The sequence below is a fragment of the Misgurnus anguillicaudatus genome, chromosome 10 (genome assembly GCF_027580225.2).
Source record: "Misgurnus anguillicaudatus chromosome 10, ASM2758022v2, whole genome shotgun sequence".
NCBI classification, from domain to species: domain Eukaryota; kingdom Metazoa; phylum Chordata; class Actinopteri; order Cypriniformes; family Cobitidae; genus Misgurnus; species Misgurnus anguillicaudatus.
Window position 1 is genome coordinate 35,374,170 of NC_073346.2, and position 214,764 is coordinate 35,588,933.

General features: G+C 35.7%; 11 protein-coding genes and 1 long non-coding RNA gene across 19 annotated transcripts; 3 read left to right on the forward strand and 9 right to left on the reverse strand.

Annotated features, from left to right (window-relative positions):
- Window positions 1–2,517: 2,517 nt before the first annotated feature.
- LOC129448637 (uncharacterized) lies at window positions 2,518–5,630 on the reverse strand. The gene is made up of 2 exons (XM_055211163.2): window positions 5,139–5,630; window positions 2,518–3,207 (listed from the first exon to the last, which is right to left on the reverse strand). The coding sequence occupies exons 1-2, from the start codon at window positions 5,529–5,531 to the stop codon at window positions 3,043–3,045; spliced, it is 558 nt and encodes a 185-aa protein (XP_055067138.2). The 5' UTR covers window positions 5,532–5,630; the 3' UTR covers window positions 2,518–3,042.
- Window positions 5,631–26,999: 21,369 nt separating this feature from the next.
- On the reverse strand, window positions 27,000–32,549 carry LOC129448642 (uncharacterized). Its single transcript, XM_055211168.2, has 3 exons — window positions 32,316–32,549; window positions 29,921–30,352; window positions 27,000–27,812 (listed from the first exon to the last, which is right to left on the reverse strand). Exons 2-3 carry the CDS (start codon window positions 30,221–30,223, stop codon window positions 27,660–27,662), a joined length of 456 nt encoding a protein of 151 aa, XP_055067143.1. The 5' UTR covers window positions 30,224–30,352; window positions 32,316–32,549; the 3' UTR covers window positions 27,000–27,659.
- A 1,761-nt stretch (window positions 32,550–34,310) lies between these two features.
- On the reverse strand, window positions 34,311–39,498 carry LOC129448641 (uncharacterized). Its single transcript, XR_012371621.1, has 2 exons — window positions 38,640–39,498; window positions 34,311–35,362 (listed from the first exon to the last, which is right to left on the reverse strand). It is a non-coding gene; the product is annotated as an uncharacterized lncRNA (long non-coding RNA).
- Window positions 39,499–53,081: 13,583 nt separating this feature from the next.
- Window positions 53,082–61,930, reverse strand: LOC129448675 (uncharacterized). The gene is made up of 3 exons (XM_055211228.2): window positions 61,690–61,930; window positions 58,086–58,549; window positions 53,082–53,759 (listed from the first exon to the last, which is right to left on the reverse strand). Exons 2-3 carry the CDS (start codon window positions 58,410–58,412, stop codon window positions 53,616–53,618), a joined length of 471 nt encoding a protein of 156 aa, XP_055067203.2. The 5' UTR covers window positions 58,413–58,549; window positions 61,690–61,930; the 3' UTR covers window positions 53,082–53,615.
- A 1,946-nt stretch (window positions 61,931–63,876) lies between these two features.
- fxyd3 (FXYD domain containing ion transport regulator 3) lies at window positions 63,877–76,067 on the reverse strand. 2 transcript variants are annotated; one of them, XM_055211174.2, is made up of 8 exons: window positions 75,910–76,067; window positions 68,023–68,073; window positions 67,144–67,167; window positions 67,001–67,021; window positions 66,831–66,905; window positions 65,286–65,322; window positions 64,988–65,031; window positions 63,877–64,532 (listed from the first exon to the last, which is right to left on the reverse strand). In XM_055211174.2, the coding sequence occupies exons 2-8, from the start codon at window positions 68,054–68,056 to the stop codon at window positions 64,513–64,515; spliced, it is 255 nt and encodes an 84-aa protein (XP_055067149.1). In that variant the 5' UTR covers window positions 68,057–68,073; window positions 75,910–76,067; the 3' UTR covers window positions 63,877–64,512. The 2 variants fall into 2 exon arrangements, with proteins under 2 accessions (XP_055067149.1, XP_055067147.1); XM_055211172.2 differs by having other exon boundaries at window positions 67,001–67,024.
- An 833-nt stretch (window positions 76,068–76,900) lies between these two features.
- On the reverse strand, window positions 76,901–81,057 carry fxyd11 (FXYD domain containing ion transport regulator 11). The gene is made up of 7 exons (XM_055211176.2): window positions 80,658–81,057; window positions 78,418–78,459; window positions 77,869–77,901; window positions 77,737–77,751; window positions 77,519–77,593; window positions 77,386–77,410; window positions 76,901–77,239 (listed from the first exon to the last, which is right to left on the reverse strand). The coding sequence occupies exons 2-7, from the start codon at window positions 78,446–78,448 to the stop codon at window positions 77,212–77,214; spliced, it is 207 nt and encodes a 68-aa protein (XP_055067151.1). The 5' UTR covers window positions 78,449–78,459; window positions 80,658–81,057; the 3' UTR covers window positions 76,901–77,211.
- Window positions 81,058–91,099: 10,042 nt separating this feature from the next.
- hpn (hepsin) lies at window positions 91,100–111,115 on the reverse strand. 2 transcript variants are annotated; one of them, XM_055211178.2, is made up of 13 exons: window positions 110,933–111,115; window positions 110,269–110,372; window positions 106,165–106,266; window positions 105,994–106,035; window positions 103,377–103,506; window positions 102,894–103,010; window positions 101,925–101,965; window positions 101,247–101,412; window positions 99,521–99,717; window positions 96,753–96,848; window positions 96,057–96,199; window positions 94,981–95,145; window positions 91,100–94,905 (listed from the first exon to the last, which is right to left on the reverse strand). In XM_055211178.2, exons 2-13 carry the CDS (start codon window positions 110,285–110,287, stop codon window positions 94,852–94,854), a joined length of 1,272 nt encoding a protein of 423 aa, XP_055067153.2. In that variant the 5' UTR covers window positions 110,288–110,372; window positions 110,933–111,115; the 3' UTR covers window positions 91,100–94,851. The 2 variants fall into 2 exon arrangements, with proteins under 2 accessions (XP_055067153.2, XP_055067152.2); XM_055211177.2 differs by having other exon boundaries at window positions 110,269–110,381.
- A 613-nt stretch (window positions 111,116–111,728) lies between these two features.
- Window positions 111,729–116,469, forward strand: LOC129449118 (myelin-associated glycoprotein). 2 transcript variants are annotated; one of them, XM_073872502.1, is made up of 4 exons: window positions 111,729–111,939; window positions 113,086–113,466; window positions 115,592–115,700; window positions 115,780–116,469. In XM_073872502.1, the coding sequence occupies exons 1-4, from the start codon at window positions 111,891–111,893 to the stop codon at window positions 115,802–115,804; spliced, it is 564 nt and encodes a 187-aa protein (XP_073728603.1). In that variant the 5' UTR covers window positions 111,729–111,890; the 3' UTR covers window positions 115,805–116,469. The 2 variants fall into 2 exon arrangements, with proteins under 2 accessions (XP_073728603.1, XP_055067868.2); XM_055211893.2 differs by having other exon boundaries at window positions 115,598–115,700.
- A 1,341-nt stretch (window positions 116,470–117,810) lies between these two features.
- On the reverse strand, window positions 117,811–130,802 carry LOC129449117 (B-cell receptor CD22). Of its 2 annotated transcripts, none has more exons than XM_055211892.2 (12): window positions 130,382–130,802; window positions 130,222–130,284; window positions 127,534–127,890; window positions 127,166–127,423; window positions 126,718–126,987; window positions 123,780–124,049; window positions 123,405–123,674; window positions 123,046–123,127; window positions 122,357–122,405; window positions 122,182–122,280; window positions 118,405–118,506; window positions 117,811–118,297 (listed from the first exon to the last, which is right to left on the reverse strand). In XM_055211892.2, the coding sequence occupies exons 2-12, from the start codon at window positions 130,268–130,270 to the stop codon at window positions 118,256–118,258; spliced, it is 1,848 nt and encodes a 615-aa protein (XP_055067867.2). In that variant the 5' UTR covers window positions 130,271–130,284; window positions 130,382–130,802; the 3' UTR covers window positions 117,811–118,255. The 2 variants fall into 2 exon arrangements, with proteins under 2 accessions (XP_055067867.2, XP_055067866.2); XM_055211891.2 differs by having other exon boundaries at window positions 118,382–118,506.
- Window positions 130,803–133,317: 2,515 nt separating this feature from the next.
- dnase2 (deoxyribonuclease II, lysosomal) lies at window positions 133,318–145,412 on the forward strand. 2 transcript variants are annotated; one of them, XM_055211407.2, is made up of 8 exons: window positions 133,318–133,379; window positions 133,567–133,658; window positions 133,982–134,087; window positions 136,781–136,940; window positions 138,567–138,657; window positions 138,736–138,900; window positions 139,385–139,597; window positions 144,431–145,412. In XM_055211407.2, the coding sequence occupies exons 3-8, from the start codon at window positions 133,999–134,001 to the stop codon at window positions 144,805–144,807; spliced, it is 1,095 nt and encodes a 364-aa protein (XP_055067382.1). In that variant the 5' UTR covers window positions 133,318–133,379; window positions 133,567–133,658; window positions 133,982–133,998; the 3' UTR covers window positions 144,808–145,412. The 2 variants fall into 2 exon arrangements, with proteins under 2 accessions (XP_055067382.1, XP_055067381.1); XM_055211406.2 differs by having other exon boundaries at window positions 133,343–133,658.
- A 2,097-nt stretch (window positions 145,413–147,509) lies between these two features.
- On the reverse strand, window positions 147,510–188,502 carry rgl2 (ral guanine nucleotide dissociation stimulator-like 2). 3 transcript variants are annotated; one of them, XM_073872504.1, is made up of 20 exons: window positions 188,199–188,502; window positions 187,502–187,675; window positions 170,192–170,239; window positions 168,766–168,849; window positions 168,520–168,686; window positions 167,604–167,657; window positions 167,327–167,523; window positions 163,651–163,760; window positions 163,268–163,483; window positions 163,075–163,178; window positions 160,831–160,915; window positions 158,560–158,619; window positions 158,313–158,399; window positions 158,050–158,082; window positions 157,837–157,958; window positions 157,662–157,751; window positions 152,382–152,475; window positions 151,738–151,965; window positions 151,312–151,426; window positions 147,510–149,461 (listed from the first exon to the last, which is right to left on the reverse strand). In XM_073872504.1, exons 2-20 carry the CDS (start codon window positions 187,661–187,663, stop codon window positions 149,280–149,282), a joined length of 2,238 nt encoding a protein of 745 aa, XP_073728605.1. In that variant the 5' UTR covers window positions 187,664–187,675; window positions 188,199–188,502; the 3' UTR covers window positions 147,510–149,279. The 3 variants fall into 3 exon arrangements, with proteins under 3 accessions (XP_073728605.1, XP_073728604.1, XP_073728606.1); XM_073872503.1 differs by having other exon boundaries at window positions 188,298–188,501; XM_073872505.1 differs by lacking the exons at window positions 187,502–187,675; window positions 188,199–188,502 and adding an exon at window positions 170,943–171,245.
- Window positions 188,503–190,488: 1,986 nt separating this feature from the next.
- Window positions 190,489–214,497, forward strand: phf1 (PHD finger protein 1). Its single transcript, XM_073872506.1, has 15 exons — window positions 190,489–191,020; window positions 191,445–191,523; window positions 191,685–191,766; window positions 194,950–195,036; window positions 195,171–195,265; window positions 195,698–195,846; window positions 202,984–203,079; window positions 203,161–203,229; window positions 203,323–203,445; window positions 203,723–203,791; window positions 204,112–204,243; window positions 205,782–205,860; window positions 209,361–209,476; window positions 209,777–209,860; window positions 213,086–214,497. The coding sequence occupies exons 2-15, from the start codon at window positions 191,446–191,448 to the stop codon at window positions 213,342–213,344; spliced, it is 1,518 nt and encodes a 505-aa protein (XP_073728607.1). The 5' UTR covers window positions 190,489–191,020; window position 191,445; the 3' UTR covers window positions 213,345–214,497.
- The last annotated feature ends 267 nt before the right edge of the window (window positions 214,498–214,764 follow it).

Here is a 214,764-nt window from a genome sequence, read left to right on the forward strand (position 1 = left end):
TTTGCTTGTGATCTGGTGTCTTTTTTCTGTCCACTGGTTCACTATTTTTCTGTATTTTTTTGCCAAATATGGGAAGGTCTATGCGGGCGGAGTGGGGCGGGTGAGTGTGCAAAGGGAAGGTAGGCTGTCCCTTTTGGGGAAGGAGTAACATCAACTTTTCCAGTAACACATCCATATACAGTTACTAAGTCAAATATGTTACCTATATGACTTCAAATTATAGTCAGTATCATTACTGGTGTGAAAGTAAAACACTCATTTAAATTTAATTGTAAAAGAGGATGTTGTTCATTGTAATTATGAATGTAAGTTTATTTATTTATGAAAGGTAGCAGAATGCAACAACCGCAGTTTTTTTATGCTTATCAAATGTTATGCGCTGTTATGTAAAGCCAAACATTTTAACTAACACAAAACATCAAAACGAAAGTATTAAATAACACGACATTAAACGTTGCCGTATTTTAAAATTCTATTGGGGAGTAACGGACATGTAACAGGATTAAGTAATCCGGATACAAAAAACTAACAGTAATCTGTTACAGTTACGTAAAAAAACATAGTAATCAGATTACAGTTACATTTTGTAAAAAAATTGGAATACTTTCAGGATTACAGAGGTTTACACTAATTTTCAAGCATTGCTTGACTGTACTGTGAGTCTGTGACCAGATTTTTCAAATAAAAACTGGGGACATGTCCTAGTTCAATAGTTAAAATATCATTAAAATCTTATTTGTTATCACATACGAATAAAAAACAAAATCAAAACTTTTTTTGAATTATTTCGTTTCTTTATTGTTGTTGGGTTACTAATTCAATTAACTTCTGTAAATCGAAAGTAGACAAAAGTAACAAAGCGATTTTCTCAGAGCCCTGACTAACGTTACATTTGCTTTCAATGGAGGGCATGGCCGTCGCAGCACAATTTTCCCAGTGAAAGGGTTCGACACCTGCACTTTTTCTGCAATTTTGCACAAACGCCTTATTACTGTCACTCCTCCATTTCTCTGACCGCTCTGTGTCTGCTCACTGCGACAGGGAATTGACGAGGAGGAGAGACAAATTGACATTGTTTTTATGGGTTTATTGCTAGTGCAATTGATTGTGATATTTTGAGCATTGTTTGTCGATTTGGTACTTTGTGTATACTTACCTGTTGTGTTTGTACCTGTTGAGGAGAAAAAAAGTGAAAAAGGATTGCATACCTGTTGAGAAAAATGGAAGATAAGTGTATATTTTTATAGTTTATGATAAGAGAGACGCTGGCGTTTGCAAGATCTCTTGTGTAATCAGAGTTTACTGTTAAGGAAGTGTCTTGCATGTATTTTGTGAACGTGAGCGTCTCTTTTATCATAAACGGTTTTGAGCAGGCACTTGTGCAGCAGGCACTCATTTTGACAAAAAACGTGACGCACACAGGATCTCTCAACACGCAGGAACATATTTTGGAAAAGGGAACCACACACATGACACTCCGAACACTTAGTTTGAATTAGCGCCCATCGGATAAGGAATCACGAGCCGTCACTGGTCACTATCAAGCTTACCACTATCTTTTTGTCAGTAGCCTTTTATTAAGATGCAGAAAAGAAAGAGGCTAGATAAGATTAACACATTTTTCAAGAAAAATCTTATGTGAAGTCGTGAAGTCGAAAAATGTTGACATTAAACAACAGTAGCCTATTACTATTAGATGTTGTTTGCATTTTTTTCATGGTATTGCTTTTCAGTATTGACTGAGGTTTGCTAGTGCCACAGTAGTAACTGTTTGACCCTGTTCCATACCAATGCACCCTTCGAGGGGAAGTTTCAGAGAGAGAACTGAAATGAATAAGAGGCCGTGTGTCTGTGTGTGTGTGTGCGTGCATGCGTGTGGTGGTTATTTCCAAATGTGTGTCTGGTGTGTTTATATCAAATTTAAAAGCCATCCCCCACACTTTTGAAAAGCTTGCTACTCCCCTGATGGAGGGCCCACTTTTGGAATGCTGGAAGTACTCGCATAGGCTACATACTGTAAGAGAGGAAGGCCCCTTTTGGAACGATGCCAAAAGTTATATGACACACACACACACACACACACACACACACACACACTTTTTCAATCCTTCTCCTTTTAGCTCTCTCTGTTTCCGGCTTTAATTCTATAACATTTCCCTTCACGTTTTGCCATGGCAAGCACCACTTCACATTTCTTCTTTTGTTGTATCCTTTTGCCTGTCCCCCAGTTTAGCTTTTCCTAGTAAAATGGAGAGAAAGTGAGGGGAGGTATGTGTTTGTGTTTTGTAAATGAGTAACAAGTTGATCAGAAAGTTTCTACAGTTTGTAAACAATACTGTGGGCGCCACCTTGTGGAGTCAACATTTAAGGATAATGACGTCATCAGTGACCTGCACTTGTGTTGTTTTAAACACATAGGATTTTCTTATAAACAGTATTACTTATTTACTATAACATGCATTATTGGTAAATCTTAGATTTGTAATTTTTGAAATCAGTTGACACTTGAACAACACATGACGATTTCCATATATATTTTTTATTTTCTTTAAAGGACATTATGAAGATGATCCCAGATATGAATAAGGATATATGAATTGATCTATACAGAATTCTAGGATATATTTTTTTGGACAGGACAGTATAACAGGAGACTATAAAATAAACCAGCTATGTGGTTATATTCAGTGAGAATGTACTGTGAATGGCAAATGCATTTACATTTTGGTCACCTGAAGTTTTATGTATTTAAAAACAACAAATGTCTCTGTTATGATACTTTTACCACAAAGCTTATATTATGTTAAAATGCAAGAAACAGTCAAAGCATTTGTTTAAATTCAGTGTATAATAAAAGCCTGGACATAAATTGGTCAGTCAATAAACATGCTAAATCATTCCTTAATGCCCCATCAACTGAACCAATTAATGTTAAGCGTAAAAAAACTGTATACATTACACATTTAAAGGAACGTGTATATAAAATTATATTTGTAACATTGTATGTGGTATTAATATTTGGAAATCTCACATTGTGGCCCTCTATGGTCTAAGTTTTTGAACATAGACTACCATGACGATGATGTAGATGATGTACAACACAAGGATGGTGAGGCCGATACCGAGAGCAGAGTGGTTAAGGATGCGCGCCATTCTGGAGTTTTTCTCTGCTATTTGTTGATGTCCAGACATGTTTGCATTTCGAGTCTGTGAAAAGCAAGGGTTAAAAAAGTTCAAACTGTTAATTTCGCTCATATGTTCTCATGCGCATTTTACATACCAACCTAATAAAGAACATTTACTTGAAAACACATACCACAATGTGCAGTTTAATAAAATAAAATGTTCAGTGCTATCATTTATTTGCATTGCACTATTCATGAATTCAAAGCCTGTGGAAATTTTCTTTGTTTAAATGAATACCAAGGGTTATTGCTAAATGATAAACAGTATATTATGTTACTGAGCCTATGGACTACAATCATAAAACTGCTATGACCCAACAGCTGGTTAACGATGCTGACGTGACTTCTTGTGTATTTCTGAGTTTTTTTTACAGTGGGGTTTGTTTTTTGCAACTTCCTAAAAACGTTTTTGCAATAAAGAAGACGTAAATTGATAATATTTAGCTTATTTAAAAATAAATGTTATATTTGCGCCACTTAAGGATCTGCCAGAAACCATTCAACCGATTTTGTTTCCACTATCTGCAGTATGTCACGTGCACTGTCATGAACAATTATTTTTAGCATAAATAACTTCAAACTAGCTGGAAGGCATTAGCTAGAAAGCTAATGGGTTCAAGTATCACGTTACAATGATGATGCAATAATAGGACTTTATTTAAAATGTGTTAATGCATCAGAGTCAGCTTGACTTAATAATTAACCAAATGTACAAAAATATTAATCTTGATCAAAGTTTACTTGAAATGAGCAACAAAAACGAGTATTTCTAAATGACCTAAGGCCAGGAACAGGCAGATTTGAAGAGTATGATATGTAATGAATGTATAATAAATGCTGAGAGCATTATCTCATTGCCGACCCCGGGGACTGTTGTAAATGTCTGGCTAACTGAATTTCAGTGCTTTCTTTTATCTGAAGAAGCATCTGATGATATATTGCTTTTCTTTTTTGTTAATTTTTTCTTAAAAACAGGAACATATTTACATTTGTTGATATGTTCACCCAAGTGTAATAAATCATTCTCACCAAAAAGCGTACAAATGACACGCAGTGTGATCATCGTGCAATAGACACGCCAAACTCCGATCCCGCGTGCATATTATACGCCAGTCCTTCCCATTCACCCACATGGCGAATCGCTTCGTGACGCTCCATTCACTGTTTTCTCATTTGTTCTCTGTTCCTTTCACCATCTTCGCTTGGGTTTAGGGTTAGAACAACTTTTTTTTATATAAAAATGACATCCTAACCCAAACCCCAACTCTAACCCCAACTCCAAGCGACCATGGCTTAAATATAGATAAAACATAGAGAAACCTGTATATTAAATAACCTGCTTAAACAAATGTGAAATCTAACCCTAAACCCAAGAGAAAATGGTTTAAAAAACAGAAAACAAATGAGAAAACAATAAATAAAACATCACGAAACGACTCGCCATACAAGTGAATGGGAAGGACCTGCGCACCACATGCACGCAAAATCGGAACCCGGCGCATCCACTGCACGACAATCACACTGCGTGTCACCTGTACGCATCCTGGTGAGAACGGGTACAATAAATAATAGTATCAAGTTAAAAAATTACTTTCTTTGGTTTTATCATTTTGGTAGGAACTGAATCACCAGTAGTATTTTTTCTGCAATTCAATGATGTATTTGATTCATACTTGATCACTGAGATATGATTCATAGCCGGATTATTTACATTTCCTTGATCTTAGACTTTTTCTAGTTTCAGTTTGCACGATGATTCCATCACAGATATGATCATCATTGTCCTGTGAAAATTTCTGCAACCTTTTGTAATCCCTCCAATGGTAATGATTTACAAACTAGAGTCTGAAGTGTAGTTGAATGAAAAAAATGTAAAAATATAAGATTCTCATTCCAAAAAACAAAAATAAAAAAGTTAATTTAAATTAAGTTAAGTTAATTAAAATTACTTACAGAGATGGAGTAAACCAAAGCAGCAATGCCTAAAGGTAAACAGCAGCAAAGCATGGTAAAAATGGAGTAACCCAGGTAATCTGGCAAAGGACTGGTCAGAGGAGTGGGCACCACATAAACAGTCGGCTGTACAGTGATCGGAGGCTGTCCTGGATAAGGGGCCTGCCCTGGATAAGGGGCCTGTCCATATGGCTGACCACCTGGAGGTCCGTATTGCTGGGCAGGAGCTCCGTATTGTTGAGCAGGATATCCAGAAGGGCTCGGATAACCCGCTGGGGGAGGATATCCAGGGTTAGGGTATCCTGGGTTGTCATGGTATGGTGGTGGTGCAGGCTGCTTCTCTGACGAATTCCAGTCGGATAGAGGCACATTTGAAGACTTACTGGGATCCATTTTTTCTTCTAGATTTTGTAAGGTCCTTTTCTGGCTCAATTTTGCTTGCGATCTGTTGTCTTCTTGCTGTTCACTGGTTCACGGTTTTTCCGTGTCAAACTTTTGCCAAGGTAGGGGGAGCTAATGGAGGGGGACTGTCTAACATGGGGGAGGAGTAATAACAACTTTTCCAGTAACACACGATGAAAAACACGATTAGCTTAGGGATAGAAAAAAACATTCATACAGTTACTGAGTCAAATAAATATGACTCCAGAGAAGTTAACATCATTACTGGTGTGAAAGTAAACACACCAATTTAACTTTAGCATTACAAAGCTAAAAAGGTTAAAAATGCTGTCAGGGCATAAAGTTAAAAAAAATTCTCAAGCTACAAACGCGAGTAAAATCAGCATTGGGGAGATATAAAAGGGCGTCAATCGCCAGTTGTACGGTAACATAGATATAAATACAGTGCTGTCAAGTGTCACGCTCAGTAATTTTCTCTTTTGTCACGTACTGCTGCCACAATTTATATTTCTCACGCAGAAAAACTATTTATCATATATTTAATATAGAGACAGAGCGCAGCGCGTCATAACCAGAAAACCACGCCCACCGGGGGGAAAGCAATCCAACCGTCTCCATTGACTTTGTATTGCGAGAGGCCGCCTCCTTGTCATTTCTGGCTTACAACAAAAAACTGAATAATACCTAAAAGCTGCTTTGTGACAATGTACAGCTAACAAGCAAAGAACCAAGAAATACGTTTTTATAAGCTGTCGAGCCGTAAAACCCAGCTTTTAAGGAGAATAAAGTGGATCGCCGACTACGTTTCCCCCTATTGGACGCAGTTTTACTAATAGGAGTACTATGAAAAGTTGCCTGTTTCCATTTCTGTGTCTTTAAACGCTCGTTTTTTGAAGTCGACAGCTTATAGCCAACCAGAAAAATAGCACTAATGTATCTGGGTATAGATTTAACGCAAGAACCAATGAAAAAAAGCATATCCTCGTTTACCCACAGAGGAAACCACTGGAGCTCCAAGCATCACTTTGAGCAAAGAGTACAACACATTCAAAGCAGTTTTACAGCCTCTTCACTGATAACACATGCTTAGAACTAGTAGTCTGTCTAGGCCTATATTTTCGTTATCACACGATAACTGAAAATTTGTCACATTAATTAAACATCTCTCTCTCCAAATAGGCTTATTCATTTTATTAGCAACCGCTTTGCAACCAAAAGTTTTAGCTGACCTGGAACTAGGGAAAGTACTAACTTAGATGCTACCTGAAACTGGGATTAGATATTTTTATTTAATTGTTATTGCCCTTTCATCAAGGCATCGAATTTCCATCATACAACACAAAACATCATTCATAAGCTGAAATGTATAGCCTATTATATTTCTCACACACACTGAGAGCTTGACACTCAGGGCAAGATCTGCAATACTGTATATGCAGGTGAAAAAGGAGTAGGTCTACACTTACATAAAGTTTAAGTGCTTTATTTTCACATACTAGTTTTGTACTTAATATATTACAAATACTTTAGGACTTTTAAAGATAATCTTAGAACATCTAAGTGCTATTTTGAAACTAAAATTTGCTAAAATGTATTTTAAAAAAGTAGTCTTTTTACTTATAGTAAATTTGAAAAGTTTACTACAAGTGGTAACTAAATAAAAAATGTATTTGTGCTGGTTAATTATAAACAATATAAAAAATTAAACTGCTATCAAAAACTTATTTCAGCCGCTGTATCATATTTAGCTGAGATGGCCCGCAGTCAATTTGAGGAATCTCATCACCCAATAATGTCGCAAACATCTTTCATCAATCTGCCTTTAGCAACTTCCCTTGAGAATTAGTTGGCAACACTTGGCTGTAGAAGTTTTTTATCTTCATGTTAACTAGTTAACCAGTAGTAAAACCACACTAAATTTGGTCATGGAATAGATAAAAACAAAGCTTTAAGAAAGTAAAGAAAACAAAAGGTGTTGATTTTTGTGAATTGAACAAAACCATGTGTTCATGTCAAAGTATAGGATTTATATATATTTATATATAGGTGTAGCTGATATCGAAACCAACTTGTGTGTGACAAGCAGCACAGAATGAATGAATACATTTGCAGTAAAATTATATATTAAAGGGACATTCCACTTTTTTGAAAATATGCTAATTTTCCAGCTCTCCTAGATTTGACATTTGATTCTACCGTTTTGGAATCCATTCAGCCGATCTCCGGGTCTGGTGCTAGCACTTTTAGCATAGCTTAGCACAATCCATTGAATCTGATTAGACCATTTGCATTGCGCTAAAAAATAACCAAAGAGTTTCAATATTTTTCCTATTTAAAACTTGACTCTTCTGTTGTTACATCGTGTACTAAGACCGACAGAAAATTAAAATTAAATATTTTCTAGGCAGATGTGGCTAGGAACTATACTCTCAAACTGGCGTAACAATCTAGGACTTTGCTAATGTAACATGGCTGCGGCATACGTAGTGATATTACGCACTGCCCGAAAAGAGTCCCCTTGGTTACCTTCAATAGCAGGGGACTATTTTCGGCTGCTGCATAATATCACTATGCCTGCTGCAGTCATGTTACATCAGTCACTGATTATTACGCCAAAATGAGAGTATAGTCCTAACCATATCTGCCTAGACTATCGCAGCTTTAAATTTTTCGTCAGTCTTATGTAACTGCAGAAGAGTCAAGTTTTAAATAGGAAAAATATTGAAACTCTATGGTTATTTTTAGTGCAATGCTAATGGTCTAATCAGATTCAATGGATTATGCTAAGCTATGCTAAAAGTGCTAGCTAGCTTTCTCTCAGGGTTCGTGAATTGTTTCCCGCTCCCTTATGTTTGATTAGCTCCAGGTGTTTGTTTTTAGATTTCCCTACCCTTCTGTCCTGTCCTCCGGGCGTTGGTATTATTCTCTGTTTCCTACAAGATCCTCGTGTTTAATCCTGTTCCTTGTCTCATGTGTAAGTTTATGTAGTTTAGTGTTTCCAAGTGTTGATGTCAGTTAGTTTAGTTCTTGTGTTCTGTTCCTGTAATGTTTTACCCCCTCGTGGGTGTTTTGGTTCTTTGTTCTGCGTGTATTAAAGTATTCTTTATTTAAGTCTGCATTTGGTTTTCTCATCATCTTCCCCGTGTTCCGATCGTGACAGAATACCAACGCCCGGAGGACAGGACAGAAGGGTATTAAATAGGGAAATCTAACAACAAACACCTGGAGCTAATCAAATATAAGGGAGCGGGAAACAATTTACGAACCCTGAGAGAAACGTGGACAGCGGAAGGGCATGTCACACAACGCTCTCAGGGCAGACACGTACTGTCACAACCTAATCTCTCACAACTCGGATAAGACAAGAAATGGAGAGACCGGGTCATGACATCCGGGTTATAAACTCAGGTTTAAATCTAGAGTGGATGATTAGTCATCAAGTCTGTGAGTATTGCAATGTGATCTTTATTGTGCTTGCGTGCATATTACAGTATAATAAAACAAACAATTGTGTCTTTTATGCCTAAGTGCCTTTATTGTTTTTACTAAAAGGTTAGCTGGGTTAACAATGAGATTAACAACCCTTTGCTCAAAGCAAATTGGTCCAATTTGGGTTTATGAGCTCCTACCCAAAATAAAACCTCTTCTGGCACAGGTTATTGAAGAATATAGAATACCATGGCAGTGAACACAGATTTAAACCAATCCACCTTCTTGAGCCCCCCCCCCCCCAAAAAAAAAAAAACTGGCTTTGTTCAACAGGCCACTCATCACATGTGAGAGAACAAAACTTCAAGTCATTTATGCAAAGCTGATGAACTAAATAATAAAAGTATACTCAATAAGACATAAGAAGATACACATGGCAAAGTCCTACACATTTTTATTTTATTTTTGCTGACATAAAAGTTAACAAAAAATACAAAGTATCAATGCCCAGAGGTAAACAACCTAAGGAGAAGCAATTCCATGATAGCAATAGGCTCTGGGGCGGATCCGTAATGGGTCTGCTCTGAGGTCGACAGCATGTAAAGGAGTAGCAAGAAGATCATAATTTAATCAGTCTCTGCAGTTTGTACAAGCAAACAAACATCTTGACTTGCTTTGTGCAGTCAACATTAAAAGTGCAGTTTATTCAAAAATGAAAATTATGTCATCATCATTCATCTTTTTCCAGTAGAACACAAAAGGAGATGTTAAGAAGAATACACTGTAAAAATGTTGGGTCAAATATAAATTTTATTAATTTAACCAACAGCTGAGCTAGTTCCTTTATGACCCAACGCTGGGTAGAAAATAGTGTATGGGAAGGTGAAAGTTGCGGTCATAGTTCAGTTACTAATTTGAGTCATCATAGATGTCATAAGCTGCATCCCAATTCGCCTGTATACTACCCCCTAATAGTACTATTTTTGGGGGAAGTACATACTGTTTGAGTGCAGAACGCACACACTGGGACATACTAACGTGAAACAGAAGTGATGATTGATACCTGAATGACGCTGTGATTCTTAAAAAATGGAACATCAAAATACAAATCATCATTGCATTCAAGCATTTCTTCATTCATTATTCGTCATGTAATTAAATTAGTTAATTCTGTGAAGCACAACTAACCTGGGATGCATTCCATTAAGTAAAGCAGAAGCAAAATTATACATTAGAATGTATACAAAAACAGCTTGGCAGAGATACTGGAACGAACATGATAAAGGAAGACACTTATATAATATACAAGATACAGTTGATAATGGGAGAGAGGAGAATAGGAAACGAAGGGAGGGGAATATCATTACTCGCCTTAGACTTGGACATTCTGGACTTAATAGTACATTATATAGAATTGGAAAGCACCCAACTGGAGAATGTATACATTGTAATCAGCAAGAGACAGTTGAACATGTGTTGTTTCAATGTGTAAAATATAATGAGGAGAGGAATCGCCTTATTCAATCATTACAGAATGTTAAACACTTTGATTTTACATTATCAGGAATATTAGGGAAAACAGCAAACAATATATATGATTATGTTATTAAGTTTATTAAAGAATGTGAATTAAATAAGAGAATATAAAGAAGTTTTTTTTTTTTTTTTATATCTTGATCCACACTCCAGTCCAGTCGGTGGCGGTAATGCTCCTATAAGTTGGTTGCCAACCGCCAGTTAAACACTAAAGAAGAAGAAGAAGAATAACCTGGGATGCATGTATGGTGTCTGTAGCTGTGTCCCAATTCAGGGGCTGCGACCTTCTAAGCATGCGACCTTAAATATGAGCACTCGGTCTTTCAAGGTGGCAGCCTCAGAAGTCCGCGAAGAGAACTGAAATGAGACGGTCTAACCTTCGGACGACCCATAATTGGCGTCACCTGCTGCGCCTGTCAGCAGGACATAGCGGAAACGTTTCTGACTTTTTAAAATAAATATGAAATCAGAAAAATATTAATTTAGTTTAGAAAATATGACACGTTGATGTAGATTAAACTATTCAACAGTATATTAAATTAAATTAATCAACCTTAGAAATATATGCATCATAAAAATAATAATATTAACACAAAACATAACTTATAATACTAAAACAGTGACAAACTTTTTTTTTGATAAATACACACTTTTATTTAATGAAGGTTTTAATTGTTTATTTTAGAATATCCAGCCGCCGTTGCAGGCGCGCAATGAATCTTGGGATATCCTCGGCTGTTAAGGACATAGATATGTATATGAAGGCTAGATGGCTCAAGGCGGAGTCCCTAACGGCATCACCTGGCGGCCATCTTACGACAGGGCGCTCGCTCACTCGTAGCATTGAGTTTAATGGTGCAGGTACTTTTAAATGACCATAACTTGCTCAATTTTCTACCGATTTTCAAACGGTTTGGGTTTTTACAAACGTTATTAACGTGGCTATAATTCTGGATGCTTTAACATGTTTCATGAATTTATTTTTTATTTTTAGTATAGGTATGCAGTGTCATAGGTACATCTTTGACGTTTATAACAAACCAAACCGTTTGAAAATCGGTAAAAAATTAAGCAAGTTATGGTCATTTAAAAGTACCTGCATCATTAAAACTCAATGCTACGAGTGAGCGAGCGCCCTGTCGTAAGATGGCCGCCAAAATGCGGACGTTGCACTCAATTGGCCAGCAGCGCGGACAAGCCATCTAGCCTTTATATACATATCTATGGTTAAGGATCCTTTCGTTTTTGTTTTTTTTTTTTTTTTTTTTTCCAAAACTTTATTTAACAAAGTCAGTTTACAACCAAAAAGGCTTGGTACAAAACAAATAATTTTCTACACAGCAGACAAGCATCAAGCATGGTACAAAAATGTAAACATTAAATAAAAGGACACACGACAAAAAATAAAATAAATAATAAATAAAAATAAGACACTACGGGGTTTTCTGTAAGATTAAGGGTTTCTACCAGATAACACAGATTCATGGCAGATTTTTTCTTCATTAATTTTAATGAAGAGAGATAATTACACAATTCCTTATGAAATATTAGAAACCTTGGAATTGTTCTCTGAAATCTGTTCTTATGCATGAAAATTTTTTAAGGATCCATTCGTTCTATCCTTAACAGCGCGGAGAAATGAGGACGCATTTTGAGGCTTCATTCTAAGCATCCTTCGAATTGGGACGGCCTTACCAGCCTGAAGTCGCGCTGCTGTGACGCAATCAGTCTTAAAATACGTCCTTAGAAGGTCGCAGCCCCTGAATTGGGACACAGCTACTATGTCTCCCTTGTCTTGTGCTTTTACTTTGAAAGTCGTCTTCTTAATGAGAGTTTGCAAATCACCATTTGGTGTTTATTTCTCCACCTTTGAAAGTCCAGTCCTGTGTTGTTCTTTCTTTTCCATGTTCCCTCATTTCTGTTTTTTTTCTGTTCCCGTTTGATGTCGTGGAAACTCATTAACCACATTTATCTCTTGGTTTGTTTCTATATAATTTATTACTTCATTGTTTCGTGCTTGGTTCCCGTCATGTATTTATAGCCCTGTCTGTTGATAGTTACCTTGTCAGTTGTTGAATTATTTAACGTATGTACATATTTGTTTGTTGTTCTTGTTTCCTGTATGTTAGATTATCTGGATTCTTGTTTACTTTTAGTTTGCCTGACATTTATTACAACAAATCACTAGAAATACGTTTGATACTTAAAGCTGCAGTAACATTTTATTCTGTTAAAAAAGAAACAAAAATCAGTTATTGAGTAAAAATGTGTTCAAAATGATCTCATTACCTTGCCCTGATTCACAATAGTAAGCTTAAAATAATGATTTATTGATTAGAGTGGCCTGGTCAGTTTTTGCGAAAACAAGTAATCTGTCTTTGCGTGATTACGTTATGTATAAACAGAAAAAAAGGACCTGACTATATGGGAAAGAATGTGAAGCTTGTTTGTTAGAGTTTAAACTTGTTGACTAGATGACGCCGTTGGATCTATAAAGTTTTAAACGTTTATCATCTGGGTAACGTCATGCCAATTTACTACGTCCCTACATCTGGGGAATCATCTGTTGTTAAAAAAGTGAAAGCTCAAACTGTTTTCATTAATTCCTGGTTACTTCATTAAAATAAGTTCACAGTAATGTTCATTTTGTTGTTAGTAATTCGTTATGACTAAAATATTATGAACTTTAATGTTTACTGTTGATGTAAGCCGATAGTTTGACTGAGCTCGTGAAGCAGCTATGAGCTAGTGCAGATCTTTTATTTGTCTATATCCTCGTTCTTCAAATGTATTTGACATTTTTTAGTTAATTATAACGCAAGTTATTTGGGTTTGACGCGTAAATGTAAGGTTATCTTACAGTATGCACACAGTTTATAGAAGAAGAATTTAAACAGAAGCCATCAATTCTGAACGAATAACTATTGTATATTTATGTTCACTTTTCTTTGAAGTAATTTTCTTGTTGTGTTTTGATGTTTTCCATTGGCTAAAGAGTAAGTATACTATATTTCCACACAAAACATAAGTGCTCAAAAAGTGCATAAGTAAACCAACATATTTAAAAGCTTTTACAATACAATGGATAAATAAAAATATGAACTACAACTAAATAGTCAGAGCTCACTTTGATTTGATGTACACCTCAGTCTCATATAATGTATTATATGATGCATATAGTTTTAATAATTTTTTTTTTTCTGTCATCATTTGGATTAAATTGTGCTCAGGGTCAGAACACACACAGCTCATTCACACAAATCAAATAGTGACACACTGGCTAATATCCGTCAGCTTTCTGCAATTAAATCCTACAGATGTACTCTTAAACAAAGACAATTATAAGATAATCCTTTTGGAGCCAGTATAACATCCAGTTAAAGCAATACAACATATAGCTAATTGAAATACTTGGTAAGAAAAACTAGCGCAGTATACATTGTATAAATTATCTTAGCACTTATCTTATTATTGCCACCTTAAAGCTCACATAAAACACCACACTGTTTCTGCTAATCTCACGTTTAAGGAGTAGTTCACTCAAAAAATTGTCCCAAAGTCCCTGTGCTCACATTTACAAGTATACATTTACTTATATACGCTGCACCAATGTTATCTTGCACTGAAATATATATCACTTAGACTTCAGTTAAATAAAAACTAGGTCTCAAATCAAGTATTTGAAGTATGTTAATAATTGTGGCTAAAAAACAATGTTAAAATGCAGAAACCCCTTAAAATTAGTACTTGGATCAATCATAATTGATTTTGGTTAAAAAATCGAATTTAATGATGATTTTTATATTGTTTTTTATGTTTTCATTTAGATGCTGTAATAAAAAAGCAACCAGGACATCACATCTGCAGTAACATGATGGGGGAAGAATCAGAAGGTCCAGAAGATAATATCAACTGGTGCCCCTGAGGAGATTTATATTGCTTTGTTTCTTTTGTTTAGTGCTTTTTAGTTTAGTTTAGCCAAGGTGCCTATTTATTGCCCAATGTGCCCACAGTAAGCCCACAGTTTGCCCAATGTGTCCAGTAAGCCCACAGCTAGCCCACGCTTTTCCCAATGTGCCCACAGTAAGCCCACTTTTTGCCCACAGTTTGCCCAATGTGTCCACAGTAAGCCCACACTTTCCCCGGTGTACCCAGAGTCAGCCCACACTTTGCCCACAACTAGCCCACACTTTGGCCAATGTGTCCACAGTAAGCCCCACTTTCCCCGGTGTACCCAGAGTCAGCCCACACTTTGCCCACAACTAGCCCACACTTTGGCCAATGTGTCCACAGTAAGCCCACACTTTCCCCGGTGTACCCAGAGTCAGCCCACACTTTGCCCACAACTAGCCCACACTTTGGCCACTTTTTCCCCGCGGGTTAATTGTAAAAAGAAGATGTTGTTCATCGTAAATAATAATTTATTTATTTATGAAAAACGTTTTGTGTTTGGGCTAGGTTTGAATAGACATGGGGTTGGTTTCACAAATCTTGCGTTTCTTAAACATTCAAATGCTAGCAGATTGCATATATAACCTGGCTCTGAACAGCAAAAGTCGTCAGCCAAGAAGTGCATGCTGCCAAGTAAATATACATGTCTATGGGGTTCCTGTGGAATCGCAATATTTTTTTTTCCCGCGGGTTAATTGTAAAAAGAGGATGTTGTTCATCGTAAATATTTTTTTATTTATTTATGAAAGTAACGTTTTGTGTTTGGGCTAAGTTTGACTAGACAAGGGGTTGGTTTTGTTACACAAATCTGGCAACCCTGCCGGTTCGTGAACATTTAGGAGCTAGCAGAGTGCAACAACCGCGGTTTGTTGTGCTTGTCAAATCTGCTGTTATGTAAAATCAAACATTATTACTAACACAAAACATCAAGACGAAAGTATTAACAAACACGACATAAAAGGGGATGTTTTAAAAGACTTTTTTAACATGTAAAATAAATCTTTGGTGTCTTCAGTCAGAGTATGTGAAGTTCTAGCTCAAAATATCATATAGATAATTTATTGTAACATGTTGGAGTTGCCACTTTGTGGGTGTAAGATTTTTTTTTTTTTTTGCAGTTTTTGGGTGTGTCCATTTAAATGTAAATGAGCTGATATTTGCACTAAATAACAGTGTCGTGGTTGGATAGTGCAGATTATTATTATTATTATTATTATTATTATTATTATTCCCTTCTGACATCACAGGGGGAGCTAAATTTCCAACCCATTCTCACCCCATGGCGTCAATATTTGACGCACTTGACCATGCGTCAATATGTGACGCGGAGGGTTACCTTTCGCGTCATTTTTTGACGAACTGGGGACTTCAATACTATTACGTCCGTTGCATTCTCTTTCCTATTTTCTTAGCATTTTCGCGTCGGTTTAGGGTTAGATTTACATAATGACATCCCTACCCAAACCCAACTCTAACCCCAATGCCAGGTGACAACTGTCGTACCTAACTTTAACCCCAACGCCAGGTGACAACTGTTTAATTTCGTGTAATCTAACCCTAAACCGACGCGAAAATGCTAAGAAAATAGGAAAGAGAATGCAACGGACGTAATAGTATTGAAGTCCCCAGTTCGTCAAAAAATGACGCGAAAGGTAACCCTCCGCGTCACATATTGACGCATGGTCAAGTGCGTCAAATATTGACGCCATGGGGTGAGAATGTGTTGCAATTTCAATGACCTACTTTTTCACTTGCTTGCTTTTAAGTTACATAGTATATCACTTTACAGTAAATGTCCACACTCATTAACCTTAATGCATTTGCTGATTTGCAAGAATTAAGAATGAGCAAGCAGAATAAATCTAGCATTTGATAATCTTTGTTAATGTTAGTTAATGAAAATACAATAGTTGTCTGTTCAAGACAGTTGTCTGTTTAAAACAAAGATTTACATCATTAAAAATGTTTCCCTTTAAAAAAAAGGCCAAAAAGATACATTTTCTCTGAAACAAACTTATAGGCTACAAACCTGTCTGTTTGCAGCAAAAAGACATTGTGGGTGATGGCAACAGTTGTGATGTAACACACATTACAATAAGGTTCCATTTGTTAAAATTAATAATGAACAAAAATAAAAGGTAGAAAATAATAATTTACTCATTTATTAAAACATTCATCAAAATTAAAGATTATAATTGTGTAAGTGACGTGTGCATGCAAAATATATCTAACCTTAACCTATATATCTTATCTGAGGTGGCCAGTCAATATAAGGAAGCTCATTATCCAATACTTTAACAACGTCTTTCCACAATCTGCCTTTAACAACTTCCCCTGAGAATAAGGTTAAGTTTGTTTATCTTCAGTTCATGATAATGTAGTTAACCATGTTTACAAATAGTGCCAACGTGTTACATATGTTTAGTCTTTTTTTGAAAAGTTGCCCACCAGCATTATTTTGTGATTTCATTTTCTTATGAAATATAAACATACAAATATATTAAATGAAAGACCATCTGCTTTCAAACAAACAATAAACAAACAAATAAACAAACAAACAAAACGGGGGGTAAAAAATCATCTTTTTCTTCTTAAAAATACAATATTTTTGCAAAAAGCTGAATTAATTGCATTTTTGTTAAGAAATGTTGTTCAGAGATCAGATTCAGAACGATTATAAAAAAACACATTGTAAAATTAATAAATAATGTTTCGCTTCATGTGTCTTTATAAATTGTGTGATTAAGGGGCGGTATTATCCCCTTCTGACATCTCAGGAGGAGCTACATTTCAATGACCTATTTCACTTGCTTGCAAAGAATGGTTAACCAAAACTTACCAAGTAACTGGGTTGATCTTTTTCATGTTTTTTAGGTTGATAGAAGCACTGGGGACCCAATTATAGCACTTAAACATGGAAAAAGAACAAAACTCCAAGGAGTGGTTTCCTTCATGGATTAATCCATGACTAGGCCTTAGCTGTTTTAGGACATTTAAGTGGTTTTTACAAACATATCTTACAAAAAACAATGCTTGGTGTGCATTTTGAGACAAAACAATGGTACTGGCAAGGTGTTTTTAAATTAAAGCAACTAAATCATGCATTTAGGGACACCACCCCCAAGTCATTTATGCAAAGCTGATAAATTGAATAAAAAACGATACTCAATAAGACAAAAATATACACATGATCCTACAAATTTGTATTTTATTTTTGCTGACATACAGGTTGACTAATGGCATAATTAAGAAATGAAGAGTTTGGTTCCAAAACGCAATAAATCCATTTTGACAAATTTCTGTAAAAACTTGAAAATGAAAACCACAATTTTTCTGTTACAAACTTTCACATAGCATCTTTAGGTTATAAAAACATAAAAAATTCAAATCCATAACTTGATTTTCAAAGATTTATTATAAAATCAGATTATTTTTTCCACAAAATGCAATAAATCCATGACAACTTTTTATTCAAAATGCTATAAATCTATTGAATTAATATATAAATGTGCATTCATCTTTGCCATGTTATATTCATTTAGTTGACTAGTTGTACACACTAATTAAAAATATAAACATTAATGTCATTAATCAAAACACTTACTTTGTTATATTAAGAACACTGTCATTGCTGCGGTTATACTTGACGTCGTCGCTTAACGTTTTTCACAGCGATCAGCTGTAAAATGTTTTGGTCCTGCTTGATTTTCGTTGACTTTGAGTAAAATTATGGAAAGTTTTTCATAAGATCTCCTGGGGTCAATGTGTTATCAGAAACTTGATGCTGTCGGCCCGGGCAAACAAGCACCCGTCTCCCGAGTGCCTCTTGCGTAAATTATTGATGTTGATGGCTTACGTTTCTTTCCCGTCACAGAAAACCATTACAGGTTTATCAATGCTAGTACAGTATTATTTTGTTTTTGTTTGTGTGTTGATCACGAAGTACAAAGTAGATGAGGAAAACTAGGATTCCGTGTACTCAGCGCGCCGCCATTGTTTGTTTACATTGCGTGGAATGGTGCGCTGTAATCTGTGGAGCGGATTTATGGCATTCTGTAGAAAAGGGGGAGTGGCGTTTATTGCATTTTGAGAAAAAACGAGAAAAGATGACAGAATAACATGCCGGATATTGGATTTTGCGTATAATTAATTATTTACTTTTTAATACTGACCTGATATAATACTGATTTTGGCAGTAACTCATTTTTTTCAAAAATGGCGTTTGTTGCGTTTTGGAGCCAAACTCTTCAAATATACTTTAAATTAAGTAAGAAAGGTATGTAAACAACAGCACAGCATGGTAAAGATAGAGTAACTGATGTAATCTGTGTAGGCTGCACAGTGATCACCGAATGCGTGTTTGAGCTGTCTTTATTTGAAAACATCCTGTACTAACACATTTTAACCATTGTTTTGTCTCAAGATGTTTTGTCTCCTAATATATCTATAAGGCCTAGTCCTGGTTAAGTGTAAACCCTGTCCGGGAAATCGCCCCAGGGTGTTAAGAAATTAAAAGACTTATTGTGATCCATTTTGTGTAGCACACACTTTTGTTTGTGCTCTGCAGAAGACGAACTCCTTTCGATCCTCTAGTATATGCTTTTCTAATCATCTACATGATCCCAATCACCTGGGGCCTCATTTATAAAGTGTGCGTACGCACAGATTTGATCGTAAAGTGTGCGTATGCAAAAATCCATGGCAAAGTCCATATTTATAAGAAATGTCTTTGACGTGGAAAAGTGCCTATGTCAGGGTCTGAGCAGACGTACGCACTTTTGCTTGTCTGATTGCTGCAGGTTTTTGGAAATATAAGCCATTCTTGCTGCTTGAAATTGGGTTTAAACATTGAGAAGCGCTCTTTTATATGTCTATGACATTAAATAGGCATCGTTTAAAGGCTGAGAAGTGAAACTGCTCAGTTGCGCACAAGTTCAACATAATTTGCGATAAATTTCACATCTGAAAGAAACAGGTACGCATTTTTTGCGCGTACGTTTGGTTTATGAATCACACATACGCATTTTTTAATAATAATCGTAAGATCAAATGTAGGATGGTTTCTATGCAGCATTGTATAAATGTGGCCCCCGGATTCAGGTGTGTTTGAATAGAAAGAGTTGGAAAATGTGATGGTGTGGCTTCAGGAACAGGGTTGGGAAACACTGATCTACAGTGATGGGAAGCAATAAGAGTCATGTGCCTTTTAATGGCTGGTAAAGTAGTAGCTCAAGTTCATGATTTAATCAAAGTTTATGCAGTTTGTAAGCAGACAAACATCTTGCCTTGTGGAGTCTACCTATTGTTGACCTGTTGTTATAAACCTGGGCCCATATTTATAAAACTTCTCAGAAATGCTCTTAACTCTTAAACCATTTTATTTTTAAGTTGCCAGCTATGGCCAGCATTTTTCATGATTTTTACAAAAGTTTAATGCCTTCCAGAAAATGTTCTTCTTTAAATATATATCAAATGAAAGAACAGACAGAAGATAATTTCATTTTTGTCTTAACTTGAAAATCTTAATTTCCATTAGAACCTCATTTACGACAAAAACTATTACAGAATGATGTTCATAAGTGCATTATCTTAACTGCAGATAGGAAAGTAGTATTACAGAAGCATCCTAACTTGACAAAACATCCTAAAAACGGCCTTAACTTTAGAGTAACCCCACAGGTGTCCTAAATTAAAATGATTGCTGAAACAATGATAGACATTCAATTTTTTTTAACAAAGTCAAGATGATAAACAGCACGTATTTTTCACATTTTCCACATACCGTACATTTTAGTAGCTTCAGATGTCACTCTGTTCCTGAAACTCACAGATTTTGTACAAAACTCATCAATTTGAAAAGCTCTGTGTCCCTGATTGGCCAGCTAACCTGTACGTTGTGATTGGCCTGAATACCTCTAACGTCAGCCTGAAAAAGTGACGCTCCTTACCATGTTTTAAAGATTCGGTCACAATGCAATGCTGACAGGAGTTAACTTACAGGCTGTGTGAGTCTGAAGCGGGAGGAATTATGATAATGTCGGTCTTTACTACATCACCAATCCCAGGAAATAAAGTTACTTTGGGGTTTGTACCTTTTGCACATTATTAACATTAAAATACAAATCATCCTTGCATTCAAGCATTTCTTCATTCATTATTCTTCATGTGATGTTTACTCTCTAATTTTATTTATTGATTCAGTGACACATCATTTATTTTATTTGTTAATTCTTTAAATCACAACTAACCTGGGATGCATGTACTGTATGGTGTCTGTCTGTCTCCCTTGTCTTGCGCTTTTACTTTGAAAGTCATCTTCTTCAATGTTTGCAAATCAGCATTTGATGTTTATTCCTCCACCTTTGAAAGTCTAGTTTCCGTTTGTTGTCGTGGAAGGTCATTGTAACCACATCCATCTCTTTGTAATTTATTACTTCATTGTTTCGTGCTTGTCATTGGTTCCCATCATGTATTTATAGCCATGTCTGTTGATAGTTAGCTTGTCAGTTGTTGAATTAATTAATGTATGGACGTATTTGTTCGTGGTTCTTGTTTCCTGTATGTTGGATTATCTGGTTTCTTGTTTGTACTCTAAATAAATTGCATCTGGGTCCGCTTTCCTTAGCCTGCCTGTTTGTCTGTCATTTATCACAACAAATTACTTTAGATACTTAAAGCTGCAGTAACATTTTATTCTGTTAAAAAAAGAAACAAAAATCAGTTATTGAGTAAAAATGTGTTAAAATGATCTCATTACCTTGCACTGATTCACAATCATGATTAATGTATAAATTGTAAGTACTTCCGTTACGTTGATATATAGTATACTGACAGATCCGATCTGATGCGGTGATCACAGACATCACATTCACCTGCACAGTGTAGCGGGGCGAAGCACAACAGAAGTACAGAAAATCACTCCGCAAATAACTGTAATTTTATATTATAAACAGAGATGGTGATAGAGAGGCCAAAACTACAGATTGCTGCTTTAAAGCAACACTATGTAGTTTTTATGTAAAAATGACTTACAGCTCCCCCATGTGGTTGAAAAGCGCAACAGTGCCTGGTATCAGACACTCTTCTGTAGGCAGGGGGAGGGGCGGGGCTGTGTTTTCTACCCTCCACCGCCACTTTCAGAGTATGCTTGTAGCAGCTAGGAGGCTGCTCAGGTTGCAGCAACAGTACAATTCATCCAGTTAAGAGTTGTTCTATCACTGAAATAATTTTAGAGAAATTATTTAAAGGTAAAAAAACTACATAGTGTTGCTTTAAAGTCGCCATGAAACGGAAGTAGCCATTGTCTTTTTTCCCCGTGTTGACGTATAAATGAGTGAAACAGCTTCTGAAAAGTTAAAGGTCCCGTTTTTCCTGATCCCATTTTTCTAACTGTATTTACTGTGAAATGTTGCTGTTAGAGTATAAATAATACCTGCAAAATGATGAAACTCAAAGTTTACTGCCAGAAGTCCTCTTTCAAAGCCTACAGCGAACCGGCGGTTGGATTACAGCCCTTAACTTTCCGGTTGAATTACGTCAATAAAACCGTTTTTGACTAAACTCCGCCCACAGGAATAAATCAGTTGCCAGCTAAGCTCAAATGGCTCTGGCTAAGCGAAGCTGATGTCGATTCACAACATACTAAACAAACTACACAATCCGAGCTCTTTACGTATTTCTGAAGGAGGGACTTCTTAAAACAAGGAAGACATCAGCCCGTTTTTAGGACAGTGAAAGCAGTGGTATAGAGATAAGTAAATTGGGTGAAAAATACAGCTTTTTTACATGTGAACCATGAACACGTGATATATTGTGCACTGTAAACATAATCAAAGCTTTAAAAACACAGGAAGGACCTTTAAAAGGTAGGGCTGGACTTGAAATCATCCATTGAGAACTGATTGAATTGTTAGAAGTTGGGCCACTTTGCGATTTGCTGCAATCTTTTTCCGGACCCCGCCCACCTGCCATATCATATGACTGTAGTAAACCAAGATCATTTCGAGAAGGGGAGGAGATTTGGTTTTTTTGGTTCAGATTTTTTGAGGGCACATGAATTAATTAAATAAATAATAATAAAGCTCACAGATAAGTTGTTTGTAAGAAAAAATATATCACAATGTTCAGAAAAAAATAGTTTTTCATATCAATTTCATTGTGGCTTTAAGTAGATTCAAATGTAAGTATATAAGCATCTTAATCTCTTAAAATTTTAAAACTCATAATTTTACAAAAAACACTTGATGATTACTGGAGATTTTATTGTTCTCATTAATGCACACGGCACATACAGAATAGTAGGATAAAATGTCTGGCACAGGATATTATAATATTAGACTATAAACCAGTTACATGGTTATAGCTTGTTATAATGAAAATATACTGCAAATGGTAAATGCATTTATATTTTGTTCACCAAACTCATAAAATTTAAGAAATGTCTCATTAACCCTGAAAGTTTAATTCTGTTAAAGCACAACAAAAAGTCAAATAATTATTTTTAATTAAGTAAAAAAATAAACCAATGAATTAATCAAGTCAATATGAGTCAACATGTCATTAATAGTTATATGCATGGCACCGCCCATTGATGTTTAGCATAAACAAAGTCACCATTGTACATAAAGCTTTTACATTTAAAAGCAGAATATCAAACATTTTAATAAAATCATATTCAACACTGCATTGATCGCTATATCACTTTATACACTGAAAAAAAACTTCTGGACATCGGTTGAACTTGATTCAATTATAGGTTCTCTTAAAATGAAATTAACATAAATTTAAATTAATTTAGTTTTAAGAAAACCTGATTCAATCATGTTGAACTGGTGTACATAATTAAATTATGTAGATCCAACAAGAAAAATCATTTTAAGAAAACTTAATTCAATCATGTGCAACCCGAACGTAGACAATGATAATGATGATATACACTATAATGAAAGTGATACCCAAACCAACAGCAGTGTGATTAAGTATGCGTGCCATTCTGGAGCTTTTCTCCGCTAATTGCTGTTGTCCAGACATGTTGGCATTTCGAGTCTGTGAAAGCAAGTGTGAAACATTGTGTCAAATAAATGCTTCTCATAATATCCCTTTTATGTTCTCATGCATTTGATATCAACATACCTGGTAAAAAAAGCATTTTACTGTAAAATCTGACTCTTAAACACAATGTGCACACAACAAACATGATTATTAAATGTTCAGTGCTCCAACTCATGTACAATAGTAGTAGTAAAAATATGATCTTGGTTTATATAAACAGTTTTTCTCATGGCACTGAAAGCAGGTTTGTTTGCTCACGAATCCAAACAAACCTTATGGAAATATTCCTTTTGTGTAAGCAAACACCAAGGGTCATTGATAAATGACAAACAGGATACATTACTGAGCCTCTATGGACTAAGTCCAAACAGCTGGTTAATGATGCTTGCGTGACTTCTTGTGAAATGTCAGTGGGTGTTGCATGTCACAACTCCCTAACAAAAAACCCTTGTGATCAGGAAGACGTCAAGGAATATTATTTCTCTCAAAGAAATTGTATATTGTCTGTGGCACTTATGAAGCATTTGCCATTCGGAACCTATTAGAGCATATCTATCTATCTATCTATCTATCTATCTATCTATCTATCTATCTATCTATCTATCTATCTATCTATCTAACTATCTATCTATCTATCTATCTATCTATCTATCTATCTATCTAAATGCACATATGTTCATATGATCTGAGTTTGTCAATGATAGGGATGTTTACAATAAACTTGTTCATAATCTAAAGTGTAATTTAATTATTGTACTTTAAAAAAGGATTATTTGCAGATTTCCTCATTATTAAGAATTAAATAAATAAGAAAATGATTCACACTTACAGACATGGAGTGAATCAGAGCAGCAATGCCCAGTGGTAAACAGCAGCACAGCATGGTAAAGATGGAGTAACCCAGGTAATCCGGCAGTGGATTTGCCAGTGGAGTCGGGCCCACATAAACTGTCGGCTGTACAGTGATCGGAGGCTGTCCTGGATATTGGGCCTGTGGGATTGGTTGGCCACCTGGAGGTCCATATTGCTGGGGTGGATATCCAGCATTAGGGTATCCTTGGTTTGCCTGGTATGGTGGAGGTGCGGGCTGCGCAATGCCTGACTTCTCTGATGAATTCCAGCTGGGATCCATTTTCTGTTGTCGTCTTGCTGTCCTCTGGTTCAAGCTTTTTCTTTTGTAGACCTTTGTCGCATATGGTGAGGATTACTTTGGTAGCAGGCAAATGGGAGGGGAGCTGTAGCTTTCATAAGGGAGGAGTAACAAGAAATTCAGCTTTGGTTTCCAGTAACATACATTATGTTAATACCTCTAATTGTATAATGGAAAACCGCTATAATAGTTACTATGTCAAATATGTGTGTCTATATGACTCCATGTGGGTCAAAGTATATAGTCAATATCATTAAAGGTGTGGTGGCGTGAAAGTAAACACACTTTTAAATAAAAACTTAACATTACTGAGCTAAAACATTGTAGCGGATCAAAGCAAGGAAGCTAAGGAATTTCAGGAACGTTGTTAGAGTTTAATAACTTGGCAACGGTACGTATATGCCCACATTGTAAAACATACAGTCACAAAGACTCCATTCAACCCGAACCAGCGTCCAGACTCCTCCCGTTTCCCTTGAAGGCCAGCATAAACAGGGTTGTGGCTAGAAGGGATACAGCTACAGACAAAATATCTTGAAATATCACCAGATGAGCGCTGTTTTCATCTTAATCCTACCGCAAAACCCAACATTTCAGGGGCCAGCTGATCTAGCCAGAACCCATAAACAGAGTAAACATTTCCCATAGCCCCACCCTTCCGAAGATAACCAGACATATCTCCTTTTAAATACACTGACTGAAGAAACACAGACACAAAACATAAAGCGTCACCCTGATTTTTTACAGTTTTTTTTATTCGCTTTGGTATTATTATTGGTGTACATTTTCAAAACTCTTAGTACAAAAATCCAAACTGATCACACTTGTAACGCAGCTAGTCATTCTTTCAAAAGCTGAGGTAATGCTTTCAGTAAGTTGCACATGTTTTCAGTCCACATAATCATTGTTTCAAATACAAGATTATTGTAATATGTAATGAGAACATTTGTTTTAATCACCGAAATACAACGGTGTGATCTTTCAGTTTAGCACTTTTAACAATCAGTTCATCCAACAGCAAACAATGCAAGATACATGTTTCAAATCAGCCTTAAAAGTGTTGAAATAAATGTGCTACAGTACTAAAAAATACATATTACACAGTTTCACGTTAGGCAATACACTTACATTACTTACATAATCTATCATTTCCAAAATATCCATTCTATGTGTAATCAAGTGAAGGATCAATGAAAACATCCTCTACAATCATTTGAGCAAATTACAGTTTTTATTTTTCAGATAAAATAGTAACGTAGGTATACTTTCTATAATGTAACTAAATGAGAACAAAACATAACAGTGCACACATTACTTTACAGTAAATTTGGATCAAGCCTGTCTTGAGCATTTGGCCGTAGATTTTCGTCCACCTCTTTGACCTCTCTGTGGATGCCCATGCCCACCTCCTTGACGGATCCCTTGTCCACAAGATCTTCTTATTCCTTGCTGTATGTCCTGTTTCATGTTGAAATAAATTGCCAGTGTTTCACCCCCACTTTTACAGTAAACTATAATGACCAACTGTGGTTACCATGTAAAATCAATTAGCAATTGATGTGGTTACACATACTTTATATGTTCGTACAAACACAGGTTTTATTTCTGTAGTTCTCAAAATCCATATACTGTATATTGCTGAAATGAAAATATATAGGTTTGCCAAATGGTTCAGTGATTAACCATTAAGATCAGTTGGATTTAGTGCTGGTCAAATGTATTCACGCAAATGAGATGAGAAGCATATCAAAAGTATTATAAGCATTGCATTGTGAAAGACAATTACTTCAAATGAAATGTATTTCTTTGATGACACAATGATTAAGTGTGGTGAAAAAGTGAATGTATAATTTTGTGTGTTGTACTTAGTCAATTGAACATGTGATTACATGTTTGAAAAAAAATGACTCTTTGATGATCTGCTTTGAGTTTTGTACTAACAGTTGTTACCACATACTTGTGAAAATAGCACCAAAGCGAATAAAAAAAACTGTAAAGCACACTGATAATTAGGACACAGTTAAAGGGATAGTTCACCCTAAAAGTCTGTCATCTTTTTCTCATCCTCATGTTGTTTTAAGCAGTTTTACAAAAAAATGAGACAGAATTTTCATTTTTGAGTGAATTATCTTTTTAAGACACAAGCATATATTACTAATATATATATATATATATATATAAAATAACATATATTGGGAAAAAAATGTGTTTTTCATTTCAATTTCATTGTGACTTTAAGTAGATTCAAATGTAAGTATTTCTGCACTGCACTAAATGTAAGCATCTTAATCTTTTAAAATTTTAGATTTAAAAATGAAAACTCGTAATTTTACAAAAAACACTTGATGATTACTGGAGGTTTTATTGTTCTCATTAATGCACACAGCACATACAGAATAGTAGGATAAAATGTCTGGCACAGGATATTATAATTAGTAGACTATAAACCAGTTACATATGGTTATAGCTGAAAATATACTGCAAATGGTAAATGCATTTATATTTTGTTCACCAAACTCACCAAAAATTTAAGAAATGTCTCATTAACCCTGAAAGTTTAATTCTGTTAAAGCACAACAAAAAGTCAAATCATTCTTTTTAATTAAGTAAAAAAAAATAAACCAATGAATTAATCAAGTCAATATGAGTCAACATGTCATTATTAGTTATATGCACGGCACCACCCATTGATGTTTAGCATAAACAAAGTGACCATTATACATAAAGCTTTTACATTCAAAAGCAGAATATCAAACATTTTAATAACATCATATTCGAAACACTGCATTGATCGCTATGTCACTTTATACACTGAAAAAAACTTCTGGACATCGGTTGAACATAATTAAATTAGGTTTTCTTAAAATGAAAGTAACACAAATTTAAATTAATTTAGTTTTAAGAAAACCCGATTCAATCATGTTGAACTGGTGTACATAATTAAATTACATAGATCCAATTTTTTTTTTTAAGAAAAATCATGTGCAACCCTGAAACTTTTTTTAGTGTAAACGTATAGCGTAGACAATGACAATGATGATATACACTACAATGAAAGTGATACCCAAACCAACAGCAGTGTGATTAAGTATGCGTGCCATTCTGGAGTTTTTCTCCGCTAATTGTTGTTGTCCGGACATGTTGGCATTTCGAGTCTGTGAAAGCAAGTGTGAAACATTATGTCAAATAACTGTTTCTCATAATTTCCCTTTTATGTTCTCGTGCATTTGATATCGACTAGTGATAGACCGATATATCGGCCGACCGATAAATCGGGCCGATATTTGCGAGTTTTATGTGTATCGGCCGATACATGGCTTCCGTGTTCGCCCTTTTTTTACGGCATTATTTACAGACAGAGTGCTGGAAGCCGCAAGCAATTGCAGGTCATGTGACTAAAAACAACCAACCTTTCCATGACAACATCGAAAGCTCAGCCTAACTGAACAAAGCGGGTTTTATTTCTCATCTGTATGGAGCAGTTTCCTGGGTCGGGTTGCACCAGTCGTTCGTAAGTTCTTACTTAAACTGGGACGTAAAGTCCAAACTAGAGGCTTAGTAACTACTAGCTAGTTTATAACTAACTCTTTACTTAATTCGGTTGCACCACTTGTTCTTAAGGCAGAACGTAGCTAGTAGGTCGTAAGCTCTCCATAAAGTAATGCGTTGTCGCATAGAATGACGTTTATTTTTCTTAACCCAATCACACGCCTTATAATGGGCAAACAGGAAATAGTCTGAACAGTACGTAATTTCAAACTCATTATTGTCTCGCCTAAACTGAAAGTTAAAAAAAGACGTTAAAGCATATGTTATCGAACTCAAAACATTACACTTTTAATTGAAAATATATATCCCACACATGGAAGAGAAAATAAACCGCAAGACATTTTAAATCTTATTTTAATTGATGGATACACAGAAAATTAAACAGTTCTTGAAAACTCGTTGACGAATTTGCGGCTCTTCATAATTAATACGAGCTCATCGATGTTATATAATCTGGATGACATCTTATTCCAAACGTTATTCATGGACAGGGGCTTCCGTAAATATTTAGTTACAACGTATTGTTACGTTTAAACTAAGTTTAATGGTGCAACGCAAAAACATTTAGTAGTGCATAAGTTGTAACTTAGTGCCCATTTACGTCGTAACTAAGCTACGTTGTAACTTACGCACAGCTGGTGCAACCGGCCCCTGGACAGGGATTAGACTAGTCCTAGACTAAAAAAAATGTCTGTCCAAACTAATAACATCTCTTTTTAACAACATGCCATTTTTTACATAATTTTTATAATATAAATTGAGTGAGCAAAAGCAGTATCGGCTCCAAATATCGGCAGCTGTATCGGTCATCGGCTAAGGCTGATGAAACAAAAACCGGTATCGGCACTGAAAAATCCATATCGGTCGATCCCTAATATCGACATACCTGGTAAAAAAGCATTTTACTGTAAAATGTGACTCTTAACCACAATGGACACATAACAAACATGTTTATAAAATGTTGCTCCAACTCATGTACAATATAGTAGTAAAACTATGATCTTGGTTTATATAAACAGTTTTTCACATGGCACTGAAAGCAGGTTTGTTTGCTCATAAATCCAAACAAACTTAATATGGAAATACTCTTTTTGTGCAAGCAAACACCAAGGGTCATTGATAAATGATAAACAGGATATTACATTACTGAGCCTCTATGGACTACAGTCCAAACAGCTGCTTAATGATGCTTGCGTGACTTCTTTTGAAATGTCAGTGGGTGTTGCATGTCACAACTCCCTTACAAAAAACCCTTGTGATCAAGAAGACGTCAAGGAATTATATTTCTCTCAAAGAAATTGTATATTGCCTGTGGCACTTAGGAAGCATTTGCCATTCGGAAGCTATTAGAGCATAAATATCTATCTATCTATCTATCTATCTATCTATCTATCTATCTATCTATCTATCTATCTATCTATCTATCTATCTATCTATCTATCTATCTAACTAAATGCACATATGTTCATATGATCCAAATATGTTCATAGGAAATAGGGAAGTTTAGTTTAAACTTGTTCAGATTCTGTAGTTTAATTATTGTACTTCAAAAAAAAAAAGTATATATATATATATATATAATTTTTTTTTTTTTGAAGTACAATAATTAAACTACAGAATCTGAACAAGTGGCACTCCCATTTGCCTGCTACAAAAGTAGCATAATATATATTATTTGCAGAATTAAATAAATAAGAAAATGATTCACACTTACAGACATGGAGTGAATCAGAGCAGCAATGCCCAGTGGTAAACAGCAGCACAGCATGGTAAAGATGGAGTAACCCAGGTAATCCGGCAGTGGATTTGCCAGTGGAGTGGGGCCCACATAAACTGTCGGCTGTACAGTGATCGGAGGCTGTCCTGGATATTGAGCCTGTGGGATTGGTTGGCCACCTGGAGGTCCATATTGCTGGGGTGGATATCCAGCATTAGGGTATCCTTGGTTTGCCTGGTATGGTGGAGGTGCAGGCTGCGCAATGCCTGACTTATCTGATGAATTCCAGCTGGGATCCATTTTCTGTCTGTACTTTTTTTGCTTGTGATCTGTTGTCGTCTATCTGACCTCTAGTTCAAGCTTTTTCTTTTGTAGACCTTTGTTGGATATGGTGAGGATTACTTTTGTAGCAGGCAAATGGGAGGGGAGCTTTAGCGTTCATAAGGGAGGAGTAACAAGAAATTCAGCTTTGGTTTCCAGTAACATATATTTTACAATATGGAAAAACTGGTATAGTTACTATGTCAAATATATGTTATCTATATGACTCCATGTAAGTCAAGTATACAGTCAATATGATTAATGGTGAGGTGACGTGACACTTTAGCATTTGTAGTGGATGAAAGCAAGGAAGCTAAGGAATTTCAGAAATGTTTTTAGAGTTTAAGAACTTGGCAACTGTACGTATATGCCCACATTGTAAAACTTCCAGTGACAACGACTCCTTTCAACCCGAACCAGCGTCTAAACTCCTCCTGTTTCCCTTGAAGGCCAGCATAAACAGGGTTGTGGCTAGAAGGGATACAGCTACAGTCAAAATATCGTATATATCACCGGATGAGGGCTGTTTTCATCCTAATTCTACCCCCAAACATAACCCTAAATCCAACATTTCAGGGGCCATAGCTGTATCCCATCTAGCCAGAACCCATAAACAGAGTAAACATTTCCCATTAGCTCCACCCTTCCGAGGATAATCACCGGACATATCTCCTTTTTAATACAATAACTGAAAAAACACAGACACAAAATTAAAGTGTCACCCTTTTTTGATGCATACTGATAATTAGGACACAGTTAACGGGATAGTTCACCCAAAAATTCTGTCATCTTTTTCTCATCCTCATGTTGTTTTAAACCTGTATGAATTTCTTTTTTCTGATGAACACAAAGAAAGTTTTTTTTTTTTTTTATAAATGATGGTAAGCACACAACTGATGGTAACCATTGACTTTCATAGTAGGAAAAAAAACTCATACAGGTTCACAACAACATGACACAGAATTTTGAGTAAACTATCCCTTTACAGTAACTAGGCACAACCATTAAAATATATAAAATAACTTACACATTATTTTCCAATGCACACAATAAGTGGTTATGTGGTCATGAGCTCTGGTTAGTTGCATTCACTGGAGTTCAAGCGTAAAACCAAATAGGGGTGGGGACAAATTAACAGACTGAGAGAAAACCAAATAAAGGTGGGGACAAATTAATAGACTGAGAGAAAACCAAATAGGGGTGGGGACAAATTAATAGACTGAGAGAAAAAGGCATTGCTGCAGCAACATTGAAAGCGGTGAAACGGCACGGCACCGAAACTAAAACAATTATATGCACTCATCATCAAAAATGTAAAATGGCCTACAGCTCAAATGTTTTTATTTAAATTTCATTTTCTTTTAAATATATATATATATATATACACACAGTTGGACGAAATAAAGGATGTGTGAGCAGGGCCTAAAACGACTTTTTTGCCAAATGATAACAAAGTACTTTTACACAAACTAAACGTATCTAGATAATACTTTTCAGCAATGCACTATTTGTAAATGTAAACTAACTACATTAGCTTGCATGAACTAAACGAGAAATATTTCCACAGCATTTATTTACAGTATCTTGGTACATAACTTTCGAAAATTTTCCATGGTTTTACTACACTGAAAAAAAAAACATTACAGTAAAACCATGGTCAGCACAAAATAACCGTGATTTTGTATACATGGTTTTCAATAGTTAAACCATGGTTGGTTAAGTGAAACCATGATTTTGCCAATAGTATTCAATACACCAACATGGTTACTACCACTTTTACCACAAAAAACCCGGTTAATTTTCGTAAGGGATTTTTTAAACATTAGCTGATGCACAGTTAACGTAAACAGACAATAATTAATATTATCATTATTAAAGATACAAATACTGTATTGTTAATTATAAATTGTTGCTAGCAAATGTATTACTTCAGTGGAACTTGTAAAGTGTTGCCCATTAAAACTCCTTCAATTTCGTGAGGATTGTGATGTTTGCGCATCATGTTGCCGCCACATTATGGGTTTATGAAGAACAGAATTGGGAAAGTTAATCGTCCAAAACAAAGCAATACCTTGTTAGGAAGATGTTAGGAAGTGTTTGCCTTCACACAACGCAACAGAGACCCGACAGGCGGATGACATGAAAGTACCACAAGAGAAAATTCGCCACGCCTCGTCTGTAGAGTCACGTTTCAGGATCCGTTATGAACCGGGTCAGCTCCAGTCCAAGCTCCGTTCCATAGTTTATTGCCTCAACCCGGAAATAATGTCTGAAATTGCGCTTTTTTGACGTTACTAAACACGTTGAATGTTTACTCATACTAAATACGTTTAATGTTACTTAATACACACGTTATTTCCGTGTTCGAGGTGGGAAAATATCCGAATTATGTAATAGATGCCATTTCTCAATCCAAAGGCTGCAGCCTCCCGAGGTCGCACATGCAGACTGCATACGTCATAAAGCCTGGTTTATTTCAGTTAAGAGAGCATTACATTGGCAAATCATGAGCATTTTATAACAATTTACGATTAACTAAGAATAATAGTCAACTTTATAATTGTTAATATTTTTTAAATAAGACAATTATGGAGGCTGCACGAGTGGCAAACAGATTCAGACTAGAGGGGATACGGCAGTTACGCCAGAATCTCGTGAGATGTAGGGCTAGGTTTAGTAGGATTAGGAGGAAAACAGCGTTCCTCCGGCGAGAATTTACGAGATTTTGGCAGTAGCTGTATCCCATCTAACCACAACCTGCAAAACATTATAAATAATAATGTTGGTAAGTCTTTTTATGTGGTAAGTTAAGTTTAGGTTAACATTCATAAATGCAAGTAGTTTCGGATTAAGCCCAATATTACCCGATTTAAGATTCAATTGAAGATTTATTTTAAAACACTTAAAGGACATTCAATTTGCAAAGCTATCAGGACTGTGGACTATTACAATGCTTTAAATTCCTCTTTTTTAAATAGTTGTAAACCTTACCTATTCTTTTCAAATTTTGTCTTTTTATTTTATTTATTTATTCATTCATTTTTTATGTGTTGTTTTTGCAAAAGGGCTGTTTACAAGGTATGAATAATGGCTTAAAAAATCAACAAAATGTCTGGTTTTATTAACTTTCAGTAACCAGTAAGTGCAGTTTTTTCCTGGTCTTCCATGAAACAAAGTCATGTGTAAAAGATAGACATGCAGGCATCAAGACATTTCTTATCTTATCAAATACAAACAGTGAAAGCAGATATCCACCAGGAACACAGTAGCCTACATGCTATCAGATTGTTCAAATATGACTTTAAATTTGCATCTGCACCTGGTAAATCCCTTATCATGGCAGACACCCATGTTGATCTTTCACAGACAGATGAAGGTGGTCTTTCAAATCTAGCCTACTCAAAAAATATTGGGGCGGTTTCCCGGACAGGGATTAGACTAGTCATAGACTAAAACATTTTTAAGAGCTGTCCAAACTGAAAACAACTTGCACTTACATATCTTAAAATACATAAGTGCCCTTTGTTTTGCCTCAAAATGCACACAGGTAATGTTTTTAGTAAGGCATGTTCGTTAAAACTAGTTATATTTCCTAATTAAACTAAGGCCTAGTCCTGGATTAAGCTAATCCCTGTCCGGGACCGCCCCATTATGCGTAACAGTTTGTGTTGTCCTCTATAAAAGGTGCACATGCAGGTAATTCTGAAACAGGATTTGCTTAATATACAAATCTGCTTCACATTCGGGTCTGCTCCACCCTTCAATTCCCATCGAAAGGCTCCTTCTATTCAGTTCTGCTTTGCAAGTGAAGCAATATTGTTCTTTGTTTAGCAATAGTTTGTGTTAATAGACTAATTGTTGTTTGCTAATAAGGGAAATTTTATTGCCACACAAAAACTATTAGATGCCTTGTTAGACCTGTTGGCAGAGAATTGCATTAGCAGCACAAAGGATGTGGGTTTGAATTCATGGATACGGATTATAAAAAATGTAGGCATATTTCGTTGCACTGTAAATTGCTGTAAGTGTCTGTAAAATGTAAACGGATTGCATGGCACACTTCAACTTTAGTGGTTTAAATTTTTATTGAATCTACAGTCAAAAGCAAGCTGTACAACGACATATCATAAAATACATTTACTTTAATAATCACAGCTTCCATTGATTTAAAGAATATAATAATCTATTTTAAAGCATATACATTTTGTTCATTTTAAAGGTGCAGTGTGTAATTTTTAAAATGATCTCTTGAAAGAAATGCTAAATAATATTCAAAACAATATTATCAGGGGTTTATAAAGACCTTTCATAATGAACCGTTATGTGTTTATTACCTTAGAATAATACGTTTTTATCTACATACACGGAGGGTCCCCTTACATGGAAGTCGCCATTTTGGGCCGCCATGTTTCTACAGAAGCCCTTAACGGACAACATTTTTTTACTAAGTGGTCTCCGACTATGAAATGCTTGTCCGGTGGTGGATATCATAGCTTTTCTATGTGAGAGCATTAGGGGTGAGCAGTGGACTGAGCCGTTGGTTGCAATTCGCAACCTCACCACTAGATGCCGCTAAAATTTACACACTGCACCTTTAAGTCAATAATGATTATCCTGTCAAATACAGTATCAATACCTTTTAAACCTGAGTATAGCTCACCACATCACTACTTTTTGTATGTCTCCCTTATCTAACACACCTGTTTCATCTTATAGGGTTTTAAATAAAGACTTATAATACAAAGGTCCAGGACATGGCTGAGAAGCTCTAAAATAGATAAAGCATTTAAAATCATATGAAACACTTCACTAATGTAGTTTAGAAAGTTTCATAATTATAATCTGAGCAAGAGAAAGCAAAGTTTAAGGTGCAATACATATGTGCTTAAAAAAATGACATTAGAGGGATTTGTATATGGTAGTAGTATTCATCGTTATGATGTGTCTAATAATTTTGGAAATATATTATTGCTGATTGACATTGATTACAATCACACAGATGATATACACGACAAGGAGGGTAAGGCCGATACCAAGAGCGACATTGTTGAGGGTAAGAGCCATTCTTGAACTGTTCTCTGCTTCTTGTCTGTGTCCGGACATGTTAGCATTCCGAGTCTGGGAAAGCAAATGGAAAATAGCATGATGTTAATCATGTTTTTCACAAATAAGCAAACATGATAAAAATGTTCAGATCTGTAGTATACTGTACTACACTGCAAGAAATGATTTTCAAGAAAAAAATTCCCAATATTTTGGTCCTGTTTTCAGTAAAAATATCTAAAAATTCCTAAACTAAAAAGGTCCTTTCTTGATGAGCAAAACGACCCAAGAAAATAAGTCTAGTTTTTAGACCAAAAATATCAAATTTAAGTGATTTTGTGCATAATACAAGCAAAAAAAATCTGCCATTGGGGTAAACAAAAAAAATCTTGAACATTTTTCTGAAACACTAAATTCAAGAAAAATTCATGAAATATTTGCTTACCCCATTGGCAGATTGTATTATGTAAAAAATCACTTAAATTTTATATTTTTGGTCTAAAAACTAGACTTATTTTCTTCGTTTTGCTCATCAAGGAAAAGCATCTTAATTTAGGAATTTTTAGATATCTTAACAAAGACCAAAATACTAAGAAAATGTTTTCTTGAAATCATTTTTTGCCTAGTACTTTACGTTAAGATAAAGTGAGTGTGTTCACATGCACAAGATAAGCAAATGTCTATCCAAAATCAACTTATTATAGAAACAGGTTTTTATGCGTTTATATGCAAATCAATAAACCAGCCCAGCGGAAAACTACACTTACATGGGATTTTTGGATATGCCATGTTACTTGCAGGCAGTGTGTCACCGCCTAGTCTACACAGTCATTCAAATAAGACTGCAGATAGTCTGCCAAAAGTTATCTTGTATATCTTTTCATGTTTGCACAACTTGTAAATGCAAGGAAAGTTTTTTATTTCACAATTTCTCCATCAACACGGATCATGGGCAGACTTTTATGCGTTACTTTACACTTAATTCTGTTTATCACGGTTATCTTTTACACATGGAGACATGCGCACATAAACAAAACTATGAGAAAGTTTAGTTAAGTAAAGGCATGTTTTATGTTATCAGTTTATTAAGAATAATCGGAGTAATGCCCGGTACACACCAAAAGATTTTTTACATCTGATCAGATTTTCAAAATGTGAGACCACAAACATGAGGATCAAATATCCTAGATTTAACCGTTTTGCTCCTATAGTGTATGTCTTCGACACATCGTGGCACACCACACACAAACAGATTTTCAACCAATCTGGAATGTAAACACAGGAAATCTCGCGAGACTTCAGAATAAGCGCGGACGATATGCAGGAAGAAATTTCAGTGATAGTGTTTGAAATGATTTTCACAGAAAAATTAAGGGGAAAAAAGAAAATGGTTTGGGTGAAGTCATGGAGACAGCGGGAACGTGGTCTGTACAAGTTCACTTTGAATCAACTTCACTTTGTCCTGCGCGCCATGACTGCTTCCGTCTTCCATCATCTCGCTTTCTGATTGGATATTGTTTCGTTTCACGTGGTAATCTTAAAAGCGTGCGCGCGTTTGTCCTCAAAATCAGCTCGATTATCTTTTGGTGTGTACCCAGCACTGGGTTTTAACATTACATACTACATTATGTTCAAACAAATTCTCCATGTCCTCATCTAACATTAAAGGAACAGTATGTAGGATTGTGGCCAAAACTGGTATTGCAATCACAAAACTTGTGGCTAAACCTGGTACTGCAATCACCAGTGGCCAATACACAAAATGACAACATAAATATCAGTTGAGGGCTGCAACTCCACTTTTTAAATGACAATATCCTGCCCGGACCCCTGTTGTCAGTGATATAAGTATTTGAAATGAAAATGATTTCTTAATGTCTAGTGACATATCAGGGCCATTTTATAATTAATTGATATAAATTTCTTACATACTGTTCCTTTAAATGCCCAACAGCTGGTTACACTGTAAAATAATCGCTGTAGTTATGTAGTTGTTTGCCTATAACTTACTATTGATTTAAATTTGTTATTTACTGGTAACAGTTTGTTCAAAGTTAAATAAATATTAAACATTAACAGGTCTTTATCTTTACAGAACAAAACCATTAAACAACAGCCTCATGCAAAGCATTCTGGGAATCAGAAATATACTCCCTGATGAAAAATCCAGCTAAGACCAGCATAAGCTGGTGAGCTGGTTTAAGCTGGTCTCCCAGCTTGGTTTTAGCTGTTTTTGCTGGTATGGTCTAGCTGTGTTTCTAAGCTGGTCTAGTTGGACTGGGAGACCAGCTGACTCACCAGCTAGGCCAGGCTGGGAGGACCAGCTTAAACCAGCTACTGCCACTTTAAACCAGCTACCAGCTCATGATGGTCTTAGCTGGATTTTTCAGTAGGGCATCAACCTTTTTTTCCTTCAGGTTTTGGTTCCCAGTTTTGCACGAGGCTGTTACTCTAGTTCTATTCTGTAAAGATAAAGACCTGTTAACATTCATTTAACTTTAAACAAACTGTTGCCAGTAAATAACATAAAGCATAAGCATTAAGCAAACAGCTGTCAGTAATACCGCAATTTTTACATACATTTGTAATAGTAAAAAAATTATTTGGTTCCCATTACGATTACAAAAGAATGTCAAACCTCTTCTGGTTTGGCATATTTTGCATGTCTGAAAGATGACAATTACAGGCCTATTGCGTTTAAGGGCTTGTGTTTTTTTCTAGCTATTCCCTTTGTCATTGAAGCACATGACAAGGCGTGATAGTTTGTTTAACCACTATAACTTCCTGTATCTGTGTTAATAAACTACATCACATTGCTGTACGACGAAACTGCATTATTTGGTTACGTGGCTTTATTTAACCTGGTTACCAATGCAAACATCATTGATCCCAGTAATCACACACATTACCTTGAAAGTTGATTTAGACACGCAAAATGCATAAAGGTTAAGTTCATTGTTTACTGAAAGAACTCCCGCTTTCTCAATAACAGAAAGTCTCATGACTTGCATAATCTTGTGACCACATATTTGAATAACAATCCAAACATATTTTTATAAGCGCTAAAACATAAAACAAGGTAAAAGTGTGCTTCATTATATTTTCTTTTCTCGACTGTGCAGTAATTCAAGAATATGAATCTGTGTAAGGTCAGTAGTGGTGTATTAAAAACCGACAATTATAATAATTACTCAATAACAGTCAATGAGTAGCTTATGTCATTTGATGATCTGAATTTAATGTTTAACATATTCTGTTTTGTTTCAACCAAAGGTTGGGTCAAATCCCAACCACTGGTTGAAATCAACCCAGCAAACAGTACTTCAGATTGCATAAGACAGAGAAAACTTACAGAGATGGAAAAAATAAGAGCAGCGATTCCCAGAGGTAAACAACAGCACAGCAGGGTAAAAATGGAGTAACCCAGGTAATCTGGCAGTGGATTGAATAGCGGTGTGGCGGTCACATAAACCGTCGGCTGTACAGCGATTGCAGGATGTCCAGGATAAGGCCCTTGGCCGTATGGGCCGACTGGAGCTCCATATTGCTGATAGCCAGAAGTGTTGGGATAGCTCCCTGGAGGAGGATATCCAGTGTTAGGATACTGAGAGGGATCCTGATATGGTGGTGGTTCGTTAGGCTGTAATAATTTTGCCTTCTCAGACGTGTCCAAGTCCGCCATTATTGAGATCAATTGTTGATTTCTTGTCTTGTGTTCTTTTGAGATGACGCAGCTTTGTAAACTCTGTCAAAGAGGAAGTAAACTTTTCTCAGTCACATACTTTGTCCTCTTGTGGTCACATGAGTGTCAGTTAAACGGGGAGGAGTAACACAAATATATTTAGTTTCTCATGTCTGAGATTCTCTTACTGCCGGTGCCTTCATGTGGATTCAACACTATTTCAGATTAGTTAAGTTGAATTAAAAACTTTTACGTTTAATAATACATAAGAGTTTACTTCTCTAACACATACTCTCTGATGGTTTGACATGTTTAGGAGTTGCAACAAATGTCTACAAGCAAAGTGACTTTTTAAAACTGCTTGTGAAATCTTTCTCGTTTGTCTCATGACTATTTTGCCACAAAGCATATGATGACTATAGTCATTAAACATGGTCATGCAAGAAACAATGTGCTGACATAATTGGATCTGGGAGGAAGAGAAAGGGTGGTGAAACGTAGATGGGGAATTTTTTATTACCAAGATTAAAAAAGAACTTTTATGAGAACTTTAAAGAACATTTTAAATCTGGCCTGATTTTTTTGCTCTCCCATAGCTAAAAATTTAGTTGACCATGGCATGAAATTCAGCTTTTTTCGTGCCTTGTGCACAAATGTCTTTTTCATGTCCGTCACACACATTTCCATATAGTTGTTCATGTCGGCGGCACGACTTTCTTTTTCGTGTTATTTAATGTATTGTTTTTTTCATTGTTTTTTCTATTTTCTTACCATTGTTGGTTGGGGTTAGAATCACTTTCTGTTACATTTTTATTAATCCTAACCCAAACCTCAACTCTAACCCCAACTCCGGGAGAGAATATAAAAGCGGAAGAAAAACATGTAGAAACCAATACATAAAAGTACATCCTAACCAAAAACCCAAATCTAACCCCAAGCGACAATGATTAAAAAATAGGAGCAAAAAATGAGGGAACATACATAAAAAATGACACGCAAAAGAAAGTCATGCTACTGGCATTTTTCGTGACTATAACACAGCTTTCCGTGAGATCATGTTGCATTAAACATGGTCATGTGAGAACCAATGAGATTTCACGTGCCTGCCTTGGATCTGTGAGGAAGAGAATGATGGTGAAATGTGGATGGGGAATTTTTCATTACCAAGATTACAAAAGACAAAGCACATTACAAGTTGTCCTCAAAACTTTTGTGCTGCCTTCTGAGAACTTTCAAGAAAATTGAAAGGTCCCAATCTTTCTGTGTTTTTGAAGCTTTGATTGTGTTTAAAGTGCACAATAAAACATGTGTTCATGTTTTACGTGTAAAAAAGCAGTATTTTTCACACAATTTACTTATCTGTATAGCGCTGTTTTCACTGTCCTCAAAACGGGCTGATGTCTACCTTGTTCTATGAAGTCCCTCCTTCAGAAATATGTATTGAGTTCTGATTGTGTAGTTTGTTTAGTGTGTTGTGATTCGACAGCAGCTTAGCCTACTGTTAGCTTAGCTGGCAACTGACGTATTCCTGTGGGGTTAGTCAAAAAACTGCTCTAGTGACGTCATTAAAGCAGGAAGTAGAGGGCTGTAGTCCAAACCAGCCGTGGGATCAGAAAGAACGTGACCTTTAATGCTGCGTTTACACCAGCCGCGGTAGAGGCGTCAAGCGCGAGTGATTTCAATGTTAAGTCAATGTGTAGACGCGTTGACACGCGTCTGGAGGTCTCGCGGCGCGAATGATGCCCCATTCAGACAGACAGCGACCAGCAGTAGAAGAAGGACGCAATCTTATTCATTTCAATGGAAACCGGGCGACTTCTGGCGGCATGAGCGAAAGTGACCATTGGCGACCGTATGGGCGTGTCCAGCGATGAGAAAGTTAAGAAAAGTTTAACTTTATGCAAATGTCGAGCGAATTTCGGCAGCGACTACCAATGAGAACGAAGCAGTGGAGTTCACGTCATCCCTCTCTCGTCAGTTACTGGCGTGGATGGTACTCATTTGTTTATGACAAGGAGATTTAGAAACACCTCATTGAAAGAGGCGGGCGACACACAGCGATAACATTGCTGGCTGTCTGAATGCGGCTTGAGGCGTTTAGCGCGGCGTGAATTGAGTATTGCCGCGGCAAACACGCGAGTTGAGAAATTTGATCTTTGGCGGAAAAACGAGCCGCGTTAACTAATCAGGAGCTTGCTTTAGTAGTGACGTGATTACAGAAAGCGAGCGGAGTCGCAGAAGCCACCCCCATGACGCGAATTTCTGCGTGAATGTCTCAATGACTAGAATTTCACATGCGAATGAAGCGAGTACACTCAAACTATTCAAGTGGCAAACTAGGCGCGGTAGACGCGATTTTGGTGCCTCAAACGCGGCTGGTGTAAACCTACGGTAAGATCTCCCTGCTAAAAAAAACAATAGACACCATCACAGAAATTATTTTGGTTTTATTGGGAATTTTATTGGTTCTAATGAAATATGGCCCAAAACACATGGTAACACTTTAGATTACAGCCTGGAAGTACTGCGTAAGTACAGCGAATTTACAGTGTATGTTTCTGTAATTATAGTTTACTTATGAAGTACATACATGTAATTATAAGGGAACAATTTATAATATTTGGGGAATAAAGGGTTAACAACCAGGAAAAATACAAATAATATATGCAGTAAGTATTTTATAACTAAGGGCTAACTATTTTAATATTACATGGTATGTATGACTTGATATGCTAAAACCGTGGGAAATTACAAATTATTTATACAGTAATTAATTCATAACTTCGGACTAACGATTCAAATATTAGGCCTACGTGATATGGCATAGGCTACATGCAAAACAATCTAATGTTTGAGAGTAATTTAGCAAGAACACACACATTCACTGAATTTGCTTGATGATCACACTCCTCTCCACATATAGCTAGTGCGTGGTGATCGTACTGGCGTCATACCATGGCTGCTTTCACATGGATTCTGCAAACTGTGGGTCTTCATTTAATCATAGTCATACACCACATATATTTTTGGAATAATATAGCTAGGCTGTTAAAATATATTTAGGCATAGGCTAAGTATTTTTTAACCATGGGGGGTACATATTTATCATTTCATAATGCATGATGATGGAGATTACTAAACAACAAAACTTGAAATTCAGTTAATGTGTTTATGCTATTTATTATGTTTTGTGTTGTTACAGTTTAAGTAATTTTTTACCCCCTTGTTTCACGTAGTTACAGAGTAAGTACAGCATCTGCGGGCTGTAAATTAAAGTGGCACTTGTTACCCCCTTGTTTCACGAAGTTACAGAGTAAGTACAGCATCTGCGGGCTGTAAATTAAAGTGGCACTTGTTACCCCCTTGTTTCACGTAGTTACAGAGTAAGTACAGCATCTGCGGTCTGTAAATTAAAGTGGCACTTGTTACCCCCTTGTTTCACGTAGCTACCGAGTAAATATAACATCTGTGATCTGTAAATTAAAGTGGCACTTGTTACCCCCTTGTTTCACGTAGTTACAGAGTAAGTACAGCATCTGCGGGCTGTAAATTAAAGTGACACTTGTTACCCCCTTGTTCCCAAAATATTATAAATTGTTCCCTTAAAATGACATGTATGTACTTTATAAGTACACTATAATTACAGAAATGTATGCTGTAAATTTGCTGTACTTTTGCAGTACTTTACTGCATATATTTTTTGTATTCTTCCTGGTTGTTACCCCTTTATTCCCCAAATATAAAAAATTGTTCCCTTATAATTACACGTACGTACTTCATAAGTAAACTATAATTACAGAAACACACGCTGCAAACTCGCTGCACCCACGCAGCACTTTCCGGGCTGCAATCCAAAGCGTCACCGAATTTTCTGTAATGGTTTTATTGTTTTTTTTTCAGCAGGGCTGGCCTGATATTATTGCTCTCTCATAGCTAAAAATTTAGGTGCATGTGACATCAAACAAAATAAGTATTGATGAATTCGACTAAAGATATAGAGAGTAATACGGATGAGATCCACTTCACTGTTTTTGGATTACTACCTCTCTGCATTTCACTCACAACCAGAACAGTTTACAGCTCGAGTCTGTGAAAGTAAGAACTAAACCACATATGTCTACAGCCTCTGTTTGTTCATTTCTGGTGTGGTGAAGACAAGTTGCTGGAAAATCACCCAATTAACCACAAAGCTTGAGCGCTTTGGAAATAGTAAAGTACCTGTAGCTCAATTGGTACAGCATTGTGTGATAAAAAAAATTTCCCTGTCACCGGGGCAGTATTCTTTCAAAATGTACTCAATTGTATCTAAATGACTTCATATAAGTTACTCAGAGTTACATATTGGTACACAATGGTTGCAAAAGGTTAATAAAATGCTTAAAGGAAAACACCACAGTTTTTCAATATTTTACTATGTTCTTACCTCAACCTAGATAAATTAATACATACCTATCTTTTTCAATGCGTGCACTTAATCTTTGTACAGCACGTCGTGAATGTGTTAGCATTTAGCCTAGCCCCATTCCTTTCTTAGGATCCAAACAGGGATGAATTTAGAAGCCAACAAACACTTCCATGTTTTCCTTATTTAAAGACTGTTACATGAGTAGTTACACGAGTAAGTATGTTGGCACAAAATAAAACTTTTGTTTGGAGCCATAGGAATGAATGGGGCTAGCTAAATGCTAACACATTCAAGAAGTGCTGTACAAGATTAAAAATGCATGCATTAATTCATTTAAGTTGTGGTAAGAGCATAGTAAAATATTGAAAAACGATGGTGTTTTTCTTTAAAATCAATGTTGAAATTTGGTTGAAATAATGTCAGTTGTTTGTTCAACGTTGATATAACGTTGAAACAACGGTTAATGCTAAACGGGATATCAATGTTGATTTAATTTGCAAAATCAATGCATATTTCAACGTTAATTTGCAGTTGCCGCAAAGACCTTAATTCACCCATGTTCAAAATGACACGTTGCAATATCAACGTTAATTCAATTTGCAAAATCAAAAGGTAATTCAAAGTTAAACTTTGTCCTTGACGTTGAAATGCCGGCTGGCTGCTTGTCTGTTTATTTGATTATAACGAAAATCCATCAAGCTCTTTGCTTCTAATGAACAGTGCTGAGAGATAACATCATTTCTGCCATTTTGCGGTCTAATTATGAACCGCAAATAATCTTCATTATTCTAAGTCCATTACAGATCACATCCCCCACGTTCAGATTTCCTGTTCTTTCTGGCTTTGCCAGTAAAAGACCAGCATTTCACAACTATAAACCTTTCCAACCATCTAACATTGTGCCTGTACTGCATTCAGAAACTACTAATAATGTACACCCACTAAAATAACGAAACATCTTTGGCAAACATCAGCCAAACTATTTAACCGCTGAATTCTTTCTCACGTTATAAAAGGATGCACTTCCTATAATACATGAAAATGTTCATGTACTGACAGGCACTACATCCCACGCTTTGTCCTTTGTTAATGAATCCATATTCACAAAGCATTTTGTGTTCCTCCACAAGCAGTCTTGTATTTCCAAGGCCACAGCAACGGATGCCATTAGGATGAGATAAGTTCTTCACTTACCAGATCATATGTCACATGAACTTGTTTACCAGTGCCAGTATACTCAACTGCCTGCTGTAAACGTATAGATGTCAAGTGAGCAAGTACTGTATATAATAGCTTGTTGGAGTTATACGTTTTAGGAGAAAACATATTTTTTTCTTTACATGTTCTGTTTCATAGACACTACTACAAATACAGTATACACTTTTACATAGCAGCTGCAACTTGTCATTAATTGACTGTTATCATGTTTATCAGTTCTAACCACTTAATATAGACGGCAAACAAATATCCCCTTTTTTGTGTGCACTGTGCAACCAACCCTATATCACGACATTGCGTGACTATTTCACGCATGGACCAGCGTGACAATGTCACGCTTTGCCGCGTTTGAGCGTGTGCATGTCACGCTTTCTGTTTGTGTCGCTGTCACGTATTGGTTACTCAACTTTTTTGTCCTATTTTCAAACCATTGTCGCTTCGGTTTAGGGTTAGATTTGGTGCTTGTGTTATATGTCACTTTAAGTATTTGTCACTTTAAGTATTGGTTTATAAAATAAAAAGATACAATACTTATTCTTTTATATTTTCTAAACTTTAACCAATTGTCACCTGACGTTGGGGTTAGAGTTTGTTTAGGTAAGGGTGTCATTTTATGTAAATCTAACCCTAAACCGAAGCGACAATGGTAAGAAATTAGGACAAAAAAGTTGAGTAACCAATACGTGACAGCGACACAAACAGAAAGCGTGACATGCACACGCTCAAACGCGGCAAAGCGTGACATTGTCACGCTGGTCCATGCGTGAAATAGTCACGCAATTTCGTGATACTGGGTTGGTGCAACAGACCTCTATTTGGCATCGTCCTATCAATTTCCTCTTCTCACGATTTACCTGCAGCATAAAGGAAGTTCACGTTAAATATATTTACCAGGTGGCAAGCCAAACTACATCAACACTGACTTCCTGTTAAGTGGCATCATTAACAGTATTACACTGTAAAAATAAAATGCTTAAAAGGTTCTTCAAACAATGGCAAAGAAGAACAATTCAGTCTTAGAAGAAAATTCTCACTACAAAGAACCTTTTGGAAACAGAAAAGGTTCCCAGGGTGTTAAAGTTTCTTTATGGAAACATTCTGCAAAAAAAAAAAAATCTATGGCAGGGTTTCCCTAAATATGGTTTGTGAACCCCTAGTGGTCTGTGAGGGAATTTAAGGGGAGGTCATGAGTTGAGGAAACACATTTAATTACAATTAAATCATAAAATACTGAAAAAAATGATTTGTTGAATTTAATAAATTTTTTTAAGGTAAGTGGTTGCAATCAATGTATTTAAGTTACATTTAAACAAAAAAGATTAGTTAAATAAAATAAAATATAAAACTTTTGTTTAAACGTAGCTTAAATAAATTGATTGCAACCACTTACCTTAAAAAAATTGATTAAATTCAACAAATCATTTTTTCAGTGAAGTAAATCAATAATTTAAAAATAAAAACATCTAAACAAAAGACCATATTAAATTTATAAAATGTTTGTTTATTTATTATTATAAAATTTGTATTTATTTGCAGAGGTGGACACTACTTAAGTATTTTTACTTTCTACATAAAAGTACATTTTTAAGTATTTTATATATTATATATATTATATTTTTATCATTGATTTTCTTTGGAAAACATACATTCCAAAGCATATTATCATAATTTTTACTCCAATGCATTTCATAATTTCAAGTTTTTGGTTTATATTTAATATTTAAGTACATTAAACATCTAGGGGCGGTTTCCCGGACCAGGATTAGCTTAATCCAGGACTAAGCCTTAGTTAAATTAGGAAATATAACTAGTTTTAACAAACATGCCTTACTAAAAACATTACCTTGTGTGCATTTTGAGGTAAAACAAAGGCCTGAAGCTATTTTGGGGATTTTCGCCTGGATTTGGCCTACCCAATTTCAAAAGCTTCCCATACCCACATGCAGAGGTTTACATACAAATGTTTGGTATCATTTTACAGGAAACCCTTTGAAATTACATAAAGCACTGTTGAAAGTGCTAAACATGGTTGTATGTGATGTCAGTCCTCTAATAAACACAAAAATAAATAGGCGCTTTTTGATGTTTTTTTTCTAAAGTTTTTATTTAAAAGTGTATAACTCTGGCCCTGAGTGCCTCAGCTCCCTGCAGACAGTTTTGTTTGATTCCAGCAATAGCCAGCTTACAGAGGAAAAAGTATTTTTTTCTCTATCATAATAAATGCAAAAGTTATTTTACTCCAACTGATGGGAGGATTAATACGCTTATGGAGTACAATTTCTGCCAAAAAACATTTGAAGTGCTCCCATAACCACATACAGTGGAATAAATGCAATATCTTTATATCATTTTGCAGAAAACCCTTTGAAGTTACATAAATATTTGCTGTTTGTGACAAATATTGTTAGTTATGTGGTTTTTCATATGATAAAACACCAAATTTTCTTTTTTTAAGTTGTAAATACTGCCTCTGATAGTGTATAACTCTGGTTCTGAGTGCTCTAGCAGACTGCAGACAGTTCTGGTTGTTACCAGCAGCAGACAGTAAACACCCAAAAAAAGAATGATCTCTTTAGCATGTCGCAATCAAAAGTTATTTTCATTTTACTGAAGTGTCCGAAAATACATTTTTCATATAAATATTAATTTTTTGTTTTGGACATATAATAAATAACAAGGGATTATTCATGCACACAACCTAAGAAAATGCTGTGAATTGACTCATTTTTTAGAGTAGGACCTAAGAGAAAAGATGGTGTATCATTTGTGGCTATCTGTGCTATCTGAGGCAGTCCACACTCAATTTTCCCATATGTTTACAAAAGACGATTTTTTACCTTATTATTCATTCAACTATTGTTGGATATGTGTTGATAATAGAACAAAAATAACGCTGTAGCCTTATTCCTGAGAATGAGAGCTTTCATTTGATATAAGACTTGCCCATGTTTGTCATACTTGAAAAATATGAAATATGTGAATATTAAATCATATAAAAAATTATGGGGGGGGTGATAGTGTAAATTAAGTGTAAATAACTTTCTTACAGTAAAAGATTTCTCAAAGTGATGCATATCTGGAGAAAGTAGAGAGTCTAAGCTTTCAAACAGTATCTCATATGTGTTACTGGGGTCCATGATGGACCATTAAAGATTAAAAGAATATTTTATTTGAGTCAAAATACGAAATTTTGTACCCGGGACTGGGTCCTCAGGGTTTAAGAGGTTAAGATATGTCAGTGCAAGCTGTTTTCAGTTTGGAGAGCTCTTAAAAGTGTTTAAATCTAGAACTAGTCTAATCCCTGTCCGGGAAACCGCCCCATAGTTTTTTTTACTTTTACTTAAGTAAAAAGTACTTTTGTACTTTTACTACACAATTTTTATGTAATTAGGTATTAAATAAATGTTAATATGCAATATAAAAGGAATACACAGATTATATGCTTTAGAATGTAGTGAAAATTTTTTAGTAAAGTATTTTTTCCCATGACAAACACACTAATAAAGCACAGATGCTTGGAAAATTTACTTAAAATACTCAAGTAGTGTCCGCCTCTGTTTATTTGTTTAATCTTAATGTCATGACCATTACACAACACTACAATATCAGAAAACTGAGAACTCGTGCAAAATGGACAAGTATGTTTTAGGTCCAATAACAGGTAATAATAACAATAATTCTGTAAAATAAGCTACTACTGATAGAAACTTTAAACGGATGAATTTTGTTTTTTTAAGTTAAACATGCGAATGTGCTATTAAATATTTGAAATATTCTTTAAAAAAATAGTTTAGGTCAAAAACTTGTTCAACTGACAAAAGTTTTTGAAAACACCGTTCTATGGCATTGTGAAGTGACTTTGTTTTTAATAGTACATTTAATTTGTTCCCTTCATAAAACGTCTACAAAACTGTGGTTTTCCTGCACTGGATGTTTTTTGCTAATGCACGCATCTAACCTTAAACAGCAGGGTACTTACAGGAAACCAGAAGAAAAACCCACGCCTTGAGGTTAGACACCAGTGTTTTAGTTTCATTGCATTAAAACATTACTTTCTTTTTCAACTGTCCTGGTATCCCTACATGATGTATATATTCAATGAAGAATTTTTTATTGTGCATTTAAACAATTGTTAACATTATTCAGTAATTCACTTGCCTCTCCAATGCAACATTGTTTTCTTTCTTCTTTAACTCAGATTAAAGGTTATAGATCAGTGATTCATGTGCACCTTCAGTCCTCAGACCCCTCCCAAAAAGTTTTAGATGTCTCATAATAATAAAACACCTTTTCAACTCATCAGTCCCCTTTTACAATGTTTAAATATCTTTGTAATTACTATGACAAGCTGATGAGTGAAAATATTTTGGGAGGGGGCCCGATGACTGCGGCTTGGAAATGGATATGAACACAGATTTGTAGCATTTATGGGTGTTGTAAGATGTATGAAATAAAAAGAAACTTAATATAAAACAAAATTACTTTTAAAAGATTTTTTCCAACATTTGATACGAACATTTGATTTCCTAACAGCTTACGTCAGCGCAAATGCTTCTAAAAAAACTGTCAGGGTTTACTGAAGACATGCAGTGAAAAATTAACACTGAAAAAGTGTGGACATTTTGCGAATGACCTTATTTCATATGCATTTGTAGAAGTTTTCCTTTGAGACACAAAAAATGATGGGAGAAAAGTATTTAAATGAATCACAGATAACTAACAAGAGACAACAACAGCATAAAGTCAGCAGAACAGTTACACAATAATCCTTTTAATAATACGTTTTACGTGCCCACATCCCGGGAACATTCAAATCCTTTGTTCAAGTTTGTTCAAAGTTAAATAAAGTTTAAGGTAACACTTTATTTTACAGTGTCTTTGTTACATATGTTACATGTAATTATTATAGTAATAACAGTTCATTATGCATAATTACATGCAACTAATCCTAAACCAAACCCTATTCCTAACCTCAACTCTACAGTAAGTACATGTTGTTGATGATTATTACTTGATACTTAAATATATAATTACAATGTAACAGTGATGCCTTAAAATAAAGTGTAACCAAGTTTAAAAATAAAGTCTTTATCTTTAAAGAATAAAATAACAGCGTCATGCAAAGCATTCTGGGAACCAGAAATCATCATCAACTTTTTTCTGTTTTTTTGCTTCAGATTTTGTTTCCCAGAATGCTTTGCTTGATGCTGTTATTTTAGTTTTACTCTGTAAAGACAAAGACTTGTAAATGTTTAATATTCATTTAACTTTGAACAAACTCTTGCCAGTAAATAACATACATTTAAAACTACGGTAAGTTACCGGCAACCAGCTGCAAGCAACACTGTAATTTCTACCATAAAAAATGTATACTGTAAATTTTCTAGACAAACACTTGAATATCTAATTCCAGTAAACAAATAATAGGTTAACAAATGACTAAACTACTTTACAAATAAATTTACTCTTTCTACTAAAAAGCCTTAACTTACATTTTAAAATTAGATTTTGTACAATGCAACATAGTCATTTAGAAGTAACCAATTGGGCAGCAGTTTGACAGTCAAGGTTACCACATGTTTACTGTGGTCATTTAGGTCTGTGTATTTACTGTAAATGTTCACAGAAATCTCAGTAGGCGTGTTGTGGGTGGGTTTATTTCACGAGGATACAGAAGAGTGTCATGCAAGAATTTTAATGTAAACAATGGACTGTTCCTGGAATTTCAAACTCCATTTCCTCCACTTCCTTTTTAATATTTATAAAATAGGTAGAAAGGAGTTTGGACCCATGTTGGCTTAGTTTGACTCCAGGTGCCACCCTGTGGCAACAACATTTACACCAATACTCTATTTAGACCGTTTTAAATGTCTTTTTTCTGATGAACACAAAAGAAAAAAATTGGATTATTGCTACTATACAGCTGGAGGAAACCACTTGACTTCCATAATATTTGTTTATCCTACTATGGAACTATTGTGATGATAATAAAGATAATATAATAATAAAGAAGATATTTAATAAGCATACAGTTAACAGTTCCCATTGAATTCTATAAAATTTGTTTTTTTTCTACTATGGAAGTCAATAGTTTCCATTTATCAAAATATATTGTGTGAGCATTAGACAAAAAGTAATTCATACAGGCCTCACAACATGAGAATGACAAATGATGACCGAATTTTCATTATGGGGTAAACTATCCCTTTAATGTCCAGTTGCTAGTTGCAACATATAGTGCTGAAACATTTATTACAATAAGGCAGATTTACTGTAAATGCACTTACAAGTATAAAATGGCATAAACCCCAAACATTTGTTTGTGTACGTTCTTATTGTAGTTTGAAAACATGGCTGCTGTGAATGTCATCCATCTCCATGTGTGATGTATAACAATACTTGAGCTGAAGAAACAGGAGGTCACATCAGGTGACTCATAAAACTTGAACAGAAGTAAACATGCAGGCATACAGACATCTAGTCAACCATCAGAAATTCAGTATGTGCATATCTGATTTTTTTTAGATATGACTTTAGATAAACTTGTCTCTGCACCTGATAAACCAATTCAGTGTCAAAGCATCTTAATAGTAAAGTTTCATTAATAATTATTTGATAAAAAATTAAATGACATTTAAAGGCACAATTTTTTGTCACTTAAAGGTCGCTACACAACAGCAATGGCCGCAGCTTGATGAAATGATCGGAGTTGCAGTCTTCACTCAAAAAAAATATTTTTGCACCTTGTCTGAGTAACTTAAATGAAACAAGTTAATACAACACAATTTTTTATTTTTTTTGTCTCAACCTATTTTTATAATGTTCAATCTGCTTAAATTTAAAAAAAATTACATGAACTTAATCGTTTTATATTGGGACCACATTAATGATTTTTGTTGCTATTACTTACTGGGCCGTGAATCTGTATTTCCCAGCATGCTTTGCATGCAACTGCCTTTGGAGAGTCTTTTTTAAATTAAGTGTTATTTTATGCATTTTTAGGTAAAGAGAAAGACTTTATAGGGGCGGTTTCACAGACAAGGATAAGACTAGTCCTAGACTAAAGTAAATGTAAGAGCTGTCCAAACTGAAAACTACTTGCACTGACATATCTTAAAATACACCAGTGCCCTTTATTTTCCCTCAACATGCACACAAGTAATGTTTTTATTAAGATGTTTGTTCAAACTTGTTATATTTCCTAATTAATAACTAAGGATTAGTCCTGGCTTAAGCCAATCCCTGTCCGGGAAACCACCCCATAGTGTTTAATGTTGGTTTATCTTATTGATTTAGAAGAGTTTGTGTTATATTTTTACAAATTATTTGGTTACCATCGTGCAGAAGAGTGGTGCTTGTGGTTAAGTTAAGGATGTGACATATGTACTTTTTTAACTGTGTTAATGCCTGTTTGAAGATCAATCTCTTCTCACATGTTCATCCAATGTGTCATTAGCATGCTAACGTGTGCTTATGCTAATTAGTATAGAAACTGACTATTGGTTTATATAGGCTTTATTTGTTTGAATGAACTTGTTTTGTCTTTGTTGAACAGACCAGAATTAATTGTGTGGAAAAGTTTTCCTTAACTGAATTAAGTTTATTGAACAATATATTTTTATGACCAATGAAAATATATTTAAGTTGGTGCAACAAAAGATTATTTGTTTAAATTAACTTATTGTATTTTTGTTGTACAAGCCAAAACTAATTTCGTGGAAAAGTTTTCCTTAATTCAATTATGTTGAATGAACAAACAATTTTTTTGAGTGTTGATCTACAACGCTGATATGAATCAATCTGACTTTCGAATCATGTTCATGGATGATGTACTCAAATAAAGTTTCATAACCGCGCATTGTAATGTAAGCCCACATTGTGGCTGGATAGAAGAAGTCACAACAAAGCGGAGTGCTAGACGTCGCTACTTCTGCAATTCAACAGATTTGAGTATTGCCTTACAAAAGCAGTAACTTTGTTTTTGGTTGAAAATAATTTATATTTTTGGGACATTTATCATGTGGATAAGTAGCTTGAGTCAATTTCGTTATTTTTTTCAAGAAAATAACCATCAAGAGCAGTGACGTCTGGTGATTTCTTTTTCGAGGGCGCACGATGCAAAGTCGCAACATGATCTCACAGAAAGTCGTGTTATGGTCACACAAAATTTGATTAATTTATTCTGTGTCTATGACACGAAATTCAGCTTTGCCTTGAGCACGAATGTCTTTTTCGTGTCACCCGCACAAATTTCTATAAAGTATTTTGTGCCTGTGACATCACGACTTCTGCAATTCGCATATAGCACTACGATCAGCTATTGACATAAAAATCTGATAGAATAAGTTGACTAAATTTGGTTTAGTTATCACAGTGTCAACGTTTCAAAATATATTAATTTTGTAACCAAGTCAAAGCAGCTCAACAGAGAACATTGGTGTCATCATCCAGCTCATGTAAAATGTGCATGGAGTAAATAATCCACATCATTTTCAGTAGGTCAAACTTTTATTAATGCACAATTAAAATGAAAAAAAATATGCCTTAACTTTGACATTTACAGCTAAGTGAATAATAATGTTAGTGAAATACATTAATGATTCTCAACCCAGTCCTGGTGCCCGCAACACATTCAATATGTCTCTCTCATCTAACACATGCACCTTGTTAATAGAGACTTCAAAACCTAAACGGAGTGGGAGAGAGAGATCCACACTGTAAAAGGGAAAATAACATTACTCCAATTGGTAACTTAAAATGTTACAAATTAACTTTTTACAGTGCAGGTCAAAGCTAAGAAGCTCTAAAATTGATTAAACATGTGAAATCATATGAAACGCTTCGGTAATGTGAAGTTTAGAAAGTGTCATATATAATCTGAGCAATAGTGAGCAGATTTTAAAGCACGGTACCAACCGTGTTTAAAAAAAACCCAACAACATTAGAAGCATTTGTATATGGTAATATTCATTAACTTATTGCAATCCAACCACAATATCTCTGATAATTATTGAAATGTGTTACTAAGCAATGGAAACAATGATGATGGTGATATACAAGACAATGATGGTAAGGCCAATACCAAGAGCGACATGGTTAAGGGTGAGAGCCATTTTGGAATTCTTTTCTGCTATCTGTGGTTGTCCGGTCATGTTAGCATTCCGAGTCTGGGAAAACAAATGGGAAATAACATGTTAACCACTTGTTTTTTAGATATGTACTGTATAAGTGAATTATGTAATACTACAGTAACAATGTTGCATAATTTAGTTACATTAGGTGACATATTATGCCAACAACCAACAAAGACATGCAGGCAGAGTAAACAATTAAACTGAATATACAGAAAGGATCTTCCAAGTGGATAATTATTAACTTCCCATTTTCGTCTCTAGAGCTGGACATAAAAGCTCATGATTTTTCAACAGAAAGTATTTCTTTTACAGAAACAGAAGCTGTTCTTTGTTTTTTATTGTTCCTCATTTGCAAACCACCTTCTATTCAAACATCCGCTTATGTGAATAATGCAAATACAAAAGCTTAGAAACTATTAACTGCAATCATAATGCATCTGCTGAATGTTTAACCTCTCATGTTAATAATTTATACAAGCATGTCTTGTTTTTTAAGCTTTCATTTGTCTCACCACAGGTATGAATAACCAATGGTTCATAACCAGTCTTGCAACTATCCAACCGTCCATGTTCTTGGATAAAAAAGACATCATATTATGTGGTTGAGTGGACGTTTCAATATCTTAACACGATAAACTCAACAAAGACAATTTGTCTGACGTTGTTAATAATTACTGACCTTGTTGACAAAGACCCATCTGAGGTTACAACAGATTTGAGTATTGCCTTACCAAAGCAGTTACTTTGTTTTTGGTTTGAAAATAAGTAATTGATATTTTTGGGACATTGAGACATTTATCATGTGAATAAGTATCTTGAGTCAATTTCGTAATTTTTTTCAAGAAAATAACCATCAAGAGCAGTGGCGGCTGGTGACTCCTTTTTTCAATTCAATTCAATTTTATTTATATAGCGCTTTTCACAATTGGTGATTGTTTCAAAGCAGCTTTACATTAATAGAAGCAGTGGAAAGCACAGAAAAACGACAGATAGCACAACATAATACACGATAGCACAAGCAGCTAAATTTGCTGCGGCTATGAATCAACATTATAAGCGTGCGTATTGCTAATGTAACGTAAAGAAGAGGGTGCTAAGTTAAGCCCAAGAAGGCTGCCTCCCCGGTTTGAAAAACCCCCTAGGAGAAAAAAAAACCCCAGGCTCAGCCGGGGAAGTAAAAAAAATAAAGTCCTAGGAGGGAAAAACCCTTGGGAGATATATTTATATATGCATTGAAACGATTAAGGAGATTAGGCGGAGGTTAAGCGGGTTCTGCCGGTGGTCGTTGGTCATGCATCAGCTGGGCACCTTTTTCAAGGGTGCACGATGCGAAGCTCGCAACATGATCTCACAGAAAGAAGTGTTATAGTCACGCAAAATTTTTATTAATCTGTTCGTGTCCATGGCTCGAAATTCTTTGCCTTGAGCACGAATGTCTTTTTTCATGTCACCCGCACAAATTTCCATAAATAGTTTTTGACTTTCTTTTTTGTGTCATTTTATTTCATTGTAATTTCTTCCTATTTCTAAATCATTGTCGCCTGGAGTTAGATTTGGGATGTACTTTCATGTATTGGTTTCTACATGTTTTTCTTCTGCTTTTAAAACTATTCTCGCTTGGCGTTGCAGTTAGAGCTGGAGTTTGGGTTCGGATGTCTACAAATGTATCAGAAAGTGATTCTAACCTCAACCCCAAGCGACAACGGTAAGAAAATAGGAAAAACAATGAGAAAACTATACATATAAAATGAAACGATAAAGAAAGTTGTGCAACAGACACGAAAAAATATTTATAGAAATTCATGACACGAAAAAAGCTGAATTTCGTGCCATGGACACGAATAAATGTATCAAATTTTGCGTGACTATAACACGACTTTTCGTGACATCATTCTGGAAGTTCGTCACAACATGTATTTAGCTCGTCATGTGTGTGGCTCGTCATTTCAAAACACGTGTTCGGCCATCATGTAAATCACGTGCATCACGTGTCCCGTCAAAACAAGTGCCACGCGTCTAAAGGGTTTAAGATAAAAGTTACGCTCACTCTGCCAGATACTCGCTTAATCTCATGAGTAATCAGAGTTTAGTGTTAAATAGGCTTTATGCCCAGCTGCACCACCTCCCGAACCTCAGCCAGCTCCTTGTTTCCTGTCTGCCATTATTGGACAAACTGATTAATCCAGGTGTGCCCGACCTCAGTAGTCACAACAACAATATCAGACACACCGGGACTAATCAGCCTGTCCAACAATGGCAGACAGGAAACAAGGAGCCGGCCGAAGCCCAGGAAGCAGTGCAGCTGGGCACAAAGCCCATTAGTGTCTTGTGAGTATTTAGTGAATGTGAGCGTCTCTTTCATCACAAACCGAGTGTGCAGCAGGCACCCATTTTGACAAAACACATGATGCACATGGTTCAAATTACGCAACAATCACATTGTGCAATGACAAATTTTCACCCATCAAAAGAGAAGTCACCAACCACCACTGATCATAAGAAAAAATGTAGTGAACTGAAAGTTCCTAAAAAGTCTAAACTAAACAGTATTTTTTTCTCAGTTCCACAATCAAGCGAATTAAGGACAAAAAAGTCATGAGTACCAACTAATATTTTTGTCACCACATGCAAAACAACTTCTGAATCAGACATGATGCTGAGAATGTAGAAATACTGGAAGTTTTATTTCTATATTTCTAAATATATTCATAATGTAAAGAACATTCTGTAAAAAATAACTTGATCAATATAAAAAATACCAATAATTGAAACCAATGATTGAAATCAAACTTTGATGTTACTAATCTCATAATTAGAAAATTAAACTTTACATAAACTAGTAAACTTTAGCCTTGTTTTTCTATTAATGATATATGTAATTAAATTCATTTAACAGATGTTGTGTTTTTTAAAACACTTTGTTTAACAGTTTGACAAAGTGACCTTATCCCAAGGAAGGACACATTAAATTACATGTATTTTACAAGTATAAAGCATGCATTTAAACTAATTCTAATTAAGTTTTATAAAAAAGCAAGCACAAATATATAAATTGTCTTTAGATTTAACCTTTTAGATATTTTCATTATTTTTTTTTCATTAAAAAAAGTGTTTTTATGTGACATATTTTTATTCCCATATTTTACAAATTACAAGGTTCCCACACCTTAGTTAACTTCAAATTCAAGGACCTTTCAAGGAATTTCCAGGTCCAATACCCTCAAATTCAAGGATTAAATGTGAGGACACATTTCAAGTGAGAGCAAGGTTAACTGGTGTTACCTTTAAAGATACATTGTTACAGTTCCCTTTCAAGGGAACTTGCGCTGCGTCACTGTGGTGACACTTTGGGGACGCCTCCAGTGGTAAGTGCGTCTGAATGTGTATATCAAATTCAAGCACCAATAGTCAAGACAGGGTGACGCGGGAGTCAGGAAGTATATCGCTATCTGAAATATTGCTAAAGACGGCGTTACAGGGACGCAGGAATTATGGCAAAGGAGACGCAGCGCCTCGCTCCCTTCTTAGGGAACAACAATTACATACGTAACCAGAGATGTTTTCATGTGTCAAACACAACTATGCAAAAAAACATTTTGGTATGAATCAACATTCACATACAGAAGATATAAGCATTTAAAGCGAACAGTTTAGCACCTGTGCTTAAAAAGTCTAGAATTTTTATGATATTATCATACACAGGGAATAATATGGATTTTTTTCCAGAAAACTTCTTGCATAAAATAGATTCAAGCACTTTCTATGACCTGTATCTATGTGTGTATATTTTTAAAAACTTCCCAGAGCCTTGAATTTTTTCCCCCAGATTCACAAACTTTCAAGGATTTCAAGGACCCGTGGGAACCCTGGAATTAGTGTTATATTAACATGATTTTAGTGTAAATGCTGTGAAGAATCTTTATGATTATCAATTAACTCATTTAATCCCAAATTTTTCCAAGAGCCGCTAGGTGTTTTCAGCAAACAGTTTCTGTAAAGTTTCAGCTCAAAATACTCCACAGATCTTTCATTAATGTTGAACATGGCCATGTGTGGCACCAATGAAAAACAGGCCATATTTGTGTGCGTTTCTTTAAAGGCAAAAAAAGCTTTTGTTCCCCTCCCGTATGCAAAGTAGGGGTAGAGTGCTTACACATGTGCTTTGGACTACATCAAAACATCCGTCTCTGGCAGAAGGTTGAACTACGACCTCATAAAGCTGAGTCTGCATGTGAGCGGTCATGGGTGGGGTGTAATCAGTGTGACATCACATTGATAGGGAATCCCCAACAGCCATATAGGGGGGCTGAAACTCATTTGTATAACACAATAAAGAGGTAATAAATCCCATATACTTACAGAGATGGAGTAAATGAGAGCAGCAATGCCCAGAGGTAAACAACAGCACAGCATGGTAAAGATGGAGTAACCCAGGTAATCTGGCAGAGGACTGACCAGCGGAGCGGCGGTCACATAAACCGTCGGCTGTACAACGACTGCATTATATCCAGGATAAGGCCCTTGGCCGTATGGGCCGACTGGACCTACATATGGCTGATAGGCAAAAGTGTTCCCTGGAGGAGGATATCCAGTGTTAGGATACTGAGAGGGATCCTGGTATGGTGGTGGTGGTGGTGCGTTCGGCTGTAAAAACCCTGATTTATCAGACTTATCCAAGTCCGCCATACTGTAGGATTATTCAGAGTCTCACACCGAGATGATTTCTTGTTGTTGTGCTGTGCTGAGATGGTTTACACGGTTTTGTAAACTCTGCCAAACAGGAAACAAGCTCCTTTTGTGGTCACACGAAAATGACTATGTATCTGTCACAGGGTGAGTAACAAAAATATATTTAGCTCCTTGTGTTTAAAATGGACACAGCATTTACATTAAACCTTTTATCTGATTCACACATAGAGGATTTAGCTCTCCGATTACCGATCTCTGGGCTTGTCTTGTATACACAGTTTAAGGGTCAAAAGCAAACAGAGTCCTAATTTATCATGCACTTACTGAATATCTTTAAAATGAATAAAAAACAGGGCAAATATAACTTCTACCAGGGGTCTACACGGCGTCAAAGAAATTTTTCATACGAATGATCCATACTAATGATTTGCTGCCATCTGCTGATACTTTTGTGTGACAAATATTGTTTAGATTAGGGATGTTCATGATGACCAGTTAACCGTTAACCGAAGGTATATTAACAGTTATCCGTTGAATGCGGAAACTAATTGGAAGCCAATGTAAACTGTATAAGACAAGGTTATGTGGGAGGATTTCTTAGTATGTGTTAGCTTGCTGCCGAATTTTGAATGTATTGGAGCTTTTTTAAAGATGTTGATGGTAAACCATAAAAAAAAGTGTGTTACAGTAATCTAGTCGGGAGGTAAGGAAAGCATGGACAAGGGTCTCTGCATCATTGATATTTAAGAAGCGTAATCGGGCGATATTTCGAAGATAAAAAAAGGCAGATTTTGTAAGATGAGGAGACGTGAAAGACACAGATGAATCGAACACTATGCCATGGTTTTTAATAGTGGTTGAAGGTCTGACATGACAGCCAGCATTATTGCAATTTATGACCCATCTGGACCTCTCAAGAGCGTACTTATTATTGCTAATTATCTGAAATGCTTATAATTTATTCAAGACAGACAGATATTTTTACATAAAACATTCTATCTAAAATATTTATTAGTGTTCGACCAATATGTTTTTTTTATGGCTGATGCCAATATTATGAAAGCTGTATTGGTGATATGAGGCCGATATAACACAAATGTTATTACAGTAAATAAGAGAATTGGTGAAACTAAAAACATTTGTTAGGCATAACATTTCTAAATATACCCTTTTAAAGGAAAACACCACAGTTTTTCAATAATTTACTATGTTCTTACCTCAACAACGAATTAATACCTATTAGGGTTGCATTGATTAATCGTAATTAAACTATTGCAGAATAAAGGTTTTTCATTTAAGATTTACATCATATAATATGTGTCTGAACTGTGTATATAAATATGCACACATTAATGTATCATTTTAAGAAAAAAAATACATTTATGCTGACGCGATACACAAATGTTTTGGTGTACTAGGTAATCTATGTGTTGTTTTTTGCTTGTTATCTAAAACAAAGTTCTTTAAATGTAGTTTGTTATTTATTCTTAGCGGAGTTAACCGGAAGTTACGTGCGGACCACGGCAGCCGCTTGTTTATGTTGTTACTGCTGAAACGGTCGATAAATTATACATAAATATACAAATGTATATACACATGTAAACATTTCTTAAATATATACATGCATGTGTGTGTGTGTGTGTGTGTGTGTGTGTGTGTGTGTGTGTGTGTGTGTTTATTTATACAATGTTATTATACACAGTTCATACACATATTATATGATGTAAAGAAAAACCTTTATTCTGCAACAGATTAATCACGATTAATCGTTATGCAACCCTAATACCAATCTTTTTTCAATGCACGCACTTAATCTTTGTTCAGAGCATTGTGAATGTGTTCATGTTTTCCCTATTTAAAGACTGTTACATGTCACACTTAGTTTGCAGCACTTCGACCTCGGCGAGAAGTAACATCATCACTCCTGACTACTCCCTATCACACTCAAACTTCTGTCAATATTACTGCGCCCAAGGTCAAAGTGCTGCAATTTAAGTGCTCTTCCGCCATACAATATAGATCTCATTTTTATCTGCTAAAAAAATGTTTTATTTTGTGCCATCATACTTACTTGTGTAACAGTTTTTAAATAGGGAAAACATGAAAGTGTTCGGCGGCTCCCAAATCCATCCCTGCCCGGATCCCAAGGAACGAATGGGGCCAGGCCAAACGCCAACACATTCACAACACGCCGCACAAAGCCCAAGTGTACGCATTATAAAAAGATAGATGAATTAAAATATACCTAATTGAGGTAAGAAGTAGAACATAGTAAAATTTTGAAAAAGGTTGGTGTTTTCCTTTAAAATGCTTATAACATATTTACAAGACATAATTATATTATATAATGTGAATCTGACATCTCACGGTACTGTTTGAATAAGTGTGTTGAACTAGTTTGTTGTTATGTGTAACACAACATAAAGTCATGTTAAAAAGTGACATTGACTTTTTTTCATTACAAACAACCAATTAAAGTAATAAAGAAATTTACTGCCCGGTTGAAAAGATTTATAAAAAAGATACAAATATCCAGCCCTGCAATATATTGGCCTATTACTAATATATATTGTGTGACCTTGTCTTTTTTTTTGTTATTTACCGTTTTCTACATAAACTATAATAAATAACATTCTGTGAAAATATAACCTTGATATCTTTAATATTGACTGAGTGAAGTCATGTCAAAGATTAATATTAAAATATGATGCTCTTAATATCATTATTAGATTAAGACTTTTGCCTGGATTTCACAGATAGGGGTCATACATCACTGCGTACCAAATGCTTAAGAAAAGTGTGCAAGACTAGTTTATGGTATTATTTAAAGGCTCACTGGTTACGGTTTCTAAATTTTGTGAAGTTCATTGGTGTACAGCGGATTACACTGAATTATTGTAAAATATAAAAAGCAAATATGAAAACGGCAATAATCCAGACAGCTTTGTGAGAGGACATATAAGTAAATCGGTCAGCAGAGGGCGCTGTTGGGTAGATGTTTTGCCTGCAAATTCTAGACGCTTCAGATATTGTTTTTATTGCTGATATAAGATAAACGTTTATTTATTGCGCTTTTATTTCGTTATTAAAAAAGACCTGTATTAAATGAATTATAACTGAAACATTTAACTCGTTCGTCTCATGCAGTCCATCTTGTATTTTTTACACATATCATCATCTTGTGGGTATGCGGCTTTTACAAGAACTCGGACAAAGTAAACGCTAAAGTTAACAAAACTGGTTATTACTTTGACAGTACTTAATTATTTCTTACCTTATGACTTCAGACGTCCAACAGCATATATCAGCAATGTTTGTCAAAGATGCCCATATGTTAGGCTAACGTTACACTCTTTTAACTATAACCTTATCCAGCAGTAGATAAGAACAAAGTATGATATTTACTGTGTATAAAACTAGAACCACGCCCTCTCTAAACCCGACAGTATAACATTAATAGAAAATTGTTTAATTATCTTCTTCTTTTTTATTTGTTTTCGTTTAGCTTCAAACTGCGTCTGCGACACAATCCGCATGCGCCATTTCACTAGGCAGCCACGCCCATAGACATTATATACGTAGACACCTCGTAGACTGATGCTGCGTCCGAAACAGCCTACTACTTACTATATAGTACGCGAAAAGCAGTAGGCGAGGCGAGTAGTATGTCCGAATACATAGTATTCGAAAAACAGTATGCGAAAAGTACCCGGATGACCTACTACTTCCGGCTAGATTTTGCAGTGTGCATACGATGGACGCTTCACTATCCCATGATGCCCCGGGAGAGGATTTATCCAACGAAGAAGACGAGGCATGCGGTTGTTTTCGCGCTGAAATGACATGACGTGATGACGACGTATATCACGTGATGTAGCAACATGGCGGATGTAGTACGTCCGAATCTCATTCATACTACCAGGATTCATACTATACAGTACCTACTGTTTTAACGGAAAGTAAGTAGGTACTTTATCTAATTCAGTACCTACTATACAGTATGCGATTTCGGACGCAGCCTGAGCTGCCTATTGGAGCTGACGTATCGCGCGGCCGCCATCTTGGATGGGTCTCCAGTGCGCCCCCTTGCATTCATTTCTAATGAGGAATAATCATAACTCCCCTAATTTTTACCGGATTTTCACACGGTTTGAGTTGTTATAAGGGCAGAGATTTAGTTATGATACAGGACGCTGTCACACATTGAAAAATACTGCTTTCATGCTAAAACACTTTGTATTATGCTCTTTAAGTATGGCATATTGACAGAGGCAGACACTACTTAAGTGTTTTACTTTCTACATAAAAGTAAATTTTCAAGTATCTGTATTTTATCAGTGTTTTTCTTTGGAAAACTTATATTCCAAAGCATATTATCATAATTTTTACTCCACTACATTTCATAATTTCAAGTTTTTGGTTTATATTTAATATTTAAGTACATTAAACATCTACCTTTTTACTTTTACTTAAGTATAAAGTACTTTAGTACACAATTTTTACAATTTTTATGTAATTTCTACGTTATTAGGTATTTTATGTAATTAGGTATTAAATTAATTTTTATATGAATTAATTGGCTGTGAGAATTTTCATTCCTAAATGGCGGCGGCGCTACTGAAGCGCCATCTAGTGGCTGTTGTCAAAAACGAATCAGAGTTTCCCCTCTTGTTCTTCTATACTCTTTGCTACAGAGCTTTGACGACTCTGTCACAACAAAACCCTCCCCTTTTATAGCAACTTCCCATTGCCTCCTCATGCCTGTATCACTGGGAAACCTTCAAATGTTAAGAAAAAACAGCGAAAGATCATGAAAGAGAGTACCAGTTCCTGCTGAACATTGACATAATATTATAAACATTAACGTTAAATAACCAAAATGATTGTTCAATCTTACTTGTGAAATGTAATCCCATGTGATCTGGAATCAATACTGCGCCGGTTATTGCAACCGTAAGCTGCACAAAATACGGGCATAGTTGCTTTCTTTCCGTTAACTCCGATTGACTCTGGTGCTAGCGTACAGTGAGGAGACCCATCCAATATGGCGCCGACGCTTGATGCGTTCCAGCACGTCATGAGGTGTCTACGTATATAATGTCTATGGCCACGCCCACAATAAAATCCCACTGGTTGTAAAACAGCTGTCTACATTGTTATTTTGCCATTCTGGACCAGCAAACAAACCAATTCGCTTAATGTTCACAAACAAAAACGAGAAAATTGACAGAGTAAAAACGACAAAGCTAGGGGGTGTACGATTGTGTGTGTGCATGCGCGAATGCGTTTGACTCCGTACTACGTTGCAGAAACATACCCGCAAATGACATCAGCATACCGCGAGAGCTTTCAAAAACCACAGATTTTGTATAGCTATCGCGATTCCCTTGATGTCACAAACCAATCGCATGCCATTTAAACCATAGATTACTTAAATGAGAGCCATGATGACACAGGTCTCTGTAGTTTTAGTGTTTTTTATTTATTTATTTTGGTGTTTATCGTTGACTGATACTGACAGTTTTTTCACACAACAGAAAAACAAACAACCTCTTCATGTTACAAAAATGTGGTTCGAAATAGGCTGAAACAAAACATATCAAGCACATTACAATAGGCTATTCCAGTGTAAATATGAAGTATGTTTTTGCATGTTATTCAACTACAAATTAAACTGAACAATACAACTAGGGCCTACTTCACACAAAATTCATGTAATGTTGTACAAACGTGTAATGTTGAAATGATTTGCTACTGTTATATTTGGTTAATGGTTACCATGTGAGACTGAATTAAGATACTGCCAGCTTTCACACCTATGCTCAAGATAATTTAAAACAATTACTGACAGGATAAAAAATACATAGAATTTTTGGTAATCAATTTAGATAAAAGAACAGGGCACATCTGGCATAAAAAAACACAAGGACATAATTTGTATTACTCCTTTATGAAGTGGAGAAGAGGCAGTGAACAAACAGAAGATCTTCATATCAAATTCCCCATCAGGAGAAATCCTTCCTCTGATAAACCAGTACATGCGATGAATGAAGGCGAAACCATCTCTGATTGGCCCAGGCCAAGTCATTTTTATTTTTTAGCATTCACTGGCCCTTGCTGTCAATGAAAATTATATAATTAATTATATAATCTCAACATATAACAAACATTCTTAAAAAAATACTATTTTACTCTTTACAATAAATCATTGACAGACTGTATGAAGCATGCCACATTTTAACATCCTGCTACCTCCAACCCCACCCCTAGATATCATGCAGTGTAAATATACCCAGGAGAGGATGCATGACTCATCCTAGAAACTGTATAAGTGGTGTTATGGAGACCGGCCATACGGGTCCCTCACTGCTCTCAGGGGAACTGGCATGGCAATAACACAGAGATGGATTTCACACAGCCAGCAGGCCATGCAGGTTTGCAATGAAATATTTTTTAAGAAAACTACACAGGGGAGACTTCCGATTTGTAGCAGCACTGATATTTCTCAGGGAATTGATGACAAAGAAGCTTCTGGTTTATTTATCGTAAACTGCTTGGCGGTCATAAAGTACCTGTGTCATTGAGCATCTGCTGGGGGTTGCTTCCGGATCTTCGTCTGTCAAAACAGAGTAGCACTTCATTATTGTAATGTAAAGACACACTCTTAAAAATAAAGATGCTTAAAAGTTTCTTGCTCTAGAGGAACCATTTAAGGTTCCTTAAAGAACTATTCAGTTGAAGGTTCCTAAAAGAACCATTTCTTTCTTACATTTTTATAATCTGAAGAACAGTTTTAACTACAAAGAACCTAAAGGTTTGTAATAAAACAATGCAGACAAAAATAAAAAAACAAAAATTTGTCATTTATACCTTTTGTTCTGGTTAAATTTGCATCTGCAGTGGCCACCTGTAAAATAACATGAAACATATTTTAAACATGTAGCTTCTGTGCTTTAACCTCCTAAGACCCAAGCTTTGGTTTGTCTTTTTCAGATTTCTTCTGGCTATTTTGGGGTTAGGAAGAACCAAAAAATATAATATAAATATAATAAACAACCAAATATTTTTCTTTGAACATGAAGCAGTGCAAGTGTCCATGTTTCTGTACAACAGGTTACACAGAATTAAGTATTATGGTGCAAACAACAAAAAAAATGTGACGTCCAAGTATGTTAAAACGGTCACATTTTCAAAATAATTATAATTATATAGAGAAAAAATATTATTATATTTATAATTTTTTCCACCACTACAGTATAAATACAGTTCTTAATGAAATAATTCAAATGTGACCATGGACCACAAAACCAGTCATAAGTTGCACAGGTATATTTGTAGCTAAAGCCAACAATTATATGGGTCAAAATTACCGACGGTTTTATGCCAAAAATCATTAGGATCATGATCCATAAAGATATTTTTGTAAATTTATACCATAAGTATATCAAAAATGAACAAGTTCATAAGTGTTGTCACCGATTTGGGGGAAAAACACACAAATCGACAGATTTTCAATATAAAATTGTTTATATTAATTGTGGAGTGGATTTAAAAAAAAAAACAACGTCTTAAAAACATTGGCTTTGATGCATTTTTAGTTTTTGTGCAGCATCAATTTTTATTTTATTTTCTCCCTCATTTACTGTTTTTGCCCCATTGACTTCCATTATAATGACATTTTTTGATTGCAAAACCATGACACCATCTGATCATGCATTCTTAAATTTTGGCTGTTTTTCCTTTTGCTAAGAGGTCAAATTTGTCATTTTTATTGTTGATCACCAATCAATCAATGGTGTTGATGTGGCACCATTAACCCTTTATGCCTGTGCAAAAACAGAGCTTGATTTCTGGCTTGTGCATTGAGTTATATGGAGTATAATGCATCAAAGCCAATGTTTTACGGTGTCAATATAGGATTTGTCACCAAAAATCATTCCATTGCTGAAACACAGAGAAAGTTGTGGCCAAATTAAGACACAAAAAAAGCCAAAAATGGCCTCAACAACCCATAAGGGTTAATACTTAGATTTTTTTTGCACCCTTTAGATTCCAGATTTTCAAATAGCTGTATTTCCGACCAAATATGTAATGAAAAAAAAAATGTAATATGGTGTAATCTTATGATTTAGGGTGGAATAGGTTTTGACCCAGTGAAAACTTACAAAAAGTATTTTTCTCAGTTTGTCAATTTATTGTGTAACTAAAGAATTAATTGAACCAACATTAGTGAAGTCATCTGTAAAAAATGCAGCATGAAGTTAAAACAACTTGGTTTGCAAGTCAATTCAACCTACTATTTTAAGTTTTGACCTTGATAAGTTGACATAATAAAAAAAAATTAAGTTAAAGTAACTAAAAATAATTTGTTAATTTTTTCAGTGTGTACAATTGAAAAATAAACGACAAACTTACTTAGAAGAATTGTGATACCAATCAGACACAGAACTGCTGCCAGGATCAGACCACCAATCCGGAGTCTGCTATAATCTGTATGCGTTACAGAAAGAAATAATGAGTCATAGTTAAAAAAAGTGAATGCTCTTGAGATTTCTTGAGGAAGTATCATGATTCCCTAGACTTACCAAAGGTAAATGGATCCTCCTCTGCTAGAACAAATCAGATAAAGAGACAAAATTAAAACTGAAATGCTATTACTCTATATAATCATGAGAAAAATAATTAACATAAGAACATAAGGAAAAAAAACTCTCATCTGCCTCCTTACCTTCTGCCAATACAAGCGACCAAACTACAATAAAACAGAAACAGGGCTAGTGTAAATACCATGCCATTACATACTGTGTATAATTTTATATCTAAAGGTTAGATGTAGCCTATTTATTATAAAGGGGGGGGGGGGGTAACTGGTAGCTTCAACACATAACCCATTTTTCACACTATAAAAAGGTGCTTCATGAACCTACACAAAACCTTTTTATTAATTTTTATTTTAATGATTCCACAAATATCTTTTTTTCACAAAAGTTTCTTTGAGGTAAAAATGGTTCTCTTAATTTTTAAATAGGCAAGAAAGAAGTGGTTCCTTCAGGAACCTTTGACTAAATGGTTATTTAAACAAATCAAAAATGTTTTTCTATGGCATTGCTGCAAGGAACCTTTTAAGCACCTTCTTTTTAAGAGTATAGATTGTTTTTACACTTATAAAATACTTGGTTATTTACAACCCATGGTTAGGTCATAAAGGGACTAACCCAACAGTTAGGTTAAAAATGTCCATACTGTTATTATTAACCCAACCTGGGGTTGAAACAACCCAGTATGTTGGGCCTAAACCCAAGTTAATTTATATACCAAATTTTGGGTTTGTCCCTTTATGATCCAGCCAAGGGTTGAAAATAACGCTTTTTTATTTTGTAAATTTAATTTATTTTTACATTTTTATTTTCATGACAAAAAATCTGAGTCTGAGCTATTAATAGTTTTAGTTTTAACTTTTTGTAGTCATTTGGACTTGCGTGCATTTGCGTGCACACTTCTTTAAACCAAGTTAAGAGACACATCAGCAATAAGCAAATGTTGTTGTTATTTTCACCCAATGCAACTGAGACTATTTCCCCGCGGTCGCCAACACGCCAATACTCACGTGTCAAAAAAACGAATGCCAAAGTCTTCATCATGACGGTGAGGTTTTAATCTGAAAAGCACAAAGGTTTGCCATTAAAGAACAAAACATATTTCCAATTGATTTGCTTAGTCAATTGAATCATGCACATTGTTTCAAAGTTAAGCATTCATTTTCAAACAGGCAACAGGAATCCTCCATTCCCTTCCTATCAAACGCATTAAAACTGGGACAAATAATTCTGTTAGAGCTGGAAACAGATCATGTATCTTCCATGTACACGAGACTTAATTCCGTTAACGTCTGTCACTTATGATCTAAATATAACATGAATTCCCTTAATGCCTCAATGATTCTTTGCTGCCAGCCTCTTGTCAACAAAAATGGTTTTAAATCTAATTATCAGTCTTTGTCAATCCATCCGATCTGATTAAATGTACAGAGGAAAGCAGCTCGTAGAACAAAACATAGATCAGATGTCAACATCGGCCTGGTACATCTCAGTAACCAAACATTCAACAACTGCTAGGAAACATACAATGAAAAGCGACATATACTGTATTAAAGACATCAGGGTTATACTTTAACAGAATTCATGATTTTATGTTTAAAAAAAAAAATGTTTTACACGCAGGGTCACATTTGTATACGGCCATAATCTCACATTGGCACGTGCAGATGTTGACGTCAAGATCATAAAGGTAACTCATATAAACATGTTGTAACACAACTCCAAAGCTTGGCTTGGATTTTCCATGGCGCTTCTGAAAGACCATTGGGAATGCCATGCCCATTTCTACCAGCACGAGATGATGTAACATCCTCCTGTAATATAACCGCACCACCACCCTCAGCTTCTAACAATGGTGGCCAAGAAGAACAAAATAATGGGATCAACCAGAGACACGCTGGGTTGAAATGAAGTCCATTATATCAGAACAACGCGGACACTGAAAAGCCAGAGGCCTAATCTAAAGCTTACAGTGACTCCCAGAAAGGTTTAATGAATCCCTTGTGTCTGCTTCTACTCACTATTATCCAGCATATGAATGATGTCTTTTCCAACTTGCTGTAAACAAATTTGCCATAGCCTACTTTGGCATTTTACGTCATTAATAACTGGTCCTTTAGCTTGGTTGGTAGAGCATTGCATTAGAAGTGTAAAAGGTCATGGGTTTGATCCCCAGGAGATGCACATACTAAATAATTTATACCTTGTTATGTTTTATATGTCAAAAGATAAATGCATTAATGCAAATGATGCAAAATTAACATTTTGGCACAATTTGACTTTTTTCTTTCTTCCATGAAATACTGGAAATTGTGATTGTGACCACAAAACTCGAATAAGCGCCATCAATCTAGCATTTAAGTTTTATGCAAAGAGGTAAATCTGAATAATTATAGGGCTAATACACTTTTGGATTTTAACGTTGATCATTATGGTATACACTGCAAAACATGTATTAGTATTTTTGTCTTGTTTTCAGTAAAAATTAGGGCCGGGACTTTAACGCGTTAATTAAGATTAAACATTTTAACGCATTTTAATCACACTTATTTTTGCACCGCGGAACATTTCTCATTGGATGAGTTTCGGTGGACCGATTATACTGGAGCACCAACTAGCGTTCATGACTTCAGACAACAACAAACCACAGTGAACATGAACGAAGGAGCTGATGAGATCGCTTTGGTTGGCCCCGTGGATGGGAATTTTTTTTATAAAAAAGAACGAATGGAAGCGTCGATAAGAGCATGGTTGTGTGTAAGCTATGCAACAAGGAATTCACATATCACCGCAGCACATCGAGCCTCAAGTATCATCTCAATGCAAAACATATAGCAGCTAGCGTGGACGTTAGCCGACTCTGAGTACAATGACTTGGTTGAACAAAAATAAACAATATTTTGTTGCTTAAGCTTATGTATTCAGTCATTATTCATGGTATACTAAAAATCCATGTGAAAAAATAACTTCTCAATGTTTTCAGGTCAAATATTTATGTGTGATTAAAATGTGATTAATTTCGATTAATTTATTACAAAGCCTCTAATTAATTAGATACATTTTTTTAATCGAGTCCCGGCCCTATTAAAAATATCTAATAATTCTGAAATCAAGATGCTTTTTCTTGATTAGCAAAACGACCCAAGAAAATAAGTCTAGTTTTTAGACCAAAATATCAAATTGAAGTGATTTTGTGCATAAAACAAGCAAAAAATCTGCCAATGGGGTAAGCAAAAAATCGTGAACATTTTTCTTAAACGCTAAATTCAAGAAAATTCAAGAAAAAGTGACTTTTTTTATTCACAAAATCACTTAAATTTGATTTTTTAGGTCTAAAAACTAGACTTATTTTCTTGGGTCAATACTAAGAATTGTTTTCTTGAAAATAATTTTTTGCAGTGTAGCAACATGATCTCATGGAAAGTAGTGTTATAGTCACAAAAATTTGAATAATTTATTTGTGTCCATGCCACGAAATTCAGCTTTTTGTGCCTTGAGCACGAATGTCTTTTTCGTGTCAGTCGCACAAATTTCTATAAATAGTTACTTTCTTTTTCATGTCATTCCATGCATTGTTTTCCCATTTTTTATCCCATTTTTAAATAATTGTTCCTTGGGGTTGGGGTTAGATTTTGGGGTACTTTTATGTATTGATTTCTACATGGTTTTCTTCCGCTTTTAAAACTATTCTTGCGTGGAGTTGGGGTTAGAGTTAAAGGTTTGGGTTAGGATGTTTAAAAATGTAACAGAAAGTGATTCTAACCCCAACCCCAAATGGTAAGAAAATATAGGAAAAAATGAGAAAACAAAACATAAAATGACACGAAAAAGAAAGTCGTGCAACGGACATGAAAAACTATTTGAAGAGTTTCGTTGCAAAACGAGATAAATCCATTTTTTAACATTTTTGTCAAAACATGTTTATTATTATGTTATCATGTTATTATTTTGTTTTATGGTGCTACTTAGCTGTATTTTTTAAGTTATGAAGGTTTAAATCAAAACAAACCAACTGCAGTTGCATTGAAATTAATTGGAATGCCCAACCAAAAAACGAGATTTCTGAACAATTAAAAAAGGTGGTTATCTCGTTTTGCAACGAAACTCTTCATTTATAGAAATTTGTGCGACTGAAATGAAAAAGACAAGACAAAAATATTAGGAATTTTTTTTTCTTGAAAATCATTTTTTGCAGTACACTTGTTTTCAGTAAAAATATCTAAAATTAATGAGAAAAACGACCCAAGAAAATAAGTCTAGTTTTTAGACCAAAAATATCAAATTTAAGTGATTTTGTGCATAAAACAAGAAAAAAATCTGCCATTTGGGAAAAGCAAAAAATCTTGAACATTTTTGTTAAACACTAATTTCAAGAAAAATTTGCTTTTTGCTTGTTTTATGCACAAAATCGTTTAAATTTGATATTTTTGGTCTTAAAACTAGACTTATTTTCTTGGGTCATTTTGCTCATCAAGAAAAAGCATCTTAATTTAATTTTTTAAAAATATATTTTTACTGAAAACAAGACAAAAATACTAAGAATTTTTTTCTTGAAAATCATTTTTTTGCAGTGTTTAGGTACAAAAGTGTACTGCAGGGACAACTTTTGTATCTTTTTTCTGAGTGTGTAAAATGGTGCTATAGTATTATTTTTCTTATTCACTTTAAAGCAATTCACCAAGTCTGAGTTTCACCAGTTTCATAATGGCTTTGGCTCTCTGCACATCTTTATCACATTCCTAATCCTGTACCACGCTGTGCAAGGATAATTCTGCCAAGAATCTGGCAATAAGAGATGTCTCAGTGGGTGTTTTTCACAATGTTTTCAGGGTAGTCTAAGAAACGCTTCTTAAATCCTACTATGTTACTGTATAAACGTTAAGAGAGAAAAAGAAAGGGGCGTGATCCTCTTGAGTCTCTGTTCTTGTTTTCAGCCTGGACATTTTGGCACCCTGCTGCTATGCACGCAGACTCACTCAGAGAGCAGAGAGATAAAAGTCTTGTGGTCTGGTCCGGTCACGTTGGCTTGCCAGCGAGCTCTGCGTCACGATAAAGAATGAGGATTTGTGTCCTGTTTAACATGTTCACTTCCTCGTCTTACATTACAAACCATCCTTTCTGCTTTCAGTCAAATGCTTGCTTGTTAATTTAAAGTTTTAATACTTGTTTGTTTATAAACAACACCGGACCCTCAAGACTCAAACCTCAAATCATCGGCACACCACAAATTTGAACAGAATCTTGCATTGTTTAGCACAGGGGTTCTCAAAGTGGGGTGGGGAAACCCCTGGTATTCCTAAATGCTTAGCCAAGGGGGCCTTGAAATAATTTGTTATAAATGATCTAATTGTTGTGTTATTAAGAAGGTAATATTTAAATATGAGGGTCATCTACCTGTAAGAATCATCTCAATCCTGCTACTGTTGATTTTTATAAAAGCTTTTAAGATTTTTCAAAAGTATAAAGATTAAGTCCAAATGTCATTTAAAGGCTGATCTGTAAAAGCCAATGTTGACATTTGAAATCACCAAACAACAAACAAGCCCCTACCCCAATAGAATCTGGACCTTCTTTGATAGACCCGCCCCACACATACGCAACCCAGACAACAATGTTGGTTAGTAGACACGCCCCTTACTGCTGATTGGCCACAAGTGTGTTTTGGTACTTGGCCTGACTCCCTTTTCCAAAGCGTTTTTCAAAAATCATGCAACCCGCCTTTAAACAAAACTAAAAATATGCTTTATGGTTAAAATATGCTTAGTAAATGTTAGAATTTTAAGGCTGTCCTTGGAATTTTTCTCCCCTGTAAGAGGTCCCTGGTCGGAAAAAGGTTGAGAATGCCTGGTCTATCATATTTACTAGACTAGTTGCACCATAAAATAAGTAACCATAACTAGATAACTACCACTTGGAGAACCAGAATCTCATAATTACAGCTCTTCAGTTTATGTCTGATCTTCTGGTAGTTTCTAGACTAAATATAAAGACAGAAATACATCTCTGCATACTCTATTTATCATAGCCGTATTAAACGTTCAACCAGAAACCCATAAGGTTTAAAGGCTTATGCATTGTAAAAAAAAATGTTGAACAATAATCAAACTGGCTGTACAAGATATTTCAATTTACTGTTAGCAATGAGTTGTTGTCACATATTGTATAAAAAAGTTAAATTGCTTAAAGGCACAATATGTAAGATTTTCACCACTAGATGTCACTATTACGCAATAAAGACAAAGCTTAAAGGGATAGTTCACCCAAAAATGAAAATAATGTCAATAATGACCCTCATGACGTTTCAAACTCGTAAGACCTCCGTTCATCTTCGGAACACATTTAAGATGTTTTATATTTAGTCTGAGAGCTTGTTGACCCTGCATTGAAAATCTACGTACGATATACTGTCCATGTCCAGAAGGTAATAAAAGCATCATCAAAGTAGTCCATGTGACATCAGTGGGTCAGTTAAAATGTGTTGAAGCATCAAAAATACATTTTGGTCTGAAAATTACATAAAGTACGACTTTATTCAGCTTTTTATTCTCTTACTTGTTGTGAAGCGAATGCGTGTTCGACGCGGCTGACGTGTTATCTGGTGCGCCCCAGCTGTTTTTTTTTTGTGCGCTCGGGCTTCGTACAGTCTGAGGGAGACGCACGCTGTAAGTTTGAAAAAAAAACTTCGCAAACATGTCCGAGGATTACACGTCAGCTACGTCACTGCAGTCACGTGACTTTAGTCTCATGCATGCGCTTCACAACAGACGTGGAAGAAAAGACAATGCTGAATAAAGTCGTAATTTTTTTTTTGGACCAAACTGTATTTTTGATGGAACGACCCACTGATGTCACATGGACTACTTTGATGATGTTTTTATGACCTATCTGGACATGGACAGTATACCGTACGTCGATTTTCAATGAAGGGTCAACAAGCTCTCAGACTAAATATAAAACATCTTAAACTGTGTTACGAAGATGAATGAAGGTCTTGCGAGCGACATGAGGGTGAGTCATTGGTGACATTGTTTTAATTTTTGGGTGAACTATCCCTTTAATGATGTTATGAAGGAGAATGAAGCGATGGAATATGTTGTTTTTACCATCCAGAGGCATATGGAATTCACTAATCATGTTCACGGATGAGGTAATGAATTAAAGTTTTTTTATTTATACATTTGATCATTAATTTATGCCATCAAACTGCAAGGCACAACAGCTGCGTGTTAGATGCTGTATTATTACCACTTTCGTGTTTGTCCACTCATGTTGCCATAGTTTCTACAACCGGAAACTGAGAAGAGTGCGGATATTAAGTTACTAAAAGAGTGACAATTACAAAGGAGACAAGAGACGAGGCAATATTTAAAACAAATCCTTGGGCACTTCGGAGATAATGTAAGTTCACAACTGTGTTAAATAGCCTATATCAGTGTTTTTTGCATATTTCATTACAAAAATCTTACATATTGTTGCTTTAACTTATTTTGATAGCTTAATGTAACAAGTCGTCGGCATAACCTATTGTTTACTTCAAAAAGGAAAAATACTGTACGCATGTAACCTCACGTTCACATAAACTCTCACCCAATGCATATAAAGGTATTTAGGGGTCTAAAGACATCCATAAGTGTTTGAGTTCTTCTTGCAGTTCATAAGCAACGTCTGGTCTGACCTTACACTCTCTTATAATGAACTTGACACAATCACATAACACACAAAGGATGCATGACATGCATGCAGGAATCCAGACCGAAGCTATATTAGGAACAAATTTCCACCACATAGGGCAGACCGTGAACTTTGAAGTTTGTATGAGTACACACTCAGTCACTCCATAAACACACTTGGACGTTCGCTCTTACAGCACACTGCAAATTATAAAGTAAAACCATCAGACGGGGTAAAGTAACAACCCAGATTAAATGCAACTTTAACAGAGTTTCATACAATATTTCATATGATATAAATCACCTCTTTGCATCTGGACTATAGCTTTCATAATGCTACTAAAGTACTAAAGAGCTCCATGTGTTGTAGTGTGATTCAGGAAGGAAAAAGTAACATTCTACTGAAGTGAGTCACTATCCCAAAAACCATAATCCCGCCCTCTCTGCGGTTGTCTAAGTGCTGTCTTTGTGTTCCCTAAATGTCTGTTTCCATGAGCAGTCCTATAGGAAGCTCATGCGTAGGTCTCTGTCAATTCTTACACATTTTGACATGTGCAGTTTTCACATAATTTAAGAATGATCAAGAAATTTAACGTTTTATCTTTTTACCAAAACAACTGCACACGTGTTTACTTTGAGAAGCATCCATCTGGACTTCATCTTGTACACATAAATTGGCCTTATATTTTAACGTTACACACAAATATGGATTATATTATAAAGATTGTGGATTATAGACAACATCTACTTATTGTATCTAAGTTTACATATCTTTGTTGCAATGGCACACAAAACACAACTGGATGCTGTTCACACACGATTCAAGGATTTAAACTAAATGCCAGCGTGTTTAGCCAAGACATGAAGATCTTTAGAAGTTAGCCGCAGTGATGCAAGACAGCTGTTCTCCAGAATAATCCTTCATTACTTTTCAGTTTCACAGTCAGTGGAGGCTAACTAACACACATACCAGCTTGCGTAGTCAGATCATCTATATGCTTTTATACATCAGGATTTTGGACTTGAATCTCTAACATGGTCAAGTTTTATAATGTGTTAATGTCAGCCAGACTAACAGCTGTAAACTCCTTTATAGCAATAGACATTTCAAACATTTTAAAAATTGTTGAATACTTAATAATGTCATTTTAAGAAATCCTAAACTTGAGTTGTAACATATGATTCAGTATATGAACAATAAAATGGTATCCAGCATCAATTACTCACCTTTATTAAGAAGAAAGATACTGAATGGTGGAAGTATGAAATGTGGTTGTAAAGGAAGCACCCAAAAGAGACTAAAGAGACTGAAACAACACCCTACACCATCCGCTCAACAGGTTGGTTCAGTTGTGAGTGCGTAGTGTTTGAATGGAGGATCTTTTCTTCTGGAGTTAATTTTTAGGTTGTTGTGCACGCTCACGCTGAATTTGCCCTTCCAGTGGGTGGGCACTTTTATGCAAAGAGACTTACAGGAACAGTACAACAGTGATTAATAAATTAGTCAATATGTAGAAATAACAAATATTATGTTTGATTTTTTTATTTCATTTTAACAGACACTATTTTAAAGGTGCAGTGTGTAATTTTTAGAAGGATCTTTTGACAGAAATCCAAAATTATATACAAAACTATATTATCAGGGGTGTATAAAGACCTTTCATAATGAACCGTTATGTGTTTATTACCTTAGAACGAGACCTTTTTATCTACATACACAGAGGGTCCGCATACATGGAAGTCGCCATTTTGTGCTCTCATTTTTCTACAGAAGCCCTTAAAGGACATTTTTTTAATAAGTTGTCACTGACGATGACATGTTTGTCCAGTTGCAGCTACCGTAGCTTTTCTATGTGCTTCAAAAGCGAGGGGTGAGCCGTGGACTAAGCCGTTTGTTGCAATTCGCAACCTCACCACTAGATGCCGCTAAAATTTACACACTGCACCTTTAACATCCAAATCAAATTACACAACCTAAACTATACATTTTATCATTGTGTGTGTGTTTGGACTGAACCCATTTTCTTGGTGTTGCAAGCACAATGGCTTTACAGTACCAATTGAGGTAGAGTGACACAAATTTGAATATTATTGTGTGTGGTCAAAGTTATCCAGGCTTCCTACTGAACAAGCATTTAAAGAGCTCCAGCTTGCAAAAAGGGTGGCCTATCTCTCAGTCAAAATAACCTGGGGCGTAAAAATGACTGAACAATGCAAGTTACAGGACCAGAATGAGAACCTTTATTAAAGCACAGAACACAGCTGTTGGGTGTTTCATCTTTCACATGGAGAAAGACTTTATATCCTTTATATAATGAAATTGAAGTTTTAGGCAGTTTGGTCTTTGGACAGCGACCAGAATAAAATAAATAGGCTATATAAATACAAAATAGAAATTAAAAGAATTAAAAATGTTTTTGTTGAACTAGTTATCCATTTTGTAGTTTTTAAACAGAAATAGGAAAAAAAACATTAATCTACTTGACTTAAGGCTGTAATAAAATTTTAAGCAGATGAAATGTTTGGTCCTTAAATTTGGCTGGCATCTTCACTGCTCCTGGATCAAACAAAAATGTAATCAGGTTTAGAAAAGGACGTTACGTTTACTTTTAACAACAGCATTAGTATGCAAATATATATGACTGTATTCACTACTTTACTGAGATGTCATTGTGTTACAGACAGTAAAAACAGGTGACCTACTTTCTCTTTGGTTTGCACTGTCCCCCTGTAAAGAGGACAATCTGTTACTCTTTCTGTTAGCATAGATGTAAATCATCATAACATTTCATTAAATAGGAAATGTAAAAAAAGAACACATTTATAGGAAACTTACAACAGAGAACTGTAACTCCTCCAGCTACGAGCAGAGCTGTGAAGACCAAACCTCCAATCCTCAACGCTTCATAGTCTAAAAGAAGAAACAGGCAACAGCTTGTCAATATAATCCCTAAACAAAAGTTTATATTCTTAAATATATTTTATACATGGTAATGTTTCATAAACTATTAAATAAAAAATGACATTGAAAACATGAGTTTAGAGTTTACTTACTGTAAACAAATGGATCTGCAAAGAAAAATGAGAAAGGTTAAACGTGTTAAAAACTTTTTAAAATGTAACTTAATTAAATGCATTTATTTCATGTTTTGTTTTGTAAATGCAAAAAAAATTGTTCTGCCTTACTTGCTTCAGCTTGACTGAATAGCGTCAAGAGGACTGCAAAAAGAAAAATATTAAATATAAATAAAAATAAGAAAATCTTTTTGCTTAAAATGTTGCTTAAATGCTTAAATATTTAATATGACAAAATAAGCATAATTATTTATCATAAAGATCTCTTTTTAATCATGAAAATACATATTACCACTGAAAAAAATGATTCATTCACTTTACTCAATTTTTAAGGTAAGTGGCTGCAATCAATTTATTTAAGATATATTTAAAAAAACAATAGGAAAAAACTTTTGTTTAAATGTAGCTGAAATAAATTGATTGCAACCACTTACCTTAAAAATTTAGTACATTTAATGAACATTTTTTCAGTGTACAATATAATGGACATTAATAATGCAATTAAACTATCTTTTATGTAAAAAAGAAACATCCTACATAAAATCGTGAACTAATTGTCTGCTTCAAATGTCTGACCTTCAGGCCAAGGTCACAGGTAAATTCATGTGTTATTGTGTGACCTTTAAGTCTGTATATATTATGTAAACAGTCATGATTTACCTGTAAGGACTAGTGCTGTGAACTGGCTCATTTTAACCCCTCCTGATCAAAGACAAAAATAAGAAACAATAAGATATTCACTTTTTTAAAAACATAGGATAAAGACATTTTATAAGGTATACAGTCAATGCCATTATGTCACTGTCAGCTATTTGCAATAAATCTAATTTGACATAATCTTTTCCTTTCCCACGTGCATGGGGACAGCGAGACCCACGAGATGAGGAATGTTTGCTAAGACGCTCCAGCTGTAGGTACAGCTGAGAGAAAACAGAGCTTGTGTTTTGAAAGTAAACATAGATGCTATGGGTCAACTCAGTCGGGATGCGACGAGTTCCAGGACACTGCTGGTGTACCCTTGAACGCCTGGAGGTGTTTTGGAAAGTTTGCCCTCCCACCTCCCAAAGTTATGGAATCAACTCTGGATTTGTAACTTAGTGACTCATGATTCTTATGGAATCAGATTTTTTATGTGAACTGCACATGATGTTACATTAAACACTGTTTTTATTTCAATAGTTCATCTTTTAGACTATACATTCTCAAATATAAAGGTTCGAAAAAGGTTCAGTCATGCCAGAAGAACCATTTTTGGTTTTCCAAAGAACCTTTTAACCTTTTAGCATTTTTCTTACTTTCTTATAGTCTGTGAAACCTTTTTCCACTACATAGAACCATACTGCCAAAATGGTTCATTTATAATGTAGCACTTTTATTTATTATATTATTACATTTGTTATATAATAAATGTATTAATTTATATTTATACTACAGGCCTGTTGAATGCTTTATTCTGATTGGTTGGGAAATGTTTCAGGGGTGTTGATTATATTTCGGTAAAATGCACATCTAACCTGTTAAATGTCTTAAAATAATACCAGAGCAATGTCTGTGTTAACCGTGGTATAAGCGGAATAATTGACTCCGGTCCTTTGAATTATTTGACGTAACAGCACTCCTTAGGTGTCCATTACTTTCGAATAATTCAACGTCCTGTCGTCAATTATTTCTTACGTATATGAATAAAATCATTCTCAAAATTTCTTGCTTTGCCACTTAATGTCAAATGTAATCTGGGTCCTGAAGCAAAACCAACTGAGACTCACTAAGTAATATAACACATATAGCACCTGTTACAGTGACTAATGAATTAAATTAAGATTTCCAGAAGAAGTCCTGAGGTCCTTTTAGCTCTAATTTACCTTTATATTTACATTGTGTAAGCAAACCTAAGCACCTTGAATGTCACAGATAAACAAAGACCTGACAGACATTTTAAATGGTTATGAAGTTCACATTCTTGTGACAGAGTCAACATCTGCATATACAAGGTCAAGTGCAAGGTCAAACTTAACAATTGGTCTGATTCTTCAATAACTTTCAGTTAAATGAATAACTCAAACCTTACCATTACTTATTAAATCACAAAAGAAAATGAATCAAACATTAATGAAGACGTTTTCACCATTAAACACATGAAATCAATATATAACACTATCAGAAATAAAGGTACACATTTGTAGCTAAAAGGTGCATGTTTATAATTTTAAAGATACATAATAGAAATGTTGGGGAAAGTTACTTTTAAAAGTAATGCATTACAATATTAAGTTACTCCCAAAAAGTAACTAATTGCATTACTTAGTTACTTTTCATGGAAAGTAATACTTATGTTACTTTTTAGTTACTTTGCGTTACTTTCTTGGCTGAGGCTTGATCTCTTTCAGGGTTTGCAGGTGTTTTTTATAACTGAAAAGTTCTGCCTTTAGAAATTGCATATTTCATCACAAAAATGTTGAGCACTGGCCTGCCATTTCAGTTTCTAACTCAAACTGTTCCCACACAAGCGTGTATGCATAGAGTGCATAATGTGACTATGTTTAGTTTAATTCAGTACATTTTTTTTAATCGAAATTAATTAAACTAAAAAAGTAACTTGCATTACTTTTTAAAAAAAACCCTCAAATATTAATGTGTACATTTAAAAATAATGCGTTACTTTACTCGTTAGAAAAGTAATATTATTACGTAATGCACGTTACTTGTAATGCGTTACCCCCAACACTGCATATTAGTACCTCAAAGGTAGAAATCTGTACCTACATAGTACATATTAGGACCCTTTTGAAGGGTATGGACCCAGTGAAAGCTTTGTACCTTTATTTCTGAAAGTGCACAATGATAGGAAAAATTCCTAAAACACATATCACATTGATCCCAATTCATCACCATCGTCTTACCTTTGTCGAGGAACAGGTGGATCTCAGAGTGGTTGATGTTGGTTGAGACTCGTCAGATAGGCTGATCTTACAACCTTTCTGTCTTTTCTATAACCTTTCACCATAACTCCTCCTTACTGTATACACATAAACAAAGCACCTCGTATCAAATACAGGTTCATTTTGGGCGTGCGGACCACGTCATCATGTCCACTGTTTAGACCAAAACATGTTTATAAGTTACACAGGGATGAAAATTGTTTACGATGGAAGCTAACGTAAGTAGACAATTCAATGCCCTTTAAATGTTCTTCAGTTCAGGCATTACATGAAATGTCCTTTAAAGGTTTTTGGTACGGGTATTATCAAAATGACATTTTATAGGACTGGAAGACCATTTATGATCCTATCAGAGGTCTAACCAGAGCAGAATGCTAATGATAAAAATTAATTGTTAAAATGATAAAGATGTGCATATAAAATGCGTGTTTCATTTTCATGGACCATATAATATGTATCCAGAGCTTTTTACATTGAGATTTGTACCTGTTGAGAGGCCTCAGGTCCCTGTTAAAGAAACCAGCACAAACCAGCACGGCGTCCAAACTAGTATGGCCTGTTTTATACCTATAAATAAGTGCTCATAAAACATAAACTCATTAGCACACGCACAACACCAGTTCAAGCTGTTTTAAATGATGGCTATGTGATCAACCAAAAGAGTTAGTCATGCTAACCAACTAAACACTGATGAGCTCCGAATGGAAAACCAATGTAACATTCCTCCTTTATGGGTCGGCACAAAATGTATTGGGTTCGGACACACATAATGATAAAAATGTATACGCACTGTAAGTCACAATGGATAAATGAGTCTGCCAAATGCATGATGTAGGCTAAATGTAAATAATTTTTTATATCCTTGTGTGGCTATTATGCAAAGGAACTGGCTTTTACTTTGAACTCCTTTAGCTGATGATGTCATCAGTTACATGTTACATTCAAGTGTAATTTTCCTGTAAACAGAGGGAGAAGTACTTAATCCAAAACATGTCCTAGATCAGTGGTATAAGGTGGGTCACACAAAGTCACTGGCTGTTGAGATGAATGACACAAAAACAGTTTAGCCCAAGTTATAATGTTTTTGATATCTTAACATAATGTATTGCATTAAACTTGTATTTAATTTATTTAATGACTAGAAAAAATAACGTTCTTCTGAACAAATTTATATTTTCCCCGTACTTCCATTCAAAAATATTCTTGAATCTTGAGATTATGCCTGTTTAAGTGGGTCAAGGAGTGAAAAGTTTGGAAACCCTTGTCTTAGATCCTGTAATAGAACTCAAAGGTGTGGCAATTATTCTAGTAAACATTGTTGATATTTCAAATCACCAAAAAAATGCCTCTACCCCCAAAAGATTTGAATGCCTTTTTGATAGCCCCGCCCTAGACATACGTACACAACCCAGGCAACGACTATGACGGAATTTGCTGTAGCCGACAGCAGAGCTTATGATGTCGTAAATGAGTGAAAGCAATGTGTCCATGTCGAATCTGTTTTGGTAGTACAGCGTGTTTTAAAGGAATAGTCTACTCATTTTCAATATTAAAATATGTTATTACCTTAACTAAGAACTGTTGATACATTCCTCTATCATCTGTGTGCGTGCACCTAAGCGCTGGAGTGCTTTCATTCAATGGTACCATTTATAGATAAAGTTAGAAGTGACCAAACACATCAACGTTTTTCCTATTTAAGACAAGTAGTTATACGAGCAAGTTTGGTGGTACAAAATAAAACGTAGCGCTTTTCTAAGCGGATTTAAGGGAGGAGCTATGTTTTGTGGCGTGGTGGCGCTTTTGGGAGTACCTCGACTCGCCTGAAAAGTCCGCTCCCCTTCTCACTCTCATAATGGAAAAGGGAGGGTGTTACTGCGCCGAGTCGAAGTACTCCCAAAAGTGCTATAACTACTCGTCTTAAATAGGAAAAACGTTGATGTGTTTGGTCACTTCTAACTTTATCTCTAAATGGTACCATTGAATGAATGGGGCTAAGCTAAATGCTATCGAAGCGTCGCAGCGCGCTCCAGCGCTTACGTGCACGCACACAGATGATAGAGGAATGTATCAACAATTCTTAGTTAAGGTAATAACATATTTTAATATTGAAAATGAGTAGACTATTCCTTTAACGTGCAGCAGCTGTTTCACACGAAAGGTGATGTTCACACGAAGAAGAGGCAAAGTTCGTAATGTTGTCGCGGAAAAATGCAGGAAAGAGAAGACATGTACCAGGCTCAAAGATTTGCTTAAACCCCATAGATGTTTGATCTGAGCGTTCTAACCTCTCCATCATTAACTCTTTCGCCGCCATTGACAAGATATCTCGTCAATTAAGAGAAAACGCCTGCCAATGATGAGAATTTCCGGCTTTCCGCAATACCCCTATTATCCACCAGTTTCCACTTTCGCAACTTATACAACCCGGAAGTACCCTTACGTGAAAGAGAAAGAACTCCGTGTATGTTTTAAAGATCGCTCTCCTTCTGATCTCTAACAAAAGTCCTTCACAAAAATCGAATTATCTCAGCTTTTTGCTCAAAATTGGGTGTTTTTGAAGAAACCCACCCATATTTGAAAGGTGATGAAAAGAAAATTAATGAAGGTAGGATGAAACTTTATTTTTTTTAAAGCAGAGGGTCTGTTCTTTCAATTGATATATTGTTTCTTTATAGATTTAAAGAAGAAAATTTTCTGGAAGGCATTACACTTTTGTGAAAATCATGAAAAATGCTGGCGCTGGCTGGCAACTTTAAAAAAAAAAACACTGGCGGGGAAAGAGTTAAGACACACCCCTTACTGCTGATTGGCTACAGGTATGCACAAACACTTTTCCAAACCATTTTTTTAAACGGTTACCCCTTGTTAAATACTACAAAAAAATGTATTTAAAAGAATGATTGTAAATTAATCTCAAAAGAAAACATGCTGCATGTTCCCTGGACAATTTCATTTTTTTTTTGTCAAACAGACCTGAGAAGACCCAAACAATGTCACGTGTGTGCAAAGAGCGCTTGCGACATTGTGTGGCTGGCGGAAGGTTAATTTTCGTTGAGCCAGACCTGTCAATCAATTTTGAATGCACATTTTAGCGTTCACCTTGGTGTCGTCGTCACATAACAAATGGACATAAATGGAGCAGCGGGCCAAATTGGTTGCGAGCCCACCGGTGTTTCTTTCTATCTGACTGGTGCATGTGGGTCTGCAGACCTCACACACGTCGGTGACATTTATATTCGGGGTCCAGTCGGGTTAAAAATAATTGCCACTGGGTCGGGTCTGACTCTGGTCTAATTTTCTGGGGATTGTCTTGGGTTGGTTCCTTCTTCAAAAAATTTTTTTATACACGTCGGGTAAAAAGTGATTAGTGGGATCTTGGGTCAGGTACATTTCTTTTTCAAATGTGTTTCTCAGTTTATCACACCAAAGAAAAATGTGTTATTAATAGGGCAGGGCATAGATTAATCTAGATTAATCTCATATAAAATAAAAGTATTTTTTTGCATAATATATGAGTTTGTGCTGTGTATAAATATTATCTAGATTAAAACACACACATACATATGTACATATATATATATATATATATATACATTTAAGATTTTTTTTATTTATATATCGTTTTTTATTTATATATAATATAGAATATATAAAAATATAAATAAATATATATATACACATGTAAATGTTTCTTAAATACATACATGAATGTGTGTGTATTTATATATACATAATAATTACACACAGCACAAACTCATATATTATGCAAAATAATACTTTTATTTTGTATGAGATTAATCTAGATTAATCTATGCCCAGCCCTAGTTATTAACCAACCCCGACAAATTTGAATGATTTAAAAAACCACCAAATACATAAAATAAGTTATCAAAATCTTGGAAAAACAGTCTGGATTCTTTGATTTTAAATGCTTGGGGGCGTGTCCGCTGCCTGCAAAACCACGCCCACTAACGGAAAAGTTTGTTTTAGGGGCGTGTTCATGCTCAGTGGCTCCAGTGCGGCATCGAGACACTGTTTCAGCCCCACCTAAATAATCCTAAACACAGACATAGTTCACAGTCTTTGTGTTTCAGCAAAAAATTTCACTCATGACATTAAGATTAAACTGAAATGACTTTACCCAGACTTTAAGCAATGCATATCTGAACTGTTACAGTATAATGCATTCAGAAGACAAAAACTCCCTACTGCCCCATTACAGAGTGAAAGAGATTTCTAACCTCAGTATTTAATAGCACACAGGCTGTTAGGGAGGAGTTGCACTCTAGGGTGCAGTACTGTATGTCAAGCAAACACATGGATTAGGAGCAGTCATCTGTAAGACTCCAATGTTTATCCTACAGTAAATAACATCTCAGTCAAAGATGTCGTTAGATGCTAACGACACTGTACATAAAATAGATAAAGATGATGACTAACAAGAATGGCAATGCAACCCTAATATTCTAACTCTACAATATACATGTACACACACAGCTATACTGAGTATGTTTACAACATGCCACCCAGAATGCTTTATAAAACAATTATACCTAAAATATTATAAAAACAAATTTTATCAAAATGTTGTTAAGTCAATAATCCTTTCATAACTTTACTGTGTCACAAATAACTATCAGCTATGGCTGCAGAGTGATATCTTATTTCACATCATAACTGTTCTATATAAAGGACTTTATTACAAATGCAAACGCGAGTGAAACTGGAATCTGTTTTAATTCACAATAAATAAACAGGCTTACCTCTAATTTTCTGATTTTATAAAACCAGTAACATATCACAATAAGGTTGTATTTGTTAACATTAGTAAATCGATTAGCTAACATGAATGAACAATAAGCCTGAAGTCTTATCTATTTTTAAGTCTACTCTAAAAACATATTTCTTTTCTTTTGGCATTGATTCGCCCATTTTTGTAAATTGTTTGTGTGGTTTTTTTTTCTTTGCTTTGTGCAGCACTTTGCTCAACTTTGTTAGTTTTTAAATGTGCTACAAATAAAGATTGTATATTGTATTAATAATCTTGGTTGTATTAATAATGTTAGTTAATATCAATACAACTGGTAACACTTTACAATAAGGATGTATTTGTTGACATTACTTAATGCATAAGATAACATGAACTATCAATAAACAATAATTGATACTAACTTAAAACTAAAATTCAAAAAAATATATTGGCATTCACTAACATTAACATTAAAACAAAATAGTTATTGTGTATTGTTAGTTTATGTTAGCTTGTGCATTTATTAATGTTAACAAAGAACAACCTTACTGTAAGTGTTACCATTCAGTTGTTAATGTTAATTCATCATGCATTACCTAATGTTAACAGTTTTGATTTTAAAATTGTATTAGTAAATGCTGCAATTAACATAAACTAAGATGAAATCATGCTGTAGATGTATTGTTCATTGTTAGTTCATGTTAGCTAATGCGTTAAGAAAAATGTAATCTTAAAGGAAAACACCACCATTTTTTTATATTTTACTATGTTCTTACCTCAACTTAGATAAATTAATACATGCCTATATTTTCAATGCGTGCACTTTTAAACTTTGTATAGCGCTTCATGAATGTGTTAGCATTTAGCTTAGCCCCATTCATTCCTTAGGATCCAAACAAAAGTTTTATTTTGTGCCACCATACTTACTTGTGTAACTACTCCTCATGTAACACTCTTTAAACAATGAAAACATGAAAGTGTTTGGTGGCTTCTAAATTCATCTCTGTTTGGATCCTAAGGAATGAATGGGGCTAGGCTAAATGCTAACACATTCACAACGTGCTGTACAAAGATAAAAAGTGCACACATTATAAAGATAGGTATGTATTAATTCATCTAAGTTGAGGTAAGAACATAGTAAAATATTGAAAAACGGTGGTGTTTTCCTTTAAATACACTAACAAATGTTATGCCATTTGTTTGTTAAAAAGTTCATTGTGCTATTTAGATTTGTTTTAGTTTATTTTTCCACAAACATTAAATTTTATTAGAAACTGAAGGTAAAAGGATAGAAATACATATTATCTTGCAAAACAATCTTACTCACAGAAAGAATACAAATGTAGAAACCTATTTGTTTCAATCAAACATATGATAAAAAGCCCAAAAAGTAGAAACTAACAAACTTATTTTAAATGCAGAAGAGAAATCTACAAAACAAACATTAAAATGTCAACGGCTAGTTTTTATTTTGGCTTGAGCACATGCAGAATATACACACTGAATTGATAGTAAATATATATATTTAAAATCTGAATTGTGAACTAACAACATAATAGCATAACAGCTGAGTCATGTCGCAATGTGACGTTTTGTGTGTTTGCAACAGCAGAAGCAAACATGCAAATAGACAAATTTAGGGTTTGACGTGTAAGATTTGAAAAATAAACTCTATAAAGTTAAATGCTCATGGACTAATATCCTTTTCTTAAAAATATACACCACACATAATAATAATGGTGGCTATAAGCTGACTAGAATAGAAACAGTCACAGTCATTGCGGGGTGCAGCATAACACCTGTGTCAATATTGACTAATCTACTATTGATCTGTACAACCAAATGATTGAAGTACAGCTTGTGTCATGCATTTTTGTTTTTATTTAAATGTGCATATAACTAATATATTTGCATATGTTGTTGTAATCCAACTAAAATACATTTAAAATGAAAAATAACTAACTACATTATGTGCACAATAAATAGTACGACTATGACACAACAAAGTGTACCTTATCATTCACTGAACCAAATGTCTACTATTAAATCACCCAAAATTTGCATTTGTATAATGGGCAGGTGGAGTTGCTTTTGGCTTAACTTCACTTGCAGAAGCAGAACGTGTTCCTGTATCAACATCCATCTGAATTTTAGTTTTTGGGTAGGGAGTATACATAGGCTAAAGACTAATGCAATGTTGCTTTAGGACAGGCGAAGGATGTCAATACAGGAGCAAGACTGCTGGATTGTGTGACAAAGTACTAAAGACGCCCCCTAATGGACAACTAAGGAAACTGCAGAAACAAACTCTCCTGTATAGACAGCAGAAAGCAATTTTTTGGTTGCAAAATATTTATATGCTGTATATTATACACATTACATTGTTCATATTTTAATAGGTGTGCTATAGTAATGATTAACCCTTTAAATCCTTATTAACAGAAGCAAAATGTAGGTGAAGATTTTTCGTTTAAGCTCCCTGTCCGGTTTGCAGGCCGCCCACAGACCCTAAAACACAAAAGAAGAGCAGGAAACTTTAGTAGCTCGATCCTTGTAAACAACCCGGTCTTTGTATCACATCCATAAAATCACATGTTCATATGAAAAACGTGTGTCAGAACTTACTGAAGCATTGTTGTGCTCTCTCTGATCGTTTCAAAAGGACATAAACCAAGCCGATGGTGATCGTACATGACAAAAATCCTCCGATTCCATATCCGATGATCCTACCGTAGTAACCTGAATTATCTATAAGAGACAAGCACACAGATATCAGAATCTATTTTAATGCACTGCAAAAAATGATTTTCAAGAAAAAAAGTTCTTAGTATTTTTGACTTGTTGTTAGTAAAAAAATCTAAAAATTCTTACATTAAGATGCTTTTTCTTGATTAGCAAAACGACCCAAGAAAATAAGTCTATTTTTTAGACCAAAAAATATCAAATTTAAGTGATTATGTGCATAATACAAGCAAAAAAATCTGCCAATTGGGTAAGCTAATTTTCTTGAATTTTTCTTGGATTTTTCTTGGATTTTTCTTGAATTTAGTGTTAAAGAAAAATGTATAAGATTTTTTTTTTTGCTCACCCCATTGGCAGATTTATTTATTTATTTTTTTGCTTGTTTTATGCACAAAATCACTTAAATTTGATATTTTTGGTCTAAAAACTAGACTTATTTTCTTGGGTGGTTTTGCTCATCAGGAAAAAACATCTTAATTTAAGAATTTTTGGATATTTTTACTGAAGACAAGACAAAAATACTAAGAATTTTTTTTCTTGAAAATCATTTTTTGCAGTGTGGATGTAACCGGTATATTGGTTTCTATAATGGTCTCTACTGGTAATGTGTTGGCTTCTATTGGGATAGGAAGTGGAATTCACTACATAAAGGAATTTCGTAATGGTTTCACTGGCCCATTTAATGTGGTATTTAAAGTAGAAAGAATTCGACACCCTCTCAAATGCCAGCAACCTACCGTATACATAAAGAAATCCATATTTGTTGTCTAGACCGGGGACCTGACATATGAACATGGTTGCATTGTTATCTTGGGTTAGTCCTGTAATGTCCCAAATAGCAACTTCCGCAGTGCTTCTTGACTCACAATGGGCCCTCATAGACTAGGGGAAAGATTTAAGATGTTTAATGTTAGTATTACCAGTCAAATGTCCGAACACTAACAGCAAACTAATCTGTTTAAGTATGTAAGGATGCACCCATATAATGACGTTGGCTGAAAGAATGAGGTGTAATTTAGGCAAATTGGGGCTCAACTGAAGATGCTAAAATGTAAAATGTGATTTGTTTAACATTTTGTCACACCTCATATTTCCATTACTCACGTGCGCTATTTTGAAATATTTTTAAAATGGGATAAAATTTGTGAATTTGTCATTTTTTTTGTGATTTACTGTTTTGTACATAAAACAAGACTAAACATATAACCTTGATATCTTTGACTGAGTATAGGTCATGTCAAAGATTGAAATCAATGTGAAATCAATCAAACTTTGATGCTCCTCATCTCAGAATTAGATTATAAGACTTTGGAGTGGTTTCCTGGACAGGGATTATCTTAAACCAGGACTAGGCATTAGTTTATATAACTAGTTTTAACAAACAAGCCTTACTAAAACATTACTGCTGTGCATTTTGAGGCAAAACCAATTGCACTGATGTATTTAAAGATTTAAGGTTTGGACAGATTTTACATTTATTTTAGTCGAGGACTAGTCTAATCCCTGTCCGGGAAACTGCCCCTTTAACATGGATACCACAGACATTGTCACAAATTAAGAATACTTTTATAAAAGAATAAAAAAAACGTATCTGAACATTTGACTGATTGTGTAATACATCAGAATAAGTTGCATAGTGGACACTTATTAAAGTAATTCACCTGTGCTGGTAAGTATGTTGTTTTCTGTCCTGGACATACCACGGTTGAGTTTACCGTAGATCCAACGATGGTAAATTGGACTTTGTCAGATTGCGCTAGCCCAGACACACCACATTGAAACGTTACACTTTTCCCAGTCTCCGAGGTCAGATTTTGAGGAAGGAGAGTGTATGTGTATATCTGGCCTAGAGACAGAAGAAATGAGGCTTTCACTGATTCTTGTTGTGCTTACTCATTTGACTAAGAAATCACGAACTTTTGACTATTCCAATGACATCATCTATACACAAAACTTTATCTTTAAAATTCATCCATTAACATCTAAATTCAAAAATAAACTTAAATACAAATATAACACAATCATTTTAAGGCATTATAATAAATAAGTTTAAAAACAAGACATTGTTTGTACATAATGAATGCTATTTTTTCATTTCTTCTTTTACATTTTATTTTTTACTTTAACCAACTTTGGTTTAACAGTACTATAGCACTTTGAATGCTTTTGCGTCCAAGGAGAATAATAGCACATCCAAACATTTAATCTACCCCAAACACCATCACTTTCTTCAGTTTTAAGCTTAAAATAGAATAATAATAATATAATAATAATAAAACGCACCTGTTGTATGTGAAGCAAACTGCAGCACCAAAACCCCAAGCCACATCAGATGGGACATCACTTGTCCCAAGAGAGAAACCTTCATCCTATTCATTTCACCAGATTTCAAAGCATAAACTGTACTGTGCCCACAAACCAGGGCCACAAAAAGTCCTTTTATTGATCCAATCCTTCACGTCCAGAAGACCAGAGTCGTGCGCTTTCACGGTAGTTACAACACTGAAAGTGATGGAAGATGCTAATTTGCAAGGAGCTCGCCCAAGTATCTTTTTGGGTTGGGCTGGGACATACCCCGTTCCAACCTTCAGCACGATGTGTCGAGGCTCTGTCTGCACTTCCTTGTGTGCTTAGCACTGATTTCCTTATGGTTTCCCTTGCTTCGGCCTTTACTAAAACTACCATTTGAGTACAAGGCATTTTACTTCCAAAACAGCGATTTAAATTTACATCAGAGAGACGCAGTTTTTCCACCCAGCACAGGTTCCATGAATTCTAACAAGCACATGAGGACACTTAGTTATAGCATAGTAAATTTAACACGCTATTTGTTGTACAAGCCCATGAGAAAGATCAAACCCGATGAAGGAAGCGTGGAAAATTATCCTTTGGATTTTTTTATTTCTTAAAAAAAATCAAAGTTGTCCACAAAATTGCTTTGTTATCGCTGTTATGTGTTTTATTAAAAAATTAAGTCTTGTTTCATTTATTAAAGGTGCAAACTTTACATTTTGAAAAGAAAATCTAGTCAGATTAATATATTTGCAAAATAATTTGTACAAACATTCAACTAGTTTCATGGATATAAACAGATATATGACCCTGGACCACAAAATCAGTGATAAGTCACACAGGTAAATTTATGACAATAGCCAAAAATGTTGTAAATATGTCAAAATATTAACACATTTTTTATTTTTTATTATTGAATCTAATTTTCTAATTATTTAATCTAATTTAAAATATTGTCCTATCCTAACAAACCATACATCAATGGAAAGCTTATTTATCCAGTGATGATGTATAAATCTCAATAAAAATAAAAAAAAGACCCTTACTGGTTTTGTGGTCCACGGTCACATAAAGAAAATACAGTTTAAGGAATAATTGATGACGGGCTGTTGAATCATTTGAAAATAATGCACAACCTAGTAATGTAATGTGGCACAGAACTGGAGTCAATTGTTCAGCTTATGGTTACCACAGACATTGCTCTTTTGATTATTTTAAGACATTTGACAGGACATGTGTGCGGTTATATACAGTACTATGCAAAAGTCTATGGCCACCATCACCAGCTTTGTTGTTTAAGCAAAGTTTTAATTTCCATCCATATTAATGTTTTACTCTTTTTTTTGCACAGTACTATATTTATACACTCACCTAAAGGATCATTAGGAACACCATACTAATACTGTGTTTGACCCCCTTTCGCCTTCAGAACTGTCTTAATTCTTCGTGGCATTGATTCAACAAGATGCTGAAAGCATTCTTTAGAAATGTTCGCCTATATTAATAGGATAGCATCTTGCAGTTGATGGAGATTTGTGGGATGCACATCCAGGGCACGAAGCTCCCATTCCACCATATCCCAAAGATGCTCTATTGGGTTGAGATCTGGTGACTGTGGGGGCCATTTAAGTACAGTGAACTCATTGTCATGTTCAAGAAACCACTTTGAAATAATTCGAGCTTTGTGACATGGTGCATTATCCTGCTGGAAGTAGCCATCAGAGGTACTTGGGGGTCATAAAGGGATGGACATGGTCAGAAACAATGCTCAGGTAGGCCGTGGCATTAAAATGATGCCCAGTTGGCACTAAGGGGCCTAAAGTGTGCCAAGAAAACATCCCCCACACCATTACACCACCACCAGCAGCCTGCACAGCGGTAACAAGGCATGATGGATCCATGTTCTCATTCTGTTAACGCCAAATTCTGACTCTACCATCTGAATGTCTCAACAGAAATCGAGACTCATCAGACCAGGTACCATTTTTTCAGTCTTCAACTGTACAATTTTGGTGAGCTTGTGCAAATTGTAGCCTCTTTTTCCTATTTGTAGTGGAGATGAGTGGTACCCGGTAGGGTCTTCTGCTGTTGTAGCCCATCCGCCACAAGGTTGTGCGTGTTGTGGCTTCACAAATGCTTTGCTGCATACCTCGGTTGTAACAAGTGGTTCTTTCAGTCAAAGTTGCTCTTCTATCAGCTTGAATCAGTCGGCCCATTCTCCTCATCAACAAGACATTTTTGCCCACAGGACTGCCGCATACTGGATGTTTTCCCTAGAAATGGTTGTGCATGAAAATCCCAGTAACTGAGCAGATTGTGAAATACTCAGACCGGCCCGTCTGGCACCATGCCACGCTCAAAATTGCTTAAATCACCTTTTTTTCCCATTCTGAGATTCAGTTTGGAGTTCAGGAGATTGTCTTGACCAGGACCACACCCCTAAATGCATTGAAGCAACTGCCATGTGATTGGTTGATTAGATAATTGCATTAATGAGAAATTGAACAGGTGTTCCTAATAATCCTTTAGGTGAGTGTATATATAAAAGTTAATTGACTTGTCCTGTAGTCCTGTTCATATGTTAGGCCTAAATTACTCTAAAGCTATAGTGATGGTAGAAAAAGTCAGATCACAATATAGCAGCTTGAAATAAAATTAGACACAAAACCGAATTTAACTGTGCATTTCATCGTAAAGAAGCGATATATTTACAACAACATATTGCAAGCAACAATACTGACTGCAACAGCATTACTCAGTGAGTTATCCATACTTTGGTTTGTATCTTTACATTACTGCTTGTTATTCAATTACATCAACACCTTACTCCATACATAAAATAACATAACACACATCAAGGAAAAAAAATCTCATAGTTTTTAAACATTGTCATTGCTTTTGGCCATAGTCCCAGTGTTGTTTTATAAAATCTTAAAATGTACTTTCAGAAGTACAATCATGGCACATTTCACAAAGGCCTGTATTTTTATAGATATTCATGAGAAATAAAGTTTTACATATAAGCTCTTGCACTAAAGATTTGCCCTTATACTATATTAGTTTATGTACATGTACTCCCTCTACACCTTATGAAAATTACTGATTAGAGAATCTGAACATGAACGTAAACATGGTTAAAAAAAAGATTTAGTATATTAACCATGGTCTGGTACAATGATTTTTATGGTTTTCACAAAACCGTAGTTTCACCATGGTTTTGTAGCAAGACCATGGTAATTTGTGGGAACCATGGTTTAAGTACAGTAACCATGTTTTTTTTAAAGGGGACATATCATGAAAATCTGACTTTTCCATGTGCTATAATTGGGTCTCCAGTGCTTCTATCAACCTAGAAAATGTGAAAAAGATCAACCCAGTAACTTAGTTTTGGTAAACCATTCTCTGCAAGCATGTGAAAAAAAGTAATTGAAATTTTGCTCCCCTTGTGATGTCAGAAGGGGATCTTATTATAATAATACCGCCCCTTAATCTGCACTATTCAACCACAGCACTCCCATTTAGTGCAGAGATCAGCTCATTTGCATTTTAAAGGACACACCCCAAAAAAGTACATTTTTGCTCACACCTACAAAGTGGCAATTTTCACATGCTATAATACATTATCTATATGATATGTTGAGCTAAAACTTTACATACGTACTTTGGAGACACCAAAGATTTATTTGACATAAATAAAGTCTTGTGAAATGTCCCCTTTAACTAAAACCGTGGTTTATTTCGTACGGGTAGCAAACACAATTTAGGTAAATACTGCATTTCAGTTGAAGTTTTATATATTATTGTCATATTATTGATTTTGTGATTTATAATAAACTATATTTTTATGGCTATCAGGTGTTCAATATATTTGGTTGTTCAGCCTCTTATTTAAATTATAAGATCTGTAAAATGCATATTTGTTAATAAATCAATGAAATACTTTATAAAACAGTCACTTGCAATATATATGATTAGTTCACAAAACTCAAAATTCAAAAATGAGCTGTAGATATTTATAAGCTGTGTATGTTTTTTGTTTGCTGGTTTTTTTTAGGTTGAGCATTGCACATCTGATTATGAATATTTTGGTGACTGATTTTTGAAAGAGTACAAGCATTCTTCATAGAAAAAATTACCAATTCATATACTCTACGTAATGTGCTATACAGCATCCAAATCTGCTCTGGTCTCTTCGAGTCGGATATTGCGAAAACATATTCTACGTTTGTCCTCGAAACAGGTTGATCAACACAGAACATCTGACCTCAGTCTGATCAACCCAAGACGTCCGATCTCAGAGCAACAAATCTGACCTCAACTGGGAATTTATCAGTCTCACAAAGAACATTTTCCATTTTTCCTAACTGTTTATGGAGTAACAGCACGGGCCATTTTGTGCACTCCTGGTGAATTCTCATACATCTGTGGGGAGAAAATGACAAAGTTTGCTTTATGATACGCAAGTAACATTCGGTAACAGAAAGGACATTCGGTTACCCTCATGGCTGCAGATATCCACGGCAGAAAGCGAGACACGCGGGTGTAGACGCCGGGCTTTTTGGCCATGGCACAGCCGGTACCCCAGCTCACGACTCCCATCAGACGATACCGACTGGTTTTGGAGAGAACATCTGCTGCTACGAAAGGACCACCGCTGTCTCCCTGACATCAAATGAGAGAAATGATCATCTATAACACATCCCAACCTGCTTTTACAGAGACTTTGGCTGTATAATTATTATTTTGCATTGACACTTTCACGCTTGGAGTGTGTTCAGGTTGCTCAACTGGAGCTACAACACAAAGGTCCTCGTGTACCAGCATTTTTAAATAAATCACATTATAACAAACTTTAATTCAAAAGTAAAACATGCACCAAGTGCTGTACAAATAGACTCTCCGAAATAAAGGTACAAGAAGGTAAGGAAGTTGTCCCCGGGGCGGTACCTTTTCAAAAAGTACACTTTTGTATGTAAAAGGTACATATGGTTTCCCTAAAGAGACACACTGGTACCTCAAAGGTGATAAGAGGTACTCACTTTTAAGAGTTTCTAAGAGTTCAGAATTTAGTTGAAATAAAATAAAGTACTTGATAACAGACAAAAACAAATGAATGAGAGAAAATGAAGCATCACAAATACCTAAATCAAAGCCATAGTCAAATATCTTTAATAGAAGTCATTGATAATTTCAAAATATTCAAATATATTCAAATATACACACTGTGAGTGTAGCAAGACTGACTTGTTGACATCTTTTGCGCTTTCAATTTTTGCACAATTTTTCCACAGTGAAAGCAAGTTCTCCAAGTGGTGGATTTATAAAAATTATTTAAAATAAAACTGAAATCGCCCTAAACTTTTATTATATATTACTGGATAAGAGTCTCTCAGCTCACAGTAGGTCTGTCTTAAATGTTTTATATTTTTTGTCTTCACAAATAGGATTTTTGACTTTAAAGATCCTACTGTGGTGATCTCTAGCATAAAGCAACATGTATAAGGTTTGACTGTCACCCTCTGGTGGCCATATCGGTCATTGTGACACTGTTTGGATGATGATGTCATCAGTACCTGACATGAGTCGGTTCCTCCCTTCTCATAGCCTGCACAGAACATGGTGGTTGTGATCTGGTTGTCATAGTAATCCGGACCGTTGCACACAGCATCACTGATGATGGGTACGTGAGCTTCCTGTAGGACGTTTGCTTGAGTTCCTATACGAGAAGATTTATTATTAAAGAAACGTCTTTACAGTGTTATTCATCCACAATGTATTTTTTTATAAGTGGGATGCTTGGGGTTTCTGGCGTGTCAATCATGGCAGATGCTTGGTAGTATAAATTTAGCTTACATTCATATATTTGGTGAAATCATGCAACCTTATACTCTGTATATTCATGTTGATGTTATTATACAGTATGATATACTGTAGTGTATTCAAACATCACCAACAGGAATACAAGGTCCCAATATAAAAGGATGATTTAGACAACTGTACAGCCAGCTTGTCTATTATAAATGTACATAATGTGTGAACTTTAGTTATTAAATTATTATGTGGTAATAATCGGCAGCAGGCCTTATGCTACAGTTAAACACTATTCTGTCTTTGACCTTTGTGTTATTGACCTATAGGTCAATAACACAAAGGTCAAAGACAGAATGAGACAGACAGACAAATATTGATAGACTATGTGATTATAAATACTCAAGCATGATTTTTCAATAACTTTACTTTTACACAAAAAATAATGTTCTGTTACTAACCATAATACTCCACGTTACCCCAGCCGGTTACTGTACCCATCTGTCCATCCACCAGTCGCTGACCGTAGCTTGGAAGACAAACTGGCTGGATGTAATCTAACAAACAATAAAAGTGATAAGATCAAGAGAGGACAAATCTTCTTGTCTTGGTTATGATGTGTCTCCTTTTAAAAATATTTTTGTGACCCTGGACCACAAAGCCAGTCATAAGTAGCATGGGTATATCTGTAGCAATAGCCAACAATACATTAAAATTAATGATTTTTATGACAAAAATCCTGTAGTAAAGGTCTTGTTCCATGAAGATATTTTATAAATGTCATATTGTAAATATATAAAAATCTATTTAGCATTACTAATATGTTTTGCTATAACTTCATTTGGACAACTTTAAAGGTGATTTTATTTATATTCTGATTTTCTTTTTGCACCCTCAGATTCCTGATTTTCATAGTTGTATCTCTGTCAAATATTTTTCTATCCTTTTCAATAGAAAACTTATTTATTTAGCTTTCATATGATGTATGAATCGCAATTTAAAAGACTTACACTGCAAAAAATGACTTTCTTACTTGGTATTTTTGTCTTGTTTTCATTAGAAATATTTAAAAATTCTTTGATCAAGATGTATTTTCTTGTTGAGCAAAATGACCCAAGAAAATCTGTTTGATATCCAGACAAAAAATATACAATTTAAGTTAATATGTGCTTGAAAAATATCTGGCAATGGGGTGAGCAAATTTTTCCTGAATTAGGTGTTTAAGAAAAAAGTTACTTTACTCACCCCACTGAAAGATATTTTTGCTTGTTTTAAGCACAGATTGACTTGGGTTGTGTATCTTTTTTCTGGAAACTAGACTTATTTTCTTTGGTCATTTGCTCATCAGGAGAGTGCATCTTGGTTTGAGAATTTTTTGATATTTGTACTGAAAACAGGACAAAAATACTAAGTAAGAAAGCTTTGTATGACTGCTTTTGTGGTCCAGGGTCACATTTGACCAATATTTTCTTCTAAATTTAACACAACACTGCTTACAAAACTCAGTTGAATTATGAATGTAGGCTACTACCATGACATAACACTAGAGGGAAACATTTTTTGGAAGATTTTTTTCTGAATCTCACACTCAACACAAATGTAATATATTGAACAAATCTTCCAAATTTTCCCCATTATAATTAACAGTCACAGAAAACTGTGTATTTAAAGAAACGCGCTGTATTTCTGGAAATTTCTCTCTGTATTGTCTTTTGTTTTCAGTCAAGAAGCTGTTGAAAAAGAGACGCTTTGTTCTCAGGACTCGCAACCTGAAACCACAAGGAGGTTTCACCAGTCACCACTACTTTAATAAAAAAAACAGCCCAAAAATGTGCTGCCAGTTTAACTCTTTGTGTCTCAAAGTCACAGATCCATCTCGGTTCCACTTTGTTTTACAAATGTGCACCTACAATGTACTCACCCAACCAAACATTACATGTTACTACATATACAGTATTTAATATAGGTTAAGGGCTAGTACTTACTTAGTATTTTCACAGTTAAGTGCGACCTCTATCTCTTACATGAATAAATAATGATCACCTTTCTTAAATGTAAACAATCTTATATAGGAAGCACAAAATCATATAGGAAGCCATATAAAGGACAACGATAATATATATTGTCACAATTGAATTTAAATCGTTTCTATGGCTATGAAAACGACTTAAAGGGGACATTTCACAAGACCTTTTTAAGATGTGAAATAAATCTTTAGTAAATCTTTCAGAAGGGCGGTATTATCCCCTTCTGACATCACAAGGGGAGCCAAGTTTCGATGCTCTGTTTTTTCACCTGCTTGCAGAGAATGATTTACCAAAACTACGTTTTCCCATTTTACAGGTTGATAGCAGCACCGGGGACCCAATTATAGCACCTAAAAATGGAAAAAGTCGGAATGATATATCCCCTTTAAAGACCCACTGCACCCTTGGTTTGATACGTAGATGTAATTTTCAGATGAAACAGGAAGTTAGGGTGGGACATATTAAGTGGCTCCTCCCCATTTTTGTAATAGCCAATAGTGTTTAGGTCACCTCACAAACTGGAATTTGAGAAAAAGCTGAAAGGTACAATGACGTCATAAAAATCGTTCATCCATTTAGGCAAAAGTGAGAGACTGTATGTTATGAATGTTTATCTTCTAAATGCGGATGTTTTGTAGCATACTGGGTTGTATAGATATAAACTAGAGCTGACACATTCACACTAAAAGCCAACAAACTTTCATTTTGCTTTTATGTGGACTTTTTAAGTAGATAAAAAATGAGAACTAGATTATATGGTGGAAGACCACTTAGCTTGCAGCACTTCAACCTCGGTGCGCAGTAACATCATCAATAAGTGCTTTTCCGCCATACAATAAATTTCTCATTTTTATCCACTTGAAAAAATGGCCATGTTTTATTTTGTGCCACCATACTTAATTGTGTAACTACGTATGTAACAGTCTTTTAATAGGGAAAACATGGAAGTGTTTGGTGGCTTTTAAATTTATCCCTGTTTGGAGCCATAGGAATGAATTGGGCTAGGCTAAATGCTAACACATCCAGGACCCGCTGTGAAAAGATGAAGAGCACGCATTGAAAAAAGATAGGCATGTATGCAATTTCTAAGTTGCGGTAAGAACATAGTAAAATATTGAAAAACGGTGGTGTTTTCCTTTACTAAACACTATTTAATATCATAAATATCACAATTTGATTTATGTCTCAGTGTAAAAACTCACCTGTAAACTGCAGAGGTTTTGTTAGCGCCACGACTGCAATATCTCGACTGTTGTCATCGATGTTGGCGTCGACGAAGGGCAGGTAGCTGCTGTGGTAGACGACTGTTTTTACCTCAGCGATCACAATGTTCTTGCGGACCGGGGTGTTATAGATAGACCCCATCATAACCCGCCAGCGTGAAACATGACGATACCTCCTGAGGCCCAAAAGACAATAAAATTAATTCAAAACTCCTTACTCTTCCTGATGTCATTCCAAACTTGATTTTTCCAGCCAGACATGCTGGACATTGCTTTGAACCTATGCCCTACATAACTTTCTTAAATTTCTAAATGCAAACATTTCCAAAAGCACACAAAATGTATTTGTAATGAAAGCCCACAACAGAACGGTTCTTAAATGTGTATTTAACCCTTACTTTATTTTGGAGACTCATTTTAAATAGCTCAAAAACGTTTATGCTTCAGGTTAAAATTTAATTAGATTTTTTAAGTTAGATGTGATGCACCTTGCTTTTTAAAGATCTTCATCTTGACATTAGATAGCTTGATTAGATCCAGCTTTTTATCTCCCAATCCACAGTCTATGCTATTAAACACCAGTAATATGATCATGCAGTGATCAGTGTTTTATTTAGATTTTTTTATTTATTTATTTGATTTGTTTTCATCAAGATACAAATCCCCTGCAATTCCTCTACTAACCACCAGGGTTTCACGAAACCCAGTTTGGGAAACCCTGCACTAACCCTATCCTTAAAGGAACACTCCACTTTTTTCTCATTATGTGCTCATTTTCCAGCTCCCCTAGAGTAAAACATTTTATTTTTACCATTTTGGAATCCATTCAGCCGATCTCCAGGTCTGGCAGTACAACTTTTAGCATAGCTTAGCATAATCCATTGAATCTAATTAGACCATTAGCATTACGCTCAAAAATAACCAAAGAGTTTCGATATTTTTCCTATTTAAAACTTGACTCTTCTGTAGTTACATCGTGTACGAAGACCAACGGAAAATTAAAAATTTTGATTTTCTAGGCCAATATGGCTAGGAACTATACTCTCATTCTGCGTAATAATCAAGGACTTTGCTGTAGGAGGCGCAATGATTTACGCAGTACCTGAAAATAGTCCCCTGCTATAGACGGTTTCAGCAGTAACAACATAAACAAGCGGCTGTCGCGGTCTGCAGTAACTTCCGGTAAACTCCGCTAATAATAAATAATAACAAAGTACTTAAAAGTAGTTTATTTATATAACAAGCAAAAAAACAACACATAGATTACATAGGAAACCAAAACATTTGTTATTTTTGACGAGGCATTTGTTCAAGAGATCAGTTTAGCAACTAGTTAGACCATTAAAAAAACGAAACCAGAAGTAAGCTTCGGATCCAGACGTGTATCACGTGCGTCCGATGAAACCGTCTATTGAAAGTTACCAAGGGGTCTACTTTCAGGTGCTGCGTACTTTTGAACACACCTAGTCTTTCTTTACTTCCGGTCACAGGGTATGGCAGGTTGGCGGGGCCCGGGAAAAGATTGCAGCGATTAGCAAATAGCAACATGACCCAACTTTAAACAATCCAATTAATTCTCAATGGACGAATTCAAGTCAAGACCTTACGTCACAACAGGAAAACAAGACGAATATTTGGGATGAATGTTAAATGTGTGTGTGTGTATGTGTGTGTGTGTGTGTGTGTGTGTGTGTGTGTCACTCACTCTGGAAAGCAGTGTGCTGCACTGACAATCCAGCGGTCTGAAATGATGGTACCACCACACTGATGAACGGCATCATACTGCAAGCTAACCTGCCACGGCCACGAACCCTGACGGGCATCTTCTCCCCCTACGATCCGTTCCTCAGGCAGCATGCGACGACCACAGTCTACAGACAGAATAAATCAATCGTCCTAAAAAAAATTTCAATGCACTACACACTGACTTTTACGGAGCCCTAAGGGGACATGGAGCAAAAATTTAATAAAGTTTAGTTTCGCGTGCTGCTAACCCAACACCGCTCAAAAGTTGTTTTGCAATTTTGTCTGGTGCTACTATTGCACAGCTTTCACCTTCTGATCTTTAGTTCAAATTGTATACTATTGTGAAACTTTCCGCATTTAGTTTCGCGTGCTCACATGAAACTACCTCGTTTAGTTTTGGGTGCTCACGTGAAACTTTCGTGCGCGCACGTGAAACTTTCGCTCTCATGTGCGATAGTTTCACGTGCACGCGCGAAAGTTTCCCGTGAGCACGCGAAACTAAACTTAAAAAAAAATTCTGCACATGAAGGTTTCTCGTGAGCACATGAAAGTTTCACGTGAGCACATGAAACTAAACTTTAGATTTTTTTACTCCAATGTCACCTTAGGGGCTCGGTAGACTTTAATGGCAACTTACCCTGACAAATCACCTCTAGAATCTGTCCTTTGTCACATTTACTGAAACAGAAAATGTTAGTTAGTGTTTTGAAAGTGACCTATTGTTCCAGTGCATTCAGTGGGTAGTGAACACAACACTAATTTTGACTGTTTATAATGCAACCTGAATTCTCAATATAATGTAATGTGTGCAGCACCAAGCTGAATTGCAGTCTATTTGTTTGAGCAACAACAGTGATGGCGAGAGTCTGGGGCAGGGCTGTATTTACATCCCATTTACATTTCTGCATTTGGCAGACGCTTTTATCCAAAGCGACTTAAAGTGCATTGACGGTACACATTTATTCAGTGTGTGTTCTTCGAGTTCTGATGTGCCGTGAACACAATGCTCGTCCAGTTGAGATAAAGTTTGTTTCAGAATAGAAAAGTGGAAAGTGTTTGCAACTTATATGTTTTTACGTTAGAGGGGACATTTCACAAGACTTTTTTAAAATTTCAAATAACTCTTTGGTGTCCCCAGATTACGTTTGTGAAGTTTTAGCTCAAAATATCATAGATAATTTATTATAGTGTGTTAAAATTGCCACTTTGTAGGTGTGAGCAAAAAATAGTGTTGTGTTGTTTTCTGTGTGTCCTCTACAAGGCAAATGAGCTGATCTCTGCACTAAATGCCAGTGCTGTGCAGATTAAGGGGAGCCAAATTTCAATGACTTATTTTTTCACATGCTTGCAGAGAATGGTCTACCAAAACTAAGTTACTGGATATTTTTCACACACTGGGGACCCAATTATAGCACCTAAACATGGAAAAAGTCATGAAATTGCATTTAAGATCAACATTTTATCAGTATGTATGTTTCCTGTGATTCGAACACCTTTGTGCTGCTAACCCACCGATCAACAGCAATTTAGTCTGGTGCTACAGTACTAGTGCACAGCTTTAACCTTCTGATCTTTAGTTCAAATTGTATACAAAAGTATATCTTACCAAGGATACAGGGCTGTTTTTATCTTCTTCCCGTAAGTTAACTCAGTCTCTTTGACACAGAAAAAATCCTGGTCTCCGTTACTTTCGGGAGCACAAGTTACTGAGACATTTACTGCTCTGAATGAAAAGGGAAATTCAAATCAAGACCTCAATAAGACAGTTCCTGTCCGAGCTATCGCTCTAAAGAATTGGTGCTAAATAAAAGCTCGTAATCATAGGGGAACCATTTTTAGAGCTATATAGCACCTATAAAGCACCTATGAAGAACCATCCAGGGCTGATATAGCACCACAATATGGTTCTACACAGGTACTACATGGGTGCTATATGGCACTTAAAATGGTTCCCCTATAATTACGAGCAGGTGAACCATTTTTAGTGCTATTTAGCACCATTTATTTAGAGTGTATACATTGTCTGTATGCAAAGCATGCAAAGTCTTTTTTCTTTTATTCTCTGGTCTTTTTCTTAAAGGTTTGTTACCTGACGAAGCCCATTTCCTCACAGGTAATGTTGGCGATGAGCTGGTTGGCATTGGATGAGCAGACGTGTCTCCATCTTCTCTTAGTCGAGTCAAACACCCTCAGTCTCTGATCTGCTGCACTCACCTGCACTGCAGGACACATCAGATATGTTTGGAACGGCATAAAAATACTTTTAAAAAAATATGCAAAATTTAAAAAGAGGGAAAATGTGAACAATGAATTAGATGTTTGTCACTACAAAAAAATATATCTGTTAAAGGAATAGTCTACTCATTTTCAATATTAAAATATGTTATTACCTTAACTAAGAACTGTTGATACATCCCTCTATCATCTGTGTGCGTGCACGTAAGCGCTGGAGCGCGCTGCGACGCTTCGATAGCATTTAGCTTAGCCCCATTCATTCAATGCTACCATTTAGAGATAAAGTTAGAAGTGACCAAACACATCAACGTTTTTCCTATTTAAGACGAGTAGTTATACGAGCAAGTTTGGTGGTACAAAATAAAACGTAGTGCTTTTCTAAGCGGATTTAAAAGAGGAACTATATTTTATGGCGTAATAGCACTTTTGGGAGTACTTCGACTCGGCGCAGTAACACCCTCCCTCTCCCATTATGAGAGTGAGAAGGGGAGCGGACTTTTCAGGCGAGTCGAAGTACTCCCAAAAGTGCTATTACGCCATAAAATATAGTTACTCTTTTAAATCCGCTTAGAAAAGCGCTACGTTTTATTTTGTACCACCAAACTTGCTCGTATAACTACTCGTCTTAAATAGGAAAAACGTTGATGTGTTTGGTCACTTCTACCTTTATCTCTAAATGGTAGCATTGAATGAATGGGGCTAAGCTAAATGCTATCAAAGCGTCGCAGCGCGCTCCAGCGCTTACGTGCACGCACACAGATGATAGAGGGATGTATCAACAATTCTTAGTTAAGGTAATAACATATTTTAATATTGAAAATGAGTAGACTATTCCTTTAATGAATGCCTAAGCATAAAATGAAATGTATAGATTCAAATATTTTTATTTACCTACTTTTACAAGCAGGACTGAATATATTTACATATGAGGAGTTTGGTTCCAAAACGCGATAAACGCAATTTTTATAAAAAAAATTATTTACCGCCAAAATCAGTATTGTATCTGGTCATTATTAAAAAGTAAATTCTTTATTTTACACAAAATCCGATATTCGCCATGCTATTCTGTCATCTTTTCTCCCTTTTTTCCCAAAACGTGATAAACGTCAGCCATCCTTCTCTGCAGAATGAAATAAATCCACTTAACCAATCACAGCGCACCATTCCACGCATTGTGAACAACAATAAATACACTCGGTATCCTAGTTTTCCTCATCTACTTTGTAATTCATGATCCACAAACAAACAAAAACAAAATAATAATTTGATGGCATTGATAAACCTTTGGTGGTTTTCTGTGGCGGGAAAGAAACGTAAGCCATCAAATTCGAATAATTTACGTGAGAAGCACTCAGGCGAAGGAAAAATGCCTGCTGTTGCTTGTTCTCCCGGCAGCATCAAGCTTCTATCATGCTAACACATTGATCCAAGGGGATCTTATGAAAAACTTTTCATTATTTTACGCGAAGTCAACGAAAATCGAGCAGGACCAAAACATTTTACAGCTGATCGCTATCAAAAAAGTTCAGTGACGACGTCCCATGTATAACAGCAGCAATGACAGTGTTCTTAATATGTAAGTGTTTTGATTAATGCCATTAGTGTTTATTTTTTTAATCAGTGTATACCACTAGACAACTAAATGAATATAACATGGAAAAGATGAATGCACATTTATATATAGATTCAATATCAGCATTTTGAAAACAAAACTTGTCATGGATTTATTGCATTTTGTGGAAAAAATAATCAGTTTTTATAATAAATCTTTGAAAATCAAATTATGGATTTGAATTTTTTATGTTTTTTAACCTAAAGATGCTATGTGAAAGTTTGTAACAGAAAATAGTGGTTTTCATCTTGACACTTTCTTGGTATAGAAAACACATTTCACCGAAATTATTTAAAATTGATTTATTGCGTTTTGGATCCAAACTCTTAGCTTAATACACAAAAGTTTAGAAATCCACAGATAACACACATCCTAGTTAAAGGGATAGTTCCCCAAAAATGAAATTGAAGTTCGCCAAAAATGAAATACATTTTTTACAAACATGTGCAAATGTCTTTGTTCTGATGAAAACAAAGAAATATATTTTGGGCAGTGTTTGTAACCAAACCGTTTTTGAGCACCATTGACTTCCGTAGTCGGGACTTTCCTATAATGGAAGTCAATGATGCTTCTGTTTCCTGTTTGATTACAAATATCTTCCTTTGAGTTCAGCAGAACAAAGAAATGTATACAGCTTGTAACAACATCAGTGTGAGTAAATGATGACTGAATTTTCATTTTTGGGTGAACTATCCCTTTAAGACTCAATAAAGAGGACGTGAACATCCAAGCTCCATAATACAACCAGCAGACTGCATTTCATCACATATACTGTATATTCAAAAACATATAATGTTCATAATAAAATATGTATTTTAATTACATCTAAATGTTATTAAATTTAAATAGCAATGCTTACCATCATATAATCCTGTATCTTCTGTTGTTTTTACATATGTGACTGAAAAACAAAACAGACAACAGAAAATGTATAGAGTCTTTGTGATATTAAGTAACTGCCATATTCCCATTTATCAGCCATTTTATAACATTAGTCAAATTCTTCTGTAAGCAAAGCAGAAAGTCTCACCGAGGGCCCAAATGGCGGCTCCCAGTCCTCCCAGTATGATCACTACTAGAGCCACAGCGGCGATCATCCGACACGGACTGAGGATGGTCATCCCTGGACTCCCTGTACAGAAACCAGCAACACTGTCAGTACAGGACCTGTGTGCTGTCTAATAATATTATAGTTTGCACATTTAAAACAGTGAAGTGAAATAACATAAACCTCATGAAATAAAAGCCAGTGAGCAAACACATAAACCATGACAGAGAAAGCTGATGAAAGGAACACAACGCTGAACAGGATCAATACTCCAAAGTCCTCAATTTCTTACCGCTAAAGTAAACCTAGGACATAATGCCAGTGTCACGATCATCTCTTTCTCTCTACACACATACAGTACACACAAACTAGTGTCTAGATAAATATAAAATACACCTCTATTAAGTCTTCGTCTAAGAAAGGGGCACATTTGAGCAACAAAATTGACTTCCGGGTATGAGAACAAAAAAGACCAGAAAAAAAATAATGCAGGCCGTTAAGGCCAGACTTAAACCTGCATTTTTAAAGAAGCAGCACATACTGTACCTTAACTGATGCCAAAATAAATTATATCAATTGGAAAGACTCACGTTTTATCCCATGCTTGGGTCAAATTTTTTTCTAAATCAATTTAATGCAACCAGAGTGCAATTTCCCAAAATGAATGAACACATTGCCAGGTCCATATAAAATTTGCAATGAATCTCGTGTAGATTTAAACTTTAATGTGTTAAATGAAACTGACAGCATTATTAAACTATAAGATAATGAATTAACACACAAGGGGCAGACCATGTGCAGACATTTGTGAATGGTATTTGCAAAAATATATACACTTTAGACAGAAGCCCAGGTGTGACGATTAACAGTAAGTCCATGCTAAGAAGACGACTGTAGAGACCATGTGTTTGATAAGACCAATGCAAACACACACACAACCAAACCTAATGCACAACCATTTTGATTATTGGCAACTATTCACATCCACATGGTCTGGGTCAGCATTGGGTTTAGTGAGCAGGTCAGGTCATGGAGTCATGAAGTGTACACAGAAAAACAAAATGTGACGTTTATTCTTCCATAAATGCACATACAAAAATTAAAATACATGTTAAATGTTACTTTCTTCATTTGTTGGGTATTAAAGGGACACTTTTTTGAAAATATGCTTATTTTCCAGCTCCCCTAGATTTAAACATTTCATTTTTACAGTTTTTGGAATCCATTCAGCCGATCTCCAGGTTCTCTGGCGGTACCGCTTTTAGCATAGCTTAGCACAATCCATTGAATCTGATTAGACCATTAGCATTGCGCTAAAAAATAACCAAAGAGTTTCAATATTTTTCCTATTTAAAACTTGACCCTCCTGTAGTTACATTGTGTACTAAGAACAACTGAAAATTAAAAGTTGCGCTTTTCTAGGCAGATATGGCTAGCAACTATACTCTCATTCTGTGTAATAATCAAGGACTTTGCTGCCGTAACATGGCTGGAGGAGGCGCAATGATATTACGCAGCATCTGAAAATAGTCCCCTTGGAAACTTTCAATAGCAGGGGACTATTTTTGCTTGCTGCGTAATATCATTGCGCCTCCTGCAGCCATGTTAAGCCAGCAAAGTCCTTGATGCAAAGTCCCTTTAATGCATTTGGTTTGTGCATTTTAAAAAGTATGTTGTCTCAGAAAAACTTGTGTGCACTTTTTGTCACATCCATAACACATGCCTCATCTAAAATAGAAAACTCGTATAGACTTATATTTTTTCCGATGTCTGGAAAAATAATCAAATGGTTTTATATGTATTGGTAGTAAATGCATTCTCTGTGAATTTATATTTCAAGTTTTGACTGCAAATGTCACATTCATGTGTCTGTTAAATGCATAATTGTAAATAAAATTTTGTGAGAGGTGCACGTTTTGGTATGAAATACACTAAACACAACTTTGTAAGAAACGATGAACTACAGAAGAGTCAAGTTTTAAATAGGAAAAATATCGAAACTCTTTGGTCATTTTTTTACGCAATGCTAATGGTCTAATCAGATTCAATGGATTATGCTAAAAGGTGCTAGCGCCAGACCCGGAGATCAGCTGAATGGATTCCCAAACTGTAAAAATCAAATGTTTAACTCTAGGGAAGCTGGAAAATGAGCATATTTTCAAAAAAGTGGAATGTTCCTTTAATGGCTACATTGGAGGTCAGATCAAAACTGAAAGACTGTAAAGTTTTTGTTTGCCTTCTCGTGTGTCATTCCTGAGGATTTCACTGCCTCAGTCTCTAGAGCACCTCTCATGACCTTTTTGACCAGAGAACAAGTAGTACTTTTGTTTGAGTAGGGGTGTGTATCAGAGAGACAGAGAGAGAGAGAGAGAGAGAGAGAGAGAGAGAGAGAGAGAGAGTGTTTCTTCATGGTACACTGCCTGTCCTCTCTCTCTCTCTCTCCTTAAGATGTTGATACCGGTCTAATGAAATTTCTAGAGCCAAAATTTAAACAATACAACCCCCCATACATACAGTAAGGTTGGTACAAAAGCATACAATGTATACATGGACATTCAAGATGTTAAAAACTCAATCTATAAGGCAAACTTGGTGTTACACACAACACAGAAACAAAATAATGTAGCATACACTGTAAAAAATACTTTGCTGCCTTAAAATTTTTTGTTAAATCAACTCAGATTTACAAGTCATGTCAACAGAGATGAGTTGACACAACAATATAGTTGAGAAAACTCAACCTAATTTTATAAGTTATAACAACTCACCTGTAGTTATAACAACTCATCTTTAGTCAAGATAAATAATAGTAAGTTGAAATTACAAAGAATACAAAGAATTTTAAGGCAGCAAAGTATTTTTTACAGTGTAGCGATTCCACAATGTTCCCAATCGTCTCAATGAAACGTATCCACTGTAAAGAATGTACTGAGTCCGAAACATTTCTCTAAACTCTAAGATTGCTTATTTTTGAGGAATAATACCGGCATGTTATACAGCACATATAAAGGGGCTTGTTACATAGTCCATAATAGATCATAAAATTAATGTTCAACAAGTGCTTTGTGGTGTCATGATTCGACACTGCTAGCAGTGTGTCTACTACATGATTGCCAGCAATTGACAAATGCATCAGGTATTTCGACAAAACAATGACTCATACTATTTATAAGTACAGCCCATCTTATAGTGATTTAAGAGTGTTAATACTTTAACAGAAAAAACGTATTTCTCTCTAAACTTCTTCAAGAGGTCATACTGTATGCATCCTCCGATAATTATTCCTTTATCACACTGCACATGTAAAACACAGTTTAAATGTAGAAACCTTAAATTTACAATGCAGGAAATGTGTTTATAGAAAGACTCAATATATATTTTTAGAAAGAGTATTTTTAAAAAACAATCCAGTATAAACAGAAGAAATAAAGGTGCTTCGAAAGTTCACAGCGAATGCCATAAAGAACCATTTTTGGTTCCTGTAATAAGCATTTAGTCAAAGGTTATTCTTTTCATTCATTTTTATAACAATCCAAAGAACCTTTTTCACAACAAATAGCCATTTTTGAAACATAAATGTTCTTCTGAGATTAAAGGTTCAGCCAACAACTTGCACTATAAAAAAATCTGTAGAAATTACAGTATTACTGGGTATTACTGGCAATTAGCTGCCAGTAACTTACTGTAGATTTTACATTTATGTTATTTACTGGCAACAGTTTGTTCAAAGTTAAATGAACATGAAACATTTTCAGTCTTTATCTTCTACAGTAAGTTACTGGCAACCAGCTGCATAATAACAGCAATTTTTTACAGTGAATGTGTTTAGTTCCTTTAAATTTAAGCTAGAACTCTTTTTCTAATCTATTCAGCAACTTGTAGTGGCATGTATAAACAGCTGTATGACCACTCCACGTCATGTCATGTTTAAAACCCTTTGGCCTTGTCAAAGTATTACACAGTTCCAGGTGACCAAAACAAATGGAGTACAAATGAACCCAGCAGATCACGGGCAAGCTCGGTTAATGTTTAACACGAGTCGTCTGATGTCAAAAAATGAAGAGAAATATCTGTCTCAGTACTCACCGATCTTCTTCTCTTTCATCTCGATCCAAAATGAGAAGATAAAAAACACCAAAAATGATTTCCAGTGGCTCCTCTTTAAAACGGCCTTGAATCTGATTGGCCTTCTTTCTGACCTGAAAATGTTGGATAGAGGAAAACAGTTTATAAAAAATATGGTCATGGACAAAGATGGGTTAAGCAAGTTAAATAAACCAAAGGGCAAACTGAGTAAAGAATTTACCAGGTCACAGCTAAGGGCTGTTATAATTAATATGAATAATCTGTGTTTATATAAAGAGATGCCTATTCACTTTTTATTGTTTATCATTTTATTGTTTTAAAATAAAGAAAATTAAAAATGAAACCAATTCACACTTGAATATACACAGAAAAGTTGAAAGGCAAGCCAAAAGTTTAAGAAACTGAATAATCTTTTAAATGTAATGAAATAAAACCTCAGTATACTTATAAAAAATTATTTATACAGGCCGGACGGCCGGTAAACAACAAACAAATTTAACCAAATGAGCCTTCTTACAGTTATAGTCTGAAGATGACGATATTCTAAATTATTTTAAAACAGGTTATAAATTATACTTTTTTTATGATACAGGCTACAGAATCAACAGCTTTTATTGTTTGCATTGTTGATTATAATTTTAAACAAATAACATCTTAAGTTTACCTTCCCTGTAGCTTTTTAAAAACAAAGAGATGCCAAAGTAGATCAGGCTTTTCCTCCAAATATTCGTGTTGACATTTTGTTTTCCCTGGAGACTCTCTTATTTTCCAGTTAAATGACGCTTTTCTCCGGTAATCAGACAGTTGCTCACCTCTTTTACTCTCTCTATCTGTCTGCTGTGTGCGCGCGGCAACCTCCTTTTCCGGTCAGAGAGCGCTGGGCTGCAGGTGCGAGCAGGTGGGCGCGCGCTGGGTAGGTACATCTGTGTGGGCGCGCAGATCAACTTTTAGAGCAGCTCTTGTGATGAAGCACATTATGATTTGAAATAAAATCACCTACAGCGTATATGCATTATTACAGAATATGTGACACGTACATCCATTAACAGAAGTTAAACCAAAATGTAATAAATACAAAAATATAGCCTAAATTTATAAAATGCATTGATTTTGAGCAAACAGTTTCATGCATAACATAAAATAACATCGTTTTTTTCTAGTTTTAGGCTACATTATCAGGAAAGAACCAAAAATTAAACTAAGGCAATCAGTGTTTATTTGCTGTATAATTTTTCCTCGTTTGAATTATTTTACTCATTATTTTCATTTATATCGTTTATTTTCGCTACCACACAAATATTTATGCATTATTTGTTGAAATGAATATATCCGTTATTTTTTAGTCAAACTTGGCTTAGTGATAGGAACTACTTTATGTGCGTTCTTACTGAAAATAATGCACACCCTTAGAATTTTGTCAACCAATCAGAATGAAGCATTTAATATAACACACAAGACAACACGCAGTAACCTTGTAAGCCTCATGAAACACAAGAAGAAACACGGAATAGAGGAAATAATGACATAATAACGACAAAAGTAGAAAGAGGAATTAAAACTAGACTGTGAACTAAAGTGTGATCTTTTCACATCATCCATACACAGACACACTTGAAGTAGAAATGGTTGCAAACCTCCTTCCAGGCATTTGGACCCTTATGTCTTTATCAGGTGAGATAACATCTTAACATACTAAAATACTAAGCTCTCAGTCAGGTTTCAATTAAATATTTGTCTCATGCGTTTTTTCTTGGAATTCTTAAAAATGTACAAATGAGAAAATGTATGAAATACAGTAAGATTATAGAATTAATATAGCTAGAATAACTGTTTTTAATGCGAAATACGTCAACATTAATGTACAATGAACAGCTTTACATTAACTTGCACGAAATTTCGTTGTATAGTAACTTAATTTTTTTAATTATTTTTTCGTGATATTTTCACAAATTTCCGCGTTTTTTTCGTGATCATATAACGAATTCCTGTTTTCGTGGGATTATCACGTATTGGTTACTCAACTGTTTTGTCCTAATTTCTTACCATTGTCGCTTCGGTTTAGGGTTAGATTTACATAAAATGACATCCCTACCCAAACAACTAACCCTAACGCCAGGCGACATATAAAAAAATCAGAAAAAATAGTATAAACCAATATATAAAGTGACATTCTAATGCAAGGACCAAATATAACCCTAAACCGAAGTGACAATGGTTTAAAAATAAGAAAAAGCACTTGAGAAACCAATACGTGATAATTACACGAAAACGCAGAAATTCGTTATACGATCACGAAAAAACGAAAATATTACGAAAAAAATTACGTGAGTATATCACGAAACCTCGTAAGACTGGGTAGCCATTAACAAATATAAAAACTGCTGTAAAATATATTGTGGATTGTTAGCTCATGTTCCTAACCACAACCAGTTGTTGTTAAAGGGATATTTCACCCAAAATCATTTTCTCATCCTCCTGTTGTTCTAAACCTGTATGAATTTTTTTTTCTGAAGAACATAAAAGAAGATATTTTGATGGTAAGCACACAGCTCATGTAACCAGGGACTTCCATAGTAGGAATACAAACAAATATGATGGAATTCAATTGGTACCATGTGTAAATACCATCATTAATCAAACTATTTCTTCATCATTTATCACAATACTTCCATAATTTTTTTTCCTACTATGGAAGTCGATGAGGATGAGAAAATTATGACAGAATAGTTTGGCTGAACTATTTCTTTAAGAGAGAGTCTTTCATAGCCTACATAAATTTTCTTGTATTAGAAGATTTCTCTTTTGCATCTATTGTAGGTATTTTTGCTGCTGATTGGATGGTCCGTGTCCCTAAAGACCCAGTCTATGCTTATGTCAAGTCATCTGTAGTTCTGCCTTGCACCTTTGACTACCCCGAGAGCTCAGATCAGGGAACAGCACTCACAGTTTTATCAAAGATGTGGTGTTTAAATCAAAGCCACTGCATAACTCCAAGATATGTGTACCACAGTGAAGGAATATTCCCTGAACCCTCATACCAGGGCCGGGTGAAGTTCTTAGGACAGAAGGGGAATAAAAATTGCTCTCTAAAGATTTCTGATCTGAGGTCAGAGGACAGTGGAGTGTACGTGTTTCGATTCATCACAAATCATAAAGAAAAACTCCCGGGACAGAAAGGAGTGACGCTTCATGTCACCCGTAAGATACAAACTCATCAGTGTATTATGCATTACAACATGACAAAAAATTACAATCTTGGTTTACTCTGACTGTCTAGACTAACAATTCTAATCCAGTTATTGCTTTTCTTTTAATGTATAGTATTATTGTAGCATTCATATAACTGAGATTATCTAAACTTTCCCTCAAAATGTTATTCATTTACGTAATAATTCAGTTTGATTAAAACTGAGAAATTGGTGCAACAAAAACAGAAAAAATGCACTTTATCTTTTATGTTTTGCAATAAGCAATGCCGTCATTTCTTTGTAAGTGGACATTTCCTCTAAAACCTATTTTTTGCAGGAATTTATTTTTAAAAAGTGAACTAAACTTCCTTTAACAGTGACTAACTATAACAATTAAATTTTCAGTCTAAGATTAAAATTATGAACTTAAATGAAAGATTTTTAGGGACTAAATATGCGTGTGCATATTTCAAAGGCATTCAATTACACAGCGTATGCGAATTATAGCTTTTATAAGTCATACTCATTATGAAATGGACTGCAATTTCATTGTTAAAGAAAGTACAGGAGTCATATCATCGTGTTTGTCTAGTTTTTCTACAGTATTTATACTAAAAATATTTTTTACACAATATGTTTGTATATCTCTGTATATGAAGAGTTCAGAAGCAAACCCTTCAAAAAGTGTGTCTGACATGTTTTCTTGTAATTGAGCATTTTTATCAGACTCTTAATGGATTCTGTCGACAAATCAGTATTTCTGAATGGCCTGAGGCCGGGATTAAGTGGATTAAAAGCTGAAGTATTTGATAAACGATAGCAGTGGCGGTTCGTGACTCTCATCCTATGGGCACAAATTCAAAAAAAGTGTTCGTAGTGTCATGTGTTGTTCGTGTTTTCAAAATATGTGTTTTTTGTGTCATGTAAACCATGAGCATCACGTGTTTTGTCAAAATAAGTGCCTGCTGCACACGCGTCAAAACTGCTTATGATAAAAGAGACGCTCACGTTCACAAAATACACGCAAGACACTCCCTTAACAGTTAACTCTAATTATGCATGAGATTATGCGAGTATCTGGCAACGTGAACGTCTCTTTTATCATAAACCCTTTAGACGCATCTGCAGCAGGCACTTATTTTGACAAGACATGTGATGTACATAGGATCTCTCGATATGTAGAACACATATTTTGAAATCACGAACTACACATGACAGGCTACATACATGTTGCAATGAACTTCACATCGAGCGCCCTTGAAAAAAGAAGTCACCGGCCGCTACTGCCAATTATTGCTTTCTTTAAAAAATGTAGTATTATTGTAGCATTCATATAACTTAGATTATCTAAAATTTCCCACAAAATTAAATTCATTTAATAATTCAATTTTATTAAAACTGAGAAATGGGTGCAACAAACAAAGCAAAAAGCACCTTATCTTATGTTTTGCAATAAGCAATGCTGTAAGTCAGTACCAGTGAAACTTCAGCTTCCTTTTTAGACACCATAAATGTCATTTCTTTGTAAGTTGACATAAACCGTAAGTCATTTCCTCTTAACCTATTTTTTGCAGGAATTTATTTTAAAAAAATGCACTATACTTCCTTTAACAGTGACTAAACTATAACAATTAATAAAATAAATTTTCAGTCTCAGATTAAAATTATGAACTTAAATTAGAGATTTTTGGGACTAAAACTGGAAACAGTGCGTGTGCATATTAAAAAGGCATTAAATTACACATTACATTAAATTATAGCTTTTATAAATCATACTCTTTACATTGTTACAGAAAGTACAGGAGTCATGTCATCGTGTTTGCTATTAACATTTGTCTAGTTTTTCTACAGTAGTGATAGTAAACATATGTTTTATACTTACACAATATGTTTGTATATCTCTGTATATGAAGAGTTCAGATGCAAAACCTTCAAAAAGTGTGTCTGACGTGTTTTCTTGTAATTAATCATTTTTTATCACTCTTAATGGATTTTACCCACAAATCTGCATTTCTGAATGGCCTGAGGCTGGCCACTATCTCACTTTTGATGGAGGTGGCGTATAGAGGCTTTTGCATCTGAGCTTCTTATATTTACAGACATATCTCTTATCTGTCTTATCCTTGTCTTTGAAGTCTTAGCAGCTGCATCTTCATCTTCATCACTTGCTATTGCAATTGTGTTTGGAGTTATTTTCATCTTAGCAATATCTGGCATTCTAATATGCATTAAATGCAGGGCAAGGTAAGCAACGCTCAAATACTCTTTCACTCTTTTCTAATTCCTTTTTCAGAAATTTATGCAATACCATTTTGTCTTTCAGGAGATCAATGTCAAGATCACTTTAAACAATACAGCACCATTCACTTACCACAGAGGATTAATAAAATGATCAGTTCTGCTATTGAGAGTGATATGGGATCAACACACATCTGTAAATGAATGGTTCTGCTTTGCTTGTTGCTTATTTACATTATTTACATTATTTACATATGAACATTACTTATCTATTTAATGTATATCTTCTGCACATAACAATATAATCCCACTTTGATATATTGTTAGTTCTGGTATTCTTTATTTTTTTACAAAAAATATGGTACAAGAGTTTGTGTTATATTTTGAATATAGTCACAGTTGACTGGCATTATTAGCCAGCAAAAGACAAAGAAAAAGTATGATGCAAGATGAACTTTTTAAATTGAATATAAAAAATTAGGTCTTCAAGTTTAATTTCCTTATCATACCTGTATGCCTTTTGTTTTCAGCATGAATCTAATACATTATTTACTGTACATGTAGGTTTACTGTATTTGCTAGGGGAGTAATAAACATTTTTAAAACATAAAAATGTTTCCAATGTGATCTGAGACTTTTCACCATACACCGAAAAAAAATTATTAATTAAATTTACTCAAATTTTAAGGTAAGTGGTTGCAATCAATTTATTTAAGCTACATTTAAACAAAAGTTTTTATTTTCTTTTGTTTTTCTATTTTTTTTCAATGTAGCTTATAAATAAATTGATTGCAACTGTAAGGAAAATTCTATAGAAATTGCTGTGTTACTTGCAGCTGGTTGCCGGTAACTTATCGTGGATTTGAATTGATGTTGTTTGCTGGCAACATTTTGTTTAAAGTTAAATGAACATTAAACATTTACAGGTCTTTGTCTTCACAGAGTAAAACTAAAATGACGGCATCAGGCAAAACATTCTGGGAAACAAAATCTGAAGCAAAAAACTGAAAAAGGTTGATGATGATTTCTGGTTCCCAGAATGCTTTACATGAGGCTGTTGTTGTATGGTTTTCTTCTGTAAAGATAATATTTAAAATGTATTTAACTTTGAAAGAACTCTTTTCAGTGAATAACATAAATTTAAATCTACGGTAGGTTGCCGCCAACCAGCTGCCAGCTGCACGTAATACTGTATTTCTGCAGATTGTTTTTACAATGTAACTTAAAAAAAATTGAGTAAATTGAATGAAGATTTTTTCAAACACCTTAAACATCTCTCACATTATCACTGTTTATTCACTATAGACGGTTTCATCGGACGCACGTGATACACGTCTGGATCCGAACCTTACTTCCGGTCTCGTTTTTTTAATGGTCTGACTAGTTGCTAAACTGATTTCTTGAACAAATGCCTCGTCGAAAATAACAAATGTTTTGGTTTCCTATGTTATCTATGTGTTGTTTTTTGTGCTTGTTATATAAAAAAACTACGTTTAAAGAACTTTGTTGTTATTTATTCTTAGTGGAGTTTACCGGAAGTTATGTGCGGACCGCGACAGCCGCTTGTTTATGTTGTTACTGCTGAAACGGTCTATAGCAGCAAAGAAACCGTATATTGATCATGCTGAATTTCTGACAATGTCTTTAGTAACAAGGCCGTCTCTCACTGTACGACATAGGACCACTGATTAAGACCCACAATCACAGAAATCGCCACGACTGTTTCACGATGTCTTTCATCTGGGACAGCCAAAAATCGTACAGCGTATAGGGCTTTAGACGGTCTCACAAAGGAATTTTAGTAGGTTAAATAGTGACAACTATCCAAGTGACAACTTTTGTACATGTTTTCTGAGAGCGCAATAGTAAAAAATATCAAAAATCATATCTGGTGTCTGAATAATTTTTGTTTTTTAACGTATATGACGAGGTATATATTCTTTCAACAAATTCAGTGCAAATAGCAGAAAAACATTGTTATTGTACTTACTTTATTATTCTAACTAAACTGGCAGGTTTGTTTTTTCTTGACTAGTATTCACATTGTAAGTCATGCCTAGAATCAGAGATTATAGTAAAACTAGTGCTGGAAAACCTATAAGCAATAATAAAACCAGAAGTTAGTAAGAAATTTATTTGAACCATTGAAACCACTGAACCATTTATTTGAAATGTATGAAACCACTAAAACAACTTGTCTACTGAATTGTATTTTATTACAGTAAGTGGAAAAAAAGTTCATGATGAGATTAATAAATCTAACAATGTTTTTGACACCATATCTCTGGATTTCTGTATATCTGGATTTTTACTTAAAAAACAGATGGACACACAATTGAAGTAAACAACCAAACTCACTGCATATTAGCTATGAGCAAGATTTTTCCGGTACTGTCTATAATGTTACATTTTACTGATGTTGTGAACAAGCATTTTAATGGTCCATAAATACTTAAGGTTTGTCGCTTTAAAAATATCCCAAACTGCTGTCACACGTTTGATCTTGTCTCTGCTGCTTGGTAAGAAGAGTATAAACACATGGGTCATCTTTCAGTTTCTTCTCACCATCTGGAGCTATGTTTGTAACCTTCACCTGGTCCATACTGCAAATAAAATATTTTATAGACCTTAATACTATAAAAGACTGGCACAATCCAGCACATATGAATTGTGTAACAGTGTTTAACCTGGGTGTGCGTGAATAATGCACCGTAATGTAGTTGAGTTGTTCTGGTTCCTCTGTGCTCTGCGCAGCTTCTTTCAGGGGCATGATGGAGGGATGACTACTTTCATACATCTCATCTGGTTCCTCCTGTTCAGACACAAAAAATTAAATCAATATGTGTCATATCCTGTGGTATTTTTCATTTCACACTATGGCTCTGTTCCAAAACCTAATAAGCTGCCTTGTTGTCTACTACTTCCTAGCTTATATACAACCATAAATAACAAACCAAGGTGCACCTAAAATCCAACACAATCTCAATGCAATTCACATGTTTTGCATTTTACATACTATTTGCATATTTTAGTATGATGTGCTTTCGCCTCAGTCATGTTGGGTTTAGGAGTGGGTTATTATTAATGTTTTTTGTAATAATTTTACGCTTTTGCACGACCCATATAAATTATCAACCTTTTAAAACAGATTCCCCAGACCAGATTGCTCGAATCACCTTCCAACAGCCCTAAACATTTACCTTAAGAGTAACACTTTACTTGAAGGGGTGTTCATAAGACTGATATGACACATTTAGAATCATGACACGTGCTATGAACATGAAGGAGATTGTATACATGTTTATGACAACTGTGATTAAGTGTCAGAATCGTTCAATTATGCCATTTTAAAGCAAATATGACATTGTTTGAGATGTATTTGTTATGACAACTTGACATTAACCAATACATCAAAACTTATCATGACAACTTGACATTACCAAGACAACATAACTGACCACTTTTTTACCAGTGATACAAATTTAATTTGTCATTTAAATGTCATTTAGTGTTAATACTCTGTCATATAGTTTTATAACAGCGTCATGAATATTTTTCTTGACCTCAACTACAGTGGTAAAAAATATAATTTGTCATTAAGTTTTAATACTCTGTCAAATAGTTTTATAACAACATCATGAATATTCTTTAGTTCATAATGTTTTTTTTAATCTCCTCCATGTGTTTAACAAATAAAATAAATCATTCAATAATAATAATAATAATAATAATAATAATAATAATAATAATAATAATAATAATAATAATAATAAAAATTATAATTAAAATTGATAAAATTATATTTTTATAGAGACCGATTCACCTAAAATTAAATGAAAACAGTAAAATAAAGGGTTAAGCCATGCAGCGTTGGGTCCATATCACTGCAAAGTTAAATACATTAAATTAAATTAATTAAATGTTTTGTTATTTTTTTCTTATATGTCAGAAAATTTCAGAACCTTCTGTGTGTGGAAGAACAAGTTCTGTAAGTTGTCTGTTTTGTTATGTATTGTGCACATACATAAAGTTAAGTATAACCTTTTTTATAATTATTTGACATAGTATTAACACTTAATGACATTTTAATGACAGTTTAATGTAATGTTAACACATAAAGCTAGATAGTTTCTTAAGTTTCATAATTATTCTGCTATGTCATGTTTATAACAGATTTATGACAAGTTATGATGTATTGGTTTATCAAGTTGTCATAACAAATACATCGGAAACAATGTCATCTTTGCATTAAAAATGACATAATTGAACAAATGACACTTAATGACAATTGTCATAAATGTGCATAAAATGTCATGATTATGAAGGTGTCATGTCAGTCTTATGAACACCCCTTCAAGTAAAATGTTACCACATTGAGTATTATTCCAGATTATAAATGTTTACCAGGGATGTGCTTCATAAGCTAACTATGGTCGTAAATACCATTGAACTCTATTGGCTACGACTTGCGTGTATAAAGTAGTTGCTTTTGGGAAATGCACCACAGTTATATGCATTTTATGATAGTCGTTCTTAAATTTTGGCATACTGTCCAACAATGATTTCAAAGGCACATCCCTTCATCAGCGACTGTAAATACAAACTTTTAAAGGTCACGTTTTTCCTGATCTCATTTTTCAAACTTTAGTTAGTGTGTAATGTTGCTATAATAGCATAAATAATACTTGCAAAATGATAAAGCTCAAACACAAGCGAAGCGATATATTTTCATATATGGCTTCAATTTCTCTGAAGCCATGAAGCAAATACGGAAGTGATTTAAACTGCAATTCATCGACTGGCAACTAAAGGCTGGCTCCAAAATGGAGTCGATTCCCATAGACCCCCATGTTAAAATGCCCATCTTAAGAGCAGAAAATAATATGTTTACAGCCTGGTACAAAGTGTGTTTTTGGTCTGTATAGCTAATTTTGCCCTTCATGACAACTGTGGGGGGTGAATATTTTTGTAACTCATCCGTTTAAATTATATTAAGCCTTAAAGTTCTGCATAATTAAGGGCGTGGCCACTTGAGTGACAGTTGAACAGCCACTGCTGTCACTAGAGTCGAGCTAGGCGGGCATGGTTTCAGCAATCAGCCACCTCAGCTTCACGCACGTCCTGCCTCTTTACCCATTTTTGAATATCCGCGAGTGATGCACAGCCAAGATGGCGACAGCAGGCACCGCCTACACTATTGGCTTTAAAAACGATCTTTAAAAACCAATGGGTGACTTCACGGACACTACGTCCATATTTTTTACAGTTTATTAGAGATGCTCCGATCAGGATTTTTGCAGCCGTTACCGATCACCGATTTGTAATCTTCGTGATCGGCCGATACCGATTTCGATACCGATTTTTTTAAAGCTGATATGCATGCTCTTTGATGACTGTAACTGTTACATTTTTTCTAGATAAAATAATACCATGGATGTTGCCTTTGTTACATTACTTGCAGTAATTAGGTATATTATTGTTTTAATAGAGACTCAAATAAATAAGCACAACAAATATTTATTCTGCATAGAGAAATGTAATATGGCTTTAAAAAGGCTTATGTCTCCTAAAAGTACTGAAAATGAAACACTTCACAGTCTTTACTGTATTAATTAAATATACACACATTCGTATGAAGTATAAAAATTCTTTAGTCAAGAGCAGAGAGTGATTTTATTGAGAGATGAATTAGGTTACTGCAGCTTTAAGACGTGAGAGAGAGATCGCTCTGTTCACGTGCACTGATGACAGGCTGCTGTGTGTGTGGGCGGCGGCTGAACGCAGACAAGCAGCTGTGAGGAAAATAAAAGTTTAAACGCTCAAAACTTTAAAACACATGCAAATAATAAACGTTTGGCATGAGGATGCAATTGTCCATGATAGATATGTGTTGTATACGCTGTTTGTGCCGCACATGAGCAACGGGTTGTAAAAATGCTCGCGCTACGTAAAAAATGTCTTTAAAGGCGGAGTCCATGATGTTTGAAAGCAAATGTTGATATTTGAAATCACCTAAACAAACACGCCCCTACCCCAATAGAATCTGGACCTTCTGTTGATAGACCCGCCCCACACATACGCAACCCGGCATTTGATTTGATTTGCTATAAGTGTGTTTTGGTAGTCGGCCCGTCTTCTTTTCCAATGCGTTTTTCAAACATCGTGGACTCCGCCTTTAATTGCAGCCACATTCAGGATCCTTTTGATGACAAAAGTAAACAGAAAGATCGGTTTATGAGATCGGCAGATTTAGTGAGCACCGATCGAGTCATTTAATGCCATTATCGGCCGATACCGATCGGCGGCCGATCGATTGGAGCATCCCTACAGTTTATGGTTCTTTTAACACACAAAACGTGAACACATGTTATATTGCGCATCATAAACACAACCAAGGCTTCGAAAACACAGGAAAAACGGGACCTTTAATGTATGAACAGCCTAGTGGAGGAAGTCAGCGAGAAAATATATTTAAAAAAAAACTTACCGGGATGTCTGACATTTTTGTGGCCCTGCGGAGAAATGTATCTGATGTTGATTCACTAAAGTGGGTTTGGCTCATTGGTAAATCAACTTCTGGTGAACACTGTTTTGAAAAGCAAGTTATACATTAATATGACTGTTTTTCGGAAGATTTGTATGAATAACACAAACTGAGTTACCTGTTTATCATCTGCTATATTTTCATTATCCACACGATGCATGTTTTTACTACAAAAAACCCATGAAATAGTGTGAGATGCGCAATATATTGAAAATGAAAATATTACAAATGTGCTAAAATACGTGCAAACTATATTTTGTATTTTTTTAAAGGGCACCTATTATGGCCTTTTAAGAAGATGTAATATAAGTCTCAAGTGTGCCTAGTATGTGTCTCTGAAGTTTCAGCTCAAAATACCCCAGAGATCATTTATTGTAGCATGTCCAAAATCTCCCAATTTTAATGGGAGCAAAAACGCGTCTGTACCTTTAAATGCAAATGAGCTACAGCTCCTCACTTCCTTACAAACAGACAGTAAGGGCTTTCAGTTAAAATAGATCTGATTAATACAATCTGAGACAACAGTATCTAGTGAACAGAGTACAACTCGCTGAGGGTGGAAACTATGGTAATGCAAGACTGAAAGTGGGCGGGGCTTTATCAATGTTACCTCACTGATAAAAGAATCAAAATGGCATGTCTAATGGTTTAATGAGGATCAAAAAACAAGGAGCGACGGATTTTGTCTTTGTGGGGGGGTTGTGTTCACACACTGCCAACACACATTATTTCCAAACACCCTGTAAAAGTGGATTTTGCCTAATAGGTGCCCTTTCAATACCGTGCAGCCCTAAATTCAACAGTTACCTAATCATGACAATCACTGTTAATGAGATGAGTCCCACAGAGACGCCCACTGCAGACGCCAATGCAATCACTTTCAGTCGGCCTGGACATCAAATCAATGTATTGTCATCACACCACATTGACTAACATTGCACTACATCTTTTTATCAGTAAAAACATCATTTATAAAAATGCAGAATATTATATTTACAGTATGTCCACTGATTTCGTAAAATACAGCAATAGTAAAACTAGTTACATCCATGGCTAAATGGAATAAGTCATGTTACCGACTGCCATGACCCTAGTTTGTTTCATACTATTTAAGCTTATCCTAAACAAACAAGAACCAAACAATTGTCATTTTGTAGTGCACAAACCTCGAACTTTCACAGTAAGAATGGGGGAACTGTTCGTTCCAATGCGGTTGCGGGCCACGCAGTAGTACTGTCCGCTGGCTCCAGGGCTGACCTCAGCAATGGTGTAGCTGGGACCCGATCGAGTTTCCCAGGCGTCAGCCGCATTGATCCGGTGCCAGGTGTAGTTCTCCACCGCCGGGTTTGCCTGACTGCTGCAGGTCAGCGTCAGTGAGCTGCCCGCGTCGATCACAGGGGAGGGACGAGCCAATACAGAAGTGTTTTTAGGGGCATCTGAGAGAGAACGAAAGAGGTCAAATAGAACAGAAGGTATTTAAGAAGGTAAGAAATCCTGCACGATTTTGAAAGAGTTTTCACGTACAAGTGGTATAAACTTACAAAACACCGAAAGGGAAACAGTGGGCGATGTCCCCGTGCCAAACACGTTCCATGCGGTGCAGTAATACTTCCCAGAGTGATGGGAACGCACACTAAGAAAGGTGAGATTTTGAGCAGCACCTTTGGTCCAGGGCTGACCACCGTTCATTTTGTACCAGGCGTATTTCTCTGCGGGAGGGTTGGCGTTGGTGCTGCAGGTCAAATTGACGGCAAACCCTTCCATGACATCTCCTTTGGGAATGATCAAGACTCTTGTGTTCTTTGGGGGGTCTGAAAGCAAAATATTTAGTTAAATATCATTTTAAATGTAATACACTGTCGTTGCTTGCAATAGGCTTTATGCCCAGCTGCACTACTTCCTGAACTTCAGCCAGCTCCTTGTTTCCTGTCTGCCATTATTGGACAAACTGATTAATCCAGATGTGCCTGACCTCAGTAGTCACAACAACAATAATCAGACACACCTGGATTAATCAGTTTGTCCAATAATGGCAGACAGGAAACAAGGAGCTGGCTGAAGTTCAGGAAGTAGTGCAGCTGGGCATAAAGCCTATTGGGTCAATGACGTGACGTTAATTATTTTGTGTCCGTATGATTCAAATAAATGTAAAAGGGTTAAAAATTCAAAATGAATTTGCAGATTACTTGCATGCATTCTCTTTTTTGAGGACCAAGTCTAAAATTTCTGGTTTTATTTAATTTTGAAAAAATATTTGGGGGATAATTGCAGAAATGTCAATGTGGTGTAACCGGTCTGTGTCAATTGGTGTAACTAGTATTTTTTTAAATGAAAATATAAATATATTCATGTGGAATAAAATATAATCATCTAGTTTAGTGTAATATGATTTTTTACATACATTTTTACATAAATTGTCAAAGATTATTTGAAAAACAGAGCTGTTCAGATCATGTCAGGACAAATATTACAAAAACGCATAAAATTTACAGAACTACTAAAATGGTATTTAAAAAAATTTTATGATTACGCTTACATGCCATCAAGGTGGATAAAATATTTAATATTTCTCATTCTTTGGCGCAATTGGCGGTTACACCATTTGACATTTTCAGGTCCATTCAGTCTTAACTTTCAAAAAAAGTTGCAAATTTAATTTTTTTATTGCATAAAATTAACATAAATACACTATGGGCAATTTTCCGGACAGGGATTATCTTAAGCCAGGACAAGGCCTTTGTCAAAATGAGGATATTTAAGTAATTTTTAAAAGCATAATTTATAAACATTACATGGTGTGCATCCTCAGCCACAACACTCGCACTGATATATTTTAAGATATGTCAGAGCAAGTTGTTTTCGGTCAAGACAACACTAACATTTAAGTTAGTCTGGGACTAGTCTTAAACCCTGTCTGGGAAACCGCCCCTATGTGCTGTGAAATAAACCTGATGCCTGCTTTTAAAACGATTTTTGAATTTCTCATTTGACAATTGTTGACCAAGGCAACTAAAAGTAGTCATAACAAAAGATTTGAACATTAAATTAAGATATCAAGTTGTTTGAAATTTACAATAAAAAATACAAAAACACTATAATTTATTCGAATGCTGTTTCTAGGGTGTTGCCCACCCAAAGCCTCTGTGGTATTTTGGTCCTTTTATGGATCAGTTCTCTTCTTTAATGGGGACATAGCATGAAAATCTGACTTTTTCCACGTAAAGTGCTATAATTTGGTCCTCAGTTCTTCTACCAACCTAGAAAATGTGAAAAAGATCAACCCGGTAACCTCATTCAAATTTGTCTCCCCTTGTGATGTCAGAAGGGGATAATACCGCCCCTTAATCTGCACTATCCATGCAGCCACGGCACTGCCATTTAGTGCAGACATCAACTTATTTGCATTTTAAAGGACACACCCAAAAAAATTTTTTTGCTCAAACCTACAAAGTGGCAATCTCAACATGTTATAATAAATATCTGTTATTTTGAGCTAGAACCTCTGGGGACACCAAAGATTTATTTTTACATCTTAAAAAAGTCTTTTTAACCTAACTTTAACTTAAAAAAGTTAAATGTTCGTTTAAAGGGGTAGTTCACCCAAAAATGCTAATTCTGTCATCATTTACTCACCCTCATGTTGTTCTTAACCTCTATGAGTTGTTGATGGTACCTATTGATTTACATAGTAGGAAAAACAAATATTATGGAAGTCAATGGGTACCATCAACTGTGTGATTACTCTCATTTATCAAAATATATGTTCTTGTAGGAATCAAGAAACTCACATGTTTTAAACCACATAAGGGTTGTAAATAATTACAAAATTTTATTTTTGGGCAAACTATCACTTTACTCCTAAAACGCCTAAAACCTATGTTACTCTAGGATAAATACCCTTATCTCCTGAGGGTTTTCAGAAAAAAATACTAGGAATTGTCAACGTTTACCAAAAACTTAATATGTAAGCCTCTGTATCACTTTAGAAACATGAAATAAAAGTAACCGGCGGTAGATGTAATGTTTCGGCATGCAGCATCAGGCATCACATGGTTTCCCAATATGCTTTAAAATGCACACTTGATTTGAACTTTGATCTACTGGAGGTTGCCAGACAGTGTGACAATGTGACATCATGTCCTGCCAAAATACAAGTGATTACACAAGTACCAGTAACTAAACGAAACATCTCGCCCACCACGACATCAGCTCAGCAAAACTGATAAACAAGGAAATAGACAAAAAATGAAAAGTTCAAGTGTCTGGTCACTTCAAAACCAAAATAGTTGTAGTTTAAAGCCATAGCTAGGACAAATATGTACATTTTTAGGTTAATTTAAACCATTTGTTGGGTTTGTCCATATTTTACGCAAGCATGAGTTATTAAAATGATTTTCCCAAAACCATTTGTGCCTATAAATATCTACAGATAAGCATTAAAATAACAATGAAATCACAGCATCGTCTGAGCAGACTTACAGGTAACATTCAGTAAAACTGGTCTGGACCGGTCTGTGCCGAGTGTGTTGCGGGCCTCACAGAAGTATTCTCCGTGGTCTCTGTAATCCAAACTCCACAATCTCAGCTCAGGATTAAAACTGTCTGGCACACTTCCGCTTTCTCCTTCCTTAAACCATGCAAAACTTTCTACTGGTGGAGCTCCATCACTGCTACAGGTCAGAGTCACTGAATCACCCTCGCGGACCGCTTCCCGAGGGATGATGTTTATCGTGGTATTTCGTGGAGCATCTAAAAGAGAGAGATGTTATTTATATTTGTATTTAAGAAGGCCTATGTGTGCTCTGTGGGACTAAAACCCATGACCTTTGCATTGCAACCCATGCTCTAGCTAGAGGAACAAATGCCAAATGTGTTCACTTTAAATCAAGCCTTAGGGTTTTTTAACAGCATAATTGGTTTTACTCACAGCCAAGAGCCAGGACGACACCAAGTGACTGAACGTTTTGAGGGGGTATTGGACGGCAGGTGTAGGTACCTGCATTTGGGCTGTTAAAGTTATAGATGGCCGATGGCTTGCTGGACTGCCCCAGGTTGACTCCGTTGCGATAAAGGGCAAGGTTCCTGCCAGGGGCGGCACAGCCTCGGGCCACACAGCTTACAAAAACCGTCTCTCCAGCAGCAAACATGTTGCTTATTCTTGATGGATGTACGTGAACCTGAAGATCTGTCTCCAAAACATTTGACTACAGTTGGTACATGCCACATCTTAACAGTATCATAAAATCAATTTATTAAAATTAAGCATAAAAATTAAAATTTGAAGTTTGACCTCACCTGTGACGGAGAGACTGATAGCATAAGGTGACGTCCATCTGCCCTGCTGGTGGTCTGTCTCAAATCTGAAATGGTACGTTCCTGCATCGTTCAGCTTCACGTTTGTAATCTGTAAACTGCATCTTTTGTGGCCTCCCATGTATTTGACCCTGTCCCTGAATGAGAGACTCATAGTGTTCCCATCTGAATGGTAGGCGATTTCCCGTTTGCCCTCTGCGGAGATGTGAAACCACATCACCTGTGTTGAGCTGTAGGGTGAGGGGTAGTCGTAACGGCATGGCAGTGTTAATGTGGTCCCAGCCCAAACGCAAATGTCCTTTCTAGAAAAATAGATCAGCCATGTACCAGCCCCTACGTCTGTTCAACAAAAGAAGAAGGAAGAGTGAAATCAGCTTTGACCATACTGAGGTGTATGCTATTGAAAAACAGATCAATACAATATAAATATATTTATATTATCTATCTACCTATATATAATCTATCTACCTTCCCTCACACCTACCTATCATCCATCCATCCATAACTTTATATATAATTTTTCTATCTATCTGTCTGTCTGTCTGTCTTTCTGTCTGTCTGTCCATCCGTTCATCCATCCATCCACTTTATATTGCATTTCCGTCCACCATCTATCCATTAAATCAATCAATCAATCAATCAATCAATCAATCCATCCATCCATCAATCCATCGATCCATCGATCCATCAATCCATCAATCCATCCATCCATCCATCCATCGATCTATCTACATACCTGCCTATTATACATCCATCCATAACTTTATATAACAATTTTCCATCTATCTGTCCATCCATCCAGTCTGTCCATCCGTTCATTCATCCATCTACTTTATATATCGCTTTTCCATCCAACAAATCTATCCATCCGTTCGTCCATCCATCTATCCCATCTGTCTGTCCATTCGTTCATTCATCCATCCACTTTATATATTTAATTTCCATCCACCATCCATCCATCCAATCTATCCATCCGTCCATCCATCCATCCATCCATCATCCATCCATCAAATCAATCAATCAATCAATCAATCAATCAATCAATCAATCAATCAATCAATCAATCAATCAATCAATCAATCAATCAATCAATCTATCTATCTATCTATCTATCTATCTATCTATCTATCTATCTATCTATCTATCTATCTATCTATCTATCTATCTATCGATCGATTTATACATCCATCCATAACTTTATATATAAATTTTCCATCTATCTGTCCATCCATCCAGTCTGTCCATCCGTTCATTCATCCATCCACTTTATATATCGTTCATTCATCCATCCACTTTATATATCGCTTTTCCATCCACCATCCATCAAATCTATCCATCAATTCGTCCATCCATCCAGTATGCCTGTCCATCCGTTCATCCGTTCATTCATCCATCCACTTTATATATCGCTTTTCCATCCACCATCCACCAAATCTATCCATCAATTCGTCCATCCATCCAGTATGCCTGTCCATCCGTTCATTCATCCATCCACTTTATATATTTCATTTCCATCCACCATCCATCCCTCCAATCTATCCATATGTCCATCCATCCATCCATCAAATCAATCAATCAATCAATCAATCAATCAATCTATCTATCTATCTATCGATCTATCTATCTATACATCCATCCATAACTTTATATATAAATTTTAAATTTATCTGTCCATCCATCCAGTCTGTCCATCCGTTGATTCATCCATCCACTTTATATATCGTTCATTAATCCATCCACTTTATATATCGCTTTTCCATCCACCATCCATCAAATCTATCCATCCGTTCGTCCATCCATCTATCCAATCTGTCTGTCCATTCGTTCATTCATCCATCCACTTTATATATTTCATTTCCATCCACTATCCCTCCAATCTATCCATCCGTCCATCCATCCATCCATCCATCCATCCATCAAATCAATCAATCAATCAATCAATCAATCAATCAATCAATCAATCAATCAATCAATCAATCAATCAATCAATCAATCAATCAATCTATCTATCAATTCATCCATCCATAACTTTATATATCAATTTTCCATCTATCTGTCCATCCATCCAGTCTATCCATCTGTTCATTCATCCATCCACTTTATATATCGCTTTTCCATCAAATCTATCCATCCGTTCGTCCATCCATCTATCCATCAAGTCTCTCTGTCCATCTGTTCATTCGTCCATTCATTTATCCACTTTATATATCACATTTCCATCCATCCATCAATCCACCAAATCTATCTATCTATTTATCTGCATACCTGCCTATCATCCATTCATAACTTTGTAATCAATTTTCTATCTATCTGTCTGTCCGTCCGTCCATCCATGCACTTTATATATGGCATTTTCATCCATCCATCAAATCTATATATCCATTTATCTACCTACATACCTGCCTATCACCCATAACTTTATATCAATTTTCTATCTATCTATCCATCTATTCATTTATCACTTTATATCACATTTCCGTCCACCATCCATCCATCAAATCTATCTATCAATCTATCTGTCTGTCTGTCTGCTGTCTGTCTGTCTATCTATCTATCTATCTATCTATCTATCTATCTATCTATCTATCTATCTATCTATCTATCTATCTATCTATCTATCTATCTATCTATCTATCTATCTATCAAACACGAAATGTCCAAAATGATTACCTGCAGCAGCCGTTAAGTATATGAAGGTCACAATTACACGTATCCACATCTCAGATTTGAACCCTGCTCCATTGTTAAAGCAGATAAAGACTGTAAATAACTTTAAAAATATTAACAAAGCAGACAATTCAATAATTGAGAACAAGCTCATAAATGGTACCTGGATTGTGATGCCGTTTTCTGTTTCGTAACACTTAAAGCTGCCTGTGTTTTCGAAGACACAATTGTTGAGAGCTGATTGCCATCAGAGAGATGAACAAAAGCACAGCATAGGTCGCTGAGCCGAAGAAAGCAGAAGTTGATGAAGGGTAGAAGTGATTCTGGTTGGCATATGCCTGTCTCCGTCTCTCTGAGGATCTGAACTCTGGTTCTGTCTCCAGCGAAACCCAACTCCACCTTCAGTAAGTCGCTGACACCCACAAACTGTACTCTTCATACCCTTCATCCCTTTAAAACTCATTAAGGGCATTTGAGCTATCAGTAACATCACTGTGATTTCATTAAAGCTTTTAGTTAATGACTTTAAAATTACAACCAAAAATTACATAATTTAACTCATTTTAGTTACATATCTACAAGTTCATATTCTAAGAAGAATTGTGTCTGGCATTGGCTTTTGTGACCCTGCTTGTGAAAACCAAGCTAGTTTTTTTTTTTTTTAATAACTGTTTTCTACATTAAGTCATCATAGTACATAATAAAAAGTTAAATAAAAAAAAATTGACTAAGGCCTTGTCAAAAATTAAAATCAATGACTAAAATCATCACTTTGATTACCATTGTTGTTGTAACTGACTTTAATATGAACCCTTAGAAAAAACGTCCATGTTTTTATAGTTAAAGTGAAACTATATATTTGGGAGCCAGATCAGCAGACGACTCCCCCTTACAAAAATTAACCATGGTTTTATTGTGGTAAACGTGTAGTAACCATGGTTTGACTACACTAACTGGGTGATTCTCACGAAACCATTGAAACACCACGGCACTAATGATTTTAGCTTTAAAATGTGTAATATAGTAACATTAAAAAGCATCAGAATTAACACAATACTGTGTTCTACCTTGCACAATGTGTGATTTCAACATAAGAATTTATAATTGTAAATTTTATCTCATTTTCTGCTGAAATTCTCATTACCGCAATGTGTCCGGGTGTGTTTGAACATGCGTTATGTTGTAATTTAATCAAATTAACACAAAAATATTAAGAAAAAAAATAAATGGATGTTTTGCTAGACTACTAAGATGACAGAAAAATATTTACTGAATATTCATGTATAATAATAATGAAGAAAAATTAGGAAAATGATGTGTCCATGCCTGATGTTCTCATCCTCCGCAACACTTTTTGAGAACAGTTTAAGCACACATACAGAATTTTAATAAAGTTTGATTTTGAGTGACCAAGCACATGGACCAGTAAGATAATTTTTTACAGTTAATTTGAAATATTGTCTTGTCAGAATGCTTACACGACATTTTGATTATCATTACCGCAACAGATGCTTATTAAATGTTAATTTAATTAATAGAAGCATAATACTTTGATTTTAAATGCATGTGCAGAATCTCCAAATTATGTTCTTTCAGGTTTGTCATGTCATTTTGAAAATATGTCAGTGTTGATGTTTTCTGACTGTTGCGGTAATGAGATTTTTTAGGACTAATTTTTTAAATTATGTTACAAAAAGTGTTAAATGATAAGTAAAAGTTTTTAAATTAATGTTCCCATTTACTACAGACTTTGTTTTTCAATGTCTGGTGGGAAAAAAAGTAAATTTAAGCAATTTTTACATTTTCATGCTTGACATTTTTAAAACCAAGTTTTCGTGAGAATCACCCTACTATGGTTTTTGAAAACCATGGTTGTCAAAACCATGGTTATTTTGTGGTTATCATGGTTTTACTACAGTAACCATGGTTTTTTTGTTTTAACTGTATTAAAACCATGGTTAATTTTCGTAAGGGCCGGCCCAAAGGCCCACTGTCTGGGAGGTGATAACTTCTGTACGTATTACAATTCAATTAACATTCAAAGTTAATTTTCAGGGAAACAAACATGTCTTAATTCGCACCCAAGCGTCCCATAAACAATAAATATAATAATGTAGATGAAAACGAAGACGATCCGATGCTGTATGCAGGTAAAGTTGAATGTGTGCTCCACCCTCCATGAACAGTGAGTCAAAATAAGCGTGCTTTACACAGGATAAAATCCATATCAAAATCTAGACATTTCATATTTGATCATTGTTAACGTATGTTTGCATGTATCGTTTCTAACCAAAACACTTATTTTACTCATCACCAGCCTGTTAGTCCTTCGAAATGGGCGTGTAAGACAAGAGAGACATCCTGTTTTTGCAGATATTTTTAAAACATGCTGAGGCGACCTCTTCTGGTATGTTAAAGGAAGTGCAGCTCTGTAATCTGGACAAAAAAGATAAATTATATACATTTTTTAAAACGTTTTAAATTACAATGTTTTTTTATTTAAAAAATATGTTAATTATTTCAGAATGTACAGTAATTCATCAACTTAAAAACAATTTCAGAAATAATTACAATAAAAAGAAGCAATCAAACAATCAAAAACAGGTTTTATTTATGTGCCCATTTTCTCTGTTAATGAATGATAAAATGTAATAAATTAGTATGAATGACGAAACCTGCAATGATCAAACTTAAATTAAAATAATAAATAAATGCAATAATATGAAAATAAATAAAGGAAAGAAGACATGAAATAAATAAATTATTAAATGAATACAATGAATAAATACATTTGACCATGCAACCTTACATTGTTTGGGTAAATTTACCTAATTAATATTCATGAGTCACATGGTCACATCTCTTCCTGTGCGTATGTCAACATTACCTTAGGGGGCGCACTGTGGCCCAAAACAAACCAGAATACTAAATTAAATAATTTGACTCGATATATTTATACACTAAAACTTGTTGAAATACATAAATACCATGTTTTCACCTGGAATATTAATAGATACCACCTCGACGATTTCTAAAATTAATCTCTCATTCAGTGATCACAAATAACGATGATTGGTTTTCCCCGATCAGCGCTGAAAAAAGAAGCAATACCACGTGACAACGTCTTCTACGCGCTGCCCCTGTGGTTTGATCAACATACTGTAAGTTGCCAATGAATTAAGAAGAGTATAACGAAGTTTAAAATAATAATTTAAACCTATCATCATGGCTGATTAGGGAGAGCATAATGGCAAAAACTTAAGACGTGTTTAATGCTAACGCCCATTCCGTCTACTGTTTTCATTTATACGGTACTGAAACGATTCATCAACCTGCTACATGTGACAGAGACACGAGATCAGGATGAAAAAGTTTCGCTTTTAGATGGGCTGACATGGTCGCCTTACATTTTAAGCTCTCCACATCTGCCCTCTCCTGAGGTAAACTTAACTTTTCTGTCAATATTTATATGCATTTATTTTGTTTTTAAGTACAGTCTTTGGACTATAATGTATCATAAACATAAAGACGTTAATGTACTTTATCGGTAAAACGTTTGGTAGGAATAAAGTAAACCATAATGCAAGTTACAGTTTTAATAAAGCGCAGTCTTGGTAGAAGTAAACCATTATGCAAACGTGCAGTTTTGTAACAGCGTGTCAGTGTAATGGTGTAGAGACACTGTGTTTGTTACATTGTTAATTTTCATGTTAATTTTCCCAGTGTTTGATTGACAAACGAAACTCTGCTGTACTTCTTTTAGGTTTCTTCATTTCCGTCATGTTGCTTCATGTTCTGCTGTTGCTTCTGCCTGCATCTGCTGCCTCTCCCATCCAGTGTTATGATGATCAGGGGAAACCTGTTGACTGGTTTGTCTAACACACACATGCATATTAATATAGTGCATATTAATGCATATTAATTAGTGTGTTTATAATACATCAAACATCGCTGGTTTTAGAGGTTTTTTTTTAGCTGGTCAGGCTGGAAGACCAGCTTAACCAACTTTGCCAGGCTGTGAGGACAAGCTACTTCCATCTTGGGGCGTGCACGCCAAAACTTTTAAACGCGGCTGAAAACGCCTTGAGGACGCCGAATGTCAGCTGTTTTTTGAGCTGAGTGCCAGCTTTCTTCAGCTGAGCGCTTTGGTAGCTGTGATATTTGAGCTGTGAGCCGATTGGTTGCTGTGGTAATGTCCCGCCCCTCCTCCAATGTGATTGGACGGCCGTGTGAGGACTGACATTGATGAGCGGAGCTTTTCACCCAAAGTTGAATATTTGTCAACTCTTAGCGCCGAGCGTGGAAAAACCGCTAGCTGCTGGCTTTTTTGAAAAACGCCAAGCTTCCATTGGAAACAATTGAAAACATGCGCCGGCCACAGGCATAAAAGCTTTGGTGTCAGTGGCGGCTCGTGACTGCTCTTCCGAGGATGCGCTAATTCAAAATAAGTGTTTGGATTGCAGTGTTTCCCACAGGATTTTGAGGAGACTGTGGTGGTGATGACGTCACCCGCTAATTAGCATATATGTGACGTCATCATGTTGTGTTTGCGTTTGATATAGTGTTGGCACCTGAAATATGTTTCACTTCTACTCTTTGATCTGTATCTGTATTTGATCTGTATTATATATCAAATTATATTTTAAGCCGAATTAAGCTGTTTTAAATAGTGAAATAAAAATGTAAATGGGAATCATGAAAATTCTATTTGTGGGGGCCAGTGTTGATTCTGTGGTGGGCCACCACAAATAAATCAATGTATGGAAAACACTGGATTGTCACGTGTGTGGTTCCCTTTTCCAAAATATGTGTCATGTGTGTGGAGAGATCCTGTGTGCATCAGGTGTTTTGTCAAAATAAGTACCTGCTGGAGGTGCGTCAAAACCGTTTATGATAAAAGAGACTCTCAAGTTTCCTAAATACATGCAACACACTCCCTTACCAGTAAACTCTGATTACGCATGAGATTGTGTAAGTATCTGGCACACGCGATGCACACACGATCTCTCAAAGCGCAGAACACATATTTTGAAATGACGTACCACACACATGACAAGCTACATACATGTTGTGACGAACTTCGCATCGTGTGCTTCAAAAAAAAGAAGTCACCAGCCGCCACTGTTTGATGTGCACACCCCCTTAAACCGGCTAAAACCAGCCAAAAAGCTTAGCCAAGCTGGCCAAGCTTCCAGCCTGGTCAAACTGGTTTAAGGGCGCACTCACATTAGGGCTAGCCCTACCAAACTGTGCCCCAGCGCAATTTTCCCTACTCCCTCAGAAGCACGCACTCACACTGTACCTGAGCGATCCAAGCCTGGGCACGCTTTCAGCATTAGGATATGATTGTTTTGAAGAAAACAGGAAGTAATGCGCTTTCTTAAGGGGATAGTTCACCCAAAAATGAAAATGATGTCATTAATGACTCACCCTCTTGTCGTTCCAACTCGTAAGACCTTTATTCATCTTCGGACCACAGTTTGGGATGTTTTATATTTGGTCCGGGAGCTTGTTGACCCTTCATTGAAAATCTATGTACGGTATGCTGTCCATGTCCAGAAAGGTAATAAAAACATCATTAAAGTAGTCCATGTGGCATCGGTGGCTCAGTTGGAATGTGTTGAAGCATCGAAGGTGCATTTTGGTCCAAAAATATCAAGGATTATGACTTGGTTCGGCATTGTCTCCTCTTCCGCGTCTGTTGTGAATGCGCATGTGCGGGACTGAAGTCACATGACTGCAGCGACGCGGATGACGTGTTATCCTCAGAAATGTTTGCGAATTTTTTTTCTATCAAACTTACAGCATGCGTCTCCCTCAGACTGAAAACGAAGCCCAGGCGCACAAAAAACAAAACAAAAAAAAAACAGCTGGAGCGCACCAGATAACACATCAGCCGCATCGTACGTCATCCGCGTCACTGCAGCCACGTGACTTTAGTCTCGCGCATGCGCTTCACAACAGACGCGCAATAGAAGACAATGCAAAATAAATTCATATTTTGGGTTATTTTTAGACCAAAATGCATTTTTGACGCTTCAACTAGGGTGACCATACGTGCCATTCTTTCCGGACGCATCCCGTCCAGGATTTTGTGTTCGTCTCCCGGAAGTCGTATTTGTCGACCGCATACGCCATAGGGGATTATTATTATTATTACAGAAAAGCAGCCGTTACATTTTAAGGTAAGAATGAAACTACGATTGTATATCTTATGTTTTTAACTGAATGGCGTATGCGGTCAACAAAACGACTTCCGGAAGACTCACCGAAATCCTGGACGGTATGCGTCCGGGAAGAATGGCACGTATGTATGGTCAACAACACATTCAAACTGAGCCACTGATGTCACATGGACTACTTTGATGATGTTTTTATTACCTTTCTGGACATGGACAGTATATCGTCTCAATGAAGGGTCAACAAGCTCTCGGACTAAATCTAAAACATCTTAAACTGTGTCTGTGAGGTCTTACAAGTTTGGAATGACATGAGGGTGAGTTCTTTTCAGTTGTAACGGATGTAATGGATCTCATAAGAATATTTCTCATCCTCTATGCAGGTTTTACCTTTACAAACTCCCGCACCTACATCATGAGCCTGCACAGGAGGGGCTGAAGTATTTGTACATGGATGCACAGAGTGAAGGATGGGATGATGGGAAGACTTCAATTAATGACAGTCAAAGCTGTGTTGGTAGAACAGTCGGGCCTTTATACGAGGTACTGTACAGTTACCATCCTTGAGTATAAATTCACTTGAATCGGCTTTTTCTTTGCAGAGCATACAGTTTCATTACCAGTAATATTTTTGCTTAAAGTCAATTTTATAGATCTCAGCATTTGGTTTTCTGTAATAGTCTGCACATTCTGCTCATTTTGCAGAAGTAGTAAAAATAGCTGATTTAACACTGTAGGGTCTAATGCACTTATCTGATTTTTGTTCCCTCTGATTATACTTTCAACAACCAACTGTGTTCACATTATTACCCCGTCAGACCCAAATTGATGTGCACTGCATCACTAATACGCTTTTTTCTCCCACAAAACTAAATAATGCCAAGTGATATTATTTAACATGCATACATTTCTTAAATAAACAAGCTTTATGACAGCCTATGATTTAAACGAGAACTTGGATCAACATTTAAAAATAGCTTGATTCGCATATGCTACTGGGTGATTCTCACGAAAACTTGGTTTTAAAAATGTCAAGCATGAAAATGTAAAAATTGCTTAAATTTACTTTTTTCCCACCAGACATTGAAAAACAAAGTCTGGAGTAAATGGGAACATTAATTTTAAAACTTTTACTTCATTTAACACTTTTTGTAACATAATTTAAAAAATTAGTCCTAAAAAATCTCATTACCGCAACAGTCAGAAAACATCAACACAGACATATTTTCAAAATGTCATGACAAACCTGAAAGAACATAATTTGGAGATTCTGCACATGCATTTAAAATCAAAGTATTGTGCTTCTATTTATTAAATTAACATTTAATAAGCATCTGTTGCGGTAATGATAATCAAAATGTCGTGTAAGCATTCTGACAAAAGACAATATTTCAAATTAACTGTAAAAAAATGATCTTACCTGGTAGCCATCTTGAAGTAACTGGTCCATGTGCTTGGTCACTCAAAATCAAACTTTATTAAAATTCTGTATGTGTGCTTAAACTGTTCTCAAAAAGTGTTGCGGAGGATGGGAGCATCAGGCATGGACGCATCGTTTTCCTCATTTTTCTTCATTGTTGTTATACATGAGTGTTCAGTGGGTGTTTTTTCTGTCATCTAGGGTGGTCTAGCAAAACATCCATTTATTTTTTTTCTTAATATTTTTGTGTTAATTTGATTAAATTACAACATAACGCATGTTCAAACACAGCCGGACACATTGCGGTAATGAGAATTTCAGCAGAAAATGAGATAAAATTTACAATTATAAATTCTTATGTTGAAATCACACATTGTGCAAGGTAGATCACAGTATTGTGTTAATTCTGATGCTTTTTAATGTTACTATATTACACATTTTAAAGTTAAATCATTAGTGCCGTGGTGTTTCAATGGTTTCGTGAGAATCACCCTACTAAAAACATTTAATGTTAAATCTTTTTGCAGATGGAAGATCCGATCTGTGTCAGATGTCAGAGAAAAAGCAGAATTGGTTAATGGTGCAAAATGCATTTTCAAAGACAAACACACACGAGTGTTTATGGCTTTATTTTATTTCACAATAAAAGAGGAACTGCTTTAGATCACATGCTCCTCACATCATTAGTCTCACATCCATTACAGTCATGTTTCTTAAGAAGAAGCTAAAAGCGCCTGACTTTTTCCCAGGGTGGAGATGTTGGGTACATCTTATATAATGACCAGCCTCCAAAACAGAAGGATTTAGGAGATGCAAGCAGGACCTGTGGCCACACCAAAGGTGCTTTTTCATTGTTTAAAAACGTTACAGAAACCCAAAACACACATTTTGTTCATCCAGTTAATGTGTCTGTTTCAGGTGTTGTTGTCTTTGATAAACAACAGGGCTTCTGGTTGGTCCACAGCACGCCTCATTTCCCTCCTCCCAAAGCAGAGGGGCAGTTTTCGTACCCCAGCACTGGCACAACTAATGGACAGAACTTTATCTGCGTCACTTATCCCTTTGAGCGCTTTCAGACCATCGGTATGAATCTTAATTCATTAAAAAATTCACTGTGAGAAATGTTCTGGCAGATAACACTTGGTTTGATATTTTGCTATCTAGTGCGGTGGTGGTGGTGATAATGGGAATCTTGCATGATACTTAACAGTATGTATGGGATGCAGTTTCCATAGATACGATTAAAGTGATCCTTCTGACACACTAACCACTCACTGTGCTGCTGTTTGCATCCATTTAGTCTTGTTTTTATATAATACAATTCTAATCATTATTTAATAATCAAATAAAGCAATAAACTACAAGAGGTTAGGTTTCAAACGTGAACTCGAGTCATTTGAACCCTTTTTATCACACAATTTATTTAAAACTAGTTTGTGTCATCAAACCCATGATCTTTGTGTTGCTTATGCAATGCTTTTATGAAAGTCTGCAATTGGTTTCAATTTAATCACTTTGCTGGTCTATGAGGAATTCAGATTTTTTTCCTATTGGATATTGTTCACAGGCGAGCAGTTGAAAATCAATCAGCCTCACATCTACGACTGCAGTATTCCTGAATCCCTGGCTGCCGCTGTACCTGCCATGGCACAGCTCTGTAAACATAATGTGGATAAATGGGAAAACGTTTCCGCCTCTCCGGCCAATCGCAGCGTCTCGCTCCTCTCATTGGCTGGAACGGAGTTCATTAGCTTTGCAAAAGGTGCATCTTTCGCCAATGGTAAGTCTCGGTTTTAATCCTGATGTAATGGAGAAAGTAAGCATCACTTTAACGCCTGTCACAACTAATTTATTCCTGTTTGTTTAACAAATTTGTTCTGTTTATGTTGTTAATGGAATAGTTCACCTGATGCAAATTCTGGGAATATTTCCTCACGCTTGTGTTTAAAAACATCAGTGAAAACCAATACGAACCTTTTGTCAAATAGAAAAGGTTTAAAGTAATTTCAAGAATCACATTATGTGACCATGGACCAGAAAACCAGTCATAAGTAGCATGGGTATATTTGTAGCAATTGCCAACAATATATTGTATGGACCAAAATTATAGATTTTCTTTATGCCAAAAATCCTTATTTTTTATTAAGTAAAGATCATGCTCGATAAAGATATTTTGTAAACTTTCTTCCGTAAATATATAAAACAATATTTATCATTAGTAACATGTGTTGCTACGGACTTAATTTGGACAAATGCAATTTTCTCAATATTTATACTGTTTAAACCTTCAGAGTCCAGATTTTTAAATAGTTGTATCTCAGCCAAATATTATCCTTTTCTAACAAACCTTAACTTATTCATTCAGCTTTCAGATGATGTATTTCGAAAAATTGACCTTTATGACTGGTTTTTGGGACAGGGTCACATATTGTCCGCTTTACTTCTGCAACCGCCCCTGTTTTTTACGCTTTCCGCACGTCTCCTATTGAAAAAGAAACTAAACACTCGCGGTTGCCGCGTACTGTGTGAAATGCTCATCTTTAATAAAATAAGAAGCCTTTAGTTTCGGTCAAGTCATCATTCATTCTTTATTTGCGCTTGCACAATTTCATCAAAAAAATGCTAACTTTTTTTTTTGTAAATTTCATACATACATTCAGTGCAAAGCTCAGGAGTAGGATGAAGAATAAATTCTTATTTAACCTACCCCAAACTTATAGATGGCAATAATCAATTTCAAATTACATTGGCCTAACATACACAATCATACACCCAATTTTTATCTAATAATTTCATAAGATTTCATCATTTCTTGTTTGCATTTATACTTAAATTGTAGAATTTTTGAACAATTTTTTAAATCTCCTTCCAAGAAGTTCCAATATTTAACTCCTGCAACAGAAATACACATTTGTTTTAAAGTAGTTCTAACTAAAGGTTGTTTAAAATCATGTTTTCTCCTACGGCTTTCGCTTTTAACAAAAAGACTTTGCAGACAACATGGTAACAAACTATATCTTGCTTTATGCATTATTAATAATATTTGCAGAACCACCAAATCTTTCAATTTTAGTAGTCCTGACTAGAGGTCGACCGATATGCTTTTTCTCTGGCCGATGCCGATGCCGATTTTTTAGAAATCAGGGCAGCCGATGGCCGATATGTTTGGCCGATTTTCTATATGTACATAATAATCAAAATGTTCTCATCATTATTAGCAGATATTTTAAATGCAAAAATTTCACTATTTAAGTCAAAGTATTTAAAAATATATGACTGGTCTTTCTCAAGAGTTTTACAACCTCCTCTGCACAGGGCCGGATTAACCATATGGGCAACTGGGCAATTGCCCAGGGGCCCAAGACCTCCAAGGGCCCAGGGCAGCAAGGGCATGAGCAAAATACTGTATCTGGTAATCTCCCGCTCGCCGCTTTATATTAAACAAACTGTCAACACGGGCTTTTGCGCTGCAAAGAGAGACGCTGCGCTTATTACTTGAACGTGAGTTGAGAGCGGTTGAGTCTCATGCGGACTGACCAATGAAGAGAGGGCCGCCGGTTGAGACCCTCTCCTCATTGGTCAGTCCGCATGAGGTGGGTCAAAGGTTCGCCCAGCATTACGTGACGCAAGGCTTTGGTATAACAGAAAAACGAGACACGGAGAAGTCGGAGCGCGAAGCGGAAATTAAAAAAGGAAAAGGGCATCAGAAACTCAGAAAATGTAAAGTATAAACAGTGGTGTAGTCTACGTGATACGCAGGTATCTGCGCGATCCGATCGGCGTATTAAATCAAATTACTATAGCGGCGCAAAAGTGACTGGGGAGCAGAGAACCCACAGGTGAGTGACAGCAAAGTAGCGCGAGAGTGATTCCAGTTATCCCATGAAGAAATCTGCTTTGAATCGCTCTCGCGGTACATTGACATCATCAAGAGGTCTGCTTAGCCCCAAATGAAGTCAAACCTGCAGTGTAGCTGCTCACGCGACACTGGAAAACAAACCGACCATGTGGAGAGTTGAACGAGTGAAGCAGTGCACAACATAAAATCCGGAGAGTTATCAACGCACATGTGTGAGTAAACAACATTTAAATCATCAATCCAGTTTATTACTTTATCTGGAGGTAAGGCTTCAATAAAATAAAATAAGCCGGTGTTTATGCTTGATGGTTTTTAGCTGCCTTCCAGCATGTTTGACACAGTGTTAAACTTCCTTTCCCTGTGTTCATTTATATATCTACGAGTACGTTCAAGATGTAGCCTATATGATCTTAATCTTCTGTGAGGAAATTCATGTCTGCGTTGATGTTCAGTTGAGACTTGCAAATTAAAGATAATTTTCTTCACTTTGGTTTGGGTGTCTAATATTAGGCTATATGATGTTCTTGTAATAATAATCAAGGAAAAGCCTATTTTCATTTTTAGACAATGCTTTGATATGCAAAAAATAAGCTTTTTATATCAATGACTATGCAAATTAAAGTTAATCCATGGTCATCTTAAATGTGTATTAATTAAAAAGTTCTGTTAAATGAGCTTCCGTCAATGACGAGGACAACTCAGCTAAGTTAGCAAGAACTTTTCTACACCGCCAGCTTACTTTTACAGCCGGAGATTATACAGATGCTGATGTGTTTTGTTTTCATAGCATATGTGAGTGAATGTCTTTGATAGGGGACATAGTAGTGCATTTGTATTAGCATTTAAATATTTGTAAATCAAAATACACCCGATGACAGTTAGAATTTAAGGTATTGAGTATATGTACTGTATAATACAGTAATATATTCTGTATATGACCATATTATGGTGATCCTGGGGTCGTGATGATGGGGCCCTTGAATATTGTTGCCCAGGGTATAACAAAGTGTTAATCTGGCCCTGCCTCTGCACCATGCATTTATCAGACACAGATATTACCTGACACTCTGCTGTCATCATCTTTGATCAGTTTTTTACCATGGCTTTTATTGCTTTGTAGGATAAAATCCTTATTTGGTAGACCTGATAAAATATTTATTCATCATAAAGTTAACATAGTAAATGTCTATGTTTTTTAGTTGAGACTGTTATTTAGGGCAAATCTTTCTAAACACATTTACATTCTCATGTCTGAGGCGCTATAAGTGACTGATTGTGCTGACAGTGACGTCTTGTGAGTTTAGTGTTGGGACAGATCTGTTGTTTCAACCGTTCATTCAAACGAATCCGTTCAAAGGAGTCAGTTCGCGAATCGGACGCGCTGTGTTCTAATCCAGGCTGAGCAGCGCAAAACTGTAAACAAAGTCTTACTGTAACAACACGAAAAACATTTCCTTTGTGGATATGATTTGGTCTTCCGACCTTTCGCCATCGGGTCAGTTTTGTTTTGAGTAATAAAAGCAGGGAGACAGAAAGCGTGCACGCGCGGCTCTTCTCTCTCTGTCACGCAAACAAAACTCATCATCACTCATTAATCACATGAAATGAGCCTAATCTTTGCACGGACAGTGCACCGCGAGACATAAGCCCGTCGCGCTGTTGTACTGGCTGCTTAATTCGCGCGATCCGCCATCATTTAGTAAAGCTGTTTGTGAACAAGGCATGGCTGCACACACACGAAACGGGAGCGATCTGCTTGCAGCAAGAGGCAGCGTCACGAGTTCTACAACAGCGCTTAGGTGCCCGCAGATGCGCCTGCCTATTAATCGGCCTAATTTTGCAGCAAAATCGGCCAAAGCCGATTTTTTAAAATATGCCAAAAATCGGCCAATTAATCGGCCGGCCGATAAATCGGTCAACCTCTAGTCCTGACTTCATAAACAGTTCAGTGGTATGTTCTTTTGAAGCAACTCTATGTATCATTCTTATAGCTCTTTTTTGTAAAGTAATTAAAGGCATTAAATTTGTGTCATATGTGTTACCCCACACTTCCAAGCAATACATAAAATATGGTAAAATTAATGAACAGTACAAAATTCGCATTGCAGCGTAGTTTCACATATACTTAATTTTACTCAAAACAAAATGGACTTTACATACTTTACATATTTTTTACATAAGAAATATGTGGCTTCCATTTTAATTTCTCATCTATGAGAACACCCAAAAACCTAAATTCATAAATTCTATCAATATTAGTTCTGTTTAAACACAAAATGATTTTTTCAGAACAATTTTTATTTGTAAATAGCATAAACTTTGTTTTACTTAGATTTAATGTAAGTTTATTATTCTTGAACCATTTCTGAATTAATACCATTTCACTTTGAATTTTGTCAGTAGTATTGTTATATTTTTTCCAGAACAAAAAAATTGTGTCATCTGCGAAAAGAACAAAACTCAATATTTTTGACACTTCACAAAGATCATTGATATATAAAATAAAGTCTTGGCCCTAATACAGAACCTTGTGGGACTCCGCATAGATTTTTTTTACGTTTGGACACATTTCCTGCATAATAAACATACTGTTGCCTGTTTTCTAAATAACTAGCCAACCATTCTAATACAGTACCCCTAATTCCATGTGCATGTAGCTTAGATATTAAAATATCATGGTCAATGGTGTCAAAGGCCTTTTAATCATTGAATGCTAAAATTTGCTCTTCATCTCACTATGCCATTTATATTCAGACCTGTATCACTCCTGGGTGGCACCCACTCTACAGTCTAACCTGCTGGTGCAGTTCTGGCGTCGCTCCACGGGCATCCTGCCCTCTGACTGCTCCCCGAGCTGGGAAGTCCTGAACGTAGATCTAATTTCCCCGGGCCAGCGTGTAACATTTAAGACCACGGAGGACCACTCCAAGTGGGCCATCAGTCCCAATGGTGAAACGTCTGGCGGCTGGGTTTGCGTAGGAGACATCAACCGTGATGAGGCGGAGGAGAAGAGGGGCGGGGGTACGGTGTGTCGCCGAGATGCTGTGGTGTGGAAGGCCTATCGCACCGCTGCCCTAGAGTGCGAATCCTGCAGTGGTACAGTGCAGGCTTGCGATAAAGCTTCACGATGATGAACATGAACTCATGAGAAAGAACATAAACAGGATAATACAGAATGATTGCTCAGGTATGATTTTGATTCGATAAGCCTAAATGTTTTTTTATTACTTAACCTTAGCAATTTTATTAGAAGGTGATGTTGAAAACCTTTAAATGCAAATGCAACAGGAGTGTGAAGTTATGCTTACAGCTTCATCATTTTATGTCACATATCATAGTTTTAGATCATTGAGTGTTTTTTATTTTTTAAGAAGATAAGGAAAACATTTATTTGCATTATTGATGACATCTAAACGTTTTGTGTAAAATAATAACATTCATTATCAAATTAATATCGGAGTAATGTTTTCAAATATTTTTTTTTCATATTTTAAACAAACAAGCCCAGCCTCAAACTCACACTATTGGTTGTGCCAATTCCTAGTTTGGTGCCAGTTGTTGTGCAAAGTGGCACACTTTAACTGTAAGAAACCAGTGGTGCATTATGGGAATTAAATTGAGATGTCTCTAGTACAAATGCTTCATTCAAATCTACTGTTGCATAAAATGAATCTGTCACTGTATAACATGTTATTTACATTAATGCATTAATAAAGTAAAGCTCAAAGTAACTGTTTACATAGTAACTGCGTTTGATTTTCACAAATTATGAAAATATGAGATAACTTAGGATGACCAAAGTGCTTTGAATGTCCAGTGATGGAATCAGATACTTCAAATCTTTCTGGCCCAAAGTTATCTTCCTGTTTATTTATCGGTCTGGCTAGTGGCTAAACTGACCTCTAGATCTACCTTGATATACCTTGTCGAAAATAGTCAAGTTACATTTTATTTATAGAGCACAAGTTTAACACAACCATAGTTGATCAAAAGTGCTTTACAATAAAAACAAATAAACTATATGAAAGAATAAAAAATAATAATAACCAGAACAATCAAAGCGCATATACAGAATTTACCAACATAGAGCACCAACTGTGTGAAAAATTAATAATATTAAATGAAATTATTAACTCGTTCCCCGCCAGCCATTTTTTTGAAAAGTTGCCCGCTAGCATTTTTTGTGTTGAAGTTTCACAAAATGCCTTTTTTCTAAAAAATATATAAACACATATATCAAATGAAAGAACAGACCCTCTGCTTTCAAACAAACAATAAACAAACAAACAAAACGGGAAAAAAAATTTCATCCTATCTATATTTTTTTTCTCAGCTTATAAACTCTTATATATGGGTATTTTTCTTTAAGAAAAAAAAAATAGCAAAAAGCTAAAATAATTGCATTTTTGTGAAGGGATTTGGTTAGAGATTAGATTCAGAACGATTATCAAAACATACATGGAGTTTAAAATTAGTAAATAATGTTTTGGCTTCAGTTTTTTATAAATTGGGTAAGTTGTTAATCTAGTGGATAACAGCGGTATTGCAGATCAACATAAAAAATCTTCAAAAAACTATGCAAATGTTTTCTCTTAATTGACGAGATAACTTGTCAATGGCGGGGAAAGAGTTAAAACCAAAAAAAATATATTTGTTTGCTAAAGAATATGGGAGATGATGAGCCTGGATCACCTCTTTGCGGAGAGATGTTTGGCAGCCAGGCACGAATGTATGGATCTGTAGCTAGCATTGCATACATTATGTAAGGAATAATTGACGACGGGCCATTGAATTATAAGAAAATAATGCACACCCAAGGTGGTAATGCCGGTTACATCGTGGGTGTGTATTATTTTCAAATAATTCAAAGGACCGGAGTCAATTATTTCTCTTATACCACAGTAACCACAAACATTGATCTGGTGCCTATTTTTAAGACATTTGACAAGTTAGGTGTGCGGTTATCAGAAATTAATGCATACTCACAGAACATTTCTCAGCCAATCAGAATACAGCATTCAACAGACCCATGGTATAATTTACAGTAACGTTAACTTAGTGTAGTACTAGTTGATAAGCTTTAGTTATGATTTGAACTAAAGTAATTACTTGTTTTTTAAGTTATTTTGATTGGTATCAGAAATACTTGTTATAGATCTACTCTAGATGGACTCCGTTATTGATTTTTTGCAGAAGTCTACAGGAAGTTACGTTTAGGCCACGAAAGCCGTTTGTTTATGTTGTTGCCGCTTATACGGTCTATTGGTTGGAGTTTATAGCATATATTTAGCATTAATCAGCAGTGTTGGGAAAAGTTACTTTTAAAAGTAATGCATTACAATATTAAGTTACTCTCCAAAAGAGTAACTAATTGCGTTAGTTACTTTTCATGGAACGTTATACTTGCGTTACTTTTTTTACTTGGCTGAGGCTTGATCTCTTTCAGGCCTTGCAGGTGATTTTTATGACTGCATTCCGCAATTGCATATTTCCGTCACAAAAATGTCAAGCTTTGGTCTGCCATCTCGTTTTTTGACTCAAATTGTTCCCGATCAGGCGTGCACGCATAGAGCGCATAATTCTACGTGTTCAGTGTAATGAAGTACATATTTTTTTATACTTTTTTAAAAAAGCAACTCATAAAGTAATGCGTTACTTTACTTGTTACTTCAAAAAAGTAATATTATTACGTTATGCGCGCTACTTGTAATGCGTTACCCCCAATACTGTTAATCAGTTAAATATTGCAACACTGGAAGATGTTAAACTTACAGTATAAATCATTTCACTGAAAAAGTGATTAAATAGATGAATCAGGTCTGAAAGCTGTCAGTTGTATCAAAATTAAAGTTTATTTCAAGAATAGGAGGTATGTAGTGCACAAACACGTCAGTATACAGATCTGACGTTACATTACTGAAGCCGCAACATGCGCAGAACACAAGCACCTGATATTAAGGCACTTTACAAATGAGTGACCAAAAACAAAGACTGAAATGTAATGGAGAACAGCCCTCTTCCTTGCGTCGAGTACTCGGATGCCTCAGTTCCCACAGAGACGTCAACAGCACACGAGTAAAGGTGCAAGGTTCATTAGGGTGCAAACAAGTGTAACAGTTTGGATGTGCAATTGCGCATTTCTTATCATACGTCTTTGCAATTATCGGTACAAAAATAATAATATAACAGGCACAGCTTTGTTTTTAAAGGAGTCATTTTAGTTAACAACACAATACTAGCTCTGTTTGAAAACATAGGCGAGTATTTCAAGGCATCATCACGCTCCTTAAGCAGGCAGCATGAGATTATACTGCTATTTAAGATGCCTTTTTAACCAAATTACAAGGCATGTGTTATTTTAAAGATAAAGCAATACCAGAATTCATTGTGATGACCTCAGTAAAAAACATTTTACATTCCAAGTGTAAGACAAAATAAGAAAAATGCTGATAATAAATATGATTCATTCAATACTAAAAGTATTGATAAAAAATAACGAACAATGGACTCTTACCCCAATTTTTTATAATTACGTTTAAAAATAAAGAGCTGCCTACGTATGTAGGTAGTAGACAGCGAGTCAACTCAATAGGGTTTGAAACAGAGCCTTTGCATTACAACAACCATCATTTTGCATACTTGGTGAAAACATTAGCCAGCGGCAGTGGTTTTTTTGCAACGTTTCTTCAGGTTGGTGGGCAGTTGTCCACTTTGACATGTCTATCACAGTAAACAATATTGAAGAGCTCAGTGTTTGAAATGTTTCGACAGCCGTAAGTACCTTCTTTAGGTGTTTATGTAATTATGTGAGGGTCTTTAGCTGGTGCTAGTTTATTGCTAGTAAAATGTTGTATTTAAAGGACACCTATTATGGCCATTTTTACAAGATGTAATATAAGTCTCAGGTCAGTCCAGAATGTGTCTGTGATGTTTAAGCTCAAAATACCCCACAGATCATGTATTATAGCAGGTTCAAAATTTTTCTATTTTCGTGTCTATACCTTTAAATGCAAATGAGCTACGGCTATTCACTTCCTTATCGAAAGAGACAGTGAGCAATTTCGATTAAAATAGATCTGATTCCTGTAAACACAGTCTGAGACAATAGTGTCTCACTATTGAATGAGGGCAGACAGCGTACAACTCGTTGAATGGTAATGCAGGACTTTATCAATGTGATGTCACATTAACAAGATAACCAAAACAGCATGTCTTCCGAGACTGCTTTGATTTAATGGGGATTTAAACATGTTTTATTGTAGGGTGGTTGTGTTGCAAACACGCATTTATGTCCAAACACCTTTTAAAAGTGGATTTTGCATAATAGGTGCCCTCTAATGGTTGTTCAGAGGTAGTCAGGGAAGTCCAGGAAATGTTGACGGCAGCAAACGGCACTCGGCTGTCTCGAAACTTTATGAAATGTGTAAATTGTGCAACATTTACTTGTAAATAACATCTTGGAGCCATTTCAACCAAGCTTCACTCAAAATACACCGATATTAGAACTCATGAAAACAACTTTCTGTAAATTTTACAGTTACATCACCATAGCTTTAGATGAAATCTGTCGTGTCTTTTCTTTAGAAAGTATCTGGGCTTAATGTTAAAAGAGTGTTCGGACCAGTCTTCTGCCCTTAGCTTTGATTCGTGGGAAGGTTGAGTTGTTTTCACTGCCGAGAATGGGAGACCCGGTTGGTGTGTTTCCTCCTCGCCTCCTTAACAGGAAATCTACGCTAGCTGAAGACATGGCGTAGAAGACGTTCGCTGTGGGTGGTATTATCAATTCTGTCATGAAAAATAAAAACAAATGTATTATTACGCTGTATAAAAAATAAATATACTGTCGTTTTAGTTATCTAAATCAGGGTTTTAAATAAATGCTTTTTTTCTTATTTGTAACCCTGGACCACAAAACCAGTCATAAGTAGCATGGGGATATTTGTTGCAATAGCAAACAATACACTGTATGGGTCAAAATTATTTATTTTTATGCCAAAATTAATAGAGCTGCCTAACGATTAGTCGCGACATATTAAATGTGTGTGTATGTGTATAATAATTATGCATTAAATATTTAATGAAATGTATTAATGATGTGTATTAACATTTGTATGTTTACATATAATTTATATCATATATAAATTTAAATATTTATTATAGCAATATAATTTTTTCCTTAAAATATACATAGATGTGTTTGTATTTATATATACATAATATTTGTTTATGTACTGTGTATAACAATTATGTAAACAAAAACTTTTATTCTGCAAACGAATAGTCTTGACTAATCATTAGGCAGCCTATGATCATGAAGATATTTTGTAAATTTCCTACCGTAAATACATCAAACATGTATTTATCATTAGTAATAGTGTTGCTAAGGACTTCATTTGGACAACTTTAAAGATGATTTTCTCAATATTTTATTCCAGATTTGAAAAAAGTTGTATCTCGGCCAAATACCCTGCAAAAATTACTAGTAATTAAAAGTAGTATTTTTATCTTGTTCACTTCAAAAAATGACTTTCTTACTTAGTATCTTGTCTTGTTTTCGGTATAAATATATAAACATTCTTAAATCAACTATGCAATTTAAGTGATTTTGTGCTTAAAACAAGCAAAAATATCTGCCAATGGGGTGAGAAAATTTAGCTTGAATTATGTGTTTAAGAAAAAAAGTAAACTTTTTAAGATTTTTTTTCTCACCTCATTGGCAGATTTTTTTGCTTGTTTATAGCACAAATTCACTTAAATTGTATAGTTTTGTCGAAAAACTAGAGTTATTTTCTTAGGTCATTTTGCTCATCACGAAGATACACTGCAAAAAATGATTTTTAAGAAAAAAATTCTTAGTATTTTTGTCTTGTTTTCAGTAAAAATATCAAATGTAAGTGACCTTGTGCATAAAACAAACAAAAAATCTGCCAATGGGGTAAGCTAATTTTTTTTTTCTTTTTCTTGAATTTATTGTTTAAGAAAAATGTTCAAGATTTTTTGTTTATGCACAAAATCCCTTAAATTTGATATTTTTTGTCCAAAAACTATACCTATTTTCTTGGGTCGTTTTGCTCATCAAGAAAAAGCAACTCAATCCAAGAATTTTTAGATATTTTTACCGAAAACAAGACAAAAATACAAAGATTTTTTTTCTTGAAAATAATTTTTTGCAGTGTATGGCCATAGTAAATTTAAGGTATATTCTCAGTTTTGACATTGAGCTGTTGCATTTCAGTCTAACAATGACTGAAATGGCTATGTAAGATAATCATGAGGTTATGCATTACAGCCTTTATGATGAAAACTTTCTTTTCTGGTGAGCAGATGGTCATTTCATTCCTGACAACATGACTCTCACGCCATGTGAATTTCTCTCATCCGTTTAATTTTAGTACAGAGCGGAGGATCAGACTTTACATTTTGAGAGGCTGGAGGGGACTATGGATTGAATTTCTATATTAAATATTAATACCACTTCACATAGAGCTCGGTTTATGGATCGTAATGTAAAATATACTTGAATTGATTGTACTGGATTCTACATTGAGGTTGAATTGTTGTTGGCCCGTGTAATCATAGAAAGTCCATTTTCCACCCCATTAGCTACAGCCATGACTGTAAGATGGTCACATTACCTTTCCCCTCTGGTAGTAGTTGGATCAGCTCACATTTGGAGGCCTCTTGAACGTTCTGGTTGTGTTTTTCTAATGCAGAACTAATGACAGTGGGGGTTTTGTCATTACTAGTCACCTAAAGCAACACAATAAGACAGTATACATTAGGACAAAAAGATATTTTAAGATAAATGTGACCCTGTCTGTGAAATCCGGGTTTAGGTCTCATAATCGTATTATATATAAAGTTTGATTTCAATCTTTGACATGACCTCACTCAGTTAATATAAAAAATATTAGGGTTATAGGTTCTTTACATTATGTAGGATGATTTTATGTAGAAAACAGTACATTACTGGGTTTTCACAGACTGGGTCATAAATTCTAGAAATGTTTCATAGCTAAAATGAAATTTAATTTTAGAAATGTTTCCATGTATTTAACTACCAGAATGCTTCTGTACAAGTTGCCATCATGTAGATCCATTCTTATTTTGACGATTCTCATATCAGGCCCCGCCTCTGGTTTGTTATTGGTGGGTGTGTTGCCACAGGAGACGGACCGGCGATGTGATTTGATAGTTGTAGGGGGTGTGGTCACTACAGAGGGCGAGGCTTCATTGGATGATGGCGACGAATCAACATCCAGGCAGGAGACAGAAGGTGATTTCACATGCTGAAATATTAAGGAATCATTATGACGGTATATACTTTAAGGGATAGTTGACCTTAAAATGCATAAATATTTATTTTCTTTTGTAAAAAGTTTGGATGAACAATTCCATGCTAAAATATTGGTCATAAATTATGCATCGCGACTAACCATTTTGCAAAATAAAAGTTTTTGTTTACATCATATATGTGTGCGTGTACTGTGTATAATAGTTATGTATATATACATATGCATGTATAATTTTAAGAAAAAGATATTAAATATTTATAATTATATATAACTTATAAATAAAAAAATGTATATACGTATATGTATAAAAATCCTCTATGGATCCTTAAATAAGTTGCTAATAACAGCAGAAATCAGACTTTTAAAGGCCGTGTGATGTAATCGAAATGATGCCTTTTAGTCATCCCTACCTTGTAAAGCTTTGAGAGCAGGTGATTGACAGGAGAAGGGAGGTCAAATATGCCATCAGGATTCAAAACTGCATTTGCCACCGTAGAGATTTGACTGCAACATGAACACACAAAAAATGTAGTCTGTGAAGCAGCAGCTCTTTACACTATTCATTCTGAATAGACAGTAATCTGGTGTGTAAATGCAAAGCTTCAAAGCTACCGTGAAATCAGCTGTAGCTTTGAAGTCCACATATTAATAGTAAGTGCAGACGATAAGCAGAAATTTAGTTTTAGAAAATTCAAATGAAGAGTACTGTAAAGGAAACTGCACAAGCTCAAAACTTCATTTCACTAAACTGAAACCGGTATTACGGAGCTTAAGAGCTCATGAAAGAAACGCCTGTGTGTGCAGATCATGACCCAGCTTGATCTTTAGAATAGTCAACAGGAAATAAGAGTCATTTGAATAGTTACAAAGAAAAAATGACCCCAGGATTTACTAAGCAAAATAGAGCCTATGGGTGGGCCTGGCCCACCCACCTGTCAGCTAGGCCCACCCCCCTGCCTATCCAGTAAAGCCTATTAGTTATCCTAATGAGTAAATTATGTTGCAATTATCACTATACTTAATATATAAAATAAAAAAAATTAAACTCTTGTTTGCTATTATAATAAGGAATAAGTTAATTTTGTAAATAGTAGTGCAATAAGTAGCGCATTTCGAACAGCCTCCTCGCCCCTCCTACACCCCAGATCATAGAAATGAACACCCGGTTTAAGGCTGACACGTATGGAATAATGAGAGCTGCGCTGCTTCATTGTCTTAGAATGAAGGTCACGAAGACCTTCGGTGAGAAGACTTTATTACAGCTTGATGGTGCACCCTTTAACATTACCGTTGAGGATTCTGAACATGAGGTGTTGATTCAGCAGCTAAAAAAAGAAAACTCTTTGCCGATAACATTTGCGCCCACTTTTGCGCCCATGAGCCTTCTGGTCTGAAAACGAGTTGTGTTCAGGCGCATTGTTGGTGAGTTGCTATTTTGAAGCAAATAAAATAGACTATGTCACTGACCAACTAAAACGTGCTCTTAAGTCAATGGAGCAATATTGCTTTTGTTATTTAATGAGCGCGTTAGTAATATGCGCCTACGGGACGACAACGCGCATTTGCTTTTCACATGGATCATGCGCCGCAGCACACAAACGTTTAAAATATGAAAAAATCAAAGGATTAAAATGTTAAAATGTTTAAAAACATTATTATTAAGTGTCTTGACTTAATGAGGACCGAGTATGAGACGTTAGAAGGCGTATAAAGCTGCTTCACCTGTAGCCTGGTAAGTAATTAAATGTTTTGCTTTAAACAAATGCAAATATTGCATTTATTTAAAAAAAAATGTAATGCTACCCCACATATTTATTATATATGATGACTTTGTACCTGTGAATATGATGAGATGAGAACCGTTTTTATGTTATGCTTAAATTTCAAAACACCCGGCGCTGTTCTAGTGCTGAAACGGCACGTTTGTAAATTATTGATCTCCTGTTCGTTACAAATAAACTATTTTTAAAGTATTTTAAAGTATTTTTTGAGATTAACCCGATCATGCTCTCCATACATTTACAACAATTAAAAGCCTGCTATTTTTACTTCCATGACTGAAAGAAAACGACTTTAAAAAGTTTAAATGAAGAATTTCGTTGCAAAACAATATAACTACATTTTAAACATTTTTGTCAAATTATTATTATGTTATCAGGTTATTATTTTGTTTTATAATGCTACTTAGCTGTATTTTTTAAGTTATGAAGGTTTAAATCAAAATAAACCAACTGCAGTTGAATTGATATTTATTGGAATGCACAACCAAAAAACGATTGCTGGAAAAAAGCGGAATTATGTATTTTTGCAACGAAACTCTAAAAATACTTTAAATATAAGCCTAATTTGTTGGTATTTGAAAAGTACAAAGCTTTTCTTGCATATTTGTAAAATATTCTTTGAGATAAGACTGATCATCTGGGCTATCAATACATTTACAACAATTAAAAGCCTGCTATTTTTACTTCCATGACTGAAAGAAAACGACTTTTAAAGGTTTTAATACCAAAAACTAACAATTTCATTACAAATACAAACAACTAAATTTTTTTATATCAATCTTAAACTGGTGGTCTTCTTCCTCCGCTTAGTTTTTTAGTTTACAAATTCTGCCAAAATATGGAATCGGGATGGCGCCACCAACTGGCTTTTAAAGGAGATGAGACTCTTATTGGTTTATTGCACATTGCGCTTAGATTGTTAAAATAGGGCCCATACAGGCTTTTGTTCTTAATAAACGGTGATATAATGAAGCTGGTGTAGTTGTGGGTTTGTATATTTTGATAACAGATGCATTTTGGGTCAAGGCCCACCTGATTTTCTCTGGGCCCACCCACATTGTGAATCCTGGCTACGCTAGTGGTTTAAAAAAAGGTTATTACGATTTCTTATGTACAGCCTGCAGGGAAACTGATGACAATGTAAATAAAAAAATGTTTGCACCGGGCACTGAACAATATAAAGGGGTCAAAAGTTGAGAACCACTCATTCACAGTATACCTACATTTAAAAATAGTAACAAAGCTTAAAGACCCACTGAAATGTGTAGCTTTGTGCAATGTTTGACAACTGAAACTGTTGCCCCTTCCTGTTTCGTTTACGCCACCTTTATTTGATAAAAGCGGAAGTTCAGAGTGATGTCATAAAAATCATTGATCCGTATTAAAGGGATCGTTCACCCATAAATGAAAATAATGTCATTAATGACTCACCCTCATGTTGTTCCAAACTCTTAAGACCTTCGTTCATCTTCAGAACACAGTTTAAGAAGTTTTATATTTAGTCAGAGAGCTTGTTGACCCTTCATTGAAAATCTACATACGGTTTACAGTCCATGTCCAGAAAGGTAATAAAAACATCATCAAAGTAGTCCATGTGACATCAGTGGGTCAGTTAGAATGTGTTGAAGCATCGAAAATACATTTTGGTCAAAAATTAACAATAATTACGACTTTATTCAGCATTGTGTTCTCTTCTGTGTCTGTTGTGAAGCGCATGCGCGAGACCAAAGCCACGCGACTGGACTGACGCGGATGACGTGCTATCCTCCGACATGTTTGCGAAGGTTTTTTTTCAAACTAACAGCGAGCTTCTCACTCAGACTGTAAACGAAGCCCAGGCACACAAAAAAAAACAGCAGGGGCGCACCAGATAACACGTCATCTGTGTCACTGCAGCCACGTGACTTCACTCTCGCGCATGCGCCCCACAACAGACGCAGAAGAAAAGGCAATGCCGAATAAAGTCTTTTTTTACCAAACTGTATTTTCGATGCTTCAACACATTCTAACTGACCCACTGATGTCACATGGACTACTTTGATTGTGTTTTTGTTACCTTTCTGGGCATGAACAGTGTACCCTATGTGGATTTTCGGTGGGGGGTCGGCAAGCTCTCGGACTGAGTATAGAACATCTTAAACTGTGTTACGAAACGGGGGTCTTGCGAGTTCGGAATGACATGAGGGTGACTCATTGATGACATTATTTTCATTTTTGGGTGAACTATCCCTTTAACTATTGATGAGTTTCCCTGCCAATGACGCTTCCCTGACGAGTTTTTGCTGTAATCTATGGTTCCGCTACTGTCCACTAGGTGACGTTTTTACCCAGTTTGTAAAAAACTGAAGCATTAACTAATTCAACAACATTGTAAACTCAGTGTGTGTTTTGATCATCACTCTGGATCTGATCTCCAACAAAAGTCCCCCACAAAAAGGAAACCATCTCAGCCCTTGGCTCAAAATGTGCTATTTTTGAAGAAATCTACCCATTTTTGAGAGGTTATAAAAAAGAACAAATTAAGATAGGATGAAAGTTTTTTTTCCATTTTGTTTGTTTTTTGAAAGCAAATGGACTGTTCTTTCATTTGATATATTGTATGTTTATATTGTATGAAGAAAATTTTCCTGAAAAGCATTTTGTGAAAATCATCTCTTTTTTAAAAAAAAAAGGCTGGCGTGGAATGAGTTAAAAAAATTGCCAGTCAGCGCCAGCATTTTTTTATATTATTTTCACAAAAGTTTAATGCCTTCCAGAAAATGTTCTTCTTTAAATATATCAAAAGAAAGATATGCTTTCAAAAAAAAAAAGAAAAACATTTCATCCTATCTACATTTGTTCTCTTTTTATCAACTCTCAAATATGTTTCTTCAAAAATGCTAAAGTTTAAGCAAAAAGCTGAGATTATTGCACTTCTGTAAAGGACTTTTGTTAGAGATCAGATTCAGAGTGATGATCAAAACATAGACAAAGTTATTACTGTTCCTGGATCAGTGGAAGCTTCAGTGTGTTACAAGGTGGGCAAGAGCGCCACCCGTGGACAAAAGCGAAAATATGAATTGTTATAAAAACTCGTCATTGGCAGGGAAGTGTTTTCTCTTAATTGACAAGATAACTTGTCAATGGCGGGGAAAGAGTTAACTGAAGTGTAATGCTGTGTACACACCAGAAGCGAATTTATTGCTCAAGTAGATTACATAGAAAGTCAATGCAAAGACGCGAATAGACGTGTATTTGCGCAAGGTGATGCAAATGAGGCGAATTGGGTGGCGCGATTGGTGCGAAAACATGATGTGTCTTCCGGGAAAGTTTAAAATATTTAACTTAAGCAGAAAATTTGCATGATGCGAAGTTATAATATCCTACAAGTAATGTAGAGCGAGGAAGGCAATGCTTCACTTTTGGTGTGTACAAAGCATAACACTGGAAGTTTTTAATGTTAAAATCTTCTACGTGCGAATTTCGTCAGCATTTTGTAGCACACTAGATTAGATATCTACGGAGCCCCTAAGGGGACATGGAGCAATAATTAAATAAAGTTTAGTTTTGCGTGCACACGTGAAACTATCACGTGCCCACACGAAACTAAACTCGATAGTTTCATGTGCGCACGCAAAAGTTTCACGTGAGCACGCAAAACTAAACTTTTAAAAAATTCTGCACATGAAGGTTTCACGTGAGCACATGAAACTAAACTTCAGATTTATTTTACTCCAATGTCACCTTAGGGGCTCCGTAGATATCCATGAGTTTTATGCGAAAAGCCAATTGTGAGAAAAAAATTTTTAGTTCAATTTTGAAAAACTTTTGATTTTAAGCTTACAAAACGAGGGCACTTGTACATATGTCTAATGTGAGGTATTCATGTTGTTACTATAAGGTTGTTGTTTAGTGAAAGTACATTCTTACTCTGGACATTGTGTGACGATCACTGTAGGGTTCAGACCACGCCCGGGACTCGGCTCGCTTGGAGCTTCGATGTGATTGGACAGCTTGTAGCTATTGAAAATCACGGAGGCAATTAATCATACCAAACAATAAATATCTGAGACAATTAGTATAAAATCATGTAAGCGTTGCTGACCTTTCCTCTTCGTCCAGAGGGGGTACGCTGTGATACCAGTAAACAAACGTCTCATCCGTTCTGAAAATGCTGTTTTTACACGAGGACTGAAGAAGGCGGATTTGAGCGATAACCTCAAACTCCTGAATCCAGAAAATGTGATGTTTATACTTTTAAATTGAAAACATTTTTTAACAAAGCAGTGTAATAAAATTACAACAATCGTAAACTCACCCGCCGCCTTTTGTCAAAGTTAATAAAGCCATTCTGTAATAAAAGTAAATTGAAGAAGTTTTTCATATACAGTTCAATTAAGTTTTACTTTGTCATTTTGGCACATTTTTACTCTGTCAAAGCCTTGTGAAACCACTGCTATTTTTATACCTTACAGCTTGATGTGGTGCGACATGATATATGCTGACACATTTTATTTTCTGCAGCCCAGAGTTGTATTATGCTAAGTTTTTGCATTAGATGTGAAGTACATTGTACATCACCTCTAGTCGGTCTTTGACTGCAGTGTCCAGCATGGTGAGGTCTCGGAGGAAGATGCCCAGGTATGGCACAGTGCCCTGAGCACAGGACTACAACAGAAATACAACATTTTACACTAACAAATGATATTATTTTGGTTTAGATATGTTAAAATTATTATTATTGCATTGCACTATGACAGTCTTACTGACGTATGGTAATATTACAGTAAATAAAAACATTGTTTGCATTAGATATGAAGATGCTTACCCCTGTAAATCTTCTGTTGTTGGTTTTAGTGTCAACATTAACAAATTTGGAAGTTCCTTCCTGGAAAAAAAAGGGTTTTTTATTAACATCTCATATTTTTCAGGGGTTCCCTTTACAACCATTTGGCTTAATTCTGGTATGTAATGTGTAATGTTATATTTCATAATCCAATAAATTCCACATGACTCCTGCCTTCTACTGTGTGTGAACTACATTACATTACATTGGCTAAACTAATTGGTTATAGAATATAAGTCTGGTTTTTAGACCAAAAATATAAAATTTAAGTGATTTTGTGCATAACACAAGCAAAAAAAAATCTGCCAATGGGGTACGCAAAAAGTTTTTCTTAAACACTAAATACCCCCTAATTACCCCATTGGCATATTTTTTTGCTTGTTTTATGCACAAAATCACTTAAAATTAAAAACTAGACTTATTTTCTTGGGTCATTTTGCCCATCAAGAAAAGCATCTTAATTTAAGAATTTTTAGATATTTTTTACTGAAAACAAGACAAAAATACTAAGAATTTTTTTCTTGAAAATCATCTTTTTGCAATTTTTTTACATTTTCTAGGTTGATAGAAGCACTGGGACCCAATTATGGCACTTACAAATAGGAAGCGTCTGATTTTCATGATTTGTCCCCTTTAAATCAAGATGCATTTTCTTGTTGAGCAAAATAACCCAAGAAAACAAGTCTAGTTTTTAGACAAATAAATATCAAATTTAAATGAATTTGTGCTCAAAACAAGTAAAAAATATCTGCCAATGGGGTAATAACATTTTTCTTGTTTTTAAATTTTAAGAAAAAAATTCAAGATTTTTTTTACCCATTTAGCAGATTTATTTGCTTGTTTCAAGCACAAATTTACTTAAATTTAATATTTTTTGTTTAACTAACATTATTTTCTTATGTCTTTTTGCGCATTAAAAAAGCATCTTAGTTTAATAATTTTTTGATATTTGTACTGAAAATAAGACAAAAATACTAAGTAAGAAGGTATTTTTTGCAGTGTTGACAGTGAAGACAGTAACACACAATTTTCCACTAGATGTCAGCAGTTTTCAAACAACCCCATGGTTTCTAATATCTAATGGCACATGCAAAATTTGCTTTTAAGGAAGCCACAAATTGGTGAACTGTTTTAAACTTTTTTTTTTGCAAATCCTTTATTGTTACCTTTACCTTTAATTTTACGCAAAATCCAATATCCGCCGTGTTATTCTGTCATCTTTTCTCCCTTTTTTCCCAAAATGTGATAAACGCCACTCCTCCTTTTTTACAGAAAGCAATAAATCCATTTCTGATATTACAGCCCACCAGTCACGCAATGTAAACAAACAATGGCGGACGCGCTGAGTACACGTAGTCCTAGTTTTCCTCATCTACTTTGTACTTCGTGATCAATAAACAAAACAAAATAATACTTTAATTGCATCGCTAACCCTGTGATGGTTTTATGTGATGGGAAAGAAACGTAAGCCATCAGCATCTAATATTTTCCCTGAGAGGCACTCGGGAGACGGGTGCTTGTTCTCCCGACAGCATCAAGCTTCTCATGCTAACACATTGACCCCAGAGGATCTTATGAAAAACTTTACATAATTTTACTCAAAGTCAACGAAAATCGAGCAGGACCAAAAACATTTTACAGCTGATCGCTGTGAAAGACGTTAAGCGACGTCGTAACCGCAATGACAGTGTTTTTAATATGACAAAGTAAGTGTTTTGATTAATGACATTAATGTTTATATTTTTAATTAGTGTGTACAACTAGTCAACTAAATGAATAGAACATGGCAAAGATGAATGCACATTTATATAGGCTATTGATTCAATAGATTTATAGTATTTTGAATAAAAACTTGTCATGGATTTATTGCATTTTGTAGAAAAAATAATCCGTTTTTATAATAAATCTTTGAAAATCAACTTATGGATTTGAATTTTTTATGTTTTTATAACCTAAAGATGCTATGTGAAAGTTTGTAACAGAAAATAGTTGTTTTCATCTTGTCACTTTCTTGGTATAGAAAACACGTTTTTACCAAAATTTGTCAAAATGGATTTATTGCGTTTTGGAACCAAACTCTTCATATATATATGTCCCATTGTTTGGAGTAAAGTTTGGGCCAGGCTAAACTGATGCTGTGCATCCAATCAGAATTTCACATTGAACATTGATTGGTATTTTTCCATCAATGCATATCTGATTTAAAAAAAATGGCTGTTTTTTTTGGCCGTTTTGTTCTGTAGCGTGACTGACCTCTTTCAACAGTTCACGGCTCTGGGAGTAGTTGTCCTTCTCCGAAAAGATGTTAGAAAGTTCTTCGTATCTCTTCACGGCTTCTCTGTCGGCACAAAGTTATTTTCTCAGTTCTGTGTTCAACAACGACCACAAATGTATGACCGTAAAATGTAGGCTACATTACTGAATTTAGATGTATCCAGTTGAAGGAAAATTATATATAATTGTGACCAGAACTATTGCTGTCCAGAGTTTATTCATTATTTATTCTCAATCTGTCTTTTTCTTTTTTACTTTGTCATTAGCTGCATTTCCATAGCAAATTTGCGCAAACCTAGTGTTATTTTCTAAATCTTGACAAAAGACCGTTTATTGATGATATGTGACTGAAACGTAGTTTTCTTTTTACGATAAGTCATTCTAAACATCACGACTGATGTTGGTAGGTTTATTAATAACACATCCACCGCACTAGGCATTATTTTTAACCGAAGGAGACATAGGAGTATTATCCAAACATTATTTGCAAAGGAAAGCTCTTATTAACGGCAAACGTGTTTCTTTAAGTAATAATACATTATTTTTAATCAAAAGAGATGTAGGAGTGTTATCAACATATTGAGGTGTTTCTGGGAGGATTTAGTAAATACAGTCATCTTTAAATAATAATTATTTGATCAGGTGACCTGAAAATGCGAATAAACTGTTTCAATAGGCTTCATGCCCAGCTGCACTACTTCCTGAACTTCAGCCAGCTCCTTGTTTCCTGTCTGCCATTTTTGGACAAACTGATTAATCCAGGTGTGTCTGATTATTGTTGATGTGACTACTGAGGTCGGGCACACCTGGATTGGTCAGTTTGTACACTGGTGGCAGACAGGAGGAAGCGGGGGGCGGGCTGAAGTTCAGGATGTGGTGCAGCTGGGCATGAAGCCTATTGAAGTTTCGTGAAATACACCTTTTCCAAATTGACTGAAAAAAACCCTCATGCGAGCCTAAACACTTTTTGCAATACATGCATTTTTCGCAAAATTAACGTGTTTATATTCGCCGTATTTTTTATTCGCAATGTCAATTGAATTTATTCAATGGTGAAATCATTTTATTTATGTTACTGCAAACTAACAAAAACGTGTTTAGAAATAGAAGTCTATGGGGTTTGTTTAGGAGGGTTTAAAGCATCTTTTCACTGTTACTGTATATGTTACAACACAACACTGGCTCATTCATTGATTTGCATTGGAAGCAGGACCATCTGGTTGTCCGAACAATGGAAGACAGGGTTGTTTTTGGGAAACATATACATGTATACAGTAGCCTGGGTTTTCCCATGCTGCCTTGCGCGCAAATTTATTCATGCTGCAAGCCTAGCATGGAAACTATGGACCTATTTTGCCCCTGAAATAGGGGACCAATCACAGAACGGGGAGGGGGCAGCAAGACAATGACAACGTCTATGCGACACACCAAGCAGTTTTGTATATCCAACACGGCAGCAGACGCAAAGTTACTTTTCAATGCAGCCTTAGATAGTGTTCTAAGTAGTTTTGAACTCAAGTTTATTTACAAAAAAGAGCAACTTTTGCCGTTAAACAATTTCATATCCAACAACGATGTTTGGATATGGCAAGACATGATAGCAACGGAGTTTTATGGGACTAACCTGCTAGGCATCGTCGTTGACGAAGTACAATTTACTTATAAATGGTAATGGTTTAGTTGCATAGCTTTCAGCTGTGTGCACACATACCGATAAAAGTTGTTTACGTTTGAATTTATGTCGCTCTACATACGTCATTTGGTATCATTGAAACGATTGACTATGAGCTACGTACAGATGCATTTGATAGACGTTCCCAATAAACGGCTCTGGGCATTCGTAAACCACGCCTCAAATACGAGAAAATGAGCATGTGGTTCCCAGACCACGTCTTATTCTCTATGACACTGGTCTGGTGTTAGCCATGCTAATAAATGTATGCATTTGGCAGACACCTTTACCCCAAGCGACTTACAGTGATATACATTTTTATCAGCATGTGTGTTTCCTGGGTTTAAACTCATGACCTTTTGCATTGCTAACACAATGTTCTACCACTGAGCTAACGTAATACAGGAAACCTATTTAAAAATCAGTATTTTTGCAACTCCATTGGTTATTGCTAATGCCCCAGTAATGACACACACTGCATTGTTAAGATGCAACAAACACCAAATATTTCCGATAATGCATTCAAAAGCAGGTTTCCAAAGTAAACATACCTGTCTGTCTCCTGCCATGTCTTCCTCAGTCTGTGGATCGGGTTACTCTGCAGGGCTGACAGAATAGCATACAGCGAGGAGAAGTTTTTGCGGCTTCTGCAGGCCTGTTTGTGAGACAAACCACAGTCTGCCGTAAGTCATTTATTTTGGCTCATGACATGGCCTGTGTCTGTTAAGTGTAAACTCTTTTGACCTCTGCAACACTGATCCATTTCTCTAGAAGTCTTGCTCTCTGTTGGCTCTTCAGAGCTGTGTTCCACAAACACGAGGCTGTGACGGCGTTAGTCAAACGATTAAACTGCTTGATGGTGGCTCTGACGGACCAACACGCTCCTTCCCTCCCCTTCTTATCTCTTTGGGACCACAAGGAACCGAGACAGTGATGCGGCACCAACTTAAGAAACAGATCCTTGAGAAAATAAAAGTGCAAACATTATATTTAAGAACGTTAGCAACAGGCATCAAAATGTACAATGAACCCACTTGTATTCCAGTGGTTCTCAAAGCAAAGGGATTTCTTTTAAATGTGAATTCTCCCTCAAAGCATGCTTTATTTGTTTTTATTTATTATCTTACCGTCTCGATTCTGGTCAGCTGTTCTGCGATCACACTGGATGGAAACCCCAGAATGCTGGTGGCATCAAAGTCTGAGGGATCGGGAGAAGGGGACGTCACACCTTTTGAAGGATCTGTAGGAGATAAATATATAACAATGAATGATATTGTAAATTCTTTACTTTGAAATTATCCACCAACTATGCAAGTGATGGTCACCAGTCTATCTTACATAACTGCCAGGTAGGTTAGTCACCTACATAACTAACACAAACTAAGACCTTTTTTATACTGTCAGTCCAAATCCGATTTTAGTGCATATCCAATTTGACAGACTCACTGTCCATATTGTGTTTGACAACTGTTTAGATCCTATCTGTGCGTCCTGTAGCGTTCTGACGTTTCTATTGCAATAACCTTGCGCTGGTACGACAATCTGCCTCAACGTCAGACGCGTTTACGTGACTCGAAAGCACAAGGTAACCGAAAAGCTACACAAATGTGATCAGAGAGGTCAGACTGACTTTGATTTCCTTAAAAGGCTTTCAAACCACCTTTGGATGTAGACTGAACTGGATAAGAAAAAACTGATTTTATGTGCTTTTTGCCCGTTCACACAATATAAATGTGATTGGATTCCAATGGGATATGTACCAAAATAAGTACAAATAAACAATAGTTTTACAAATAAACAATAGTGTCAATCAAATTCATCTAGAATTTTTCTAGAATTTTCTTGAAGTGTTTAAGAAAAAAATGATTTTTAAGAAAAAAAATTATTAGTATTTTTGTCTTGTTTTCAGTAAAAATATCTAAAAATTCTTATATTAAGCAGAACGACCCCAAAAAATAAGTCTAGTTTTTAGACCAAAAATATCAAATTTCAAATGTAAGTGATTTTGTGCATAAAACAAGCAAAAAAATCTGCCAATGGAATAACCAAAAAAATCTTAAACATTTTTCTTAAATACTAAATTCTAGAAAAATTTGCTTACCCCATTGGCAGATTTTTTTTTTTGCTTGTCTTATGCACAAAATCACTTAAATTTTATATTTTTGGTCTAAAAACTAGACTTATTTTCTTGGGTTGTTTTGCTCATCAAGAAAAAGCATCTTAATTTAAAAATTTGTAGATATTTTTACTGAAAACAAGACAAAAAACTAGATCTTTTTTTTCTTGAAAATCATTTTTTGCAGTGTCTTTAAATTGTATATTTTTTGTCTAAAAACTAGACTTATTTTCTTAGGTCAGTTATCTTAATTTTAGATATTTGTACTGAAAACAAGACAAAAATACTAATTAAGAAAGTCATTTTTTGCAGTGTACCCCATGATTTACTCACCCTCAAGCCATTAGAGTTATATATGTTCATCCTTTTTCATATGAAAACATATTCAGATATTTTTGAAAGTGTCCTAGCTCTTCCAATCTTTATAACAAATGAATATAGGGTCCAGCTCCTTCAAGTCCAAAGTATGTGCATCAATCGATGCAAAAATAATCCAAATGGCTCCTTAGGGATAAATAAAGGCCTTCTGAGGGTAATCGATGTGATTTTGTAAGAGAAATATCCATACTTCAAACTTCACAAAAGAAACTAACTAGCTTTCGGTTAACGGCACCATCTTAGACTCCTCTGCATTCAGAAAAGGGTATCTGTCAGGAACTCGGACTGATGAACCCAAGAGCAGACGATGGGGGGTTTAAACAAAGACACTTTAATAACAAAAGAAACAAAATGCCCACGTGGGGGCAAACAACATCAAACAAGGCAACACAACAAGACCAAGACAGTAAAACTACTTGACTTGACACAATTTATAACACTAGACTAAACCACACAACAGCACTAACATGACGGTACAAAATGATCCTGCACAGTAGTGATGGGTCGTTCGCGAGCCGCTCTAAGAGCTGATTCTTTGTAGCGAACGAGCAGAGCCGAATCTTCAGACTCATGCAGGGGTGGCACTGTAAGAGCCGGCTCTTCTAAGGGAGCCGAGCCAGAAGAAAAGAGCCGAATCTATGGAAAGAGCCGAACTGCCATCACTAAAATTTAGAGCCGGAGCTTGAGCCGAAAGAGCCGAATCAATGGAAAGAGCCGGACTGCCCATCACTACTGCACAGGGCTAAAGAAACAATGACATTAAATAAGAAAACCACACAAGATAACGAGGACGGAACAGGTGATGGGAATAAACTTTAATAACAATAAGCAGGAGAACGAGGGGGCGGGAACAAGAGACAAGACACCGGAGGCACATGACTCAATACACAAAGCCATGAACCTCCACATAGAACTGCCAGAATCCTACCATCATGACTTAGACAAATACAAAACATAACTCAAAAGCAGGACCCTGACAGTATCAGCGTAGTGTACGAACTTTTGGTAGTGACGTATAATGAATGCAGAGGGTGGTTTTGCTTCCTGCTCTGTGCCTCCGCATTGGTCATACGTCTCTACGAAAAGTAGAAAATATGGATATTTCTCTTACAAAATCGCATCAATTACCCTCAGAAGGCCTTCATTGTTCCCCTGGAGCTGTGTGGATAACTTTTGTGAAGGATGGGTGCACATTATTTGGACTTGAAGTAGCTGGACCCTATATTCATTTGTTATACAAATTGGAAGAGCTAGGACATTTTCAAAAATATCTGAATATGTGTTCATACTGTGTGAAAACGGATGGACATACAGTATGTAACTCGGATGAGTAAATCATGGGTAATTTTCATTTTTGGCCAAACTATTCCTTTAACTATAATAATTTGAGCAATAGTTGTAAATACAGTAATATACTTTAATATTTAAGGTTCAAAAACACTAGTTTCTAAGAATTCTACTTTAGTAAATACTGTACTGTTAAATTTTACAGTATTTTTTCATCTGACCATTGACATTTGAGCCAGCCAACTTTTACAGCAGTGGAAAAATTAGCATTTAAAGGCGGGGTGCATGATTTTTGAAAAACACTTTGGAAAAGGGAGTCGGGCCGAGTACCAGCATACTTGTGGCCAATCAGCATTAAGGGGCGTGTCCACTAACCGACATCGTTGCCTGGGTTGCGTATGTGTGGGGTCGGTCTATCAAAAGGAGGTCCAGATTCTTTAGGGCTAGGGGCGTGTTTGTTTAGGTAATTTCAAATATTAACATTGGCTTTCAGAGACCATGCACCCCACCTTTAAATAGTTTTTCCTTATTGCTGTAACTTTATTTAACCCCATTCTTGACATTAAGCCACAGGTAAAATCACTATGTGCCTATTTTGTTTTATCATAGGTGGTGGTTTATTGCGTGTGATGCTACAACAGTGTTTCTCAAAGTGTGGGGCGGGCCCTACTGGTGGGGAATAGGAACATTACAAGTGGGGCGTGACAAATGGGAGAAAATCTATTAATTCAATTATTTATTGACCATACACTCAAAACGGCACATTTAAACATAAACCTAGCTTAAATCTTAAATAAATCACACTGTAAGAAAATGTCACGCGGTAACTTAAAACCTAGCTGATTACAATTTTGTTGGGGTGATTAGGACAGGCGGGGGTTGGAACCCTTCCCTACCTCCAAAGTGGGGAATGGCAGAAAAAGTTTGAGAAACAATGTGCTACAAACAGCACTGTATTGATGCAAATATAGAACAACAGCTAAATTCGTCTTTTTTCGAGGACAAACACGCAGAAATATCCTGATCTGATACAGATCCAGACAGCAGGGCTTTCTCGCTCAGCTCCTCGGCTATCTTCAGCAGTCTGTCTTTGATTTCGGCCCCCGAGGGGTCTGTTGGAAGAAGGGGGGCCAAACGCAGAAGAGGGGAGGGATCGCTCAAAGAACGGAAATCCTCAGGATAATCACTCAACCATGTACTGAACACTGTACACACGGCCCTGAACACAGTCAAGAGTCCATATAAACACTCCAACTTTACTACTATACTGATTTGAATGAGAAAACTGTTAAAACATACTTGTTGAACTGCTGACGGGTGCTACTTTTACTTTCCCCTGGAGCATTTTCCAATCTAGAAAATACAAATCGAAAGAGATCATGAATACCCTGATCTCAAGGGAATTCAAACATATTTCACCAGTTGGCTAATTTGTATGAATTCTTGCGTATCATACAAAACATAGATGGTCATATTTTAAGGAAAACACCACCGTTTTTTCTATATTTTATTATGTTCTTACCTCAACTTAGACGCATTAATACATCCCTATCTTTTTTCAATGCATGCACTTCATCTTTGCACAGCACGTCGTGAATGTGTTAGCATTTAGCTTAGCCCCATTCATTCCTATGGATCCAAACAGGGATGAATTTAGAAGACACCAAACACTTCCATGTTTTCTCTATTTAAAGACTGTTAGTAACACGAGTAAGTATAATGGCACAAAATAAAACTTTTGTTTGGAGCCATATGAATGAATTGGGCTACGCTAAATGCTAACACATTCACAAAGCGCTGTACAAAGATTAAAAGTGCATGCATTGAAATAAAGATAGGGATGTGTTAATTCATCTAGGTTGAGGTAAGAACATAGTAAAATGATCGTACAAATGAATACAAATTAGTATAGAGATGGCGATAGAAAGGCCAAAGTTACCCTTTGCAGCTTTAACTATACATACAGTTCATTGTTGCCAGTAGATTTAGCTTGTTAGCAAGTCATGTCTAGCACAGTATTTCTGACTAAATATAGTGAGGCAATATTTAAATTTAACCCCGGGTGATGCAAGAGACATGAAACTAGTTCTTGGAAACAAGCTGCCTGTAGCAAAAGTCAATTACTGTATACAGTTATTCGACCGCAAAATGCTGAAATAAAATCGTATGACTGTTATCTATTCTGTTTCTCCACGATAAGTTTGAGATTGTTGACCTGACAGTCAGGATCTCCAACACTCTCTGAGTGGAGGTGAAGGTGCGATAGGTGGAGAGGAAGATGGAGATGAAGGAGGAGTCGCCCATGGAGAAGGAGTGAAGAAGATGGAGGACCAGCTTCTCCTCTGTCCCTGCTTTAATGTGCTGCGAGCGAGATGCTTTGTACTGGAAGGAGAGGTACGAAAATGTTAGAAATTTCAGAGCGTTGAGCAGCCAGATTTTTTTTAAGATTGATAGGTTTTACCTGCAGGCTGCTGGGCGTCCCATGATGTGGCTTTACCAACACTGTGTAGATAACACCATCTTCCTCCAGTTCGGACACAGAAGACTGTACAACAGAGACAGAAAAGTAAAAAGCTGGGCCGGGTTTCCCAAAAGCATCGTAAGGCTAAGTAGATCGTAAAAACGATCATACGAATCATCTTAGAATTACGGGCCGTTTCTCAAAAGCTTCGTAGCTTAAGTAGCACTTAAAAATCATCGTAGATCTACGAGTGGTCTGGAGTAATTGTTAATTCATAAGTGCATCGTAAGACAACAGAGTTACAAGGTCACCTGCAGGACAACCAGCAAATTACACTCCTGCAATGACGATAATGTAATGTTTTAAATGTAGGCTATATTTGAAGAGTTTCGTTGCAAAACTAGATAAATCCATTTTTTTTCATTTTTGACAAAACATGTTTATTATTATGTTATCATGTTATTAGTTTGTTTTAGGGTGCTACTTAGCTGTTTTTTTTTTAAGTTATGAAGGTTTAAATCAAAACAAACCAACTGCAGTTGCATTGAAATTAATTGGAATGCACAACCAAAAAACGAGATTTCTGAACAATGAAAAAAACAGTGGTTATCTCGTTTTGCAACGAAACTCTTCAGTTATTGGGGTTTTCTTTGCTTATTTGTTTAAATTACTTTAATATAATTTAAAATTCAAATGAAAAATAAAATTTAAATGACTAAACATAAATTAACAAAGAATGAAAGCGTATTTAGTACAATTTTGGTAAAAGTTGGTACTAGCAAATTGATAATTGTTCCTACCAATTTCTGCTATAATTCATCTGGCTACAGTAAAAAAAAAATTTTTTGAAGGGTATGGCATCTGATTAAAGAAAAGAAAATAAATATTTACGGTACAATGCAATAATTCATAATAATAAATAAACATAGATAATGAACAACAGCAAATAATAATAATCTAAACTATAATATAAAATGCACAAGACATTTCGCAGTGGGACGAGTCCTAAATAAATACAGAAAATAAAATTTCATTATGAACAATTTTTAAAACATTTAAAAACCCATTGAACAATAATGAAAAATATTATAAAAATATTACTACACATCAGCTGAAGATCATTAGCCTAAACAAGCTTGTGCTACAAATTTGATTCATTCTGCTGGTGACATTTCAGCACAGATAGCGACTCGTAAGTAGCACTTAAAACCCAGCTGCGAGCGATTGTTATACGTGCATCTTTGGGAAACGCACGTACATGAACAACGAATGTTCGTTAAGTAGCTCGTAGAAAGCACTCTTAAGTGCTAAGTTCAATCGTTATCGGGAAATCCAGCCCTGATGGGTTTATCCAAATCAATTGGGTGGAATCTGTGTTAAGCAATCAGATTAGATCTGCTGGTTTTGTGCATGAGGCGGTCCTTACCAGGTCAAGTGGACAGTACCAGGTTGTCTTCATCGGCGACGGCTCCCCCTATCAGAACAGACAAAATATCATTTACATATATGCATCTTTCATCCAAAGCGACTTGCAGTGCATTTAAGCTATGCGTTGTATCAATATGTGTGTTCCCGGGGATCAAACCCATGAACTTTTGTGCTGCTAATGCAATGCTCTACATTGTAATTTACCCTGAGGTTGTATGAATGCATTTAATCTCTGTGATCAGATCATTAACCACAGAAGATATTAGTCTACATGCACACAAGAAATGCTTTCTGTCATGCCACAACAATGTCTGAACTTACAGGGAAGTATACAAACACAAGAACAGTTGTGTTGGGCTTGACATTGAAACCCTTAAACCCAACAAGGCTTCATAGTTAGCAATGAACACAATGAACACTTACAGCTCTTAAATTGAAGTCTTTAACCCAATAATGCAACTAGTGCTCAAGTAAACATGCTAGATGTGCTATCTGAATGACAAAACAGTGACATGATTATTACTAAGCATCTTAAATTTCAACATGGTTTCCGCTAAAGTCTGACGCACAATGTTTGATCGCCTACTAAGATCTATGTCCAAATTACAGGTATTTTTTGATTTTGCTTGAGCAAGGTCAACAAAACCATAAATCCATAAGCCTTAATGAAACCAAACATTCAAACCTTACAGTTTCCTACCAGGAAATAAAATCTTAAAGTGTGAGAACAACGCAGATCATAATGCTACCTTCAACTCAACGAGTCCAGGCAGGCAGAGGTTTGCTAACTTCCTGGAAATCCTCACAGTTTGCTGGAGAAAACCAACGTCTCCTTCGGGCCTTTTCATCTGTTCTGTGAAATCTGCTCTTTATTTGCAGCTTTCAAAAGGCTGGTAATGTCATTCAGTGAGCTTTTCTTTCTGTCTGTATCGTCCCTGTTTAAATCTTGCTCTGTTACAGAGCCGTGTAAACACACCTGAGCTTCTCGCAAGGACAACCCCCTCTACACACACACACAAACACGTCACAAGGACACTCTTATTACACACACACATTTCACAATGACACTCCTATTGCAGACACATACACACTAGTCTCTCTCTCTCTCTCTCTCTCTTTCTCAATCACTCACCTGTTTATGAAGAAGTGCACCTGTTACCCCAAAATCAAAACAAATATATGAAATGACATTTTGTTTAGAAATTTATGTTTAAAGAAAAAAAATTATGTTTATTTTTGAGACTATTTAACTTTTTAACAATTTTACATTTTGTTTAAAGAAAATTATGTTTATTTTTGAGACTATTTATCTTTTTTTAACAATTTTACATTTTGCTTAAAGAAAGGTATGTTTATTTTTTAGACTATTTAACTTTTTAACAATTTAATAAAAAAGGTTATTTTTTAGACTATTTAACTTTTTTTAACAATTTTACATTTTGTTTAAAGAAAATTAAGCTTGATTTTTTAACTCTATTTAACTTATTTGTTTTACAATTTTACATTTAGTTTAAAGAAAAGTAAGCTTTATTTTTGAGACTATTTAAGTTTTGTAACAATTTGACATTTTGTTTAAAAAATTAAGTTTATTTTTTTAGACTATTTAACTTTTTTAACAATTTAAATAATAAAAAAAATTATTTGTAAGACTTTTTAACTTTTTTAACAATTTTACATTTTGTTTACAGATAATTAAGCTTTATTTTTGAGACTATTTAACTTTTTTTAACAATTTTACATTTTGTTAAAAAAATGAAGTTTATTTTTGAGATTATTTATCTTTTTTTTGACAATTTTACATTTAAAAAAAGTTTATTTTGAGACCCTTTATTTTTTAACAATTTTACATTTTGTTTAAAGAAAATTGTGTTTATTTTTTAGACTATTTAACTTTTTTGACAATTTTACATTTTGTTTAAAAAAAATAAGTTTATTTTTGAGACTATTTACCTTCTTTTGACAATTTTACATTTAAAAAAAAGTTTATTTTGAGACTATTTAACTTTTAACAATTTTACATTTTGTTTAAAGAAAATTATGTTTATTTTTGAGACCATTTAACTTTTCTGACAATTTTATATTTTGTTTAAAAAAAATGTAGTTTATTTTTGAGACTATTTACCTTTTTTTTTGACAATTTTACATTTAAAAATATAATTTTTGAGACTATTTAACTTTTAACAATTTTACATTTTGTTTGAAGAAAATTAAGTTTATTTTTTAGACTTTTTTTAAGACTATTTATTATTATCTCATCAATTAAACATTTCCGTGCCAATGAGCTTTCCTGATAAGTTTTCTACGGTAATCTGTAATTGTGCTATTATCCACTAGATGGTGCTCCTACCCAATTTATAAAAAACTGCAGCAAAAACTGAAACTCTGAGTATGTTTTGATAATCGTTCTGAATCTGATCTCCATAACAAAAATCCAATTATTTCAGATTTTTGCTCAAATGTTGTATTTTTAAAGAACCTACCGATATTTAAGAGGTTATAAAAAGAGAACAACTGAAGATAGGATGAAACGTTTTTTTTTTCTGTTTTGTTTGTTGTTTGTTTGTTTGTTTGTTTGAAAGCAGAGGGCCTGTTCTTTCATTTGATATATTGTATGTTTATATATTTATAGAATTTTTTTTCCTGGAAAGCATTTTGTAAAACTTTTGTAAAAATCACAAAAAATACTGGCGAACAACTTTTTTTAAAGGCTGCAGGGGAATTAAGGTAATTGTTTCCTTGTTTATGCTTTTTGGATATTGTTTGTTAATTAAACTTAATTTCTTCTTATTTCAATAGAAAGTTGTTTTACTGTAAAATAGTATAAAGTAGTTTAGTAAAACAGTATACAAAATTGTTGTATTGCAGTAATAAACTAATGAAGGGGCATCATTATGAACATGAGATTGATAGGAATTGTTTTTTTGGAAATGTCCTTAACTGTCATGCAAGACACGTCATTGTGCGAAAATCACAATAGTCCTAAAAATAGACTGTGTTGCCTTTATGCAAAATGAAAGTTCCTATTTTTGATTTCTTAGATGTGGGGGTAAAATTTGATCCGCACACGTCATTCATTCACTCATATTTGTGCGGCTGACAAACCTGTTTGGTATGAAAAACTGAATAAAGCCCTATAGTAAACAAATAGACATGTTTGTATTGACTTTGAATTTCAACAACATCGACCTTCCATTCAAATCTCCTCCTTATTTCCATGCAACACAGACGCACTGTAATTTTACGGTTTATTATACAAAATATTCTTAAAAAGTCAGTTGCCTATATCAGCTATACTGTACGACTACAGCCACCACCTGTTTATCTGACAGGGATATTCGAGCACATATTGACACACAGATAGGGATGGGCAGTACAGGTGTTTGGGCTGTGGTTACTTGATCTTGTATGTATAGCGTGTGATGTGAATGAACCTGCTGAAGGAACCTGTTTGCATTCTTATAGTTTTAAATGGAACAGCTGAGTTCCACATTTCAGAAAGTAAAAATAGCCGACTGTACGAGCCGCAGGTAAACCAGAAACAATTATAGTAGCCTAAGCAGAATTGAAACTGGGTCTACACAAACCTCATCAGGTTCATCCTTAGTATCAGATTTGTATTGCGTGTAAATTCTTGGATTCATTCTCCACTTCACGTTTATTGATTTTGTAAATCTGAGTCCTGCTTACCTGGCACAACTTTCTAGGGCAGTCGCCCGGTCATTGCAATGCAGTTGCTAGGGTGTTTTTGGTGGTTGCTATGGCATTGATATGCATATCAATAGAGTTCTGACTAGTTGTTAGCACATATGCTATACAATCCCTATAAGATGTTCTGGGTTGCTGGCCTGCTGAAAAAAGCTATAAAACCATTACAGAAAATACTAATGGTTTCATTGGTTTTTTTGGGAATTTTATTGGTTCTAATGGAATATGGCCCAAACACACTACAGTGTATTGGTTTTTGTTAATGGTATGTATTGGTTCTATTGGTTCTATGTATTGGTTCTAATGGAATATATGGCCCAAAACACACTACAGTGTAGTGGTTTTAATGGTAAAAGCTAATGGTTCCTATTGGTATTTTAATGGAAACCATTAGAATTTTCTGTAATGGTTTTATTGTTTTTTTCAGCAGGGTGCTAAGCCACAGAGTTTGAGATATCACTCCTATCTGTCAGCCTAACTTACTGTACATGCCAAAATGTTATATTTACACTTTAAAAAATGCTGGGTTGTTTCAACTGTTGGGTTTAAAGTCAACTGATGGTTGGGTCAAATACGGACATTTGACCCAATGGTCAGTTTAACCAACAGTTGGGTTTGTCCATATTTACTCAACCATGAGTTGAAACAACCCAGCTTTATTAAAGTGTGGGCATTTATAGAATATATACTATACTACCACTAAAATATAAACAATAATATACAAAAGCTGTCACCGGGATGGTACACTGGGTACCTAATATTTTCATTTAAGTACCGATATATATTTAATAACAAAATTTACCTTTTTTGTAAGGCCACCGCCCCAGTGACAGCTTTTGTACCTTTTTTTCAGAGTGATGGACAGCAATAATAATACAGCCTTAGGGACGTGTACACCAAAACTTTTAAACGACGTAGGCGTCGGCCAGGTTTTTTCAGCTGAACGTTTTGGTTGTTATGATACTTCTGATTTGTTTATCAGTCGTTGAACGATGCGCCGGTTGGTTGTTGTGATATTTGTCCTGCCCATACTCCACTGTGATTGGACGGCCAAGTTAGAAGTGACATTGACAAGCTGAAGTTTAAAGGTCACATTCTTTCTGATCCCATTTTTTAAACCCTAGTTAGTGTGTAATATTGCTATAATAGCATAAATAACACCTGTAAAATGATAAAGCTCAAAGTTCACTGGCAGGCGATATGTTTACAGCGAACTGCCTTAATGACATCACTAGAACAGTTTTTTGACTAAACTCCGCCCACAGGAATACGTCAATCGCCAGCTAAGCTAACGGCAAGCTAAGCTGCTATCGAATCACAACACACTAAACAAACAACACAATCAGAACTCAATACGTATTTCTGAAGGAGGGACTTCGTAGAACAAAGAAGACATCAGACCATTTTGAGGACAGTGAAAACAGCGCTATAGAGATAAGTAAATTGTGTGAAAAACACAGCGTTTTTTAACACGTGAAACATAAACACATGTTGTAAACACAATTAAAGCTTCAAAAACACAGAAAGATTGGGACAACAAAAATTTGTAACGCTCGCGAAAAGTGTAGCGCTACAACTGAAAACATATTGAACGCCTTGCTGTGCACGCCCCCTTAGTCTTGCACTTACATGTGTTATGATGTAATGCAAAACTCCTTCATGTCAATACAGTTACCAAACCTCACATGAGTCAAATCTGGAATGAACCTTTAATTCAGATCATACACACAGACAGCTGTTGGTGTTATGAAATTCACCCTGACTCTTGAGTATTTGTGGAAACTTTGACTTTTGCCTTTCAGCTAAACAGTCTGCACAGCAGGAAGTGCAGTGTGGACAAACACAGGAAACAGGACATGCTGTCACGCCATATTGCTTTTCCTGACCCCCCAATCCACCCCCCCCCCCCCCCCATTCTCTCAATCTAGTCAAATGCATTTGGTCTCTGTATTCGCAGTTAACCGTCTCAGGGGAGTGTAAACAAAAAGGGAACTTCTATAGAAGACAATAACTGCTACATTCACCTGTCTGTGTTTACTATCTACTTTTTCCCTTAGTAGAGACGACAGCGCGGTGCAGTTATAAAACATTAATTACTGGTAACACTTTAAAATATGATGGTACTTGTTAACATTAGTAATGCATTAGCTAACATGAACTAATAATGAGCAATATAGTTTTTCAGCATTTATTAATGTTAGTTAATGCAAATACAATTGTGCATGTTAGTGCATTAACTAATATAACAGATACAACATTTAATCTTAAAAAAATACTAGTAAATGTTTAAAATTATTACGAACTAAGATTAATAAATGATATACAGGACTGTGTAAAAGTCTTAGGCCACCATGCCAGAATTAGATTAGTTGTTTTTGCAATGTTATAGTGATCATATATAATTGTTTCTTAGTCTCTTTATATCCAGAAAATACAGGAAGTGTGTATATAGTATTAAAAACTGTATAAAAATGTAAACTGATGTGTTAGGTTTTTAAGGTAATCTTCCCCTCCACTTGAGCAATGGCAGGAAACTGCAGGATCTCTTAAACCTAAATAAAATTAAATCCTAATTTTAAATAAATTAGTCTTTTTACTTCATTCTGCTCAAAAACGCTCAAGATGTGTTTATTGCCAAGAGCGGTCACACTAAAAACAGACGATGCCTAAAGAAGACATATGAAAATGTAATTTATTTATTTATTTATTTATTTATTTTACATATTTCCTGTGTTTTCTGTTTGTATCTTAATAAAATAGATTGAAAAATAAATATGGATGGACATTAAAACTTCTAAAACAAGAAGTCTGGTGGTGGTGGCCTAACCGTGGGTTTACACCAGACGTGAGTTCAATGATTTGCGCGAGTATATTACATACAAAATCAGAAAGACGCAATCAGACGCATCCTTGCGTGGGCCGATGCGAATGATGCGATATGGGCGGCGCGTTTGCCGCGAAAACACGCGCTATTTGCCTCAAACACGTCTTTGCCCAAGTTTAAAATATTAAATTAGAGCGAAAAATTTGCATAACACAAAGTTAAATCCCGCGAGTAATCTACTGTAGAGCGAGTAACGCGATGCGCCGCGTTTGGTGTGTACGTAGCATTAGACTTTTGCACAGTACTGTACAATTATTGTTTATTGTTAGTTAATACACGACTCATTAGAATCCTTAATTCTGATTGGCCAGTCTGACATTTGCAGGTTTGTTATTGCCAGATAACAACCTCTCAAAACTAATAACACACGGTAACCCGGATGGTGCAAATTTTGACAGGTACAGTTTAATATCACAAAAAATGAAATATAAATATGTCTTTTAATAACATCTACTGGCTGTTCTTCAACGTGATGCCCAGCTGATGCCTGACCAACGACCACCGGCAGAACCACTTAATCTCCGCTTAATCTCCTTATCCGTTTCAATGTATATATATATCCGGGTTTTTTCTCCTAGGGGGTTTTTCAACCCGGGGAGGCAGCCTTCCTGGGCTTAACTTCTATATGTTACATTAGTAATACATTCGCTTATAATGTTGATTTATAGCCGCAGCAAATTTAGCTGCTTGTGCTATCGTGTATTATGTTGTGCTATCTGTCGATTATCTGTGCTTTTACTGCTTCTATTAATGTAAAGCTGCTTTGATACAATTACCAAATTGTGAAAAGCGCTATATAAATAAAATTGAATTGAATTGAATTGAATTGAACATATATGACATTATACAGTATTTACAAATTATTAAACCAAATAGTATATTTGTGATATTTGAACGGGTTTTCCCAATGAAGGTCTGTATTCTTTAAAAATGAGCTCATAAAATATTTCAAATCAATATTTAATGTTCCCTACCTTACTTATAAGGTAAATAGCCGTGTAATACATGTACAGGCAGCCAGTTGTTATCATGAAATAAGCCCTGCTCCCTTCAGTGTGATACCAACCGGCGCAACGTCATAGAATGTCTCTGAACAGGTTCACGCCCACTTTTGGGGGAAATTACACTAGACGTTCCATTGGCTTCCATTCAAAACAGCGGAACAAAGCAACGTTCACACACAGCCGGCAGGCGCAAACAACCCATGAAATCACTCAGATCAAACATGTTGAGCAATCATCTGTCCACCCTGCCGGCCACAGAGCGCGAAAGATAAATCAACACATTCAACCTGGTCAATACAAAAACATGTCTCCCCCATTCTCCCAGCATCAAATTTGTGCAACAACGCTCCCTATTGGCCAGAGGTGTCTTACCCGGACATTTACTCGTACCTCATCGAGTCAACAGGGAAGCAAGTGAATGATTTTACTTCGTATTTGAAAGTTACTTCGTATTTATTTATTATGTCTTTATATTTAGAGTAATGAGTGCACTTTTCCGTCCAGCCATACAACTAACTGGCTTAGCGATATTTCCAGCAATCACTGGATGGCGTTGTTACACAAAATTTGACGCTGTGAGAATGAAAGGGACATGTTTCCACATTGACCAAACCAAATGTGTCAATGTATCCCTCGCGCTCAGGCAGGATGGACAGATAAATACTCGACATGTTTAATCTGAGTGGTTTCATAAGTTATTTACGACTGCCGGCTGTGTAAAAACGTTGCTTTGTTCCACTATTTTGAATGGAAGCCAATGGAAGCGCTGATTTTATATCCCCCGAAAAGGGGCGGTGACGAAATTTACAGTCAAGTTCCCGGATGTGCCGGTAGTCCGTATACCAACCCTTGCGATAACAACCAGCTGGCTATATGCTACCCAGTCTCACAAAATTATGTACCTAATAGTCACGCAATGTTTTTTTTCATAATACTGTCACGAACTTCCGCGTCCCTTCGCGATTGCATCACCAATTTCTGTTCATGTGTCATCACACATCACGTATTTTCAAACCATTTTCACTTCGGTTTAGGGTTAGATTTGGTGTTTGGGTTAGGATGTCACTTTAAGTATTGGTTTATACTATTTTTTCTGATTATTTTTTATATTTTCTAAATTTTAAAACATTGTCGCTTGGCATTAGGGTTAGAATTGGGTTGGGGTAAGGATGCCATTTTATGTAAATCTAACCCTACACCAAAGCGACAATGGTAAGAAAATAGGACAAAACAGTGTGAAAATGACACATAAACAGAAATTCGTGATACAATCACAAAAAATTGTGAAAATTCATGACAGTATCACGAAAAATAATAAAAAAATTACGTGACTATACGTCATTTTGTGTGACTGGGCTGCTGTATATAATCCCTTACTTAGCTAATGCATTAACTAATGTTACAAATACAACCTTATGCAAAGTGTTACCAAATATAATATGTCTACTATTTCTAATAAATTTGATTAATTATTATTTATGCATTTTTAATTAAGTGAAGTACACACTTAAATTGGATCTATTTTGCTGGGTAAAAGTTAATATCATATGTTTTTAGATAGAGGGAAATTGTAACACTAGCTTTAAAATACATCCGTATAACTTTGCATTTTTTTTAAAATATGCAATTATCCTTTTCACATGAAAATACTTAATTCTTGGGCCAGATCATAAAGTGTACTGTGGGTACAGACCAGCGGGGGAGTGATGAGGACCGACAGTCGCGTTTGGGTAAAGTTGGGTACAAGTACAACATGAGTACGCCCTAAAATACGTTTGGTTGTTTTATGTTTGGGTCAAATATAGACAAACCCAAACATTGGATTAAAATCAACCTACAGTATAATTATAACCCAACGCAAGTTTTTTTCCATATTTGTTCCAACCATGGGCAGCATATTTTCGACTGCACATGTACGGCTACCAAACAATGATATGTCCCTGCTGACTGTGACTATGTTCTCATTGAAACGCATCATAAATACATCACAAGGGAGCTATTTACAGAGATCTATTGTTTGAATCCTTTTCTCCATGAATACGGCCTCTCGCCTTCCCTCCTCCCCCTCTCTTTCCTCTTTTTACATTCTCATCTAATACAACATTGACCAACTTTTCCTCTTTCCCTGCCAATCAAAGTCATACCGTGACCACCACCGCACGCTCACCGCTGACAACCCCAGTGAAGTTTAATGGAAAACAGTCAGTTATGTTATCCGTGCTGTTGAGAGATTTGATCTTACGTTTAATGGAGCTGCCGACACACAGCACTGCATGTGGGCCGTGATGCTTTATTCTGGAGGAGACACAATGACCTCATGATGTTTCGAACTTTCTATCTTGTTTTTGAAAACCACACCCTTGACATCTGATCCCAAGTGGTCACAAGAGATGCACGCTGAGATGCATGTTAACAACAAGTGGTGTTCCTGTAGCTCAGTGTGCAGAGCAATGCAGAAACTGATGGGTTTGATGAATTGAACATTGCCGAGCCCAATGCAGACCAACCGGGTTAAGAGGAGTTGTTTTACTATAAATATAAACCCAAAACTCTCTCTCTTTGCACTGTGAGAATGGAAATATCTATGTTATGACCTACAGTACACATATGCATCCTGTCCAAGTCATTAAAGAATCAAGAGCGATGGGATCTGGTTTCCTCCTGTCGACTCTTCTCGTGCCCGGCTTGTGTCATACGAGCAAATCTCAACAAAAGGCCCTGTGTGTTTCAGTGGACTCTTGCATTATTTACCAACGGGATGTGAGCTGGTCACGTGACCCGAACAGGAGGGAAGTTACTACAGTAAACTGTTTGATCGAGCAGGGCTTCTGTTTTTAGAAGTGTTGAATGAGTCTAGCCTTGGTTGTTTCGCAACAGTCAGGATGTAGAAACAAGATTTAAGAGCCACAGCACCACGTCATTTAGATACTGTAAGTGGTCTATAAATGTAGTTTATTGAATTGATTTGATGTAAGGAAGCAAGTTTTTAAAGTTAAAGGAATAGTCTACTCATTTTCAATATTAAAATATGTTATTACCTTAACTAAGAACTGTTGATACATCCCTCTATCATCTGTGTGCGTGCACGTAAGCCCTGGAGCGCGCTGCGACGCTTCGATAGCATTTAGCTTAGCCCCATACATTCAATTGTACCAATCAGAGATAAAGTTAGAAGTGACCAAACACATCAACGTTTTTCTTATTTAAGACGAGTAGTTATACGAGCAAGTTTGGTGGTACAAAATAAAAAGTAGTGTTTTCTAAGCGGATTTAAAAGAGGAACTATATTTTATGGCGTAATAGCACTTTTGGGAGTACTTCGACTCGGCACAGTAACACCCTCCCTCTCCCATTATGAGAGTGAGAAGGGGAGCGGACTTTTCAGGCGAGTCGAAGTACTCCCAAAAGTGCTATTACGCCATAAAATATAGTTCCTCCTTTAAATCCGCTTAGAAAAGCGCTACGTTTTATTTTTTACCACCAAACTTGCTCGTATAACTACTCGTCTTAAATAGGAAAAACGTTGATGTGTTTGGTCACTTCTAACTCTATCTCTAAATGGTACAATTGAATGAATGGGGCTAAGCTAAATGTTATTGAAGCGTCGCAGCGCGCTCCAGCGCTAACGTGCACGCACACAGATGATAGAGGGATGTATCAAAAGTTCTTAGTTAAGGTAATAACATATTTTAATATTGAAAATGAGTAGACTATTCCTTTAAAGGAAAACACCACAGTTTTTCAATATTTTACTATGTTCTTACCTCAACTTAGATGAATGAATACATACCTATCTTTATTCAATGCGTGCACTTTTAATCTTTGTACAGCGCCTTGTGAATGTGTTAGCATTTAGCCTAGCCCCATTTATTCCTATGTCTCCAAACAGGGATGAATTTAGAAGCCACCAAACACTTCCATGTTTCCCTATTTAAAGATTGTTGCATGAGTAGTTACATGGGTAAGTATAATGGCACTAAATAAAACTTTAGTTTGGAGCCATAGGAATGAATTGGGCTAGGCTAAATGCTAACACATTCGTGAAGCGCTGTACAAAGATTAAAAGTGCACGCATTGAAAAAGATAGGTATGTATTAATTTATCTAAGCTGAGGTAAGAACATAGTACAATATTGAAAAACGGTGGTGTTTTCCTTTAAAAAATATTTTGGGCTGTATGATTCCATAAAGGACCATCTATACCAGGGGTGGGCATCGAGGGCCACAGTCCTGCAGAGTTTAGCTTCAACCTTAATCGAACACACCTGAATGTCATTTTCAAACAGTCCTGAAGACTTCAATAAAATTTTTCAGCTGTGTTTGATTAGGGTTGGAGCTAAACTCTGCAGTGCTGTGGCCCTCAGGACCAGGAATTGCCCACCCCTGATCTATACACTACACTATATAGACAAAATTATTGGGATGCCCCTTCTAATAAAGATGATTGGGGCGGCACAGTGGCCACCCCAAACAGAGCACTGTTGTTTCACAGCAAGAGGGTCTTTGGTTCAAGCCCTCATGGGCCAGCAGGTCTTTATGTGTAAAGTTTACATTTTCTCCATTGTCAATCTGGGTGCTACAGTATGGTTTCCTTACATAGTCCAATACACACGTTAATCTATCCACCTTATTTTTGACATAAATGTGGGCGCTGCCATCTTTGAGCTCATTTGTGTAAAGGGCGTTTCACACGGTACGTGGCAACCGCAAGTGTTTCGTTTTTTATCAATAGGAGACATGTGGAAAGAGTCAAAACGGTGGCGGTTACAGAAGTAAAGCGGAGTTGGTCTAAACGCCTTGCTCGTGCACCCAAAATCCTGTCCCTTCTCCGGACATGGCACTTCATGGCAGCTGCCGTTGATGATTAACATATTTGCACTAAATGCTGCACAAAACGCGATTTTGCCCCTTGCCGCGCACTGTGTGAAACGGCCTATAGACTGATAGTCGTATTGCAAGGGACACGAGTGTGCCGTTTTGACTGCCGTTTTAATGTTTATTATGAAATCCAGGAAGACCAGCATAATTTGTGCAGTTAGCAGTTGCTATAATAGCTGGTACAAATGTAGTAAATCTCTACAAAACATTTATAACATTTTAACCAATACACATACAAGAGTATGTATGTGGCACACATGCACTCATGATCTGTATCCACAAATCCATCCAGTAAAAGCTTTCATAGAAACTGCCAGTGAACAATAAATACAATAATTGTTTAAAACAACTAATATTATTCTGATAAAAATATGCTGATTTAGCTGATTTATTTATTCTGCTACTATATATTAATACAAAAATGCGATTACAGAATATATACGACATAATCTGCTTAGTTAATGTTTATAATAGTTCTTAATGTGTTTGCTATTACTTTTATTATGTTTTAAATGAATTTTTTTAAAATAAGCAAATAATTTCATGAGCTCACAGATGGCGGCACCAACATTTTAAAATAAGGCTGATAGATTAACGTGTGTAAAGTTTTTGGACTATGGAAGGAAACCATTGACTGTCTTATCTACTGCATAATAATATTTTCATAAAAAGAAAACAATACTGAATACATGTAGTAGTTTAATATGTTTATTATGGTTTGTTTAAATAACTTACAATGTGTTGAATAAGAAAGATGCTGCTGACTGTTGGATCGTGTGAAGCCTGATGCATCGCCATAAAAACTCAAACAAGTTGATTAAAAATTGCCTTTTTAAAAAACCTCACACCAGAGGGACAGTTGTGACATTTTTAACCATCGACTGAAAATGTTAAAAACACAAAGTCTTGGTCTATTCCATGTAAAAACACTCGACTGACTTTCCATTGTAAAGATACTGGTATGTCTCTGTGCTTCTATATTTGCGCATTGAAGACATGTCACCCCCGAGAAACAACACAAAATGATTGAATATATCTTCATATATCTTTTTCTACTATTTCTGGACATTGAAACGGACGTCTCGCACAAAGAAGGGAAATACGTCACATCGCCTACTTATGTGTTCGAAAAAAGGGTGGATACATACACTGAGGTACAGGCAAACTGACATCTCCAATTCACCTAACCTGCATTTTTGACATGGCGATTAACCAGTTCTCGCTACGAATATAGCTATAGATAGATTAAATAGATTAAGTAGATTAAAGGGATAATTTCCTCACCCTCAAGTTGTTCCAAACTATATAAATTACTTTGTTGTGCTGATATTTTGATAAATGTTTGTAACCAAAAAGATTTGGGGCACCATTTACTTCCATATTAGGAAAAAATAATACAATGGAAGTGAATGGTGCCACTTTTTATTTTTAAATATCTTCATTTGTGTTCAGCAGAACAAATAAGTTTATACAGTTTTGGAACAAATGAGGGTGAGTAAATGATGTCCGAATTTTCATTTTTGGGTGAACTGTCCCTTTAAGAATAAATAAACTTGTTAATTAAACTCTATTCAAGTTATTCCAATCAAAACAAATAATAATGCTATACCATACAACAGTTTGTTGCAAGAGTTTTGGAAAGGACATTTTCTGTGCTAAAATGACTGTGCCCCTGTGTCCAAATCATTGATGAGGTTGGGTGACGACCCTGCGAGTCATAACAAAGGTGTTCAGCTGGGTTCATACAGACCGGTCAAATTTGTCTACACCAGACTGAATCAATAATTTCTTTTGTACATAGATGCATTGTCATGTTCAAATAAAAAAGGTGATCTGTCCAAATCGTTGCTATAAAATTAGAAGCACACAATATGCTATAGGATTAAGATTTGTGCGTACTGAAATTACCAAAGAAGTCAAACCTGTTCATTGGGCGTCCCAAAACTTTTGTCCATATAGAGTATACAAACACAGGGCATGTGAAGGCACCAGGTGGAGTCACGAGCAGAAGCTCAGCACCCTTTTGCATCGAGCTGATAAGAACCGTACCACCCACTTTAAAACAAAACGGTTAAAACTACAACCAACACAAACCAGGCCGACCACAAAGATTTTTTTAAACACATTTTTTACACTTAATTCATTTTCAGCTCAGCCTCTTGATCTTGCTATAGTTTACGTAACAAATCCTCTTTAAACCAAAATTGACGGCTTGCTGTAGTCACACTAAGAGCCCCTGCAGCACAACAGCCAACAGTATCAGTACAATGATATTTCTCATGAGGACGAGGCCTTCGCTCTTTGGATTAAATCACCAAGTGTCATGATGACACAAAGTCTCCTATTTCAACTTTTCATCCAAAAGTGAGACCTAATACGACACAAAGCAGCTGGTGTGAAACAAAGCTTATGGTGGCAGACAAGTTTGCGTGAGAAGTCTGGTTCTTCAGGATCAAACACAAATGAATCTCCAGGAACTAGAGATCAACACAATGAGCAAGACCAGGCCCAATAATGATAATTTCTCAATTATATTCAGGTTAAAATGCAGTTATTGTTGGTGCAGCCACTACAACATTTGAAGGCCCACCCATTTGTAATTTCTCTCAAATAAAATTTACTAGAACTAGACAGATGTATATTCATTACAAAAATAACCAAACACTGAGAGATATCTTGATTTTAAGTTTAGCTTATTGTAAGGCTTGTTTTGTCTTATTTTGAATAACTCATCTTTAGGTTCCCTTTAAGTGTGTTGGGGGCCCCAGTGGCCCCGCCCCCTAGTTGAGAAACACTGATATACAGTAGAAGGATTATAGTTAAATTTTAACCAGGGCTGAAATAAATATTCTAGAGAAAGTATGCACAGTATGTCTGTTATGTATATAGGCTTATCATTTATTAGGCTATATAGATTTTTATCTACCGTCTCAGAGGCTACAATTAGTAAATAATCTAGAGTTTAATAATCTAACACAGACATCAACAAATTCCTTAAAATGCACTGCAGGAAACAACTGTTTACTGTGTTGTGATAGCTTGTATATTCATAGACAACTATACTTTTGCCTGATTATATAATTGCAGGTACATTTGGTGTCCAAAGTCATTTTTGCTCTTTTCAAATTTTAGTATTTTAATAATTTGGTACTCGTTATTATGGATTGCAAACTATAGCAATATAATATTTTCTTTAAAGGAACAGTATGTAGGATTGTGGTCAAAACTGGTACTGCAATCACAAAACTTGTGGCCAAAACTGGTACTGCAATCTCACAAATGGTGGCCAATACACAACATGACCACATAAACATCAGTTGAGGGCTGCAACTCCACTTTTTAAATGACAATATCCTGGCCGAACTACTGCTGTAAGTGATATAAGTATTTGAAATGAAAATGATTTCTTAATGTCTAGTGACATATCAGAGCCATTTTATGATTAATTGCATCGCGTCGCATCCAGGACAACTCGGAGGCATCGCAAGCCGGAAGTGCACATCAAACAGCGCAAGCCCAGTCAGATAGCGTCTACAGCCAATGTTAATCGTTTATGATTTGGGACAAATATGATGTTATTTAATGTTAAACTATGTGAGGGGATTTCAGCAACTTCCTTGTGGGGGTTGCACACCGGACACGCAGCTCAGCGCCGCGCAGTTCTAAAAAAAATCGTACACATTGTTTTCTATGAGAATACGCACACCAGCGCCGACAGGTGGCGCCTGTCCGCGGTGCCCAGCTTTGACTCAGGACACTGCTCAAATCCCTGTCGCGCCACAGAGCGCCACTCACAGTCAGATAGCGTCTACTTCAAAATGCAAAATATACGTTAGCAGCCAATGTTAATCATTAATGATTTGGGACAAATATGATGTTATTTAATGTAAAACTTTTGAAGTAGACGCTATCTATCTGATTAAGCGTGCGCTATTTAATGTGCACTTCCGGTTTACGATACCTCCGAGTTGTCTGAGCTGCGCGTCCGGTGTGCAACCTCCTTGAGTCAAAGCTGGGAGCCGCGGACAGGCGCCACCTGTCGCCACCGGTGTGCGTATACTCATAGAAAACAATTTGTTAGATTTTTTTAGAACGGCGCTGAGCTGTGCATCCGATGTGCGACCCCCTTTATGTTGCTGAAAATCATTATTTCCTGTTGTCCGAATTGCTTGTATACTCATAGACAACTACTTTTGCCTGATTATATAATTGCAGGTACCTTTGGCGTCCAAAGTCATTTCTGCTCTTTCAAATGGATATATTTTTAGTATTTTAATAATTTTGTACTCATTATCATGGATTGCAGGCTATAACAATATAATATTTTCTGTAAAAGGTTTCTTATGTTGCTGAAAATCATGATTTCCTGTTGTTCGAATTAGTGTCAGTTCTGTTACTGTTAAACTCTGTTACCAAGGAAGAGTAACTGTTGACCAGTTCAACAGAACTGGCAGTCATACATAGAGAAACACACACACACACACTTTCCCTTACACACACACACACACACACACGCATATATACATGACTGTCAACACTGTTACTCCACCTTAATAACAGTGTTTAACAGTAACAGAGTTCAGTTTTTAGGGAAATTTCTCACCCCTAAAAAAGGGAAAATGTTGCTGCTTAACATAAAAGTTTTTGTCTGACTTTTTCCGCCACTGACGTGGATGATGTGTTACAAAACAATGCAATACAATGCAGAAACAAAAAGTAGGCTAGGTCATGCTTATCCTATTGAAATAGTTCTTATGTAAGAGTCACAAGCGCAGTTACTGTGTGTGTGAACTCATATTAATGGTGTTAATGAGGTCACTGTGATGTCATCATCTGACCTGTGTTGGATCCGCCTCTCTGTTTTCATTCTCCTTCCAGAGCTGATCAGGAGGGTCGTTGTTGGCCTCTGGCTGTAAGGGCCGGTATCCAATGAGTGGCACATCTCTCGAACCCACTCCTGGCAGCTCCACGCCACCTGTTTTCATACTACGAGGGAGCATGACGGCGCGTTGCTGCGCCAAAGCCAAAAAGAGATCTTTGGAGATCAACAGAGAGTCGTTCTGGTAGATCATTTGTTTTTATCATTTACATTTCCCTTTTCCAGGAGACAACTTTAGATTTGAATTCTGGCCCCTCCCTCCCCTGCCTTTAACTGGTATTTACATTAGCCTGTTGATAGAGATCTTTTTCAGGAAGAGAGGATGGAGCGAGAGATCAGAGAGAAAGAGATGAACATTAAACCCTGTGTTATTGTTACCAAACAACAACAACAACCACTTTCAGAGATTATGGTTATGAACATATATACATTTCATACTGTTTTGAATATTGGTTAAAGAATAAACAAGCTCCTGGCAGTTAGGTCATGCTAAACAGTCAAATAAAGCTTCTTTTCATTAGACCCAAACCCTCTATAAAGACTCCAGCTGTGTTATTTTCTGTTTGCTGTAAATGGGAAGTCTCCAAGCGTAACATTCTCATATAATCACCAGTCATGGTATCCAATAAGCATCACTTCTATTCCCATAAACTTACAGTTTCCAACGCCGCTCACATGACAGCTCGCATTAGAAGACAAACATTGGTAAGCAGAAATACAGGCGGAAACATTTGCCGGACCAAAGCGCAAAATACCTGTTATGAGCCGCGTATCATGTCGATGCGTTCTGCGGTTATATTCCTCGGAAGTTAGAGTTTCTGTTCTGTCATATCTCGTCCCTCCGGCTTCACCCGTCAAAGCTTATCGGCCCGATGAAGACAGCTGCGAGCGAGATGTGCGCGTTGCTGAGATCTGCGCTGGTGACGCGCGGCGCGACTCGGGCGGCGCACTGCGCGCAGTTCCTGCTGTCACATTCAGCGCGTTCGGCCATTGGCTTGACGCACTGAGAGAGAAGCGCGAGTAATACAAATGAGTGTAACAGTATAATAAACATAAATGTATGCCCTATTAAAATAAATAGATTGAACGCATACTGTAGATTGAATGTATAGACTGAGTAGCTACATGTAAATGAATAGATGAATTTATAGACTGAGGGGCCCTAATGGGGGCCTCAACAAACCTCCATGGGGATCAATAAAATGTGAAACCCCAAATTCTTTTTTTTTTTTTTTGTTATTTACTGTTTAGCCTACTCTAAAATCAATAAAAATTGAAATCAATGTGAAATCAATGAATGAAATCAAACTTTGATCCCCAAAGGGGACATTAATTTAATGTTTAACCTAACACTTTTTGACCAGATGATAAAGTTATTGTCTTTGTTATCTGACAAGTACTCAATTACAATTAGCTTGATATATATGCAATAAATGTCAATGGGAAGCACCCACTTAGCTAGAGAAACGTGTGTGTGTTCGCACCTTCTCCCATTTTCAAGGTTGTATTTTATTACCCGGTGTTGTTTCATGGCCTGAATTTTAAGTGGCCAATGCTGTTGAAGTGTTTGATGTAAATGATTTATGTTTTCGAATAGCCGGGCATGGTGATTATTTAAAACTAATCCTTGAACAGTGTTGCCAGCTGTGGACTCAGCTCTGACCTTGCAATATTTTTATGACAGGGCCGTGCAGGAAAGACATCCAGCCTTAAAACGACAGATTGCATATTTCTTCACTTTATCTGAAAAACAAAAATTGTCCGCTTATAATTTTCAGTCATCGTCAAATGTGAATTGTGTTATAAAACCTATGCATAATATTTCCTCTTTATTATTTACAACACTACACTACAGCATATTCAAAGTACAACATACTGTGTTCTCTTCCTTGTTATAAAACTATCCATCTGTCATAAAGGAAACTGCTGTGGGTTATGTAATGCCTCTGCACCTCTGTAGCTGTAATAATATGCCCGAGGGAGATTGTTGTGTTTATTAATAGGTTGTTGTGGTAAATAAAAGCCATGTTAATGTGAGCTGTGCATCCAGGTCTTTGGATTGGACTGACTAAAATGGTTTGCTGCTTATGAATAATTTATCTACAGTTTTATGATCCACAGGCTGATTCTCTCGATGGCTTGGTAATGCAGAATGTTTGCAGCCCACAACTTTTGCATTTCTGTGTAAAGAAATACAAAGTTACAAAGAATTTGTAAGAACTACTAAATAAAACCCCAAATTGAAGATCTAGTAGTTTGTCACTGGAGAAAAGGTTGTGATCAGTGCGCCCTCTGCTGGACTTTTAGAGAAGTGTATTTCAAAGACTTGCCAGAGGCCATTTTGAACATTCCTGCTAATATCACAATATTACACAGCTGTGTTTGATAGATCATATGTTTGTTTGTTTAAATAGGGTTTGTTGTTCAATTACATTTTATTTCATGTTTCATTTTTTAAACATTATCGGCCGCAGTTATTTTTATTAGGCCTTTATGTTTGACATAATAAAATATTTTGATTTAAAATAAGAAACTATTGGACACATAATGTACAGCCATTATCAAACAAATAATAATAAAAAAATAATAATATGGGATCTAATTTTACCAGTGTAACCCTTCAGAATAGTATCAGTTATTCCTATTCCCAGATAAAATTGCAAAATTTAAAAGCTTTAGAAATGGATTTAAAACTTGCAAATGTAATAAAAGTGTTCATTTAATATAGCCTACGCCATTTTGTACATGCATAGAAAACCTCTTATCACAATTAAGAATGATAATAAGACGTCATCGATCATAAATTGTAATAAATAGATTTATATTTTAAATCATATATTTGTTCCTGCCATTCTCTTTACTTTTTTGGTAGAAACGTGTTTTGCCGGTACCCAAGGGCATTAACAAACTTTTCTTCCAAAGTCCAAGGCGCACCTCTGCTGGACATCAATTAGCAGTCCCAAACTTTTCCTAATGAGTCGCTGCCTGCGCGCCGCGCGTTGTGCCGGACCCGTTGCGCGCAGGGCGTTCGGTCGCGTTGGGGTTCGATCCGGTCGCGCATGCATCCATGTGAGATGTCGGTCAGTCGTACAGATGCGAAGGTGTTCTCCGGATCTCCCTCCCTCTCCATCTCCCTGTGTTTTATGTCTGCGTCACAACAAGTCGGAGGAGAGCGAGGCAGAGATGATGATGGCGTCCTGCTCGGGTTGATGATGCTGATGCTGCTTTCCTGACAAACGTGCATCCACTTCGATAAAGAGAAACGGGAACATGAAGCTGAAGACGGACGGACGGACAGACGGTTGCGCACTGACTGCTTGAGTGACGCGCGTTTGATCCACCGCGACTCTCCAAACGCGCCGATTATTCGGGACAGTGATTAAGACGCAAAAAAACACCGGGCATCAGACGTTTCATGTGCGGCTGATATCTCTAACCCGTCTCTGTGACCCAAACAGAGCCGAACACTTTAACGCAGGTACATGCGCGCGCTTTGCTCTCCGTGTTTGAGCTGTCATGCTTGTTAATTGATACGTGCGTGTGCATGCCATCATATGTGTCGGCTCTGATGAGTTATGTTTATGCAAATGTTTGCATGCGTTTTGCGTGCAATCTGCAATTCGATCTTGTTAGTAATAGTAATAGTTCACCATCATGCATTGTTCCATCATCTGCATATATTATGGTCTGTTGCATAAGGCATCCAGTGTTTTTGATCATGTGTGGCATTGCAGTGTGCATCGACTCTTCATCATTTATATACTCTACTGTACACTGTCGCCATGCACGGAGTTTAACCCTTCAGGCTGCTGTTTGCTCGCATGGAGACGCATTTTACTGGCTCACTAATTGGACAGTATGTTATTTGACATGCTTTTGCCCTCTTTTCCCACGTTCTTCAGGATGGGGGGAGTTAGTGAAGGAGAGGATGTGTTAGCCAGATGGAGTGATGGACTTTTGTACCTTGGTAATGTCAAGCGAGTAAGTTCTGCTGCTGTTTCTCCAAGTTTGCTTGGTAGAGAGAAAGAGAGGGAGACTTGAAGACAGGAGGAGGGGAACGGAATGATTTTTAAAAAAAGTTTTGTACTGACTTGTTGTGCTCGTGTTAATTCGCTGCTGAAAGTGCAGGTGTTTTATTGCAGGTAGACAGCGTGAAGCAGAGCTGTTTGGTCAGATTCGAAGATAACTCTGAATTCTGGGTCCTCAGAAAAGACATCCACTCTTGTAAGTAAATTCTTCTATAGGGGTTTAGATGCCCACGTTTTCAGCACGCCCAAGTAAATAAAGAAGATAAAAGTTTGCAATATGCTCGCATAATCAAAACTTATTTTACCACTATTAGGATTACTTGTTTGTGACATAATTTTAACAAATCAGCCTTCTGCTTTTTATAACATTTACAGACATTTATTAAATCAGCATAAATATGGTAATACAGCAAATGCTATACAGTAAATAATTTAATGTATGCATTAAACTAGAAGAAATTGTCAAAATATGTACCCCAGCTGTCACTGGGGCAGTAACCAGTACCCAAAGGTCCAAATATGATCCATTATATGTGTATAAATTTGGTACAAATGTGTATACCTTTGAGAAACAGGGCTTTACAGGGTTCCCTCGCATCCTTGAAATCCTTGAAAGTTTGTGAATCTGGGGGAAACAATTCAAGGGAAGTTTTTGAAAATATTCATACATAGATACAGGTCATAGAAAGCGCTTGAATCTATTTTATGCATAAAAATTATAGACTTTTTAAGCACACGTGCTAATCTGTTCGCTTAAATGCTTATATCTTCTGTATACGAATGTTGATTCATACCAAAATGCTTTAACACATGAAATAGTCTCGGGTTAACTGTTGATCCCTGAGAAGGGAACGAGACGCTGCGTCTTCCTTGCCATACTTCCTGCTTCCCTGTAACGCCGTCATTGGCAATATTTCAGATAGCGATATACTTCCTGGCTCCCGCGTCACCCTGTCTTTGTCGTTAAGCTTCACCATTGGTTGAATTTGATATACACATTCAGACACACTTACCCCTGGAAGCGTCCCCAAAGTGTCACCGCAGTGACGCAGCGCGAGTTCCCTCGAAAGGAAACTGTAACAATGTATCTTAAAAGGTAACACGATGTTGAATTGTCAAAATATTGTTACAACTCTCAAAACAGGGTTGAAGGCATGTGTCACATTCACAATTTAGCATTTGACAGACACTTTAAATCGACTTCAAGCTATACATTTTATCAGTATGTGGGTGATTCTCACGAAAACTTAGTTTTAAAAATGTCAAGCATGAAAATGTAAAAATTGCTTAAATTTACTTTTTTTCCGACCAGACATTGAAAAACAAAGTCTGGAGTAAATGGGAACATTAATTTAAAAACTTTTACTTATCATTTAACACTTTTTGTAACATAATTAAAAAAATTAGTCCTAAAAAATCTCATTACCGCAACAGTCAGAAAACATCAACACTGACATATTTTCAAAATGACATGACAAACCTGAAAGAACATAATTTGGAGATTCTGCACATACATTTAAAATCAAAGTATTATGCTTCTATTAATTAAATGAACATTTAATAAGCATCTGTTGCGGTAATGATAATCAAAATGTCGTGTAAGCATTCTGACAAGACAATATTTCAAATTAACTGTAAAAAAATGATCTTACCTGGTAGCCATCTTGAAGTAACTGGTCCATGTGCTTGGTCACTCAAAATCAAACTTTATTAAAATTCTGTATGTGTGCTTAAACTGTTCTCAAAAAGTGTTGCAGAGGATGAGAACATTAGGCATGGACACATCATTTTCCTAATTTTTCTTCATTATTATTATACATGAATATTCAGTAAATATTTTTTCTGTCATCTAAAGTAGTCTAGCAAAACATCCATTTTTTTTTTTCTTAATATTTTTGTGTTAATTTGATTCAATTACAACATAACGCATGTTCAAACACAGCCGGACACATTGCTGTAATGAGAATTTCAGCAGAAAATGAGATAAAATTTCCAATTATAAATTCTTATGTTGAAATCACACATTGTGCAAGGTAGAACACAGTATTGTATTAATTCTGATGCTTTATAATGTTACTATATTACACATTTTAAAGCTAAAATCATTAGTGCCGTGGTGTTTCAATGGTTTCGTGAGAATCACCCATCTGTGTTCCCTGAGAATCAATCCCACAACCTTTGCCATATGCTATTGCAGTACTCTACCAGTTGAGCTACACAGGAACGCTATTGGTTAAACCAATGTTGCTTTAGCAGGCCGGTCTGGATGCTGGAACAAACAGAGCAATGTTTTGATAGTGCCACAGTGTGTACGTGAATCCACATACAAATGCATTAGTTACAGTCTCTGCGTATTAAAGAAAAATCTGAGTAAATATTTATTTAACATCAAACTAATTAAACATCTTTAATTTAGGTTCTAAGCGTGAGTTGCATTTTATTTATTTTTTATTAAGAGAGAAAAAAATCTATTTTACGTCTAAAGTAAAGAACTGTATAGTAGTGTTGTAGGGTCTCGAGACTGGTCTCAAGACCACTTTTTAAAGGTCTTGGAATCGACCGCTTTTTTACTCGGTCTCGTCTCGGTCTCAGACAAAGAAGACTCGGAATTTTATTTCAAGACCGGTCAAGACCACAACTGATGGCACACCACAAATGTATTTTTTATCATTAATTTTATGCAGTTTATTCAGGTTTGGCATATGATGTTGGCATTGTTTAAGCATTGTTTAAGTTTCTCCCAATGACAATTTTTCACATTTTATTACTAAAAACACCTGCATTTTGTTAAGTGGATGGCAAGCCATGGAAAGACAGAAATGGTTAAGTTGATTTCAGCTCTTTAATGTTTGTTGACTTTTATTTGCTTATAGACAAAGATAAATTCCTACATATCTGCAATGCCTTTGTTATTTTATCAACTTCTCTGATGGCACACACGCACACACACGCATGCACACACACACACACACACACACACACACACACACACACACACACACACACACACACACACACACACACAGAGAGAGACAAGAAGTGTATATGCATATTCCACATTTTATCATAAGTGTTTTAATGCAGTGACTTGCAATGGTCTTGGTCTTGACTTGGTCTCGACCCTTAAAAGTCTTGGTCTTGTCTCGGTCTCGGCCTGTCTTGGTCTTGGTCATGACTTGGTCTCGGTTTAGGTGGTTCTTGACTACAACATTACCGTATATCAAAGTGAAGTTCCTGTTGCACATCTGGCAGAGCATGATGCTTGCAATGCCAAGGAATAAACAAACTGCTAAAATGCATCGTAAATTTTGGATGAAATAATTTCCCAAATGCATAAATGTAAAATGTGGACATCTAAAGTATTGTTTCTTGTTGTCAGTCTCTTCAAAGGGAGAGGAGGTGTGCTGTATCTGTGATGCTCCGCCCCTTAAAGAACCTCTCATAAACTGCCTCAAATGTCACCACGGTAATTCATCAAATGACTCGGCTTAGATTTGCATCCAGTTTTCATTTTACTTTGCACTCTATATTAGGGACACTACTGAATATTTCCAAACAAATGCACTTTGTTTTTGCTTTGATTTTTTGTTTATGTTACAGGTTATCATCCAGAGTGCCACACACCCATCATCGACCCTGAAATTGACCCCAACAGTTGGATATGTCGCCAGTGTGTCTTCGCCGTAGCAACTAAGGTCTTACTTTGCTTACATAAATACCGATACATTGCATTTTAAATCACGGAGAGCGTTTGAATCCTGAATGCATTTCAAATCACACGGCACCTAACGCAAGGCATTCATTTTCCTCTGAGATGTAAAGGGTATCCATGCCTAACTGCACTCGACTGCCTGTTTATTGCATTGCAGCACTCTGCAGGTGACGGTGACGGTAGAGTCGCGTTAAATGGGCCTGCGCTTAATCCATCTGTCGGCACGCTCATTTCACAGGCCTGGCATACCGATTTGAAGATAAAATCATATCCACCTGCCACCACAGCAGGAAATGTTAATGACTTTCCTTCAAATGCTCTTCTGCAAAGACAAAATTGCTGTTTAACGTGCTTACATGACATGAGTATGCGTCGTATGTGATACATTGTAATGACGGGGTGTGTTTTGTCCTAGAGAGGGGGTGCATTAAAACGGGGACGCTTTGCACGACTCATGCAGATCATGAAATTGAGGCTGCCCTATCAGCTGTCATCTTTAGACTGGGACCCGCAACATGTGACCAATCAGCAGCAGTGTTACTGTTATTGCGCCGGACCGGGAGAGTGAGTCCAACTTTAAGATCTCACCTGACTATACTCTTTAAAAATTAAGTTCTTCACATTGATGCTACTGTATAGAAGGACCATTTTTTTGGTTTAAGGGGATAGTTCACCCAAAAATAAAAATTTTGGCATCATTTTGTCATCCTCATGTATGAGTTTCTTTTTTTCTGATGAACACAAAAGAAGATATTTTGATTAATGATGGTAATCATAAATGATGGTAAATGATAGTAGGAAAAACAAATATGATGGAATGCAATGGGTACCGTCAACTGTGTGCTTACCATCATTTATCAAAATATCTTCTTCATCATTTATCACAATACTTCCATAATATTTGTTTATCCTACTATGGAAATCAATGGTTACAATCAGCCGTGTGCTTACCATCATTTATCAAAATATCTTCTTTTGTGTTCATCAAACTTAAATAAAAAACTCATACAGGTTTAGTACAACACGATGAGGGTGAGAAAATGATGAGAGAATTGTCTTTTTTTTGGGTGAACTTTCCCTTTAAGTCAATGGTTCTTAAAAGTACCATTTTTTATTTTATCTTATAGTGTTAAAAACCTTTTGTGAAACAGGAAGAAACCATTTATTTAACCAAACATCCAAAACTATGTCATTGTAGCACCTTTATCTTTACAGGGGACATATCATGAAAATACGACTTTTATCATGTTTAAGTGCTATAATTGGGTCCTTAGTGTTTCTAAATGTTGATATAGTTTTGGTAAACCATTTTCTGCAAGCATGTAAAAAATTTGTCATTGAAATTTGTCTCCCCTTGTGATGTCAGAAGGGGATAATACCGCCCCTTAATCTGCACCACCCAACCACAGCACTGCCATTCAGTGCAGAGATCAGGGCTGCGTTCCCCGAAACCTTCTTAGCTCTACGTCGTTCTTAAGTTGTACCTTAAGCTGTACCTTATCGTTAATACGGGTTTCCCGAAACGTTCTTAGTTACGTATCACTTCTGTAAGTCGTTCGTTCGGAAGGTTGGTCTGAAGCACTCTTAGCTATACCTTATCCCACTTGACTCCGCTAGGGGCCATGACTGTGATAAAATCTTGTATAGATTGCAGTCTATATAACTAAATATCTGTAAAAAAAAAAAAGGTGAAGTACACTCCGTGTTAAATTAGGCATTTTTTATTTAAAGAGTAAAATATTCACATAATTAGACATTATTACACTGATGGTTGTTAGATTTTTTATATTTTTTCCAAAGGAACATCAGCTTCGAACTATTACAGGCTTAAGAAACTATTTAAAAAGAGTTTGGGTGGAGGAGTTGGTGAAACTATGGCAGGGCGAATCTATTTTAGCTGCAATAAAACAAATAAAGTAAAATCGCAGACCACGGGAGCACATTCATCACGAAATTATAATTGTTGATTTTCCTCAATATTATTATTGATGTTAAGTCGACTTTGCATCGAAGTTTTTTAATGTTTTCTAACTTTGAGGCAGCTGCATGCCAAATTCTTTATAAACACTCAAAAGAAACTGCTCCACTTGATTATTGCTTGTATATAAGGTCAACAAATTTTCCACATTAAAACTAATCAAAGCTAAAACCTAAAACAATCATATACAACAATTATATATCATATAATATATATTTTATTTTATATTTAAGGTAAACAGACAGGCGCGGCTCCAGAAACGCGTCCATTAAGCGTTATCCGCATTTTAAACGCGCTGCTTGCGCAGTGTCCAAGCACATAAACGCGTGAACTAATGAACAACAATTTGTTTTTATATATTTTTAGTGTAATGCCAAGCCAGGTGACTTGCACGACCCACCTTATTCCCCTGTGCAACGCATTTATTAACCCCTAATATAAATTATCCTTTAAGGTGAAGGAATAATGGATGCATTGGAGCAGTTTATGCATTATACTTTTGGACATGAAGTTGCGAGTTTTGCATGGGTTTGATATAAAATAAAATATACAAGGTTTATATTAAATTTGAAATATTTTTACCAGATATTCCTAATAAATGTAACTTTTTCTGTTTCTGAAATGTTTCTTTAATAAATAACACCGCTCTCTCATAACGCAGCGAAGGACCTATTACATAAAGTGAACAATTGATTGTCGAGCAATCGATATCAACCTATTCAGCACCATCGCCATGGACAGCACCTGGTAACGTCGTACGTAAGAAAGTATACCTTAAGAAACCCGCTAAGGTACAGTTCGGGAAACGCGACTAGAAAAGGTAAACCTGTAGTTAAGGTTTAACTTAAGAGTCTTCGTAGCGCGCTAAGGGAGAACGTTATCGGAGAACGCACCCCAGCTCATTTGCATTTTAAAGGACACACGCAAAAATTGCTAATTTTTTCTCACACCTACAAGTTGCAATTTTCACACGTTATAATAAATTATCTATATGGTGTTTTGAGCTAAAACTTCACATACGTACTCTGGGGACCCCAAACACTTATTTTACATCTTAAAAATGTCCCTTTTAAGAGTGTATGTTTATAATTAATACTGAAGTACTGCTTACTGTACAGTGTATACTACATAAGCATGCAGCATGTATTTTTAAACGCAGTATATGAATTAGTGTGCAGTATGCAACCGTAAATTTTCAAACAGTAGTGTGCTCTACTGGTGTCACATGACCACTACATGGTTTAACACTACATAGCTCAGTCGTAGTGCATTGTGTTAGCAGCGCAAAAGTTCATGGATTCGATATATCTAGCACTGTAAGTCGCTCGGATAAAAGCATCTATCACATTTGTAAATGCACCCTTTTAAAAATGAACTATGGTTTTACTATAAAAAAAAGTGTAGGAACCATGTTTTTGACATATTGATTACCACTTGCACTTTAAAAAATACTTTGCTGCCTTAAAATTTGTTAAATCATCTCAGATTTACAATTCATTTCATCTTACTATTATTTATCTTGACAAGACATGATTTGTTACAACTTATAACATTACTTGGAAATCAAATTTTAAGGCAGCAAAGTATTGTTTACAGTGTGTAAATCTATGGTTTTGCTACACAAACTATGGTTATGGTTATTGTACAAAATCACAGTAAATTTTTGGTTACCATGGTTTAAACTAGAGTAGCCTTGCTTTTTTGTAGTTTTATGGCTAACGTTCATACACTGTAAAACTACTTTTGTTGAATCAAATCGGATTTACAAGTCACTTACTATTATTTATCTTGACTAAACAATTAAGTTAACTTTTCTTAACTATATTTTATAAGTTGTAACAATTCATCTCTGTTGACATGACTCGTAAATCTGAGTTGATTTAACATTAACAAAAAATGTTAAGGCAGCAAAGTATTTTTTACAGTGTAATCATAAGGGTCTCTATACTGCCCTACAAAGCGAAAGCGCAGTAACTACGCATTTGGTCAAAATTGAGTTAAGGGTTAAAATGGGCTTTGTGAGATCTGTTGTGTCTTGTGACAAAGTCTCCTGGTTAAATTTTGTCCCAATTCAGAGAAATGTGTGTGCCAAAATTGCAGTAACATGTTTGACTGGCTGGTGTAAAAAACTTTAAAGCCATTTTTCTCAGTTTCAGTGTTTGCGTAGATACTGCACATAGCCTTTGGAGGGCAGTATAGGTTTTGTAACTTTTTAAATGACAATTTATTTTACTTCTTTTATGTAGGGCTGCAACAACTAATCAATAAAATCAGTAATATTCAATTATGAAAATGGTTGTCAATGAATGTCATTATCGATTAGTTGGTCTGTGACTTCAGACGCTTTTTCTGCATACAGCGCAAGCTGCATGCTTATAAAGTCTGGTGCAAGGCGCTCGTCTTTACATCACGAGCTGGGTGCTTATAAAGACGTTTTTACTATTTATATAAATAGACAAACTTTTTATTTAAGGCTTAAGATATAAAAATTAAAGATATTATTAGTAAAACTCAATGTGTGGCTTTTGCACTTTTTAAAGTACACTTCTACACACAAATAATCTTAATTTAGGGATTTAATTACCTATAATAATTGAAAAATTATTGAGTAGATGTTTAGGTTTTTATCAGATTAATCTGAAAAAATAATCATCTGATTAATCAATTATGGAAAAATCATTAGTTGCATCCCTACTTTTATCAAACTTTTCTGTAGGCATAATTTATATTAATATATTAATAGGCACTAAAGCAAAAGACTTTAGGGCCAAATGCATCAGAATGTTTTATGATCCTAAAAACTGCAAAATCTGCATGTGCATCCAAATGTTGGGTGTAACTAGTTACTAAGTAATTAGTTGAGGCCACGCGTGATCTGCCTCCAATAACTCGCACATGCCTTCCTCTGCTTCGGCCATCTCCTTTCATCAACGCGCGCTAAAGGGTGTGATGCGTAGCCACCTCTCGCAACGCAGCCTCTCCAACATCTCACAAGACTTTCAAACAAGCCATCTAAACTTTAAAAAAAATATATGTATATATTCATTAATTATAACCATTTGACAGTAGTGGAGTAACACCACCGAATTTAGCGAAGTAAAAGTACACTTTTTTTCACTAGAAATGTACCTGAGTAAGAGTAAAAGTACCCATCCTTAAATATACTCAATGGGGTGGTTCCCCGGAAAGAGATTAGTTTAGGCCGGGACTATGCCTTAGTTTAATTAGAAAGTATAGCTAGTTTTGACAAACATGCATTACTAAAAAACATTACTTTTTGAGGCAAAACAAAGGGCACTGAAGTATTTTAAGATATGTCAGTGCAAGTTGTTTTAAGTTTGGACAGCTCTTACATTTATTTTAGTCTAGGACTAGTCTAATCCCTGTCCGGGAAACCACCCCTAGATACCCAAAAAATTTACTCAAGTAAATGTAACTAAGTAATGTAATTCGTTACTACCCACCTCCGATTCTTACAATTAACTGTTTGGGCTGCGTTCTCCGAAACTACCTTAATGCTACGTCGTTCTTAAGTTGTACCTTAAGCTGTACCTTATCGCTGATACGTGTTTTCCGAAACGTTCTTAGTTACATATCACTTCTGAAAGTCATACGTTCGTAAGGTTGGTCTGGAGCGCTCTTAGCTATACCTTATCCCACATGACTCCACTAGGGGCCATCACTTTCATAAAAGCTTACATTGCAGTCTATATAACTAAATATTTGTAAAAAAAACACTCCGTGTTTAATTAGGCAAATATTTTTATATTTAAAGAATAAAACATTCACATAATTAGACATCATTACATTGATGGTTGTTAGATTTTTAATTATGTTTTCCAAAGGGTCATCAACTGCGAACTATTAAATGCTACAGGATTAAGAAACTATTTAAAAAATATATTTTGGATGATGGAGTTGGTGAAACTGGCAGCTATACAGCGAATCCTACGATTTCATTTGTGCATTTCATATCCGTTAAATCTTATAATAAATAAATCGGGTAAAATTACAAAAAATAATTATGATTATTAATGTTAATTCGACTTTGCATCGAAGTTTTTTAATGTTTTATAACTTTGAGGCAACTGCATGGCATATTTTTTATAAACATTCAAAATAAACTGTGCACTTGATTACTGCTTGTATAGTCTAAGATCAACAAAATTTCCACATTAAAACTAATCAAAGCTAAAATCTAAAGCAATCATACTATATATTTATAGGCTATAATATAATATTTGATATGCTATATTTAGACAGACAGGCTCCAGAAATGCGTCCATTAAGCTTTATCCGCATTGTTAACGCGCTGCTTGTGCATACAGTGTCCAAGCACAATAATCGCGTGAACTAATGAACAACAGCAGTTTGTTTTTATATATTTTAAGTGTAATGCACAACCAAGTACTTGCACAACCCACTTTATTTCCCTGTGCAACGCACTTATTGAGAACCCCTAATATAAATGATCCTTTCAAGGCATAGTGGATGAATTGTAGCAGTTTAAACATGATATGTTTGGACATGAAGTTGCGGGTTTTGCACGGGTTTGATATAAAATATAGAAGGTTGAATTTAGTTGCTTGCAATTTGAAATATTTTTTACCAGATATTCCTAATAAATTGAACTTGAACTATTTCTAAAATGTTTATTTAATAAAGAACACCGCTATCTCATAACGCAGCGAAACCTATTACATAAAGTGAATAATTGATTGTCGAGCAATCGATATCAACCTATTCAGCACCTCCACCATGGACAGCACCCGCTAAGGTCGAACTTAAGAGGTTTACCTTAAGCAACATCCTAAGGTATAGTTCGGAGAACACACGTAGGAAAGGTATACCTGTAGTTAAGGTTTAACTTAAGAGTCTTCCTAGCGCGCTAAGAGACAACGTTATCGGAGAAAGCACCCTTGGTTATTACCAATAATATATTGGCTGTTTATTAGTACTTAAAAAGCACATATTAATGCCTGATTCTGCAAAACCTTATTCTACATCCTTAATCCTACCAACACATAAACTTAACAACTACTTTACTAAGTATTATCGGGGCCATGGCACAATAATTTTTTAAACAAGACTTATGACATATGAGCCAAATTTCAACGACCTATTTTTTCATGTGCTTGTAGAGAATGGTTTACCAAAACTAAGTTACTGTGTTGATCTTTTTCACATTTTCTAGGTTGATAGAAGCACTGGGGACCAATCGTAGCACTTAAACATGGAAAAAGTCAGATTTTCATCCCATGGCCCCTTTAATAAGCAGTAATTATGAGTATATTGAGGCAAAAGTAATTAGTATATAGTTAGTATAAATAGTTATATAGTGAGCATTGGACCTTAAAAAGTGGGACCAGAACAATTTATGTACTTTTATATGATTTATTCGTTTCAAGCCTTATCTTTTTATCATTTACTAAATAGGTTTTAGAACGTAATTAGTAATAAATAATTAAATACTTTTTGGAGAGAGTAATTTGAACCGTAATCTGATTGAAGATGTAGCTAACTAGTAATTATTTACTTTTTTGAGTAACTTGGCCAACACTGGTCAAAACTAATAACTGATAGTGTACAGTATTGATGTGCATTATATGAAAGTGCAGTATTTGTCATTATAAATAAGTAATTGTCCATGTGTGAAATGAGACGTCTGTTGTGATTTGTATTGTGAAGTGTGTGTCTAAACTGAAGCGTGTTATGTTTGTCAGGTGGAATCTGAAGATGTTGCAGTGTGAAAGCTGTGGGCAGTGGTTTCATGAAGCGTGCACTCAGTGCCTGAGCAAACCTCTTCTCTATGGAGACCGGTGAGGTTGACGTGGTTGTTAAGCACATGCCGTTGCTAAGTTAATTCTGTCTTAACCTGTTCATCTCCTTCTTCCCATCAGCTTTTATCAGTTTCAGTGCTCGGTGTGCACAAACGGTCCGGAGACCATTCAGAGGCTTCCTATGACCTGGTAAGAGCGTTTCTGTGCCGAATACAAACCACATAACCGATATGTGAAAAAGTGAGTATAATGTCTGATGATACTCATTTTGTCGTAATGCAGGGCAGATTTGGCTCATTTGGTGCTGTATCATCTCTCCCTGTGCTGCAAGAGAAAGTATTTTGATTTCGATCACGAAATCATGTCCTTTACAAATGAAAACTGGGATTCTTTGCTTCTCGGCACGCTATGAAAACGTTACAGTCAATTGCACCAATACAGCCTGATTTAAAGTCGACAAGTAATGCTGCTTGCGACCTGTTTACCTCTGTAATCCGGCGTATTCGGGATATTTAAGTGTACGGGTGGATTTGATTTTATTTTATGGGAAAATTGGGGAAAAAGCAGAGCCAAGAGGTGGAGGGGAGTGGTTTAAAAGAAATAGGAAAGATTTATGGTCGTATATATTTCAAATGCATTTCTTAAACGCTGCTTCTCATTCAGCTCTGTATTTGATCTCTCAGCTATCAGACACACCGAGGCAGGACCGCTGCCAAAACCTGCTCAACGCTTTAAATTCCCACAAAGACAGGTGAGAAACGGATTATGTTGGCCATGAAAACTATCGTTCTGCACGATTCCTACGTGGCAGCCCATAGGAGTAGATCACAATATTGTTTGTAAAACCATTACTGTGAGGTTTTATTTTACTCTCTGCAAATAGTATTTTGATGGTTCGAAATAAAAGATTCAAATCCCATTTTCTTTCTGTCACGGTTTGATGCCATTATAACAGAATTATGTGTTTTAGTTGTCATGTAACCGCGTAAGATCTGTCACAGAGCCCTCAAAACAGACGCTGAATATTACTGCGTAACAACAAGCCGTTTGAGATGTTGATCTGTCGTGAAGGTTTGTCTCGGGGAAGGAAATAAAGAAAAAAAAGTGTCTCTTCGGTCTTCAAGTGCGGGCTCCTCCTCCTCTGTCATCTGACAAATCTCCTTACATCGCCGAACAGCCTATCAGCATCACCCACAGGAAAAGGTCAGAGAAAGGATCACACCTTTTTTAGTTTTTAATTCACCAAAAATGAAAAAAGATCTGACATTTATCATTTACTCACCCATTTACTCTTTCTTCTGTGAATATTTGAGCTGCTTTCCAAAACTTTGATATTCTTCTTAACCAAATTTAACCAAAATTATCTTTTGCCTACACTGCAAAAAATGATTTTCAAGAAAAAAAATTCTTAGTGTTTTGTCTTGTTTTTAGTAACAATATCTAAATAATTCTTAAATTAAGATTCTTTTTCTTGACAAGCAAAACGACCCAAGAAAATAAGTTTAGTTTTTAGACCAAAAATATCAAATTTAAGTGATTTTGTTCATGAAACAAGCAAAAAAAAAAAAAAAAAACCTGCACATGGGGTAAGCAAAAAAATATTGGACATTTTTCTAAAACACTAAATTCAAGAAAAATTCAAGAAAAATTTGCTTACCCCATTGGCAGATTTTTTTCCTTGTTTTATGAACAAAACACTTAAATTTGATATTTTTGGTCTAAATACTAGACTTATTTTCTCGGTCGTTTTGCTCACCAAGAAAAACCATCTTGATTTAAGAGTTTTTAGATATTTTTACTCAAAACAAGAAAAAAATACTAATATTTTTTTTTTCTTGAAAATAATTTTTTTGCAGTGTATCACAAAAGACAAAAAACGTTAAAGGGAACATTTCACAAGGCTTTTTTTTAAAGATCTCAAATACATTTTTGGTTTCTCCAGAGTGCGTATGTGAAGTTCTAGCTCAAGATATTTTACAGATATTTTTATAGCATGTTAAAATTGCCACTTTGTAGGTTTGAGCAAAAAATGCCATTTTGGGTGTGTCGTTTAAAATGCAAATGAGCTGATCTCTGCACTAAATGGCAGTGCTGTGGTTGGATAGTGCAGTATTATCCCCTTCTGACATCACAGGGGAGCCTAATTTCAATGAGCTATTTTTTCACATGCTTGCAGAGAATGGTTTACCAAAACTAAGTTACTGGGTTGATCTTTTTCACATTTTCTATGTTGATAGAAGCCCCCGGGACCCAGTTATAGCACTTAAACAGGGATAAAGTTTGATTTTCAAGAAATGTCCCTTTTAATACAGGGTTGTAATGTAATAAAGGTAAGAATAATGTCAAAATTATTTTTGTCTAAACTATACTGGAAAAAAATATTTTCAAGAAAAAAATCTTAGTATTTTTGTCTTGTTTTCAGTAAAAATATCAAAAAATTCTTAAATTAAGATGCTTACCCCTTTGGCAGATTTTTTTGGCTTGTTTTATGTACAAAATCACTTAAATTTGATATTTTTGGTCCAAAAACTAGACTTATTTTCTTGGGTCGTTTTGTTCATCAGGAAAAAGCATCTTCATTTAATAATTTTGTAGATATTTTTACTGAAAACAAGACAAAAATACAAATATTTTTTTTTCTTGAAAATCATTTTTTGCAGTGTAAGTGTATATTTTGAGGGGATCTGATGATAATGATAGATAATATTTGACATTAAAGTCAATTGTTGTGTTCGCTGCAGCCCGACGTCATTGCCCTGCCAGCGGAGATCAGTGGGTCCAGAGACTCGTAAATCCAAACGTCGGGTCATAGAGACACAGGTCAGTGTGTGTTTTCATTTAACAACAGACTGGTTGCCCACTGAAGTTAAGTAGGGTTGAGCCTGGTCAGTACTTGGATGGGAGACCTCCTGGGAAAAGCAGGTTGTTGCTGGTAGAGATGTGGTCTGTGTGGGTCCTAATGATGGGGACACTATACTGTCAAAAAGCACCATCCGGATGAGACGTTCAACAGAGGTCCTGACTCTCTGTGGTTGTTTAAAATCCCAGGATGTCTTTCGAATAAGAGTAGGGGTCTGCCCCGGCATCCTGGCCAAACTTGCCCATTGGCCTACTAATCATCCTCTCATAAAGAGACAGAGTGCAACGTGTCATAACCTAAAAAAACACGCCCACCAGGGGGGAAACAATCCATCCGTCTTCATTGACTTTGTATTGCGAGAAGCCGCCTCCTTGTCATTTCTGGCTTACAACAAAAAACAGAATAATGCCCAAAAGCTGCTATGTGACAGGATGTACAGCTAACAAGCCAAAAATATATATATATGTTTTTATAAGCTGTCGCCCCCAAAAAACGAGCATTTAAAGACACAAAATTGGAAAAAGGCAACTACTACTATTATTAGCACTACGCCCACTGGAGGGAAATGTAGTCGGCGATCCACTTTTGTGTCTTTAAAGGGATAGTTCACTTTAAAATGAAAATTCTGTCATCATTTACTCATCCTCATGTTGTTCTAAACCTGTATGAATTACACAAAAGAAGATATTTTGAGAAATGATGGCAAACACACAGCAGACAGTGACCATAGACTTCCATAGTAGGAATAAAATATTTTGGAAGTATTGTGATAAATGACTAAGAAAATATTTTGATAAATGATGGTAAGCACACAGTTGACGGTACCCATTAAATTCCATCATATCTTTTTATTCCTACTATGGAAGTCAATGGTCACTTACTGCTGTGTGTTTACCATCATTTCTCAAAATATCTTCTTTTGTGTTCATCAGAAAAAATAAATTCATAAAATGAGGATGAGTAAATGATGACAGAATTTTCATTTTGAAGTGAGCTGTCCCTTTAAACGCTCATTTTTTGGGGTCGACAGCTTATAAAAACGTATTTCTGTTTTTTTTGGCTTGTTAGCTGTACATCTTGTCACGCAGCAGCTTTTGGGCATTGTTCTGTTTTTTGTTATAAGCCAGAAATGACAAGGAAGCAGCCTCAAGTAATACAAAATCAATGGAGACAGTTGGATTGCCCCCCCCCCCAGTGGGCGTGGTTTTCAAATTAGCACAACTGTGCTCTGTCTCTGTACTGATTGGCTATATCACTTTGTCTCCTCTCCACTAATAAGCTGGTGTGTGGTGGGCGTTCTGGTGCAATATGGCTGCCATTGCATCATCCAGATGAATGCTACACATTGGTGGTGGTTGAGAAGATTTCCCCAGTCATATGTAAAGCGCTTTGAGTGCTGCAGAAAAGTGCTATGTAAATGTAACAAATTATTATTATACTTCAGCTTTGATTCTCTCTTTATGTACATTTATTTGCTACGGTATATACAACGCCTTGGAATTACTGTAAAAATGCAGCATGAAGTTAAAACAACTTGGTTTTGCAAGTCAATTCAACATACGATTTTAAATAGTTGACATAACATAAAAACATATGTTGAGAAACACATGTAGTGTTATCTCCCTTGCAAGAAGCCATTTATTTTGCATATTTAATGATTTTAGATTGCATGTATCAATTGTGAGATGTGTTAGTTATTTTAAGAATATAGGAGTAAATAGGTTAGTCCACCTGAGATTTGTTGCTCCCACTGAAGTCCAGGTAGTACATAACATAACATACTTTCGGGCACCCGAGTTCAATTCCAGGCTCAAGGTCCTTGACCGATCCCGCACCCCTTTGCATGTACTTTCCTGTCCTCTTCTACAGTGTAAAAAATATGCATAATATTTGCAAATGAACATATTTTTATGTTACTTTAACTTAAAAAATTAAGTTAAACAATTGATTTTATAAGTTATGTCAACTTATCACATGCCAAAACTTAAAATACAAAAATGACAAAACCAAGGTGTTTTAACTTCATGCTGCATTTTATTTTACAGTGTATCTATCAAATAGAGGCAAAATGTCCCAAAAATAACTTGCAATTAAATAATAAAATATAAATAAATATTTTAAAAATAAAAAAATCTAAATAAAACACTTACTAACAAAAATTACATATTTTATTGTGTATTCTGCGTGTTGTGTGACCATGTAAAATAGCTATATCAGAAAACTGAGATCTCACAACAAAATGAACATATACGTTTTATGTAGGCCTACAAATAAAAGAAAATGACCACATGACGGTCCAATTACAGGTAATAATAACATTAACCATGTAAAATAATACTGATAAAACTTTAAAACACATGAAAAATACACTCACCTAAAGGATTATTAGGAACACCATACTAATACTGTGTTTGACCCCCTTTCACCTTCAGAACTGCCTTTAATCTACATGGCATTGATTCAACAAGGTTTTATTTAAAAACCTTAGGACAAATACAAACGAATGTGAACATAAAAGTCTAGCACGTAAAAATGAATATACAATAATGTTATATAAGTCTTGTATAAAATAAGGTTAAAAATTGTCACTGGGGCAGTACCTTTCCAAAAAGTACACTTTTGCACTTAAATATGTGAGAGACACAGACTTTCTTGCTGCCTATGAGAACTAATTTAGATGTTAAAGAGATCTCATTTGTGACTTCTGTTAAAACACTATGTGAAATGGGTTTCACATTTTGACGTGTCTGTACTGTATATCATTCACAGGGTGCTATATCACGCTGCTTGTGTCAATTGACTTTGGTAGTAATGAAATGTGCCACAGAGTAATGCTGTCATCTGCATTCAGTTTGTGTATCGTCCCACTAACACTGTTGTCATACACGCCACTGACTCCTCTGTCCCACTGTGTGCTGTATTACACCCCAAACACATCCACCAACCTTAAGACCATTAGGCAGAAATCACCTAAAGTCTAGTTTTCCCATGCGGTTATCAACACTTACGAACAAGTAACCTTCCTGTTCGAGAGGCGTCTCCATTATAATAATTGTTAGAATGCCGCAGGCATTCGTTCATAAATTACAGACATTCACAGTCTTAGTTCGTAGAGGTGAAAATGAACCTCTCGTTCTGATCATTTGTAAAATCGTATAAAAGTCATCTCATATTTTCATCTGTGTACCTTATTTTTGCATGGGCCATTTTTCATTCATTGACATCTTTAGTGCTTTGTTTCTTTGTTAAAGGGATATCACGCCCAAAAATAAATATCCTGACATCATTAATCCCCCTCGTGTCGCTTCACGATTGTTACATTTCTTTTTCAAAGAAGGCAAAATGCATGTCCATGCAAAAAATGTATAGATTGAATGCACTGTAAGTCGCTTTTTATAAAAGCATCTGCCAAATGCACAAATGTGAATGTTATTTATAACCGTTGATCTTGTCTTTTTAGGCTTGTCCACCAGCAGTTACAGCAAACTCAATTGACCTGGTGCCATGTTGCCATGGTTATGTAGATGGGACAAGCCTTTACAACCCCAGAAAACCAGAAGAAGAGATGAACTTAGGGTCAGTTAACATGAAAACATGCCATTTACTTTGATTATTATTTTATATTTCAGAATAGATGCCTGTACTGTATTCATTATTCAGTCATACACTCATGATGCATAGAAGAACCATTTTTGGCTGAATGGTTCCATAAAGAACCATTTCTGTATTATAAAATTATTTGTAGTGAATTTTTTTTATAAAAGATAAGTAAGAAATGGTCCTTTGACTGAATTGAAAGAAGACATTTTCTTTGTCATCACTGTGAAAAACCTTTATTTTTAAGAGTGTATGCTAAAATATATTTACGTATTACAGTTCACCTCCCAAGAGAATGTACGCCCTCTACCACCCTTCATATAATGGATCTCAGGACCTGTCTCGAACCCTGCATCATTACAGGTCTGTGAAATAAATATGCATTGAAATCAGATGCATGCATCTTTTTAGTTCTGACATTCTGAAATCACTTCTTTTTCTGTGAAAACAACAATGTGAACGCTTTTAAAAAGCCTAGTTCACTCAAAAATGAAAATTTTCATTATGTCATTGTTGACCCCATGTTGTTACGAACCCTGGACCACAAAACCAGTCATAAGTATATTTGAAGAATTTGGCTCCAAAACGCAATAAACGTCATTTTTAATAAAAATTTGTTACCAGCAAAATCAGTATTGTATCAGGTCAATATTAAAAAGTAAATTCTTTACGCAATATCCGCCGTGTTATTCTGTCATCTTTTTTTCCCATTTTTTCCACATCGCAACAAACGGCAGTTGTCCTTCTCTGCAGAATAGAGACAGAGCGCAGTTATGCAAATTTGAAAACCACGCCCACCGGGGGGAAATCAATCCAGCCGCCTCCTTGTCATTTCTGGCTTATAACAAAAAACAGAATAATGCCTAAAGCTGCTGTGTGACAATATGTACAGCTAACAAGCCAAAGAACCCAGAAATAAGTTTTTATAAGCTGTTGAGCTGTAAAACCCAGCCTTTAAGGAGAAAAAAGTGGATCGCAAACTATGTTTCCCCCTAGTGGACGCAGTTCTACTAATAGTATTACTATGAAAAGTTGTCTGTTTTCACTTTTGTGTCTTTAAAGGCTCGTTTTTTGAGGTCGACAGCTTATAAAAACTTATTTCTGGGTTTTTTGGCTTGTTAGATGTACACCTTGTCACACAGCAGCTTTTAAGTATTATTCTGTTTTTAAGTTTAATCTGTATATAAGTTTTTTATAAGCTGTCGACCCCTAAAAACAAGCGTTTAAAGACACAAAAGTGTAAACAGGCAACTTTTCATAGTACTCCTATTAGTAGAACTTCGTCCACTAGGGGGAAACGTAGTCGGCGATCCACTTTTTTCTCCTTAAAAGCTGGGTTTTACGGCTCAACAGCTTATAAAAACTTATTTCTGGGTTCTTTGGCTTGTTAGCTGACAAGGAGGCAGCCTCTCGCAATACAAAGTCAATGGAGACGGTTGGATTGCCCCCCGCCGGTGGGCATGGTTTTCAGGTCTCTATGCACTAAATCTGCTTAACCAATATCACAGCACACCATTCCACGCATTGTATTGTTGTTTTATTGATTTATTAGGATCCCCATTAGCGGCCCATTTAACTCTTATTTTGTAGCAATAGCCAACAATACATTGTAAGGGTCAAAATTATCAATTTTTTTATGCCAATATAATTGGGGTATTATGTAAAGATCATGTTCTATAAAGATATTTAGTAAATTTCCTGCCATAAATATATGTAAAAAATGTATTTATCATTAATAATTTGTGTAGCTAAAGACTTCATTTGGACAACTTTAAAGGTGATTTTGTCAATATTTAGATTTTTTTCAAATAGGTGTATCTAGGCCAAATATTGTCCTATCATAATAAATGATACATCAATCAAATAAAAATTTAATAAACTTTAATATAATGTGTAATGGTGCGTTCACACCAGATGCAGAATAGGCGGCAAGCGTGAGTGATTTACATGTTAAGTCAATGCAAAGACCCAAATAGGCATCCTGAGTTGAGCTTTGACAAATCTGAACCTTTCGCGATGCGTTAACCAATCAAGAGCTTGCTCTATCAGTGACATGATTACAGGAAGCGAGCGGAGGCAGAAAAACAAAGACAACAAAGGACGAAAATCATCATCGCTACACGAGACATCTTCGTACTTTTACAAGAATTAAAAGAATCTTTTTTGGAAGAAAGTAAGAAAGGAGGTCGAACAATCTGGTTTACTCAATTTGAGCTGTATATGCCCCACAAATTTACGCGTGAATGTCTCGAATAACTAGAATTTCATGCGCGACTGAAGCGAGTAAATTCAAAATGTTCAAGCGTCCAACTACGCGCGAATAGCACATTTTTGCCGCCTCTTCCACGTCTGGTGTGAACGCACAGTAAGTCTCAATAAAATTTTTTTTACACATATGACTGATTTTGTGGTCCAGGGTCACATAGAGTAAGTGGATACTGCGAAGAAGAAAAAAACGTTAGGATTATGCCTCAAATTCCACATAAAAGACGTATTTTACAATAATACACAAACAAATGGTACAAAAGCCGTCACTGGGACATTACCCTTTTAAAATGTTAATATATACCATTTAAGTACAGATATAAACACATTTGGTAGCAATAATATGGACTCTTTATGTTAAAATATATACTATTTGAAATGGTACCTATTAATCTGAGAGTGTAATGTTTTCGAAACATATCATATGCCTCTTTTTTTTTAAATATGTATTTACTATAACGTTGCTTTGCTACAATGCAACATTGTGAAAAGTTTGTTGCTGTAAAGCTACGGTAACACTAAACTTCCAGCATGCAAAAGGGAGACGCAGACCCTTGCATACTGTATATGGCCAGCAACCAAATATAATATCGCATGCTAAAGTGTTGTTTTTTAATTCACACATCATGGATTCTGATGCGCTCACGCTGTTTTTCCTCCACCTGAAAAGGTCATGTTGTGACGTATCAATCATCTATTGGTCACACACCTAGCCTAGAGGTGAAATTAATTTGCAGGTCGAGTTCACCAAACTTGAACTTTGGAGAATGAGAAATATTTCGCACAAGCCTGCGATTATGGTCTGACGCACTCGCTTGCGTATGAATGGAAGTCAATGGAATGAGAATTGTACACACCCTTAAAATGATGGGTTATTTTTAACCCAGCGTTGGGTCAAAAAGAGACAAAACCACAACAATGGATTAACCTCTTAAGACCCGAGTTTTTTTTTTCAGATTTCTTTCAGCTATTTGGGGGTTATGAAGAACCAGTAAATATAATAACCAAATATTTTTCTTTGAACATAAAGCAGTGTATTGTCCACGTTTGTTTGCAACAGATTCACAGAATTAAGTATTATGGTGCAAACAACAAAAATGTGATGTCCACATACATTTTGTGTTGAAACAACCCAGCGTAGGTTCAATTACAACCCAACGTGTTGAGTTTGTCCCTTTTTGACCCAGCGGTTGGTTTAAAATAACCCAGCATTAGAAATAAATTGAATATTATAACATAATGTGACAGAATTGTAATGTGAACTGTCCCTGTAAATAGTTTTTTTTATTTGTATGTGTTGATGTGTGTATTTGTTGTATACAGTGCAGAGGACCCTTGTCGACTTCCAGCCCCCTGCCTTCCATACTCCCTCTCCACGGCTCACCCTCCCGGGCAGCGGTTCGAAAGCTGCCCTTCTCTTTACCTCCGTGACGTGCCACCCTACCCCAGCACAGTGGGCATGGGGGGACCCACAGCGATGGGATGGGGGGGAAGCGATGCCGTCCGGATCCTGGCCAGACGCGTAACGGCGGACGGAAAAATCCAATATCTGGTGGAGTGGGAAAATGTAAGCGTGTACTGAGAAACAGAGAGAGTTAAAAAACAAGATGTACATAGAGGAAAGGGCTAGAGTTATCATTAGGGTTTGCATGGTTACGGGCAGAGGTGTTAAAGCATCGCTGAGCAGGTGGGTGTACTGAGAGCAACAGCAAAGGGATGACGACAAATCCAGGTTGAGCTACACTAGGAGATTATACTGTTAAATCACTTGTTTCTTAAATCTCGTGTTTCCTATATTTTGAATACTGTTAGAAAACGCCTTTAGTATGCCTTGAATTTTATTATCATGGTTTGTAAATGCGTAAGCTGTTCATTGGCATCATTTTGTCCATGCACTCATAACAGTCTACACACTGTCTGAAAAAAATGGTCTCTAGCTTTCACTGGGGCGGTACACTTTCAAAAAGTACACCTTTGTGTTAAGAGTATTGGTGGTACATATTGGTACCAAATGTATGCATATCTGTACATAAATGATACAAGACCTTTGTGAAGTCATGGTGACATTTTTTTCTGATAGTGTGCAAACTTTAAGTCCTCTAAAAATATTCATAAAGTCACAGACCTCAGCTTGTCCAATCAGAATTTAGAATCTGTTTTATAAGGATCAAATTTACTTCCTGTACATTCGAAAGGCACAGATCATAATCAGGCCACAAAACATGCACCTTTAAAATTGTGGATTATGTCTATCAATAAAACTGAACTGCCTTCCAAAGGTGCTTAAATATTTGATGTATTAAAACTTTATGATGTGCTTTAGCTCAGAGCATTACACTGTATGTTCCAAGTAATTTTTATGTCTACTACGGTTATTGTGTTTATGCTAATGAATTGATCAGGTTCAGAACATTTCCAATACAAACTTTACATGCAGATCATTCTACCTGGAAAACAAGCAGAAGGAAAGTTGGTCCTCATTTCATCAGTGAATGATAATGAATGTACCGTGTGTGTTTTTTATTCATGGTATGTGCTTGTTAGGTCATAGATTTTACGTCAGGGTGACACAAGAATTAGCAAACTGTAGTCTTTTTATAGTCAAGTCAACATTTAATTTGATGTATTCTTTGACGTTTCCGTCAGATTACGTTTTTACTGTATGTACTCTAGGTTGAAACTTAAAATGTAAACAAATAATAAAAAAATAAACTATTATGTTGTAATAAAGTGCACTAGCTTGTCAACTTCTTTCTTTCACTCAGAGAAAATTACGCATGAATTTATCTGAATGCATCCAGTTGAAAATGTCTTATATTTTCTTCATTAATATTCAACAATAACAGAAAATAAAATAAATGGTTATAAAAGGTTTGTAATTTTAATGCTTCAATATAGTAAATGTTACCCATTAATAAAAACCCTGCAAGAAGTTTGTGTGAGTCGTTTTGGCCACCAGGAGGCAGTCGTGAGCGCGCACTGAACACGCGCCGTCCTTTCAC

Bases quoted from the DNA above. Each gene is read 5' to 3' on its own strand.
- LOC129448637 (XM_055211163.2), bottom strand. From the start codon at position 5,531: ATGGATCCCAGTAAGTCTTCAAATGTGCCTCTATCCGACTGGAATTCG. The intron at 3,208-5,138 runs GTAAGTAATTTT...TGCTTTTCACAG, and splicing joins CTTTGGTTTACTCCATCTCT to ACTCGAAATGCAAACATGTC.
- fxyd11 (XM_055211176.2), bottom strand. From the start codon at position 78,448: ATGAGCCAGTTCACAGCACTAGTCCTTACAG. The intron at 77,411-77,518 runs GTAAGTTTCCTA...TCCTCTTTACAG, and splicing joins AGGAGTTACAGTTCTCTGTT to GGGGACAGTGCAAACCAAAG. The intron at 77,240-77,385 runs GTAGGTCACCTG...TGTTTGATCCAG, and splicing joins CAGTGCAAACCAAAGAGAAA to GAGCAGTGAAGATGCCAGCC.
- LOC129448642 (XM_055211168.2), bottom strand. From the start codon at position 30,223: ATGGATCCCAGCTGGAATTCATCAGATAAGTCAGGCATTGCGCAGCCT. The intron at 27,813-29,920 runs GTAAGTGTGAAT...TTGCTTTCACAG, and splicing joins CTCTGATTCACTCCATGTCT to ACTCGAAATGCCAACATGTC.
- hpn (XM_055211178.2), bottom strand. The intron at 106,036-106,164 runs GTGAGACTTTCT...TTTGTTTTTCAG, and splicing joins AGCCGCCATTTGGGCCCTCG to TCACATATGTAAAAACAACA. The intron at 96,849-99,520 runs GTGAGTTTTTAC...ATTGTTTGTTAG, and splicing joins AAAACCTCTGCAGTTTACAG to ATTACATCCAGCCAGTTTGT.
- LOC129448675 (XM_055211228.2), bottom strand. From the start codon at position 58,412: ATGGCGGACTTGGATAAGTCTGATAAATCAGGGTTTTTACAGCCGAAC. The intron at 53,760-58,085 runs GTAAGTATATGG...TTGTTTTCCCAG, and splicing joins CTCTCATTTACTCCATCTCT to ACTCGGAATGCTAACATGAC.
- rgl2 (XM_073872504.1), bottom strand. From the start codon at position 187,663: ATGCTCCCTCGTAGTATGAAAACAGGTGGCGTGGAGCTGCCAGGAGTG. The intron at 163,484-163,650 runs GTAAGATAATAA...TATTTTCTCAAG, and splicing joins AGCTGACCAGAATCGAGACG to GATCTGTTTCTTAAGTTGGT. The intron at 152,476-157,661 runs GTAAGAATGTAC...TTCATGTTGCAG, and splicing joins ATCGTCACACAATGTCCAGA to TCAAATCTCTACGGTGGCAA.
- fxyd3 (XM_055211172.2), bottom strand. From the start codon at position 68,056: ATGATGAAGACTTTGGCATTCGTTTTTTTGACAC. The intron at 65,323-66,830 runs GTAAGTTTGTCG...GTTATTTTACAG, and splicing joins TGGTATCACAATTCTTCTAA to GTGGCCACTGCAGATGCAAA. The intron at 64,533-64,987 runs GTACTTTATGAC...TTTCATTGACAG, and splicing joins GCAGATGCTCAATGACACAG to CAAGGGCCAGTGAATGCTAA.
- dnase2 (XM_055211407.2), top strand. From the start codon at position 133,999: ATGTTGCTTCATGTTCTGCTGTTGCTTCTGCCTGCATCTGCTGCCTCT. The intron at 136,941-138,566 runs GTACTGTACAGT...ACTTTTTCCCAG, and splicing joins CAGTCGGGCCTTTATACGAG to GGTGGAGATGTTGGGTACAT. The intron at 139,598-144,430 runs GTAAGTCTCGGT...ATTTATATTCAG, and splicing joins AGGTGCATCTTTCGCCAATG to ACCTGTATCACTCCTGGGTG.
- LOC129449118 (XM_073872502.1), top strand. From the start codon at position 111,891: ATGGTTGCAAACCTCCTTCCAGGCATTTGGACCCTTATGTCTTTATCA. The intron at 111,940-113,085 runs GTGAGATAACAT...CATCTATTGTAG, and splicing joins GACCCTTATGTCTTTATCAG to GTATTTTTGCTGCTGATTGG. The intron at 113,467-115,591 runs GTAAGATACAAA...TTGTCTTTGAAG, and splicing joins AGTGACGCTTCATGTCACCC to TCTTAGCAGCTGCATCTTCA.
- LOC129449117 (XM_055211891.2), bottom strand. From the start codon at position 130,270: ATGTGGATACGTGTAATTGTGACCTTCATATACTTAACGGCTGCTGCA. The intron at 126,988-127,165 runs GTGAGTAAAACC...TCTCTCTTTTAG, and splicing joins TGTCGTCCTGGCTCTTGGCT to ATGCTCCACGAAATACCACG. The intron at 122,281-122,356 runs GTAACTCAGTTT...TTTTCAAAACAG, and splicing joins ATATAGCAGATGATAAACAG to TGTTCACCAGAAGTTGATTT.
- phf1 (XM_073872506.1), top strand. From the start codon at position 191,446: ATGGGGGGAGTTAGTGAAGGAGAGGATGTGTTAGCCAGATGGAGTGAT. The intron at 195,037-195,170 runs GTAATTCATCAA...TTTATGTTACAG, and splicing joins CTGCCTCAAATGTCACCACG to GTTATCATCCAGAGTGCCAC. The intron at 205,861-209,360 runs GTCAGTGTGTGT...TTGTCTTTTTAG, and splicing joins GTCGGGTCATAGAGACACAG to GCTTGTCCACCAGCAGTTAC.